General features: G+C 40.8%; 2 protein-coding genes across 10 annotated transcripts; one reads left to right on the top strand and one right to left on the bottom strand.

Moving 5' to 3' along the window:
• Positions 1–17,492: 17,492 nt before the first annotated feature.
• Myo6 (myosin VI) lies at positions 17,493–153,620 on the top strand. 9 transcript variants are annotated; one of them, XM_057768793.1, is made up of 36 exons: positions 17,493–17,659; positions 70,516–70,657; positions 74,390–74,459; positions 78,917–78,990; positions 81,459–81,588; positions 89,435–89,540; positions 91,596–91,651; positions 92,095–92,192; positions 92,842–93,006; positions 95,342–95,422; positions 99,008–99,188; positions 102,634–102,778; positions 105,138–105,295; positions 106,710–106,801; positions 108,324–108,396; positions 110,665–110,792; positions 113,750–113,845; positions 114,130–114,303; positions 118,748–118,786; positions 121,795–121,888; positions 126,948–127,078; positions 127,170–127,247; positions 128,968–129,097; positions 131,391–131,481; positions 132,226–132,376; positions 133,951–134,159; positions 134,415–134,493; positions 136,376–136,536; positions 137,572–137,598; positions 138,000–138,029; positions 140,642–140,680; positions 142,099–142,202; positions 143,516–143,647; positions 146,109–146,135; positions 148,840–149,058; positions 149,580–153,620. In XM_057768793.1, the coding sequence occupies exons 2-36, from the start codon at positions 70,541–70,543 to the stop codon at positions 149,777–149,779; spliced, it is 3,885 nt and encodes a 1,294-aa protein (XP_057624776.1). In that variant the 5' UTR covers positions 17,493–17,659; positions 70,516–70,540; the 3' UTR covers positions 149,780–153,620. The 9 variants fall into 9 exon arrangements, 7 of the variants coding, with proteins under 7 accessions (XP_057624776.1, XP_057624769.1, XP_057624772.1 ...); XM_057768786.1 differs by lacking the exons at positions 137,572–137,598; positions 138,000–138,029; XM_057768788.1 differs by lacking the exons at positions 17,493–17,659; positions 137,572–137,598; positions 138,000–138,029 and adding an exon at positions 52,639–52,725.
• Positions 153,621–157,707: 4,087 nt separating this feature from the next.
• On the bottom strand, positions 157,708–258,502 carry Impg1 (interphotoreceptor matrix proteoglycan 1). Its single transcript, XM_057768714.1, has 16 exons — positions 258,358–258,502; positions 250,843–251,009; positions 250,555–250,583; positions 248,125–248,189; positions 241,644–241,747; positions 238,693–238,845; positions 227,902–227,960; positions 222,715–222,735; positions 220,746–220,990; positions 219,043–219,119; positions 218,050–218,128; positions 186,918–187,453; positions 183,649–183,868; positions 165,259–165,454; positions 159,441–159,507; positions 157,708–157,785 (listed from the first exon to the last, which is right to left on the bottom strand). Exons 1-16 carry the CDS (start codon positions 258,485–258,487, stop codon positions 157,708–157,710), a joined length of 2,226 nt encoding a protein of 741 aa, XP_057624697.1. The 5' UTR covers positions 258,488–258,502.
• Positions 258,503–288,358: the final 29,856 nt, after the last annotated feature.

Genomic DNA, 288,358 nt, shown 5'->3' on the forward strand with positions numbered 1-288,358 from the left:
TTTTAAATTTTATTTTGCCTCAGTTTGAGGGAACTGGAAAAGTTACTGTAAGGACCAGGTACACTGGCCCATGCCAGTTAAGGCCAACTGCTCAGGGGCTGAAGTACTTGAGCCTGAGTCTGGGAGGTTAAGATCAGCCCACAATATGGTGAGACACTGTCTCAAACTAAACAAACTATCCTAAAATGCCTGTGGTTTTTGTCTGACACTTAATTGCTATATTTTATAGTGTTAGATAACTTGATAAAGTAAAATTACAGCTTGTCCCTAGGGCTCTTTCTGTTCAGTATTTTTCATTTCAACATGAAAAAATAAAGGTTGTATAAATAGTTTAAAGTGGAGATCTCCCTTTGAAATGTGTGAGTAGCCCAAGCGGTGAGACAGAACTTTGCAGTCGGAAGTCTTGTCATTTGACACCAGAACTGCATGAAGCTATCTGGTGACTTCACTAATTAGATAGAACTGCTGGATTGGTTTTCTTGTTGGGTAGAGTAACAGTTAATCATTTTTAGAAGAGTTTTAGATTACTTGCCATAAAATTTGTATGTGTCTGAGCTGCTGGTAGTTTAGGAGGAAAGGTGTTTAACCAGTCTCGTCCCTTTGGCTTCACTGACGTGCTTTCTTTAGACAGCCACGAACATGATGGAGTTAACTTCAGTTCCACTCGAACCTGAAACAGTTAGTTTTTCTTTGCATGCAGCTTGTGCTGAACTGAGTCAATTAAATGTAGAAGGTTTTACTTGAAAGCATAAAATGTTTGCCTTGTGTTTTGTCTCTAAAAGGAATTAAGTATTTTTCTCCATAGACTATTTGTAGACTCTGAAAACTGTCGAGATAGAAAGTAAATAGAGTAACAGCTCTCTTAAAATTATTCTTAAGATTAATTCAGTTCACTGAGTTTGTTTTAATCAAGAGTTTGTGAAATGATCGACCTGTAGGAGAGAAATGACCCTGTAAGTGATGAGGCAGGTGGTATTTGTATAGAGCAAGTTGTCATCAAAGCTGCTACATGGCCTGAGGGCAGGAGGCAGATTTTCGTGAGGACACACTCTAGACTACCAATTCCATGTCCAGGATCAGCTGTGGAGAACAGCTTTAAGCAAGTTAAACAATTTCTCCACAGACTTCTCAAAATCTTTAGTGTGGTAATTACTGTGAAGGATTATTAAGTGAAATTACAAACCACTATATATGGTTTGGCCATATCTTTCATTCCCAGAACTCTTAGCGTGAACAACTTAAGATGTCTTGTGAACTGAACTTCAAAAGAAGATGGTTTTGAAACTGATCTGAAGGTTTAAAAAACATTTTTTCAATAGTTGAATTTATTATTTAGAATTTTGAAAGTAACTGGGCACTGGTGAAATAGTTTTATGTGAAGCTTTTTTTTTTTTTTTGGTTTTTCGAGACAGGGTTTCTCTGTAGCTTTGGTGCCTGTCCTGGAACTAGCTCTTGTAGACCAGGCTGGCCTCGAACTCACAGAGATCCGCCTGCCTCTGCCTCCCGAGTGCTGGGACTAAAGGCGTGCGCCACCACCGCCCGGCTGTGAAGCTTTTTTTTAAATCATGAAAATAACCTTTGTAAGGAAAAAGTTACAAATTAATATTTTTCACATTAGTGCATTCATTTAGGGAAGAAAGAATTGATGATAAGTAATCCTTTGTAAAGTCATCAAATCCCAACAAACGTGGACATAGAAATTCTGTAAAAATACGGAAGTGAATTGGAAGGCTGTTTGGAGGCCTCTCCTCTTTCCATGAACCTTTTCCTACGAGATTGGACTCCCCCTGACTTCCATTCCATCCTTTACATTAGAACTAAATTGTTATTGGTGAACTTCATACCTAAAGACTTGTCTTTCGTCCATCAAAATTTGTGCAAAAGCGCATTCTTTTGTAAACTGAAATAGCTTTATTAATATATTTTGAATATTCTAAACTTGTCTTACTGAAAGTTGTTTAAATTTATAATAAAACATATTATCATAATTAGCTTTATACAGGTAACAGAATTTAATTAGACTTTAATTAGATTTTAAAAGACTTTAAAGTTTCAGTGTTTTGAGCACCTAATATGAAGTAGAGGACCAAATAGACACCATCTTCCTGCTTTCCCAGTGTGGTGGGAAACAGCATTAATTGCCTTCGCAAATGAGTGCCAGCCATAAAAAGCAGTGTGTATAAAGACAGGAATCTCCCCATCTCAGAAGGTTAGAGACTTCCTGAAGGAGTGACATTTAGGCCACTGATGGTAGTCTAGGAGAGGAAGAGTAAAGTCTGAAGTAGAAAGAAAGTGCTTTGGCTTAAAATGATAATTACTTCATTAATAAAGCATTACTGAATGATAGGCGTTGTGTAGAGCATTTTAAGTGAATGAATTCACTTCCTTAATCTTAGGAGATTCGTTTACTGGTAGTACTTCCATGTTGTGAAACAAATAGGTCCCCAAGAAAGTTCGTTGAGTTCACAGCGTTAAAGTTGCTAAGTTAACCTTCACTTGATAAATTAGGTACCAGTAAGATATTGGTGATTTTTCTAGAGGTGCACTGTGGTAGAGTCTTCATCTCTGAAGTGGGGTGTAAGGGGTTGCTCTGAATTACGCTATTTTTAAAGTGATGTCTAGATATTTGCATAGTTTACTAGAATGCCTCGTGTGAAGTAGACAGGGGGGCTGGAAGCTAATCATGCAGGGTCTTGTAGCCACGTCAAAATCTTGATCATTACTGTGAAAAGTTACAGAAGCATTTTAGTCAGGAATAACACAGTCAAATGTGTCGTGTATTGATGAAAATGGGACCAGAATGAAAGCAGTAATGAAACTGAGCTCCCAAGGTGAGGCCTGGAATAATATACCTGTGTGGTAGGAATACTGGGAAGACAGAGTGATCCCATTTGAAATGTTCCTCTTAGGAACGTGCAGCAAGAACATGAAAGACTGTTTTTTATCCCAATCAGAACTTTCATTGCTTGTTTCTTAAAACAAATGATTCAAAGGTAATGCAAGCACTTAAAAGCGAGATTAATGTTAGATGTTACTAACATAAAATAAGTGTAAAAGCCAAATCATTTCTAAAACTCGTGACATTACCAAAGAGATAAAGAGCATTTTTTTTTTAGACAAAGCTTTCTATTTTTAAATACAAACCTCATGAATGGAAGATGTAAATTAGAATTAAATACCAACGTTCCATCACAGAAAAAGACTAGATGGGTCTAAATTAAGAGCAACTCATTCTTGATGTCCAAACTAAGTTACTCCAGTTCTATACTGACTTGCCACTCCCTGTCTCCTCATGTCAGCTGATTAGACAGACCCAAGGAAAGAGCAGGCACGGGGAACAAAACAGGAATTAGTGGAGCGGACCTAGGTATTGGGAATTTAGGTAAAGTAGGGAATAATTTGCATATTAGAAGAAAAAATGTTAAATGGCAGTCTAATAAAGGACCTCATTTCTAAGGACTTTCTTATTTTAACCCCTAAAATAAGACTTTCCTATTAAATAAACTTGACTTTGTCTCGATGCAAAACAGAAAAATAAGTTGCCAAGTCTGGTCCCTGGTTACTGACTCGGGTGTGCAGTGCAGTCTACAAATTTACAGACCTAACAGACTACAGGCAAGAGCACACTTGAGAACCATTTATGTGCATGACTTCTTAGTAACGTTGCAGTCAGCTGTGGAAGCCTGATGCACCAAGCATCCCCGCACTGGCTTGCTGAATTACTGTATGAGCTTGTCTTCTGCTACCTGTGTTTTATACCTGAACTGAGACGTGTAATTAAAGTTTTTTTTTTTTATTATGCTCTAAACTTTTCTTTCCTACCTCTTTTTGTGGTTTCCCTTTCCAAATATTCGTATTATTTTTCTGTGCACTTACATAATGTATTAAGATGCATTTTTCTTATGAAACTAGGATAACTTCTATAAACGCTTTGTAGAATCTTGTTTCAGCGGTGTCTCACTCTGCTCACCAATCTGTTTTGCCTGTGCTATCGAAACACAGAATCTCAGGACTTACCCTTTACAGATCATAATAGGTGTCCAGAGAAGTGAAGAGGAAGGAGGGGGTCTCATTTGTTGTTGAGCTCTGCCTGATGCTTCTTTCCTTCTTCAAAGTGGAAAGAAAGTGAGTGGGCAACATATCAACTCGAAGCTTCCCAGTAGAAGCTGCGTTGCTGCCATTCAGTTTACACACCTGGCTTCCAAGTGGACAGCAAAACTTGCTTTTACCGTTTCTTGAGGAGAAGATTGTTTTGTGACTTCCACATTGTGTCTCTAGGTTTTTCTCTAAAGGTATTAACAATTCTTCATCTTGAATCCTTGCATGCAGTGCTCCTCTTTATTGCTACCATTGCTTGTCTTGATCACTGGTTTGAATGGTTTTCCTGACAATGTCTGACTTTTACAGAGCACATTACCATTTTGTTACTGACATATGGGAGGGGCTTGCTATGTAGTACGGTGTGTCCTGCCCCCCGCCTCTCAGGTCCTGGTATCATAAGCCTATATAACCCAAACCTGGCTGCAAATGTAGTTTTTCATTCATTATCATTCATTTGTAGATTTCATGTTGTATTTTCCATAACAGAATTTATTTTTATACATTACTTAGTTTTTAAATCTTGGTTAAGGAGCTCCTTTTGGTCGTGGGCAAGTAATTTTTACAAGGTTTTTATAAGTGATGAAACTGAGGTTTATTTATCTATATGGCAAAAGATAGTGTTTTATTCATAAGGGTTTCTTCAAGACTTAGGTTTGTGCCAGCATGATTTATTTATTTACACTGGGCAGTGGTGGTGCACACTTTTAACCCCAGCTTTTTGGAGGCAGAGGCAGGTGGATCTCTTGAGTTCAAGGCCAACCTGGTCTACAGAGTGAGCTCCAGGACAGCCTCCAAAACTACAGAGAAACCCTGTCTCAAAACAAAATAAAATCGTGCTTTACATTCAGCTGTCGTATTTCTCATGCTAAATTACTGAGATTTCTGAAATGTCTACTTTTAAAACTTCATCTATTCATTTCATTAAGCCGGGTAGCTATAGACAAAATCAGTGGAGTCATAGATGAAAACAATGAGAGGTGAAAACTAGTGTTTAAGTAGGGCAGTCCACTGGACAGTGGAGACACGCCTTTGATCCCAGCACGAAGGAGGCACAGGCAGGCGGAGGCCAGCCTGCTCTACAGAGCGAGTTCCAGGACAGTTAGAGCTACACAGAGAAACCTTGTCTTGAAAAACCAGAAAGTAAATAAGAAATAGGACAATCAAATGTATTTTGTTCAACAAAGTAGAAAGAAAATCACACAGAATCCGTGAATGGGAAGTTATACACCATGCCACCATATTCACCCAAACTCACAAATCTGCTTTTTAAAAAGATAAATACATAGTAAGTTCTTAAGCCTAGTGAAAAAAATTAATTTCAAAGGAAAAGAGTTGTGTCTAAGACACAAAAGCAACTTAAAAATGAGACATAAACCTGAACACAATTTGAAAGCATTAGAACAGATTCAGGAAGCAAGAATTTGACTAGAACCTGCATACTTAGATGCTGGCAAAAATGTCAAGACCCTATGCCAGAAACATGCGCCAAGCAAATGAGATCTGTTGGAACTTTGAGGCAACATCAAATTGTTTCAGGCCATAGAACCCTTGGGAATACTCCAATTCACTTAAAAACCCATCTACCTGTAAAACAGAGTTCTAGTGGAGGTGGGGGTCATAGGGAAGGAAACAGTGCGATGTAGCTCAGCTGCCAAGCACAGGAGAAGCTCTGGGCTCCCTGTCACTGGAAGGAGAGGAGAGAATATAAGGAAGTAATGATGTACTAAACTATAAAAGCACTTAAAACCATTTAACTTAATGTAAAAAATTAGGTAGTCTTTTACAGTTGTTGCAAATGTGCTAAGAAAAAAAATTTCAGGGAGAAAAAAAATGGAACATTTCCATTCGGATTTTTAAAAAAAAAAAAAATAGAATGAAGCCGGGCGATGGTGGCGCACGCCTTTAATCCCAGCACTCGGGAGGCAGAGGTAGGTGGATCTCTGTGAGTTCGAGACCAGCCTGGTCTACAGAGCTAGTTCCAGGATAGGCTCCAAAGCCACAGAGAAACCCTGTCTCGAAAAACCAAAAAAAAAAAAAAAAAAAAAAAAAATAGAATGAGAAAATCAGATAAAGTGCCTGAATGAATATACCCCAAATTAATTCAGACAATGAGAATATAGAAAAATAATTGGAAAAGAAAATATTCACACTGGTGGCAAAGAATTTTAAACAAGATAATGAATAAAGCTAACATGTTGCCTGGGCTTGGCAAGATGGTTCAGTGGGTAAATGTACCTGCTAATAAGTTTGACAACTGGTGTTTGAGCCCCAGAACTGACTCCTGCAAGTTCTGTGATCGCCAGGTGTGTCACCCTACCCACCCAAAAAAATGTCCTAAAAGTCTGTTAACTGAATGGGAAAATACAGAATAATATTGACAACCCCCCAAAAATAATAATAATTGAAGGACAGTTTTTAAAGAGGAAGGCAATACTGTAGAAGTGTTAATATTTTCCTAGCAGTAAACCTTGCTAACACAATTGCATTTAACGATAGTAGTTTGTATTAGAATTTTAGCTGGGTGTGGTGGCACACACCTTTAATCCCAGCACTCAGGAGGCAGAAGCAGGCATATACTATGTTTATGTATTTTAGTGGTGGAGGGAGTGTACAGAGGTCAGAGACAACTCACAGAAGTGACTCGTGGATCCCAGGACAGAATTCAGGTTCTCAGGTTTGCATGGTCGTGCCTTTACCCACTGGCCACGTCACCAGCCCAGCTTCCTCCATTCCTAATTAGCTCAGCAGCAATAAAGCAGTATGGAACCTGTGAGCTGGGGCGACTAGTCAAGCCATAACCTGAGAGGGCTGGGTGCCTAGTGTCTTAGTTGAGGTTCCTATTGCTGTGAAGAGACACCATGACCATGGCACCTCTTATAAAGGAAAGCATTTAATTGAGGTGGCAACTTACAGTTTTCAGTTTAGTCCATTATCATCATGGTGGGGAGCCAGGCATTGTGCAGGCAGACAGCCTGCTGCCTACATATTGATCAGAGACCATAGGAAATGGTCTGTGACACTGAACAAAGCGTAAGCAAGAGACCTCAAAGCCTGCCCTCTACGGTGACACACTTTCTTCAACGAGACTACACTTCCCAATAATGCCACTCTCTATGAGCTTATGGGGGCCAATTACATGCAAACTCTCACACCTAGCAAGCATCCACGTGAGCACAACCTCCTGAAGGCATCCCAAGTTTCTGGACACTGTGTATTCAAGTTCAGATGCCTGCAGTCAAGGTCAAGGTGACCAAAGCTCACACTGGCTTCCTCTCTATCTTTAAATATATTCCTGATGTCACTTTCACTGTAACTTTCTTTTTATTCTTATATCTGAGACCCAGACCTCCAGAGAGGAGGAGATGTCTGGATATCATCACCAGTACCTAGTGACGGAACTGTGCCTATGAAATGAAGCTTTCACAAACAACCAATCTTCAGGTCCCAGAAGTCTCTGGGTTGGTAAAAGAATTTATAAATCACAGAGGGCATGTGCCACTCAGTTTGAAAGTGTCTCCCAACAGGTCAGGTGTTGGAATTCTCACTGAGAGGGCAATAGAGAAGGAGGGTCACTTGGGCCCGGGAGCTGGGATTAGTCTGAGCAACAGAGCAAAATTCTATCTCTTTAAAATGGAAGAAGCAACTGTGTCATGATGGCATGTACCTTTATCCCAACACTAAGGATGGAGGCTGGCAGATCACTAGGAGTTGCAGGACTGCACAGCAAGACCCTGTCTAAACAACAGAAAACAGAAAGAAAGGGGGGGATGAGCAGGGAGGGATGTTGTGGAATATTATTTTAAGATATGTTACATTTGTTTATGCTCTGGAACATTTGTTCAATAATGCAAAGATGTGTCCCATTCTTTTATGTTGTATACGTTTAACTCTGTGAAGCTGTGTTACTGTGCCTGCCTAAAACACCTGATTGGTCTAATAAAGAGCTGGACAGTCAATAGCAAGGTCGGAGAAAGGATAGGCGGGTCTGGCAGGCAGAATAAAGAGAAGGAGAAAAAGAGCAAGAAAAGAAGAAGGAACAAGAGATCAACAACAAAAAAGAGGAGGGGAGGAAGACTCCAGGGATCAGCCACCCATCCACCCAGCTACACAGCAAGTCATGGAGTAAGAAGTAAAGAAAGGTATATAGGATAAAGATAAAAAGTCCAGAGGGAAAATGTAGATAGGATAATTTTTTTTTTTTTTTGAGACAGGGTTTCTCTGTGGCTTTAGAGCCTGTCCTGGAACTAGCTCTTGTAGACCAGGCTGGCCTCGAACTCACAGAGATCCACCTGCCTCTGCCTCCCGAGTGCTGGGATTAAAGGTGTGCGCCACCACCGCCCGGCTAGATGGGATAATTTAAGAAAAGCTGGCTAGGGCTGGAGAGATGGCTCAGAGGTTAAGAGCACTGGCTGCTCTTCCAGAGGTCCTGAGTTCAATTCCCAGCAACCACATGATGGCTCACAACCAGCTATAATGGGATCTGGTGCCCTCTTCTGACAGAACACTGTATACTTAATAAATAAATAAAAAATCTTTTTAAAAAAAAAGAATTCTTGGAAACTTTAAAAAAGAAAAGAAAAGCTGGCTAGAAACAAGCCATGTTAAGGCCAGGCGTTTATAAGAAAGAATGTCTCCATGTGTATTTATTTGGGAGTTGGGTAGAAACCCCCTGAAAAGAACAAATAGCCAAAAAAGTAAACAAAAAAACCAACCAACTACAGAGGGAGGGATGTTGTGACGAGAGGAGAGACAGACATAATGTACAGCACAATGAAAAGTCACAATGTGAGCACACCCATGTAACATCTTGTCAGATTAAAAAAAAAAAAGAAATAGTATATAGTGTCTTCGTTGCTTTCTTGGCTTCAGTGACAAGATACCTGACAAGAAGCAACTTACGTGAAGACAGGAGATATATAGTCCATCATGGCGAGGAAGGCATGACATCAGGGAAGAGAGGGCTGACCACATGGCATCTGCAGTCAGGAGCTCTGCGGTCCAAACATGGGGCAGGACTATTAACCTGAAAGACCTGCCTGCAGGGACCTCCTCCTCCAGTGAGTCTCTGCCTCTTAAGGTTTCCATAACCCTCCCAAATATTGTCACTAGTATAGAAACATGAGCCTGTGGGGAACATTTCACACTCAAACAACATTTAGAAAGTCTTCCACATGCCTTTTGGAAATGTATTCTTTATTTGCTTAGAGTTGAATTTTATTAGAATGTGTATTGACTGGGGAAGAATATATGTTATGTCATCACAGGGGTGCATGTGCCATAGCATGCCTGAGGATGTCAGGGTACAATGTTGGGAGAGTTGATTCTAGCCTCATACCTTGTGAAGTGAAGCGGGGTCTCTCTTGCTGGTTTCTGTTGTTGCTTTCACTATGCAGTGTACTCCAGGAGAGCGAGCCCATGGGTCACCTGTGTCTGCCTCCCATCTCGTTAGAGGAGTGCTGGGATCTCAGATGCAAGCCACTGCACGCAGCTTTACACATGGGTTCTAGCTCATGTTCACAGGCCTGCAGCTAGCACTTTTTCCTGATGAACACCTCCCCGGCTCTTTATTTCAGTTTTCCATTTGTGTGGATATCCACCTATGTGTTGGCGCACAGACCCATGTGCCTGTGGAGGTCAGTGGAGGATGTCGGGTGTCTTGTTTTGTTGCTCTCAGCCTTGTTCCCTGGAGCCAACGTCTTTCACTGAACCTGAAGCACAGCATTGAGAGCAGACTGACTGGCCAGCCACCTCCTGGGATTTGCCCATTTCTGCCATCATCAACTCTGGGGTTGCAAACATGAGATTATGGCTAATTTTTACTTGGGCATTGGGGATTTGAACCCAGGTCTTATGTTTCTGCATCAAATGCTCTTATTTGCATCTCCATAGCTTGGATTCTAACTTTTAAAAAAAATCAACTTGAATTTTATACACACACACATGTACACACACATATGATATATGATTTCTGGGCTATAATTATCTGGCAATATTTGATACCCACATATCTATGATATAAATTTTTATCCTGCCCTTGGTCTTCTGACTTTCTCTGACTTCAAATGGCACCACATGAACCCTCCCACACAGCCACTGTGCCATTATCTTGAACTCTGGAATGAGACACCTAAAACAGATGGGATTGACCAGCAACTTGAACTACAGTTTCCCCAAGTGTCCCAGGAGGAAAGCAAATGCTTGTTGTCTATGTCATGGAGATCTTTATTTTATCTGGCATATAAAATCTAAGAAGAAATTTTAATGGGTTAGCAAAATAATGTTACTTAGAAAAAATACATACACATCTTATGTTTATATATACATATATGTGATTAGAGGGAGACAGGGAAGAGGAAAATGAAAAAAGAGAGGCATGGATGCATACAGTAGAAGTGCATGACATTTAAAGAATTCTCTCCCTGTGAAACCCATCATTACTGTATGCAATGCATAGATTCCATAAAAAGCACTAGATCATAAACAGCACTGAAACAGATCGAGGAAGTATCAAGGAACCACTGCCCTAGAAGTTCCTCATTGACTCTGCCGGAGTTAAATATTCTCCTTTAGTTAACAACCTGAAGTGCACAAAGCATTACAGAATTCGCAGAGTAATAACCTGACTTCACCTCAACTTCATCCAGATTTCGCCCATCATCACATTTCTAAGCTTGACTGAAGCCCATGGACTCTCAGCACCACTGGGAACAGTGGAGAACCAGGTGTGCAGGACTTGAGGGTCGTCTTAGGACATCACTGTTGCAGTCATTGGCAACCCTGCCTGACACAGCAGCCCGCACTGCTGTGAGTCATCTGACCCCATCCCTGAAGCTTTGTCTCACTTTGCCCAAGTTTCCTGATGGTTTAGGCCGGGCCCAATGCCAGTGCTGGCTCCAGCTGCAGGTGGTGAGAAGGACTTGGGCCCAAATCACTTTCCCAAGCAAGGAGGTCTCAGTATCTTCCAAGACATAAAAACGAAGGCTTCTCCACAAAAGTGATGGGAGTTCCGAGAGCTGGTGGCCAAATGCTCACTATAGTACTGATTATAATCATTCTAAAGTCCTTGGCGTGGTGCTGCCATGCGGTGAACATGCAGTGTGTCAATCTTCAGGAACAAGGGGGAAAAAAGGCTATAACCTTATTTTCTTATTCTTTCTCTTTTGGAGACAGAGTATCTCTACATAGACCTGGCTGCTGGTTGTCCTGGAATTCAGTATGGAGACCAGGCTAGCCTCGAACTCACAGAGATCTGCTTGTTTCTACCTCGCAGCCACCATGCCTGCCAGTTCTGTTTTCTTAAAATTACATTTTTAAATGTATTTACTTTGCACATGGAGTGGAGTGTGCAAAGTGTCATGGTGTGAGTGTGGAAGTCAGAGGTCACTGTATGGAAGTGTTTCCTCCTTCTGCCATATAGGTTCTGGAGTCTGAACTCAGGTCTTTAGATTTGGAACAGGCACATTTCCTCACCGAGCCATTTCTCCTGCTACTCGTTGTTTTGCTTTGAGGTAGACTCATTATTTTGCTGAGGCTAGCCCTCAAGCAGATGGAACTGTAGGTGAACGCCACTGTACATGGGCAGCAGAACTAAAGCTCAGTACTGTGGGTTGGATGGAGCATCTCAGCAGGAGAGTGTGTGCTTTGTATGCGTGAGGTTTTGGGTTCATGTCCCAGCCCTTCTGAAGCTCTAAACCAAATTCAGTATTTTAAAATGTCATTAAAGGGAGAAATTAATACACAAAATCTAAAATCCTTTTACCAAATGGTATAACGAGGCTGTGAAATGGATGCTCTGAAAGGTAGATAAAAGAAAAACTCTTGTGCCAGAAATCAGGACAGGGACAACTGAAGATTTTTGTCAGACAGATGGACAGTCTCACAATGTAACCTGGGCTGACCTGGAATTCATAATGTTGCTCCAGTCTGTCTTTGAAATTGTTACGATCCTCTTGCCTTGGTCTCCCTGGCTTGAGCCAACATGGCTGGCTTTTGTATTTGGAAGATTAAGGAACACAGTAAAACATCACAGCCCCTTTGTCTGGGGTTGATTCGGGATTGTGAAGGGTTCCACATACCTGTCAGCAGTGAGTTTAGGTTACTTGGATGGTATCCAAAAACAAAACAAAACAAAAACAACCAAAAAAACCAACAACAATGACAACAAAAAATATTCAATGGTATTGCTGTAGCATCACTATGACTTTATTCATGCCAGTGATGGCTGGATTAGGGGCACGGGTAGTAGAATTTTGAAAAGGGAATGAGAGATTTGGCTCTGCACGGTACTCACTGCAAGAGGGAACTGACAGCCAAGATCAAGGTGAAGTCAGCGGGGAGAGAATGACTAAAAGACAACACCAGGGGAAAGAAGATGCTAGCTGAGGGCAAGCCAGACATGGGCTGAGGGATGGTGTAGGCTGCGACACGGGGCAGAGCTTCTTGCTGAAGAATTCAGCAGGGTTCTTACCAAAACCTTATTTCACAAGGAAGTACACATTTAGGTGTAGGAAACATTTTAGAAAACAAGTTTGGTCAACTGAAAAAAAAATTGCTGAAGGTCCAAGGACACGGTAAATGGGGTGGTGTCATCAGATTTGGGAGGAGGTGACTCCAGGAATGGAGGAGAGAATGGACTGGGATGAGTAGAAACAACGTCAGGAGTTCACATTAGAGAAGAGGATGGGGCATCCCAGGATGGAATGAAGTATCAATTTGGGGATAATTTATGATGTGGAATGAACTGGACTGCGTGACTCTGAAAGTGGAGGAAGAGAAGAGCCCTGGATGATGGAATCCTACAGCTTCTGGGCACAGGCGCTGGTAATGCCAATCATATCGAGGAAAGATAATGAGTTTCTGCATCACCCCTGCAGTTCCTCTGCCTGCATTACTCTAGAGTTTGCAACACAAAAGCAAACCTTCACAAACCTTTAAGTTTCTGTAAACACACACACACACAAATCAAAACTAAAAAAATTTGCATATGATTGGGAGTGAGCAGTTCATGGAATTCCCATCTATGAGAAGATATCGATAAACCTCAGGTTAAAAATTCTTGGGATGTGATCCAAGTGGGCTTAGTGGTAAAGGTTTTATCATCATCAAATCTGGGGACCCGAGTTTGAGAGAGAAGCAACTTCCACACATTGTCCTCTCTTCTTTACTTGCTCATATATGCACAAAATTAATAAATGTCAAAATAAAAAGTAAATAAAATAATTCCGGGGATAGCACCAAAACACCCAGGCTGGGGCTATTTATGGTTGGTAGAGGACTTGCCTAACAGGCACCAGGCCCTGGGTTTCATTCCCAGCACTGCATGTACCAGTGCCTATGATCTCAGCACTCTAGGAGACAGAGGGAGAAATTTAAAGTCTTCAGAATGATTGTTTACTAACTAAATTAAAAAGAACTAACTAAATTAAAAAAAATCAAGCTCATCCTCAGCTATGAGCAAGTTCCAGGCCCATCTGTGATGTATGAGCGCCTGCCCAGAAAGGGGAGATGAGGAGGGTCAAAAGAAGCTGTAGAACTTAAGACATGTAAATACAGAATCAGTTTGGGTCATAAAGACAGAGCTACGTCCACTATACTTGATGACAGCATACACAGTTTACCCTTCCATTCTATTTAATTCAATGTTATACTAATGGTAGGTACTACTTATTTAACATTAAGGACTTTACCAATGAGCTATATCCCTGGCCCTGTAGGCACTACTTAATGAGAAAGCTACTGTGCTTGACACTAGGAATCCAAAGTCTACTGTGCCCTCAAAGAGTGTACAGGCAAACTAGAGAATACACATAAGTGTATAGGTGGTAATAGTGCAGTATGTATTGTAAGAGATATTTGTACAGCGGATGCTAAGTGAAAGATGGGAAAAGAACTGAGTTATGCCTAGGATTTACCACCAGGGGGGTTGGGGAAAATTCTTGGGGAGGACAAACAGGCTTTGTTCTGAAGGAATAATTAGGTTTAGCCTGGCTGTACTCCAGTGTAGTAAATAGCATAGAGTGTGTGTTTGGGGACACAAAAGCCCTTCAGAATGACTTGAATGTAAAGTACCAGAAACGGAGGCTGTTGGTAGCAATGAGATTGGGCAGCTGAGCATGGAGAGGACAATGATTCCTAGGACAGACACCCAGTGGCTCAGCTTGTGGACTTGAGCCCAGTGGCCAACTGGGTATCACACGACCACTAAGAAGGCTTTTCAAAAATAATTAATAAAAAGGCAAAAGAAGTAACCCACTACCCTAGTCAGACAAGAACAACCAGTTTTGTGAAAAGTGCTTACATAGCCTTTTAGCACTGAGGTAGCGGCTCTCATGGGCTGGCCTAGCACGCTTCAGCCCACAGCCTCACTCTTCAAGCACATGAGGGTCCAGGGAAGCCATGTTGAGGGGTTTGGACTCTATACTAAGGGGGAGTGGAGAGCCATTCCCTGTTGGGCTTTAAATCTGCACTGGTGGTTATGGTTACGGAAGAACTGCAATGATGGTGGTCTGGAAAAAAGATAACGGTAGTAGGTAGAAGAGGAGCTGGGCAGAGAGATGGAGCTAGAAGCAAAGGATTTAACAGGCTAAAGTGGGCAGGGGGACAAAGGGAGAAAAGGCTTATAGACACCATTAGTCACAAGGAACTGTAAACAAATGCCATCTACAGGCTTGCAAAAAGATTTTTATGTTAAATTCAAAATTAGGTAAAGGCAGTGAATAAAATACACAGTGGTCTTCGTTTTTTCCTTTAAAGAGATTTATTATTCTTGTTTTATGTGTTTGGGTGCTGGGCTTGCATGTATTTGTGTACCACATATATGCAGTGCCTGTGAAGGCCAGAAGAGGGCAGCAGATTCCCCCTGGAAATGGAGTTACAGACCATTATTAGCCACCATGTCTCCTAACTGCTGAGCCATCTCCAGTCCCATGCTCTTCATTTTAAAAAGCCGATTATTTCTGTTATATATATATATATATATATATATATATATATATATATATATATATATATATATATAATGTAAAGTATAAGGGGCCCTGTGTGCCTGCGATGTGTTTGGGCAGCAGGCAGAGGTCTATGTTGAGGCACTGTCTTTGTCTGCTCTCTATTACTGTGATAAAACATCAACCAAAAACAGCCCAGGGAGGAAAGCTGTTATTTGATCTTTTAGCTCACAGTCCATCATCAAGGGAGGACAGTGCAGTAACTCAAGGCAAGAACCTGAAGGCAGGGCTGATGCAGAGAATGCCTACTTACTGGGTTATTCACCCTGGCTTGTTCAGTTCACTTTCTTATATACCCAGAACTACCTGCCCAGGTCCTTCCACTTCAAGAAAATGGCCAACAGGCTTGCCTACAGGCCAATCTGATGGACGATTTCCTTAACTGAAGTTCCCTCTCAGATGACTCTAGCTTGCATGAAGTTGCCAAAAACACTAACCAACACAGACATCCTCAGCCTTTCACCATTTTAGTTTTTGTAACAGCGTCTGTCTCATTGAATCTGGAGCTCACCATTGTAGCTAGACTGACTGGTCAGTGAACCAAGGTTCTTCTTTCCTCCATCTTCCTGTCTCATCCAGCACCCAGCTTGTAGAAAATGAGCTCTGCCCTGGTTTTAGTTCATTCTACAATCTTTTATATATTTGAGATTTACCTCTTGGCAATCTGGAGCTAAATTCTTGTGATTGCTGTAAATTACTTCCTTTCGTGGTTTTTCTTCCTCTTTTTAACTTCTCTACGTTTACTGTTTTATGAATTTGAAATGTTCCCAGTGGAAGGTAGCTTTTTTCCTCTCTCCCTTCTTTCCTTCCTTCTTTTCTTCTTTTTATTTGTTTTGTTTTTCAAGACAGGATCTCTCTGTGTAGCCTTGACTGTCCTGGAACTTGCTGTATAGACCAGGTTGGCCTCAAGCTCAGAGATCTGCCTGCCTCTACCTCGGGAGTGCTGGGATTAAAGACATGTGCCACACTACCCTGCTTTTTCATCAAGCCAACTGAGTCCTCTCTGCATGTCTGACCCTCTGTCACCATTTCTGTGGCAGTGTGGATTGAACTTGCATCCTCCAGCATATCAGGAATCACAAGCATGAGGCACCAGTCCCAGCTTGAACGTCTGAAGCTTGTCTTCTCTCAGAATCTTCCAGATAGCATCCCTGTGGTCAGAGGACAGTTTGAGGAGTTAGTTCTCCCCTTCAACCGTATGGGCTCTGGGGATGGAAAGCTGGGCTTCAGGCTGGGCTGCAAGTGTCTTTACTGGCTGAAACATCTGGCCAGCCCCTTATTTTGTTTTCTTAGTAGCTTCTTTTCTTTATAAAGGCGATGTTTGTTTTCAAATTTGCATAGGAATGTAATATTTAATTTAAAAAGATGACTCATATGACCTTATAAAGACAGTAAAATTAAAGAATCAGAAAGATAAAGTGGGGTAGTTGGCTAAGTCCTATAAAACCAGTCCAGAAGGATTATCACTATTTCGAGGCTAACTCAGGTTGCATGGCAAGTTCCAGGGCAGCCTGGTTACACACTGAGACTCTCAAGAGTCCAAATAAACAACAACAAAAGGGGCGGGGTGGAAACTCAGGGGCTCCAAGAAGTCAGTGTGACATGGCCATGGTAGGCCAGCCAAGGAAGGGCAAACTTCCTTCTGTGGTCCAGTCCTCCAGGGGCCGAACAGGAAGTTGACGCAGGCATGTGGAGAGGGGCGTGGGGAGAACAGGCCTAGTAGCTATCAGGCTGTGCCACTGAGAGCCCCGCACGTGAGTGCGTCCCCGCTCACTCTCGACTTTCCTCCAGCTGACTCTGCGGTGCAGATGCACAGGACCCGTGATGGGGGACTGGGAACAACCTTTATTGCAACGACGGGAACTTCGTGTGACCACCTGCGGCAAGCTCCTAGCAGGGATGCACCCAGAGCCTCTCCGTTCCTTCCCGACCCTGCGGCCCCGCCCTTTCCAGGTCACTCGCCATTAAGCCCCGCCCCTTTCCTGTATTGCATTCCCGAGTCCTGAAGCTCCGCCCCTTTCAGCACAAGCTCTCCGAGGCCTCCCCTTCCCAGGTCCCCGGACCCGGCGTGCAGGGACCCCGCTCTTCTCAGTTCACGCACTCCACCTCACCACCACACGTCTTGAGGCCCCGCACCTCCGTTTCTTCATTCCTAAGACCCCGCGCCTTTCAAGTCCGCCCCGCCCTCCTCCCTTGGGCTCCGCCCTTCTCAGCCCTCGCTCCTCAGGGCCCCGCCCCTTAAACGGCCCCGCCTCTTGGCCATGAAGTCCCGCCCTTTTCCTGATCGCCCCGCCCCTCTCCCACTAAGTCACGCCCCCGCCCCCGCCTCCCGCCCCCTTGGGCGCTCCGTAGAAGTGACGTGGGCTGCGGGCTGGGCACTCAGCAAGGCTCCGGCCAGCGGGCGGAGACCGATCCGGGATCTGTCCCAGCAGGAAGCGAATCCCGGCGGCCGACGTCTCCGGTGCTCGCTCTCGGCCGCGGCGTCGCGCTCTCCCTTCGCGCCCGCAGCCCGGCATCCTCTCCGCAGCCGCGACCCCTCGCACCTGCCTCTCCGGGTGAGTGTGGGAGCTTGCTCGCCCGCCTGTCCCTGCCGCCTTGGCCTCTGCTCGGCCGAGCGCGGACCGGAGTGCTGGCTTCTCATTCCCGGGACGCCGGGGCGCCTGTCATCTGACGCTACTGCGTCCCGGGTCCCGGGAGTCCCACCCGACATTGCGAGGTGGTTTTATTTTTTCCTTTGGAAGCACACTGAAAATTCGACACAGACTAGTTTGTTGTCAGAAGTAGAGATCAAATGATGCCATTAATAATTTAGCCGTGTCGAAGACCTTGGTTGCGTTCTGCAGGGCTGGAACTTTAGTCCTTGAGCGGTCTAGTATCTTGAGTGTGAGTTTTATGGATGGGTTGCTGAAAAAAAATAACTTCGTTAATTCCAAAATGCCTTAAACTAACTTAAACACGCTAGCTCTGGATTGTATTTTTAAATATTAAATAATTTGATAAGGCCATTCTTACATTATCTATGTCAGGAATATTTACACAGAGTTACATTTATCTGGCAAAAAGTATGTAGGGCAGGGCTATTTAAATCCTAATGTGGAGATATTGTTGGGGCACTACCCAAACGCTGTTCCGAGTTCATATGTGCTGAATAAAAGCTTCGTTTGCTCTTCTGGTACAGTTGTAGGATGTTCGAATATTGTCCCCTTAAGACTTTCAGCAGTCCTTGAGGCTCAGCTGTAACTATCTGCACACCATAAAATGTGAGTCTTAATGGTCGTGGTACAAAGGTTGGTCTCTGAACAGCAGCGTTTCTGTACAAATTAACTCAACTTCAAGATGTCTTTGGCTTATGGTTTCCTAACTGGGAAATGTTTAGTGAAAAAAGTCACCTTAGTGCCCTCTAGCATTAATTTTAGAAATAGTCACAAATGTTACAAGGGAACTGGAGGAAGAGCCAGAAACAATGCAGCTCTTCAGAATAGCTCATTGACTTTTAAATGTCCGCTCATTTTTGGTGTTTTCCGCTGCAGGAGTAAATATGCACAGTGGTAAACAGAAGTCATGTTAGTCTGATGCTCATCTGCCCATAGTGTTTTCATTTTGTGTATGTGATCTGTTACCTGTTTATTTTTCTTCTTTTCCAGTTATGTAAAGTTACTTGTAAATGACAGGGACCTAATACTACCATTAAGCAAAGACTATTGTGATGCTATGCAATCTAGAATATACATACGCTTTTTATTGCCTAGACACATGAGCAAGAAACGTGAACAACTAAGATATTTAATGGAAACTACAACAGCATATTAAAAACAAAGATGGTAAATTATAGTCCATAGGGGCTTATCTGAAAGGGATTTTCCCCTGTTTATGCGATCAAGTTTTAAAATAACAGTGGCCAGGAAATCTGAGAGAGGCCAAAGGCTCTTCTCTCATCCTGTTGTGGCTTTGCCTGGAGTCTGTGATGGATCATTTATTGTTTAGACAACTGGTCTGTATCTGGGTTCTGAAAAGCAGCTGCCTTTAAACAGTTTTAAAGATTTCCACCATGCAAGGGCTGAATAAATATATAGGCACTCCACATTAAAAAAAATTCACTAGTTTTTAACTTTCTCTTGGTACTTAAAGCTTCACTTAGCGTACATAAAATGCCAGTTTTAAAAAGTCAGGTTTGGGAGTATAATTCAGTGGGTAGAACCCTTCCCTAGTGTATGTGAGGCCCTGGGCACTAAATTTTTTATTTTTCTGTAAAAATGTTTTAATAAAACATCTTATTTAAACATAAAGGATTGATAAAAGCATTACAATTTGAGTAAGGCTCACACAGTATAATGGGGATTCCAAGAAAGAGATATTTTGTATCAGTTTCTGAACTGGCAATTTAATATCGGTGTGACACACACAAGCAGAAGGTTTGATTTACAAAATCATTTTCCGGGTTGATGGTCTTGTTTTTTTATAGAGGAGAAAACAGAGGCTCAGGGAAGGAAATGCTTGCATGTGGCTTTGGAGGGGACAAAGTCCGGACTCTGCATATACTTGGTAGTCTTCTGACAGTGTAGTCCCCTGCCCTGTTTCGCCAGAAGTTGCTTTGAATTTCTGTTCACTTGGTGAACCAGTGAGAGACCTTTGTAGAGCTGGTCTGGAGATTTGAAGATGGTGAGGGTCCGTGCATGGAGTCTGGAACGAATTGAAAATTCTGTGTCTTCTTTCTGGTGCTATGGCATCATTTCTGGGGTAGTTCCAGCATGTAATAAGTATTATGTGCTTTTCATCTTGATAGGCTTATAGGAATTAACACTGCAATCTAATCCTGGATTGATTTCAGTATAGCTGAGCAGTATATGATGTTTCTGTTTAGGATAGAACTTCAGTGTTTTTTCTTCATGTGAACTATATTGTTGCTCCAAAATACAGCAGCTGTCTCTTAAATATTATTTAGTTAACTCTAATCTTAGGGGGGAAACATGCTTCAGGATTAAGATATCCAGGCCTGTGAGTTGGCTTAGCAGGTAAAAGCACTTGTCTGCATCCCTGGTGCCGAGTTTGAGCTCATGAGAAACAACTTCTGTGAATTGCCCTCTGACTTTCATTCATACGCCATGTTACATAGCCATAAACAAATAATTGTAATTTAAGAAGTAAAAAAAAAAATTAAGACATCCTCCTACCTCCACCTCCTGAGTTTTGGGATATATATAGGCTTGCAGCTCAGACCTATGCTTTTGGTGCTGGTATCAAACCTACCTCCATGCTAGGCAGGCAGTTCATCAGGGAAACTACATCTTTAGTCCAGGACAAATTTTATCTGTCTGTCTGTCTGTCATCTATCTATCTATCTATCTATCTATCTATCTATCTATCTATCTATCTATCTATCTATCTATCTATCTATCTATCTATCTATCTATCTGTTGTTGTGTGTATATAATTTGTGTGTACACACATGGAATACCTGTGGAAGCCAGGGACAGTTTTGTGGAGTTAGTTTCGGTCAAACTCAGATCATCACGTTTGCATCCCAAGTGCTTTTTTATCTGCTGAGTCATCTTGCTACGCCCCCCCCGCCCCCCTTTTGAGGTAGGGTCTTACTAGTAGGTAGTAGTCTACTAGGTAGGTACCAGTCTCACTATGTAGCCCTGACTGGTCTGGAACTCACTGTATAGACCTCTAATCCACAGGGACACATTTATCTCTGCCTCCTGAGTGCTGGAGGTATATACCATCACACCTAGTTTATTCAATGTTTTTTGATCAAGATGATTTGTGGCTTTTTAAAGAAAATTTGTTATTTGTGTGTGTGTGCAAGCATAATTATGGATGCATGTAGAGACCAGAAGAGGGTATCACACAGCATGGGCCTGGAGCTAGAGGTGATTGTGAGCTGTCCGTCTTGGGTTCTAGGAACTAAACTCGAGTCCTCTGGAAGAACAGCAAGGGCTTTAACCTCTGAGCCATCTCTCAAACTCCCCAAACCAACTTAACTTTCCTTTCCTTTCCTTTCCTTTCCTTTCCTTTCCTTTCCTTTCCTTTCCTTTCCTTTCCTTTCCTTTCCTTTCCTTTCCTTTCCTTTCCTTTCCTTTCGCTCAAGCTTCAAGAGAGTATCCCTTGAGCTGTAATATACCTAAAGGGATGAAATAGCAAGATCCTTTTGGATAGATGTATAGGGAAACAGGGACAGCTGAACTGAGGCCACATGTATAGGGGGTTTTCGTATTGGAACTCTTAGAAATTTGCATCCAAGGATACTAATATTCTAACGTAAATGAAAAATAATCCAATGGTTTAAATATGAATCATTAATGTTTGATTGGTAAAATGCTTTATTTTTCTTTTAGGAGGAGGTGAGGGTACAGATAATTAAGAACTAACCAGAGTTACATAACTTAGTTTTTAAATAACTTAGTATAAAATAGCATATTATTGAGACATTAGATAATGTTTAGAGGTACCAGGAACTTTTGTATTTATAACAGTATGCTTTTATTTGATAGATTTTAGTGGGCAGGTGAAAGCATAAATATTAGCATCACAATAACATGAAGGTTTGAGAAATCACCACAAATGCACCAAAATTTTCTCTGTGAGTACTGAAGCCTAGGAAATAAACCCAGCGCACAATTCTGGCATCTTTAGAAATCTTGTTGGTGTTAAATAGAGAGGAGATAATTGGCTGTGCAGAAAGCATGCGTCAGGTGAAACCAAAACACCAAAGCACATTCCTTCAGTGTATATTCACATAGGGCGAATACTAATATTCGTGCTGACTAATATGCACCAGGGAAGCTCCCGGCAAAAACACAGGCATCTTTTGTGTGTGTCTGTTACGTCACTTGTTATTGTATTTGAAAGTAACCAGGGGTTGGAGAGATGGTTCATCGGTTAAGGGCACTTGTTGTTCTTCCAGAGGAACAGAATTCGGTCCCCAACATCCTTGCTGGGTGGCTCACAGTCACCTACAAATCCAACTCCAGGGCATTTTGTGTGTCCTCTTCTAACCTCTGCAGACACCCACACATATGTAGCATATACTTACACAGATACATACAAATAGATAAAACTATTAGTTTTTATTCTAAAGAAAGTAATTAGCTGATTAACCTTTAGGCAAACTCTTTGTGTGGCAGAGTTTTGGTGATGATGGATATTTGGATCTGGGAAATATCAAGATTGGCAGATGTCTAGGAAGATACATTGAAATCATACATTTAAAATCTACAAAGAGACCCAGTGGCAGGGCCTGTAGTTCAGGTATACGAGAGACTGATGAGGCAGGAGATTGAACTCATGGTTTTACAGCCAATCCAGGCACTATGACGTGATCATCCCATCTCAAAAAAAAAAAAAAAAAAAAAAAAAAGCCTAGCATGTATGGAGTCCTGGACCCTGGACCCAATTTCTACACTGTGTGACACTGGATGTAGTGGTACTTCTCTGTAATCCCAGCACTCAGGAAGCAGAGACAGGAGGACCCTTGGGAGTTTGAGGCCGGCCTTGATCCCCATCCCGGTTAAAATCTGAAGGTGTTAATGTCAAAAGGAATACCTTCCTTGTGTGAATATCATATGCTCTCTCCCTCCCCCTACACATATGGAAATAATTTCAAATGCATTTTTTTCTTAAAACAACTTGATAAAACAGGCATAGCAAATTTATTCTTGTTTTGCAGGTATGAAAATTAAGATTCAAAACCTTAACCAGTACTTAATGTCCTTTAGAAGCATCTCTGAAGATGGACCATCTCTGTCTTCCCATGGTGGCAGCTCCCCAGCAGTGTTTCTCTACTCCCGAGTGTTAGGATTAATCTGTTAGCAAGTGACTTACTTCATGTTGTGATTTTAATCCAGACATTTCGAATTCTGAAAAATCAAAATCAAGGACACTTAAATTTTGTTGCTCCTTTTTTTTTTTTTTTTTTTTTTTTTGAGAGAGAGTCTTGCCGTGTAAACATGCTGGTCTCTAATTTTCTAATTTGCCAATCTCCTACCACAGTCTCCTTTGGCATCACTAGGCTTTGTGGTTACAGGCTCTATTGTGTGTGTGTTTTACTCCCCCTCCCCCATGTATGTTTTGTCTTTTTGTTTTGTTTTTGAGAGAAAGGGTTTCTCTGTGTAACCCTGGATGTCCTGGAAATTGCTCTATAGACCAGGCTGGCCTTAAACTCAGAGATCCACCTGCCTCTGCCTCCCAAGTGCTGGGATTAAAGGCGAGCGCCACCACCATCTGTCTCTTTTGTGTGTTTTTCTTTTTTTCTTTTTTTTTTTTAATATTTATTTATTTATTATGTATACAATATTCTGTCTGTGTGTATGCCTACAGGCCAGAAGAGGGCACCAGACCCCATTACAGATGGTTGTGAGCCACCATGTGGTTGCTGGGAATTGAACTCAGGACCTCTGGAATAGCAGGCAAAGCTCTTAACCGCTGAGCCATCTCTCCAGCCCTCTTTTGTGTGTTTTTCATGGCAAGTAGATGAACACAAAGCTTTAATACTTGTGCTGTAGCTACAGACAGGTTGGTAATGAAATTTCTAGCTAGAGACTTTTTCAGGGAAATGAACAACTGGTTAGATATAAAGGAGAAAAATGCTCCGCAGAAATTTTGATAATACCTTTTATTACTTACTGTATTGGTATTGATCTAACGGTTATCACTCTTTTGGTAAGGAATCTTTGGAGACTGTGTCTGTGTGGGATGGTTCCCATATGCCTTCATTCATTTAACAAATGTTTGCGGGGCTAGAGAACCGATTCACAAGTTCAGAGCACTCTCTGGTTGCTTTTTCAGAGAACCGAAGTTCAGTTCCCAGCCCGCACACTGGGCAGCTCCTTAAGTCCCTGCAAGTTCAGTTCCAGGAGATCCAGTGCTGTGTTTTGCCTCAGGGCATCTGCACACAAATGATTTCCCCCTCTTTTTCTCTCTGTCTCTGTCTCTGTCTCTCTCTCTTACACACACACACCTTAAACATTTGTGTGTTTACTAGCGACCAGGAAGTGCTCTCAGCCCTGGAGATACGATGACTATACTGAAGCCAAGTCCTTGTGCTGAGTGACATTTCATTGTTGTTTTGAATTAAGTTAATTATAGACTTTTCATTCCAGTATGTAATCAACAGGGCAGACTCTAAAGTTGGGAAATAGACAGTTGTCAAGGCAGTGTAATTTGAGGGCTTCTGAAAGACTTATTTGCCCTAAAATATTCTCCTCCTGGAGACGCCCAGTGCGCCGGGTTATAGCAGTTTCATCTCTCTGCACATAAATACCAGGATGTTTCATTGCTCATCACGGTGTCAGGACACAGGGCCCATGTGCTGGTAGGAGAGGAGCTGGTGTAATTTAAATTGTAGCTGTGGCTTATTGGGCTTTAACTATGTGCCAGGTACTATGCCACAAGAGTAATCAAGTCATATTGGTTAGTCACAGTGTCACCATTGGGGCTTGGCACCGTGACTCGTTTTACATATTGGGAAACTGAGACAGAGACACGGAATTTGCTCAAGCTCACAGCCGACATCCAGATCCCCTTAGCGTGTAGTAGGTACTTACGTGGACAGAGTGCTTATACATAGCACTGACTTCTGTTCTGTGTGCGGCAGAAGGTGGAAAGGAAAAGCCTTGGAGAAGCGGATGAGAGTGGAGAGAGGAGGAAGTGGGGGAAGGTAGGTGGGCATTCCTTGATAACTGCTTGCCCCTTAGGTAGGTTTATGCCTTCCTGTGGAAGCTCTGGGGCCTTTAAACATGAATGTTTATGGGTCTCCTTCACTGGTAAGAGGCCCTAGGCACACCCAAGAGGTTTGTTTTTTGTTTTTGTTTTTCCTAATCATTAACTCCAAATTAATTTATTTGGGTTTCAGTTTTCTCATTGTAAAGTGGAGGCCATGCTGCTTACCTGGAGTGCTTGTTTATTTATTTAATTTTTGTTTTGCTTTTTAATTTTATTTTTGTTTTTACATCCCACCAAAATTTCCCATTCCTCCCCTCTTTCCAATTCCTCCCCCCCACCCTCCCTCTTATCCCTCACTTCCATCCACTCCCTCCTTCACTGTTTCTCCTCAGATACAGGAAGGCCTACAATGGATATCAGCCAGCCAAGATATATCAAGTTGCATTGAGACGAGGCTCCTCCTCCTTCTCTTCTTCTTAAGATTTTAATTGACTTTACCTCTGATTCTTCAATTGCCATCAGTCCAGATACAGAATGGTTCACAATGTCCCCGTCTTGATCATCATCTCGCCTTCATTTGGTCATGTGTAATGGGGGACTTTTCACCCAAAGAGTAAGAAAGGAATGTGCTAGAGAGTTGGGTAGAATTCCGAAGGTGGTTACTGTTCATTTTGAAATTTAGCTGTGCAACAGAATTACCCTGTGAACTGGTAAAAACACAAAGAAGGTGAGGGCAGGGCCAGTGTCAGCTTTTAATAAGCTTGCCTTTGATTTACAGGCATACCAACATTTGAGAAGGGCTGGCTTACAGCTTTCCTTCTCCCTCTTCTTAGGAAGGGCTTCAACAAGAAAGCAAGTGGTTTGGATTATGCCCGAGATGTGAGGAAGAAGGAAGTGAAATATCCCCTACCAGAATCCTTTCGCTGATTTTTTTTTTTTAATCTTACTTGAAGCTTCCGGCATTTATATTGAGCCAGAATAATACAGTGTTAATTTTCATAGCTAAATTAAATTATAATGACTTTTAGCTTTAACTGTTTTTGTTTAGAAGCGAGTTAATATGTCACTCTTAAACTGCCATAAAAATAGCAGGAATAAATATGTGCTTGCATATGTCATAAGGAAAAAGTTTTAAAAAGGTTTAGTTAGATTTCTTTAGCATAAACTGCTGAAGAAGCAGAGTCGTTGGTGCTAGTCATACCAGGCAAAATAGCAATAGGAAAGAGGACTCTTCTTGATGATGCAAAAGACAGCGGTGTTTGCAGCAGTTAGGGAGCAAACAAGGGTAGCTAAGCATTGAGGAACTAGCAGAGAAGGCGGCCATTCTCTGGAGATCACCAGAGCCGAGAGCTGGCACTGTGGAGGAGGGCCAGTGGGAGCTGTGACTTTGAGGCAGAGCTAGAGGAAGGGAGGTCCCCTCACTTCTGCCTTGGGCCTTGGCCTGTGACTTCCATTGGCAGAACCTAGCTGGGGAGCTAAGCGACTCTCTGCAAGCTGCTCCTCCCCACAGAGGCAGAGCAGCTGCACAGCTGTGGGAGGGCAGATGGGGAAGAGCTGGGAGATTAATTAGAACCCTTGGGAATTGGAAGCATTCTCTTGGTGAACTTTAAATAACTTGTTAGCATTGTGATAGATCTCTAAAATGCGTGGGATTATTTGTATATGACATAATGAATATATCTTCAGTTTCTCATTTAACTAAACATCTATCTATCATCTCTCTCTCTCTCCCTAGCTATCTGCACAGATTATATTTCCCAGTGAGAAATATAATCTATGTCTGTTAAAGACTTTTCATTACTATACCATTTTTTACCATTTGGTATTCTTGGTTTAATTGAATAAATGGGTTTCTGTAAAAAAAAAAATTAAATAACTAAACAAATTATTTGCAGAGTCATTGCTCTGACTTGTATTTCTTACTTACTAGGCCAGTGTTTGTTTGTTTGATGCTGTGGGACAATGGTCTGTACTCTGTCACTTGTATTTTAAATAAATGCTGATAGGCCACCAGCCAGGCAGGAAGTATGGACGGGGCAACCAGGCAGGAAGTAGAGGCCGGGAGATGAGAATTCTGGGAAGAGGAAAGATTCAGTCTGCAGCCGTCATCCGGACACAGAGCAAGCAAGATGTGACTGCCTTGTGGAAAAAGGTACCAAGCCACGTGGCTAACAGACAAGAATTATGGGCTAATATAAGGTATAAGAGTTAATGAGAAGCCTGAGTTGCTAGGCCAACCAGTTTATAATTAATGTAGACCTCTGTGTGTTTCTTTGGGACTGAATGGCTGTGGACCTGGCGGGACAGAAACCTCTGACAGCAGTTTGAGTCAGGGTTTCACTGTGTTGCGGGGACTGTCCTGGAGCTTCTGGAGTTTCTCCCTGCCTGTGGAGATCACAGCTGTGAGATGGCTTCACCTGGACTTTTCTGGAAGCAAAACACTTGATGTAGTAACAGCTACTAGAAGTAAAGCAACAAAAAGTTATCCCTCCTGCACACTCCAGCTTCACCAGTGATCTATTCTTTGTGTGTCCTGGAGACTGAACCCAGGTACTTGCTAAGGGCAACTGTTCCCCCTTAGCCAGTCTTAATCCTAGAAAAGTCTGTTACTTTGGATACATTGACTAGAGGTACTAAAGAAAGTTTGTCTACTTAAAGAGATAGTACAAAGGCTCTTAGGATACGAGCAATATTTTCCTCCAAAATAACACATAATTCACATTTCCTTTCTTCTCTCAAGGGGTCCACTGACAGAGAAGCTCTGTCCAATAGCTTTCTCAAAACTGTATTAGATACTTTTCATAAGGCTGTGACAGAGTGCCAGACAGAAGCAACGTAAGGGAAGGGTTTATTTTGGCTTACAGTTTGAGGGGAGACATTCCACTGTAGGGACGCTGTGGTGCTGGGAGCATGAGGCAGTTGGCCACGTCGCTTCTGCAGTCAGGAGTAGAGGGATGAGTGTTGGTGCTCGGCTGGCGTCCTCTGCTTACCCTTTAAATTCTGTCCCAGACCCTTGTCCATGCCGTCATGCTGCCCTATTCGTGGTGGGTCTTCCTCCTCCGTGAAACCTTGTAGAAATGTTCTCATAGACACTCTCAGTAGTGTGTCTGTGAGAACAGTGTGTCTGGAAAAGGTGATTGTAAAGGAAGTAATGAATTAAAAAAATGTTTTGCTTCACTTTTATGTGTATGTGTATGGGTGTTTTGTCTGCATGTCTTTCTGTACACCACATTCATAGTGTGCACTTGGATCCAGAAGAGCGCATTATATCCCCCTTGGACTCAACTCACAGACAGATGTGAGCCACCATGTGGGTGCTGGGAATCACACCCTGGTTCTCTGGAAGAGCAGCCACTGGGCCGTCTGTCAAGCTCCCCATCGAGTCATTGTTTAATGAAAATTAGCCATCCTAGCTAGATTGCCTACTATTGAGAAAATTTATCAGACATCTGGCTACAAGAATTTTGCACACAAATAAAGGCTACCTTTGATTGAGGTTTTTAAAAATACTTTTCTCAGCTTTTCTCTTTTTTAAGTCTCTTTTTCTATGGTCTGTGTAATCAAAAGGAGAAAAAGGTTTGGGATCACTTCATTACTGGAATATTCAGGTGTTTTCTCTGAATGTGGTTTTCTTTTTTCCATTTTATTGAGACCATGTCAAGTGTTTGTAACAACCCCTAAAAGTCTGCTTTATTTAAAAAAAACATTTTTGTTATTACATTTATTTTCTTTGTGTGTGGAGGAGTGTATATAAATATATATGTGTGTTTGTATCAGAGGGCAATTTATGGGTGGGACCCAGGGATCAAACCCAGGCTGTCAGTCTCAGTAGCTAGCACCTTCTCTCGCAGTAAGTTATTTCAATTAGAATTTAATATTCCATTTAGTAATAGATTCTAATCCCCCCCTTCTCTATCCTCCCTCCCTACATTCCTTCCCTTTTTTTCTTTTTTCCTTCTCTTTCAGCCAGGAAGGCCACATAGATTAGGAATTTAGAAATAAGCTGTTTATTTGGCAATTTTAATGAGCTGTTAAAAATAGAGACCATCCAGTGCTGGCTTGCATGATGTTGCATGGGAATGCAGGCCACTCTTTACTAAAGGCGTGTTTCTGGATATGGTCCATGATGCATGGACTTTGGTCCTTCGGGATCTTTAGATCCTGGCTCCTTGGCATGCCATATTGAAATGGATTACTATGTACTTTGAAACAGAAGAACACAGGAGAGTTATTGCTTACCCGAACGAAAGACTTTTAGGCTCCTGGGTCAGCTTCAGGACTTATGGGCAGCACAATTACACACTGCAGAGTGGACTTCACTGTGCTCGCATTTATCCTTGCAGCTGAGAGCTGAGGTCTGAATAACTTGCTGAGGGGCAGGAGAAGTGAGGCGTAGAGCTATGTCTGCCTTCAGCCGAGCTGGCTCCAGAATCTTTGTCTAATTACAATCTTAAGTTCACCTTTCTTTGTGTTCTTTTAAAGACACGGAACTTTGAAAAATTCTTTAAGTTTTTAAATTTTTTTTTTTAGAGAGTGTGTCTTACTGTGCAAATCTAGTTGGCCTAGAACTTAATTATTTATCAGCCTGGCTTCTGACTCATAGAGATTCTCCTGTCTCTGCTTCCTGAGTGTTGGGATTAAAGATGTTTGCCCTCTCGCCCTCGGGGTTAATCTGTTACTTACATATGCCCAACAAGGGATGCTCAGATTGATTCCTGTGGCTGCTGCCCACTTTCAAGACTAAGACCTCTCCTAAGTATCCATGTTCCTGCTGAATCTGGACTTCCCCCCAGATTTCCATTGCCTCCCAGCTCCAGCCTCCACTGCCAGCTGGTGAGATAGGGGAGAACTGGACACACAGAAACTGAGCCATTCCTCCCAAGTATCGGTTTTAATATGTACTTGGTGTATCTCCTTTAAACAGTTGTTTTCTTGTTTCTTGTGTGTAAAGGAAATGAATTGATTTGTGATATTTGCTACTCCGGGAGGAGTCTCATTTATTCCAGGACTCAGCAGGGCTGACAAGATGGCTCTGCAAAGTGGGTAGCTGTGTTTGCTGTGCAAGCCTGGTGACCCAAGTCCCCTGGAACCCATGTGAAGATGGAAGGAGAGAACCCACTCACCAAGTGACTCTGGCTTGCACCTGGCACCTGTACCCGCCTCCCCCAAAGGATACTTTTTAAAAAGGGACTCCGTAGGGATTTATTTTGTAAGGGGAAGAATCTTTTTGAAAACGAATCATTGTTTTCTAGACTATACTAATAAAATACATCCTTACACCTTATTTTTGTATATTCACAGTTCTAGCTATATGTGCATTTGGTTTAAATGTGCCAAAATGAAATTTGGTCTCATTTTGCTTTTCATATTTTCCTTGAAGAATGGCTGGAAGGGCTGGAGAGATGGCTCAGTGGTTAAGAGCACTGACTGCTCTTCCAAAGGTCCTGAGTTCAATTCCCAGCAACCACATGGTGGTTCACAACCATCTGTAATGAGGTCTGGTGTCCTCTTCTGGCCTGCAGCATACACACAGGCAGAATATTGTATACATAATAAATAAATAAATATTTTTTAAAAAAAGAATGGCTGGATGATACTATACACTGAAGCGCACTTCAGTGGGCTTACCTATGGGAAGAAGCCCTCTTTTGAGCAGTAGTGTGAGCTTCAGCATACGGCACAGTAGTAAGTTATTTTCCTGTTGTGAAATTCCTGAGTTTCAAGCCTACAAGATGGCTCAGGAGATAAAAGAAAGCCTGACAACCTGAGTTTGAATCTTAGATTCCATTTAGAAAATTGGGTCCCAACAGTTGTCTTTTGACAACTATATGTTTGAGGACACACACACACACAGGTTAAATAGGTGAGGCATCATGGTGCTCACCTCTAATCTCAGGAAGCAGAGGCAGATGGATCTCTGGGAGCTCAAGGCCAGCATCATCTATATAGTGAACTCTGGAACAGTCAGAGCTACATACCAGAGACACCCTGTCTAAATAGCAACAACAGCAACAGTAGTAATAATAATGCCCAAAGCAAAAATAATAGGTAAAACAAAGTGTTTTTTAAAAAAAATCATAAGGTGTCGAGTTCTGCTTTTTCTAAATCCACTGTTTCCCATGTCTGAAATAAATTTTCTGATAACTGGATACGTGTTGGAAGATAATTTATTTGAAGTTATCAAGTTGAAAAGCAAATAAACTGTTGTCTGGAACGCTCTCAGATAGTTGTTGGTAGAATATTCTCTGGACCTCATATCTTGCTAACGAGGCCTTGATCCCAGATTCACTGCAGTCTGTATTCTTCCCTGCACACTTCACAATGCCTACTCTGTAAGCTGTTAGTTAATAGATCCTGTGGCCCCATTGAGACAATTTTTCTTTTTGGAGTTCTTTGGTTGTTAAACAGACTCCCCCCTCCTGCCCTCTTGCTGGCCTCTGACTTTGCCTGTTTGTTTCTCCTTCCCCGCCCATTGCTTCTCATCCTCTTGGCAGTCGGCACTTGGCGCTTTGTTCTCTCACCCTCTTCTTATGGTCGTCATGTTAGCCTCATTGCTCACACTCTCATCCTTATGCATAATTTTCAAGAATTTATTTTGGTATCATCTTGGCAGTATTTTCAAACTGATGAGTTTTCCAAACCTTACCCGTTCCTTTCAGATTACTCTTTTGTTTCTTACATGGCACTGCTCTGGCCCCAGAGCTTCTGTTCAGAACTCACATTTACCCCACCCTTCCCATCATCAGTTGGTAGATTTCGTGGTCGTCCAGCACTGTTCTGCCTCTGGGAGATTCACCTTGTACCCTGATTTTTAATTTGGGCTGCCAGCTCACAAATAACATGGAGACTTATTATTAATTATAAAAGGTCAGCCATAGCTTAGCCTTATTACTAACCAGCTCTTACAACGTATTAACACATTTCTATTAATCTATGTGTTGTCACGTGGCTCATGGCTTTACCTGTCCTCCAGCATGTCTTGTCCCTCTGCATCTCCTGGATGACTCCACCTTCTTCCCAGCATTCTCTCTGCCCTGAAAATCCTGCATAGCTATTGGCCATTTAGCTTTTTATTAAACCAGTCACAGTGACATATCTTCACACAATGTAAAGGAATATTCCACATCACCCCCGTTGACTCCTTCTCTCAGATTGGCTTTATCCTGAGAGGGTTCTACATCTAACTGGAACAGCTGATGTCAGTCCCCTCCCCAGTAAGAGTCCCCAGTGGCCGCTCATTAACCATCTTCACAATCCAGACTCTTATTGGAGGAGCTGGGCATTGTCATGATGATCTTGGGTGTCTGTTCCACACATCTGGGAAGAAGGAACTTCAGCTGATTAGTTGCCCACAGCAGATTGGCTTATGGTCATCTTGTTTGTTAATAGATGTGGGATGGCCCAGCCCAGTGGGGGCTATACCATCCCTGGACATGTGATAGAATCTATTAGAAGGCAGCTGGAGGTGAGCCTGGGAGCAGACCAGTAAGCAGAGTTCTTCTGTGGTTTCAAGCTCTGCGCAGTGTCTGCTGGGGATGATGGCCTGTGACCTGTACGTTGACGTGAACCCTGTCTTCCTCAAGTTGTTTATTTCAGCAACAGAAAGCAACAGTAGAACAGATTGCAAACCCTCTTTGTTTCTCTGTAACCCTTGATCTATTGTTCCACCAGAACATGCCTCACACCCCTGCCTGTGTTTGGCCTAGCCTCATGGACCTGTTCCCCAGACATGTTGTCTTCCTATTCTTGTTCAAACTGACCCTTTGTTTGGAATGAGTCAGTCTTATGCATCTTTTAGGACTTGCTTCAATTACTTCTTTCAAAGTAGCCTTTTGGGTTAGTTCAGTGGTAATGTGCCTGCCTAGCGTATACGAGACCATGGGCTAAATACCCAGTATTGAAACCAGGTAGAGCTGGTAGCACGCACCTTTAATCCCAGAACTTGGGAGGCAGAGTCAGGTGCATCTCTCTGAGTATGAGGGCAGCCTGATCTACAAAGCCAGTTCCAGGACGGCCTGAGCTGTTACACAGGGAAACCTTGTCTCAACAAACCAAAGTAAAAATGAAAAAATGAAGAAAAAAGAAACTCCCCATTATTGATAAAAATCACCAATATCCTTTAAAAGCGTATGTTTATATTATAAGTATACTATAGCATCAATAACAATTATGCAACATGTATTTCCAATCACTTACTAGATTGTGACTAGAAGGTGTGAGCCACCTAGGTCTCAGGAGTCTTTTCCACTCCTTACAAATTATTGAGGACACCACAAAGCTTGTAGACTGTCTAGTATTTACTACATAAAAAGTTAAAACTTAGAAAATTTTAAATTATTTAATTTGCTAAAATATCAGTAATAGAGTATATTGATGAAAGTAACATTTTAGGAAACATGACTTCTAGGAAATGGAGGCGATGGCATTGTCTTCCCCTTGGCGAGTCTCTCCATTAGTTTAAGAGAGGCTGCTCAGGCTCTCAGTCGGCTGCGGCGCACTGCTTCTGTGGATGCATTCGATATAAAGGAAATGCAGCCTTACACATGCACATCGCTGGGAAGGGAAGGTTTTCACTTATTTGGAGAGCTGTTTTCTTTTTGCTCCTTCACTAAATCTACCCAGTGCCAGCTCCATCCGTTCTAAGAGGGACTCCTGGAAGCAGCAGTGACCTCTCTGTGCTTGCCACAGTGCTGCCCACCAGTCTGTTGTGCACTTGGAATGCTCTTTCCCCTGGGGCTAGTTGCATTGTGGATGCGCATCTGGGAACACATGTTGTACTGCGGCATGTAGATTTTTCTCAATTGTGTTGTATGAAAAACTGCTGTTCACTGCCTGGAATGCTTGGATTTGTCATTGCCAGTAAACATAGTCAACTGTTTTTCCTAGAGTGACAGGCTTTACTCGGGATAAAGAGCAGGACAGTGAAAGAGTTCTAAGTTTGCCAGGTATCAAGGTTGACAGGACTTTATTTATTTTTATTTTCCTAGTCAGAATGGTGTTTTTTGATATAAAGGGCAGTTCCCGATGACTCCAAACATCCGCACAAATCCTTCCCTCAAAGCAGATGTGCCTCTGAGTGCTTCCCATTCCATCCTACGGAATAGCAAGCACACGTCAGGACGTGACGACAGTTTTCACTGATTCCCAAGGTCATTCTTAGACAGCGCAGGGCTGGCCACTGCCACAGTTTTACCACCCAAGCTGCTACGTCATTAGTTCAGAAGAAACCCCACAGAATGAAGACAGTTTGACTTTGCTGAGGCAGTTATCCACTGAGTCAGTGGTGGCTGTGTCCAGGTATCGTGAAGACTAGCTGTGTAGCCCACAACAGTGGGCTATGACCCCTTGCCTTTCTTCCCAAGTCATTGAAACAGAAGGCTCAGAGTGGCTCGAGGAGGGCCGGTGGGGACTCACAATTCATTTGTTTCTGTCAGAATATGCAGTTAAAATACTCTGAGGCAAAATAACCATTGCGGTGGGTCACCTCTGTAATCTCAGTACTTGGGAGGCTAAGGCAGGAGGATTGCTTTCAGTTCAAGGGCAGCCTGAACTGAATTTAGAGGTAACTTTAGACACACTTTTCATGAAGCCGTAGCTACGACTTCCTTCCTGTGCTGTGAGGTAGCTAGTGTCCAGATCCCTCACGGAACAGTCTTCTGACCTCTTATCTAGAGCTCCAGGGTCAATGTCTGCGTTTTTCCACTTCTATCTTGCTGATGTGAACAGCTTGCTGCTATTAGGTGAAAGATTAAATAATAAGCTTCCGGGATAACTGGACGTTTACTGCATGACCTCTACTGTAGAAAACAATCAGTGTATACCTGGCAAAAGCAAATGCCATCATCTGGGTGTTTAAGAGAGATGCTTATGCCGATACATAAAGGTAAAAATTATCTGAAAAAACTGTTTGTTTTTTTTTTTTTGGTTTTTCGAGACAGGGTTTCTCTGTGGTTTTGGAGCCTGTCCCGGAACTAGCTCTGTAGACCAGGCTGGTCTCGAACTCACAGAGATCCGCCTGCCTCTGCCTCCCGAGTGCTGGGATTAAAGGCGTGTGCCACCACCGCCCGGCTGAAAAAACTGTTTTTGATGTTAGAGATTTAACTCAGGGACTTAGCAGGGCTTAGCACTCTACCAACTTAACCCTTCATTGAACATTTTAAATAAAGAACTTCTTTTTTGTCGAGGATTTAATTTTATTCATGTGTGCGTGCATGCATGTGTGTGTATGTGTGTTGTGTGTGTGTGCACGCGCGCTCGTGTGCTTGGGTGCCTATGGAGGTCAGAAGAGAACACAAGATCCCTTGGAGATGGAGTTATAGGCATTTGTGGGCTGATGTGGGTGCTGAGAATTGAACTCAGATCATCTGGAAAAGCAGCCAGTGACTCTAATCACTGAACTATCTTTCCAACCTCAAGAGAATATTCTCTAAAAATCATCTTACTGTTGAAAGTTTTAAGTACATTCTGAAAAGGAAAGATGCGGGTATGGCCCACTGTGTTCTTACTCAGGTTCAAGTTACCAACTCGAGACAAGCTTGCTTTATTTTGCTTTTTCATAAAAAGATATTTTTTTTTAATTCTTTGATGCCTGGTGGTGGTAGTACACCCCTTTAATCCCAGCACTTGTGGGGCAGAGGCAGACTGATCTCTGATGTTTGAGGCCAGCCTGTTCTACAAAGTGAGTTCTCGGACAGCCAGGGCGACACAGAGAAACCCTGCCTCAAAACAAATAAAATTCTTTGACATTTTCATTTGTGTAAATAGTGTATTTTGGTCACTTCCACCCCATATTACCCTCTTCCACCCCCTCCCGCTGTGGCTGAAACTCTTTTTACCCGCAAATCTGCCTTCTACTTTCATATCTTTGTTCTGTTTGTGATCCACTGCTGTGTGATAGGGATGCTTTCATGAACATGGCTGGGGTTGTTTACTGTACTTTGTACAACTTCCCAGTGGCTACACCACTGAAGAAAATGACATCCCCTCTGCCAGCAATTTTTAGTTGCCAAAAGCTCCTTAAGGAGGGGTGGGGCTCACAAGTCCCTCCCCCATCTGTGATGGAGCATTGATTGTCCCATCTTGTGTAGGTCTTTGCCTCCCCCATCTGTGATGGAGCATTGATGGTCCCATCTTGTGCAGGTCTTTGCCTCCCCATCTATGATGGAGGGGATGGTCCATCTTGTGCAGGTCTTAGCAGGTGACCAGAGCTGCTTTGAGTTCAGGAGTTCAATCACCACGTCTCCCTTTTTCTTTGTAATTATTTTTGCTTCTCATAGATGAATTTGAAACAAATCTCAGATATCATAAAATTTTGTCATCTGTAAACATTTTTGTTTAGAAGAGGGTATTTAAAACTTTCTTCCTGGTTCCTCTTCATTTAAGCTGCTGTGTTTTGGAGTTTCATTGTAAGCTGTTGATTCTCTCAGACCTGGTGCTTCCATTCAAAATTATTGTTTTATTATCTCCCTTCATGTTACTGAAATTAGTAAAAGCTGCATGTGTATTTTATGTATATCTGTGCACATACATATGCATGTATTCCTAAAAATTGACCATGTACAAAAGGAAGTTATTAAGTTATACATATTATTTGACATTCGTAGTATGGAGGCCGCTAGTTAGTTCCAGGCTGCTCAGCCCTGAAATAACCACACAGAAACTGTATAAATGAAATCACTGCTTGGCCAATTACTTAAGCATATTTCTACCTAGCTCTTACATCTAGAATTAACCTATCTCCATTATTTTATATTTTACCATGAGGCTTGTGGCTTGCTGGCAAGGTTCCAGTATGTCCTGTCTCCAGTGGCGGCTCCATAGCTTCTCCTGACTCCGCCTCCTTTCTCCCAGCATTCAGTTTAGTTTTCCTCACCTAGCTCTACTCTACCCTATGACAGGCCCCAAACAGCTTCTTTATTAACCAATGGTATTCACAGCCTACAGAGGGGAATCCCACATCAGACTTTAGTGATTAAAATATTAAGTGATATGTTTTAGTAGATGAAGGCTCTGACAGACCTGTACTACAAGGCAGAATAAAATGATCAGATGCTATATCTTTTATGTGGAATAATCACAAATGCAGCATCTTCAAATTAGAGAACTGGAGGGGTGTGTCAAACTGGAGGATCAAACACTGTGATTTGCCCTGCTTTGTAATATGACTTCTCCAGAACGACAAAGCCTTCCAAGTGCAGGCATCTTTCAGTGTTTGTGGACTACATGACTAGAAAAGCAGAGTGCATTAGAGCAGCGTAAAACATTGTGATGTGTGTCCACAGTTAACAGCTGGAGTTACAGGTCCAACTGTCCTTGAGTCTGCTTTTCATTTCCTGTCTGTGAATAATCACAGTATCAGAGTGACTTGAAAGTTTGAGATTAAAAACCAAAAAGTGTTGGGCACTCCCTCAGTTTGGCGTGTTTGCTCATTTGTTTTGGCTAAAATATTTTTATTGAGTTTTCTTCCTCAATTCATTGTGGAGTGATGTTGTATAGAGTCTCATGTACCTCAAGCTGGCCTACAAATCACTATGCCATCACGGCTAGCCTTGAACCCCTGATGGTCTTTACTCAATCTGCCATGCACTGCCATACTCAGCTATATATTGTATGGTTCCTCAAGTGAGATAGTGAAACTTCAAATGCTGCGTCAATATATAGAAAAATAAATGAAACAGCAAAAGCTACTTTACTAATCCTCATGTAAACTAGAAGCTATTAGTAGTATGTAGTTCAGGGTTGGAGACACTGTTCAGTGGTTAGGAGCACTCGCCGTTCTTGCACAGGACCTACCTGGGTCTGATTCCCATCACCCACATGCTGGCTCAAAGCCACCCCAAGCCCACATTCCAGGGATCCAACAGGCATACATATGTAGTATGCATACATGCGTGCCAGCAAAATAGTCATATCCATAAAATAAATAAATATAAACAATTTAACTAGTATGTTGTTCATTTGTAGTGCATGACTTTGGTTTTAGAAAACCTCGGCATACAGCCTGGTAAAAAGAGGCATCATCCATTGGAGATGGAAGAAGGATGCACAGAGTTACACACGAAAGCAGAGACTAATTGAAAGAGAATAACGTGATTTGCAAGTTCCATACCTAAACAACTGATGGAAATGTTTTTCATCTTAAGGAGTGAACTTACTAGGAAAATCCTAGTTTGCTTGCTCAGACATGCTACTGTCAGCATTTATCTGTTGCAAATAAGCAGCCATATTGCTGCCTTTTGTTGTTTGAGACAGCGTCACGTTATGTACTCCTGGCTGACATAGAACTTTCTGTGGAGACTGGACTGGTCAGGCTGACCTCATAGAGATGCATCCGCTCCTGCCTACTGAGGGCTGGGACTAAAGTCGTGCTTAGCTTTTTTCTTTTTTATCTGTGGTTTTTAGAATATATGGTTTCACTAAGCTGATCTAGTTAGATGTGAATTTGAATATGAGAGGTTTTCTTCATTTTGCAAAGTATAGTCTCTTTCCAACTATTAAAAAAAACTACTTTTAGATTGTCAAAGGATTGAGATTGGTAGTGAGCAAAGGGGGAAGCAAATTATTTCATAAAATGTATGAGTTACTTTGTATTTGATATGTATTTGAAGACATAGATAATTTTCTACTCTTTCTTGATGGTAAAGGTTTATGTATTTTTGTTTGAATTTCATAATTTAACTTCTAAAGTACACTCATGCTTTGAGTTTTATAAGCATTTTCTAGTAACTCTTGGTAGTTTTGAAAGGAAGATGTTTTTGATGGTTTGACTTTACTGATTGACGTCAAACTAGCAATTTATTTGAGTCTTGAGGCATGATAGGAATTTTTGTGTTGTTCACAACATACCATTCCTTAGGAAATAAATGGAGAGCAGGCATAGTGGTGCACACCTTTAATCCCAGCACTTGGGAGGCAGAAGCAGGCCAATCTCTGTGTGATCCAGGCCAACCTGAGCTATATAATGAGACTTTATCTCAGAAAACCAAAGAAACCCAAAAAACAAAAACAAAACAAACAAAAGACCCCAAAAAACAAATCAACGTAAATGTGAAGTTATAAAACACATGCATTTATGTTAGCAGTGCTTTCCCTTGCAGATGGTTTTTGTAGAAGTCTTCTAATGGAGCCTGATTTCCTGAGTCCATAAGGTCTCTTGAAAATATCATACTGGTGTGTGTCTCATCCATTTTCCCCATTTTCTTTGGCAACTTTTAAGTAGGATCCAGCAGCTATGGCCTGTTCATTTTAACATTTTACAGACACACTTTCTCCGTATGTTTTGTGTGTTTAGCCTATTTTGTATCATTACTTATTCCTCCAATGTAAAAGAATTTGGAGTGACTTTCCAAATAATTACCGTACAAATGTAAGCGCAATAGAATCAATCTTTTCTGCGGCTCTCAGTCAGAGAACAAGACTCGGTTGTCACGGGTGCACTGTAGGCTGACTCCTTGATCCCAGTTCTCTGAGGATGAGAGCTTCCATGTTAGCACTTTCTCAAATGACCTCATGTGATTCCAGCATGTGGGGCAGTTGTTTCCCTCCCTGTCGCCTGCTCGGTGCCTTGCCCTTGCCTTTGTTGGTGGCGTGACCAGGAACCTGTGCATGCCAAATGAGTGTTGTGTCATATACGGCAGCTCTCTCCAGTCCTGGTGGTGCCATCACCACCACCATGGGTGTGCCAATCTTGTGTTCTGCTTTGTGCTGTACACCAAGCTCTTACTGCTGTTTTATAAAAATCTGTGTAGATAAAACTTCCTGTTAAGTATTAAGAAAACCATTGGTGACCAGAATGTTTAACAAATTCAATTTTTGTAGATAGCTCACATTCCAAACCTTATAATCAATTATTTTCACGCCTCTGAAATCATAAATTCGAACCAATTTTGGGCATAACATGTCTGAGAAATGTAACAAACCTTCAATGATAACTGGTAATTATCAAAGTATGTGCTGTCTGCTGGAAGAGTTAAACATAGACCGCATTTCACGTTGGAGATGAAAGAATTATTAAAATTATTCAGATGGTACACTCAAAACAAAACGTTAGAGTAGATGCTTACCCTGGCAGTGTGGCTCAGAATGACCTTGAACTCCTGTCCCCACTGCCTGCACAGCTGGGGTGATAGCCTTGTGCCACCACACCTGGTTTCTGTTATTCACGTCCTATCTCTTTCTGGAGCCTTTGCAGGATTGCAGGTTTGGAACCTGCAATGTAGATTGGGGTGCCCTCAAACTCACAGAGATCTGCCTGCTTCCACCTCCTGCGTTCTGGTATTTAAAAGTGTGAGCCACCATGCCTGGGTAGCTCTGCTATTCTTTTGATTTTTAAGTGGTATTTTACCTTCTAAGATTTGCTTATTTTGCCTTATGTATTTGAAGGCTTTGCCTGTACATGTCTCTGTGCACCAGATACATGCCTAGTGCCCTCAGGTTATAAGAGACTGTTGGATTTCCTGGAACTGCAGCCATGGTTGTGAATCACGTGGGTGATGGGGACTGAACCCAGGTCCAAGGTCGTTAGTGTTCTTCACCACCAAGCCTCCTCTCTGCTTCTGCTGTTCTTAGCTGCAGCTCCTGAGGTGACATTTCTGTAGCTTCCTTTTAACGCCTGTTCATAAAGTTCTTCATGTCCGACCTGCAGATATGGGCTACTTGACCACTACTGAACACATACAGTCATCAACCTTGTTCCCACAAGAGAGGCAGGCATCAGAAAGCTATCACACGGTGAGAACTTGAAGGGAAGCCCTGTGAGATTCCGAGAGCATGCGGTGAAGAACGGCGTACATGGGTGGTAAAACGTTAGAAGGGCTTAGACAATACTTAAAAAGTCTCTCTACACCATACCATTGACTTTTGCGGTTGTTCTTGTGGAGACTCAATATAACCAAAACAAAGTGAATATTTGTGATCAGCGAGATAGCTCAGCAGGTTCTGGTGCTGCTGCCAAGACGGATAACTGAGTTTTATCCGGGGACACATATCTTGGAAGGTGAGAACTGACTCCCAGAGTGGTTCTTGGACTCCTATATGCTTGCCATGGCATGTGTGTCCACACACAAGCATGCATACATGCATCCTGTTCTGGCTAGAGTCATTTTGGAAGAGGGAACTTCAACTCAGTAAACGCTACTAGATTGGCCTGTGGTCCATATTCTTGATTGATGTGGGGGGTCCTACTTCTGGGCTGGTGGTCTGTGTGCAATAAGAAAGCAGCCTGAGCAAGCTGTGAGGGGACCACCAGTAAGCAGAGTCATATTGTAGCCCCAGCTTCATTCCTGCCTCCAGGTTCCTGAGTTGGGTTCCTGAGTTGAGTTCCTGCCATATTCCAGCCTGGCAGCAAGAGCCTTTTCCTGCTGAACCATCTCTCTGGCCTCCATTCCTTTCCCTATTGTTATTTTTTTTAGAGAATACATTCTGGTCACACTTGACCTTTGACTCTCTCTATCCTCTACCCATTCTTTGTCCCCCTCTCTTCTCCCCCCAAGTCCCTAGCTTGATGAACTCTTTCTTTTTTCCCTTTTTTCATTGTTTTTACTTTGTGAACCACTGGGTTTTGATAAAAGTTACTTGTTTAGGCATAGGTGTGAAGCGATTTACCTGTACAAGAGCAATTCACCAGTGACTAATCACTCAAGGCAACGAATAACTTCCTTTATTCTCGCAGCTCTGGACTGCCCGTTGCTCCTGTGGGCTGAGTGGGACCTCATGAGCCTCTCCTCCGCTATGACTGAATATTGCTGGCTTTGCCTTGTGTAAGCCGTATGGCGGCCACTGCAGCTGTTATGGATTCATGGGTGCCTTGGCCACGCCATGTAGATAAAGCAGCATTTCACAGCCCTCTCTGTCTTTGGGCTTTTAGATTCTTTTTGCCCCCTCTTCCCTGAGCCCTGGAAGAGGGTGATATAAGTCTCCTTTTAATGCTGAGCACACAGCACTCACTTGTTCTCAGCTCCTTGGGCAACCATGAGGTTCTGCATTAACCACCGTTTGCTGCAAAGAGGAGTTTTGATCGAGGACAGCACTAGTCTATGAGTATCAATATTTAAGAGGCAGTTTGACAATACATCCACTTAGCAGAGCTATGGTGATAGGATCGCCTCTAATGCCTATAACCTTGCCGGCCACAGGCCTCTGATCAGGTCTGTAGCGCTAGGCATGAACTCTCCTGTAGAGTGGCTCTCACGTCTAATGACAAACCAGTGGTTACCTGGTGATGTGTCACTAGCACACATTAACAAGTTGGTATTGTAACGTGCAAGGCTCAAGCTGGGAAAGACCACGGCTAACTTCTCTCCCCTAACTGCCTGCATAAAGGCTTCCTTCCGCATGGAGGTTAGCCAGCAGGACAGAAGTTTCCAGCTTAGAAGAAATTAATGATCCTCTTAGTTACCACTGGACTTCCCTCCACCCCACCCGTCAGAGAATGGATGTTGTGACTTTTTATTTTATTTTATTGAGGAAAAAAAATGCAACCCCGGCTGGTCAGGAACTTGCTTTGTAGCCCAGGTTGTCCTCAAAGAGAGCTGCCTGTCTCTGCCTTCTGAGTGCTGTAGTTACATCAGTTCAACTGGGTTCTTAAGTAATATTTACAATTTTATGATATATTTCTTAGAAACTTTCCTTAGGAAAACTATGGAAATCAAGTCCCTTAATCTTTTAGCCCCTCCCCTTTTTGTGAAATGGTGCTTAAAATTTGGGGTCATTTAGATAGAGTTATTTGTCTTCTATCCAAGATCACACTTTGATATTATTGTTTACACACTGTGAAGAAGGCCCTGCTCTTGCATGGCGTAGTCATATCCCTGCAGACCTTCTGTTGAATATGATCCCCTTTCAGAACTCGAGGCTGCAGCGGCTGTACTGTCACTGGTAAGGTTAGAGTCTGCTTAGTAACTGGGCTCCAGTTCTTTTGTATCTAGTAACAGGTGTGGGAGAAAGATCGCGGGTCACCTCTGGGTCTCGGGAACACAAGGTGCTGCTGCATTGGCTCCAGCCCGGGGTGCTGGGCTGGCCCTTCTCCCTGGGTGCTTTGTATGAGGCACATTGGCGGGTGTCCAGATTGGAAATACACTCTCTCAGGTTGCAGGGGTAGCTGGGCCTGTCTGGGGGCAGTGTATGGAATAGCAGCACCCACGTGCTTGTTTGCTGAGAGATCGGTCTCCAGCCTTGAGAGCCTGGCGCTTCTCTGTTGACAGGCAGGGAGCAGGCTGCCAGACATGAGTCAGGCTGTTTGCAGACTATCAGCAGAATTCTTACCTCTTCCAATGAGGCCATTCAAATCATGAGCTTTTTTTCCCCAGCTATTTGTTTAATATTATGTCATTGTTACTAATTTTGGTGCCTAGCCATTAGTGATGTATTGGAGAAAATAAGGGCCAAGTCAGTGGTCATAATGTTCTTTTAAAGGAACGGACAGTAGCTTTTTAGTGGAGGTGGCTGGGAGAATTAGGAACATTTACAAGGTAGTTTGAATCCTGACATGCAAAAATACAGAGTTTTATATTCACGGAATGTGTAGCCTGTCACGGCTTTAAGAATTCACTGTACTAATCAGAACTCAATCGAGAGCAATTTCTTTGCCATCTGTCCTGGTCCTGTGTTCCCTGCCCCCAGCATGAGTACTTTGTGTCAGCATTTCAGATTTTATTTTATTATTTTATGTTTATGTGTAAGAGTGTTTTGCCTACATGTATGTATGTGCACCATGTGCGTGTGCAGTGCCCATGGAGGTCAGAAGAGGGCGTCTGATTCATCCACTGAGACTGGGGATACGTGGTTGTGAGTCACCACGCGGGTTGAACCTGGATCTTATGAAAAGCAGCAAGTGGTCTTAACTGCTGAGCCACCTTCCTGTTTCTGCATCAGCATTTTAAATGGTGCCATCCACACTGTAGTGAGCTTGTTCTATGGTTTAGGAAGCTTTTGTTCTTGTGCCTTTGGGGCCTAATACTTTGCCATGCTCTAAAAGATGCTCAGTAAATGTTGACCCAGTAAATGATCTTGTCAGAAATTCAGTTGTGATCATAGTGTCAGTTTATTTAAAAATAGAATGTCTTCTTCAACTATAAATTCTGGACCAGGCTAGGGCACTTAAAGCAGACAGCTGTCTACCTGGTTGTAGGTGTTGCAGGGTACTCTGGAGTCCAGATGCAGTGCAGTTGTTAAACCCTCCCCTTAGATAGCTTCTGCCTTTTCCTTTTAACTGTGTGGTAATGGAGGTACTGGTGTCCAGTCCTCACCAGTCTTTGTTCCTAAGAGCAAGAAAAACTCAGTGTGTTCACAGTCATTTGGTTCTTATTACTACAGTGGGAGAAAAAAGTATTGAATTGTTAAAGTGAATTTATATATATATATATTTATATATATGAAAGATATATAATATCTTTCATAAGGCAAATATCAGAATTTAATAAAAAAGACGGATTAAAGCCTAGTTAGGGGCATAGTCCTTACATAACCTTGTTGGTTCTTTTAAAGCAGATTTTATATTTGCAAGGTTCAAGATAAAGTTGTTTTGTGATGTTTATGAAGAAACACTTGATTCCCTCCCCCAAATCATCTCAGTTTTAATTAGACGTATCTAATAAAATTAACTGAGTAATTCAGAAGAAAAAATTCATTGCTCTTCAGTTTGCAGAATCAGAAAACTTGAAGGCTGAGGCCTTGGAGGAACATTCTGAAACTTGATAAAACAGTTTGTTTAATGAAATATGGAACAAAGGCACCGTTTTACGGTTCTGAGTCATTAGTTTTTATAGAAGTACAAGTTCCAAAGCTTTGGGGAAAGCTGGCGAACATTGGATTAAGTAGAACTCAGAGACACGTGGGAGTGTATCTGCTTCGGGCTTAAGTGTTGTGCATTTGTGTGGATAGTTTGAAGCGTCTTGATGTTGGTCTGGGTTTATATTGTTTCTCATCTCTTACCTCTGCGTACAAGGTTACAGTGTCTTATTGTTGCTCCCACAAAGCTTTTATTTTTTTCTATAATTAGCTACTAGTGAAAGTAGAAAAGATGGATGTTTTTCTCACTAGTTGCCTCCTACCCTTGGTGCATTCCCTGAGAAACTTGTGGCTTCCTAACCTGTTGCTGGTCTGGCTGGTACACTTCCATCCTGGGCACTAGTATCCATCCCAATATTCACATCACCTTCCTCCTCCACTCTTTCCTTTCTGGCTGTTTCCGCCTGTGCTTCTTTCCATGCCCATATTGGTTATTTTTTGTGCTTAGGATTTTTCTTAAACTGAAACCAAATTCTCTGTTTGGCCAGGAATTCTGCCTTCATGGACCTCCCTGAAATCCACCCACTGGAAATTTAACTTTTCACCAGGGAACAGACAATAGTCTTTGATATCCCCAGATAGCTTTTAGGCCACCTTCTTCAGCTTTCCTAGCTTTCTCCTAAGGTTTTTATTTTCCACATCCTGGCAGGCATAAGGTCTTGTTTTGGTTTTGGGTGGGAAGTGTTACAGGAATCACATGGTCGGGCTGCTCCAGAAACCCAACCCGTAAAATTGGGACCAGCTCATTAGATGGAAACTCCAGCATTCTTCTCTGTATGCAGGTGACAGCTTTTAGGGCAGTTATTTATTGTAGTAATGAATTATTTTATAGAGCTGTTGGGTGATTTTTACCTCTATGATGCGAATTGGAGCACCTTTAGGAGTCAATCGATTGATTGTTTTGACAACGAAGTCAAGAACCCTTTGCCAATATCCTGCTCATCTCTTGTAATCATCCAGTGTTTTCTCTTATCAGAAGGGTTAGAATTGTATCATTTAAATAGAAACACAGATATTATTTTTGCTTTTATTATGACCCTTGTACAAGTAGGGTTCTAAGGCAAAATATAGGCTAAGTTTTAGAGATAAGTCTGATTTCTGCCTTAAGGTTAGGGATGATTAGAAGGTTGGATATACTTTTTACTATTTTAAAATTTATGTGTAGGGGTGTTTTGCCTATATGTATGCCTGTGTACCATGTGTGTACACTGCCCAAAGAGTCCAGAAGAGGCATCACAGTCTCTGGAGCTGGAGTTACAGGCAGTGTGAGTCACCGTACAGGTGCTGGGAATGGAACTTTGGTTTTAATCACTGTGCCATCTCTACAGCACGTATACCATTCCCTATCTGTCTGTCTGTCTGTCTATCTTTGAGATGGGGTCTCACTGTCTGTGTTTCCCTGGTTGTCTGGAACTCACTATGTGGGCCAGGCTAGCTTTGAACTCAACAAGGGATTCACCTGCCTCTTTCTCTTGAGTGCTGTGATATAGGCGTGAGCTCTTGCATAGACTTAGTCTTCAGAGTTTGTTTTCAAAGTACTCATGGGATGGCCTTAGAGAGACTCTGAAATGGCCGAGTGTGGGAAGGGAAGTTTGAAATAACCAGAATTGCACACAAAGCAGGACACAAGCAGCTGTCTGTTCTGTGGAATGGAACCAGGTTGCCAAAACTGAACAGACCGTTTATCATGGCAGCTGAGTGGAGCAGAGCAGAGTGGAAGGGAAATTTATATCTGAGGAGAGGAAAAGGAGAGTAGCGCAGTGGAGCAGAGCACATGCTGGTGATGAGGGCTGCCGCTGCTTCCAGCTCTGCTGCATGCCAGTGGGAAGTCACTTGCCTCATTCTCTGTAATCCTTGCAGTTAGCAGAGTAAGGCCCTGTGCAGTGGGGGCAAGGGGCCACTTGCTAATTAAGTTGTATTTAAAAGGGACACCTTCTATTTCTTTCAACTTTATAGGCTTATTCTGCATACTCTGCTTTTCATGACGCATTTGAGTCATTCATTCCTTGGGTGTTTTATTGGGTGCCAACTCCACGCGAGTCTCTGGACGCAGGAGCAGGGATTGTGTTGTAGTTCACATAGACACGGGAATGCGTCCAGCATGCTATGCAGTTGCAGTGGTTCATATGAGAGTTTCCCTAGGTTGATGGTTCTAAGCACAAAGCAACAAGTTTTCTCATATCAAAGCAGTTATGTCAGCAAGCAGACTGTAAGTGAAGCTGACATTTCTGCTGAGGTGCATGCCAGTGGGGGAAGCAGTGTATAAATAAGAACACAGCACCAAATTTGTCAGTTTAATATATCCCCCCTGCTTTCCATCCCTTCTCCCCCGCCCCCACCCCTTGGCCTGTGTTTTTTTTTCTTTTTTAAGTTTCTGAGACAGGATTTTCCTGTATAGTTCAGACTGGTGGTTTCAACCACACAGTCCTCTTGTTTTAGCTTGCTGTGTACTGGGATCAGAGGCATGAGTCCATACCCTGGTTTGAATTTCCTCTCTCTGTCTGTCCTCTCCCCCTTCCCTCCTTTTCTCTTGTAAATTGACATGCACTTTTAGTTCTTGATTGGATGGTATGATGAGATGATTTAATGCATGTGCACAGGCGTAGTTTAGCATTTCCCCTTCTTAGATCTAATTATTTCTGTGTATTGGGAGACTTTGGATTCTCCAGTTATGTTGGAGTGTTTAGTCATTGTAGTGTCTTGTTAACCTATTGTGCTCTGGAATTGTTTGAACTGATGCCTCCTGTTTAGCTATCTTTGGATCCCTGTTCAATCTCTCACTCCTTCCTGTCCTTCCTAAACCTCTAGGGTTACAAATTTGTTCTGTACTCCTATGTGATCGTTTTTGTTGAAAGATGAGCAAGGACATACATGATCAGTGTCTCTGTAGTTGACTCATCTCCCTACACAACCCACACTGCCATAGTGACAGGATTTCCTTTTCATTCCCCACTGTACACTGCCCCATTCTGTTAATGTGCCACTTAAAAAAGGTGACATTAACTGAGCGAAGGAAGGCGCTTCATGATGACGGTTCCTCGCAGGTGTGCCATGTTCTTCGGTCTCTCGCCGCTCACCCTTCCCACCTGTCTCTCTCCTGCCACACACCCTTCCCCTCTCCCTGAAAATATGCCATACTTGTATTTGTGAAACTGGCTTATTTCATTCGCTGCGATAATCTCCAGTTGCACATACTTTGCTGCAAATGACATGGTTTCATTTTTCTTTATGGATGACTAAAGCCCAATGCGCATTTTTCATCAGTTAATCTACTGACGGGCACCTAGGATGGCTACTGTGACTGCAGCAACGACAAATGTGGGCAGGACTAGGGTCTCTTCTGGGTCTGTGCCCAGACCGAGTTCTGGAATACTGTGAGCATATAGAAGTTTTGCTTGGGTTTTTTTTTTTTTTTTCTAATCACCACTCAGCATTTGTTATTTTATTTTATTATTTAATTTTTACTGTAGTCATACAAAGTGAGGTGAATGAACTGTTACAAGACAACAGACTCTTCAGACATTGGTATAAGCAAAGCTTCTTCTGGACAAAACCCTCCCACAGCACAGGCAGGAATGAAATAACATCAACCAAACAGCTTCTGCTCAGCGCAGGAATCAACCACCAGAGTAAAGAGACAGCCGAGAGAATGGAGACAACACTGGCTGGCTGTTGTTCACAGGGGACTAATATTCAACAGTGGAAAGTCAAATAAAATGGCTAATAAATAGATAAAATGGCCCAGACAGACATTTTTCAGAAGAAAACACACACATGATGACCAAGTGTATAAAAAGCTCCACTCGCTCCTAGAAACATACATCCAAGCGCTTCTGAGATTTGTGAATTATTTTTCTCTTTGTGGATAATGTTGCTTTAGATCCTATTTTAATCTCTCCAGTTTGAAGTCATAAATGTAATGTTCTGTATGGATTAATGGAGGCTTTAACTGTCTTTTTCTCTCCCGTGTAGGCTTATAACTCATCCGTGTGACTGCTGGATGCAGCTATATGACGTGGGGCTCACATTTGTTGTCTTTCTACCAAACTCATATCCTATTTTCTTGGCAGCATTTGATGGCGAGTTCATCTTTCTTCATTATTGGGTATTGCCTGCTTTTGTTGTCAAGCAGTCAGAAAGTCTCTGTGTATGGATCCTGGTTGTTGGTCTGTCCGTACATCATCAGCACGCTGTCTTATTATTAACACTTTACAGTGCATCTTAGCGTCCTGTCCAGTTATTTTCTAAGGACACATTGACTATTGTTGACCCTGCTAGGTCCTATACCAAGTGTTTTTCTGCCAATATTTTTTCTGTATGTGTGTGGCCCACTCTCTATCTACTGGAGCATGTAGCGCTTGTGGGGAGGTTGCTGTGTCATTGGCTTAAGGATGTATGCAGGTTTAGATGTCCCCACGGCCAGGGCACTTCTGTGTAGTGGGAAGATCCTGGTTAGGCAGCAGTAGCCACATCTTCTGGATATATATGTGCCATAGAGAGGGAGCAAGGGTGAGAAAGGGTGTCGAGGGGGAGATCTGGCTGGCCCACGAGAAGCTTGGAGAAAACTGTTGCCAGAACTGGTTTGGGGAGTGCTTTTGTCAGTGGAAGTCATCTCGAGGTACTTGGGATAACCTGTAGTGGTTAAGACTGGGGAAAGTGTGGACTTCAGAAGAAAGGGGAAAGATGTAAGCATGCTATTACACGATTTTTAAAAAGGCTTGGACTGGTGAAATGGTTCAGTGGGCAAAAGTGGCTTGAGGCCAAGCCCGAGAGGACTTGAGTTCAATCCCCAGGACCCACGATGTAGAAGGAATCACCTGCTGACTGGGGTGAGCTTCCTCTGACCGTCACATACTCTCCCCAAACACATTTGTAAGTACTAACAATTAAACAAACATTCAGGGCTGGGTATGGAGACACAAAACTAGCGCTCAGGATCCTGAGACAGGAGGATTTTGAGTTTTAGGCCACTTTGCGCTATAGAATGACACCCTATCAAAAGGGGACAATATGATATTATATGTTGTTCTTTAGATGCAACCTATACCTTAGCTAAAAATGATAATGTTATTCTGACCTTTGCAAGAGGCACAACCTGTGGAGTAAAGGAAGATGCTGAGGAGTCTCCAGCTTCCTCTCTCAGTCACTGCTGCAGGTCCCTGTCCGCCAAGTGTTCTGTGCCTTTCAAATCTGTGCTGTTCCCCTCAGTCCACTACCACATTCCACTGAGTCCAGAGACTGTCAACACTCGGTGCACAGTTATGTGCTTCTAGGGAGGAGAATCACGGCCAATTAGCTGTTAAATGCAGCCTAATTTTAATCATGCTAGCATGGAAAAACACACAGTTGAGTGGCTGAGACAGGTGGCTGCCTACTTCTCCCCCAGTTTTGTGTAGGGGCTGCCTGCCCTATATTCTGGCTTTTCAAAGTGGTGCTTACTAATGAAACCTTTTACTTTTGATTCTTCAAATCTGAATTACTTGGTACTGTAGGTTTTTGTGTTTGTTTTTTTTCTTTCTGTGTTTTGAGACAGAGTCTTACTATGTAGCCCTAGCTTGGAACTAACTCTCTGTGTAGACCAGGCTGGCTTGGAACTCACGGAGATCCTCTTGCCTCTGTCTCCCGAGTGCTGGGATTAAAGATATGTGCCATCCCATCTTAGTGGCAGTTTGCTTTCCAAACTGTTTTTCCAGCTCACATTTCATGTCTATGCTTTTATTAGCAATACATACTGAAGTATGTTTTTCTAATTCTGTAGGCAAAAAGTATCTCTTTTTTTTTTAATAATTATTAGTTAGATTAGACACTTGATGACAGTAATTTTTATAGGAGTCTGTCATTGCTGCATGATTATCTGGCACTTTTTGTGGATAAAAGTAAGCAGTAAATTAATTATAGGTGTAATTATGTAGCTGTTATGACAACTTTAATTACTAGATTAACTTTTTTCTCTTACAGTTGCATAATAGATTTTTAAAAAGTGTTTTGAGACAGGCCCTTCCTATTCATGTGTGTGTATGTGTTCTGGGTGTGTGGTGCATATGTAGAGGTTAGGGGGTTTGGGCATGGCCCTCAGGTTGTCAGGCTTGGCAGAAGTACCTTTGTCCACTGAGCCACGTCCTGGGCCCTGGGGGAAGCATTGTCAAAGGTCACTTTTGAGCTAACTAATTCCAATTTCAGATCATTTTCTAAAATATTTATTGTAGTCTGTGGTATTTGAATCTCCTTCCTATGACACAGGGTCTCATTTATCACAGGCTGGCCTTGAACTTGCTGTCAGGATGACTGAATCCTGATTTTCTAGCTTCCTATTCTTGAATCTGGGATTTTAGGTAGGTACCACCTTCCTGGGTTTGATCTTGTGCTGAGGATTCTATGTAGCTATGTGAAAACGTTCCATAATCTTTTATTTATAGCTTAGTACTTATGGCTTACCCAAATAAAGCAAAAATAATAAAAGTAAACAAGAATGGGATTTAAGTCATGTGTTGGATGTTAACACGTTCGGAATTATGGACAGCCATGGTTTTGATAGTTTTGTGTCCTTTTCCATTATTGTGCCTTTCCATTTTTGATGTCTTTGCGCAGCTTTTCTAACCTGTCTGTGAAACCATTTTTATCTCAAGAACCTGTGTGGAAAGAGGAAGGACCACATATCTTAACAGTTGGAAGCCTCTGAACAATGTGACAGGCCCTGCCCAGTTACCTGAGCATGGAGCCATTCAGCTGTGTTGTAGTAAGCGGAATGGGAGTGGCAAACTATGTATGCGGGGGTGCCTTCCCAGCAAGGAGAACACATAGGCAGTAATAACAGATAGTCAGGAGGAAGCAGATCAGAGAGGGAAACTGAAAGTGCGATCACAGAAACAAACTATTAAAATAGAAGATTAGAAAGCCAAGTGGAAGACATTGCCTGCAAGGTTAGAATAAAAAGATAAACTGGGTAATAGAAAAGAGAAAGAATAAGTCATACATATGAAACACAGATACTGAGTTATCAGACTTTCAGAGAGAACAGAAAATATAAGATAAAAGAAAAGAAAGAAATAATATGAAGACATTTCTCAATGGCACGGGCGTGCTTCCATACTGACTGAGCCCCCAGAGTGTGTAGAACAGTGAGTCAGGATGATGGTGTAATCTATAGTCCTAGCAAATCTGTCCAAAATCCCCAAGGGAAAGCAAAACTAAACAGTGTGTGCCACAGTGAAGTCCAGCAGTGACTACTGAGCTGTGTTATTATGGGAGCTGCGAACACCCAAGATCAAGACCGGACCCTTCAAGGTCCTCCTAGCTTCTTGGTCTCAGGGCAGAGATGGGTGATGCAAAGGATGGAACCTACAGGCACGGTAACTCAGCAGGCCACAAACCCTCGAGTGTGCCCTCAAAGTCCTGAAGGAAAGTATCTTTCAGCCCGGAGTAAACTGTATATTTAATAAATGTATGCATTTGTGTCCAATCTATCATCTCAATGAGAAGTGGAGGAGGAAGCTGTTGGCCATGCAGGGTCTTAAATACGTGTTTAGTGGAGAGCAGTGAAGGCAGGTCCCAGCAGCTCCAGAATGCATCCGGGAAGGAGGGCACAGCCCTGTGTCTGCTTAGACAAACTTTAAAGATTGCTACCCTTGAATTGTTAAAAAAAATAAAGTATGTTTCTATACTGACTTAATAAAAAACTGGTGTGATATTGCAGCTTTAAAGGGCACCATCAGCAGGAAAGGTTCTTGTAAGGGAGTTGGGGATGCTACTTTAATGTGAATTAACTAAGCTGTAGAAACACAGGCTCCAGCATCGAATGAAAATGTCTTCTTTCAGAAAGAGTTACTTAGCAGTTCTAACAGTCTATTCCAGGATGGTAAGTCCTGTGAATTGAGGCCAAACTGTAGCTGAGTTGAATTTTAATTGCTGAGTTATCATTGTGTAAATACGTCTAAGAATGGCGGAGATGTGAAACTGTAACTAGGCCATTGAACTGGTCTGATTCAGTGTTTGATTTAGCTCACCTCTATAACTAGGAGCTTTCAGGAAAGTTGCCAACGTAAGGACTCCAGTTGGACTTTGGTGTGTGTGAGAGGGAACTGCCCTAAAGGAAGTCGGACACAGCCGGGTAGGCAAAGTGCCCACAGCACGGCCGGGGAAGTTTTCGCTGGGAATGTGCCGAAGGAAAGGGCAAGTAGGCCCCTTGCTTTTGACCGAGTTTGGGAAACTTGAAGCCCCTTAAGCCTTCATGCAGCTTTCCATTTCACTGTTGCTATGTGCTGTGAGCTAGGAAGTCAGGAGTTGACCATATAATCAGTTTTTGTATTTTAGTGGGATAATTTCTCTTTTTAAGAACTTACTATCTCAACAACTTTGCGATTTGATGAAACTCTCATAAGAACTCACTGTTAGGGAGGATCAGAATGATATACACATCGTGTTTGTGTCGAGTTCTAAGGCAGTCAGACATCCAGGCAGGTTATTCCCATGGTAGTACTTGGCTCTCTTGGCACAGAAGTGGAGGTGTGTAAGTCTACTGGAAAACAGAGCAAAGCCTAACAACTTACCTAATGTTAGACTCCAGTTTGTGTTTTTAGAATCTCTTATTATATTTATTTCCTTAATTTTTTTAATTCAACACATTAATAGGAAATGTTACGTTGACTAACAAGCAATGAGTGAGTTTGACTTGAAGGGTATTTGAATTTTAGTTTATTTTTAAAGTGTGTGTGTGTGTGTGTGTGTGTGTGGTGTCTGAGTGTGGGTATATCAATGTGAGTGCGGGTGTCCTCTGAGGCCAGAGGCATCAGCTCCTCCTGAAACTGTAGTTACAGGTGGTTGTGAGTTACTGCAAGAGCAGTAAGCACTTATTCATCTCTCCATGTCCCCTTAAGGGATGGTCTAATCCACTAGGTGACAGCAGGTTTCCGAGGGGCTCCAGGGTCCATGCCCTGGAATAGAGAACTGAGCAGAGACACAATCGCAACAGAACCATGAGCCAGTTTATTAGGAAAACAACATAACTTCTGAAGGAGAAGACCAGAAGGACAGAAGGTTTAGCAGCTAAGTAGGGGGCCCTCTGCAAAGGATTGGTGCTTTTGACTCATTTGCTTACTGTGGGTGCTATGTGAGTCTTTTCCAGGGAGACAGGACACACAGACACACACACAGACACCTTCTCATCCCAGATAGGGAACTTACAACAGACAAAATAGCCATTCTACCAAAATCCAACCTAGTGAGACAATGAAGTTTTGCGAGTGTTAGTTTCAGGAGTGTAGGTTAGGGCTTGCTTACAGGAGCATAGACGACTCATATACAGCTGCATCCCTGGAAAGCTCGCATAAACATGGATGACAGATCAGAAAAGCTGCAACTGGGGCTTCTCTGCATGGCTTTTCTGCATAATTTACGAGCACCTGAGAGTCTCCTCCCAAAGCAGCTCTCTACTGCTTCCACAGCCTCAGGAAGAGGCCTTTGCAGATCTTAAGTTTCAGCTTCCTGAGATCCATGAAGTTTGTTTACTTCCTTGTTTCACGAGGCTTTCCCCCTTGCTGTTGGACAGAACAGTGCTACATAACAACAGGATCTGTTACATGTAGTCCTACATGCAAAGTCATGTGCCACATGGGCTGAGTTGTTTAGGATTGTGATGAGCTGTGGATGATTCTTTGCACTTTTCCTTGCTGCTCACGGTCAGGCTTGGTGTAGATTTCCAGGTGTCCTCTTTGCTAATTTTTCAAGGTTTTGTGTAAGCCACCGTTTTCCCCCACATACACTCTTGGCTCCGTCCTTCTTTGGTGGAGCTGAGGGATGGTGACGTTCTCTGTAATCACGGCAGTCTGCTGAGGAGCGCAGCCTTTGTCTGAGGACCTCAGAACGGTCCTCCTGACCCGTCTGGCAGCGGGAAGGTAGATTGGGTCACCTAACAAGAGTAGCTAGCTAGAATGGCTGTAGCACAAGGAGCTTGTTTTGGAGTTTGCTGTCTGGCTGTGTTGACCTCCAAACATCATTTCTTTCTGAGATTTAGGCGTGTTCCCCTTGGCACTGCTGTTAGCGTGTTCAGTACCCTCAGGTATTGTATACAGCTACCCTCATCATCTTAACTTCAGAGTTTAAGAGTCAGGTCCCTTGGGCTGTTAAAAGGAATACCAATGGCCGTATAAAGTTGTGTACCACCACCTGGCTAATTTAAATTTTTTTAAAAAAGTGTGTTTGCATATGCTGCATGTGTGCAGGTGCCCAGGGAGGCCAGAGGAGGACACCAGACTCCCTGGAGCTGGAGTTACAGCTAGTGGATTTTGAACCCACCGATGTGAGTGCTGGGAACTGAACTCAGGTCCTCTGCAGGAGCAGTGCATGCTTTTAACTGCTGAACCATCTCTCCAGCTGCTTTGAAGTCTTTTAAATTTTGCATCTGTGAACAGCATTGTCTCTAAGATGTTCTTGAGGCTGTGGAGACTTGGAAGGCAGGGCTTTTAATCTAATGAATAACTCTGGGTTCTTTCTATCTGGGTGGGACTGGCTTCTACATACCATGGAAAAGTGTCAGCAAACACCACTGAGTGGAGTCTTATTGTCCGTGCTTTTCTCTGAATGTGCCTGTCTTTATGCTAGGTCATGGGAAGATGGTGGCTGAGTTCTACCTGCGAGGTCATCATAGAGAGAGAACAAACAGGCCTGAAAGCCTTTTGAATTGTGGCTGTCACAGTCCTTTTTCTCCTTTACTAAGACATAAGCTAGCAGAACTAAATAGTTAATGTCTGTTTTTTCCAGAGCCACGAGCCATGAAGTCCTTTAATATTCTTTTAGGAACCTGCTTTGTACACTGGTATCTAGGCTGTCCTGTGTACCAGCCATTCATGTCTGTACCTCTGTGGGTGGCCTGCTCCTGTGGAAGAGGCTTATGTTTAACTGTGGGCCCACTCAGCACAGCCAACTTAAGAGTTGTGGGTGGGTAACCCTCATTTAGGCGGATTCCCTCCTCGGAGAAGGGGTAAAGCCCTGTTTTTATAGAACTCCATTGATAGCAGTTCTTGCCTTGTGACCTGATCATCTGAAGCTGTGGCTGGCATTCTTTAGAATTCTGTCTTGTCTCCCTGACTTTCTCTCAGGTGGCAAGTCAAAGTATTATTCCTCAAGGCTAAGGCTGTCAGCTGGCGTTTATTTATTTGTTTGTTTGTTTGTTATAATCACGTTTCCCTTGGTCTTTTAGTCTATATTTTGTTTCAGTTGTTGAAAACTCTACAAGGTAGATTTAAAAGGTTACTTGAAGTTTCTGGAGTCCTACTTCTTTCTTCTGTAGCATCCTCCTAATGTTTGGACCATGCTGACTTATTAAATAAGTATCTAGCAGCATCTGACTATAAGATTTGTAAAATATATTCAGTTACAATACACTTAATCATACATATATGTGCACCACACAGGTACACACACACACGCACACACGCTCACCTTCCCCACACTCACATACGTATGCAGCATCTTTTTAAACATTTTATCTTTTCTAAACTTCATTATGCTTAGACCTGTGATGATGCTTAAGGCTTCTGGCTTTATCCTCACTTCTTCCTGTCTCCACTTTGGAGCAATCCCTTACCTTTGGATAAAGGTAATTTATCAGCTAAAATTTGCCACCTAAAAAGTGTTTCTTTTCTCTTTTAACCTTTCTAAAATCAATATATTTTGTGCCTATAACTCCTGTAAAGGGTTTCTATTTGAAACACAGGTAAAACATATCATTATCCCTCATGGTATTTCTACTTGTTCTTCAAGCAAAGGTAGGAAGCAAGCCTGGTGCCCCTGCCCTTATTTTATGTTTGTGTCCTTTCCTTCACTTATATAAAACAACTTTGGGAAGAAAAGGTTATTTGGCTACGAATTTCGGGGAAGTCAAGGCAGGAACTTGAAGTATTACACCCACAGTCAAGGGCAGAGAGAATGTTAAACACATGGTTGCTTGCTTCTCAGCTGGGTTTGCACTCTTCTACAGTTGAGAGCACAGCCCATGTTGCCACCCACATTCCTGGTGGGTCTTTCTACCTCAATTAACCATCAAGACAACCTCCCAGGGACATGCCCAAAGGCTAAAATGTCTTCATAGTTCCTCATTATAACTGTGTTTCCTAGGTAATTCTGGGCTGTGTCAAGTTGACAGTTAAGATTCGCTACCACACAGAAAAGACAAAGATTAACTATTGCCTAAATGCAGTGTAAAAGGGACCTGGATCTAAATCATGTTTATGACAGAATGAAATATATTAGTGCCACCTGCCCACGTGATATATTTTTTAAACCTGTAAGTAGGCTGATCAGGAAGCAAGGACTTAGTTCTAAAGTGGCCACTTTTTGATTCTTTTGTCCCAAACCTTGGCAGTTAGATCCTAAATGTCTGCATCTTACTTAGAAATGGCCACGATAAATATCGTTTAAAGAGGCAGTAGTGGTGTGTGTGCATGCGCTTTGGGTGAGACTGAGACCATTTGAAGAAAGGCAACAGCTTCTACACATAGCATCGCTGAGTTAAAATTCGCCCTATAAACGTCTACATTTCGATACACAGACATTTTAAGTTGAGCATGCCAAGAATAGAAACTTAGCTTACAATAATCTAAAATATGTAAATGTGAAGTAATAATAGCCACAGATTCTGTGGCCCCATTATGTTTGGAAATTCTGAGGTTGGGCTGAGTTTTGCCCCATGCTGTTTTAGAGACAGACAAAATGATACAATAGAAATATACAAAAGCAATTTTTGTGAACACACACTATAGAATTAAATTCAAGAGTCCTCAATAGAAACAAAGTAGAGAGTTCACATCTGGATGTCTTTAAGGGGTAAGAAAGGCCCAGTGAAAGTCAAATTGCCCGGAGATGAAGCTTTATTATCCTTTTCCCATTTGAGATATGTACAGCAGGGAACTGCTAGCCTAGCTCAGCTTCACCTTCCAGAGGCTTAGACCAGCCTGCTGTAAACAGGACAGGATTTTTCCATTCTTCCTTGAGTAACTTTTTTGATCTTATCATCACAGGTTTCTTTCTTTTGTAAATATTTAATTACATTTATTTATTATTTGTGTTTGGGGGATGGGGAGGTGCATATGTATAATGCATGGCACATGTGTGGGTCTCAGGGATTGAACTCTGGTTGTCGGACTTGGTAACAAATGGCCTTTACTGCAAATGCAAGTCTTCATTGTTCTGAGGAAGCTTGCTACTGTCAGCCTAGTCTGCGGGTCTCTGCTGGTATGTTATAATCCTTTGGAAAGATCTGCAGAAGATAAGGAGCAAACTGTGTTGATATCATCAGGCATAGGATAACTTTCCGTGGAAGAGCTCTGGAGAGGATGCACTACTGTGTGTTCAGGGAGCAGCAAGGAGCCGTCATGGGTGAAGCTCAGGAGAAGGAGAAGCCGTGAACATCAGAGGGGTTATGAACTAGAGGTATCATGGGTGAAAGGTGTATGTATGGACCACAGCAGAGTTAGGCTGTTTTGTGAGTAACACTGTGGAAGGGGTAAAAGCAAAATGTGACGTGACTTAGGTGATGAAGGAGTCAAAACTGACCAGTGTTCACAGGGCTCGCTGTGAATAGCTAAGGGAGGAAGCAGGGAAACCAGGCAGAGCCATTCCCATTATCTTGGAGAAGAGTTATGGACTAGGGCCTGCTAAGAATTGGTTATCCTGAGATTAAGTCAGGTTCTGGATCAAATTGGAAGACAGAGCCAACAGGGTTTGCTCAAAGACTGGATGTGGATGATGCAGGTGGAAGTCAAGATGGCGTCAGAGTCTCTGACGTGTGCAGCTGGGTGAAATGAACGAACAGTCTCCATGTACAAAGTGACGCCCGAACGTTCGGCAATGTACACCCACATAAAGCCTAAGAAAGCTTAAAAATAGTGCTTCTAGACCCACAGAAACAGGAGCCAAGTGCAGCTTCTTAGTAGCCGCATTATTTTCAGAAAGGCTTTGTTTGCTGGCCGCAAGCAGAGGTGTGGCTCCTAAAAACAACAACAACAAAACAGCTTCCTGGTTTGTACTGGCGCAGAGAGCTCTAGCTCTTTCAAGAGGTCTGGCTATGGAGCACTTAAATGGGGTCTGTGAGCAGAGTGGTACAACTTGCTTAATGGCAAGTTGTATTCTATGGAACTGGAGTTTGGCTCCTAAAAATAGAATCTGTGTCTTTTGCAAGAGCAGCAAATGTTTTTTAACTGTAAGCCATCTCCATTAATGCTGTTATTGGTCAGAAGGTTCAACGTTTTAAGACTAGATGAGATTTTTTTTTTTTTTTTTTTTTTTTTTTTTTGGTTTTTTCGAGACAGGGTTTCTCTGTGGTTTTGGAGCCTGTCCTGGAACTAGCTCTTGTAGACCAGGCTGGTCTCGAACTCACAAAGATCCGCCTGCCTCTGCCTCCCGAGTGCTGGGATTAAAGGCGTGCGCCACCACTGCCCGGCCTAGATGAGATTTTTAAAGTGAAAAATGAGAGTGGATGGAAGAAAAGTCCCAAGAATTCTGTCTTAACGGGTTCTGACTTGAGCAGATCAGGAAGACCAGGAAGAGACGAACAGGTAAGGAATGAAGGAAGATTTTGGCCAAGGAAACCAAAAAAAAAGGAGTTGAAGTAGAATAGGAATAAAACCTGAAGAGTCAAGTAAATGATAATCTGCTTCAAGGAGAGCAGTATTCGTTTGTCAGTTAATGCTTCATATTCAAGATCAAAACTTGACCATATGATTAAGCGATCATCATTGGTCATCTTGAGAGGTTGAAGTGTACATTGGACAGGACTGGGTTTAAGAGGAGATGATGAGGGAGAAAATAGGGACAGTGGTATAGAAGATTATGAAACAGCCCAATAATAAGAGGGAAAGATTGACCATGTGATGTTGGACAAGAGAAAAGGAGGAGAGAAAAGGGAAAGGAGAAGGAAAAGCATGAGACTGACTGGTATGGACTGAGGTTTCCCTTTGTGATTTGGAGGTGGTAGGTTAAGTAGAGTGGATGAAGAGATGGGGTCTTAGAAGATCTCTAAGAATGACTTGGCTCTAGTAATAGAACAGAAGTTTGAATATATGGCATACATCTATGTTAATGAGTATATAGTGTTATGAGAGCTTGAGGAATATTTAATTATTTTTAAGGCAGAAAATTTGCAGTTTTAGACCTTCTTAATATTGTTTCAATGGATGCTACATAGTGGGGTTAAAAATAACTCAAAAGGCTTCTGAAAAGAAATTTGAAAAGATAGTTTAAGTTTCTTGCTTTGTATGGTATCTGAACATATTTGTGATATGACATAGGACATATATGATACACATTCATGTTACACATGTGTATATGTTGTATGTACTTTGGTTTTTCTGTAGACAACAGGAGCCAGATTTCTCTCATCCAGGGCATCCTGCCCTGTGTCCTGCAGGGCAGAACACTGCACAAGAGGCCAGGTAAATGCAGCAACCAGCTGGCTCTGCTGACGTTCTCCAGCTAGTCCCTTAGCTTTGGGTCACATCCTTCAGTCTAATCATGTTTTTAGTGAATGTCTTACTGCAGTCATGCTGATGGTAAGCCTCCAAAAAAGTCCAAAGTATCAAGGAAACTCTCACACCTCACCTGATACCTCATTTTGTCTGTGTCCATACTCTCTGCCTGACGGTGGGATATGTGTGTATTCAGGTGTGCTCGTGAGGTCCATATCATCATGCTTCACCTTTATTTTCTAATTAATTAATTAATTAATTAATTAATCAGTGGTAAAATCTGTCACTGAGCCTGGGACTCTCAAGTTTGACAAGACTGACCAGCCAGCGAGTTCCAGAAATCTCCCTACGTTCCTCTTCTCCCATCCCCAGAGCTGGGGTTACACTTGTGAACCTCCACTCCAAGCTTTTCCATGGGTACTGAGACTCCAAACTGAGTTCATTCTTGAGCAGTGGGCACTTTGCCCTCTGAATTATTTTATCAACCCTCCCTAACATATTTTATAAAGCCTCGTGTGTAATTCAGTACTCTCTTGGGTTATGTGAATTGATGAGTAAATTAAGAACCCGAGGGTGTTTTGGGAACTCCACTTTATAGCCAGAATGTTAGAAGCATCATCTATACAATCTAGGGCAAATGGCATCTCAAGTGTTCGTTCTGTGCCTTGTAACTCTAGGCAGGCATGGTCAGAAGTGAATGGAACTTGTGTGTATCCAGCAGGCGTGCACTGCTGCAGAGCTGATAGCCTTGCTGTCTGGTGGTGTGAGTCTCAGCACCTTTTTAGGCCACAGGAGTCTTTTGTATTGAATGTGATGTAAGAACAAGGGTAAGCACTGATGGAGTCAGTGAACGCAGAGGCAGAGTGACCGTGGAAGAAAGGGCTTTATTGACAACAAGCTGGCTGTTGAAATATACAGCCTCTTGTCTTCCAGCGAGCATCTTACCCTTTGTCCCAAGGGAGAATGTTTCGTAGGAAATTTTAAAGGAAGGTATGGGGGTTCCAGACAGGTGGGCTGCCTTAGTTGTCCATTGTTCCTAAACAAGGCCTCTGGAGGACGAGCTCCACACATCCCCTCTTGCTCACTTAGGTCAGCCACTGTGTTGGCGACAGAAGGCTTGTGTCTGCTTGTGTTGATGCCTCTGACAGCAACTTCTGGGTGTCACCTTCTCTGATAACTTGGGGCCAGGTTCTGCTCAGGAAGAGAAGGTCTGTCTGTGTTCTCGTTGACTTCAGTGTGCTGTAAATCAATAAAAAGACAGGCTTTAGCAAGCATTAACCCTCCAGAGGTAGGGTAGATGGGAATGAGGAAATTATAAGGGAAACTCCTTATAATTAGAACTTGATATGAGGAGCTGTCGTGGGCTTTCCCAGGCAGTTTATTGTTTCTTGACACAGTACTTGTTGTGTATTTTTATTTATTTATTTATTTATTTATCTATTTATTTATTTATCTATTTATTTATTTATGTTGGAAAAATTTCCACCTCCTCCCCGCCTCCCATTTCCCTCCCCCTCCTCTCCCTTCCCTCCCCCTCCCCCCACTCCATTCCTCCTCCCTCCGGATTCCCTGCCCTGTGGGAAGTCCAAGGTCCTCCCCCCTCCATCCAGGTCCAGGAAGGTGAGCATCCAAACAGGTTAGGCTCCCACAAAGCCAGTTCATGCAGTAGGATCGAAACCTAGTGCCATTGTCCTTGGCTTCTCAGCAGCCCTCATTGTCTGCCATGTTCAGAGAGTCCGGTTTTATCCCATGCTTATTCAGTCCCAGTCCAGCTGGCCTTGGTGAGCTCCCAATAGATCAGCCCCACTGTCACAGTGGGTGGGTGCACCCCTTGCGGTCCTGACTTCCTTGCTCATGTTCTCCCTCCTTCTGCTCCTTGTTTGGACCTTGGGAGCTCAGTCCAGTGCTCCAATGTGGGTCTCTGTCTCTATCTCCATCCATCGCTAAATGAAGGTTCTATGGTGATATGCAAGATATTCATCAGTATGGCTATAGGATAGGGTCATTTCAAGTTCCCTCTCCTCAGTTGCCCAAGGAACTAACTGGGGACATCTCCCTGGATACCTGCGAGCCCCTCTAAAGTCAAGTTTCTTGCCAACCCTAAGATGGCTCTCTTAATTAGAATATATACTTCCCTGCTCCCATATCCACCCTTCCTTTATCCCAACCATCCCATTCCCCCAAGCTCCCCCCATCCTCCCCTTCTCACTTTTCTCATCCCATTTCCCCTTACCCCCATCCCACCCCACCCCCACATTCCCAGTTTTTGCCTGGCAATCTTTTCTACTTCCCATATCCAGGTGGATGACTATATGTTTTTCTTTGGGCTGTGTATTTTTTATTGTTATGACTTAAACTAGGGAACATTGTTATATTACATAGAAAGTCTTTTTCAGTATAGTGACATTAACCTCTGATGCAGACAGGAAGCTCCCTTAAACGAAGCCATGTAGTACAATGACTAGGAGGCAGATTTGGGTCATCGTTAGCTATCAATTTGACAAATCTAGAATCATCTGGGAAGAGGGAGCCTCAACTGAAGAACTGACTCAATCAGACTGGCCCATGGGCAAGCCTGTGAGGCATTTTCTTAATTGCTAAGTGATATAGGAAGAACTTTGACCACTGTGGACAGTACCACCCCTTTGCAGGTTGTATAAGATGCCGGCTGAGAACTAGCCAGTCAACAAGAAGCATTCTTCGTGGTTCTGCGCTGTTTCTGCTTGAATGCCTGCCTGCCTTGACATCTCTCAATGATGGATTGTGATCTGGCACTCTAAGTCAAACAAACCCTGTCTTCTCCAAGATGCGTTTGATCAGCAGGTTTGATCACAGAAACAGAAAGTATACTAAGGACAGACACTCAGTATTCAGTGGTCCTTTCTGCATATCTTTCTTAGTTATCTCTGTTTGGACAAATATTTAAACCTCCAAACCTCAATTTCTTATAAAAATGGTTAATAACTACCTGGCAGAGATTTAATAATTAAGTGAGATAAAACATTCACTTCACTCATATTGACTAGCATTCATAGCTCTGGAATGTACCTCTACCAGAGGAGAAAGGTAGTCGTCAATATTACCCAGCTACAAACCTTGTGACCTACAACAGTGACCTGCCTTCAAGATATACTGGTACAATAGTGGCATAAATACTATGGGAGTACCCAACCACTTTTTTTTTTAAAAAAAAATTGTTTTTATTGAGCTATATATTTTTCCCTGCTCTCCTCCTTTCCTCCCCACTCCTCCTTTTCCCTTCCCCATGATCCTCACGCTTCCAATTTTCTCAGGAGATCTTGTCTTTTTCTACTTCCCATGTAGATTAGATCCATGCATGTCTCTTTTAGTGTCTTCATTGTTGTCTAGGTTCTTCGGGATTGTGAGTTGTTTCCTTTGCTTTCTGTCTAAAAGTCACTTATGAGTGAGTACATATGATATTTGTCTTTCTGGGTCTGGGTTACCTCACTCAATATGCTGTTTTCTAGATCCATACATTTGCCTACAAATTTCAAGATGTCATTATTTTTTTTCTGCTATGTATTTTTTTTCTCCATTGTATAACTGTACCACATCTTTATCCATTCTTTAGTCGAAGGGCATTTAGGTTGTTTCCTGGTTCTGTCTATGACAAACAGTGCTGTTATGAACATAGTTGAGCACATGTCCTTGTGGTACGATTGAGCATCCTTTGGGTATATACCCAAAAGTGGTATTGCTGGGTCTTGAGGAAGATTGTTTTATAATTTTCTTAGAAATTGCCACACTGATATCCAAAGTGGCTGTACCAGCTTGCATTCCCACCAGCAATGAACGAGTGTTCCCTTTACCCCATATCCTCTCCAGCATAAATTGTCATCAGTGTTTTTGATCTTGGCCATTCTTACAGGTGTAAGATGGAATCTCAGAGTTGTTTTGATTTGAATTTTTCTGATAGCTAAGGATGTTGAGCATTTCCTTAAGTGTCTTTCAGCCATTTTAGATTCCTCTGTTGAGAGTTCTCCATTTAGGTCTATCTATACCTCATTGTTTGTTCTTTTGATGACCAATTTCTTCTTTTTTTTTTATATATATATTTATTTATTTATTATGTGTACAGCATTCCTTCCATGTATGCCCGCAAGCCAGAAGGGGGCACCAGGTCTCATTATAGATGGCTGTGAGCCACCATGTGGTTGCTGGGAATTGAACTCAGGACCTCTGGAAGAGCAGTCAGTGCTCTTAACCACTGAGCCATCTCTCCAGCACCTGATGACCAATTTCTTGAGTTCTTTATGTATTTTAGAGATCAGTCCTCTGTCTGATGTGGGGTTGATGAAGATCTTTTCCCATTTTGTAGGCTGCTGTATTGTCTTGTTGACCATGTCCTTTGCTTTACAGAGGCTTCTCAGTTTCAGGAGGTTCCATTTCTTAGTTGTTTCTCTCAGTGTCTGTGCTGCTGGGTTATATTTAGGAAGTGGTCTCCTGTGCCAATGTGTTCAAGTGTACTTCCCACTTTCTCTTCTATGAGGTTCAGTGTGGTAACCAATTACTTTTAGATTAGATCTAAGGCTCAATCTATGAGACTAAATTTATATCTGACACTGCTAAAGTGACCAAGGACCTTGAGACTAGGTAGGTCATAGGCCTAGCAGAGAACCTAATATTATTATCCTGCTAAAGGAACATAGCAATAAAACAACTCCTAATGACAGATTGCTATACTCTAGATAAGTGCTCAACCTTCATCAGAGAAACTTCTTGCAGTAAATGGGAATTACCAGAGACCCCCAACTGAACAATGTGCAGAGGTGGAGAGACTCTGGTGCGCTCAGCTGTAAACGGGATGTCTTCAGCACATCCCTGCCCTTGGGGCTCTGGAGTCAATTCAGAAGAGGAGGCAGAAGCCTTGTAAGAATTAGAGGTAGTGAATCACTCCAAGGAAATAGTGTCTTCCAGATACAGCAGGACTAATGCTCATATAAACTTATACAGCGCCTGGGCCAGCACCCACAAAACCTGCACAGGTTCAAGACAGACAAAATCCAGCACTAAAAGGCAGAAGTGGATTCTTCCCTAACCAAGAAACTATTTGCAATTGATACTTGCTAGGAAAGGGAAAAGCACATGTTTTTCCAATGGAGTGTACTGGGTACATCAGCCCTACTCCAAGGCAGGCCCCATGCTCAGGAGTAGCTGGCCAACACAAAACACATTATCTCCCTCTCCCTCTCTCTCCTCTCTCTGGTGTGTGTGTGTGTGTGTGTGTGTGTGTGTGTGTGAACTTTTTCTTTTGTTTTGGCATTTTTTTCATACTGTTTTTATTGCGATAGAGGGTGTAAAAGAGCATGAAGTTGGGAGGTTAGGGAAGTAGGGAGTGTCTAGGAGGAGTTGAGGGAGAGGGAAAGTGTGTATGAAAGAGTCAAAAAAGTCTTCAAAGTGTCTTAATGTAATGTCTAGGACATGGTGAATGGTTCTTGATGCATATGATTTGGTTTTCTGTAATTAGCTAGATGCCAGTGAGGAAAAAGTTGTTTTTTTTCTGTTTTTATCTGCTTTGTGCATACTCACACCCAACTTAGTAGAGTTGAAAAGCATCTTAATCTTATGAGTTATGAGAGAACTTGGTTGCTGTCCAACTACAAGCCTGTTTTGTGTAGCAATTCATGCAGGAGTTTATATCTAAAATATGAGTTATGATCTTGTCTTTGAAAATCTGTAAGAAAAATCCAATAACCGATATTAATAATTCAGGTTGTATAGTCTTTGTAGTGATTTTTAAAATAGTGTCAGTTAGCCTTGGTCAGCAGCTCTATGCATGAAGTGGTCACAGACTTAACTTTAGACATTGAGTGATGCCCTGCAGGGTCTCAGTGGTCAGTCATCTGGACCAATATCTACCACTGTCAGCAGACCTGCACGAAGACTGTTGTAGATCTTTCTCTCTTTTTATGTCTCACACTGAAAAACAGTTGGCCTCTATATTTTCCATCATAACCTAATACTCATACATAATAGGAGTTCAATACATGTTTATGAAAAATATGAATAACTGAGTAAAAATTCAAATTCTTCATTCAATTGATATCATTTTTGGAGCTTGTTAATCTTGAGATGTTTCTTATTTTTTTGTCCTTATCTGAATTTAATAGTGTTTTCTATCTATGATATTTATTTTTTAGCAAACCAATGTTTATAGTAAATGCCATCATTAATGTTTAATTAATTTATGATACTATATTATAATAATAAAACCCAATATTTTTCTATAACTAACTGAAGAAAAATAGCCTGGAAATACTTTTTCTAAAGGTGTTTTCAGAGACAGTTTAGTAAGAAGGGGAATGTTGCTTAAATGCATTAAGGAATTTTGGTGTACAGATAATCGCTTGTGGGATAGAAATACCTGGTGGAAGACAGCGTTGGGTGCATGCAACCCACACCAGCTGTGGCCAACTGTTAGCCAGTGCCCAGTTTTCTCACGGTGTCTGGGCACCAGGAAGCTAATAGCCCTGGGGTACACTGATACAGGTGAGAAGCAGCCAGTGGGCAGCTTTGTACCAAAGGTGTGTGCCAGGGGCTACCAGATAAAGAGTAATCTCTTCAAATTGCAAATTTGATACATCTGTCTTCTCTTCCCACTGCCCCCACCAAGGTCGGCTACCGCACTGGTGTACCCTCTTGGTTATCTTTCCTCCCCCTAGTCGTTTTCCAGCTAGTGATTCCCTGAGGCCAGACATTGTCCTCCTTGTTCACTGTTCTAGTCTGAGCACCTAGCTGTCTGTGACACATAGTAGGTGCTTAAAGAAACAGAAAAAAATGAAGTGTAAGCAGGCCTAGGGGTTTTCGTTTGTTCTGCTTAATTCGTCTTTCTTCCTTTTTAGTTATTTGGTTCTTTCAGTTCAACCTTAAAATACTGGGAGCTGCTGCTTAACGTGTAATGACTAGCTAAGAAAACACAAGATGTTGTTATGCCTCCCAGCTCGGCTCTTGGGGATCATTTTGAAGGCACTGGCACGTGCGGGTAGTGGCTCACATTTTGTAGCATGAATCTACTCATTTTGCACTTGGCACATGGACACTGCTGGAGTCATCACTAGTCCAGAGGAAGACCAATGTGGATGTGTTCTTGTTTCTCATTCCTAACGTACAGCAAGTTGTTTCCTAGGGAGTCTCCAGGTGATGCCTTATTTGCCTCTCAACGAAGAAAGGCCAGGAATGCCTCCTGTAGCTCCTTCCTGCTTCTGCGCATTGTTTCTAGTGTTCCCGGCTTGCTTACTTAACAGATACAGCTCAGACTGGGGACCCAGCTGAGTGGAGGATTTGCCTAGGCAGTGTGAGGCCCTCGGCTTGATCCCAGCATGGTCTTCATGACTACATAGTTTTCAGTTACTAGTGGAGTCTTCCAGCAGTGACTTTGGGGATGCTGACAGCTTCCAACTTCCGAGTGAATCCCAGCAAAGCTCAGTGACTTCTTTTTCCGCTCAGTATTTCTGCAGCCAGCCTTCCATGGAGTTCATGGTAGCCCTTGGAACTGAGTCTGCCCTTTAATGGCTCACCTTGTAGAGTCTTTTGTTTGTTTGTTTATTTTATTTTATTTTATTGAGAAAGGTCTTGTTATGTAGCTCAGACTGGATGTGAGCTTGTGGCAATTGTCCCGCCTCAGCCCCTGAGTGCTGGGATTGTAGCTGTGAGCCACCTTGCATGGCGAACAATGCCTTGAGGTACTCTGCATATGTGGACATGCTTAGTAAGAATGAAGGTTGATGGGAAGGGTTTCCTGAAAGAGTTTCTCTTACACCTCTTTATTTATTCCTTTAATGTGTATGTAGTCTGTTTGTGCATGCACATACATGTGCCACGGCCTGCATGTGGAGGTTGGAGGACAGTTTCAGAACCCGGGTCTTACCTGGTTACACAATGTGGGTTCTGAGTGTTGAACCGTGATTCTCACCTTTGGTAGCAAGCACCTTTACTTACTGTGCCGTCTCAACAGCCCTGACAGATTTTTCTGAGAATTACCTCATTGTAGATTTAGGGCTGTGCTGAAGAAGCAAGGTTAGATGTGTGCCTTGAACTTTGCCCACTTCATTGAAAAGTTGCACTGCATGGTTTAAATTGAGAAAGCGATTGGATAGTTTGATTTACCATTCTATTTTTTGGGGGGATGGGGGGGTTGTGCTTTGCTGTATGAGTATGACATTTTCAGAATTTTTAAAAGAATAATTATCCCCTAAACGATCATTACTGTCCATTTCTCTTTGTGTATAGAAGATTGCCGTCAAATTATTAGTGGTTTCAATGAAAGGATGCGGGGGGGGGGGGCAGGGAGAGGTGTGACTAGGGTCTGTTAGAGTGGTGATCTCAGTTTTATGTCACTTAATCTCCACAGCAATTCTGTAAGGTAAGTGAGACTATTCCACCACTGAGATAAAGGTAAAGATACGATCAGGGAGGGAGTCAACCTGCTCAGAGCAGTCAGTGGTGGGGCAGAGTTTCAAGCCTCGGTTTTAAGAGAATCCAACTCGTTCTAGTCTGTCGTCTCTGCTTACTCCCCAGGACGGTGTGAGCAGTTCATTCATGCACCAGGGACTGTCAGTTGTATATAACGTGCTAGGCCTTAGGAGCAAGCAGGAAATAAGGGGTCTGTGCCGCGATGGATAACAGTGGCACAATGGGATATGTGTTTTAGCAGGATTAGTGCTGATCTGAAGATCAGCAAGAGTAGAAGCAGCTATGTAAGCCACTGCGGAAGCCTTGGACTGAGATAGCGGAGGAGATGCAGAAGAGTGGGTGGGTATGAGGTGTCTCTGCAGGGAGAGCTGGTGAAGTTAAAGGGTGATGAGAATTCGGAAGGAGCCAGAAGAGTTGAGGATGACTCCAGGTGGGATTTGAACTGAGTGATGCTGCCTTTACCAATGCAGGGCAGAACAAGGCAGGGTGCAGACCAGAATAATGATGACAATGTGTCCGTTCGTTGTGTTAGGTTCCAGCAGGCAGGTAAACGTCTGGAAATTTCATGGGGATCTGGGATGATGAGAGAAGCTTGAGTATCCCTCACACACAGATGGCATGTGAAGCCATGAGAGTGGCTGCCATTCTAGGGAAAGCAGGCATGCACATGCAGCAGAGGAAGCCTAAAGCAGAGTTACCGGTTTACTGTCTATGGAGAATCTTTGTTTCGCTTGTTAACTTACATGTAATTAATTACATGTAAATATAGGAGCTGCATAGAGAAGGTAGCTCATTCTGCAACCACTGCAAAGGAAAGATTAGCCACCAAACACACTGCAGGATGCCAGCATGTGAGAAGCTTTCAACTGAACTGTATGCCTCTGTGTGGCTCTTGTGAGGGACTGCATCTCAGAGTCCTGAGATCGTGGGATCTTCAGTGGAGTTCCCAGGCATGCAAAACAAACAGTATGTTTCATAAATCGCCTGCTCTTTAAGTACAGGTGAATAGTGAAAAAATTAGGTTCTCATTGCGATACTGAAAGTAGAATGTCTAGGTTCAACTTGCTGGCAGACTGAATCACACATTAGTCTTATAGCGTAGAAGCTCCTTTTAAAAAGCATTTTGGATAGCTTGTGCCTTTGTAGACAGAATTATAAATGTTAACGTTTCAGAATGCCAAGCATGAAAGCCTCATAGGGAGAGTTGAAAATGGGATGTCTTCAGTGGGCACTACCTGGAAACCATTCAAATGCGAGACAACATGTAAACAGTTCATTGTTCACTAGACCCACACGGCAACATGGTTGACTGGGCTGAATATAGAAATGCTTTTTAAATGAAGAAAGCCAGACACAAAAGAATGCAGACGGTATGATCTCATTCATATGAAGTTCAAGAACAGGCAAAAACTGAGGACAGCGGAGATGACAGGGAGGCGTGGGAACCAAAGTAGGACAGAGACGCTCTGTGAAGCGAGGAGGGTGCTTCTTAGATGGTGCAGTCACCTGTCCAGATTCATCAATGTGCGTATTTAGATTTGTTCACTTCGCTGTGAACAAATTAGCAGCAAGGTAGGAAAATGGGAACATATGCTGAGCAGTTGTGTGGGAATGAGCCTGCGGAGTACATACCTGCTGTCTCAGACTCAGGGAGCCCACAGGAAAGACCCCCTCCCCAGCCCTGCAACCCTTCAGGGCCAAAATGAGTCCTTTTTACACTCTGTTAACTTTGCACCATAGATGTCTATTCCTACAAGATGAACGAGCCACTCAGATTCCTTGAGGTAGAAGTCTAAATTGTCTTCAGATGAAAGGTAGGAACTGTGAACATTTCCATTCTGAACTGTACTCTGGTATACTTGTGGCCGAAGCAGGCAGGTTACAGGTTACCTGAGGGTGGAGCAGCCTCTGCCTTTGTTATCTAAGGTGGACAGACGGCAAGAGGTAGCAGGATGCGGAGGAGAGAGAGCGGGCGTTTTTATGACTTGAGATTTATTTACATGGGTAAAGGAGAAACAATTTGAAGACATCTCCACAGTTATTCATGTTGCTTTATTTGTTCCTCTGAACAGGAGATAGTGGAGAACCTCCTTCAAAATGGAAGATGGAAAGCCCGTTTGGGCTCCCCACCCCACAGATGGATTTCAGATGGGCAACATTGTGGATATTGGCCCTGACAGCCTAACTATTGAACCCTTGAACCAAAAAGGCAAGGTGAGTGTCTCGTAGAGATTTCGAAATGTGATCTCTTTCAGATACAGCTATATATATATATATATATACACACACACACACACACACACACACACACACACACACACACACACACACACATATATAAATTCTTCCCCATGAAAGGTGAAAATGAAGTCGACATTGCTGCTGTAGTGGCAGAAACAAATGCCTGGCAATGCCATTGAAGTTTTGGGCTGACTTCCTTGTTTAGCTGGGAAGCGCGCACTATGAGGAAGTAGGATCCTGTGATTCAGAACCAACACTCTTAGTTGTGTGAGAAAATGCACTCAGTGGCAGCATCTTTATCCCATATGCCAGACTCTTATGATCACTGGTATGGCTGTGATGGAGTCGGCGTGTTACCAAGTAAATGTGTAGGGTGTGGGTGCTGCTCTGAGGTCAAGCTCTGCTTGGAGCTTCAGCTTTGTCATCTCCTTTTCCTTTGTTTTTCCATTTCATGTACTTAAACTTATATAGTATGGGATTTGGGTAAATATCTTTCTGTTAAGGAAAGATATTTGACTCTTAAACCTTCCATATATTGTTATTTTTATGATAATAGTGTAAAATATACTTTAATTCTTTACATATATTATTTACTTCCTTTTGTAAAGTCTTAGACATAGACTAGTCAAGATTCCTAAGTGGACCTTGGGGGAGAGTGACCAGGAGTTGTGATTTGCTTACAGCCAGAGCCTCCAGTGTAGACATGTGTGTTTCAGTCTTTTGGATCACAGTCTCACAGTTTTAAATTTAACAAATAATCCTACTAAACATTTTTTTCTGACTAAATATGCGGATATAATTTCTGTTTACTTCAAGCTCTGCAAATATCCATGAATAACTTATGTTCTACCGCTACATGGTTAGCTAAGGCCATATGACTGCCATCCTTCTGGGAACCCTAGAAAAACAAGGTGGATCTCTCATGAGGTCTCTTCAGAGAGAGGACTGTTCTGTTACTGTAAACAACCCAGGAACCAGAATGCCTAATATATATTGTGCCATGTTAGTGGAGGCCAATTAAAGATGCCTTCAGGAAAGGAAAGATAAAGTGTTCTCGTTTTCCCTCATTAGCAGTACCTCAGCCACACCGCCTTTTTAAAAAGTGGCTTTTTAAAAGTTCACATACAATAAATTTTGATAGCTTTTGCCTTTTGCTTAAGTGTTCCGTAAGCTCAGTAAGCTAAAGGCCAGAAGCGAGGGCTGTATGTCCTGAGTCTGTTCCCCTGAGGTTTGTCACATCTGTAGGTGACAGAATAATTCAGTTCAAGAATAAAAGAAACTTGATTTAAGGGGATGTGCTTTTGTAAAATATTTTATATATTTCAGAATGTTTGAACTATGTCATATTAATGTTCCTAAGGTGTATATATATGTATCTAGAACCAATAGAAGTACAGTTTAATTCAATCATTTTGGGGGCATTTGTTTATTTGTTGTGTGTGTGTTTGTGTGCACGTTTGCATATGTACATGTGAAAGTCAGAGGCTAACTTGAGAGTATTGGTTCTCTCCTTCCATCCTGTGGTTCCCAAGAATTGAGCTCAAGATCTCAATCTTCATCGCTGAGTCATCTTGCCAGCCTGGAGGCTTAGTTTAAATTATGGAATCACATAAATTTTATAGATCTACAAATATTTCTATGAACTAAAGTCTAAATTTTCTAAAAAATATTATGGAGGCTTAAGCCACTACCTTTAGAGAAAGTTATTTTTAGTGTGTGTGTGTGTGTGTTGTACACAATCCTGTTGAGTAGAGATCAGAGGACAACCTGCGGGAAGCGGTCTCTTTCTTCATTACATGGGTCCTAGGAGGTTAAGCTCAGGTCCCCAGACTTAATGGCAGGTGCCATTATCTACTGAGCCATCTTGCTGGGCCCTGGTTTTCTTCTGATAATGGAAAAACTTCCCTAAACATAAAAATAAAAACTTTTGATGGAATTTTTTAAAAATGAAACATTTTGTTTTATTGAGGGTAGAGAAAATAGAGGCTGCTTGTTAATTTGGGGGTCTGAAGGAAGAGGGAGAGAGACTTCTAGACTGGTCTTAGCTTGCTGTTAACCTTCTTATTTAAGGAGCTCAGTTGCTCCTCCCTGCAGCATTCATCCCTAGAGTCTTTTTCATTGGCTATAGTTCCTGCCAGGTTAGGACCATGCCCTCTGTTGCCATGGCTGCGACAAGTGTATATACAGTTCTGTGGTATTAGCAGCTATTGCAGAATGGATTTTCCTACAGAACCATTGCTATGAATTGATTGTTTTATGCTGTCTTCTTCTACATACTGTTCACTGTTTGGTTCATACTGATTCAAGTTCACTTTTGAAAGAATAATTTCCAAACCATCCAAATTTATAACATTGAGAACATATGCATTAGATTGCAAAGAATTAGCTTTCTGAGTTTTGAGTTTAACAGTATTCTAAGCTGGGTATGACGTTGTTGTTGTTGTTTTGTGTTCGCGGCACTAGAGATTGCATCAGGGCATCGCATATTTTACCCAAGAGCTTTCTTTACCACTGAACGATGCCCGCACCACCAACTTGGTTATACCTTTAAATTGGAATTGTCTGTGAAGCCTGGATTTTACTTCATAAACTATGATCACCTTATTGTATACAGTATCCTTGCACACATAGAGTTTCAAACTGTTTTCGATTTTGGTGCTGGAGATCAGGTCCAGGTCTTTGCCCATGCTGAGTATAAATGCTACCACTGAGCTAACCCTCCAGCCCTGCAGATGCCGATATTATTGTAAAAGAACCAGGACGTTTTTTTTTTTTTTTTTTTTTTTTTTTTTTTTTTTTTTTTTTTTTTTTTTTTAGAGCTTAATTTGGTACAGTTGGAAATGTCAACTGGAAGAGTTAATTGTAATTATTTAGAGGTATAAATTTATAAATAATTGTTAAGATAGCATGGATTAAAATTTAATTCTCTTTAGATGTAATTTGAGACCATTTGTTCTCTGTTACAAGATGCTATCTTAATTCTGCAGTGTCTCACATAGCATTTTAAGTGATGAAAGAATGCAAGTTTCTTTTTGGGTTAATTTTTTGTTGAGAATCTTATGTAGCTTTCCTGGCTTTAATCATTATGTCCTCAAGCATGACCTTGAATTCCTGATTCCCCCTCCTTGCACCTCCCAAGTGCTGCGATTGCAGGCATGTGCCACCACACCCAGTTTTTTGTGGGTACTTTTAATTATATGGATCAGATATTTTTGTATTCTTGACATATTTTTATGTAGGAATTGATATCAAATTTATTTTTCAAATAACAGTAGTAGTAGTTTGTTTATGCTTTATGTAAATGATTATGAATGTTTCTGTTTCAAAACAATAAAATTGTTTATATGCAAACATTAAAGTGCTTTTGCTTTTTGGTAACTAGCATGCCTCTAAGCAGAAATTTAGGATTGGTGTGTTTGTCACTTTGTCAGGATTAGTGTGTTTGATATTTTGTCTCCCTGTGGGTGTGAGAACCTGGGATACTTACTTGGTAATTGCTGTTGTTGATTCATGTCTACAGTGGTAGTGGACACAGTTTTTGAAGGAAGTTATTGTCTTTTGAAAGAGTGCTTAGTTAAGTAGTAGAACCTGTGTTAGACTCTACTAGAGAATGTATCACTGCTATCATTACAATGTATGCAACTAGTTGAACTCCTTGTCTTTTTTTTTTTTTTTTTTTTTTACAATTTTTTATTTGTTTGCTAGACATTTTTGGCTCCTATAAACCAAGTGTTCCCTGCAGAAGAGGACAGTAAAAAAGATGTGGAAGATAACTGTAAGTATGAATTTCAAAGTTATTTCTCCATCCATAGAAGTATCTGCTTCCAGAAAGTCAGTTAGTGGTTATGTTACGAGTACAGGAGACTAGGTCAGAGCACACAGGCTTGATAAGAGCCCCTCGGAGCTTGGAAGGCCTAAGTTCATTCCTGATTCCATGTGCAGTCTATGAGGGTCTCTTCAGTGTCTCCTACTGCCCTTTCAGTTGTGTGGAAAGGGTGATGATGCAGTGTGAAGTTTCAACTGAAGACTCATCTCAGTTGTCTCTAAAGTTATTCCAAACCTTGTAGTGGGGGATGAATTCATACTAATTTGGAAGCTGACAGCAAGAGTCATTTAATATCACTTTTTGGATATGCCTAACCACTGTTAAACAAAACAAACAACATTGCTGAATAATTTAGAATTAAAACGTTTATCTAAGAGCAATATGTTAAAACATAGTATTGATTTGCTTTCTAGAGACCTTAAAATACTTGGTGAAAACTTCTTTATTCATTGAACAGGGCATATTTATTTTCTATTTTCAACAGTCAGAAGTAATCACATTTTAGTTGATTTGGATCTTCATCACTGTAACAAAATATCTGAATTAATTTAAAAGGAGCGGGGAGGCCTGTTTGGTTTCTAGATTGGGAGGTTTCTGTCTCTGGTTATTTGACACCTCCATTTGTGCCTTTGGTGAGCAGTGCATTATGGCAGGAAGTCACTTACATCACTGAAGCCAGGAAGGAAAGAGACTAAGAAAATTCCCTGTCCCTATCATTCCTTTAAGGCACACCCCAGTGCCAGCCTCACCTCTTAAAGTTCCCATCATCATCCAACAGCTCCAAGTGAAGCTCCAGGCCTTAACAGAGGTGTCTTCAGAGAACATTCTAGATCAAAACTGTAGTGGGGGCAAGCGTGGTGTATGAGGAGCGTTTCTAGTTACCATGGATTTTCTTAGAAGTATCTGACTTAGTAGTCTCCAGAAAAGAGGACAAGAGAAAAATACAGGCTTATTACTGTTCTTACTGTTTTTCACTGGGGTTGACAATTGAGTAAGCCTGAAAGACCCCATAGATAGATACAGGTGTTGTGAATAGTGCTGGTGTTGGGGGCACTGTGGGCTGATGGGGAGACAGTCATAGGTTCTGATTCTGACTTCAACTTGGAAGCCGATGTGCCTGCAGGCCACATTGCTCCTCTTTTGGGAAATTCATATGCAATGTAGGACTAGTTATGTGCATTATGCATTCAAGAAGTCCAGCAGAACACCTGACTTCCACAGACTCAGTAAACAACAGCTGCTATTATTAGGTGTAAAGACACCACTTTTCTTCTTTTCCCAAGTTGCTATAGAATTTCTCTGATGAAATAATGTGGTTTTGAGTAATAACCAAAGCAAAATAGAAAGAAAACTATATCATTCTGAAAATAACAGAAAATACCTTTCTGTTAAAATTTTCTAGGGGTGGGGGCAGTGAGGTGGCTTAGTGGGTATCAGTACTTTCTGCAAGCTCGAGGACCCGGATTTGATCCCCAGGAGCCATAAGGCAGAAGGAGAGGACATTTTCCCACACACCATGCCTTACATTGCCACTCCTCACAACACATATAAGTGTAGCAAAAATTTGCTAGGGTATAAAATGTAACAGTTAATCCTCTTCAGTATGTCGAAGGGAACTATTGTGTTTATATTTCTATGATGTCATTTACAAGTCTGTTGGCTAGCATGCATGAGGCTAGAGCTTTCAGGCCAGTGACATGGCTCAGCTGGTAAAGGTGCCTTCAGTGTAAGCTTGGCATCCTGAATTCCATCTCCCTTGTCCATGTAAAGGTGGGTGCTGAGAACAGCTCCACAGAGTTGTCTTTTGACCCACTCAGTGCCATGCCATGCATGACCCATCACTAAATGTACATGCACTAAAAAAAGTGTTCTTCGAGGTGTGGTGGTGCTCACCTTTAATCATTGCTCTTGGAAAGTGGAAACAGGCAGGTCTCTGTGAGTTCAAGGCCAGCCTGGTCTCTCTATATAGTGAGTTTCAGGCCAGTCAGAGACTGTTTCAAAAAAAAAATATTGTTGTTCTTTTGACTATAGTTAAATCTCTAAATACTTAGACATTAAAAGTAAGCAGTCCATATAAAGTATTGTAAATAGCCAAGCTAAGTAACTGTAGGGCTGGCTACCAGAAGAGGGTGGGATGAAACTAGGTGTTCCTGGACCCTTGTGAGCATTGCTGGATCACACTACTAGGGAGGTGGTTGAAACTTAACCTTTCCCACTTCGACAAACAGCAGATTTTTTTCTCCCATGAAAATGGAATAGCCTGATCAGTGTGACTGAAGGTCCTCCTGCCTTTGACAGATATTGTGTCTGTTAGGAGTTTATTTGGCTGGATGAACAGATATCTTTGAGAAGGCAGGTGGGGAGTAAGGACTGGGGTGAGGAGAATAGAGTTAGCAGCCATCCACATGTCAGTATCCGGTTACATGGCTGGTTTTGACCCTGTCTGCATGCTGTGCTATCAGCGATTCTCCCTTAGAGGGAGCAGATGCTAGTGTGTAGGCAGGTGTTCAGAGGAAAGTGAGATGTGGGGAGAGGCTCAGCAGAATGCTTTGAATAGAGAAGCAGCAACGTGTAGATCGGACTTGTAGGGAACGACGGTGGGAGAAGAGCAGGAATGAAGGCGGCTGGATAACCAGCCCTTCCAAATCCTTCCTCAGTTCAAAGGAAAGCTACAGCTCAACTGTGAAGAGCCCCACCCTACTGCTCACTCTCCTGCTCTGCTTTCACGGGCATCAGAAAGCAATGAGGTCCTTAGAAAGTGAGCTGACTTCATTGTCTAATGCAGAAACATGGCTGTTCTTTGCCCTGAAGGTCTAGCAAGAGGCTTTTGTAGGCACTTGTTATACTGGGGATACAGGTACTGAACATGTGCTACGTCTTAGGTGAGGACCCGTAAAACAAATGAAGTGTGCAGCATCTTGCTCTCAAGTACTTGGCTTAGTAACTGAAACCAGAAGTATAAAATTATCATCCTAATCCAGACAGATTAGGAAAGAAGAGACTAGCTCTGGAGGTGGTGAGGTTGGAGAAGTATCATTTTGAGAAGTGACTTTAAAGGAAATATATATATATATATATATATATATATATATATACACACACACACACACATATATATAGGATGTTATAGGCAGAGACAATGTATGAATAGATTGTGGGTTTGATAAATATGTTTGATAAATAGCTGTCTATGTACAAGTTAGGTATTAAAACAGGTTATAGAAAATCATAAAAATGTTGTGTACAAGTTAGATATTAGAACAGATTATAGAAAATTGTAAAATTGACCATTTGAATGCATGTTTAATAACAGCTTTCAATCGAGTTTAAGGTGAATGTTTGTAGTTGAGCCCCGGCAGTGTTCTCTGAGATGGAGAGAGACTTAGTTAGTGCTCTAGTCTACTTAATTCACCCCGCAGTCTGGACTAGAAGAATAGAGATGAAAGCAGTAGACAAATAGAAGTCACTCTAACTACGGAAGAGGTAGGGTGACCTTCACAGCCATCCTGCACAGCAATGGGGCTATAGACACGAGGGAGAGACAAGCCAGGGATTCAGGTTGTGTTAACATTAGGATACTTACCATGAACCTGGCAGTGGGTTGTATCTTTCTTTATGTGATGAGAAGATTTAGAAACTGACTTCAAGTGGGGACAAGAAGAGATAGTTCTGATGTTGACTACTGTTTTCAGTTTGGATAACTGATAGAATTATGGTCGCAACAGCAAGCCGATGAGCGTACCTTCTGCTCTGGCTTGTCGTGGAAATGAAGCATAGGAGATGGGAGTGCATAGGGACTAGGTAGGGAAGAACTTGGGATGGATCACTGCAACAGAACAGAGAAACAAGGTGTTTGTTCTGATTTTGAACTTAACTCATAAATATGCTGGATGCATGATATCTCTTGGGCCTGACTCCTTTTATCAGTCATCATGAGAACTATCCAAATGACCCTTATTATTCTATTGTTCTTATTATTCTAAATCTATATGGTTTCTCTTTTATCAGTAAGCTTCTAGCATTGAACTGGATTAGTAGCTCACTTTGCAGGGTCCTAAATGGCTACAATAGTTCTTTCCACTTGATTGATAGTTGACATTTAAACCTGACCTCAGCAGAATACATCACTGGTACTCACTATATGTAACTCCCCTAGCTGGAATGTATCATCTATAATTCTTACAGATGTAATGAACAAGATTTATTTTAGGCAAGTGTTCTACCAATGCAACGTACCCCAGATGGATTTGTTTTGTACTAGCCCATGGGGTTTATGTGTACCTGTGTTCTAAAAAACGTGGTATTAAATCTACCCTAACAAGTGAATTTTAAACGGGAATCAGAGTAATTATGTATAATGAGCTTTATTTTTAATCTTTATTTCAACTCTCTAAATTTTCTCTTAGGTTCACTGATGTACTTAAATGAAGCCACACTCCTCCATAATGTCAAAGTTCGGTACAGTAAAGACAGAATCTATGTAAGTATTTGACCAATGACTTTAGTTTTTGTGGGTAATTGTCTCACATGGCACATTTACTTTTTCCCTGCATGGTCTGAGTGTACATGAGAGTTCTAATGCATGCTCTCCCATATGCCTGGAACACAGTGGGTACTTAATAAAATCTGCAGAATAAGATAATGAATTCAGAAAACCAATTATTGGACTTATAAAGGTCCAATTTGAGTGGTTAAAACTATTTTGGCATTTATTTTTGGTATATGTTTACACATCTGTTTAATTTCAGTTTTCACACTGTGCAGAGAATTTAAGGCGACATATAAGTACTGAAGTTAAAAAGAAAGCTAAATGAGGAAAATTAAGTAAGTAAAGACTAGAAGGCACTAGCTGAAGAAGTATCAGATAGACAAGCATGCTGATCATGGAGCCTAAATAACTGTAGGATTTCATTATTCCTTACATTCTGGTTCTGAAATGTGCAGACCATTAAACACAAAGAAAGACTTTTGTTGTGAGTAGTTAGTCTCAGAAAATTCAGATAGTTATTTAGCTACTGTGTTTTAATTATTATTATTCGCTGGGCACAGATGAGATTTTATAATGTTCTGACCTGGTCGTAGATTCTTTTGTTGGCTGGAGATGGATTACCACACTCTGGTATCCTGTTATAAAGATGGGCTTCATTATTTTTGAACGAAGGACGCACATGGCTTCTTTGACACTTACAAGATCAAATGACAGTCTTAATCTTTTATATCACTATCAATTTGCCTAATTGTACTTACTTAATTCTGACTAAATTACATCTAGTCTTTGCCATCTGTCCAAGTACTGACAGCTTGGAAATAGAACTAGCGCGATCTCTCCCAAAGAATCTGCTTGTCTCCTGGCTGTGCATGCTGATAAGACTCCACTTCCTTCCATTTCACCCCATACGTTCAACTGACTAAAGAGTCAGTTTAGGTGTGAATATAGGGATTCTTGGGTAGAAGTGTTTTCAGAGGTGAAGTTTATTCTGTTTATAACTTGTGATTGAACAGACTCTAACGTTCACTGAGTGTTGTTTTAGATATTGAAGCAGCAAAGTTTTAAAGCCTGTTGAAACAGTTTAACTTGTAAATCAGTGAAAATCAATTTGGATATAACTGGAGACTGCCTCTTCTGAGTAGAGCGTAAGGACCAGAGTTGTCAGGTTGCCTGAAGTCAGGAGTGGCATGTCCTCTTCTCCTAGCCAGTTAGGCTTTTTAGTTATAAAGTCATGAGATGGTGGCCAACCCATAAATGAATTTGTTATTATTGTAAAATCTAAATAAATGTATCAATTACTGTTTATATAGATGCATAAATATGGGAAGGAAGCAATTTAGAGTAATAATTTAAGCTTTTTTGGTAGTTAGATTTGATTAAAACAATAGATGAGCCTCATTTAACATTTTCATGTTATTGAAATCTCTTATCGTTTACTTTTTGTCCTCATTTTTAGGGATTTATTTCTTTTTATTTTATGTGTCTGTGTGTTTTGCCTGATTGTATGTATGTGCAACCTGTATGTGACTTGTGCCTGTGGAAGTCCCAAGAAGCTTCTGGGAGCCAAACCTGGCTCCTTTGTTTGAGCAGACAGTGCTGAGCCACCTCTCCAGTCCCATCTATTCTTGTCACCACTCTGCTCCAGGAAGTGTCTTTGGGGACTTTGTGTGCATTTAGCAGTTTGAAAGCGCAGGATTTCTCTTCCACAGTTGGAAAGAAAGGAGAGAAGTAGGGCCTTGTATGCCTTGGTTTTGCCAGTGTTCTAAACTACAACTCTCTATTTCCCCAAGTAGAAGTTTTATAAATTCTGTTAGTACATTATTATGGCCTTTAAATACCAAATTAAATTTCAATTTTAAAAGGAAGTTGAAGTTGCTCGTGGAACAGTTACCCGCCAGTGGTTAGCGTGTGGTGTTCTGCAGAACTCCCATGACCAAGTGGTCACATCAGAGCTGTTTCACTCCCGAGCATTCATTGACAGGGAGGCTCAGACTGAGCTAGAAGATCGTTTAAATGCTTTAGTGTCGTGGTGAATAGTCCGAGGATACCTGTGACCTGAGATGAGCTGTAGGACCTAGCTTGTGGACTCTAGGTAGAGTCAACATGTATTGAAGCCATCACCCAGGAGAATGATGGGAAGGTATTTTTTTTTTTAATGAGTCATAGGGACATGGTAAAGTATAATCTTTTTTTTTTTTTAAGGTGTTGACTTTGAAATGACTGTGGAATGACAACATAAGAACATTTATTTGGAAATAAGTATTTCTTTGGAACTTGAGAAATAGTAGACTCTGTAAAATCAGAAAATATTTAATTTAGGGCTAGAAATGTAGATTGTGAAGTCTTGTTTGTATGAGAATTGAAGATTTCTGTCCACTGAATATTTCTCCTGTTTGCCTTGCTTAGTTTTGAAGGAAAGTAATACATGGAAATTTCCTTTTTCTGCTTTTCCTACTTAGACATATGTCGCCAACATTCTGATTGCAGTGAATCCATACTTTGATATTCCTAAAATATATTCTTCAGATACAATAAAGTCATATCAAGGAAAGTCTCTTGGGACGATGCCACCTCATGTCTTTGCAATTGGTAAGTTATATTTTTAATTCTTGTCTTTTCTCATATCATACAAATTTACTTGATTTTTAAGTTGTTTTGAGATTCACTGTACATGTTACTGTGCTATATCAGGATGTTTTTATGCAGCTGTTTACTGTTTATTGAATATATGCACCCTTCCTCCATCCTCCCTCACACCCTGTACTCGCCCCTTCTCTACCCTCCTCCTTTTGTTAGTCCACTTTGTTCCCTAGAGAGTTTCACCTCTACTTTGATATAAATCTTCCTATGTGATATTATGTATCTATGTAACATAGAAACTGCATAGGAGAGAAAACATGAGATTGCCTCAGTTTTGCTTACTTTGATGATCTCCAGTTAAATCTGTTTTCCTGCAAATGTTGTAATTTTGTTTTTCTTTATGGCTGGAGATTGTTCGATAGAACATTTTCCTTATCTATTCTATGTTGTAGGACACCTAGGTTAGTAAAAGAACTCAGGTGTTGTGAATTGTGCTGTGGTAAACACTGGTGTGCAAGTACCTCTGTGATCTCTTGACTTGGAGTCTCTTGGGTAAACACCCAGGATTGGTAAATCTACTGTTGTTTTTATTTTTAAAAAACTGTATGTATGTCTGTGTGTGTGTGTATGTGTGTGTACTCGCACATGTGTGTACTTGCAAGGTTGCATGTGGCAAGGTGCATGTGTGGAGGTCAGAGGATAACTTGGAGTGGGTCATGTGTGGAGGTCAATGTATTTCTCTTCTACTTTTACATGTGTTCTAGAAATCAAACTCTGGTTGCTGGGCTTGCATAGCAAGTACTTTACTGAGCTATGGTAATAGCTTTACTTGTTTATTTTTTTATTTTTTTGAGGAACTGTTATACTGATTTCCATAGAGGCTGTACTAGTTGCCATTCCCACCAGCAGTGTTTAAGTGTTTCCTTTTTGTTCGCATATATTAAGTGTACTTAATTTTTTTCATTATGACATTTTCATATGTGTGTGCATAATGTATTTTGATGATACTCACCCATTTCCACTCCCACTAATATTCTTCCTGTTCCAATCTCACCCTTTTTTGTGTGTGACCCAATGGATTTAATTAGTTTTGTTTATAGGAGCGTGGGCACCTTATCATGGCTATATTACTAGAAAAAATGTCTCTGCCTCCCCAGCAACCATTGACTGTGTATAAATCCTTACGAAGAGGTGGAGCTCTGTGAGCTCTTTCCCTTCCATGACAGGGTGTTTTTAACAGCTCCATGTTGTGCAGTTAATCATAACTGGTATGGGTTCAGGATTGGGACAGCCATGTCCTTCATGCCCGGCAGTCAGCATTCCACTTTTCTCCCCATCCCTTTTTCTGGCTCTTACGTTCTTTCTGCCCCTCTTCCTTAAAATCTTTGTATATTCTATTATTTGTTAGATATCTAGCTGGAAAAGATCTCATCCCTCTGTGTAGGCTGTCTCTTCATCTAATCAGTGTTTCCTTTGACATGTAGAAGAAGCTCATTGATCTCATGGGATCATATTTGCCAGTTGTTGGCATTACTTCCGGTGTGACTGGAGACCACTTCCGGACCACTCAGAAAACCTCTGCCTGTGCCATATCTTGTGTTTGGTTGACCTTTTCCTCTAACAGCTTCAGACTTTCAGGTCTCACACTAAGAGTTTTCATATATTTACACCTGATTTTTGAATGGAGTGAGAAATAAGGATTGGGCTTCATTCTTCTACATGTGACTGAGAGACTGTCTTTTTCTCCAGGGTATATTTTTGACACCTTTATAAAAAAATCTATCTGGTTTATATCTGGGTTTTGCATTATATTCTATTATCTATACTGTGCTGTACTGTGCTGTCTTTTGTTATTATTATTATTATTATTACTACTACTACTAGTCTGTAATACAACTTGAAATCGAATATGATGGTCTCAACTATTGTTCTTGCCTAAGATTGCTTTATTTATCTGGGATGTTCTGTATTCCCATATGAATTTTAAGATTTCTTTTCTACTTATGTGAAGAATGACATTGGAATGACATTTTATGAATATTGCTTTAAATCTGTAGATTGCTTTTGGTAGTATAGCCATATTCGTAATACTGATTGTTACCATCTGTGAGCATGGGAGGTCTTTCCACTCTTCTGGTATCTTTTCCAATGTCTTCTTCTCAGGTTTGAAAGTTTTCACTGTAGAGTCTTTCACTGCCTTAGTTAGGTTTGTCATAGGCATTTTATTTTATTCTTCAAGGCAATTACTCAGGGAATTATTTCCTTGATTTATTTCTCAATATGCTTGTTATTGGTGTATGAAAAGCTTACTGAGTTTTGTATGTTTATTCTGTGTCCTGTCACATTTCTGAAAGTGTGTCTTAGCCCCAGAAGTTTTCTGTGGCATGCTCTAGGGTTTCATATACTCTCATATCATTTGATAATGCTGACTAATGTTTCTATTTGTGTTTCTTTTGTTTCTTTCTCTTGTGTTATTTCTATAACCAAGACTTGAAGCACTATGTTGATAAAAGTGGAGAAAATGGAAACTCTCGCCTTAGTCTTGATTGTAGCAGAAATACTTGCAGGGTAAGGGAGCTGGCTTACAGGTGGAATGAAAAGAAAGAGGGGAATACAGCTAGCAAATAACCTAAAAGAGTTCCAGCCTAAAGTGGCTGAGACATGGAGACCCACACACTAGGCTAGAACATGGTCTGTGGGAAAGACAATTGGAAGGAAAACAAAAGAGGGAAAGGGATGGTTAAAGGAAAACAAAAGAAGAGAAGGGGAGGAGAGAGGGAGATGGAAAGAGATGGGAAAGATAAGAGAGCAGAGCTGTCTGGGTAGAGTGGCTGCTAAACAGAGAAGGACAGATACACAGGAGAGAGAACTGGGTGGGGATAAAGTCTGAGTGTACTCTCCCTAGTGTTGGTGGCAGTGTTTTTTTCCAGGCTCTCAGATTCCTGGCACACCCCTGGGTAGTCCTTCATGGGTCAGGTCACAGATATTGGTCACATGCCTGGCCAGTCCTTCAGGTGCCAGGTTGCAAATGCTGTTCTCCTAGTTAGTTTATTATTTAATAAAAGATACCATGCATTGAATACATATTTTGCAAGACCTGTATGCCTTTTGGGTGTTAGTGTTGTTCGAGCATGTATTCTACCCAGGGAGGATCTAATACTTTTGCAGGCAACTCATGGGCCAGCCATGCATTATTTATCAAATGCCTGTGGCCTCTGAGGTGTGTCTGCCCCATTGAAAGTAGGCATAATAGAAGACAACTTAATAGTACTTTTTTTTGAGAGGAAGAGAGAGAGAGAGAGAGAGAGAGAGAGAGAGAGAGAGAGAGAGAGAGAGACCAAGACCAGGCTAGCTTTGAAATCCTGTCTCTCCTCTCTGAGGTCTGGGGTTGCTGGTGTGTCATCAGGCCTGGTTCTAATGGTATGTTTCAATCCTTATGATCAAGTGCATCTCCAAGGTAGTCTCCTTCTGTCTTAGCTTGGGCATCGCTTGTAAATATGTTACCTGAGCCAGACTGGAACTAGGGATTTTTGTTTGTTTGTTGTTTTGTTTTTGTTCTTGTTCTTTTTGAGACAAGTGCTTTTCTGTGTAATAGCCTTAGCTGTCCTGGAACTCACTCTGTAGACCAGGCTGGCCTTGAACTCAGAAATCCACCTACTTATGCCTCCTGAGTGCTGGGAAAGGTATGTGCCATCCTGGCATGGCAAGACTCGAAGAGCTATTATAGCAGCCTTCTTCTTTGCTTTATCTTGCTCCATAGCTTTTTATATAAAATTGCAGAATTTCAAATGACTAAGGAGCCTAAGTGGGAAGACAATAGTGTCTGTCTTGACTTTCTCAGCCTCTCATCCTGAAGACCCTGGTTTGGAGGCACAGAGGGGTGGAGTGGATGATCAGAAATTAGAGCTTATGTTCTACCTGTATCCTGGCAAATTCAGGATATGTTGGCAAAGCCTTCGTAGTCAGACATAACCAGTGTTAGGGTCCACGTGAAGTCCCACAAAAAGACTACCTGACACGGATGCAATCAACAGGAACATTTATTTATTTTCCCATGAATGCAAGAGGTCAAACAGCAAATAAGCAAATGGCGACCCCGAGAGAAGCTCGCAGGCTCCTTTTAAGATTAGGGGAGTTCCTCAGAGTATGTCTCTAGTTACCCAAGGGCTTTGTACTGGGTCCTCCTTCCCAAAGGTTCCTCTGCCTGCCGGCAGCATCTCTCTGCAGGCAGATGCTTCAATCATAGTGGACTGGTGGGAATACCCATGCAACACTGTTTGTAGATTCTTAGAGTAAAATCCATTTGTAAAGCTATTTTTGTTTGTATGGGTAGCACATGTTTGGGAGTTTGGCTCTTCTTGAGGCAACTTGCTTTGGAACTTTTTTTTAAATGTTCACTGTGCAAAAATCAGTTAATGATGACATTTTCAAAGGAAATTATATCATGTATTTTTCTCATGGTCTCTTCTTTATCCTCTGTTGTCCCTCTCTCCTTTCTTGCTGATTCCTCCTCTTTCCAAGTTAGTCTCCCTTCTGCTTTCAAGTCACATGAGAGAGAATGTGATATTTATCCTTCGGAGAGTAATTTGGCTCAATGTGAAGATCTCTGGGGGGAACTAATTTTTGACTTCATTTCTGTTTAGTCACATCAACAGAATTAATTGTGCTTAGTTTGTGTAATCTAAACATTTAAGCCATTACAGCTTCATTTCTTGTAGTGTAAGGAAGATAGCTAAAGATTCTATATAAATAATACTAAGTTAGGGAGACTTAAAGCAATTTAATTTGGCCTATCTTAGAAATGTTAACACATTCTGTACAATTTTTTTTATTCTTTTTTAATTAAAATTTCCAACTGCTCCCCGTTTCCCATTTCCCTCCCCCTCCTCCCACACATTGCCCCCTCCCCCCACTCCCCTCCCCCATCCCCACTCCTCTTCTCCTCCCCCCAGTCCATTCCCCCTCCCTCTCGATATTGAAGAGCGGTCCAAATTCCCTGCCCTACAGGAAGACCAAGGTCCTCCCACTTCCATCCAGGCCCAGGAAGGTGAGCATCCAAACAGGCTAAGCTCCCACAAAGCCAGTTCACGTATTAGGATCGAAACCTAGTGCCATTGTCCTTGGCTTCTCATCAGCCTTCATTGTCCGCCATGTTCAGAGAGTCCAGTTTCAACCCATGCTTATTCAGTCCCAGTCCAGCTGGCCTTGGAGAGCTCCCAATAGATCAGTTCCACTGTCACAGTGGGTGGGTGCACGCCTCGTGGTCCTAATTTTCTTGCTCATGTTCTCCCTCCTTCTGCTCCTCATTTGGACCTTAAGAGCTCAGACCGTTGCTCCAAATTGGGTCTCTGTCTCTCTCTCGATCCATCGCCAGATGAAAGTTCCCGTGCCATTCTCCTTGGCCTCTCGTCAGCTCTCATTGTCCGCCACATTCAGAGAGTCAGGTTTTATCCCATGTTTTTTTCAGTAGCAGTCCAGCTGGCCTTGGTGAGCTCCCAATAGATCGGCCCCACTTAATAGTAACGAGAGCAAAATTCCAAAGGTTTAGTTTTTAAATATTTTTATTAGTTCTGAGATTTTGTACTTTGTGTTTCGTTCAGATTCACCACCCTCACTCCTCTCCTCCCAAATCAGTTCCCCAATGCCATCCCCACCCTACTTGTGTCTTCATTTTTTTTCCTTGTAAAGCTGCACTGAGCGCCCTTAGTGCTGGCCCTTCACTCTTAGGTGTGTGGCCACCTTCTGGAGCATGTTAGACCTACAAGGGTCATACCTTTCAAGAAGTCAGCTCTCCCTCTTCTGGCAGCCATGAATTACCAGCAGCTCCTCAGCTAGTGATGGAACTTCATGCCCACCTCTCCCCCTCCACACTGGGATTCTGTCTGGGCCAAGCTTGCGCAGGTCTTGTGTGTGCTCCACAATTTCTGTGGGTTCATATGTGCACTCTCCTCTTGTATCCAACGCTGTCATGACCTTATCTGCTGCTGCCTTTCTGCCCCCTCTTCTGCAGTGATCCCTGAGCCCTGGGAATGGATGGGGTTGTGATATAGTTGCTCTACTTAGGGCTGAGACTTCCTCAAGCAATTACTCTCTGAACCTTGACCAATTGTGGCAATTTGTGTTAATTACCATCGAATGCCAAAAGAAACTTTTTGAGCTGGGGAGATAGATCAGTGGTTAAGAGCCTTGCTGACCCTTGTTTGGCTCCAAGCGCCCACATGGTAGCTCATAAACACCTGTAAACTATCATTCTAGAGGGGTCTGATGCCCTCATCTGATCTCTGTAGGCACATACGTATGTGGCACACTTAACATATATCCAGTCAAAACATCAATACACATAAAATAAAAAATATATGTCTTTAAAAAAAGAACCTTTGCTGATGAAGCTTGAGAACTGCAGTAATCTGTGGGTATAATGAGAAGTAGTTAGGGGTTGGTATATTATATCTTTTTAAAAATATTATATCTTATTAGCAGATTAACAGGAGTCGATTACTCACTAGGTCCTATGATCTGTATAGCCACAGGTTCTTGGCCCTGATAATTGCGCCAGCTATGGGTTTCATCTGGTGCCGAGAGCCTTTAGTCCAAGCACAAAATGGTTTGTTACTCTTATGACTTCCATGCCACTGCTGCACCAGTGGGCCTGTCTTGCCAGGCACATTGTCGTTGATGTTTGCAGGGTTCACATCTGAATAAGCTTGAATTCCTTTTCTCCTCTGGTAGCATGCATAGCACCTCCCAGAACTAGGAATGTTAGCCAATAGGGATGAAACTTTCATCCAAGTCAGTACCAGCTCGATTTCTTCATATTTTCCGACTCAGGTATGTGATAAGGGTCTTACTGTCAAGTTCTGGAGTAATGAGAATTTTCAGGCAATATTTGGAGTCTTTGGGACTTGCTTGAATGGCCAACAATGAGGTAACATATTCTGACATCGGGCTTTTAATTTGTTAGCCTATAGTATCTAATAGGGCATTGTTGTCCCATTAGAGGGTAACTCCATTTAAGCCATTTAAGCTCTTCTTATATGTGTATGTTTATATTCTAGGAAGCTTCTGCAGTAGTAGATTTTTATGACTGCTTTTAGAAGGTGTTTAGTGTGTTATCTCTCCCCATATTCTCTCCTTTACCCTGCCCTCCCACTCCCCTCTCCCCTATTCCTGCCTTTATCTTTCCTCCCATTCCTTACCCCCATTCAACCATCCTTGTTCCATCATTCCCCTTTATGTTACTGCATCCTATTGTCCCTCCCCTGAAAGCCCCACTTCCTGATGATTCCCTATTAATTTCTTGACTGCTGTGGTTATTGCAAACGAGACACACACACATCTGGAGATTCAAGGCTAACACCCACAAATGAGAGAAACCGTGTGATGTTCTCTCTGGGTCTGGGTTTCCTCACTCAGCTGTGAATGAAAATGCATCTATAAAATTTTCAGGTCAGTGGATGGAGCTGAAAATATCATTCCCTAGATTTATTTTTCAGTTGTTTTTCTCTCTCACAATGGGTACAGTTGCCAAGTTTCTAATTGGAAGCTCATTCCTTCTTGCTTTTCACTGGAGACCTCATTATCTATGTGCACTGAGCATTTCCTGTCTCTCTGCAGCTCTACTCTGGCATTTGAGCCTAGCCAAAACTCAGTGTGGAGACAATCTAGCACAATCTTGAGATGTTTGGATTTCCTATTACTTAGCTGTTAGGAACCTTGCAAGTAAATACTTACATAAACCTTTTGGATGACTTTATCTTTGAACACACATTCATGACTTCTTTAGGTGTAAAGGCCACTAGAGTAAACTCTTGGCAATAACTTAGCTTGCTATATTACTGTGTTGCTTTGCCTGCAGCTGATAAGGCTTTTCGAGACATGAAGGTGCTTAAGATGAGCCAGTCTATCATTGTGTCTGGAGAATCAGGAGCTGGCAAAACAGAAAATACAAAGTTTGTTCTAAGGTGAGTATTTAGCTAATCTGCAGTGTTTTGAGCAGTCTGACATTATTTTCATGGTAAAAAAAATGTGTAACACTGAGTTTGCCAAGTACCCGTTTTGAAGTTCAGCAGCATGAGGGACATTCATGTCATCACATCCGTGTCATTGTGTTGTTTATGTTTCTCATCTCACAAAACTGGGAGCTGCACTCATTAAATAGTACATAAATAAAATAGTACTCCCCAGATGCTGTACTCATTAAATAGTACATAAATAAAATAGTACTCCCCCAGATGCTGTAATCATTATAAATAGTACATAAATAAAATAGTACTCCCCCAGAACCATTGTTCTCTTTCAGGTTTCTATGCATTTCTCTAAGTACTTGGTTTAAGTGGCATCATATAGTATTAATCTTTCAGTGACTTCCTTATTTCATTTAGTTCAATATGTAATTCACTCATGTTTGAGCTGGTTATAGTGACATGTGCCTGCCTATATGTCTACACAAATACACACACATGCACACACTCAGCTTTTTGGGAGATTGAGGCAGGAAGATCACTTTTGTTTCAAGGGTATGGGAGCCAAGAAAACTTAGTAAGACCCTGACTCTTAAAAAAAAAAAAAAATATATATATATATATATATAATAACCATGTTATAATATGTGTCCTATGTTATAGTATGCATTAAAATTTCCTTCATGAATTTTAGGGCTGAATAAATTTCATCGCAGGGAACTATTGTATTTGCTGCATTTGTACATGTGTTGATAGGCAGTTGGGTTGTTTCTGTCAATTGGCTATTGTGAATAGTGCAGTTTTGAGAGAGAGAGAGAGAGAGAGAGAGTCAGTGAGAGAGAGAGAGAGAGAGTCAGTAGGGGGTAATGATAGGTTATTTAAGCAGATTGACTTTTAATACCATTGCATTAGTTTGGAAGAAATAAACATCTTATATGGAAGGCAATCTCTATGTTGTAGGAAGCTGGCTGTGGTGTGTTATGTTTTGGAGGATTCTCTAAGAAGTTAGTGCTAGCTAGGAAATAAGAAACCTAGGGGTACTCCTTCAGAATCCAACTGGACATTCTATTCTCAATGTTGATGCTATGAAATATCTTTGAAACAACTTTTTGTTTATACTTTCTCTTATACCTTCTCTCATCAGATCCCCCTTTCTACCATCATATTAAACTCTCAACATTTGGTGTACAATCATAACATTTTAAGAGAGGAGGGAGCATTACCTCAGGACTATAGTTTCATTCTTTCAATTTAAATACTGTAAATCAGTATTGCTGTGACAAAAAATCAGATGAGAAAGAGTTAAGAGAAGAAAGGCTCATGTTGGTTCATGGTTCAAGGGTTCAAATACACCATGGTGGAGAAGGCATGCTGGCAGAAGCTGGTCACATTGCATCCACAGTCGGGGAGCAGGGAGGGATGAGTGAGTGCTATGCCTAGCCTTTTGGATCTTCTCTGTGTGGTCCAGGATCCCAGCACATGGAATGCTGTCACTCACGTCTAAGGTGGGTCTTCCCACTTCAGTTATCTAACCAATCCATCCCTCACAGACATGGTTGTGGACCTGCCTTCTAGATGATTCCAAGTCCTATGGAGTTGGTGATTAATGTATACCACCACACAAACTCAAGAAAGTTAAATTTAGTGGTGAAGATACTGCTAGAACCAGCACATCCTGAATTTTTTTTTTATCAATGTTATTTCTAATCTATTACAGTTCTTAGTTTTTTCATGGTGGGTATGAAAGTTTCTATTTGTTATGGAAATGTATATAGTTATTAAGTTAAATAGTTAATTGAGATACTTATGTAAACCTAGTTGAAAATTTGTTAAAAATCAGAATATTTCCAAACAGCTTAAAAATATAATTCCATGACCTGCATATGCCCACACAAGACACATACAGAAACATAAAAATGTAATAACAATTAAAAATAACTAAGCAGTTTCAATGATGACCCATGTTTCAGTTTGATATGTATTAAATAGTAAATTTCTAAATATATTGTACTCAATTATTATTCAAGTTTTTTTTTAATCTTGTATTTTAAATAGATACCTGACAGAATCTTATGGGACTGGTCAAGATATTGATGATAGAATTGTTGAAGGTATTGCTGATTTTTATTTTTTTAATTAGGTATATCTGAAGTTAACGTAGAAGAATCTTCTTATCTGTGGTCTACAGTGCTTTTCTCCTAGAGGTGGAAGAACCTTTGCATCTCCTATAAATCTTTGCTCATACTGTCTTCATACTGACCTAGTAACCAACCTATTGTCTTTCTCTGTGCCAGAGGCTTGTCTCCTAGATGACCCTAGATCCTGTCCACTTGTCAATCAAAAGTAAAACCAGGACAGTGGGCAAATATTTAATACTTGTGGAATTTGACATTACTTGATAGTTCTTCCATATTAATATTTCTAAAACATTTATTCCATCATTTCCCCCCATTTTTTTCCCTGTGAAGATGTAACATGTATGTCGCTCCATAGTTTTTCTTCATGCCTTTCTTGTGATGTTTTTGATGGAATATTTTCTTTTCTTTTTGGATAGCTAACCCACTATTGGAAGCCTTTGGAAATGCAAAGACTGTTCGTAACAATAACAGCAGTCGATTTGGGAAGTTCGTGGAAATTCATTTCAACGAAAAGGTGAATGAAAGCTGCTTGTGGGATACATTTGGGAAATGTTTGTGGCAAGTGTAAGGGTCTTATTAGAATTTAATTAGTACAGTCCTTTCTGAGATCATTATTATTGTAATTATTATTGTGTGTGTGCATTTAGAATGACTTCAGAATTTCTATCAGTTTAAAATCAAAATATTGAATTTGGCTGCATTATCAATCATAGCTTTGTAGTTAATTTTTTTCATATTTGATTCTTTTGTTGTTTTGATAACGGGATAATGTACGTGTTCATGGGGTGCAGCATGATAATAGTGATACGCGTATTTGTGGGTCTGTGTGGTCTGTAATGATGACGTCAGGGCAATTTGTGTCTTCTCAGCATGAGGTGAGGGTGATGCAATATGAGAGCCTTTGGTACCCATCTATGGGCCACCACAAAGTCAGTTCCGATGCTGCAGAGGCTCCAAAGCTAAAGGATCAGGGTGGAGACTGGATAACAGTGTTTAAAATGAAGGATGAACTGTAGAAATACTCATTAGATATTTCTTTGCAGTATTTGCTAAATATCTTAACTTCTTTGATAAGCAAATGTTTATTAGAAAAGATAAAATGAATATTAAGTTGTATTTCAATCCCATAAATGCATGAATCTATTTTCTCTCTTGTCTTTTAGAGCTCAGTTGTTGGAGGATTTGTTTCTCACTATCTCCTAGAGAAGTCTAGGATTTGTGTTCAAGGCAAAGAGGAGCGCAATTACCATATATTTTACAGGTTGTGTGCTGGGGCTTCAGAAGACATTAGGGAGAAGCTGCACTTGAGTTCCCCAGATAATTTTCGGGTAAGTTGAAGGAAAATAAATTTCGCATGAAGTTTGTAAATTGTTTACCCTCAGTGATAAAACTCACTGTATTTTAATACCTAGTTGTATTTGTACGTAACTGAGAGTAAATCAACTACAGTGGGCTTCTGAATCTGCAGATTTTAGGCTTAACTAATCATGAATTGAAAATACTTGGGATGATAAAGAATACATCTATACTGAGCTTGTGTTAGTTCCTATTATTTTTACTAAACAGCAAGGAATAATATTCCTTCACAGAGCATTTATATTGTAGTAAGGATTATAAACAGTTTTCATGTAATTTGAAGTTTTTAATAGGCTGTGTATAGTAGATCGTGTACAAGTGTGATGCTGTTTTAAGGGTGATGCAAAGTTTTGCAAACTTTGGATCTAGTATCCAGAAGGGGCCAAGGCATCGATTCCCTGCACCTCCCATGGATACCTGAGATGTAACTAGATGATGTGTTAGAACTATAGTCTTGCCAATGAGATCTCTATTGAGATTTGGAAGTCTATTTGAATTCAATATCTCTGATATGAAATCCCCAAATCTCAAGCACTGGTCTTTGTAGTCTTTTTAGATTTGTGATGCTCAGTTGGAAAATGAAAGCTTATGCAAATACTTTGAAGTGTAAGCAACTCTGAAATCTCAATCACTTTTCACAATACTTGAGATAAGTGATTCTCAACATGTATAACAGTATATGAGAAGGTATGTAATTCAGTAGGTAAAAGGACAGATGTTTAAAACCTTATTAATTTAAACCTAATTAAGATTTTATAAGGTTCTGTAATTCTAGCCTTAAAATTATCTTTAATGTAGCTGTAAAAACTGTGATCACTGAACCAATGTTAATAAAGAGAGCATCATTATACCCCTTACTATAATTCAGCAATAAATACTTACTGCTGATTATTGGGTGCTAGACATTGTGCCAGGATTAAAAGATAAGCAAGGCATTATCCTGTTCCTGGGTAACTTAGAATGTGGTGGAAATGCACACATTGTCTGACTGTTATGATGGATGGTAAGAAACTATACATGCCTGCCCACCCCAGTGCTGTGATAATTAGGGGTTTGAAAATCCTGGTGGAAGAATTGATGCTTGATAGTGTTGTGGGGGGGAGGGCTTGAGAGGCTGCTCCACGGTTAGGAGCACTGACTGCTGTTGCAGAGGATCTGGGTTCAGCTCCCAGAATCCACATGATGGCTCACAGCCATCTGTAATGCCAGTCTGAAGGGATTTGACACCCTTCCTCTTCTGACCTCTGATTCTCAACTTAATTGGAATTTGAAGTTAATTGCTTATCTTTTATTCATGAAAACAGACAAAGCATTTTTGACCTTTTTTTTAAAAAAAAAAAAAAAGAAATACAAGTTGCTAAAAATCCCATGAATTATGATATATGTCTAGATTTTGCCAACACTTAGCTGGCCAGAAAGTCAAGTGATGACTAAGGCTTTAATGCACTATTTCTTTTTGCATGAAGACTTGGGAGCATACCATTTCAGGCTCAGAAGTTACAGCCTTTCCCTGCACAGGGAGGGCACCCTGCAAGGGCAGCTACCAAGAGCAACCAAAGGTTTTCTTGCCTTTGTGGTATGGACCAGCAGGATGGATTTCATCTCCTTTAGGGCAGTCCCAGTGGTGGCAGGTGTCATGTTACAAACAACCATACCTTTATGCCATTCCCCAAATATATACTATAAATTATATGAAGGCGTTTTGATAATTTCATCAGGTTTTTTTTAAAAATAGTCTGTCTTTATAATTTACTGATCAAATTATAAACACAAAGGCGTAGCATGAATGCTTTCAAAATGGTCGAACTTCATTTTGTCATTACTTTATCCAAACGGATTCATAATTTAGTGATTTACTGGCTTAATATATTTGTATGAAATATGCGTGTATCCTGCAAAATAGAGTTAAAAATGCTCAACATTATTATAAATTTAAAAATACTTTTCTGTACTTTCTGGAAACATTTGGTGCAATCAGGCAAAAATCCTGGAATATTAAGAAAATTGGCATAGAATGACAGTAGATGGCAGGGATAGGTACTAACTCTTGCCTTTGTAAAGCTCGAAGAAATCGTCTCGTTCCTAGATCTTCACGTTTTTGTAGTTTTTGAGATTAATCCTAAGACCTTCTGCAGCATAGTAGGTTAATCCCGAGTTGCTGAATTTCACCTTCAGGTCTCTAGTTTTTGTTTGTTTCCTCAAGGCGGAGGTTCATTATGTAGCCCAGGCTGACCTTGAATTCACTATGTAGTCCTGTTCTTTCCCAGTGGATCCCATGTTAATTGTACCATCAATTCTTTGTTTTAGTATTTAAACCGAGGCTGCACTAGGTACTTCGCTAACAAAGAAACTGACAAGCAGATTTTACAGAATCGAAAAAGCCCTGAGGTACAGTAGATTATTTTTAATTAAAATCTTTAATGTAAAAAATTTGCTAATGGGTATATCTTTATTTTGGAACTTCTTGTTTCAGGTTTATGTTTTAAAATTGAATGGTGATACAATTCTCTCTCTAAACCTCTGTCATATATAGAACAGCAAGCTCCCGTTCTCTATGGACCAAAATACATTGCTTTCCTCATGTTCTTTTTTTGAATTTTTATGCTATGAAATTTCCTAGGAATCACCATATTTTAACAATCTACTCTGATATTACTATTACTAATTAAGAATATTTATATGTAAGCTTTCTACTGTTGTGACAAAATATATGAGCAAATTATTTTAAAGTGGGTAAGATTTATTTTTGTTCATGATTTTATATTTCAGTCCATGTCTAGTTTTAACAGGCTTTCTTTGGGCCACCAACCAGCTCCCAACCCATGACACAAAGACTTAATATTAGTTGTGAGTTCTTGGCCTTAGCTTGTTCTTGTCCCACTCTCTCTCTTAACTTAAATCAACCTGTTTCTCTTCATCTACCTTTTGCCTTGAGGCATTTTACCTTTCATTCTCTGTGTCCTACTTTCCTGCTTTCTCCATGTCTGTCTGTCAGCTGCTTGGATGTCTGGCCCCAGGTGTGTCCCTTTCTTTGTTTTTTGTTCTCTTTTCTCCCTCTTCTTCAGAGCCTAGATTCCTCCTACTTCTTCTCTCTGCCCTCAAGCTTTGCCTATCCCTTTACTGCCTAGCTATTGGCCACTCAGTTTTTTATTAGACCAATCAGGTGTCTCAGGCAGGCAAGGTGAAATGCACCACACCTTTACATAATTAAACAAATGCAGCATAAAGAAATGTAACACACCTGTACATAATTAAAGTAATATTCCACAACAAGTTAGTGATTGCCATGATTCTAGGCCATGGTGAGGCAGAATTCACAACAGAGGGTAGGTGGTTAGGTAAAACTGCTCACTTCCTGGTGGCCAGAAGTGAGTGGGAGGTGAGGTACAGGAAAGGAAAGAGAGAGTGTGTGTCAGGGACAAGGTAAAGACCACAAGCCCTCTAGTTCAGTCAGGCAAGTTCAGCTCATCACATTTTGAGCCCACCAATGGCTTAATCTCCTGGTGAGGACAGAGTCTTCATGATCCAGTTGCTTCCCCAAAGCCATTCTCTGAATACTGCTGCCTTGAGAACCAAATCTTCCACACATGAGCCTTTGCAGGAATATCCCAACAGAAAGCATAAAGTATGCTTTTTAATTCATTGTCTAGAGAAGAAAGAGTTGAAATAGTAAATACTTAAGCATTCTTGTGAAAGGCTGTTCACATTATAGTTTTGCTGTATCAACCATATATCTGGGATATATTATGCAGTTTTTTATATTTTGGTCTCACTAAATAACCTAAGAATTATGTAATTATTATTTTAAAAACATCAAATGTTTAAGAATTTTAAACATTTATACATTTTCATCCACAGAATTCAAGTAATCAGTTGTATTGTGTCTAAACCATGCACTTAAGTTATGAAAAGTAAATCAGGATTGGTTATTGGTACTAGTTAATCTTGACTCTATTATTTTTAAAAATATTTATGTCAGCTGAGTACCTTTTTATGCTTAGCAGTTTTTAATGGTTCTACACTTGCCAATCAGATTTTTTGACTTTACTCAGGCTGGGTAAGATAAATTATGTGTAAAATGCATTAATACAAATGTATAGAAAGAAAATACAATTCTCATTTCAAATTATGAACACATGAAACTACAGTTAATACTTGTTTAGTTTAATACTTGACATGTTGTTTTAGACATAGATATCTGAGTTCTGGGTAAACTTTATGTCACAGCCATGGCTGCGACTTTTGGAAGCAACATCAACATTTATTACAGCATTTACTTTACTGCATCTTAAAGACTATGTTTTTATAGGGTGCCATCAAGATATATAAGTTGTAGTCTTTCTACATTCAGGACAATTGCAGTGGTCCTGTACGGAAAACAAATAAAAAATGCTAAGGCGAGAGTAGAAGGCACTCTGCAAGGAGCAAAACATCATCTTTCCATGTTTTAGAGTGAGAATGCTTTATCAGAAATCTTACATCACTGAAAGAGAATGTGCATGTGTATAATATTTAAAGGTGAACAGTGTATTAATATATCTATATTACTTTTTATGTCTTCTGTGTCAGGAGGACGAGGTGATCATTTTGACTAATTAAACGCTTTGCTTCATTCTGTCTGGGTGTCTTTGTGCTGTGTGCAAATTTTAGGAGAATGCAGGATTTTCAGTCTGCCATGAAGTCAATATGTTCATAAAGATTTGATTAGAAAACAGTATTTAAATGATGCAGATGCTCAGCTGCGAGACTAAAAATTCTGCATGATAGTGTTTCTTTAAACTTTGCATGCGGTTGTTGCTTTTGCTTTTTTTAAAGAATGAAATAGAATTTCCTTTTCTAGACATTTTCCGGAAATCTGGCACACAATCAGACATATAAAGCACCTTGTGAAAAGCAGGCAGACTATTAACTCGAGAAATAGTTGCATGCTGGGACACGAGAAGCAGTTGCATGCTGGGAGAAAAAAAACATCAGACAGCTTTAATCCTCATTAATTCTGATGCTGAGCTTCCTTATTTAGTGTTAGCTTTTAATGCTCAAGTTCTGGAAAATTCCTAGATCAGTTTTTCTGTGTCTAGTAACTTCTCTTTTTGTTACATCTTTTTGCTTTGCAGGCCTAACTTTCTTCATTCTCTGTCTGAGTTTGCTAGATCCTAATATATGAATACTTGAGATGCAAATTTTTTTAGGAGAGAAAACAGATCTCTCTCTCTCTCTCTCTCTCTCTCTCTCTCTCTCTCTGTCTCTCTCTCTCATTCAGAAAACCATTCCATTATTCTAATGTGCAGTAACTCACCTCATCTCATAATACAATATAGAAAAATTACAGGACTATTTTTCAGACCATGGAGATGCTGTTGCCTTGTCTCGATTTGCCTGTTTATATGATATAATTGTCAGTAGTTAACATAGTGCCATGCTTATTGGCACATTAAATTATTTATTAGAATTCTTTTCACTTGCCCTATTTTGCATATTTATTCTTTATTGACAAAATTGCATATATTTGTAACCTACATGGGTTATCATGGAACATTTTCTCATTGTATAAATTTTGGATTTACAGTCAGATGAGTGAACATATTTATTACTATTTTATTTCTTTTTTTTTTTTTTTGATCTGAGGCTGTTGCTTCATTTCAGCCAGCATTCTTTCCCTTTTCACTAATTTGTATTTATCTCATATCCTCGACTTACAATACATTAGCCTTAGCATCCTACTTTAGCTGCAAAGCATCTTATTCCATTGGAAGAAATTGTAGGTTCACATCAAGTTTTAAGAAATAGTACAGAGAGCTCTTGCATACCCTTTATATACCATTCTGTTTTTGAACGTGCTCAAATGCTTACATTTTTCTGTTGACAGATTTTATTTTTGCATGTTGTATATTGCATTAACAGACCTTCTGTTGTAGCTTGTAGTTTACCTGAATCACGTAAAGACCAGTCAGTTGATACCCTCTTGCTTTATAGTATGTTAAGGCAGGTTCCCTGAAAGACCCTCTGTTAGATGACCATGGAGATTTTATTAGGATGTGCACAGCCATGAAAAAGATTGGTTTGGATGACGAAGAAAAACTTGATCTGTTCCGAGTCGTAGCTGGTGTCCTGCACCTTGGAAATATTGATTTTGAGGAAGCCGGAAGCACTTCAGGTTGTTTCTTTACATTTTTAACTAAGGAATAAAATTGAGTATAATGTTTGTCATTTCCTAGCCATATGAATGTTCAGTCATTTGTGTGTAGGTTTGTTAAAATGGGAACAAATTTCTGGGACATCCTCTGTTACATGGTGATTTGGCAGATGGAGAAATTGTTTTGAACAAATTAGTAGCTATTATGTGATTTGTACTTAAAAAAATTTCCAGCTAATACTGTACTTTCCATACTTAATGAAATATTTTTTTAACTGTTAATATATGTTTTTACTTGCCCTGTTTCATAGATCTAAGCTTGAATAAGTTAAATGGGGTGATTTAATATACAGCAGCCTATTCTTTTTTTTCTTTCTTTTTTTTTTTTTTCGAGACAGGGTTTCTCTGTGGTTTTGGAGCCTGTCCTGGAACTAGCTCTGTAGACCAGGCTGGCCTCGAATTCACAGAGATCCGCCTGCCTCTGCCTCCCAAATGCTGGGATTAAAGGCGTGCGCCACCACCGCCCGGCAGCAGCCTATTCTTTAGTGGGAGATAAAAAGTTTTATTCTTATGGAAGCTGAAAAGTACTTAAATTCAAGCAAGATAGTAACTTTTTAGTTTTAATGTTTCCATTTCTATAGAAACAATGTCTTTTTATATAATTACAAGTTTGATACCCGAATATAGAATTGACAAATCTTGCCCATCACTTGTTTTTGTAAGTAAAATTTTAGTGGACTATGGCTCCTCCCACTGTCTATGTATTGTCTATGCCAGCATGCATGCTCCAGGGTAAAGCCGTGCTTCTCGGAGTCTTTGCCATATGAAACCAAAAGACTTAGGACTTCCTCCCGTAGAGTAAAATATTTACTAACCCTGCATGAATACATTTTGCTCAAAACGTACACCAAGGATGCCTTAAGAGCCTGAAGCCTCACTTAACACGGCAGCCAATAAATACTGTGGGTTTTGGTGTCAGATCGCACAGCTGTATTCATTTTCAAAATGAAATAATCCATAAGTGCTTTTAATTTAGTACAATTCCTAGTAATAGTATATCTATAGAAAGGGGACCTCAGAGAAAGCAGGAAAGATCATTAAAGAAACAATGTGTTGGACTCATGATTACCTCAGTGTAGATGGAGTACTTCCCCAGCCCTCACCTTTTTCCATCTCTCCCTATTTTTAAAATTTGAAGTGTTTTTTTTTTTTTGGAAATGTCTGAGTGTATGTACACTACATATGTGCCTGGTGCCGAGAGGAGCCGTAAGAGGGTGATAGATCCTATGGAACTGGAATTACAGGCAGCTGTGAGCCACTTTGTGGGTGCTGGAAACTGAACTTGGGTTCTCTGCAAGAACAGAAAGTGCTCTTAATCACTGAGCCGATTCTCCAGCAACCTTTCTCTCCCTTTTGGAGACAGGTCTCATATAGTCTAGGCTGACTTCAAAGTGATTGTCCAGCCTCCACCTCCCAAGTTCTGGGGTAACAGATATGTGCCATGATATCCATCCTTCTTAGCCTTTTTGAGGCCCTAAGTGTGATCCTAAGCACTTGGGGGGAAGATGTCTTCTGTGCATAAGATCCTTCATAATCATAATTGAAACATATAAAAATGATGAGTTAGGAGGTGCCTCCATTTTGCAGATATGGAACCTGCACAGTGGTTACTAATGAAGTCATAGACAGGAGAGCCTGCTTGTATTCATGTCTGAGTGGCTCGGGAGATGGTCATAATTGTCTCTCATTACCTTTGGGCCACTGAGCCTTGCCATCTGTGAATGAGCAGACTAAGATGGACAGTCTTCAATGACTTTCAGCTCTGTTGTCCTGTGATCTGTGAAGTCAATAATGTTAGACACAGCATGACACAGTGGCTAGGCATGTGGCCATCAATCGAATTCTTTCATCATGTGCTATCTGCTTGTATAACCTTGCCCATTCTGGGTCTTCATTTCCTCACTATAAAGAGATAGTAGCTACCAACTCACACTGTCAAGAGAAGTCAATGAGATAAGTATTTACAGATGTTTGAACACTGGTGTTTGGAGGATAGTAAGTGAATAAATCCAATAACGTACAGATGATTAGTCACTGAAATGAAGATGCATTAAAAATTAGGTACTTGGAATATGTATGAATAACCTTTAGAGTTTTTTTTAAGAGAGGAATTGGAAAATTTCCTTTGAAAATATATTGCATCATATATTTTGTTTGTATTTTAGCATTGTTTCAGGAAGGGAGCTGTGGGAGAGGCTAAATAATACACAAAAATTAAGTGTAGAATAGTCGATGTACATGTGAATGTTAGGAGTGTGGTAAGTGGCACTTTCCTATCTCTTATCACTGCCCCGAGGAAGAACATGTAGCTATATAGAATATCCCAAGCATCATGTGACCAGCTGGAGCATGCTAAGTGACCAAAAGGGACATAGTATGTGCTTGTTTTCTCTCCTACTTAAAAAAAAAAAATCCTTTCTGTTGCGAGAGAAAACAGAGAATCCCGGGGAGATTGGGGTGAGATAAGCATTAGATTATTTTTATTTTCATAGCTAAACTTTTGTTGTATTAATCCTCATTTTTTTTTCTGTGACTTCCCTTGGATCTAAATCATTTGTTGCTAATTAAAAATGAGGTGTTCTTTTTGTCTTTCCTTCTAGAAAATTCAGTGTAGGATTGTCATAGTGACTTGCACAGAAACCCAGTACTTTCATAATGGTTTTACCATAAAGTTCATTTTCCAATAAATGTTTATAAAGCTCCCCAGTGTTATAAAACTGTTTTATTTAGTGGAAGTATAGAAAATACCTGTTATGACTGCCTATGTTTTAAAAATCCCATGTAACAAGTATGTCATAACAATAACAATCTCACAATAAGCAATATAACAGTAATAAAAACATTTAGAGAATGTTTTTAGGGAGTGACATGAATGCTCTGTATTATTATATATTTTTTGCACTTCCAAGATTAAAGATTTCTTATATTAACTACTTAGTTCTTGTAAAAATGCTGTAATATGTTAAAAAAGAAGAAACATTTAAGTAAACTAATGGAATCCTGGTGGCCACTGTGTCAGAGAAAGGGATTATAGTCCTGGCAGGATAGCAGGAGATTCTGTGTCACTGTTCAGAAGAATGCACAAGTTAAAACTTAGGAATTGTTTATTTCTGGACATTTCCAGAATAGCTTTGCCTCAAGATGGCAGCAGGTAGCAAAAACGGTGGGTGACTCTGATGGCAGGAAGGGTCTCTCATACTACAGCTTTGCCCCAGGTTAGGATTTCCTGTTTATCTTGTTGGTAGGGGCATCTAACAAGGATGAAAAAAAAAAAAAGCTGTGTTTGAAAGTTTGGAGTAAGCCTCGTCTATCCCATAATATTACATAAGTGAATAAAATCCTAAGAAATGAATCTAGGTAATCTTGTTTAGTGCTTGTTAATTTCACATTGAAACGTTCCCATTAGGTGGCTGTAATCTGAAGAACAAATCCGCCCCGTCCTTGGAATATTGTGCAGAACTGCTGGGGTTGGACCAGGATGATCTGCGAGTCAGTTTAACCACGAGAGTCATGCTCACCACAGCAGGGGGCACCAAAGGAACGGTTATAAAGTGAGTTCTAGCACATGGCTCCTGCCTTGTGTCTTGTCAAGGGAAACGGTGTGTGTTTTGCAAACACTGAGATGTAAGGTCAATGTTTATGCATCATTCATTCTTCCCATTTCAATGTTCAAGCTGTGCTTGATGGATCAAAATTCTGTGCCGCCAGCAACTGCAGTTCACCACACAAATAAGTGGGGGTTTGCACAGCGTGGAGCTGTTTCTGGCAGATATTCTGCAGGACACAAATATGGAATTGTTTAGGCAAGGGAGGTTTGCTTTGGCGCAGCTGTAAAAATGTGAGTTGGGTTTAAAATATCTGATTGTTTGAGGCAAGAGATCATTTTCTTCAAAAGTGGTTTTCCATGTAAATGGTGTGTGCTTGCACTCCTCCTGAGTGTGACTCGTCTATGGAATGTCCAAGAAGCAGAGCTGCACTTTGCACTTAGTTTTGCATTTAGAGACGGTTCCAAGTGAAAGAAATAAGGCTCTAGCCAAGCTTTTGTTTTAATTTCTTGTCCCCCAGGAAGCATTTATTCAGTTGTTTTATGTGTGACTGTGATGTTTGCACACGTGAGGGTGGCTGTGTACAGTGTGTACACTTGGTACCTGTGTACTTGTGTGTGTGGAGGCTAGAGGCTGGTGCAGGTATCTTTCTCAATCATTCTCTACCTCGTCTTTTGAGACAAGGTTTCTCATTAAGCCTAGAGCTCATCAATTGGGCTGGGCTGGCTGCTCACTGAGGCCTAGAGACTCTCTCCACAGTGGGGTCACAGATGCAGTCACCACACCTGTACATGCTGCTCATTGAGGACTAGAGATTCTTTCCATAGTGGGGTCGTGGATGCAGTCACCACACCTGTGCATGCTGCTCAGCGAGGCCTAGAGACTGTCCACAGTGGGGTCACGGATGCAGTCACCACACCCAGCCTGTACATGCATGCTGATGATCCCACCTAGCCCCCTGCTAAGACTTTTTAAAACTTAAGATTGTACAAGATTATACAGTTTTGGCTTACTAACATATATTTTATGAACTTTAGTTTTGGATACTGTAGGATAGAATTGATATTTAGGCTTACCATTCTCAGGTACTGAAATGCGAGGTCTTCTGAAGAAAAAGTCAAGTCTCTATCCTTTCTTAATACAGCAGCAATGAGCTCAGGTGACTTACTCAGAAAAGTATTTAACAGTTAAAACACAGCTAGACATGGAGACACAAGTCTATAATCCTAGCATTTGGAGGGTTGAGAGAGGAAGATGACATCAAGTTCGAGGCTAGCCTGATACAGAGAAAGACCCTGTCTCAAAACCCCACAACAACCAAAAATTGTGAAACATTTTTCCTTGTGATACAGTATTTTAAATTAATGAATTAGCCAATTAATTAAGTTTTAGTATCACTGCCATTTAGGGTGGGTCTTCCTGCTTAAATAATCTCATCAATAAAATCCCTGATGGGTGCCCCACAGCTCATGCTGTAGTTGATCCCAGATGTGGTCAAACTGACAGCTCTGATTATCCAGATGCTTTATCTGATATTTTTATTTTATTTATTTTGTGTGTGTTATGGGGAGATGAGAAGTACGTGTGCCATGGGACATGTGTGGAGGTCAGAGGACAGCTCTGGCCAGAGGATCTTACTCTGTAGACCAGGCTGGCCTCGAACTCACAGAGATCCGCCTGCCTCTGCCTCCCGAGTGCTGGGATTAAAGGTGTGTACCAGTACTATCCAGCTTGTACTTGAATAATTTTTAAAGATACTAAAAAATTGGACATTTTTTTGTATTTTCCCAGTACTTAGTACTTTTTGTGTTTCCCAGTACTACTCAGTATTTAGGGCCAAGCATGGCATTTGGAAGTTCTCCTCTACAATACTCTCTTTTTATTAGATTATAATTTTATTGAGGAAAATAGTTTGCGTGTGTGTCTACAGTGTCGAATATCATCATCCATATAGCTGCTACATACAGGAGTAATTGGAAAATTCAAAATTTAAGATTCAGTATTTATTTTATTAAATAAGTTACCAAACTTTAAAGTTTCCCTGAATTATACATAATCTGTTTCATGTTTTAGAAAAGTGAAATATGAAAATTATTTTAGTATATAAAGTGGGGTGTAGATGAAGGTTAAAATGGTTTTTAAGGCATTTTTTGCCCAATAGTATATTTTAGTCTAATTTTAATTAAGAGTTTTAGTTTGTCTCTTGTAATTTTGTCCTTATTTTAGCTCTACCCGTTCACCTGAAGCTTGGCAGCTGTTTCTCATAGCCAGTGTGTCAGATACACTTTGACTTTATGTATCTGGCATTATTGTCACAGTCTGTCACTTTAAGGACTTTTCATTGGAATATTCCTTTCCCTGCTAGGGTTCCTCTGAAAGTGGAGCAAGCAAACAATGCCCGCGATGCTCTGGCAAAGACTGTCTACAGCCATCTTTTTGATCACGTGGTCAACAGAGTGAATCAGTGTTTTCCTTTTGAAACATCGTCCTATTTTATTGGAGTCCTGGATATTGCTGGTTTTGGTAAGTATCATTTCCTTTCTTAATTTGTATGTCAGGAACTTCACTCTGATCCCACGTTTTCAGGTTCCATGTTGAGGAGACACCTGTTGTGTCCTGCCCGATGGGTTTCTACGTTCCAGAGGAGGGGAATGTGAATTGAGGAACGAAATAGACAAGAGACAACAGATAAAGTCGGAAGGGCTTCCAGTAAATACTGTGGTCAAAAGCAAAAAGCTGAAAAAGCCAAAAAGCCCCGAGTTTATTATTCTCAGTCCTTATATACCCCTAGAAGGGGCAGGCACAAGACTCCTATGATACAAAGAGCCAGCAAGTGTACATTGTAATTATCTCCTTACATCTCGGAACACCTAGTAACCACTCCCTAAGTCAAAACATCCTGCTGACTGGCCTTTGAAGAGTAGGGTATCCAGTAGCCACACGTATGGTTGAACATCTTGTTCATCCTTGTGGAACAAGAATAGGTGTGTACTCTCCTGACCTTTAGCCAAGATGGAACACATTCAAAACTGTGGGCCCTCACATTAACTTTGATATTTTTTACAAATATAAAAATATTTTCTCTAGCCGGGCGGTGGTGGCGCACGCCTTTAATCCCAGCACTTGGGAGGCAGAGGTAGGTGGATCTCTGTGAGTTCGAGACCAGCCTGGTCTACAAGAGCTAGTTCCAGGACAGGCTCCAAAGCCACAGAGAAACCCTGTCTCGAAAAACCAAAAAAAAAAAAAAAAAAAAAAAAAAAAAAAAAAAATTTTCTCTAAAGCTGTCGTGTTAGCCTTTCCTATTGCTATGACCTATCACCAGGGAGAAGCAAAAGAAAGCAGTGTTTATTCTGGCTTGAGGGTTCAGAGTTTTCAGTCCACCATGGTGGAATAGAGAGGCTCCCCATTTGAAGGCCAGGAGGGGAGGGAAAAGAAGAAGGAAAAGGGGAGGAGGATGTGACTATATTTGGTATATTTCTGAACCCCCCCTCCTTGTTGCACTTGTTGTCTTGTGGATTTTAGACATAATCTAACCCTTAACTTGAAGAAAAATTATGATCATAACATTTTTGGGTAATGGATTAGGCAGGAATAATATCTCCTAGCACACAGGATTTTAAATCACATTTATACTTTAGGTAGTTTTAGTACCTATGCTGTAGAAATTTATGTTAGAGAGAGTTGACTTCTAACGTTTTAATTTTTCACTATAAACATTTGTGTCGTTAGACACATTTTGGTTCTGGCAGAACAAGGTATTTCTGAGTATAGTTATGTCTTGAGGACATTTTTGGGGACTGACACAGGACAAAGAATTTTATGTATTTTGCAAACCCAATTTTAAATCAAAGCATCGACAGTGTTTCTACACTTTATCCTGGGATAAGTTAGTGAACGTCGTTGTTGGGTGGTGACAACTCTGGTTTTATGTTTTCAGAGTACTTTGAGCACAACAGCTTTGAACAGTTTTGTATTAACTATTGCAATGAGAAACTCCAACAGTTTTTTAATGAAAGGATCCTGAAGGAGGTGAGTACCGTCATCACTTAGATTAAGATCTGCATTAAGCTGCCTAAATCTCAAGGAAGACAGTCATGCTACAATTACCCTAACTGATGGGGTCTGGTGTGAAGTGGTCTGGTGGTCCTGCAGGCACTAGCAGCTCAGCTGAAGTTTGGGGTCATTGGAGGAATTAGTTGGCAGCTTCGCAGAATCGGGTGTCTGTGATTTCTTACCAGTGACTTTCTTTAGCGAGCCCAGTTTGTGTTTTTCATCCTGATCTGCCGTCTGTATTCCTGCCACTGCTAAACAGCTGCCTGCTCTCATCTCTGGCCTTGGCCTCTGCTGTCCTCTCAATGTCTGCTTCTGTTGACTCTGCCACTGGTTCGTCCTCTCCCTATGCACCACACAGTCACCAGTCAGGAGATTCTGAGCAGCCACTGGCCAGGAGTACCTCTGGATAGCTCTTCTCCTTCTTTGGGCTGTCTTTGATGGGCTGCCATTTCTTCTCCAGGAAGGAACTTCCTTCCTTTTCCCTCAGTATGTAACTCTGGGCATGGCTGATGTTCAGAATAGACTAGCAGAAGTTATTTTATGATTCTTTACAGTTTAGTCAAGCAAAGTTAGCTTTGGATAGATTGATTTGTTCCAAGACTCATTATTTTCTTCTCCAATGTTTTCTATTAATGTCTTTGTTTTCCTCCCTCTGTACCATCTGAGACAGGCTGTGCTGATTGAAGATGCTAGAAGAGAGGGACTAGAAAGTTTCTCCAAGGCAGCCCTACATTGTTCTATGTAGAAATAGAAACCATGTAAACAGGGTGCACCATCTTTATGCTTGTTTTTATTACAGTCATTTAAGTATACACATTAATTTTAAATTCATATTGGGTCCAAGTTAATAGTGCCTTCTAGAATGTGAGGAAACTTCTCTGGTATAGGTTGTGAGGAGAAATATTTAACCATTGAGGGAAAAGCAATATTAAAACTTAGCTTAGCCGGGCGATGGTGGCGCACGCCTTTAATCCCAGCACTCGGGAGGCAGAGGCAGGCGGATCTCTGTGAGTTCGAGACCAGCCTGGTCTACAAGAGCTAGTTCCAGGACAGGCTCCAAAGCCACAGAGAAACCCTGTCTCGAAAAACCAAAAAAAAAAAATAAAATAAAATAAATAAAAATAAAACTTAGCTTAAGTTCAATGTATAGGCTACCCATATGATAAAAAATCTTCAAAAATTATTTTAAGAAGATACTGACCTTATATAGAGAGAGTATATTTTCATTGAGATATTATTGATGTAACATTCTTCTGAGTTATTTATGTTATTTTGCTGTGGAGTTTCTGCATCCATTTATAGTTAAGTGCTATTTCCTGATTGCGGTGTTTGGCTACAAGCATTCAAACTTGGTTTCATCTTCAGGAAGTCATTTAGGGCTATACCTGTGGGTAAAATTTTTACCTTTTAACCAGTAACTGTTGTGTAGAAATGACAGCAGTGGCATTTTACGTCGCAGTGTATTTCCATGTTGATGACTATTACATTTGATTTACAGGAGCAAGAACTCTATCAGAAAGAGGGCCTGGGTGTTAATGAAGTGCATTACGTGGACAATCAGGACTGCATAGGTACGGGTACTGTTATTCTGCCTTTGGGAGGTATGGGAGAGGTCACGAATGCCTTTCCTGGGAACATCTCTGTGTTCTGTGGTTTAGACACTAGTTACAGGACTTGGGACTGTGGCCTTGGAGAGGTCAACTTTTTAGTACTCTTCCTGGCAAGGCACTTTGATCAGCTTTGTTGAAAATTTTCTTAAAATCTCTGTTTATTGTGATATGCATATTACTAGTTAGAAGACTGTTTTGTGAACTGGGTAAGAGGCGCTCCACTCCTCAGGGAGCAAGCTGACAGCTATGTCAGCTCCTATGATGGAGTACCTAGTTTGGTGAGGTTTGTCTGGGTCTCTTGGTTCTGTCTTCTTCTGTGGACTGGCTGATTCTCTCACTGGTTGCAAGTTGACTTTAGACATTCAATGTTAATTTAACTCTAGATACTATTGTGTCACAGCAGAACAAGGCCTCTGTTTTTCTTTGAGTTTGTCAATAAGGAAACCTTATCCCATTTTCTTCCAGCTACCCCTTTGTCTGTTATTTATTTATTTATATTTATTTGCATGGATGTTTTTGCCTGCTTGTATGTCTGTGAACCACATTCATGCCTGGTGTCCACAGAGGCCAAAAGAGGGCATCTGATCTCTGGGACTGGAGTTAAAGATGGTTGTAAGCTGCTGGTGGGTGCTAGGATTGAACCCAGGTCCTTTTAGTCACCGGGCCATCCCTCTCTCTCCTATCCTCTTTCTTTTCTCTCCCACCCCATCTCTAAAATCAAGTGTTGGGCAAGTCTGGGAGTTGAAAACCCAATTTGATAGTCCAGTCAATAACTCATATGCTAGACTTTGACAACACAATATAGTAGCCGTATCACTTTATATCACTGTAGCCTTTCAAAGGCTTTCCTGGTCTACCCTGGTCTACCCTGGTCTACCCTGCTCTACTCAGTATCCTTTAGCCACGGCTGCTTTTCTCATCTCTGACCCTTGGCTGTGGGGGTTGTTAATCTTGCTGGAGTTTCTCCCCCTCTGTTGATCCTTTGCCCCTCTTCTGTCTCATTCAGTTCCCTACTGGGATACTTTCATGCACAGCTCAGTTCAGCTTGTTCATCCTCCTTCCTCACCAAATTTCAAAGAGGTACCTTTTCCTGTTTGATGCAATGGGAACCTTGATTTCTCTTTCTGTATTCTGGAACTGTATTCCAACCCCCCCCCCCCACATCCACACATATATATGTGGGTATATATATATATATATATATATATAAAATTTTATTTAAGATGTATAAAATATATAGTTATTTTGGTTAGGCAGAAAAATCTAACCAACATAAAGGGTGGAGCATAAAAATATATGGTTACTAAAAATTATGTTTGAAAGTTTTAAAATCAGTTTTTGAAAATAGTATTAAAAAATTTTGTATGCAAAAACTTCTGTATTTTTGAGTTTGAATGTAGGTGGCATCTGGAAAAGGGTGAGGTTCTGGGTCCTTAGACTGTTACCCTAATTTACACAAAGAATGCTTATGGTATCAGTTACTTTCTTTGAAAAAAAAATTAAAACTGTTTTAGATTGGAATAGAGTTACATCACTTACCTTTTTTCCCCTTCCCTTTCCTCCCTCCAACCCTTCCCAGCCACCTTCCCTCAAACTTCTTCCATGGTTTTTCCAAGTTGATAAACTTTTTTCTTTATTGTTGTTATACATGTACATACACACACACACACACAACCTGCTAGTCCATTTTGTTGTTTGTATATATTATATTGTTTCAAGACTGACTCCTCTTCATTGGGCAACGAATAAGGGGGCTTACTTCTGGGAGAGGCTAATTCTCCTTCTTCCAGAACTCATTAGCTGTCTGTAGTTCTTTGTCTAGCGGTGGAACCACACAAAATTTCCCCCTTCCACGTTAATGTATCTGCTGATATTGCTACTGTTCCAGTCTTGTTTATGCAGCCATTTCTAGGAGAGACAGCTTCACAGCAGACTTTCTGGCATTCTTACAGTCCCTCACCCCCTCTGTGACATTCTTGGGGCCATAGATACAGGAGCTGAATGGTCACTTCTTTGTGAAGCTGTTTTTCCAAAACTTGTATTAAAACTATGATATTACCTTTAACTAAATGGTTCTATTTGAAATGAAAGCTCTCCAATTTCTAGACAGCCTTCAATAGAATATGTTCATCATTCACTCTTATCTTGTTTCCAAATACTTTTCGAAGTGGAGTAAATATTTTTTAGAGTATTGATTCACACTATGACTGTTTTGATATCTTGAAATAGATTTAATTGAAGTGAAATTGGTGGGAATCCTGGATATTCTGGATGAAGAAAATCGTCTCCCCCAGCCGAGTGACCAGCACTTCACATCAGCGGTCCACCAGAAGCACAAGGACCATTTCCGACTCTCTGTGAGTTTGCCATTCTAAAATGGAGCTTCTACTGGGAAGAGAAGTCTTTAAGCAAACAGCTGCACTAGATTTCAGCTAGAGTCAAGTTATCCAACGACTAGAGCAAGTAGGGTATAACCAGCAAACATTTCCTATAGATGGCCATAAAAGTATGTGTGTGCGTACACACATGTGGTCCACACACATATTTGAGAGTAAAACTTTAGCTGAGTATGGTAGCTCATGTACCCAGAGAGGGAAATGATGCTGCGCTGGTAGGAAGATCAGGTAGTGTAGAGGGAAGAAGAGACATATGTGCCCAGGTTGCTGAACTGCTATTGGCTCTTCAGTCCTTTTGGAGTGAAAGTGGAGCTGCTCTCTGTGACCGTGGCATTTGTGGCTGTTTAGACACTAGTTTTCTATGTTCCTTCAACTCTGCTTGTCCCTCCACTCAACCTTTGTCTCCTGAGACAGTGCAGACGTAGCTTTACCCTGAGTGCGCAAAGCCCGACCAACACAGAAATGCTGACTTGAGTTCCAGTCGAGAAGGTAGATGTTGCTTCGTGCCAGGGAGAAGAGCAGCAGGGCTCTCCCCACTTCCCTCAAAAGAAGACAGAAAAAGCAACGAGAGAAGCTGCTTAGAGTTGCTTAGGGCTTAGGGTTCAAGTTTGCAAGTGCATCCACTCATCGTGTGTGTTTTGAAGTTGTGAGATAGTGTAGTGGTCACTGCTTTGATGAGTCAAGCTGCTTAAATGAATGGTAACAAAGATGCTCATTTGTGTTCCTTATTAACAGAATGACAGTGCATATACACACCAAATGTTACTACAGCGCATTAATATGTTAAAAGAGAGGCAAAGACAATTTAAAATCCAATAAAAAATTGACAAAACATCAGTGGGATATAGATTCAGTGGCTTACTGGAAAAATACATGTTCAGGTCCTCAGAACCACCTTTGCTATTAGCCCACAGCTCTTACATGCTCCCAGGAGTTAGCATAATGGGCAGCCTGCTTCTAGTGCTTTGGTGGGAAGCAGCAGAACAATATGTATCCTTGACAAAACTTCGGCTAATATTGAAGCTGCGTAGCCAGTCTTGCTTGTTTATGGCTGTTTGATGTATGGCCTATGATGCATGGCCTCACCAAGAGTGCTGATCTCGGCCAGTATAACTGTGCCCAGCGTAATCCCAGAGGTGTGTAACCTAAAGACAGCAAGCTCAAGCATCAGGAATGAGGCCCGACTGCTTTTCTCAGCGAGAACAAACAAGAACGAAGCAATAAATCCCGATTTACATTTGCTGGGTTTTTGAACTAAGTGTGATAGGCATTCATGGAACACTATACACATTGTCCCAATGCTTTTACTTGAATGACTTTATTTAATCCTGTTAGTGCTACAGATGAGAGACAGACGAGGGAGGTGGATGGCATGCCTTGATGGCATGTGAGGCTTGGTGGCTTAGGAGGCAGGCAAGGTGGTATAGCAGCAGAACCTCCATTCTGGCTCCTGAATGATTGATTGCCCGTTCTCTGTTCTAAGGGCTCAGACCTCGGGCCCCCAGCTTAGTCTATCCATTCTAAATGGTCTCCTTCCCTTTGGGTTAGTTTTAGAGACAGATGTGATCACATGTGTGGAAGTAGTTTGGAAAGTTTAAATAATTCAAATATGCGATACTGTAGTTAAATGCTGCCATCCTAAAATGTCATAGTTTCCTTGAAGTGGTTCCAGGCTCACTGTGTAGAGTGTTAGCATGGTTGGTTTGAGACACCAGAAGTGTCCTGTGCTGACCTCGTGGTTTTCTTCCTGGCCACACTTCAGAATCAGCCTATCTAAATACCCTGGGGTAAGGGAGGTTTAGATCCTCTAAGTGATTCTGATGAGTATGAAGACTGAGCTTTAGAAGCAGGTGGCTAATTTTAGAAAATTTGCAACTCTGTTTGGTGTTTGCTTTCAAATAAACTTCTGCTTTTAAAAAACTTTTATTTTTATATGTGTCCCTGGGTGAATATGTTCACATCAGGGTAGCGCCTGCAGAGTCCAGAAAAAGATGTCAGATCACATAGAGATGCAGTGGTTTGGGGCTGCCAGACATGGGTGCTGGAAGCCACACTCAAGTCCTCTGGAAGGAATAAGCACCGTTAACCAAGTTTTTGTGTGTGGCAGGCATGAATGTGTATTTGTTTTGTATGTGGCATTCATCCATATGTGTATATTTTGTACATGGCATTCATGCATGAATATATGTTTTGTGTGTAGCACGTGTATGTATTTTTTGTGTGGCAGGTGTGTGTTTAGGTTTTATGTGTGACATTCATACATGTATGTATGTCTTGTGTGTGGCAGGCATGTATGTATATATATTTTGTGTGTGGCACATGTGTATGCATGTGTGTATTTTTTGTGTGGCAGGTGTATGTATATGCTTTCTGTGTGGCATTCATACATGTTTGTATGTCTTGTGCGTGACAGGCATGCATGTATATATGTTTTGTATGTGACAAGGGTACATGTATATGTTTTGTGTGTGGCAAGTGTGCATGTGTGTATGCTTTTTGTATGGCAGGTATGTGAGTGTATATTTTGTGTGCAGGAGGTATGCATATGTATATGTTTTTGTGTTGCAGGCATGTGTACATATATTTTATGTGTGGCATGTGTGCATGTATGTTTTGCATGTAGGAGTTGTACATGTGTGTATGTTTTATTGTGACAGGCATGTGTTTCTGTTTCCTGTAGAGCAGGTGTACATATTTGTATGTTTTGGTCTTATAACAATTTATTTTTTACTAAGGCATAAGCAACTGTTGGTTAAATCCCACAAGTACTTTAAAGTGTATTTGTGTTTAAAAGTAGTATAATTATGAAAAATGTGAAATTCTCTTATTACTCTTGGTACTCTGCACTTGGCATTGTCTAAGGAAAGTGACTGACTGTTTTGGTGATGCGGTGACTTCTCTCTGTACTTTTCTCTTAGATTCCCAGGAAGTCTAAGCTGGCCGTCCACAGGAACCTGAGAGACGATGAGGGTTTCATCATCCGGCACTTCGCAGGGGCAGTGTGCTACGAGACGGTGAGTGCGGCCTTGCCATTGCTCGGGAGAAAGCAGCTGATGCTGAGCCACACTGCCCTGGGGTAGACTCTGGGCATTTAAACCTGAACAGCTTCAGAAATTCAGTTCCTTCATGCGCTGGTCACCCTCAAAGTGCAAAATACCCACACTGAAGTGGCGGGCTCTCTTGGTCAGTAGGGAAAGAGAATATTTGTGTTTTCTTAGAAAATTCCATAGGACAGAGCTCAGTTAGGGGATGTTTATCACAAGACAGATGAAAACACTTTATTTGATTTTTTTTTCAGACCCAGTTTGTGGAGAAAAATAATGACGCACTACATATGTCTCTTGAATCCTTGATTTGCGAATCTAGGGATAAGTTTATACGGGCCTTATTCGAATCATCCACCAATAACAACAAAGATACAAAACAAAAGGCAGGAAAACTCAGCTTCATCAGCGTGGGAAACAAGTTTAAGGTATTTGTGCTAAATAACTCGTTGAAGGGTTTTTGGTTTTTGTGGTGTGTTTGGGCTGTATTTCAAATAAAAAGCATTGTTTTGTATTGTGACATGGATAATGTAGATGGTGGACGTGCCACAGGCGTGTCTCAAGAGAAGACCCTGCGTTATCAGTGCTTGTATGTACGATCTAATTGTGGTTGCAGTAACGGAGTATACAGAAAAGCTTATATTTTCAGACTGTGTTTGCACACAGCCTGTCTGATTAATCCTCCTAATGGTCTTGCTTCTGCATACTGCCTGGATGACCTGCAAACCTTCTCTTTCCCACGTGTTTTCTGTTTCCTTCCTCATTCAGCAGTTTTGTTTAGCTGCAGTAGTTCAGCTCGGGATGGCTAGAGAGGACTAGGTGAGTTGAGAGGAAAAGCAGGCACATCCGGGGCTTCAGGTAAATGATCACCTTTACAGACTTCTGTGCACAGCATGGCTGCCATGTTAAAGCGCCCGTCTCAAGTTCACAATTCAGCTTGTGATTCATTGTCAACGCATTTCCTCTCACAGCATCATGGGCATGTGTGTTACAGTAAACTTTAGTTAAAGCTTTTGATAACTTCTATAAAAGAGAAGTGCTCGGGGGTGGCAGACTCTTCAATTCGCTTATCTCATGTTAAAGAATAATTTATTTTATTAATTTTGAATCAGAAATTAATTCTTTAAAATCTTACAAGGAATGTTTTAAAACAAGGTGTGTTTTAGTGATAGAATGCTACTAATTGCTTGTAATTATTGCTCAATATTGCTTATATTTATTGCATAGGTATAAAAATTAAAAAGCCTTTAATAAATAATTATAGTGTATAGAAAAAGAAATATAATTAAAATTTCTATATATTTTCAGTAAGTATCATTTTATTTCTTATAAAACTGCATTTTTCCTTCTGAAATGCATACTCTCAATATTAAGAGTGATATAATTAAGAAGAATATTTCTATAAAGCAGTGCTCTTCAACCTTCCTAATGCTGTGACCCTTCACTACAGTTCCTTATGTGTGGTGTTTTCATTGCTACTTCATAACTGTAATTTTGCTACTGTTATGAATCATAATGTAAATACATGATATGCAGACTATCTGACATGTGACTCCTGTGCAAGGGTCACTCAACCCCAGAGGGATCATAACCTACAGGTTGAAAACTGCTCGTGTCAAGAGAACTGTGGTGCTAACTAGTAGCACAAACCTCTCAAATCCTTTCTGGGTTGAAATGGGCCCTAACCTGGGCTTAGTGACACATTCCTATAATCCCAGACCCGGGGAATTAGGACTAGGAGGATCAGGAGTTCAAGGCTAGTCTCTGGTACCTGGATCAAGATCAGCTCAAGCTGTGTGAGACCCTGTCTCAAAGCCAAAAACCAAACAGACAGACAAAACAAAAAACAAAAAAAAGAGGAAGAATTGGCATGAATTCCACATCTCTAACTTGATATCTAAAAGCTAAGTTTCTTTTTAAAGCTTCAAAATATAAATATTGAAGAAAAATCTAAAACATTTTTAGGTAGTTGAATTTGAAGGTTTGAATTTTGTTTAAGATGTATTAATTATATAAGTTCTTGATTTACTCAGTGAGCAATATTTTTATCTGGACTTTTTATAGCATAGTTGGTTTGAAAATAGCACCTGGGCTAGGTGACTCAGGAGCCTGACAAAGGAGGATCACTTGAGCCTGGGCATTCAGGGCCAGGCTGGGTAACATAACCATCTGACCCCTCCTCAGAAAACAGAACACAATATCTCATATGAATATAGTACTATTGCTAGTAAAAGTGTATTTAAAATGATAGGCAGCATAAATAACCTTTAACTGGGGGAATTTAATCTCTTGTAACTGTTTATCCATAGCAATGCCTACTTTTTGCATTGACTGCAAAAACTCTGAGTGATAGGAATAAGATATTCCACATATGTTTTTCTCTGATATGCTTTAAAATGAAGTCTCTTTAGTGTCATTTTTATTTTGAAACAGGCTCTCATTATGTAGCCCTGACTGATCTGCAATTCACAATATATACCAGGCTGTCCTTGAACTCACAAAAATCTGCATGCCTCTGCTTCTTGAGTGCTGGGATGAAAGGCATGTGTTGTCATTCTGGGGTGGTATGAAATCTTAATAGGACTCAACTTTAAACATACTTCAATAGTTCATTAAATTAAAAGTGAGTTGTGTAAGACAAACACAAAGCAGACTCCATTTCAGTAGCACTCCAGTTATCCAGACTCCAGTTCAGTAGCACTCCAGTTATCCAGACTCCAGTTCAGTAGCACTCCAGTTATCCAGACTCCAGTTCAGTAGCACTTTAGTTATCCAGACTCCAGTTCAGTAGCACTCCAGTTATCCAGACTCCAGTTCAGTAGCACTTTAGTTATCCAGACTCCAGTTCAGTAGCACTCCAGTTATCCAGACTCCAGGTCAGTAGCACTCCAGTTATCCAGACTCCAGTTCAGTAGCACTCCAGTTATCCAGACTCCAGGTCAGTAGCACTCCAGTTATCCAGCAGCTCCAGCAGCACTTCAGTTATCCAGACTCCAGCTCCAGCAGCACTTTAGCACTTTAGCCAGTGTATGGGGACCAAACATGTTCCACCACTTACTTCTAGTAAGTGGTGCTTTAGAAAGAGCAATATTTTTTGTTGGAAATCTTACTCGATTATAAGCACAAATATTTGTATCTTTAAAAATAAAATATGAAGGGTTAGAGAGACAGCTGAGAGGCTGAGTGTGTACTGCTCTTGCAGAGGACCCAAGTTCTGTTCCCAGCACCCACATCGAGTGATATAGGTGCCCCTGTAACTCTAGTTCCAGGCATCTGGCCTCTGAGGGTAACTGCAACATGCACACACATATAATTAACATCAAATCTAAAAACAATTAAATAAAAAACCACACGAAGCCTGATTTGCCAAGGGTGCTTCCTGCCCCCTGTCTTTGGCGTGTGTTAATGGACGTTCTTTTCTGTTTGCTCAGCTGATGCTCTTTAATTTTTTTCTTCTACTCTTCTGACTTATGCCCATTTTTGGGAGCAAAACAGTGAACTCTGTCTCTGGACTGAAAGGAGGGGATTTATAACTGTTGCTTTCTCCCCAAAGAGGCTGTTGATGTGCTTTTCAGTTGTCTGGGGTACAGACTGAGGTTGGCTTCTGCCAGCTAGTTTTGTGCATGTGACTGTAGTCTTCAGCCAATGCCATGAGAACTTTGTTAAATTCTAGTAACAAGTTTACTCACGGCAAGAGAAAGAATGTTGATCTCAGGGATTTGCCATTACTAGCTCCATGTTCTCAGACCCATCAGTTTTTATCCCTAGGTCTTAATACCTGTATCACAAGGCTAACAATCTATCCTTAATTAGGTTCATCGTGCTGTGTTATTCATTGGATTAAATATAACAATGCTCATGAAAATCTTTCTTCGAATATCGCCCCGCTCACAGAAGAGCATTCAGCAAAGCCTCCATGTTGCTATTAATTATAGCTATGCTGAACACAATATGTTAATTTAAGAATTAACATCTTAATTTGTATTTTCCAAGAAGCATAATAAGCATTTCCATGTAAAATTGCTTTGCAGACTAGCAAAACAAACATAATTTTAGCACACTGAGCCAGGGTAAATTATAATCAGCATTGTGACACCAGGAAAGCGTGGTTAACTGTATTCATTGTGAAAAATAGTTTCAGGAAACTGTTTGAGTTCTAAAAGCCCTTGAAATAGATAACATTTTAAACTAGGGAAGAGCCGGGTGGTGGTGGCGCACGCCTTTAATCCCAGCACTTGGGAGGCAGAGGCAGGTGAATCTCTGTGAGTTCGAGACCAGCCTGGTCTACAAGAGCTAGTTCCAGGACAGGCTCCAAAGCCACAGAGAAACCCTGTCTCAAAAAACCATAAATAAATAAATAAATAAATAAACTAGGGAAGAGAGTTTCTGAAGCTAGATACAACAGTTTTGTTTTGCTGTGCTGCATGAACTAATTAATGCTGGTGTACAAATCGTGCTCATTTTAAACATCTCAGCCTTCACAGCATGTGACAACGGCGGTATCTTGTTTGCCACATGCTCAGATACTGTACTGCAACGTTGATGTTGAGTACACCCCTGTATCGTCACATGCGCTCACTCATGGCTTGTATAATTTCCCTTATTCATCTCATTTGTGAATGTGCCGCTCATTTCTAGCCTTAATTATATGTGTTCTGTATCAGTAATGGAAGTTATTGTCCTTGATATTTCATTAGCCATTTTGCATGACGTTGCCTGTTACAGAGTTTGTGTGCCAGGAGGTTATTATAATATGTTACATGTGGATGTTTTTGCATGTTATTTTAGTCTCATATTGGAGAGTTAATATTAACTCATTTCCATTGTGCTATTTGACTTTTTTGAAATAATCTTATCTCCTTTCTTTTCTAGACACAGTTAAATTTGCTTCTGGATAAACTGCGAAGTACTGTGAGTATATTTAATAAGAAAGCAGGTTTTTTTAAAACTTTTTATTGTTTTTATTGAGCTATATATTTTTTCTCTGCTCCCCTCCGTCCTTTCCCCCTCCCCTTCTACCTTCTCCCATGATCCCCATGCTCCCAATTTACTCAGGAGATCCTGTCTTTTTCTACTTTCCGTGTAGATTAGATCCATGTATGTCTCTCTCAGTGTCCTCATTGTTGTCTAGGTTCTCTGCAGTTGTGAATTGTAGGCTGGTATTCTTTGCTTTATGTCTAAAAGTCACTTACAAGTGAGTAACTATAGCGTTTGTCTTTCTGGATCTGGGTTACCTCACTCAATATGCTATTTTCTAGATCCATCTGTTTGCCAGCAAATTTCAAGATGTCATTTTTTTTCCCATTGTGTAAATGTATCACATCTTTTTTATCCATTCTTCAGTTGAGGGGTATTTAGATTTTTTTCCAGGTTCTGGCTATGACAAACAATGCTGCCTGCTATTAACATATCCTTGTGGCACAATTGAGCATCCTTTGGGTATATACCCAAAAGTGATATTGTTGGGTCTTGAGGAAGGTTGTTTCCTAATTTTCTAAGAAATCACCATACTGATTTCCAAAGGGGGTGTACCAGCTTGCATTCCCACCAGCAATGCGGTAGTATTTCCTTTACCCCACAACCTCTCCAGCATAAGTTGTCATCAGTGTTTTTGATCTTGGCCATTCTTACAGGTGTAAGATGGAATCTCAGAGTTGTTTTGATTTGCATTTCTCTGATGGCTAAGAATGTTGAGCATTTCCTTAAGTGTCTTTCAGCCATTTTAGATTCATCTGTTGACAGTTCTCTGTTTAGGCCTGTACCCCATTTTTTTTAAATTGAATTATTTGAAGAAAGTATGTTTTTAAAATGGTCTTCTGAAACAACTATTAGTGGTTATCCAAGTAAGCACAGTAACCCTGGGATAATGAGAGGTATCTTTTAAACCACATTTTCTTTCAAAAAGAAGTTGATTTTCAGAGGGCTGGAATTTAGCTCAGTGGTAGACTTTTACCTGGTAATCATGATGCTTGGGATGCCAGCCCCAGTGCACACCCACAGCAACACCCAGTTACACCCACACCCCAAACACCCACACGCCTCAGCCACACCACACAGCCACACTGTCAGCTTTTGAGATGGTAAGGTGTTTATTATTAGTTTTTTTTTTAACGAAAGGCCAAGTATGCATGTGAAGTGAAATTATTTGGAAGTTTTTGTTGTTAATAAATGAAGATTTCACAAAAGTGAAAATAGTAACTATAAAAAAGAGCAAATATTTTAATATTAAAGATAAGACATACAATTTATTATAGTAACACTCTTCAGACAGGGCAGTGTGCTGCAGACAAAAATGACCTTGATATTTTTCTGTCCTTTATAAATGATAAATGTCAAACTTACTACAAGTTCATCTTCTAACTACATTTTGTTGATTCACCTTGATATTGCTTTTCTAGTTGTGTTTCGGTGGTGTTGGCATTGAACCTAGGATCTTGCACACGCTATACAAATGCTCTGCCACTAAGCTGCACAACTGGCTCTTGGCTGTTTTTTTTCTTACATTTTTAGATAGTGTCTCCTCATACAGTTCAGGCTAGCCCTGAACTTACAATTAGCCTGTCTTTGCTGCAGTGCCCCGGGGAATACAGGTGTGACTCCCCATACTGGGGTTCACCCCAGTGTTTGAACTGAAAAACAAAACCCATCTAGAGAGAAGTCCTAATTGCTGAGTGTGGTGGCAACCCCAGAATTTGGGAAGTTGAGGCAGGAGGCTCTTAATTTTGAGGCCACCTTGGCTTGCATAGTGAGAGCCTGTCTTTATAAAGCACAATGAAAAAGAAAGACAGAGGATATGTGGGTTTATAGAAAAATTGTAATTCCAAGGAAAGTCTTAGTTTTTATACAAACCGCAGAATTGAACTTCATGCTTTTCCCTTTAAGGACCAGTCATTTCCAACAGCCAAATGTCCATTCTGTCCCACAGTTACTGCTTTACTTGCTGATGAGTTTGCCTTTGGAGCCATCCAGAAAATCGTTTCTGAGTCTAAAATATTTGACTCTTAAGAGCTAAGCATTTTGTTAAAAAATAAAATATCTTTTTCTTTGAGAATTTTGTACAAGTGTATAATGTATTTGATGGAATTCCCCCTCACTGTTCCTCACGAGCTAGGCATCTTTAAATGCCGTCTGATGGGGCGGCTCTTTTATTTTCACTCTCCAAAGACTGGGCTGCTCTAAAATCATGAAGTGTTTGTGGTTTGTAGAAACATGCCATCCAAGTGCCCGTGGTGGTCATCGTTGTTGAAATAACTGTTCAGGGTTCTATGGTGGCCACTTTGAAGAGAAGCATCTGTTTGGATGCCTGCTACCTTATCTTTGTACATAGCCCTTGCGCTGTGGTACAAACAGTATTCCTTCTGCCTCATTCAGCAAAATATGGTCACCGCATGGAAGCCCTTAAGTTTTTAAAAACACTGCTTAACAAGCAATACACATAGCGGTGCAGTTTGGGGCCTTATCTTTTTGAAGTTGAATGAAAATAGTGACGTTTGTGTTTTGTTTGCTTACATTTTGGCCGAAATTCCCTTTGCAGCCTCTGTAGGCTTCTAGTTAAGCGATAGGATGTTTGCCTGTGTGTGCAAGGCCTGGCCCTGAAAAACAAAAAGCCAAATCCACTATGAGAAGATAGTTAAGCCTACAGAGCTCATTGTTTAAAAGTAATGAAATGCTTTGCACTGAAAGACTTTTTACAAAATGATTTTTGACAGTCAAAACTAAAATTTCATCTTGCTAATATTTAGTCATAATATAGTCATTAATTTTAAGGTTCAAATTATAGAAATATGATAAAATTCTAAATTCCTAATTATTTTGTGTCATTAACGTTAGTGTGCTGTGGAAGTGGGTGATGTTCAAAAATAATAGAGACATATAGATGCTGTATGTACTATCTTAAAAAGTGTTTCTTATTCTTTCAGGGAGCGAGCTTCATTCGCTGCATCAAACCCAACTTAAAGATGACAAGTCACCACTTCGAAGGCGCCCAAATTCTGTCTCAACTGCAATGTTCAGGTATTTCCATAGTTTCAGGGTCTGTCACAATCTCTGCAAGCAGACAGCTCACCATTCCTTAATTCTGAGCAAAGCACAGGAGGCAGATATGAGCAACATCGACTTCTTTTTGTGAAGTAAAACACATATAAAGAACTTGTTCCTGGAAAACCCGGATCTCTATGCAGGCTGCTTCTGGCAGCGGCAGCCCACACTGGTCCCCATTCCCCACACAACTGGGTTAACTGGGGGGCTGGTGTCCTTGTTCTCCTCCACCACTAGCGGAGGGGATTTAAACAGGATGAAGCCTTTGGGCTCTGTGGCACTTTCATAAATTGATTAATCTGTCACCTCCAGCCCCAGCCCTGACTTCACCCAGTCGCAGAAGCCTCAGGCACTGACTCTTGGTGCACAAGCATCCCAGCCATGGATGCTGCCCTGCCCTTTCTCCATCCCAGCCATGGATGCTGCCCTGCTCTTTCTGCATCCCAGCCATGGATGCTGCCCTGCTCTTTCTGCTGCTCGGTTTGGTCCAGCCCAGGCCCTGCTGCCTCTCAAACCCGCTCTTCTCTGACCTCATTCTGATCCTCGCAGAAGCCAACTTAGAGTGAGGCTTCAGAGCTGTACTTTGTATTGCAGAGTCCTCCCAGATGAGACAAGCTTCAGTTTTCCTGACGTCAGGATCTAACTCTAACTCTTCTCTCTAAACTGGAGCTCTCAGCCAGGTTGGCACCACTTAAATTCATAATCACTGACCTTTTGGGGTTCTCAGACCTCTCCCGCCTAGTTTCCCTGCTCCACACATTTCTGCAGAGCCAGCCCCCCTCCCCCCAGGCACTTGCTCCCTTAGAGCTCTGCCAGCAGACGGCCTCTTCTCTTACTAAAGCCTCCAAGCTAGTGCCACCTGGACGCTGCCAGATACTTCTGCGTGTCTGCACCCCCACCCGCTCCTGGCCTGTTAAAGCAGGACTCTCGGGTCCCTGCTGTAGTCTCTTCCTGCCTCTCCTGAGTCAGCAGTGCTGATTAAGTGCAGGCCAGGCCCCGTGAGACTCTGCCCCCAATCCACTAAGACACACTGGGCTCCCTCTGTCACTCACGTGGCTTCTCCTTCACGGATCTCCTTCTTCCTGTTTTTCTCTAGATCTTTTTCTCTGTCACTTTCCTTTGGATTTCTCTGCTTCCTCCTTCCATTCCTTCTGTAACTCCTGGTGTTACCCAGTATGGTAACCAGGAGATTGACACCACTATGAGCTCTTAAGCATTTGAAATATGGCGGACAGGACTCCTGTAGAAAGGATTAATTTTTTTTAGTACTAAAACGTAAGCAGCTCTGTGTGCCTGGTGCCGCTAAGGACCCGTGGTTAGTGTGGCTGTCATGTTGGGTAGTGCAGGACACGTTCTGTCTCCTTCCTGTGATCTACAGTGAATGCTGTTGCTTCCCAACCGAAGCTGACGCCTCTGTCGCTTGCTTTCTTGCTGCCGTCGCCGTGTACCCTTGCATCTGCTCAATGCATTGGAGACATGTGTGACATCGTCATTCCACAGTTCAGCTCTGACAAGTCTTCCTTCTTCCTGCTTACACACTCTGATGGCTCCCGATGACCATGGGGTGAAGAGTGCAATCCTGGTGCTAGCCTCTGCCCTGTGTCTAGCTCCCCTCTTCCCATTTCCTTCTGCTGTGCTCCAGCTACACAGACTTGCTCTTAGTGCTCAGTTTCCTGCCATCGTGGGGTCTTTGTACATGTTACTTCCTGCCAGGACATAGCTCTTCATCCTTCATATGTCAGCTTAGTGACTACTTCATGTAAAAGCCAGCCTTGATCCTGTCTCCGAAGGGGGCTTTGTTCACGGTGCTGAGGTCTGGCATCTTTAATTTCACAGCCACAGTTGCAGATTTTATGTATATTTATAGTTCTTCATGAGATTGATGAGCTGTCTAATGTGCATCAGTCTGCTAGTACAATTATTATATATAATATATGTATATACTTTATATATATAAAATACATGCATATATATATATATATATATATAATACAATTATTTAAAGTTTCCCTCTAGGAACTGTGTTTTGGCTTCCTCAAAGTCCTGGTCTTTCTAGTGTGTATTAAACTAATTCATCATTGACTGGAATACACAATCTATCAGATACAAAACTTTATTTGTGATTAATTTTAAACAAATACTAGAAAGCCAAGTAATATACTTCTGCATATAATAATGAGGGACTCTTTTTGCTCAGTAACTACATTTATTTGAAACCCTTTGCATGTACATTACAGATGAGTTCAGTTTCTAGCATGCTCTTCTTCAGGTTTTAATAACAGATAATATTCTGAAAAATGCAGTAGTGATGTATTTTGTATACTGTCTTTAAGGGTGATTTTCATTACCTCGACTTTGACTTTTTTCCCTGGATTTTTAGCCTAACATACTTTTCTCCAAGCAAGCGTCTAGTGTGTAAAGCGTGTGGAGCTGCAGTTGTGTGTTCAGATTAGCAGAGTGTGAGCTTTCTGACCAGTTGGTGGGATTCCTCCTTCACACAAGAATGCATTTTAACATGGTCAGCTAGGTTGTAGTTTAACAGGTGACTCCATTTTATTGTCCAAACTGTGATAGTGCTAACCAAACCTTACTTTTTTTTCCTACTAGCAGTTCTTAGAACTAAATCTTGTTCTGGCCATTCATGAGTTCAAAGCCAGCCTGAACTACATAGCCCGAGTGCTGGGACTGTAGCCCAGTCCAGTGGTAGAATACTTGTTTTAGCATGTGAGAAGCCCTGGTTCAGTCCTCAGAACTGCAAGGAAAAAAAGCAATGGTCTCCATGTGTTGATTTAATCAGTATACACTATGCCTTAGATGTATTTTTATGCTGGTTAGATAAATTCCAGGCCCCTAATCAGTGCATTATTTTATAAGTGTAATACAATTTTGATGAATGGGTCTTTATTTCTGGTTTTTGTTTTTGCTTGTTTGTTTGTTTGTTTTCTGCTGTAAGCAGTGACTGTGGATATCTCCACATGGCTTTGTCCATAAGTGAGAAAATTGTAATTTAGATTTATAAAAGTAGAAAGTACATAAAAGGTGAATGTTTTCAAGTTGTCATCTAAAGTTACTGCCTTGCCGTACTCTCTCACAGAGATTTTATTCCTTTTGCAGTCCAATAGGCTAGTATTCAATCTGTATAGAAGGGCTACCTTCCCTAGATTATGTTACAATTAAGAATACACTTACTGAAAATTGTATTTTATTTTTTACATTTTAATTTGTCTAACTGAAATTCATTTTGGCATTTGGAATAAAGAAAGTATATATTTTCAGTTTTGTTTTCCACATATTCATATTTTTACCACTCCTAAATTCTATAATATTGATTTAATAACTACATCTTAATAATTTGAGTAGTTGCTCTTATAGTTAAATAAGCACTCACACTAATGCAATCACCAAAATGACCGTTCATTATAGTAATTTTTACTTGGATTTTGTTTTTGTGGTGTTAGAGCTGGAACCCAAGGCCTCGTGAGCATGAGCTATGTGCCCTACGGCTGGGCCACACCCCTGGCTCCCAGCACAGTATTTTTTATTGAATAGTCTTCCTGCCTGTTGACTGTGTGACCCTGTGTCTGTGCACCAAGTCTGAGTGTGTGAAAGTGGTTGAACGTTTTTCTCTGTGTGACATTTAAGATACAGATTCTAGATTCTATTTTACCTTCCCGTTTAGGCTTTTTGTTTTGTTTGGTTTTTCTCTTTTGAGGATAATTAATTTAAGACACTCTTTTAGTTTGCTTTCTTTCATCCCACAACCCTGGAGTCAAGCTCCATCACTGAGGGATGTCAGGACTGGAAGTCAGGGTGGGAACTTGGAGGCAGAAACCGAAGGGCAGGCTGGAGGAACACGTCACTGGCTTTCTCAGCTACCTTTCTTATACAATCCAAGACCCCAAACCAACTGCCCAGGGGTGGCACCACAGTGGGCTGGGCCCTCCACATCAGCCATTCAGTAAGAAAGTGCCTCACAGATTTGTCCACAGGCCAGTTGAGGCCATTTTCTCAACGGATGTTCTCCCTTCCCTGATGACTTAAGTTTATATCAAGTTGACAAAAACTTACCCAGCACAGAAAGCTTTCTACTAAAATTCCTAGCAGGTGAATGTCAGGAGCGCATAGGGACGATGAATAAAGGAGAAAGGAGGGCTTCCTTCCTCTGTAACTCTGACCAGAAAAGCTCCTGTCAACCCAAGGCTTAGACTGACCATTTATTAGCATTAAATTAAAATGTAATAATTTATATTTTATCCTGTAGACTCAGCTTCTCAACCAATAGATTAGATTCTTTAGTAGAAGAGGTCTTATTTTGAGGCTGGGGCTAGAACCTAGGGCCTTGGACATGCAAAGTTAGTGTTCTCCTTGGGAGCCACAGTCCCAAACTGGTAGAAGGGTGTGTGTGCGCATGCATATGTGTGTGTGTGTGTGTGTGTGAGAGAGAAAGAGAGAGAGACAGAGAGACAGACAGAGAGAGAGAGAGAGACAGAGACAGAGAGAGAGAAAGAGAGAGATTATATATGTTATTTTACACATAATGTTTAAATAATGAATTCTCTTTTGTATTAGTTCTGGGGAAACTATAGAAATGGAGAGTGGCCAAATACAGAATTTTGCTTTCTATAAATTGGGAGCATGGGAATATTGGGGGAGGGTTGAAGGGGAAGGGTGAGGCAGGAAGGGGACCAGAGAAAAAATGTAGAGCTCAATAAAAATCAGTAAAAAAAAAAAAAAAAAAAAAGAGCAGCAAAAAAACAAAACAAAAAACAAAAAAGACATGAATGATACTGGAGCCTTCTAGATGGGATGCCTCTGTGGAATGATCACTATGCTGATTTTACATGGGATTTCATTGTGGCTGTTTTAAAGTGATGAATAAGTTGAGCATACTGACTGGAGGTGTGCTTCCTGCCCAGCGTCTCACCGTGATATTCTCTCCCTATAGTTATCTTTTCATAAACACACACTGTAACATAGATGAGCTACCCTGCCCTTTTGTATTGTGACTGAGAATCATCTGTGCTCATGACTCTAGGTATGGTGTCGGTGCTGGACTTGATGCAAGGAGGTTTCCCTTCAAGAGCCTCATTTCATGAACTCTATAATATGTACAAGAAGTACATGCCAGACAAACTTGCAAGATTGGATCCAAGGCTATTTTGTAAGGTATAGATGCTACTTCAATACAAATTTCTCAGCAACAAACCTTTTCTATTAATTTCTAGTTGGAGCTCAATTTTTTAAACCTGTTTTTCAGGCTCTTTTTAAAGCTTTGGGATTAAATGAAGTTGACTACAAGTTTGGGCTAACGAAAGTATTTTTCAGACCTGGCAAGGTAAATCTGTATTTTAAACTTTAGCATATATGGTAGTTGGGCTTGGTATGTATTTTCTTGGTTATTAGGAATTGATGCTATTATTACATTACATACAATAGTGTGAAATTATGTTTCATTTCCCACAGTTTTCCTGTTTGGGGGTGTTTCATAGTCTGAGTTTAAATTTTAGTTTTCATCAGTGTTGGAATCAGAGCATTGTTGAATTTTTTTCTTAAATAGGGAATAACCAAATACCTCTAATATTTAAAATAAGTTTAAAGCATTTATTGACTATTTTAATTTATGAGCCAGTTAAGTAGCTCAGCGTGTAACTGAAACTGCCCTGGATTTGTCTATCTGATTGTCCCAGGCTCCAAAATGCTGGGATTATAAGCATGTGCCGCTTTGCATGGTGAGATTTCATACTATGTTGGAGTCTTCACTCTGAGAGAATTTCCCTCGAGTGTGGTAGACATATATAAGACATATCAAATTGGACTGGAGTTTGTACTGACTGCTGCCAAATTTTCAGTGAAGGAGTGTATAAACACTGCATATATTAGGTTGTATTTTTTGGCTGACATAGTGCTTCACTGAGGTATTCACTGACTGTAGAATACTTCATAGCTAACTGTATTCTGTACACAAACACTTAAGTGTTATTATTAACACTATAGCATTTCTACATCCCTAACATGTAAATACTGACTTAATTATTACATCCTTATAATTGTAAATCTAATTGTATTGCAGCCAAATAGCCAATTATACTATCAACTATCTATAGTGTCTTGAGGATAAAGTAATTATAATAAAACTGATTTCACACTTTTGAGCATGAGATGTGTGTTTGCACGACTAGTAAGGGTTTTTCTCTGTGGTGTCTTTGTCATGGAACCCATACCATTTCCTATGAAAGATTAAGGAAAAAAGATAAGATGGATATTCCTAGTTGGCTTTGCTTTAGTGGTATTTATCATAAATTCAACATTTCTCCTATTTCAGAGGTATAGTAACTATTTAGTTAATAGCTGGATAGAGAAAGAACTTGGATTATTTACCTCCAGAAAAATGTAAAAGGGTTGTTGAAAGCTTAAAGCAAGCAGATTCGGAGATGTGTAGTCCTTTTATATCTTTAATGTTTTCATGATTAAAAAACTTTAATACTTCAGTGTGATATTTGGTGAAGAATGGGGATAATTCTGGAATTTGATAGTAAATAGCAGAAATAACACATTTTATTCATTAGTAGCCAAATATTCATTGCCTTTGTATGGTCTGTCTCTTAGTTGCAATTTCTTATTCTTGTCTAAAATGGGGGTAGGTGTTGGGAGAGATAATATTTTTGGTGGCTTTCCTGATTTAGATGGATGGCCTTTACTGTCAAGAGCTGTGTGTGTGTCTGAGAATGCAGATGAACTGGCTCAGACACGTTAGCCCCTTTCAACAGTTCCCCTCAGATGTCTCTGTAATTAGTCATTTAAGAGTTTTTCCTATTCCTATTTTTGGTGCCTTTTAGGAATAAGTAACCTTCCTAAGCTTCAAAAATTGCTGAAGGACAAAAGAAAAGGGCTATGAAATGTGGCCAAACAAGTTTAAATTTTCTGTTTGCCCTGTTGGAGTTGGCCTTTACTGATTTTCAGGAAGTTAGATCTGGGACTTGACTTCCATGTATTTTGTTTTCTCTGTTTGAACACGTTTACCATTTAATGCTGACACTAAGTTATCTTACTCCTAGTTTGCAGAATTTGATCAGATTATGAAGTCTGACCCTGATCACTTAGCGGAGTTGGTAAAAAGAGTCAATCTTTGGCTAGTCTGTAGTCGCTGGAAGAAAGTTCAGTGGTGTTCCCTGTCAGTCATCAAACGTGAGTATTCTCTCTCTGGGGTAGTGTCACGTTCTTTAATCCCAGTGCTCGGCAGGTCCCTGTAGAAGAATCAAGAGTTCATGACCTCGGGGTTGGAGAGATGGCTCAGTGGTGAAGAACATGACTGCTTTTCCAGAGGACCTGGGTTTGATTCCCAGCAACCACAAGGCAGCTCACAGCTGCGGCATCCAGTGACATTCCAGGGAATCCAATGCCCTCTTCTGGTCTCTGCAGGCATTGCATGTATGTGGCTCACAGACTTTAAGGCAGGCAAAACTTCTGCACACAAAAGAAAATTAAAGAAAAAGAAAGTTCAAGGCTTTCCTGGCATACATAGTGAGACTCTGTCTCAGTAACAACCAAATTCAAAGTCCTTACCAAACTGTTTTATTTCACATGAAGATTTGTTATTTTGGCAGTGAGATGGTTTGAGGGATGTTGTGAGCTGTCTCATGGATGCTGCATCTTTGGTTCCTGTTGTGTCTGATGGAATGGTCCTCCAGTACCTCAGTCAGCATTTGTAGACTTATTTTTATTTTTTAAAGGTCTGAGTTTACTATTTGAGATATGTTCTAGGAGTGTTAATTTCAACTTGTCCTAAGCAATACAGAATTTACTCCCTTCTTTTTTCCCTTTAGCTTTAGACTCCCAACCCTGCCCCATTTCCTCCAGTTTTAACTGAAGCTTTTCTCCCTCTGCCTAAATGGCACCTACATTAGGTAATCTCAGTAGATGATCTGTGTTTTGTCTCTCTCTCTATCTCTTACCCCCTCCCCCAGTCTATTTAACTTGAAGTGCTGTGTATTGAACTCTGGGCCTTCCAAATGCTAAGCAGGCTACACCCCTGAGTGTTGTCTCTCTTTTCTTATTCATGAAATCTCATTACTTATAAAATTATGTGGATTTTGCCTTCAGATAGTATAATCCTTTATCTTCATCGTCAATACTTTAATACAACCTCTCTTTATCACTACACAATAACTTCGTTAGCTCCAAAAATTGCTTACTAGCTCCCTGCCCCACTTGTATTTTTAAACCAGGAGACTTTCCTAGCCCTCTTTGAATAGCTGGCAAGGTTTGAATTCCCAGACTTTCTTTCTAGGCTTTAGCTGGGCTTTCAGTTCGTCTTTGCACCGTCTCCTGTCCCTCTCCTCTGAGACTCACTCTCAGTACACTGGACCAAGCTGCGTTTAAGTGTAGTTCTGCTAGGCTGTGGCAGCTACTGCCTTCTGGTCTAAAACATGAGAGAGTGCAGAGTATTTTGAATTACTTGAAGGTCTATGATGAAAATTTAGTGTTGGGAGCTATATGGCAATCAGTAACCATGCTCCCTATGCCAGAACACTTAAAATAGTACTGTAGATGTGGTAGAATTTAGTAGAGAAATCTTTACTAATGGAAGAGTAAAATTCACTTGGTCTAGCACAAAGGAATTAGGCATATTATTCTTAAGATTTTTTGTTAGATAATAGTGCATATTTATAAAAAAATATCACAAAGAAAATATAAATGTTTCCTGTTGTAGGAGGCCACTTTTTTGTTTCCTGGCCGCCCAGACTCCCAAAATAATCATACAGAAACTATATTATTTAAACCACTACTTGGCCCATTAGCTCTAGCTTCTTATTGGCTAACTCTTACATAGTAATTTAACCCATTTCTATTAATCTATGTATTGCCACGTAGCTGTGACTTACTGGCTAAAGTTCTGGCGTCTGTCTCTGGTAGGGCTACATGACCTCTCTCTGACTCTGCCCTTCCTTCTCTCAGTATTCAGTTTAGTTTTCCCTGCCTAGCTCTGTCCTACCCTATCAGGCCAAGCCAGTTTCTTTAACCAATGGTATTCACAGCATACAAGTGTGCTAGGAAACTCTAGACACCAGCAGCTGAAAGATTATTTTCCTGTAGGACTCTTAGATAACATACCTATAATGTTCAATGTGGATTTCCAGAAGGAGGTAAACTGTGTTTCTTAAACTCATTTGGCAGGTTAACTTTTCAAAAGACATAATATTTAATAGAACATTTAATAGAAATATGGTCCAGGACAGTTTGTTAATAGTAGTGTTGTGTACTGCAGAATACATTTGAAGTATAATGCTAGCCACATCAATCAGTTTTTAAAATTATTTTTAAGAAGTTAAAGAAACATTAGACTTCCCAATTTTGATGACTGAAATAACATATTCAGCAAGATTTTATGAGAATTGCTTTGTGGAAATGAACGCATTTTAGATTTATGTCCTGTTTAAACCAAAATTTTCTGTCATTTTATTTTACTCTTTACACATAGTGAAAAACAAAATAAAATATCGAGCTGAAGCGTGCATTAAAATGCAGAAAACCATTAGAATGTGGCTGTGCAAAAGGAGACACAAACCACGGTAAGGTGAACAGTGTCTGCAGATCTCTACAGCACTACAGAATAAATGGCCATCGTGATGAAGAGCCCCTGGGTCCTGTTCTATCTGCAGATGGCTTGTTTGTGCTGTGTGTTGGAATCGGCTCGTGCGTTACTTCGCTTGGTGCTACCAAAGGTTTGAGTGACTGGCAGAAATGTGAGAACTAAGAGGTTGGAATGGAAGACTGAGCGAGACTGCTATTCTGGTTACTGGATGTTTGAGTTTCTCGATGATGCCAAGTTAGGTGCTATTTTGGAAGATGCTCAATAGCCTGACCGTAATTTTCAAGAATGTTCATAAAATGATCTAGTTTTGTTTGTGTATCATTTTGCTGTATGTATTTCCTTTTCATCTTATTTAAAAACGCGTGTTACCAAGTTACTTTTTAAACTTCGAAAGTTTGAATGGTTGTTGACGGCACACCTTTTCATTGAGGTGCTGGATCCTTAGGAGTTTGATAATTTGAACCCTGATTTTCCAGTCTGAATATGGTTGCCCTCAATCTTATTGACAGTCATCAATGCTGTTTATACATTTATTTGATGCTCTTCATACGTGTACTTGGTTCTTTTTATACTTAATGAGAGACTCAGACAGACTACTAAACAACACTGCAGACAGAAGTGACCTGCCCGTTTAGCCGCATGTTCCCTTTCGAGTTTCCACGAGGGCCCTCCTAGACCGTTAGCTGGTAGGCAACTATCTGATGACACCTTCCTGTTGCAGCATTGATGGCCTGGTCAAGGTGGGCACACTGAAGAAACGACTTGACAAGTTCAATGAAGTCGTAAGTGCGCTGAAAGATGGGAAGCCGGAGGTGAACAGGCAGATCAAAGACCTGGAGATTTCCATTGATGCCTTGATGGCCAAAATTAAGGTGGGTCGTTTTAACCCAGCTTCTTTTTTTTTGTGTGTAATTTTCTGTTTTTGTTATTGGTATTGAACTTGTATAGGAAAATATTATTTATTCAAGATATGAAGCATTAGCAAGTGGTACCCACATTAATCTTTTCTCAATATCTGAAAAATTTTATATTAAAAAGATAATCTTTATGTGATTTTTATCTGTTGCAAAATACTACACTTTAGAGAGTTACTAAAATACTAAGCTTTGTTGTTAAGCTTTTACAGTCATGATTTAGACAGGGTTAATGTGAATTAATTTGTTTTATGCTTTTCTACTTTCCAAAACCAATTTTTATTCCACTGTGTTTATTTTTCATTCCGGTGGTACTTGGGATTGAACAAAGTACATTGAGTATGGCCAGCAGATACTCTTCTACTGAGCTCCAGAAATGAAACTGCTAAATTATAAAAGTAATGCGTCATGGCTGAAAACGGGCAGAACATCACCCAGCGCCCTTTTCTAGCACCACACTAAGCATTCAGCTAATACGTGTTTGTATTTACCTTATAACCGTACTTTGTATGCACACACTTTTACATAGTTCTCTGTCATAGTCATGCATGTCCTTTTTTCCTCTGCTGTTAGGGTACATGATTTGTCGTGGTTAATACATTATCTTCAGAGTTTGCTCAGCTATCTAAAAAGTAGCAATTAATTTTCTTCATTTTCTTTTTCTTTTCTTTCTTTTCTTTTTTTTTTTTTTTTGATTTTTTGAGACAGGGTTTCTCCGTAGTTTTTTTTTGGAGCCTGTCCTGGAACTAGCTCTTGTAGACCAGGCTGGCCTCGAACTCACAGAGATCCGCCTGTCTCTGCCTCCCGAGTGCCCGGCAATTTTCTTCATTTTCAAGGGACTATTTTGACTTCATTTTCAATTGCTTGATTATTAATGTGACTGAAAAGATTTTCTATAATCTTTGTTATCATATTTAATCTCTTTCAGTTTCCTCAATTCTAAGTTAGGTTTGTACAGGCTTTTCTTAGGGAGCGCTCAGAAGACAATGCACTTAGATTAAGCCTTTTGTAGTTCAGGTAGACAAGGTAAATATTAGAGGCAGAAAGAAAAAAAAATGAAGGATGAAAATGCTACAGTAGACTTAGCTGATTTTACAGATCACAGGTGGGACTGGTTTATGAGGTTATCATCATCAATCAAAATTAACCCAGGAAAATCATCCAAGAAGTTCAGATGTAATTTCCAACGCTCCATAGGTGCTGACTGAATGTTATAAGTAAGGAAAGCAGGCTTTGGCTAAATGAGATAGTCATTCCATTTGTGAGGCTCCTCAGCTTCATCGCTAGGTAAGAATTACCCTGGGCTATGTGAAATTCTGTTTCAAGAAAAGATATGAACATGGATTTGTTGGTAAGTTTTGCCGGCTGTTTTTATGTTTCTTAGAGTTCTTTTTTTTTAAAATGTGGAAACCCACAAAACACTGAATTTATCATTGTAAGTGGTTTAAAGCATGTGGTTCAGTTGCGCTAAGCATAGCCGTGTTGTGTGTAGGATGTAACTTAAGTACATGTTTATTGTTTGACTTTTTAAGTCTACCATGATGACGAGGGAGCAAATACAGAAAGAGTATGATGCGCTTGTTAAAAGCTCAGAAGACCTCCTCAGTGCCCTGCAGAAGAAGAAGCAGCAGCAGGAGGAAGCAGAGAGGCTGCGGCGCATTCAAGAGGAGATGGAGAAGGAAAGGAAGAGACGTGAAGAGGATGAAAAGCGTCGGCGGAAGGAGGAGGAGGAGAGGCGGATGTAAGGCTTTGTGTTGTTCTGACGAGAAGCCTCATCATTACCAAGTTTATCTAGAAGTGCTTTACGTTATGGAAGATGATTGTGTTTGCTTTATTTAGAATTGTTTAGGGGGGAGTTAAATTTTATGATAGTTGAACCAAGTTGATGATGCATGTGGCCTGAGACTAGCTTGGGTTCATCCTGCTCTGTGGTGCCTGTTAACCTATAGCTCGTTTCTTCTGAAAGATTTCTCATAGTTCTCTCTCCTGTTCTCAGGAAACTTGAGATGGAAGCAAAAAGAAAACAAGAAGAGGAGGAAAGGAAGAAGAGGGAAGACGATGAGAAACGGATCCAGGTGTGTGCTCACTGAACAGTATTCCTATCAGATAGAAGCCACAAGTCATGAAAAAGCTGAAGAAAACTCATTGGTTTATCCTGGGGGTTAAAGGCTGATCCTGAAGGGAGTGTGAGGTGGGGCTTGGTGCTAGGCAAGGGAGCTCCCAGGCTTTGTCACCAACAGAAATGGTGACATTATATATCACCACAAATTTCTCTTTGTAGAGTGGGGATAAATAATAGTTTTATTAAATGAGTTGCCACATATTAAAGCTTGCAGAACAATTCCTAGCTTGGTAATCATTATTATTGTTACTCTATTAAGGGAAATTCAGATTAGCATTCTCTTAAAACATAACTTTGGGAACCAGAAAACTTTATGTTTTTGTGAGGTAATCGAGTGTAGTAAGGAGCGGCGGGCTGCGTCCCGCCACCCGGCTAGCTTTACACCCGAAATAATTACACGGAAACTGTATTCTTTTTTTTTTTTTTTTTTGGTTTTTTGAGACAGGGTTTCTCTGTGGTTTTTGGAGCCTGTCCTGGAACTAGCTCTTGTAGACCAGGCTGGTCTCGAACTCACAGAGATCCGCCTGTCTCTGCCTCCCGAGTGCTGGGATTAAAGGCGTGCGCCACCACCGCCCGGCAACTGTATTCTTTTGAACACTGCCTGGCCCATTAGTTCTAGCCTCTTATTGGCTAGCTCTTACATATTGATCTAACCCATTTAGCCCCACGTTGGGTGCCAAAATGTAACGGCGTAAATGAATGCAGACAGATTGTAAAAATATATACAACTTTAATGGGGAAATAGACTTACAGAACCACAGGTTCCCGCGGAGAACAGGAAAGCATAAGGGGCGTCTTGGAGCATGCCCGGCAGATTTATAAGTAAACATTAGCCCGAGGCGAACATGCCCCCTAATGGGCGGGGCTTATCCCTACAATCAAGGGACCATGAGATGTAAAGAAGAGATGTTAAGGGAGAGGGGAAGACAATGGAACAAAGTAGAAGGGAGAATCATGGGGAGAGAGGGTGCAGTGGGAAAGGGGGCAGAGAGATGAGGTAGGGATGGAGAAGTCACCCCAAGTGAACTATGTATAAAAATCCCATACGGAGATCTATTACTTCAAGCTAGTCAAAGAAAAAGAGAGTATTAATTCGAGCGTGGGGAGACATAGGAGGAGTTAGAAGGAGAGTGGAAAGGCAAGGGGGAAGTGATGTAATAACATTTAGTTAAATATATTTTTAAAATTAGAAACATTGTTTCTTAAAAACAACTTCAGTTTCTACAGTGTTGTTTTATAACTATAGATACTTGTATGCATGAGTTAGGCTTAAGAAAGCCCTCAACCCCCAGTTTGTTTGTTTTATTTGTTTGTTTTTATTTTTAAGAGGGGGGTTTCTCTGTGTAGTGCTGGCTGTTCTGGAACTGCTCTGTAGACCAGGCTGGCCTTGAACTCACCGAGTTCTGCTTGCCTCTGCCTACCAAGTATTGGGATTAAAGGCGTGTGCTACCACCACCTGGCCCCCAATTCACAGCTTTTAGATTCCTGGCTGAGAAAGATGGATCATATTTCTCTTATCTTGCTTTCATAGTATGGACTTGTAAGTCCAACATCAGTCCAGTATCCACTGTGCATGTGTAGTTGTTAGCACCCGGATGCTGCTGTGGCCACGGAATGGTGGAGCCACCGGGTCTCCCTTCTTTTGGCATTGGGGAAGGGAAGCATTAATGATAATGTGTTAGGGGGGCTGGGGGCGGCTGGGAGAGTGAGAGACTAGTGTTTAAGCAGTGTCTGTTAGCGGAGAATCTGGCCCAGGCCTCGAAGCTTTCCTTTCGTTTGAGGTAATAGTTTTGGGAACAAAAAGCTCTTGCTAGGTGTGGCTTTTTGTGCTGCAGGCTGAGGTGGAAGCGCAGCTGGCCAGACAGCGGGAGGAGGAGTCCCAGCAGCAGGCGGTCCTGGCGCAGGAGTGCAGGGACAGGGAGCTGGCCCTGCGCATCGCCCAGAACGAGTCCGAGCTCATCAGTGACGAGGCGCAGAGTGATCTGGCGCTGCGAAGGTACTGGGGCTCTGGGTCCACCCTGACCTGGGCTTTCTTGGGCTTCCGGCTTCTTATGTCTGTTTGAAGAGGACTAGGGGAGAGGCGGAGGTTTTGACATATTTGAAGTAAAAGCATTTTAAAATTAGTTGGATTTGCTTTTGCATTCAAATGAATGAAACAATTGATTTTCCATTTAGTTATTGAACGGTTAAAACATAAAACCCCCATTTTCATTTAATGGTTGTTCTGTTAAGAACAAAACTCTGCTTGATTGCTGAACTTGTTTAAGGGTATTGTGTACTGGGTAGAAATTTAGCTTCTAAATACTTGTTAAATACTGACATAGATGTTAGTGACTATATTATAATTATAATGCAGCCCAGTACATATAAAGCAGGGAGTCTTTAGTTTCCTAACATAAATTTGAAACGACTCACCACATTCTTAACACTTGCAGTGAGGCACAGTTGGCCCTCCCGTGTCTCAAAATCAGAACGATTCATTTACAAGGAGGAAAAATAACCTTGCAGAAATGTTTTGGTTCCTTAGATTCTGACTTATGTCTAGATATTATGGTGGAGTTTGGAGCAGTATGGAAGTTCTTAATATTTGGCATCAAGTTGCAAAAAAGTTAACATTTATCGTTTAAGAATACATAAACAGGTGTTTTTATTATTCATGTAAAACTCCAAAACAAATCTGTGAGAGGTATATGCTTTCTCTATCCGGAGAGGCGTGACTAGACAGACATACACAATCTTGGTTTTCAGAAGTGTCAGGGTATATTCAATTTTGACCACAAGATGGCGCTATTTGCTTGTAAAAGGAAAAGGCAGTGCCATCCAGGTGGTTAGAGTTTACTTAACTGCAAAGATGGGTTGTGCTTATTTGCCGTCACTAGTTTTTCCTGTGTGGTTATTTGAAAAGCTTTGGAGTCTGAACCGTGTATGAAAGTATATGAATTGTGAGTGAGCAGCCTAGGACCCTGCATCAGTTGGGTGTGTTGTAATACATGGCTTCTGCTGTACTAAACGTTTCCAAGTTTTTTTTCAGCCTAAGTTCCTGTCCAGCAACTTCTAAGTAAGATTTATTTGCACACATGAAATATGTTTTCCAATATCATCCTAATCCATCACACTTATGATCCTTGATGCAAACTGATAACTGCAAATCACATGAAATTGTAGAGAAATTCAAATTTCTATTAACACCGAATCTCACAGCGTATGAATGTCATGAATGTCTGAATTTTCCAATCTTAATATATTTGCTTTTTTAATTTGTTACTAATTCCATTAATTTATTGTTTCTCAATCCCAATGAGTATTTTAAAAACACATTAAAGTCTCAGTGATCTTATGTAGATCAAAGATAACTTGTATTTTGAAATCAATAAGTAATTAGAACACAAATTCACACAATTCAGATTTTCACAGTTCAGACCTGGTGGCGACAGTAACCAAATCATATTCTTTTTACAGACCTAATGGAGCAAGACCGCATATGACACCGTATGTCATTCTTCCTCATCTCTTTAAAGATTCGGTTTATTTTGTGAGAAGTTGCCCCCTCCTTGAAATGCATTTTAAGTTGCTTCCTTTTATTAAAGACAATGAAATCATTTCCCCCCTTTTTCTTGCCTAGGAAAAGGTTTAAATGCAGCCCTGGGAGCTTGGGACTGGCTTCCCCTTTCTTCTGTTGTTTCTACTTTAATACCAAATTGTTTCATGTGTTGTGAATTCACTCCTCATAGCAGGTGTGGAGGAGGAAGAATAAGTAAAAGGCTTAGTTTTCCGTGTATGTGATGCTTGATCTGCTAGCCCGCGGATGGGGCTCGTCTGAGGTCCATGTGCAATGCTTCTTTTACTGTTGGTTTCCTCAGTGACACTGGGAAATAGCAGGACATACCGTATTCATCTGAGGATAGTTACACAGCCTGAATTTCAGCAGGATTAAGGGAGCTGCCGACTGTCAGACTGTAGCCTCATGAGCAGGTGTGTCGTAACCAGCAGGGGCTGTATCAACAGCTCCCCGGGAAACCCACATAAGGGGCAACGTTAACTGTGGAGCTGCATAGTCGCCATAGAAGACACGATCCATAACCAGATGTGTCTGCTTTGAGAGCCACCATGAAAACGATAGCTAGGAGTGCGAACTGTCAGGAGACTCTCACGAGCTCTCATGCCACAGCTTCAAGAACAGTGCTCTTCAGAGTCTCACGCAAAATGAGGCTTCACCTCCTCTCAGTTACACAAGGCTTGCAGCTGCATAAAAGCTGTATGTTAAAAAATAAACATTGTACATTAAAACTATGTAGAAATGTATTATTAACATTCAAAACAATTTACATGTAAAATGTATTTTGTGTGTATGCTTCACTTTTATGTGTGTGACATACATGTTTATCTAATGTGGGTCAGAGGACAGTTCCTGTTCAGGACACCCAACACCTCAGCAGGCACCAGGAGCACAAGCTTGCAGCACTGTTATTACCTTAGCACCAGCCAGAAACAGAATAGTTGGTAAGAAGCTGCTGTCTACTCTCTTCCGTTAGAACAACCACTTTAGGGTTGTCGTTTGAGTTTGTTAAGTAAACTCTGTATTGATGTCTAAGGTGACATTGCAACCATTTGCAGGTAGCTCAGCAAAGGAAGAAGGCGGAAGCACCTAGATGCAGGGGCCAGCTTGGCTCAGCGAACCTCCTGGAGTTGGTGTAGAATCTGGTGTAGAATGTTGGTGAGGGTCAGGGAGGAGAGTGACTTGGTAGAAGTTGTCTCCTGGTGCTGAAACTTTAGGAGACAGCTCTATATGATCAGCAGACCAAGTGATATCAAGAGCTTGGGCAAGTGATTTGACTCCTCGGGAGCCTACTGTGGGGAGACAGGTGGAAGCACGTTAGGAGAAGGAGCTGGTTAAAACCAGGCAGGAACTGAGGCAGGGAGACAGTAGAATTGCAAATACTTTAAAAATTATACTTTTAGAAAGTTACAAAATTCTGAAAAGCTGATATATAAGTAGAGATTGATAGTGTATTGCCAAAAGATAGTTTTATTAGATTATGCTGCCATAGTTTATTTTGTGGGTTTTATCTGGGCTAGTCAGCTTCCGCAGGTGGAGTGTCTTCTACTGTGCTTGCTTGAGTAACTTTCCAGAAATACCAAGCGTTGCCAATATATATATACACACACATACGTATTGAATTACATATATTTAATTATATGTACACACACACACACACAGACACACACAACCTCCGCCCCTTAATCAGAGTTCCAGTTCCTTGCAGGCATCTAGGAAACTGTCCCCACAGCCAACACATCCATCTTCTTAACTTGTGATTTTTGTTTTTTTCCTGAAGTGTTTGTGGTTGCTAGAATTGGATGAATAGAACATGTGTGAAAATGATTAATTATGAAGGGGAAAAAAAGCAAAGGACAGAGATGAAATGGAATCAAGATAGTGCTGGTTTCTTGAACCCAGTGAAACTGTCACTCTGCTTCACAGAATTAAGCACATGCTGAGAAAAATGACAGTGTGCCGAGTAATTAAAGAAATAGCAGCTTTTACTTGCAGATGTACTTATCCTTCAAGGTCAGATCCCATCAGGCATTTCACTTAACAAGTGCTTTGTATTGATTTTCTTCTTTCCTTTTTAAAGTATATACTTTGGTTTGGGGCTAAAGATCTCTAGACTGTTACCTGAGCACATCAGCTCGGTTTACCACCATGAAGCTTTGTCAGACTAACAAAGATGCACTAAGCATCTTTGCTGCAAAACTCCTTGTACAGCATCTATGTCCTGCCAAGTTTCCTGCGTGCATTTAGAGCATGCTATTTATATTCTGCACATAAAAAATACCCCGGAAGCATGGTCTTCATGAAATTTTATCTGAAAATTTTTACACAGTGTTAGAGATGTGTTCAAATAACTCTAAACTCAAAGATCTTGGCATGTTTTATGGGTAGAATTATGAGAAAGTATGTCATTAATAGATACTTACAAAGTAAAGAGTTACAGTATTGGCAATATTAAAACTTAATTGTATTTTCATATATTTTAAGCAATTTATGTGATATGTCTTATGTATATAATTGTATTATATTATCATTTTTTTTCTTGTAGGGAACAAATGGCCAAAGAAATGTCAGAAATTTTGAGTAGGTTAGTGCAGTGTGTTTACAGAAATAAATATTTACTACAAAAATCATACTTTTAAATTCCTTTTGATTATTTGGACTAGAATCTGTTGTATGAATGGCTCACTAACTTCCCATGTAACATTTCTGAGAAATACCATTTTAACACAGAAAAAAGCAGTTTTCTTCTAACCCGTGTTTCTCACTGAGGACATACAGCTGGCATTTTGGATGGGGAAAGTCTTCACTGGTGCTGGGTCTCACTCTCCGTCATCTCCCCGGGGACTGGAAGTGTTCTCCCTCATTCGGGAGCCACATTGCCTGGCTGAGGGGGATGTGGAGTGGATCTACAGCATTAACACTAGTTCAAAATCACTGGTGCGAGTTGAATTTCTAGATAAAAACCTCCTGTTACTATCTAGTTCATATTCTTTTGGTTGTGATCCTGGCCTTTAATGACTGCACCATCTTTCCAGCTCTAGTCCATAATTGTTTAAAAGTACATTTGAATAAATAATACTTTGTCAACTTTAAAGTTTCAAAATTAATTAAAGTGCTAAGTTAGTAGGTCTTAAAAACCAAGTAAATTCTATTGCTGTTTTAATATTTGTATGATTGTCTTTATGATAAGGTTAATCAGTTGATTATACTCTTGTTTAACTATTTTAATAATACAGAGATGGGAAAGGGAACATCTCCATGCATTGAGTTCATTTACCACTTCTAACTCCAAATACATTTTTTCCAGGGTTAGTAATATGAATAAAAAGTGGTTGTTATGTTTTATACAATAAAATTTTAATCCAGTGTTATCCTCAGAATGTATCAAAGCATGATACACATATGCACAAATATGCATTACTGGTATCTTATGTATATCTGATGATCAAACTATATATTATGTAAGTTGATTTTTCAAAACAAAAGAAAACAGAAAACTCATAATAATTTCCAATTACTGATAATGTAATTGATAAGATAAAACAAAACAAACAAGCAGAAAGAAAAGAGCTCAAGAAAAGGCACACAAAGGATTATGTATTTCCAAAGATGATTTTTCAATAATGCTAGTCAGATAAAATGTCTCTGTCTTGACTGTTTGCTGGGACTGTTATTCTTTCAAAGTATAAAATGGTGAGAGACTACACACTTGCTCTTGGGTAGCTTGCCTTCTTTGTCCTTTTTAAGAGGGAAGTCTTCCAGGTAGAAGATGGTAGGGATGGGGTTGGGCTTTACTTGTGTGATACCCAAGAGGCAGGATTTTAACTCCTTGGCCTTTATTTACCATAACACCTGTTCCTTCTTTTTATGTTTTGAAGTCTGATTGGTTTAACCTTTTTCTTTGTTACATTGAGCTTAAAATAAATCGTGAAGGTTGATTCTGAGTGCCTGCCTCTTGGTCGGTGTATTTCTTGTTTATATATGTAAAATTTATGATTACAGAGGTCCTGCTGTACAAGCTACCAAGGCAGCTGCTGGTACCAAGAAGCATGATCTCAGTAAATGGAAGTATGCAGAGCTCCGTGATACAATCAATACTTCTTGTGGTAAGTGCATAGAGAAGGTGAAGAAGAGGGGCCCAATACCAATGCCAGTAAGACAAATACCTAGGTTTGGGGTGGGGTGCATGTATGTGTGCATGTATGCACACATGCATGTGTGTGTGCATGTGTGTGTGTGTGTATACAAAGTCCCCAAACCCATATATTTGTTATTCTTTGTTCCCTTGAAAATGACGACATAATTTAGTTACGAAATGGAAAGAAAGATATGTGTTCTAGTTCCCTTCCTCTTGCTGTGATAAAAGGCTCAGCCAAAAAGGACATAGGGGGAAAGGGTTTGTTGTAACTCATAGTTCCTGGCCACAGGCTATCTGGATGCAGGACAAGGAGGCTAGAGCACTGGTCACCTCACACCCACCACCAAGAGCAGAAAGAATAGATGCACACGTTTTACTTACCTTGCCTGTCCACTCGTCCTTAGCCCTGGTCTCACACAGGGAATGTGGCTGACCATGGCACACTGTACCTTCTCACTTCAGTTAGTGCTGTCAGGACAGCCTCCCACAGATGTCCACGGATGGGCTAGCCTCATCTAGACAGTGCCTCACTGAGACTCTTTCCCACGGAATTCTACATTATCTTCGGTTGACAATTAAAACGAACCATCCAGCATGATTACTAAATTAGATAAATTTTCCTCATTCCTTACATAGGTCACAGAAAAGGAACAAATACAAATTATGACTTGGGCTATATTAATGACCAGTTCTTCTAATGCTAATCTTAAGAGTTAATTGGTTGGATATCTGGGTCTTCTCTTCTATGACTCCAGAGTAATAAATAGCAATGTAACCATTTCTTTTTAAATTGGTTGTCTCACAGAAGAACAGTTGTATGAGAGACAGCATCCAGAGCCTCACACAGTTAGGGTCTTGTTTAAACCAGTGTTTACGGTCAGGACACTGCCTAGTGACGAAAGGACCGAGCTGGAGAGCTTGTGCTATGTTCTCATCCTTGCTGAGTACAACATCGTATGTGACAAATGCGCTGCCTTTGACTCTTGCTTGTACTTGAGCACATTGCCTTTGGAAAAACCTTTCTGATTCAATTTCTTCTTCATATAAAAAAGACCTATTTAGTCTAGAGTTCTTGAGTTGAGCAGATGATATAGGATAGTAATATTATGTAAGTAATCTATAATTGGGAAAGACTGTGAAATGCTCACCTTTAGCTTACTTTTCGTCCCGCACTCTATGCTAAAATCCCAAACCTGTCATACACACCTCGTTATGCTATGGAATAATTATGTCAGATGAATAATTCAGGGTATTAATTTTTTCTTCCTATGTGATCAATAGACATCGAGCTCCTGGCCGCGTGCAGGGAAGAATTTCACAGGAGACTGAAAGTGTATCACGCTTGGAAATCCAAGAACAAGAAGCGAAACACTGAAACGGAGCAGCGTGCTCCCAAGTCTGTTACTGATTACGGTAAAAACAAATCTGTACTTTTCAGTGTCCCAAGTCGATTATATAGAAATGTGAGTCGCTATACATGATTTTTTTTGGGTAAAATAGTCAACATAAATTTCTCATATTGTGATCTAGTGAACATGATACAGCCATGATTACCTGTCTTATAAGAAGTTATACAATACTAAGTACATAGTTCCACATATAAACACATACATACACATTCGTATGTTGTGTGGAAGGCTGGTGACATGTTGGCTCCAGTGCTTGCTTGGCATGTGCTCTTCTCAGCATTGCAAAGCCCAAACACAAACAAAAACGGTCACCTGTGAAAATGTCAAGGTTACTGTGATCAGCTTACTCTGGATGTTCGTGAGTTTACCTATGAAAATTAGCATTTTAATGTTGCTAACCATGATTTACTAAAATTTATTTTGAAATTTAATCTAGCTTGGTTTTTAGAATTGTTTCTCAAATAATCCAATATACTTGTATTTTTAATATGGAGGTATATATACCTACTGGTGACTAGGAAAGGAAAGAACTGGTTCTTGTTTCTCTAACACCATGCTGATTGTCCTATTTAAAAAATGTTCACTGCAAATTTTATTTTATAGTACTGTGAGTTTCTCCTAGATACAGGAACCCAGTGTTCCCCTGAGCCAGAAAGTGGGGCAGGGCGGCCTCACCAGAGCTCAGCAGACTGTCCCAGTGACTCAGAGGACCTGTAATAGGAGCTAAAGCTTCAGTCTTTTTAAAATTGTTTTTATCTTGTATATAGGTGTTTTTTTCTGGATGTATATATTTAGCAAAATTCAGTTAACTGGTTGGGCCTCAGTGTTTCTCAGTTCTTGCAAGGAGTTATTGAGGTCAGTATTGCTTGTAAGGGAGACAGTGCTGGTGATTGTTCGGGGCAGTTTTCAGCAAATCGTAATAGGATGAGGGCGTGGGGACCATCTGTAGCAGAGATATTGTAAATTTGGAAAGGTGGGCCCCAGTGAGCACGGAGTTCAACACCCTCCTTCAGTTTTCCTTTGTGTATCGAAAATGACAGCACGGCTCTGTGCTCTGTGACCTGTTCATTGTTTACATATTAAGATTTTGCCGCAAAACTTGTTTGTTTTGTATATAAAAAAGCCCCCCCCAAAGCAATGGGCTCTTCCTTTAGCTCTCCTATTCTTCTCTGCAAATGTTTTATGATTACCTTCCCCTTGGCAGATTTTCATTGTCTGGTAAAATGTACACATCTGAGCACCACAAAGGAAGGAGGTTTGCTAATACTTCATGGAGTTTTGAATTGAACTTTGATACTTTTTTTTTTTTTTTTTTAAATCTACTCTTGTTCCCAAATGAAGCAAATAGCATTTTGCTGCTGTAAGTATCAGGTTAGCGAAATTTCTTAAGAGTCCTTTCCAGGAGTAAAAACAAACTTAAGAATTTTATATAAATACAATCAATATATTAACATTCAGAAAAATTAATTATGAACCATTTTCAGAACAAAAAAATCTACTTTTGCCTTTAAAGTATTTGCCTTGCCTTTCTCCATGTATTTTTCTCCTGTAACATTTAGTCTGATGGGAGAATGTGCCGGAAGGGGCAGGAGGCATCCAGATGCTTCACAGGCTAATGGAGAAAATTCTGTGTGGTGTGGTCTTTATATTTAGAAGTATTGGGATTCATTTGAAAATATAAAATGAGGACACTTTATAATTCCCAAAAACAAGACTTGATGTCCCTGAGTACGAGAGTAATATGTTGATAAACTATGAAGTTTCTGCAGCAGCGAATAAGGAGCTTTAGTCCCCTTCCCTGGGTGACTGAGCATGCTCTTGTCTCATTCATCACACGAAGAGATTTTCAAAAATAATTTTGGACAGTGCAGATCACTCAGAGAATATTTATAGTTTCTTCAAACCATGACTTTGGGAATCAGTTAATCCAAGTTTCTAAAATAAAAATGGCACAAGTTTAAGATTTAAGGAATCTGAAGAAATTAAAATATCTCAACTGTCTAAAAACAGTAGCATTTATTATTATGAGTTAGGTTTTTGTGCGCCAAGATTATAAATGAAGTATAATGTTTCAGTTTTGGTCCTTTTCTTGTGCCTGAATCAGAATTTTCTAAAATATAATTAAAGTAGCTTCCTTCCCTTCCTTCCTTCCTTCCTTCCTTCCTTCCTTCCTTCCTTCCTTCCTTCCTTCCTCCCTCCCTCCCTCCCTCCCTCCCTCCCTCCCTCCCTCCCTCCCTCCCTCCCTCCTTCACTCCCTCCTTCCTTCTTTTCTTCTATGCTTTCTAAAACCATTTTTAAAATCAAAACACCATGTCTTATAGACAAGTCTTTAGTTCTTTGCTACAGACAGAATATTTGCATGCTGGTCACCACCTCAATTGACTGGACAGATTTATAAGTCAGAAAAATGCTCATTTAGCGTTGGCGTTGTTATCTTCTCTTCAACATACAATATTTGTTCACAGATTTTGCGCCATTTTTGAACAGTTCACGTAAGTCAAGGGTGGTGCCTCATGAGCTAACCAGAAGAGGGCTAAATGCCTTTATAGCGTACTAACAACTTTCTGCCAAACACCGTTTTGCTACGTTGTAAGTGGAGTTGCCATATATTAAAGACACCTGCCTACATTAAGATATATCTTACCTCGAGATATGCTGCATTTTTCTCAAATCAATCCAAAACATGTATTCAGAACAACGCTTGACTACACGATGGTATCATCTGCCAAATTTTATGCATTTAAAACTGGGCGTGTATGCCTCTTACTGTAGCGAAACGCTGTCTTCCCTTCCTTGCTGACCTTCTGGGGGGGAAAAAACTCTCAGGTGCTGGTTGCAGATGCTGCGCTGTGACGGTACCTGTGTTTCTGTCCAAGGAGATTTGAGGAGATCTGTGTAGTAATATGCATAAATTTAATAATGACACCTGCTAACAGGAAGAGGGAGATAATTTCCTGGGATGCCCATTTCCTTCCGTCCATAGAACCCGTGGGTCACCTTGGCCTATAATAAGTCCTAGAGTTGAGAAGTTCTATTCATTTGCCTGCTGGTTGGGCTTGTTTTTCTAAGTGCTTCTTATAATTTATGTTTTTGTTTCGTTGTTCGAGGCATCATCTCAGTGTGTAGCTCTCCCAGACTGGCCTCAGCCCTCCAGGGCCAGGGCTTATTTCTTTCCCTCTGACCTACAAAGTGAACACAATTGGAGGAAAGTGAGCTGTTGAGAATATTAGTTTCAAGATTTTAATGTCTGGCGATTTTAACTTGATGGAAGTTCTTTGCTCTTCTCAACAAAATTCAAGTCTCATATTACTAGAAAAGGCTACCATAAAGTTTAGTTTTATAACTGTACTCAGGGTATTAACTTCGAGAGGCAGCTATTTTAGAAAATGGTGAACGGACTGTCAATGCTCTGGTAAATTTCCATTCACTCATTCACTACCCAGAAAGGTTGCTGTTTTCAAATTACTTATTTATTTAATTTTTGAGGTGGGGGTCTCCCTCTGTCGCCCTGGCTGGCCTAAAGCCAGCGCTTTTAAACTTCAGGTGTGATCACTGAGTTGCCAAGTACAATGGACGGAACAGAAACAAGAAAACAAACCCAATCTCCATTTCTGTGCTGAAGGCCATGCGGGCCCTAATGTCTCTAACAAAACTGGTCCCTCATTCTTCCGTAGGCGTGTGTGGCCTCCTCATGTGCTTTTTTTTGCTTTCTCTGATTTGCACCTAACTAAATCTAACTTTCTGTAAGCGGTTGTTGTTTCTCGGAGCAAAATCTAGAGTAGGAATATTTTCATTCTTTTAGTGTTTTTCAAGTTCTTAGAAAAGCCACATGGCTGTGTGTGGCTTTTCTGTGTTGTGTACTCTTTCGTGGACTCTCTTTGATCTTCACATTGAGGTCTTAGAGCTGCAGTGAGTTGTTGCTCTGCTTTCAAAGCTAAGACATAAAGCATACGAACAGCTTTATGTAATTCGTCAGAATTAATGCTGCTCAGGATGTAAAGCCATTAGTCTAGGAATGTGTTTACAGCTGCACGTTAAATAAAAGCCCAGTCCTTCAGTGCGAATGGAGCAAGGGTTAAGATAGTAAAAAGGAAGAAGTTTTTCCTTTCTACTGGCAAGGAAACCTGTATAGGACACACTTTCCACTTATTTCAGTGGGCTTTTTTGCCAAGAGAAATCTCATTCAAAGTAAATATTTTTGAGGAAAGGGTCATGCTTCCTGTTATAAGTAGGTTTTTGGGGGAGCATGTTTCTCTACATGCTGTTATCTGTGCTATTTTGGTCTTTAAAAAGCCCAAAGTGGGTAAAAGAAAAAAAATTGAATGTGTTTCTCCTTTTGAGGAAAATATAATTAAATGGACAAATCTTTCTAATTTTAAAATTACTATTTACTTAATTTTAAGTTGTCAAATATAAGTTATTCTTCAGCTTTAAACTGAAATCCTATAGAAAAAACAGTACTAGACTTGCTTGCCTGCTGTGTGAATTAATTTGGGGTTACTAATAAGTCATTTGTGGTAACCAGGCAAGGGTTTTGTTGCCAGTGGTGGAGGTGGTGGTGGTGGTGGTGGTGGTGGCGGCAGCAACACCTGTGTGTGTGTATGTACCATACTTTTGTGTGTGCACAATGATGGAGTGTGTGTAACATGTATGAGCAGTGCTTGAGTGTATGTATATATGCCATGTATATACATAATGCATAAATGTGTGCACAATCCTTGAGTATGTGTTTGTATACCATTCAGGTATATAATGCCTAAAGGTGTGTGTGCTGTGTGTGCACAGTGCTTGAGGGTGTGTGTCTATGTACCATGCATTTGCACAATACTTGAGCCCGTGTGTACTGTGCATTGCCCATGCCTGGCTATGTGTGTATATATACCATGTGTGTACATGTGCACAATAATTGAGTATGTGTGTGTGCACTGTGTATATGCACAGTGCTTGGGTGTGTCTATGGATATGTGCACATTCATAGTGCCAAGAAACATCTTTCAGCAAAGACAATTCTAAGAAATCCCACTCTGAATCTGAGTCACGAAGAGGCAGCTAGTGCTGGCATTTTAAATGTACTTACTAGTGGGAACCTCTGTTCTCGCCCCCCTCCCTTTAAAAATTCTTGGTGTATTTTAGGAATGATGTCTGTTTTCTTTTCCCACGGGTGGCTGGTGTAACATTGCCTGTTCTGTGTAATAGCTCAGCAGAACCCTGCAGCTCAGCTTTCTGCCAGGCAGCAGGAGCTTGAGATGAACCGACAGCAGCGTTTCTTCCGCATCCCATTCATCCGCCCTGCTGACCAGTACAAAGATCCTCAGAACAAGAAAAAGGGCTGGTGGTATGCCCATTTCGACGGACCCTGGATTGCTCGGCAGATGGAACTCCACCCTGACAAGCCACCCATCCTTCTTGTAGCTGGTGTGTATAAATTCGCAGGAAAAAAAAATCAAACAAAAAAGGATTGCAGAGCCTTGGATGAAACGTTCTAATATATAATGTAATCTAATAAAGTCAGTCACTGCGTTTCAGAGTTGAATGACAGAGCTTTGCAATTCAGTTCTATTTCCAGGTGACGGAAAATTGACTCATTGATTTACAAAGCAAAATTGTTTTTATGCTTGTTTAGAGAACATAAAACTATGTCCTAAGAAACCTGTTACTGGTGTTTAATTCTGTCTGTGGTTTTGTATGAGCTCCGAGGGCACACAGGATTCCTATTAACCTTGATGACCTCTTTGATCCATGGTAGGGGTTTAAATTTTTGAGACTCCCTCATGGGGACAAATTTAGGTGACTTCTGGAGAACTTAATACGATTTCCATCTTAGAGAAACAGTTATCGGTTCTCAAAGCTGTGAGAATTGTTGGGTGTTCCCAGAATAGCACGCAGGAAAGTGCTGTGCAGAGAGATGGTAATTTTGTGACGTCTCCTGTCTGCAGGCAAGGATGACATGGAGATGTGTGAGCTGAATCTCGAGGAGACAGGTCTGACTCGGAAGCGCGGTGCTGAGATCCTGCCCAGGCAGTTCGAAGAGATCTGGGAGCGCTGCGGAGGCATCCAGTACCTTCAGAGCGCCATCGAGAGCAGGCAGGCCCGGCCCACCTATGCCACGGCCATGCTGCAGAACCTGCTCAAGTAGGGTGCAGGCCTCCGGCGTGGTCTAGCCAGCTCGGGCAGGGAGGCGAGCAGAAGGCTCACCATTTCCTTGCTCCTGGTAGAATGCCTTATGCAAAGTGAACAGATTTTATTAATCATGCGTTTTGTTAATTTGTTCAAGGTTAATTAAGGTTGCAGTAGTGGATTAAGGACCTAAAAACAGAATAGTCCTGGTCTCCCCCCCCCATTGTTCCGATGCTTTCAGCCCCCTGAGAGAGTCTGTCCTTCTCAAGTTCTGCACACTGACCACCTTAAGTCCATGGTGACTATTCTCAAGGACAAGAGCTTTTTTTTTTTTTTAATTTCAAATATTTTATTTTCTTTTTTAAGGATGGCACAGTGCCTTTATAACCGGGATAATGAAATCTTAGCTTATTTGGAGCAAGAATTAAGGTACTTAAAATGATTAAGGAACAGATTTTTTTTTGGTCTAAAAAGCTGTATTTTGTCTGCCTTTTCAGAAATTCATAGAAATGGACTTACTCCGTTTTTAGTGTGCTTAGGCTTGATGAAGGCCGAGTTCTGGGATTCTGGAAAGCGCTTTAATGTATAGGAGGTATTATGTGCTGAAGAGGTGCAGGACAGATACGGATGGACACAGGGTGCTTTCCTACCGAGCTCTGTGTTACTCCTGTAACCTCCTCTCCCCAATTCATGGTTGAGTAAAGGAAATCCAGACCACTCGGGTGACTGGAAGTTCTGATGTAGCTTTGTTTCCCCTTGGAAGGGACACAGGGTTGAGGTGGTGCTGTGACTTCACTGGACTCAATTCACATCCTTCCTCACTTCATCTCAATTGTGATTCCTCAGTTTAAACCTTGTCCAACTTATTTCGTGTGATTTAAGCTGGTGTGCTGTTTCAGACGTCTCTCCTGCCCCCTTCCCCAAAAAATCTGCTTTGGTCTTTGAAATGTGGTCGCTGTCGAGCCGTTCTGTAAACTTTGTAACTCAGACTCCCTTGTGCTTAGGCCGAGCTTGTTCCTGCTGCAGGTGGTTTTTAAAACACTCCTTTTGTGTGCCCTTAGTCCCGATCAGGTGTCAGCTGCTGGAGCTGATGCTTAGGACTTGGCTGTTAGGACCTTAGAGACAAAACTACATCAAGGAGTTACGGTGACACCCAAAGGAGTCTTTGTTTGTATTCTAGAATAAAAGTAGAAAGTAAATTTATTCTTTACACTCCCTTTGTTTTTAAACACCCTAACCTTTGAAGTTTTAGGGTTTTTTTTTCCTTAGACAGATATCTCAGTTAGGAAATACTTGCCAGCTGACGGGATTAATGTTTAGAAGCCTCAGATTCTGCTGTCACAGTTGCTCCTCCCAGAATGCTTTAGTACGGAAGTACTTATTTATTATGATACTGTGGGAGTGGTGGTTTTGTGATAAGGAAACGAAATGGCCCCCCACCTGTGCTAATAATGGAAAATGGGAATGGGATTGGAGGTTGTCTTACTGCTTACACTCACCCACCGTCCGGTCATTCGGTGATTGGTGGCGGAAGGAGTAGTTACCAAAATAAACAACCTGTTGTTTCTCTTTCATCTCTCTCCTTTGATTGGTGTCTTTATTTGTGCGAGGTAGAAAATAAGCTTTATTTCCTAATTATCAGTGAGTATAGTCCTTGAAAATAAACCTAGGGCCTAACTGTCAGTCACTTGTCTGCTCAGCACTATTTTCTGTGTCTTCCGGATCCATGCATAAGCTATAGATGAAAAATTAATCAAAAAGTGGAAATTATTATGACAGAACTTTAAAATTTAAAGAATTTATAGGAAATATAGGACAGCAAAGTATTTTCGAAAGTCTTTGTGTGTGTGTGTGGTTTTTGACTTTGATAAATTCTACAGTTAATTGTGAAACCATTTTCTTCCTAATTATGTCACCCAGATTTCCTACAATTTATCTGTTTCAAGTAGTCTCCTGAGTTAATTTTGTCAAGAAGAAGAATTGCCCTAATTCGGGCAAGTGTGATCTTTCCACATGTCACAGCACGGTACTTAGGTGCTTCCAGGAAAACCTTAGGACATCATTTTTGGGGACACAGCAGAAACAGTGTTCTACAAGACACTGACCCAGCGTCTCATCTGTGTTTTGTAGATTCAGATCCACAAAGGCTGTGCAAGAACTGAGGGTATCCAGGTCAATTAACTCTTATTTTAGCCAGCCATTTAAAATTACAACTTTAAACCAGTACACTAAACGCAAAGAACTAATTTCTCGAATGCTTTTCAGTTCTAGTTTCTTCCACAGTGTGTGTACATTTTAACAGAATGTAAAGCATCGACGGCAGGTGTTTCCTGTTGAATTCAGCTGTGACACAATGCCCCATGCCAGCAGCACAGATGAGATGCGTGTTAGTGGGGAGCTGTGCTCTCAGTGAGAACAGCGAGTGTCTAGAGGCCTGGTGTGTTCAGAAGCTGCAGCCCCTTCACTGTCAGGGAGACCACACTGGAACAAGACTATGTAAAGAAGCAAAATAGCCGAGAACAGCCTGCCCTAAAGGTGTTGTAGTGAGACAGGCTCTCCCTCTGGCCAGGAAGAAACTCTTTACAGGCCTTGAACCCTTTTGTTTCACTAGCAGCCAAGGAAACAGCTCAAGGCAAAACTAGGAGATGCTTGTGAGATTTAGACAGTAGAAAACACAGGCAAAATAATAATAATAGTAGATATTTATTCCATGTGATCTTTATGAATTGGGTTGCTTTTTCCATGTTGGGGATTGAACCCGGGGCTTCCTGCAGGTGAGGCTCTGCCACGGAGGCACCTCTCTGACCTTTGGAGACACTTTTACTTTTGGAAGACACTTTTACTCACAGGTTATTAATATGGTTCTCAGGGGGTTCAAATATGTAGAACTTTGGTTTCTTAAAATAGCTTTAAGATACTTGGACCAGCAGAATAGTTATTAAACTAATCAGTCAGTTAATGCTAAGTTAATGCTAATCTTACTTCCTTATGTGGAAAAAAAGTTGTAGAAAGCCAGGGACATCATATAATTTACTACCAGACCATGAAAAGATATAAATGCCTTTGCTCCAGCTATGTAGCAAAAAGAGTGAAAGCAATGTTTTGTTTGCTCAACCAGTCCTGGAAAACTTGCAAAGGGCTGTTCCTGTACTTTCCCGCTTATGCTTAACACTGGTAAATAAGGATTGAGTTTTAATTTCTCCCAGAGACACACTAACAGCAGGGGAGGGAAGGGCAGAGGACATTTAACATTTAGAATGGGGTGCGGGAACAATGGTAGCCATAAGGGCAGAGAAGAGCCGAAGTGCAAGAGAAGGGAAATCGTGCATCCTCTGGAGACTGCACCTCAATTGGGAAACACTGAGAAACACTCCCGGGTCCTTGCTGAAGTTTAGGAGGCATTTTGTACAGCTTAAGAGCAGAAATTAAGGTCAGAAAACTTGGATGTTGAGTCACCTGGTGTGTAGATCTTAGCAGGTAAGGCTGGTGCAGCTGAACTGGAGGTGCCCAGGAAAGACCCTGGCATCCTGTGTGCCGCATGCGAGGTTAGGGAGAGAGTCCGCCTGTGTCGATGCCACAGCTTTGGAATATTTGCTGCAACCCAATCAGCGTCTTCTTCCCCCAGCAGTAACCTATGTATGAAGCAACGTTGATTCTTGGAAGTTTCCCAATAGATAATTAGGAAAAATTAATGCACATCGCAGACTGCATAATCTTTAATCTTAATTTTCATCAATATAGAAACTATAAACAGGCTTATTAAGTGGCCACTTTTTTCACTTCTGGAAATTTGTCTATTTGTAATTGTTAATTTTTCTTCATTGAAAGTGTGTATCTAATAGTTTCTTAAAATACTCATATTCCAGAAACTCGAATAAATGCCTTCTATGTAGAACATCCTTGTGTATTGTGTGCTGTTAATACAGGGTATGAAATGTCACACTGTTGGTAACTCTCAGGCATGTTGTGTTGGGGACAAAGCCCTTGTTAGGTGGCTACATGGGCAGGCAGGCACTCCAGGAGATAGAGCTGTGTGTGAGCTACGAAGCCCATTTGAACCTTGGAGGTCGCACCCCAGACTGATGAATGTATGAGAAGAGACAGTTTGTAAAATCTGGTGATCCAAAGAAGAATCCTCCCTACTGGCCTGTATAGCTCTACGAGGAGTGCAGAACCTTCCATGCTCCCCGTGGATCCCAGTCTGTATAGCTCCATGAGGAGTGTGGAATCTTCATGCACCTACTGGGTTTCTGAAAGGGAAGGAGACTAATATCTGTCTTCACTGTTTTTTTTTTTTTTTCCAGATGCCAAAAGATGGATGATATACAGAGTAAGGAGCATTTAGCCTAAAATGGGATGCTTCCTCACATCGTATAGAATGTCTTACCTACTTAGCTTCTCTCTAAAAACCTGTCCTACACTGCTTAGCATAGGACTAAAATGTGGATAAGCAGGTTAGGATAGGAAGGGGTAGATAATTCTCTTTCCTTATGTAAGTCTTTCTCTTGCTTTTACAGTTCTGTTTGCATTTGGGATGTTTGGGGAAATGGGACTGGGTCAGTCTATCCTTCCATTATTCTTGACTCTGTGACCTTGGCACCACCTGGCAATTTGACATTCTTGTCCAGGTAACATATCTTTGGTTGTGGGGAGACTGGAGTCAGGATGGGATGAAAACTCCTCATTTCTGAGGCCACAGAAAGGAAATTGAAAGTCCTGTATCCCTAGTTGCATCCACTTGCCTGCAAATTTCACGATGTCATTGTTTTTTTTTTTTTTTTTACCGCTGAGTAGTACTCCATTTTGTAAATGTACCAATTTTCTTTGTCTATTCTTCAGTCGAAGGGCATCTAGGTTGTTTCCACGTTCTGGTTATGACTAATAATGCTGCTGTGAGTACAGCTGAGCAAATGTCCTTGTGGTATGATTGCTCGTCCTTTGGGTGTATGCCCAAGAGTGGTATTGTTGGATCTTGAGGTAGATTGATCCCCAGTTTTCTGAGAAACAGCCATATTGATTTCCAAAGGGGCTAAACAAGTTTGCACCCCCACCAGCAATGGAGGAGTGTTCCCCTTTCTCCACATCCTCTCCAGCATACGTTGTCATCAGTGTTTTTGATCTTAACTATTCTGACAGGTGTAAAATGGAATCTCAGAGTTTTTTGATTTGCATTTCCCTGATGGCTATGAATGTTGAACATTTCCTTAAGTGCCTTTCAGCCATTTGAGATTCTTCTGTTAAGAATTCTCTGTTTAGTTCTGTATCCCATTTTTAATTGGATTATTTGGTGACCCAGACACAGAAAGGCAAACATGGTATGTACTCACTCATAAGTGGATATTAGACATAAAGCAAAGGATAATCAGCCTACAGTCCACAACCCCAGAGAAGACAGGAAACAAGGAGAACCCTAAAAGAGACATACAAGGACCCCTGGCAAGGGGAAGTAGATAAGACCTCCTTAGTAAATTAGCAGCATGGCGGAAGGGAAGAGGGTGTTGGGGAGTGCAGAGGGGAAAAGGGGAGTGGGGAGGAGGACATGAGAGATCAGAAAGGTCGGGTTGGGTAAAGGACAGAGAGGGAGAACAAGGAAGAGATACCTTGAAAAAGAGAGCCATTATGGGGTTAGTGAGAAACCAGGCACTAGGGAAATTCCCAGGAATCCACAGGATGACCCCAGCTAAGAATCTAAGCAATAGTGGAGAGGGTACCTTAACTGCCATTCCCCGTAATCAGATTGATGACTACCTTAATTGTCATCATAGGAACTTCATCTAGTAACTGATGGAAGCAGATGTAGAGATCCACAGCTAAGCCCTGGGCCCAACTCCTGGAGTCCAGTCCTAGAGAGGGAGGAACAATATGTGCAAAGGGACCAAGACCATCGTGGGGAAACCCACAGAAATTGGTGACCCAAGTAAGTGACAACTGGGGAACCTGCCTAAGACCAATTTAGGCCCCATGAATGTGGGTAACAGTTGTGTGACTTGGGCAGTTTGTGGGGCCACTAGCAGTATTTATCCCTAGTGCATGAACTGGCTCTTTGGAGCCCATTCCCTGTGGAGGGGTTCCTTGCTCAGCCTAGGTACAGTGGGGAGGACCTTGATCCTGTCTCAAGTGATGTGACAGACTTTGTTGACTCCTCATGGGAGACCTTACTTTCTCTGAGGAGTGGATAGGGGCAGGGGTGTGGGCTGGGGAAAAGGTGTGGGGGGGGGAGTGGGAACTGGTATCACTATGTAAAATAGGATTGTTTTATAAAAAAACAGTAAAAAAAAAATGATCCTGTATCCCTTCTCCATGGGAGAGTGCCTCTTTTCAAAATACTGTCTTCATTATGAAGAAACATTTTGATTTTGGCTTGGCAGTTTCTTGTTAAATATTATTATCATTGTCTGTTGTTTTGTTGTCTTAGCAGTACTAAAATAACTCACTTAAATCACTTTATCAAATCCGTGGAATGATCAATGTCATACAGATTCATTTTACTATAAATCTATGAGTAAATACAGTACTTACATTATTAAACTTAAGATTTTTCCCCAGATATATCTGACAGTTGGATATTTGAAAGATCTGTGGAGATATGAATTTTTCATCAAGTAGCACATTGAACATTGAACTGTATTTTAGTGGTGCCAATATAGATGCATGCGTGACATTTTGAAGACATCATTCATTGGTGGCAAACAGGCACATTATGTCTTAGCATTCATCCTCCCTCTTCAGCTTCTTACCAGTGTAGTGTTTTCCTTCAAAACCCTCTTTTGGGTCGCAACAAGAAGAGTAAGGTTTTCCCATGGTGTGCATATCTGAGCCTCACTTTCTCTTTCTTTTGAAGAGCAATTCAGAAATCTGCTATATTAGCAAGAACTACTTAATTAACAAAACCAGAATGCCTAAAAACTGGAGAGAGCTGGGCAGGGGGGGGTAGAGTGAGAGAGGGAGAAACACACATGGGGGAAGGAGGGAAGGAGGGAAGGAGGGAAGAAGTGTAGTGTAGATCACAAATGTACTCTTCACAGTGCTTGAGCCTACATTCATGCATGAGAAACCTGGCCCTCATACAAGTGATCATCTTTAAAATGAAAATACTTTTAAAATTTAGGTTGAAAATTTTAGGTGTATGAGTGTTTTGCCTGCCTTCATGTATGCAGACCACATGCCTGCCTAGTGCCTTCAGTAATCAATTAGAAAAGGGTGTTGGATTCCCAGAACTGGAATTATAAAGAGTTGTGAGCTGTCTTGTAGATGCTGGGAACTGAACCCGAGTCCTCCGGAAAACCAATTGTTTTTATTGAGCTATAGCAACAAGTGTTCTTAGCTACTGAGTCATCTCTCTCGCCCGCCCTCACCCCCAATTAAAAAAATAAATGACATGATGTGGTTATGTGCACATGAGTACAAAGGTCAGAAGGGGGTGTTTGGGTTCTCTGGAGCTTGAGCTGCCCGTATATGTGAGCCACTCAATGTCGGTGTTGGGATCTAAAGTCAGGTCCTCTGAAAGAGCAGTTTATACTTTTAACCATTTTGCTATCTCTCTGGCCCAAATGACAATCTTTTCAATGTATATTCTAATGTGTAAAAGAGCCTGCCTGATGCCTGAAACTTTACAATCCGTAAAACAAGGTGCACTTGTTAGAAGTAAGCTTTAATTAATAATTTAAAGACAGAAAGACACCAACCTGTTTTTTGTTCTTTCAATTTGAGTACCATCCAAAAATAGTCAAAATGTGTTCCCTGATTGCTTTGAGTTTTGACTAAAATAATGCCCCCCCCCCGTTTAATCAGTTATCAAATGCATGACTATTATAGTTGAAGCATGTTGCTTCTCAGTGTTATCTACATGTCTAGCTTCCAGTGACCACTGAACTTATCTGCCCCCATTTTTCAGAAGCTAGTTGCCTTCCAACATACTCTAAAATATAATGTATATGTTTTCAGGCTTTAATTTCCTTCCCAATCCTGATGATCAGATTCTTCAAGTCCTATAGCAGTTAGGTCAGAATTTCTTTTCTTGGCTACCTGGAAGAAAAGAGTTGTATTTTAAGAGTCATGCAAGGTTAAGTCAACAGTTAATTTTGGTCCAACTTTCATAGGTGGGTGAGAGGGTGGGCTTGTCATTTAGGAAATCTTTGAAGGGTCAGAATGGCTTCTGTTTATTATCACCTTTAGAACCCCCTGGGACTACATTCCTTCATTTCCAGGATGAGCATCTTTTGGAGCAGAGATGGCGAATAGTCTGTGCATGAATTCCACCCCGGTTCTTCCCATTTACAGAGGACAGCACTAATCTAGTACAGCAATTTTTCCTTAAGGAACATACACATCCTTCAGCAACCACAGTGCCATAACTTTGGAGAAACAGCATTGATGCTTCATGTTTCTTGTTACTGTTCATCTACTTTTTTTTTTTTTTTTAAACTGTGAAAACTCAGTTTCTTTTATTCCCCGGGAGCCTTCATTTGACATATGGCCCTTAATGCTCTCTGGTATTTCGAGATTTAATTGGTGTTTGCTTCATCCTGGATGAAACATGTTTCTTCTTGATGTTAGCTCTATTCTCAGGAGGTTGACAGTTGAATACAGTTTCCCTTAGGAAAGCAAATCACCTCTCAAAGTAGCATCAAATTTTATCAATATCAGATCCTATATCCTGTCGTCATTTTGTGGCACTTATCTGAACTTGTTCTGTTTCTTTAATTTTCCTGGTTTCAAAAATTCAAATGACACTCCTCATTCCCAGTGTGCAACTGAATAAAAATTATTATTCCTTCTAGACTTATTGCTACAGCGTCCTTGATTGCATGTCAGCTGGAAAGCACCGCAGGTGCAGGCCTGAGGAATAGGTGTTATTGATTGTCTCTAGAGTGAGCACTGGTTGCTTCCACTGATTAATATCCAAGACTTTGTATAATTTTTAAAAATAGGTAACTCGGGAATAAAAATTTCCAATATCTGTTCCCTCAAAGTTCTTTTATAAAACGAATAATGTTCTGTAGATTGTGTATGACCAGACTAGATCACTTCTTTTAAATAAAATGATCTTGGTAAAACGTCTTGTGTTTTATAAAAGAGACAAGTTTTGAAGACTTTCTGAAGTAGCTCACGTTTCACAAATAAGGCTGCTTCTACATATTTTTCTTTTTTTACTTTGGGTGATTGTTATTTGAAATAAAAAGAAAATGAAACCAGCGGTGACTGGTGCGTACCATCCCAGCACTCCAGAGGCTGAGGCAAGAGGATGAAAAGCTAAGACTGAGCTGTGGTATAGCTTGTTTCACAACAGAAAAAAAGGAATGTAAGAATAACTTAATGAAATTACTCAGTGACACAAATATTATTACTTTGAAAATTTCAGTTTTGCAAAACCACAGTTGATTACTGATACACTTTTTTTCAAGACAAGATTGGGAATATTATAAAATACTTAGTTTATTCCTGTAATTTCATTATTTTGTCTGCACATTCCTGTTGAGGAGTGTTCTGTCTCTCTCCTTGCACCAGGAAATACCTCCTCCTACCCACACTAAATTTTGAAAGGCTACCAAGTAAAGAATAGGTGCTTTATGATTCTCCATTAAAAATGTAAAATAAAAGATACAGAACTGGTTCTATTTTTTTTTCTCAAAATTCAGACTACTTCAAACCAACATGTAAAAAAGAAAGTACAATTTTACCTTGTTTTTCTTACGTAGATTTTTGACGGTAAGTTGGTGGGCTTGATTTGTAAAGTGATCTGGTGGCCTGCAAGAGAAAGCAACAGTGTGATCCCCTGCGTCCACAGTGAGAGCAGCTACCTTCTCCTGCTGTTTTGGATTTGAAATTGTAACCAGCATAAACAGCTAGTGCGACCTTGCAGGTGCAGTCACTGGAGTGTTGCCTTACAGATGGCTTATTTTGGGGGCGCTGATCTCAGAAGGGTTGACTGAAGTTCATGAAAAAGATAGGAGGATAAATTCTTCGTGCACGGGGCAGTTATTCAAGTCCAGCTCTGAACTGTGATTGCTCTAAGAACTCAGTGCATTTTGTTCACAATGCTGTTTAAGAAAGAATTGATTGTAATTACTGTATATAATTCCAGGCTTTATTATATTATGCAATTCCATTCATAATATATATATATTTTCACTTTATATTTTTCGTCATAAAATGGGGTACACTATCTGGAGGACATCTTTCTATGTAGGTTCCTGTAAAAATAGACATTTATTTCTCCTAATCTTTTAAAATACGTATATGCTTTGCTTCATTTCTTTATTTTAATTTTTTTTATTTATTTATTATGTATACAATATTCTGTCTGTGTGTATGCCTGCTGGCCAGAAGAGGGCACCAGAACCCTTTACAGATGGTTATGAGCCACCGTGTGGTTCTGGGAATTGAACTCAGGACCTTTGGAAGAGCAGGCAATGCTCTTAACCTCTGAGCCATCTCTCCAGCCCCCTCTTTATTTTAATTTTTTTGACAGCTTATAGCATCGTAAAACAGAGTTTTGTACCTGTCACCCTCTGTTCTCCTGTCCATGCCCTCCCCCTCCCCCCGTTTCTGATGAAACCCCTCCATCCCTGAGCAATGATATAAGTTTCCTCACCATTGGTGAAAATCACGTTTTGATAGTTCTTTTTCAGGAGTGTACCCAGTGTATCTGGGTATGGAAAACAGAGAGGCTGATCTGGCCTAAACTTGTTTTGGGTGCACATTGGTAAGGCGAAATTGTGTCCTCTGGTACATCTTCAGAGACAATCTCCTTCTTACCATCTTATGCATATGCATAATTAGGTATGCATATGATAAATCAGATGTATTATGAGATGGGACACTCATAGTAGGAAAAGTAAATTATATAATCCAATCTTTCAGTCAAGATAGAGGACCACCCAAACTATGCTCCTTAATTGCCAGCTTTTATCTTGGATCCCATAAGAAGAGGCTCCAGGCTATAGCCAGAGAGCCTTGAGTATGCTCATGCATGCAACCCATTGTCCATTTTAACAGTGTATCCCTCTAAGTCACACAGTTGTATTGCCTTCTGTACATCTATGTGAACGCTTATTCCTGACTGTTTTGGTAAGAGCCCAAGAACCTAGAAGATCCTGGCCCAGACCATAAACACCAATAATGAAAACAATGATGTAAACATCTGTGTGTACAATTCTTAGTGAATAGGTGCAACTTTAAAAGTAGAGTGCCTGAGTCAAACCGAAATTTCTAGAGATGCTGACAAGCTTTTCTCGGACAGGGCTGTTACTGATGCGCAGGTCCACCAGCAGTGATTGGCAGGAGCAGGGTTGCCCTTTGCTCCATATTATCTGCACTGGGCATCATCAACCTTCCTGCCAAATTCGTGAGCAACACATAGGATCCTAACAGTGCTTGGCCATCCCTTCCCACAGCAAGACTGAGCATCCTCTGTATTCAATGGTCTTTGGATTTCTTCTGTGATCAGCACTTCTGTATCCATTGCTCATTTTATCATTAGGATGTGTGTCTTTTATTGACACTCTGAGTCACATTAAAATAGACAGTAACTTGTCTATAGTGTAGGCAATATTTTTCTTTATTCTTATTGTCTGTTAATTTCACTTTTTTTTTCTTTTTTTTTTTTTTTTTTTGGTTTTTCGAGACAGGGTTTCTCTGTGGCTTTGGAGCCTGTCCTGGAACTAGCTCTTGTAGACCAGGCTGGCCTCGAACTCACAGAGATCCGCCTGCCTCTGCCTCCCGAGTACTGGGATTAAAGGCGTGCGCCACCACCGCCCGGCTCTTAATTTCACTTTTGACCCCTCCTTGCCTGTCTTCCAGGGAAATATTAATGTCTTCTGGGGTTGGTATCTAGTTAGCATGGCCTTTTTAGATTATAGAAATCTGTTTTGATTTATAGGGAGGGAGTCTGGGAACTAGAATCAGCTAGTCTTGAACTTGCAGTGGTCCTCGGACTTGGCCTCTGAAGTGCTGCACCACCATACCTGCTTCAAAAGTTATTAAAAACATATTTTTCCATGCTTAGATAGCTCTGCTTTTGTAAATGGGAAGCAGCTGTACTTGAGGCTTGAGCGGATTGTTCATTCCTCCCTTGTTGATCTGTACTGGTTACTAATAGAAACTCCCTGGTGTAAGAGGATCTTTTTGGAAGTTGCCTTTGTTCTGTTATCACCCATCTTGGTGCCGCAAATATTGTTTCTTGTCAGTTTGCTATTCTACAGAGAAACCACACATTACTGTGCATTACCATCTTTCTTCTCTCACACGCTCTCATTTCCAAAGGAGCTTTAGAAACAGTACGGCAAACCCATAGGAAACCGTGTTTGTGCCTCATCTGTAATGAACACAGACAGCAATAGAGTATCATCAACTTCACTTGAATACCCTGCGCTGCCTGTTCTTGGGGAAAAACTTTGTGATGGCACTTCACGATCTCAGTAACCTCATGGGTGGTCTCTTTCAGTCTTATCCTCCAACAAGGAAGACATGCATGATCTCTTGCCATTTCGAACTCGATTACTAAAGTGCACTCTTAACCATGATCTGACCCCAGGACATTGCTTCCTAGTCAAGTTCAGGTACTTATATTAAAAGTGTTGCTGTTCCTAATGGAACAGGGTGAGTATTATTAAAGAAGAGAAGAAATCTCTCTAGTTTCTTGCAGATGGAGTTCTGGGCATTAGATGGCCATGCGCCCTGGTAGCCTTGGTAGCTCACTTGAGTGAGAAAGAGGTGGGTGAGGGAACCAGAGCCACCTGCTAGCCATCTCACACATTGATAGCCAGCATTTAGTTGTGTACCTAGAGGCTGTGGTTGAGAAAGGCTGGCTGTGTTCTTGAAAGTGGCCTGTGACTGGCCCATGCGGAAGCCCTTGAGAGCAGAGGTTGCTTTGCAGAGCTTTTCTGAGTATCACTAGATACCCTTGTGTGTCCTGATTTTTCCTAAACACACATTGATATCTGATCACATCTCAGTCCCTTCTCATGCCCACTGAAGAGCTTTCTGATGCATTCTGATTCAGGTAGAAATCACATTATAACACTTACAAAGAATGGATTACTGTAATCATTAAAAATGATACTATAGAAAATACTTTATGACAGGAGAAAATACTCGGGGTTAAAAACCAAGCTGATTAAATCACACATTAAACCCTACACACTAATAGTGAGACATTTTAACACCGCACTCTTACCACTGGACAGGTCAGTCAGATAGGAAATTAACAGAGTTATAAGGGAACTAATGGATGTTATGACTCAAATGGACTTAACAGTCATCTATAGAACATTCCATCCAAACATAAAAGAATATACCCTCAGCACCTCATGGAACCTCCTCATAAATTTACCACATACTAGGTAACAAAGCAAACCTCAACAAAAAAACTGGAATAACCCGATGTATCTTATCAGGTCACCATGGCTTAAAATTAGAATTCAACAGCAACCCTAATTTCAGAAAGAAATTTCCCATAAGAAGGAGAATAACAGACCAATTTCACACTGATGCAAAAATACTCAATAAAATACTGAAAAACAGAATCTAAGAACACATCAGAAAAATCATCCACCATGATCAAGTCAGCTGTATCCCAGAGATGAAGGGATGGTTCAACATACAAAAATCTTGTCAATGTAATCCACCATATAAACAAACTGAAAGCAAACAAACACATGATTATCTCATTAGATGCTGAAAAAGCTTTTGACAAAATACAACATCCCTTCATGATAAAGGTCTTGGAGAGAGCAGAGATACAAGGAACATACCTAAACATAATAAGGGCAATATACAGCAAGGCAACAGCAAACATCAAACTAAATGGAGAGAAACTCAAAGCAACCCCACTGAAATCAGGGACAAGACAAGGTTGCCCACTTTCTCCATATCTATTCAATATATAAGGTACTTGATGTTCTTGCTAGATCAATAAGACAACAAAAGGAGATCAAGGAGTTACAAATTGGAAAAGAAGAAGTCAAACTCTCACTATTTGCTGATGATATGATAGTTTACATAAGTGGCCCCAAAAATTCTACCAAGGAATGTCTACAATTTATAAACACCTTCAGTAATGTAGCAGGATAAAAAATTAACTTAAAAAAATCAGTAGCCCTCCCTTACACAGATGATAAATGTGCTGAGAAAGAAATCAAAGAAGCATCTGTTGTAGGAGGCTACTTGTTTGTTCCCAGCTGCTCACCCCCAAAATAATCACACAGAAACCATATTATTTGCAATACTGTTTGGCCAATAACTTAAGTATATTTCTGGCTCACTCATATCTTAAATTAAACCATCTCCATTCATGTATGTATTGCCACGAGGCTGTGGCTTACCGGGTAAAGTTCCCACATTTGTTTCCAGTGGGGCTACATAGCTTCTCTCTGACTCCACCTTCTGTCTTCCAGCATTCAGTTTAGATTACCCCACCTACCTCTACTCTGCCCTATCAGGGCAAGCCAGTTTCTTGATTAGCCAATGGTGATCACAGCATACAAAGGGGAATCCACATCAAGCATCACCCTTCACAATAGCTACAAATAGCATAAAATATCTTGGAGTAACTCTAATCAAACAAGTGAAAGAACTGTTTAAAAAGAACTTTAAATATTTGAAGAAAGAAATTAAAGAAGACACCAGAAAATGAAAAGATCTTCTATGCTCTTGGGTAGATAGAATTAACAGTAAAAATGGCGATCTTACCAAATGCAATCTACAGATTCACTATAATGCTTATCAAAATCTCAGAAAAATTCTTCAAAGACCTTGAAAGAGCAATAATCAACTTTATATGGAAAAACAAAAAACCCAGGATAGCCAAAACAATCCTGTATAATAGAAGAACTTCTGGAGGCATCGCAATCCATGACTTCAAACTCTACTACAGAGCTGCAGTACTGAAAACTGTCTGGTATTGGCATAAAAACAGACAGGAGGACCAATGGAACTGAATTAGAGACCCGGATATCAATTCTCAACCAATGAATACTTGAATTTTGACAAAGAAGCAAAAAGTATAAAATGGAAAAAAGGAAGCATATTCAACAAATGGTGCTGTCATATACTGTATATCAACATGTAAAAGAATGAGAAAGCTGCCGTAAACACTTGAAATGCAGCGCAGCCCCAACTGTTCTTGTCCCTGCCCCTCTGAGTCAGAAGCAGGACAGAGAAAGGTGAGAGAAGTTTGTTTCCACAAGGCTTCTGATTTCCTTCACCTACAAAAATGGCTCTTCTCTCTCACTAACAGCACACACAGCCCTGCAATAGCATCATTTGGCCTTTGTAACTGCAATGTATTTACGTTTATGATGAGGACACATGAAGGAAGTTCTTGGCAAGCAGGATCCCTGCTTTGTTTTATACATGAATAATCTACCTCCAAATATCCAAAAGAAAACCTCTGACTGGTGGTGACTAGAGGAGCACATGAATTTATCCACACGGCAGCTTTCTCATACTCTGAGCAATGGATTCTTCGTGGGTCTGTGGTCTACTTGCTTGACCTACCTGCAAGGAGCTGCCTGTCCTCGGCTGACCTCGCATGCCTTTCCAGGGGGACAGATATTCAGGTCTTGGTAGTCCAGGGTCCCTTGGCTCTCGTGGCCCTGTCTGCAGCGACACTCTGCTTCCTGTGTCCACTCATTCTTTACACACTGGGCGAATTTGCCGCAGTCCAGGAATCTGCAGGGATCCGCTTTATCAGCTGCCAGAGACAGGGCAGATTTTGGTAAATGCATGGATATCTAAGTAGCATGGCTAGCAGCAGTTAAAGGTGAGAGACCAGTTGTATTTACCATTGTCCCATTTTGGAGTGGGCTGCACTGTAATGGTAATTAGGCTGGAGGAAAATGAGAAATACACTTTGTATCTTTGATAAATGAATCTAGACCAGGGTGATAATATATTTAGCTTCACTATAATTATGTGCAGACTTTGGAGCACAGCAAAGTCACCTGGAGGCCTTGTTCAGAGAGATTCCTTCAGAAGAGGAATTATAAATCGAGAATATCTCAGGATGCTTCATTCCGGGAGCACACTGGCCCTGTCAGCCCGCACTTTGCTCCTATAGATCTAACCCTGAGCCCACACCAAAACGACAAATGGTCAGAGTCCCCAAATACTGGTGACAGAGCTGCAGGCAGCCATCAGATTGCTGTTCTTTCTCCATTGAAAGGCGGTTTCTTTTTAATCCTATTACTGTGTCCATTATGTACACGGGCCCAGGGCAGGCAGCCATGTGTGAAACCACTCTTTCCCGAAGTCCTGGAAAATAATTTATACAGTTAATTCTATATAAGAAACCCAATTTGTAGTCCACTATGAGTTTAAAAATGAAGATGAATTTGGAGCCAAGTCAACCCCTCAGGATTGGCTTTGACCTGAGGGTTTAAAATGAGGACTCAGTGAGAAAAGCACCTGCCATGAAGCCCAGTGACCCAAGGTCAAGTCCCTGGATTCACGTGGTAGGAGGGGAGTACTGACTCTCCTAGGTCTTCAGCTCGACCTCTACGTGTGCCACAGCATACATGCCCACACACGCACAGTATACATACATATAAATAAAATATTATGGAAAAAATTAAAACTAGTTTCGCTTGCATGTTTATGACTGGGAGAGATGTTCCCATCAGAGACAGCAGGACAGGCAGAGTCAGAGAGAGGAGGAGAGCAGGAAACCCAGTTAACAAGGAGGAGAGGCTTGTGAGTGGAAGGGATTAGGGTTAAGACAGAGAAGGCATTTTAACATCATTTCTGAATGCCACACTAAGGTGTCTGGACTTTTTAAGAAGCCACTTCCCCATCGCCTCAGTGACCTAAGGTATTTGTTTTAGGCACGTGGAGGATCCACAGAATGCTTTTGCCCAAGGGAAGAGTATTGCCAGGGCCCGCAATGTGAATCCTGTTCCATCTTTACTAAAGGTCAGAGAGTTTGAGCTTATTTTTTTCTTTCAAAGTTGTTGACAACAGGTTTGGCTATAATGAAGAGATCCCGACCTAGGGTGTGGTTAGTTAATATTTTGAGTTTAGAGGCGGATTCGCTTCACCTTGACCAGAGGTCAGAGAACTTAGGCCATTTCCTGCTTTTTTCAAGATTGGCAGGGAGCGACAACCTGCAAAGCACTTAGTCTGTTCCTTACATCATGTTAATAAAGTCTGTTGCCTCCCCTCTCCTCTTTTGGAGTGGAGTTTACAAGCATGTGGAAAATAAACGTGCGTGATTTCAGTATTCACTGAATTTCCCTCCCGGTACTGTTCTGCGTTTCTGTCTTTTATTTCTCTCATATCTCTGTTCCTTTTGCTAAATAATTCTAATCCTCATGCTCCTACCCTGGAATGTGTGAACTCCGTCAAGGCTGGACCCTAACAGATGTCACCCCAATGTGTGGTTTACAACAGATTATGATCAGAAATGCACAGTAGAATATGAAGAATTAGAACTTTTATGCATTTAAGTGTTATGATGCCTTCAGAAACCCTCTGGTCTAATATTTCCCCAGTGGGAACATTTATATTAACATATATTGAATCCTGATTCAGCAGGATTCTATATGTTTTATACTAAAGTATAAGAGTCATGCTGGCTAAATAAGTTTTTTTAAAAAGCTATATGACTATTGATGAGAATGTAAATTTGTGCAGTCATTATGCAAAACAGAATGTTGGCAGCCCCCTTCCAATTAAAAATAGAACCATCAATGACCTAGCAATACCATTACTGGGTGTTTGCGTGTGGTGGTTTGAGTAAGATTGGTCGCTACAGGCTTATATATTAAAATGCTTAGTCACCAGGGAGGGGAACTGTTTGAAAGGATTAGAAGGAGTGGGGGTGTGGCCTTTGTGGAGTAGGTTGGCCTTGTTGAAGTGTGTCACTGGGGGTGGGTTTTGAAGTTTCAGGAAAGCCCCCACCAAGCTCAGGGTCTCTCTCTGCCTGCTGCCTATGGATCACTATGTGAAGCTCTCAGCTCCTTCTCTAGCACCATGCTTGCCTACATGCTGCCGTATTCCCTGCAATGAAGAGAGAGGACTAAGCCTCTGAAGCTGGGAGCAAGACCTCAGTTAAATGCTTTCTTTTATAATATTTGCCTTGGTCATGGTGTCTTTTCCTTACACTCAGTCAGTATCCAAAGAAAATAAAATCAGTACCCTGAGACATGGGCAACCCCATGTTTATTGCAGTACTATTTACAGTGTGCAACCTAAGTGTCCATCAACTGATGAATAAAGGAGTAAACACACACACACACACACACTCTCACACACAGACTCTCTCACACACACACTCACACATATACACTCTCTCTCACACACACACACTCACACATACACTCTCTCATACACACAGATGGAATACTATTTAGATGTAAAAACAAGAAATTGGTCTGGAGATATTGTTCAGTTCTTAAGAACAAATGCTATTTTTGCAAAGGACCTGAGGTCATTTCCCAACACCCACACTGGGTGACTCATCACCACCTGTAACCATAGCTCCAACAGATCTGATGCCCTCTAGTAGCCTCTGTGGGCACCTGCTCTCTCCTCTCTCTCTCTCTGAGTAAAAATATAAAAAACACACGAAACCCAAGAAGTCCTTTCATTTGTAACACATGATCAAACCTGGAGGGCATTATGTTAAGTAAAATAACCAGGCACAGGAAGACAAATACTGCGTCATCCTGATTACCCATGGGGCTTAAAAGCATTGATCTTGAGAGTAAAGCAACGATCGCCAGATTCTGGGAATAGTAGGTCAGAGGGAGGGGCGGGGAGAGATTGGTTCATAGGTGCCAAGTTGCAGTCAGATTAGAGGAGAAAATTCTGTCTTATGACACAGTCCTGTGACTATTTTGTCTCTCAAAATAGCTAAAAGAATATTTCTAATATTCTTGTCATGAATAAACAATAAATGTTTAAGATAATGGGTATATTAATTGTCTCAATAAGAACTATACACGCACAGACACACATACATACATATGCGGAAACACTACATTGTGTCAGTAAATATGTACAATTATTATATGTTAACCAAAAATAAAATAGGGATATAGTGTGATGGAGGAGGGTCATCTTTCTATCTGTTGCTTTCATTGATTAATTAATAAAGAAACTGCTTGGCCTCTGATAGGGTAGAATTTAGATAGGCGGAGTAAACAGAACAGAATGCTGAGAGAAAGAAGTCGAGTCAGTGAGTCGCCATGATTCTCCCACTCCAGACAGATGCAGGCTAAGATCTTTCCAGGTAAGCCAGCTTGTGGTGCTACACAGAATATTAGAAATGGGTTAGATCAATATGTAAGAGCTAGCCAATAAGACGCTGGAACTAAAGGGCCAGGCAGTGTTTAAAAGAATACAGTTTCCATGTAATTATTTCGGGGCATAAGCTAGCCATGCGGCCGTGAGCCAGGGCCGCAGGAACGCAGCCTGCTGCTCTGCTCCTATTTCAACAACAGTGGCATGCACCTGTACTTCCAGCCACTTGGGAGGTTCTACTCAAACTCGGGATTTTGAGACCAGCCTGGACAACACAGTGAGAACCCTGTCTTTAAAAAAAAAGCAATAAAATAGAAGTTAGAACAAAAGTATTCTACACAATAAATAACAGCTCCCCCATTCTCTTTTCTCTTGTATCACCCCTTTCTATTTTTACTTTCTACTTTCTAAATCTCGCAGGTCATTAATAGACTGTGTCTGCTGTTACTGCGACTCTTCAGTAACTAGCAATTAGCAGAACAAGAAGCTGTGAAGGTGGGTGGGTTGAGAATCAGGATGCTATAGTCTCTGGGTTCCTGCCTGACACCCCCTTGTGGTGGGAGGCTCTGAGCAAGGAAGATGAATGTGACCAACCTAGATGTTTGGATAAGAGAATATCCTTAAAACAAAACAAAACAAAACAAAACAAAACTAAACAAAACATGATTTGGGTCTCCCAGCAAGGCAGGCTGCTGAAGTGTGAGGTCCTTCGGCTCTGTAGCTTTCAGACGCCACGTGCAAACTAACTTCCCTGTCTCATGCCTCTCAAGGCTAAGGTGTTATGGAACGGTGTCACTGTTGAGGCAATAACTCGAATTCCCACCGACAACCCAGATGATTATACATCCAGGAACTGCTTTAATAAATCAAAAATGCCAGCAACTTTCCATGCATTGTGTGCTTGAGAACAGAAGCCAGTGGGGATGGGGCGGGGGTCTTGGAGGCGCTACTTCTTTCTTGGCCATAGATATTTAACTTGGAAAGTTGACCAGAAAAAGAACAGGTGCTTCCCCTCTGAGGCCAATGGCAAAGGTGTGATAACCAAAGAGTGTGCCTGTAAAAGAAGTGTCTCTGTTTTTACCATAATTTCCTTTTGTCCTACCAGGCAGAGCCTATGTATCATTCAAGTTGTACAGGCAGCATTGGGGCAATGGCTTTAGCCAAATGTGGAGTTCCAGAATCAGAAATGAAGGGGGAACAAAACCATTTTATAATTATTTGGTATCCTCGTGTTATTTATTCAGGACTAGTCAACAGAGAGGAAATCGCCAAGCTTAGGCTTTGTTTGCAGTATATACCTTCCTAGATACTGAGATAACACCCATTTATTTGACAATTATCAGTGAAGTCTTTCAAAACATTCAGCACTAAGAATTGGTATGGATAGTTTTCTGTCAACTTGACACACACTAAAGTCCTTATCTGAGAGGACCTCAAATAAGAAAATGCCTCTGGAAGATCAGGTTTCGGAAGGTCTGCAGGGCATTTTCTTAATTACTGATTGATGGGAGAGGGCCCAGCCCATTGTGGGTGGGGCCATCCCTGGGCTGGTGGTCCTGGGTTCTATAAGAAAGTGGGCGACCAAGCCATGAGGAACAAACCAATAAGCAGCACTCCTCCATGGCCTCTGCATCAACTCCTGACTCTAGGTTCCTGCTATGTAGTTCCTGACTTCCTTCAGTGAATGAACAGTGACATGAAATGTAAATCAACCCCCCCCTCGCTCTACCACAACTTGCTTTGGTCACGGTGTTTCCACGGTGTTTCAAGGCAGCAATAAAAATCCCAGCTGGAACAATGAACAATTTTTATTTTGCCCATATAAAACACTTACATTTCAGGCAGAATTTTGAAGACAGAATGTATGTTAGAGACTTTCTAGACTAACTTGGTCATTTAGCAACTGAAGAAGCCGAGACTTGGTGAAGTTGGATGTTACTGAGAGCATGCCTGTTTGTGCTTAGGTCTCTAAGTGGTTCTCAATTCTGTCACCTCATGGACTGTGTGACACGATCCAAGGAAGGGCGCAGCCCCAAAGCAGATGTTGGGGTGTTTGCTCATATGGCAGATGTTGGCAATCACAGTTAATTAGTCTCCTAACAGAAGAGATTATGCTAATTTCAGAAGCAATCCTTATAGCTCCTTCCACTGCATCATCTTTAAAGCATCATCCCAAGGATAATCATACACGTGTAGCAGCAACCTAGAATCCAGTGTCTTAAGGTGTAATTTCTCGATGGCAAAATGTGTTAATTGTCTATCTTTACCCAGTGTGGATGGTTCTTCTGTGCACATATGCTAACCTCTCAACGGAGGCAGTCCAGGTGAGAGTGTCGGTAGCTATGCGTGTGCAGTGAATGTTCAGATCCATCTAGGCACCTTGAGCGTTTGACCTAGTGTTTAACATCCCATGTGGATTCTTACCATAGGCAGAGAACACTCATGCCATTGTTTAATAACACAGAGATCATGACCTGGAACCTCTAGCTACTTCAGGAGCAGAAGCATACATTGTCAAGACACATAATGGGATTGGCACTGTGCCAAGTACTTTTGACATCTTCATTAATACTTGCAACAACCTTCTCTCTCTCTCTCTCTCTCTCTCTCTCTCTCTCTCTCTCTCTCTCTCTCTCCATATATATATATATATATATATATATAGCTTATACAGCTCTATCTATCTATCTATCTATCTATCTATCTATCTATCTATCTATCTATCTATCTGATATTCTCTTTTCTCAATTCCCCCTTTCCCTGTGTAGTTCAGGGTTTTATAGAACTGGCAATCCCCGTGCCTGAACCTCCTGAATGCCAGGCTTATAGGTGTGACCCATCATGCCTGGCTCTGATACTACTTTCATACTTCAGTCAGCAAGCATGTGCCAAGAGCAAGAGCCATCTCTATGACGTTTGGTTTTCTATATTGTTCAAGTGGCTCAAATACAGGGCTTCTGTGGCACATGCTTCAAGGCCCCATGGAGTTGAGAGAGTGTGAGGGTGGAGAGGAGGCCCCTCTGCATCAGCACCTCCTCTCACTGGCTCATTCGGGCTTTCGCGAATACTTCTGTTGAAAATAGACTCCCCAACTAAACGGTAGCTTGCCAGGCTCCCACACTCTGTCATGAAGCCGACCATTTCTCATAGGAAGCATGAAAGCTCCATTTTCTTTTCATCTGTTTCGCATGGCAGCAATGAACACAGTTTGAATGGGTGCACTGCTGTGCAGGACCTGGAAATATTCCTATCTTCTAAGCTTGTTGGTTTAAGCATATTTTCTGTATCAGTTCCCTGGATTTGCTTATATAATGTACTTTGTATGCTCTTCAAAGATCCTGAAAAGCTCCCCCCAACCTGTTTGTTGAGGAAGAGGCCTCCTGCCTCTTCATTATGCAGGTGAAACCACCTGAATGTTCCCTACTGTCTGGAACACTTTGAAACATTTTACAGTTCATGTTTAGAAGATTAAGGATGGTAGGGCTGGAGGGCAGCCATTGGTCAGCTGGTAAGAGCACTTGCCACTCTGCCAGAGATGCTGGGTTCAGTTCCCAGTACCTTGTGGCTCACAAGCATCCATTACTCCAGTTTCAAAGGGTTCCATGACTTCTTCTGACTTCCTTGGGCACCAGGTATGCCATCTGGTACACATTCATATAATGCAAGCCAAACATTCATATGCCTAAGATAAATAAACCTAAAACACTTTTAAATTTTAAAAAGCATGGGATATTTGTGTCTTCATGAAGATCACAGGTCCTTAATGGTCCAAGACTCTCTTTATCAAGTCTGTTTCTGGCCTCAAGTGAGTTCCTTCATATTCTTCAGATCTTAAAATAGAGGTTCCCTGCTTCCCCTGGCCTCCGAGGATCTTCCACCACTCAGGCCTTCAGAGGGCTTCCGTTACATTCTGCCACCTCCAGGACACCTTGTCTGCCTTCTTTAGTACTGACCATCTTTCTCTTCCCAGCATTTACAAAAGCACCGCCTTGTTGTCATGACACTTGCATGCTGGGTAGAAAGCAAGGCATCGTCTTTTGGGCCAGATTCAGAGTGAGATTTCAGTTGGAAAAAAGTCAGCCTTAGTACCCCATTACTCTCATCTCTGGGGAAATAGACAAAACAAGAGGGGGGGCTTAGTAGGGGATGGGAGAGAGAGGTCAATATAGAAAAAAGGGAGGGAGGAAGAGAAATAACAGTAAGGACATCCTTCATATAAGTCTGTATGTATACATATTGAGTTTAAATGAAGTCCCTCTTCTCAGGCTTTGTAGTGGGAGCTGCGGGCTGTGTTCCTGCCGCCCCAGCTCCTGGTCGCCTGGCTAGCTTATGCCCCGAAATAACAACACACAAACTGTATTCTTTTAAACACTGCTTGGCCCATTATATCTAGCCTCTTCTCGGCTAACTCTCGCACCTGAACTAGCCCATTTCTAATAATGTGTGTAGCACCCCAAGGTGCGCTTACCGGGACGATTCTAGCCTACGTCCATCCTGGGTCGGAGCTTCATGGCATCTGCCCCAGAGAGGAGAGCTATCGAGTCTGAGCTCACTTCCTCTTCCTCCCAGCATTCTGTTCTGTTTACTCCACCCACCTATGTTCTAACCTATGAGGGCCAAGCAGTTTCTTTATTTTTTAACCAATGACCTTCCTCCATCAAGGCTTACTTCCCCAAAGAGCATTAGACTATCTAACAAAACCACACATACCAAGCATGAGGAATCCTTTTTCCAGTTGTTGCCCAGGGGAGTTCAAGAGACTCCTCAAACAGCATGGGCTATTGCTGTTACTCTTGGTCGCCTCCCAGAAGTTGAAGGTAGTCTCTATTGCTAAAGACACCGTAGTCTTTGGACATGAAATCTGGAGGATCTAAACTGGATCTGCTCTGCAAATCTTCTCCCTGAGGACTCTCATAGCCCTATAAGGTTCTGTCTAAGCTCCTCTGGGAAAGAACCATCAACAGTTCTACCCAGCTGTGGGACCTATGAACCACAACAACCAGCAGGCAGGATTCCCAAAAGGGTGAAAGACAACGGCGTTCATATCTTGGTGGTGACCAATAGCTTTCTGATTGGACTCAAAGCCTGCTTACAGAAGGGAAACTGTGCTTGTACTAGACACCTAGCAAACTACACACCGCTAGAGAGGCTGTGGGTCTTAGAGGAGATCTTATTACTACCACTTCCTACATCAATATAACTCCTAAATGCATTCAAAATACCTATCTTTATGTACACAGTTCTGTGTATGGAGATATACTTATTTGTTGGGCGGTGGTGGCACAAGCCTTTAATCCCAGCATTCAGGAGGCAGAGGTAGGCGGATCTCTGTGATTCCCAGGTCAGTCTGGTCTACAGTGATTTCAAGGACAGCCAGTGCTATTACATAGAGAAAACCATCTCGAAAAACCAAAAGAAAAAAAAAAGATACACTCATTTTGGCTCTCACCCCTCATCAAAGAAACTCTCCTCTTTGCAGTCAATGGAGACCATTACAAAAGTCCACACTCAGTCAGAAAAGAACAACCGATTGTCGTGTGTCAAACTTAAGGGACACATCTATGACACCATTCCGCACCCAAGGCTGTTACTTTAAAAGGGAACAAGTGGGTACATGGATAGAGATGGAGAGATGGAGGGAGGAGAGGTATGGGGGAAATGATGCAATTATATTTTGATTTAAAAAATTAAAAACAATAACAACAAGAAAACCATATAGAAAGAAAGAAAAGAAGGAAGAGACGAAGAGAAGAAGAAAAAGAAGGAAGGAAGGAAGGAAGGAAGAAAGGAAGGAAGGAAGGAAGGAAGGAAGGAAGGAAGGAAGGAAGGAAGGAAGGAAGGAATCAGGCTTCACTTGTACTGGCCTGGTTTTTTCTCCCCCAAAGCCATAAAATACAGTGTTCACTAGATGGCGCTCAAAAGCAAAAGAAGTAAAGAAGTAGTGAAATGGAAGCGACCAAAGTGATTTTTCGCTTTTTAAAGCCAGCTCCGCGCGGTGGGGAGCGGTGGAGAGACGCGGAGTCTCCAGGAGCGCGTGGGGTGGCGTACCTGCTCCCGGGATGCTTATGGGGCTATTGCTGTTCCGGGATTTCCATGGACACCTGACTTGGGAATGCAGTGCACACTCCTGGGGTCATCTGATCCTTTCCCTGGGTCCCCTGCAGTGTGACCTCCCCAGCCCGGGTCTGGGAGAGCAAGTTGAGACCCAGAGCTTAGAGCCACCTCCAAAGTGCAGTCGGCACCACCGCGACCCTCAGTACTTTTGGGATGAACGAAGATAATAATTGTCTTTCAAATCAGAATAAAACCAATAGACCCAGGCCGGGAGATATTCGACTCCAGATCCATGCATTTTTACATGTAATTCTAAAAGCCCTTATTAATTAGTATTAGTATTCATGAAGTCTAAAGAAAATCCTAACAAATTCTCTGTATTCTGTCCCCCTGTCAAAGCTCGGGGCTCAGTGGCTAGTACAACAAATAAATCTCTTCAGCTAAGGACTGAAATACGGTGGTGGAGTTCCTACCTCCTGATACACGCCCAACTTGAGGACACTGTAGGGTAGTCTGTACCTTCGGAGGGCAGAGTCCTGTTCAGCCTTTCTGGATTGCAGTGAGAGACCCACGAAGCAGCGAAGGGTGGGAGAGTCTATTTTTAGACCTGACCGACCTTAGGGGGTGGGAAAAGGAATGTCTTGATGTTCGTGAGATGGTTGGTGTGTGGAATGGGAGGCTCAGATAGAAACTGAAGTGGTCTTGGATGTATCTGGCAGAGCAGACAGTGCGGGTGGTCCAACAGGAAAGAATTCGGTGGAAAATTATCTCAGGAGGCAAGGGACCCTCTGCGTGATCCCAGGAAACAGGTGAAGTGCACAGGAGGCAAGTCCTTTCATAGTAGGGCTCACTAGGTTGTGAATTTGGTTCCCGAGAGTAATCAGTTTTCGTTTTCAATCTAAAATTATGGCACAATGCTATAGGGAATTGCTTTCAGAGAAATGCAACTTTAGTAGAGTTCACGGAGGATTAGACTGCAGCGTGGTCAGTAGATGACTTTCCAAAAGTCCATTCAGTAGAGTAGGCTACAGACAAAGGGTGCACACGGACTGTCTTTAAATTCCAGCCACTATGCAATTCGGTCATTTTGTGACAGGCTCTTATTATTTTTCTTCTACACAGTTTCTCCAACAATAATAAAGGGGTAGAGGGATTATGCCCTACTCTGTGTATTTATTAAGATTAAAAAATAGTGCCAATTAGTACTTGCGATTAGTATGGGTTTTATTGTCTTTGTTTTGTTGAGTGACACCTACCTCCTTCTCAGTGGTGACTACTGAGCAGGAATCTGGCAAGCAGTGCATTTTACTGGGAGCGGGAGTTTGTTGATCCACAGTTTAGCTGAAAGCATCTTGGATGGCAGCCTGTAATTAATTCCGACATTTGCCATTTGCCAGCCTCGAGGTCTGCCTGGATGTGAGGAGCCTTCTTAGAAATTCAAGGGGGGACTTGTATGTGGTTTCTGCATTCCTGAGATCTTCAGCTAGCACAGTCAATTGGTATAAAAGCCCTACATGCTTCTGAGGAATTTTCATAGCCGCTGAAATAAAAGGCGACTCTCTTTGCTGGAGATGCTGGCAGAATACAGAGCAATCTGTGATTGATTCTGTTTTTCAAAGAAGTTTATAAATCACAAATACTTTTATGAATTGCAGACCCATTTATTTGGGAAGTTTTCAGACGGGAATAGCAAGGCCAAACACAGTCATAGTAGTGTTAGTTATGAATTTGGTCTGATGGCATGCCTCTTTTTCAGAGAGCATGGACTGATTTGAATATAGAGTAATAGGCCCACGAATAGCATGTGGGCATCTTCAGGCTGCTGTTGTCTCACTTCATTTAGGTTGGTCTCAAACTCACTCTGGGAAGGTGGGGAGGTCACTCACTTCAGAGGGAAAGAGTAGAAGAACCCGGTGGATGATGTTGATGCTCCCTTTTCCCCCCAACCTCACCAAAGTTGGGCCTCTGACATGGCTAAACCATTAGCCTGCTTTTGGCAAGTGTTTGGATGACCACTGACCTGTCCCCTTACATGACCACAGCTGCTGCCACTGCTCCCACCAACAGCATCCCCTTGCTTCCTTCGGGCCTCCCTCTCCCTCTCCTTTGTGTGGTGCTGGATTTGAGGCAGGGGCTGTACCTCCTGCTCTTTCTTTGCTTGCGATCTCATTGCCCCATCACAGTTTCTCACTGCTCATTGCTAGTTTTCTTTTTCTCTCAGGGCACTCCTTGCCCTGGTTCAGCTTCCCATGTGTGCACTGCCAGACTGAGCCTCTTTCCTGACTCTCTAGAGGATGGCTTTCCCTAGGGAGCAGTCGGTTCACCTAATTCCCATTTCCTTAGCACTGGAAAACACTCACTCACCATTTTTTTTTTAAAACTTTGCTTCCTTAATCCCAAGGGATCTTATTAGTTTTGTATTTCTTTTTGTATTTAAATTTAAAAAACTCACCGTAGGCACCGCTCTTTGTAGCTATGTATTTTTGTTAAATACTTTCCAAAAATGTAGCATTTTGTGAACAGATAGACTGCCTTTAGCATACTCAGAGGACTGTTTGGTACTTCACAGACATTTTGAGTGTTCCAAAATGTATTAAAGCTTAACTCTAAAAGACTTTATATACAGGGAGAGTCTGGGCAAGAAAAAAAAAAGGGTACGATACCAACATGGATTCAGGCCGATCTGACAGGGCTCTGAGGTGACCTCACTTTCTGTTCCTTCTAGCCAGAGTCCCCCTTTCTCTCTCCTCTGTACCACAGCTGCCACCATACTGGAGTAGCAGTAGTACCGCGAGTCTACCAGACACGTCTGCACTTTCCTCCTGTCTGTCTGAAATAGTCCCTCTGTCCCTCCTCTGTGTGGATTGCTCACATCGTAGAACCCAGCCCTTTTCTGTATTGTGACTATTGATTCCACTCTGTTTCCTTAACCTCTGCAGAGTCAGGGTTCTCTCTTGTCTCTGTCTTTCATTTTTCTTTGTCCTTCTGCACTGTTAACATCCAGATTATGGTTCCTACCAGTTTCTAGTAAACCTTTTTGTACTTGTTTCTGTGTCTCTTGATAGGTAGTTGGCTCTTTGATGGAAGAGATGGAGTTAATTCCCCTTTAGATCTTGGTCTCCATAAGAGCGTCTGGCTCCAGGCAGATAACTTGCAGTTGTTTCTGAGTGTGTGGACGGACAGGAACCCATGTCATGCTTACAGTAGCATTTACTTACTTTTCCGTAATAGGCAAGAAAAGGGCCGGAGGGAGTAAGAGGTTGCATAACTGCTGATGGGTTTGGAAAAGTTACTCAATGTTTTGGAATGGAGAGAAGACGTGACAACCCGACCTCCAGGACTGTGTTAGAGGCTGGGCAGAGCTGCCAGGCCTCACCCCTTTAGCTGTCTGCCTTTGTACAGCCTGCAAGGCAGGGATGTTTATTTCTTTAAACATTTCTAAATGGTTAGATTCTAAGTAGTTACGTAAGTACTTACATAATCCTTTCAGTTTTTCCTTTTGGCTTGCAAAGCTGAAAATGTTTATTCTCTGGCTCCTGGAGACAAACTTTGCTAGCGTGTGGAAGACAGTTACTTTGTTTGACTCACTATTTACTATTGATTACGCCCAGACATTTTACAGCTCTGTAAAGTTAGAAGTTGACACATCGAGGACCATAAAGCTACAGCGTTTCACCTTCTGGTCTATAGTTACTGTCTTATTTTCACGTTCTCTTTTGTTCCCTGGCTGTAGAAAATCTGTTTCAATAGCCTCTCTCCACAAGCCTTGCCAGCCTAATGACTCTCTTAGAAGTTAAATGAAACTTTAGCGCATGCTCCCTATCTCTTTGTATGGCAATTATGGCTTTTATGTTTTGAGCGAGACTCTTGTTGCAGGTGGGAGAGGCAGGGTGGGTAGGTCAGGTGGTTTTGGAAGGCAGGAGAAACCTTGGCAGGGTGGGAAAGCCTGACTGTGTGTAGCAGCTTATATATGACTTTTCTCAACAAGATAGTGGAGGGAGGGGAAAGGGGATAGAAATTCAGAGACTCAGTGTTGTTACAGAGTGTCGGGCTGCCTTGCCTGGGAACAGCTTAGACTCACCGATGCCTTTTCCTCCTCCCAGTGAATGCTCAAATGATCAAGAATAGAAGCAGAGGGGTCTCCTTTATTTGCCAAAAGCAATCTGGAATCATTAAGGCCTTTGCTTGTCAGTGCTTGCAGGCCTCTCTCCCTTCAAGCTCCTGGACCGACACTCTTGCATGTCAGCTGACCTTGTCTATCTGAACAGACCACACGAGCAGTCCAGCCAGGTGAGTGGGAATCTACAATTTACACTTGTCTTCATTCAGGAGCATTGTCTGCGAGATAGCCGCAGCGGGGTGTAAGAGGAGGATACTATGATTTTTCTCGCCTGTCAGTCATCAGGACAGCTTCTGCTCAAATACACCGCTGTAAGGCGAAAACCTGGCTTAGCTGGTCATTCTGTAAAACTAGGGGCAAAAGAGCTGTCATACTGCTAGATGAGAAAGAAAGTGATTGACGAATTCCACTGCACACTTTCTCTACTCTTTCAAAATGTAGACATTTTTTTATTTCTTAATAGAAACGGGAGGGGGAATATAACATCGCCTCTGGCTTTTGTCCGCAGCACGACAAATTATAATAAATTATAATAAAAATATTTGTTTATTCCCCCAAACTAAAACTGTACAGGAGGCTACTGATAAGATGCTTTACTACAATAGAACTGGACTTTTTTTTTTTTTTTAAAAAAAAAGAACAATGTTTTAGTCTTCATGTTTTATGTTTTTATAGGACATACGAATTCATGGGATTAAGAAATGAATGCTTTTTTCAAGCAATAGTGTTGAGTTTTGGGGTTCTTGGAGAACTATTTCTGTGTTCTATATTGAAACTAAGCTGCAAATGGCCAAGAGGGGAGGGTCATATGTGAATGAGGGTGGTCTTTGTGTGTCTGTCAAAGTGTGTACCTACTTGCCACTTGCTTTTTGGCTCTTTCCTAACATCTGCCACCTCTAGTGACAGTCTTTCCTCCTGTGTCATTGCAGTGTGGGCCTCCCCAGCCCTGGCCCTCGCTGTGTCTAGCTGCTCAGGCACAGCTATCAGCCCACTCATTGGCCAGTTTATCAATGTAGAGGCTTCAGAGGTCTCTGTAGTACATCTAATCTTATATTCCCTCCTGCTCAGGTGGCCGGGTCTCAATGAGTGGAGATTTAAAAGGAATCACAGTACTCTTTGTCTGGCACCAATCCACGCCCATAGAAACTTGCTTGAAGTCTGCTACATAAGAAAATGGCCATTAAAAGGTGTGCTTGAACTCAAAAGACCTATTTTTGATGCTCACATAGTTTAAAGATGTCCTTTCTCCACAGTTCCTTTGGGCAGGGACTGTAAAACCTGGAAAGGTCATGTGAAGGGGGATGGACGCTCACTAGTTCAGAGATGGTGTTCAAGGTCTGATGAGCCATTCAAATGCACGCTTCCTGGTTCCCTGCTTGAATCTGCTCTTTGCCTGTGACGAGACTGTCGAGGATCCAAAGCTATGAGCAAGGGAGTCCACTGACTCAGGCAGGGCTGGTCCCCCATGACTGCTCCTGTCTTTGTCCATCTGTCTGCATTATCGTTGATGAAAAGGAAAACTTTTAAGTGTAGTTTGGAGCCGTGGCTTCAGCCTGTACACAGCACAGTGAAACTAGACTCTCTTGTTAGTTGGGGAGTGTATATAATTTTTGATTTATGTAGAAGAAACCATTCTCCTTTTTAAAACTTTTATGAAGCCATCTCTAATGCCCTGATCTTCCTGCTTTCAGCTCTTCTGGCTGGAGCATTGCTAATGTTTTAATAGCCATTTCCGGCCAGACTTCTAACATTAATTAATTTTTGTCCTTCATTCATTATTTCATTATTTTTCTCTGCATTAAAAGCAGATTTTCTATCTCTGGGTATTTAGTAAAGAATAGAATACGGAGAACTATTTTACCCCAAAGCTTAGAGCAATAAAACAGTCCGGTAACTTTTGCAAAATATCTCCCTGTGGATACCGAGCGGTCATTCACTCATTCATTCATTCATTCATTCAGCAGTTTCATTCATGTTCATTGCTAGACACACTACATCTGCCTCTCTGGAAGTTCCTGAGCTGCTGCTACGGTTGTGGAGAGCAGACAGACCATTCAATTGGCCCCCTCTGTTCTTCCCTTATTGAATCTCTCAAGTTGGGTATGCACCCAAGCACACTGGGAAGCTTGAGGCAATTTTATCTTAGGTATCTCAACATAAATTTGACCCCAGCAGGAACTATACCTGATGTCAGTAGCCTCTCACAGCTGCCTAGAGGAAAGAATATGCCACACAACGGTTCACAGGGTAACAACGAAAATAGCTTCAGCCCCAGTTGCTCCACTAATACCTTGCCATGCTAGCTCTTAATCACTCTTTATGGTACCCTGTGCAGGTCATAAACTAATAGTCAAGTTAATTATGCCAATGTTGTAATACTAACTATTAACATTTATTAGGCAACTATTATGTGTCAAACACTATGCTGGAGACTAAAAATACCCTTTTTATTAATTCTCATGCTCTTAGAATGTTCCCTAGTGTGGTACAGGACTGTCCTCCAAACCAAACTGCCATCATCTTTATGAATTTGGTTGTGCCTGTTTGAAAAAGATAACACAGCTGGGCTTGTTGATTGTTGATGGTCCCTCACAGAAGGAGGGATGGGAAGGGTCATGGGAGCACTGTCTCCTCATTATTCAGCCATTCCTATCAACAAGTTGCATGCAATTCTTTCCTAATTTAATGTAACCTCAGATAGAGACTAACAAAGTTAGGTTGCCGAGGACTTGGGAGAGAGCTCTATCTACGTAGCCGCAAGAGAGCCATCATTAATACTGGGCACAGACCTTGCAGTGTGGCTGCTTCAGTGATACGCATGCTCCCAGTCATGCCCTCTACCCATTTCTCTGTAAGTAAGCCTAATAAATCCAATGGCTCTCTAAAGTTAGTGTTGGTGGATGTGTATCTCAGTTTGTCACCGGGACCTTAGGTGAAGGGGTTGACATTGTCTCTCTCAGGGAAAGAGTTTTAATAACATTTTACTGTGGAAATTGGGTGCTGCTATTAACACTCAGGATTCACATTCAGGGTTGGGTTCCCAAGGCCGTGAGCTATGTTGTGCTTCTTTCAGCAATGGCCCCAGCTCAGTCATAGCATGACAGTACTCGCCTCCAGTGCCTTTCTGAGGCATTTATCAAGTGGTCCCTAATGTTGAAACCGTCCTCAGAGGCATACATCCAGGGATTCCCCAGCCTTGACCTAGCCCTTCTACGGACATTTTTTTTTTTTTTTGTACTGAATGGGCTCCTAAGGACTGCCAACTGACTAACAGGTGGAGGAAGGCAGGGGTCGAGGCTCTCACCTCCCCTGTGCTCCCTATTTTCCTGTTACTTTTGCCATCCGACTGTAAAGAACAGCCTCAGCTCTGGGTACCTTTTGTGGATAGAGGCAATCAGTCTTTCCCTGACGTTTAGGTGGTCTTTGATTGCTCAGGGGATCTAGAAGGCTTCCTTAGGCAGCTCCTGTTTGGAGGTAACTACTCCCCTGCTCAGTGCCCAAGGCTGGGCTGTCTTTTTAATGATGCTGTTTACCAAGGCACTGAAGCAATTTTCGTAGGATTGCTCCAAAGCCTGCTCTGTCAAAGATAAATGTTTCCTACTGAGCTTTTTTGGCTTGCAGTTTTGCCCAAGGCCTTTTCCCTCTGTCTTCATAGTTAGTCCACAGAGAGCCAGAGAGAGCGTTAAAGATCCACTCACTAATTCATAGCCAATTAGGAAACTTTGTTTTGAATCTAACTGGAAGGTTGCTTTGGCAGTGGGATAGAGCCCTCCTGTCCTGCACTCCGGAGGATTAAAAACCTTCCTGCATGGTGAAAACAGTCCCCAATTCAGGCCAGGCCCATGACAGTGGCACACACTCTTTGTTGTTGGAGCAAGCATTTGCTTTCTGTTATGGAGTTTCTGGCTACTGTTTTACACACATGGGCACAGCACTAGGGTGTGCAAGTGGGAGAGAGGCATGACTTTCTTGTTTGGTTAAACTCTCCAAGTTTGAATTTTGGTCTAATTTCCTCCCTCTCCTCAGGATTTGAACTAAGTTTTATCTCGAAGTTTCTTATGAAAAAGACTGTTCTGATAGTTCACTGGGGCCACAGGTTTCTGAAGCAGGAGGCCTTGGTTGCTGCAGTCTTTTAGAAAGTGCTTTGTCCTCCGGCAGAATGCAAACTAACTTGGTTTGGGGCTACATTTTAAAAAAGTTTCAGCATAGCAAAAGTTTAGTACTGAGGAAACGGAAGCTATCAGACTGTGCGGTTGGCGGTGCCCTTACCCTTTGCTTTTCTAAGTAACAACACTTGAGCCTGCAGGTTAAAGACCCTCCTTCCTTAATCACGGAGTTCATAGGTTCTAAACGCTTGTCTTGTTACTTGTAACTTCATTTCGTTTTTGTGGTTTGACCAGTTGATCAGCATGCTTAAAAGCAAAACAGAGTGAACCCAAAGGTTCCCGGGCTTTCATTGTGGCCTCACCTACCTAGTTCCACGTTGAGAGAGTAGCTGTCAATTTCCAGATGGAGTTGTTGCGCTGCAGTGGCTCTGAGATCCTCCAAGACCCCACGCACCGCCTGGGTGAGGTTGTAGGGGACCACTTTTGCAAAGTGCACTCTGCTGTTGACAATCACACTTCCGTTCCTGAAGCTGAGGATTTCCAGGTGCTTAAACCCTGTAAGGTTGGATCGCAGATATGGAACCAGCTGCAAAAGAAACAAAACCAAACCAAACTAGTTTATTCCTAACTTAGTCACTGCCGGTTCTGTTTATGCTCTCTCTCCATTACCTGAGGCACACAATTCCCTTCGTCATTGCTGGTTTTGTTGCTGGGTGTGAGACCAGAACACCCCAACCCTCAGTGATCTGTTTGTAGTAAATATGTCCACATTTCCACCCTTCTGCCTGCGCTGAGGTAGATGGGTAGGGATTTCTTCATGCCTTGTAAGAACAGTTTTTTTTTTTTTAAACTCAAGTCAATGCTATCAGCCAAGGAATACCCAAGCTTACTAATTTTTTTTTTTTTTAAAGTTACTATTCCAAATTGAGTCCAGGAGTCAACCAACCTATGTCTGTGTAAATGGAACTGTGAAACGTGAAATCTGAAATGACCCACTGAAATCAAAATACCCAAACCTGATGTGTCTTTAGTGAAACTTCATAGCATGTAGAAGGGAAGTGATAATCAGGACATCTGGATGTGGCTACTGAAGCTGGTTCCAGCCAGTTGGGTGGCCTTCACCGAGCAATGCAATGCAATACCTTGTGGAACTGTGTGCTTATCTGCCTTGTGAGAGAGCAAAGGTGGCTTCCCAGGGATTTCTTCCCAAACATGATTTAATAATCTGAAAAGCATTCGTGGGACATTGTGTTTCCCATGTGTTCACACTTGTCTCTTGTGTACCATGGCCATCTTGAACGTCATTGTTCAGAAATGTTTGAATCTCATTTCCTGACTCTAGAGGGGTTTGTGAATGACAGCCCTATAAACATGGACAGCACCAAGGTTCAAGCTGCAAGCTTCTGGGCTTGCCTCAGATCGCTTGCTCTTTCTCACCCTGTCTATATCACTAGAATGCTGACCCTGGCCTTGTCTCGCAAGGTGTACTGGTTTGCTAAGTGAACTGAGCACAAATTAGGGGACTAAGGGACCTCAGTTATATTCATCAGATTGGCCCACGGTCTGTCTGTGTCATGTTTTATTGACTAATGATTGATGTGGGAGGGCCTGGCTCATGGTGGGCTCTGCCACGCTTGATGGCTGCTTCTAGGTTACACAAGAAGACAGGCTGAACAAGCCACGAGGAGCAGTCCTGTAAGCAACAATCCTCTGGGGTTTCTGCTTCTAGCTTCTGTCTTAAGTTCCTGCCTGGAGTCGCTGGATGATAAACTGTAATCTGTAAGGTCAGGAAAACGCTGACTTTGGTAATGCTGTTTATCATGGCAATAGAGAAGCCTGACGTGGGATTCCCCTCTGTATGCTGTGAATACTCTTGGCCAGTGAATAAAGCTGTTCCAGACAGTGGCTTAGCAGAATAGAGCAAGGCAGGAATTCCAAGCAGATAGAGGAAGAAAGAACGCGAGGCAGAGAGAAGCCATGTCACTGCTGCAGGAGACAGACGCTGGACACTGGATGGAGCCTTGCGGGTAGGCCACAACCATGTGGCGATACACAGATTAATAGAAATGAGTAAATTTAAGATATAAGAGTGCTAGAAATATGCATAAGTTACTGGCCAAACAGTATTGTAAATAATATAGTTTCTGTGTAATTATTTCAGCTCTGGGCATCCGGGAAACAAATGAGCAGCATTTGCCTACAGAAGCAAAGTGGAATTCTGTATTAGTGTTGGGAGTTTGTTCACTGTGCTCTGTCCTGATTGGTCCTACTACTATGCCAAACCCATTCTTGAGTCAGCACTATGTTGGCCTGGGGTAGGAGTCTTCTGTTTTCATCTTGTGCACAGACAATTATTTGCCTTGTCTCCCAAATTAATTTGCAGAGTGTGATGGAAAAGAAGATGAATAGTTACAGTTGATATTTTTCCAGCCTCCACGTAGCCACGCCTGGTTATGTGACTAGCTCCATCACTACAAAATGTGTAGGGGATGCTGCCGCTTTGTCACCTCTGGACACACTGCTCTCCCTGGATCGCTCTCTTCTCACAGGCGACAGCCAGGAGGGAGCAGCTACTCAGCAGTAACTCTGCAATGGCGGAAACATTCTTAGGGCCACATGTGGAAGAAATGTGGTTTGCAAGGTGACGCTAGAACATCCCTGCCCACCTCTCAAGAAGAACTAAGCCTGTGTCTAATTTCAGTGTTCTTAATACCTTTGTTGTGGTAGCCTATCACAAACTCTAATGAAGATACTGGGGTGAGAGATAAGGCTCACTGGGACGTTATTCCCCAACACAGTTCCAATACTCTCCTCATGGAGTGTGTATGTGTGTGTGTGTGTGTGCATGTGTGTCTATTCAGAGCAGAGAGTCTTACTTGAAAAAATATTCAAACTATTTGATAATTTAACTTAGAAGAAGCATATATATTTTTCTGAGATTGTCAGAAATCACGTGTGCGATATGCATTTTACAATTTATTTAATCAGACATGGCTGCTAAAGCCATCACAGAATTCAATATTTATGCCTATACATATGTTTCTTATTACACTTGGAGAAATAAATTAAAATGCAAGTTTGAGTGTGTCTGTTATCAAAGTGTACCCATTGTGAAAATCTTCTAACTTTATATGTCAAGGATCAGAAATGACAAGTCGTATAGCTATTTGCAGTAACCTAAGGGGACTGGGAAAGGGGGCTTTTGTATCTGAAGGCTCTTCCTAATCGGTACTGGGCAGCTTGGCTCTGTGCTTTCTCTGGGCAGCTTAGGGAAAGTTAATTTATACTGCCTTTAGGTTCCAAGCTCTGTACTGAAGTGTTTCTGTATAGAATTCGGGTAAAATTATTTTTGGAGAACCATAATGAGGAGAATTGAAGGATAAATTGATTCCCATGAGGCTGGGTGGCAGTGTCTTCTCTGATTGCCCAGCATAGAACTCATTTCCCTGGTTGGATTGAAATCACCTAAAATTCTAGCTGAATGCCTTCTGCAACAGCACAGCTGCCTCACATGCTCGTCTCTTCCTAACCTGCCCCGCACAAGATGAGCAGCAATTATGCTATAATCACAAAGCAATGGCAATAAAGAAAGAGGAGACGCAGCAAGTGGAGAAAGGCGAGCCATACTCACTCACCAAGTCTGTGAATTGTTGTTCCAGGGCTTGATACTCCAGAGAACTCTTGTTGAACAGGTCATAGGAGAAAGGCATGTTAGCCACTCGAAGACTGAAGAATACTACTAACTCGTGGCCCTGAGTAGCTATGGTCTCAGAGCTGGTGGTGATAGACTGTAATGGGGTAGGCGTGGTTATCTCAAAAAAATGATCCGGGGTAGAATTATATCCACTCAGTCCTGATACTTCTGACAAGGTAGGGATGTCAGATACATCCATTTCCTCTAGGTCTCTGATTGCATCTTGGCTGCTTGTAATCAGCTGGCTGGAAGATGCAGGCCCATGTGACATTTCTAGCGGCAACTGGCTGATGGTAGAATCACTCATGGGAAGAGTGATCCCAGGGACGAGTATTGTTTGGTCAGTGGTCCTCAAACGAGTGGAGCTTTGATGAGCCGGGGAGATGATGCTAGGCGTGGTAAAAGAAGGTAGATTTTCTGATAGGAAAGTTGAGGCTGTTTCAGGTGGAGACCAGGAGCTGTCTTTGGAGGACATGCCTGACACCGTTTTCATTATGTCCCATTATTTCCACCAGGAGAGAAAATGAAAAAAAAAATTAATCAACTTTAATTTTCATCAGCAGTTTCAACCACCCATTTTTAAAAAGGAGAGATTGGTATAGAAAGGGCAAACAATGCTGCTTCCAAACCTAGGAAGGCAAAAGGTGGGTCCCTGAAATCTTTTTATCCAGACCCCCAATTTTACATATTTGAGATGAAAAGAGTGTATCATTTAGACTTTCTGAAATAACTGTCCAGGTAGACTTAGCATACCTGCAGAATAGATGAAAGAATGGGCAGTCATCACTAGACCAGGGTTGATTTCCAAGCCCCAGCTGGCACTGGCCTAGACTTAAAACCACACCCTCACCTGTAACTCTTAGACAACCTGCTACAGATGTTGGTTCAGATATATTATTCACTTTCCAATATTGCAAACTTGAATTTTGCAAAACTGAACTTTTTAGGTGATTCAATCATCATATTTTGGTAGTTTCATCATCTAACTTTCAATGGCACTCTTTCAGAACTGGATATTCAGATTGAATAATTTGCAAAATGATACTGAGGATGTAAATGTGTGGTTGATGTATTCTTTGGGCTTGATATTGAACATTCAACTTGGTAAGTATTTAGTAATATTTCAAACCATTTCATTGCTTTCACATAGGACTACTGAAGTCCATTCAATTTTTGGTACCAAATTTAAAACTGTAAGTATTTATGAACTGAGAAAGTAGTTATATGAACCTTTCAAGAGCGAGATTGATGGGTTATTAAAGTAGCCCAATAAACCTAAATCCAGAGCCACTGATTACATTTAAGGGAGCAGGCAGACAAAGCTGGCAATTTTCTATGATTACTTCCAGGGGCACTTTGGCAAATCTGTGGGAAAGTTCTCCTGAAACCTGCGTGCTAAGTATGATGAATGTTCTGTCTGGATGCAGATCGAATCTTCGGACTTGCAGTCAGTTCATTTACTACAGCGCAATTGCCAAAACTGAAACATAAACATCTCTGAAAAAAAAGCTTATCAGCTTTATTACTTTCTTCAAATAAAACTTGGCTGTTGGTGAGTTATGCTTACATCCAAAGGCACAGAGAAACCCTGTCTCAAAATGCAAAAACAAACCAAAACAACAACAACAACAACAAAAACCAAAAGAAGCAAACAAAAAAAGAGAGAACAATGCAACTAACTTGACTATGTTTTGGATTTCCCATGCAATTAGGCTTCACCACTTCAGCAGAATGCATAGCTTTAATCTTAAATTATGTCTTCTTTCATACCCCTGACAGAATAGTGTTTGTATATATGTGTGTGTATAAATATATTTAAACATCACATTATTCATGATAAATGTATGCAGTTCTATTTGCTTGTAAAGGCTCTGAGCAGGGCCAGAAGGGCAATATCCTAAAGTCAATTTGATAAGCTCAAGATTTCATCCTAAACTCTGGAGATCTTCGTCTGAACTTTCCCACCCCTTTAGTCAGGTGTCTGTACCCGAAGGACAATGGGGTTGAGGCTGGGACAGCAAGAATTGTTGATTTGACCCCCGCTGGGTGACAGGTGCTCTACACATAATTTCGGATCATTTTTCATTTGTCCTTGGGCATTTTATAAACTCCACACTGATTATATTCTTTGTACTTCTGATGATACAAATTACTTAAGTCTTGAAACATCGGTCTCATTGTCTGTTCCCGAAGTGATCGAATAGACAGAGGATGCAGCAATCATCAGGAGAATAAAATACAGACATACACTTTCTTTCCTTCTTAAAAAACCAGGCTGAATTCTAATTCTTAAACCATCAATTAAAAGTTAGTTTTTCCTCATTCCTCTCACCAATAGAAGTGCTGGAGCCTTGAAATCCTGGGCAACACCGCCTCATAAAGGGACGGGTGCTGCAGAGCCCAGAGCCACAGAACAGCTTCTCTTCTGTCCTCAGTCTGGAGGCGTTGGTCTCTACCTGTTTTCAGTTTAGAATCAGCCCATATACAGAAACTATGTGCATTTGGAAAAAGAGACAGCCTATGCCTTTTCCTGATTTGTGGGTGGTCTGATCACTTTTTTTTCCAGGAAGAAATAAATATTTAGGAACAAATGAAGCAACTGTACCATAGAATTGATCTGCATTGAAGTCATTTTTAAGAATACAGTCATGGTACAACTCTCGTCTGTCCTTTTTTTTTTAGCTCTAATTTTCCATCTTTTAAAAATATTTACTTGTTTATTTTAATTTTCTGTGTATATGAGTATTTTGTCTGCATGTATGTATGTGTGTCATATTCATGGCACCCAAGGAGGTGAGAAGGTATTGAATTCCATGGAACTGGAGTTATGTATGGTTATGAGTCATCATGTGGGTAATGAGAACCAAACCCAAGTCCTATGAGAGAGCAGCAAATGCTCTTACCCACAGAGTCTTTCTCTAGCCTCTTCCAGCTCTAAGTAAAATGATCAAACATTTTCTCTCTATTTGTAACTTCATATGCATCTGTAAAAATAATAATGGTTAATATTAAACAAAATCTGAATCCAGTAACATGAAAAGTGCAAAAATATTAAAGGGTGGTGTTGTGGAATATTATTTTAAGGTATGTTACATTTGTTTATTTTGAAAACATTAGTTTTAATGTTGCAAAGATGTACTGCATTCTTTTATTTTGCATTTGTTTAACTCTGTGAAGCTGTGTTATTTGGCCTGTCTAAAATGCCTGATGGTCTAATAATGAGCTGAATAGCCAATAGCTAGGCAGGAGAAAGGACAGGTAGGGCTGTCAGGCAAAGAGACTAAATAGAAGAAGAATCTGGGAAGAGGGTGAAGGAGCGAGAAAAGCAGGGGCCAGCCTCCCAGTTACCCAGCCAGACATAGAATAAGGAAAGAAAAGATATGCAGAAATAGAGAAAGGTAAAAGCCCAGATGCAAAAGGTAGAAGGGATAAGCTAGGAAAAGCTGGGTAGAAATTAGCCAAGCTCAGGCTGGGCATGATAAAGTAAGAATAAGCCTCCATGTATGGGATCATTTGGGAGTTAGAGTCGGGGAAAAATGTGGTAGTCATCTTCCAAGGTGGCACTGACGGTCCTTTCCCACGTGGTCCATTCCCCTCACTTCCTCTGCCACACTTCACAGGGACGATTTCTTAAAAGTCCTACAGAAGTGACACATGGTTCCAAGACTCAGGCACTGTAAGAGATTGAGTTTGTCCTTAACATAAACAAGGAACCAACAGAAAGAACTGGAAGGAATACTTTCTTTTGGCTTGTGGTTTCTGAGAGGTTAGGGTATGGTCACTTGGCTCTCTGTGAGGCAGAAGAATGTCATGGCAGCAAGACCATGTAGCTATGGAGAGAGGCAGCAGAGAAAAGGGGAATGCCAGCAGCACCCTGCTTATGACCCTGCTTCCTTTTGTATTCCATCTGGGTCCCGAACAGTTCTGCTACCTCACTCATGGTGGACCTTGCCCTGTAGTGGCATTCCACTTGTATTTTAATTAATTAAACTTGCCTGAAGATAAGAAAAGTAAAACAGTCACACTAGCCAGCCTTACAGACCAGGCCTCAATAACACACACCTTTAATCCTAGTAACTGTACTAGTTGCTATAGAAACGGGATGTTGTATGTCTTTAATCCCAGCGGTGCACACCTTTAATCCCAGTCCTAGAGAGGATTATAAAACACGAGGAAACAGCTCTCAACACAAAGTCTCGTTCTGAGATTCCTGGAGGCAGGATCACCATTTTCGGACTGAGGTTGAGGTAAAAGCCAGTGGCTGGTTGCTTTGCTTTTCAGATCTTCAGGTTGAACCCCAATTTCTCTGAGTTTTTATTAATTGTGCTTCATTGCCCTGTCAGTTAATTCTCTCAGGACTGTCCTTACAGACTCACAGAGGTGTGCCCCAGCCTGCTTTGTGAGTCTAAGGCCAGTTAGGGCAACAACAATAACAACAAATTAATAATCGTAGGTGTAGAAGGTATCAGCCTTTCCATTCATCTCTCTTGGGTCAGTAATAACTCTGGATAAAGTGGGCTGTTACAGCATGGGAACCCCTCGCTGCCTGGCGGGAGGCATTTGTCTGAGTTAGGGTTTCTATCGCTGCAATGAAACACCATGACGAAAAAGTAAGTTTATTTGGCTCACACTTCCAGATTGCTGTTCTTATTGAAGGAAGTCAGGACAGGAACTCAAAGGGGGTCAACAAAGTACTACATATCAAGTTGAGGTAGGACTAAGCTCCTCCCTTTCTATTAAGGCTTGGTAAGGCAACCCAGTATGGGGAACAGATTTTCCAAAGCCTGCCAAAGTGTCAGGGACTCCCGCTGCTAGGAGTCCCACAAGTAGACCGAACTACACAACTGTCATACGTATGCCGAGGGCTGAGGTTGGTCCCATGCAAACTCCTTAGCTGTTGGTCCAGTATCTATGAACCCAGGTTAGTTGTCTCTGTGAATTCCCTTGTGATGACCTTGACCCCCCTGGCTCATACAATCCTTCTTGCCTCTCTTCGACAGGCTCCCCAGAACTTGACTCAGTGCTTGGCTGTGGCTCTCTGCACCTACTTCCATCAGTTACTACACAAAGGCTCTTTGATGACAATTAGGGTAGTCACCAATCTGATTACAGAAGACAGCCAGTTCAGGCTACCTGACTCCAGCTAAGACTCCTGGCTGGTCTCTTAATCACCACTAATTTCTTAGCTCCAGCTGACCAGCGTCAAGTGTCCCAGTAAAACAGAGTTTCGCGTCAGTAGTTCTGGCGTCTTGTTTATCACAGCTGACTCTTCAGCTCCAGCTAACCAGAGCCGCAGGATCTTAATTCACGATAACAAATGGCCCCGAGAGAGTCTTTAAACTTCCCTCCGAAACTTCACAAGCCAGGCATCCATCCTTTGCACTGCTCTCAACATTCTTATTGTCCAAGCTCCCACAGACCATCCCACAGAGCTCTTAACACTCAATGGCTCTTCCAGCCCCAAGTCTTTCCACTACCTCCTCAAAACGTGGTCAGGTCTGTCATGGCAATATCTCACTTCACTGCTACCAATTTCTGCCTTAGGGTTTTTACTGCTATGAAAGGACACCACGACCACAACAACTCATATAAAGGAAATCATTTAACTGGGGTGCCTCACTTATGGTTCAGAGGTTCAGTCCACTATCATGGTGTGCATGGTGGCCTGCAGGTCAGTATGGTGCCGTAGAGGTAGAGTTCTATATCTTGTGCAGGCAACAGGAAGTGGTCTGTCTCACTGGGTGTGGCTTGAGCATATATGAGACCTCAAAGCCCACTTCCACAGTAGCACACTTCCTCCAATAAGATCACACCTACTCCAACAAGGCCACACCTCCTAGTAATGTCACTCCCTTTGGGGGCCATTTTCTTTCAAACTACCACAGAGGCCATTTGAGAAAGGCCTGAGCTTTTGACTAACCCCAGCTCAGGAAGTCATTTCAGCAGTGATGTCATCAGAGCATATATATCAAGATATAAGAGGAGTGAAGCTTTCACTGATGTCTTGACATCAAGCCAATGTGAGGCCCTAAGCCAGAACTAGTCACTCCTAGGTTTCGATAGAAACTGAAAGAGATATTTTTTGTTGTTGTTGTTTTTGCTCTAAGTCATCAAATTCAGAGGCATTTCATGTGCAGTGGGGATAACCACACCATTAAGATCAATGTAAGAGGGCTTTGTGTTGCCAGATTTTGTCTCTGGCTTTTACTATAGTAAAGAAAGAATTTGGCTATGGGTTTAGAATAGTTAATTTGAAACATGCTTATAAAATAGAAACACAGTAGAATTTATAGACAATATGCTAAAATGGATGACATCAGCATTCTGAGATCCAGTGGGGATATTAGTTGTCATTTTTCTGTTTATAGGGAAGCATTTGGAACAGGAAACATATTTCATTTGTTGCATTTATTAAGTAGGAAGCAGGGCTCCTGCAGGAAGGAGTGTGAGTCCCCATGGAGCTGCCACTCCAGCTTGCACCGACCTAATCTCCATGCCCGACGTTTCCATCCCAGTGAACCAGTACTTCTTTTTCATACAGAATATTTTATAATATTTCATTTACTATCCTGAAATGAACTTAATCAAGAATATGACCTGATTAATACACATTTTCAAAATTGGCTATGCAGTGGTACAACATGAAGAAGAAATAAAAGGAAAATAATTCATAAAACTATAGTGTATGTTTTAAAAGGCATTATAATGCCGTAAGAAGCAATAAAGTATGTTGACACTTTTCTGTTTATATTTGAGACTTGGTTTTATCAGCAGCACAGGGTGACTTTGAACATGCCATAGCTAGCCTCGAGCCTCTTGTCCTCTCGGAACGGCTTGTGGTACAGGTGAATGCCGGCTCTCTGCTCTCACATTTGTCTGTGATGTGAACGTCTTCAGGATCACTGTAAACTCCAAAGCTGGGAGTCGTCCTGTTTCAATGCTGCAGGACCACAGAAATATCTTGGCTCCATTTGAAGAGAAGTCAATAGCGTTTTGAAATGTTGGTTAACTTTCACAAAAATTCATACAACACAAAGCATAATCTGTCTTTATTCTACCAATTAGTTGTATTGCTAGAAAATTCAAAGTTAATTAAAAAGCTGTAAAGCATACCTTGCAAACTATACTTAAATTAAAAATGAGCATTGAGAAAGCATGAATGCCTTACGTGTCTTTTCTAGGGCATCTTCAAGTTATCTGACTGACGGGTCCTGTACTTTCTGTTGTCTTTGCAAGGTATCAGTTAAGAAGGCTTGCTGATATTTTTGTTCATACAGAGGATTTTCATCAAAGGGAATATAAATCATTATTTCTCTGTAGGTATTGGGAAGTTTAATGTCTATTTGTTCATTCATTTCCTCATTTGTGATTGGTAACTGTGTGCTTTAAATTCTCTTTTGAGCTGCTCATAGCATCTCACTTCCTTATTAATTAACGTGTTAAATGTAACCCCTGAAATATTAATCTTTTATTATATGAGAATGGTTTTTATTTTTAAAATTTTAATAAATTTCTACTTTAAGAGAGGTCTAGGTGTTGACATTTGTAGTTTATGTTCTCGTCTATATGTCCGGTAGGCTGCTGAAAAGTAGAGGAGACTAACACCTCATCCAACAGCAGTAGAATACGAAGTCCTCTCAGAGGCACATGGAATGTCTTCCAGGATGAAGCTACACATTAGGCCACAAATCAAAACTCAGTGAATTTTAAAAAAGTTGAAATAATATTATGTATCTTTTCAGACCACTACAGAACAAAACTAAAATCCTATAAGGACAGATACACATAGTGTTTAGACAACATGCTTTGAAATGACCAATGGTTAACCAAACAAATTAGAGTAGAATGATTTGCTGTCCTTGAAACAAACAAAAATAAAAATATCAAAATCCGTGCAATACAGAAAAGGCATGGTAAGAGTTAAAGTTACAGTCATAAGTTCATCATCAAAAGCTAGGGAAATAACAATATACTTCAGGCCCAGTAAGGTGAACATAAACCAAATCCAAAATTAGAGGGAAAAGTGTAATAACCAGAGCAGAAATATATAAAACTCAAACCAAAAAGACTTTTTTTTCCAAAGTAAGCAAAATTGGCAGTCCTTTTGCTACACTAACCACATTTTATTTTTTCTCCTGTGTTTGAGTTTTGCCACCATAAATGTATGTGTATCACATGCATGCAGTACTCATGGTGGCCAGAAGAGGGCATTAGGACATGAGGAACAGGAGTTCCTGAAGGTATTCAGCCTCTGGTGGGTGCTGGGAACTGAATATACCTGGATCCTTTGCAAGAATACCTACTGCTTTTAACCCCTCCCTCCCCTATCTACATCCTTAACTTATTATCTAAACCAATCATCTATTGAATACCTACTGTGTTTTGGAATAAAATGGTAATTTAAATCAACCGTAAGGTCTATGTTTAGAGTTATTGTATAGACACTTAGCTTAAAGTAAGGCCAAGGAGTGGGGTGAGAACCTGAGAAGACAAATATTTTCATTTAATCCAGGGTCATTTCTACAGAGACTCAAGTGTTTAGAAGTGTGGTAGAATATTGTTGCTTTTATTTTTCTTTCTAAAATTAAACTTTCTGTACATTCAATAGAGCATTGAACAGAAAACAAAACAAAACACTTGGGCTATCTGACTCATTTCCTGCCTTTATTTCACTTGGCCATTCATCCATTCATTTGACAACTATGTATTTCCCGGTGACTTTGTGTAACAGCTGTACTAGATCATACTAATAGCTCTCATTTTAAAGTACTTGGAACATGCCAGCCACAGTTGTAATCACTGCACGTATTCAACCAGCCTTCCTAAGAACTCTTTGAGATAAGGTACCATTTCAAAAATGGAAAACTGAGGCACAGATCTCAGCTATAGGCCCAGTTTGTAAGTGCTCAAGCCTGGATTTAAATGCCCACCTCTACAGTGTGGCGGCTCCAATGGGTTATATAACAGAGAGAGCGTTTGTCTCCAGGGACCCTCAAACTTCAAGCGCTACTCATCTGATAGCTAGGGTATACAGTTCTGCAAAAGGAGTATGTAGGGACTTTGGGGTGCAGAAGGGAGGACTGTGTGTGCCTGGAAAAGGAAATTGACGAGACATGCCCGGCTTGCTTTAGAGGATCACTAAATAAAGCTGAATACGAGAAAAAGAAATCAAAACTTTTTGCAAGGGCAGTTCTTTGTGTCTTAGAGACAAGCTGTGACCAGCTGTAAAAATCAAACGACCTATGTTCGAGGTGCCTTCTGGAAAGTCTCCTCAGAAAATACCTATGAAGAGTTTGACTATGAACTTCAAAGAGCTAATTCTAAGAAAATCCAAACATTTTCTACAAATTCTGAAATTATTTACTTCACAAAAGGTTTTCATTAAATTATCATGAAAAATATTGAGTTGCCTCAATTGCAGCAAATAATAGTTTACATGAACATAAAGCTGACTATCCAGCTCTTCAGAGGATAACCAGCAATTCTGATATTTGTGATTTTTTTTAAAGTATTTTAATAGTAAATGAAAGAAAATCAATACAAGGAAACATTTTGAAGAGTGATGAATTTACTTTTGGAAGGTAGGGAGCTGTAAGCTCAGAAATGGGTCAGCCCTCCATGAAACACCCCTGTTGGCTGTGCCTGTGTTAGCATGTGTGCTGCCCTAGAGCAGAGCCGCGGTAGTCCGTGGGTAGCATGTTCCAGTGGCTGCAGGGCAGCGTGTCCACTAAGAGCTGTGTTGGGCTGCAAATGAGCTCCACACAGGAGCTAGGGTTCAGTTAGCATGGTAGCAGTCAGTCAGTGGTGTGTGCCAAGTTCCCACAGCAAGCAGAGAAGATGTGTTATAAAGCAAATAGGGGACCTGGCCGCGTCCCAAGTGCAGTTAGAACGAAATGAACTCTGGTTGGAGTCTGTCTCTGAAGTACCAGAAAAGTTAAAGGAGCTTAGTTCATGTCGGGAAAAATTGTGAAAAAAAATTCTTATGAGTTTAAAAGGTTAGCATCTTTTCGGTGAAGTGCTGAGCAGCTCCTGTCAGCATGATGGGGACCATTTAGCGTCAGAGGGGGCTGGACTTTTAATTGTCTCTGACAGAGTCATTTTATACCTCCATAATCTGAAGAAAAATAATGGTGATGCAAATACTTCCGGTCCATAGAGATGTGAGCCAACTTTATCTGACGAAGACATTATTTTTCCCTGTGAAAGAGCGGTTCCAACACTGCGTTTATCGTTGCATAGATTTTTACTGGTTTTGCATTAATTTGCAATTATTTTGTCAGCATTTCTGATTGCCTCACGGATTTGGCATAAAGCAAATGATTTTTGAAACTGGCCAGCTAGCAAATATCTAATCAAAACAGGCCGTACAGACTCCAGAACCACTGCTAAATACACAGTGTGCATGGAAAGACATGATAGCATTCAATAAAACTTTATTTATGGAGCCTAAAGTTGAGTTGGATATAATTTCTGTATGTCACAAATATTATCTTTGAAAGTCTTTTCCAGCCATTTATAAACATAAAATTTCCTGGTTTGCAGAGAGTACAAAGCCAGGCGGCAGTCAGCGTGTGAACACAGAGGCACAGCTCACCAAATTCTTTACTTATATTTGGTCTGTTCTACAAATTCTCTTTAAACTGATGGTAGTATCTTCTTACCCAATAAAGCAAATAAAATATTCAACATGAATCCATTTTGTATTTCTATGAGTCATGTCTATGTCTCCTTTAAGAATGGTTCTCTTTGCTATGGAAGCGCTTCCGTGGTAGAGTGCTAGCCTAGCGTGGATCAAGTCCAGGATTTGATTCTTAGCATCGCTAATAAAAACTCTTAACATTTCCCAAAGCAAATAAATAAAATCTGCTTGAGATATTTGGAGATAATGAATCAAAACACAGAACTTCAACATTAAAGTCCTGTGGAGTCCTTAGGATTTTTCTATGACATGGGACCTTCTGGAAAAGAACTGACGTTGGTTAGCAGGAGAGGGACCTTGGATGATGTAAGACATTTTTTCTTGTAAGTCAACCCCCTTGGTTCCCACTTCACAAACAGGCTCCTCTTTATTATATTAAACCAGTAAAGACTTGGGCCAGTAGAGCTGTCCAGATATTTGTGTCTAATACAAAAAAATCTAGTGAAGCCCACACAGGGAAAACTGCTCCAGAGGCAAGTTAATTAAAGGAAAAAAAATCAAATTTGAGCAATAGCTTTGTGCTTTGATGAGCAAGAAATGATGTCATCACAATGAGCAGCCTCTAGACATATCCTTCTGTGTGACATTTATAATGACTTTTATATTGACAGATGTCATTTTGGAAAAATAAATGACATTTTCTACTGTATAGCTAAAGAATTCATTAAGAAAATGAAGGTTGAAAAGTGTGTTTGACTTTCTAGGCTGTTATCAGTCTAACTTGGTTAACATCCATCTTTGCTTACATCTTTCTGGAACATAAGGATATATGTCTTTTAGAAAGAAAACTGGTATGATAGCTTTTTGTGGCTTTGTCAAGTTATATTTGTGAAAGATATTTGTATTTCAGTCTCCCAAGACAATTATTTCCTGCCTCAAAGGATTCTGAAATGAAGTTCTGCAAATGTTAGTCTATTTATCTGTCTGTCTATCATCTATCTATCCACCATCTATGTACCTATGATTGATCTATGTATTTATAATCTATGGATCTATAATCCATTTATATATATTTATCATCTATATATGTATGCATGTATGTATGTATCTATCTATCATCTACCTATCATCTACTTATCTATCTATGATAGGTATACTATAACTCTTATAAATACATATTTGAAGATATTAATATGGCATAACAATTCTAGTTGGCAGGGACGTTTATGTGCAAAGAAGGAAAGAATGTAAAATACTGGTTCTCAAACGCTATTTTTAAAAACTAGTTTTGAAGCGTGAACTTTTTGGGGATACTGCAACAGTTCCATTTGGAGCTATTTCAAACAGATTTCGAAGCACCGCTCATCTCCAAGTGTTTGGCAAAAGGTTTTGAACTGCCTTTGGTACACTGAATGTTTGATTAATTTCATACATTTGATACTGGCTCACTATTCATAAAATATGGTATTTCATCTTTTATTTTATAAAATATTTCAAAGGGTTTGTAAGATTTATTAAGGAAAATGAACTGCATTAAGAAATCAAAGACTAATCATGCATTAAGTGATAAGAGTTCAAATCTATAGGACAAATCATAGGGTGATGGTGTGTGTGTGAGTGTGAGTGTGTGGTTATTTCAAAGGCTGAATGCAAAAGCAAGGTGAACACTAAGGAGAAAAAGTGACTGATTCAGGCAATAGCTTATTACTTACTACCTAGGAAAGAAGCTATATCTAGACACCTGTCCTTAACTGTGATGGAGTATGCCCCAATGACAACTCTCGTTCTGATCAAATCAGTCACTTTAAGTATGGTTTTAAGATGAGATATGACACGGAGGAGGACCCCATTTTGCAACATGAGCACTTTGTGTTCTCCACTATCACAAAAAAAAAAAAGACAAAAAACAAAAACAAAAAACAAGTTCAGGAACTTTCCATCGTGAAAATAATTTTTACAAGTAGCAGCCACCCATCAGCTATCTCTATCCATTTAACTACACATTTATTCACTCATTCATGCAGTGGTTATCCTTGTGGCAGAAGAAAGCAAGAAAGTGATAAGAATTAATATAAAAAGATGGAGTAAAATGACCTAAGTTCAAGAGCAGCTAAGGTGGACAACCACATCAAGGAGACGCTAGCACGAAGTCGGAACGATCTCAGTTGATCATGCTATTTATTACTTCATTGAGACAGATACATGTGGTGCACAGAAGGTATTTCCCCATGGAAAGAAACGATTCTTTAGCTGCTTAAAACAGAGACAGAACACCTCTTGCATTTTAAGACAAGCGCAGTTAAAAGAGTTAGTTTTGAAGCACTATGACTTTGTGGTTTGCATCCTCCACGGTACTGGAAATTGTGAGCCAGGGTTGCAAGAGCCCAGCCATGCCACTGAAGCTGAGCAGAGTAAGCAGTGCTTTATTTGGGAGCTGCTCTGTTCCTGGGCTTCTATTCCCTCTGAGCCACTCCCGCACTTCCTCTGCTCTGCTGCCCTTCAGGGTGGGGATGCGTGGACCTTTGCATATTATATTTAAATACTTCTGTATAATCTGGATTCTGGATGGGTTTAGCCTGTGTGGAGCACTTTTCTCTGTGTGCCAAGTTGCTATTTTGGGAAAAGTTTCTTTCCTCTGGGGTTCCAGCTCCTACTAGCTAATTGTTCCAGGCACCCGGCTTCCTTCAGGCCAGCTGGCTCTGGACTCTGACACTACTCTATCTTCCTTCGCTACATCTCCCTAGACTATGCTCTGCTGTGCAATATTAGTTTAAGATGCATTACATTTCTTTATTCCGTGGAATATTTGTTTTAATGATGCAAAGATGTGTTGCATTCTTTTATGTTGTAATTATTTAACTCTGTGAAGCTGTGTAACTTGGCCTGTTTGAAGCACTTGATTGGTCTAATAAAAAGCTGAACTGTCAATAGTGAGGCAGGAGAAGGGAGAGGTGGGGCTGGAGGCAGAGAGAATAAATGGAGGAGAATGTGAAAAGGAGGAACAAAAAAAAGAAGGAGAGGAGGACACCGGGGGCCAGCCACCCAGCTACACAACCAACAATGGAGAGAAAAGAAAGAAAGGCATCTAGAATAGAGAAAGGGAAAAGCCCAGAGGCAAAAGGAAGACAGACTAAGCTAAGAAGCTGTTTGGAAATAAGCCAAGGTAAGGTAAGGCATTTATAAGTAAAACTAAGCCTTTCTGTGATTATTTGAGAGCTGCGTGGTGTGCCTTCCCTAAAGGGCAGAGAGTAAAAAACAACCAACAACCCATTCCACACTCTTGTTATCACTGGGTAGCCCTTCTGTCCGTTTAAAAAAAATTATTCACTTATTTTGTGAATATGAGTACTCTGTATACATGTATGCCCTAATGCCAGAAGAGGGCATCAAATCCCACTACAGATGGTTGTTGAACCACCCACCATGTGGTTGCTGGAAATTGAACTCAGGACCTCTGAAAGAACAGCCAGTGTTCTTAACCTCTAAGCCAATCTCTCTAACCTCCCTCTTGGGTTTTTGTCCTTCTCTATCTAAGACTCCTATTTCCTATAGGAGTGGAAAGAAATATTTCTTGTAAATAATTTTTCAACCATTAGAAGTTGCTGAAATTTGACTCTTTTGGACTTTGAAAAATGCCAAATGAATGCTTGAAAATGTTTCATTTGTCTGGTTATGTTCTGGCTGTTATGGGTCAACTAGGAAAGGGATCTGACATACTAGAAAAGGACTTTCAAACGCTGGCCCAGGCATAGGAATGGTGGTGGGTTAGGTCCCAGAGCTGGGTTGGTGAGCAAATCAAGAGACGCAGGTAGAATCACCTGCCAATGCAGGCAGTGTGCTCAGGTGGCCTGCGTTTTCCAGGTGGGATAAGATTAGACTGTAGCCTTCATTAGTCTTATTGAAGTCATTAGAAAAGAGAACATCATGGAAACTAATTTTACCTCAGTGAATATATAAAACATTAATACCTTTCTCACCTAAAATACTGTTTTAGTGATTTATAGTGATAACTTCGCCGTCTTCATGAATACGACTTGCAGTGTCATGTGGGACAGTTTACCTTACTAATTCCTTATTAAGCATCAAGTCTCTACTTTGAGAGGACAGATTTTTGGCATCATGACTCAGTTCTGTTTCTATGGAGCCAGATTATATCCTGAAGCTATACAGGAAATGTGCGCTCCTGTAGACACTTAACAAAATATCTTTCCACACTTTGAACCCAAAATAAAAAAGTTAATAAAATCTGCACAGTAAGAAAATGACTATATTTGAAGCCCCACGATGCCCAATCTGTTTGCTTTCATGGCAACCATCATAAGCCTGCCTGCAGGCCCTCGTGGGCCGGAAGCTGCGGGCAGACTGGAAATGACTGTTGTTACTGCAGCAGGACCTTGAAGCAAGCAACAGGAGATCTGTACCTACAATTTGGCTAGTTCCGTATCATCAATTCTTTGCACTGATTTTATTCATTTTTGAAATACCACATTTAAATATTGTCTTCATTTCTGAATAATTGCATGACACCTCTTAACCAGGACAGCCAAGGTTGTGGTCTCACTCCCAGCGTGCTAACTCGGCTCTCCCCTGAGTGCTTCGTACCACACATGGTCAGAAGGTATGCTGAGATTTGGGGAGGACAAATGTCAAGAAAAAGAGATGAACAGATCTTTGTAGGAAGATTCTAGGGTGTTGAAAAAGACCTCATTGTAGATTTTATTATATAATGAAGTCTGATAGAAAATTCTAGATTTGCCCAGTTCTGGGCAAATGGGCCTAGAACAGATGAGCCTACTAAAGGCTCAGACCCAGCTGGGGTTCTCGATAGAGAGGCCTCATGGCAGATCATGAGTTTGCAAAGAAAGGTTTAGGAAAACGGACTTTAAGTACAGGGGATGAATGGCACAAGACAACCTGTCCTTACCAAGTAGAGGAGTTACCAACAATGAGGGATGAAACATGCCATTACAAGGACATGAATGCAAAAATGCATAAAATATCAAGGCAGGTATTTTGCCTAACATATGCCTCAAAGAAGCAAATAGAAAAAGTTAACAGCGAGGAAAGAAAATGAGACTTCCCAGGAAAATTGAACTGGGAAATATAATAGTTTATGTATGAAGGCTACAAACTTAAAAATCAAACAAGCAGCAATGGGAAATAAGAGATCTATTTTTCATATATAACAAAATAATAGGAGACATACATTTTATATTTAATGGACAGCAGTCAAATTATTCCATAAATAAAGCATATAACATACAATTAAATCTCAGGAAAGTGCTTTAGCAGGGAATTAACGTGATCATGGCTGTTCAAGCCTCCATTCCACACGATGCCAATAAAGATGGAGAGTCAGGAGCAGTGCTGCTGTCCAGGTTCTCTTGGCTAGTCCTAAAGAACTCTTTTCCCAGCAAGGAAGTCATGTAACTAGTCTTGTTGCTTAACTGCTTTCTCTCTCACTTCCCTGGGAGGCCTCTATAGCTTCCTAGAGCAACTCTGGAATCACCAGTATAGTTTATGAGAGAATTAGCAAGTCAGAGGTCTGTGGAGTAGCAGCAGCTAGTTTTGTCCACTGTGCATTGGGAATGGACTTCCGCTAAGGAATTCTGACTTTCTTCCATGACTGAGTGTGTGTTCTTCCATACTTTAGAGGAAATGTTCTTTGAAGTTGGTTATCACAGGGAGATTATCAAGTCACAGCCAAGTCATAGCTTCCCTTGTAGAAAATTCCATTCCCAGCATGGATATATCCACAATCTTGGATGTCCTGCTCAGTACTTGGCCTAATTCAGTTCCTTCCTTCCTTCCTTCCTTCCTTCCTTCCTTCCTTCCTTCCTTCCTTCCTTCCTTCCTTCCTTCCTTCCTTCCTTCCTTCTTTCCTTCCTTCCTTCCTCCCTCCCTCCCTCCCTCCCTCCCTCCCTCCCTCCCTTCCTCTCCCATCCCCTTCCCTTCCCTTTCTTTTTCTTCCCAAGACAGGGTTTCTCTGTGTAACTGTCCTGGAACTTGCTTTGTAGACCATGCTGGCCTCGAACTCACCCTGGTCTTGAACTCACTCTGGCCTTGATCTCACAGAGACTCACTTGCCTCTATCTCTTGAGTGCTGGAATTAAAGGCATGCACCACCATGCTCAGGTTTTATTTTCAGCTTCTTTAGCATGTGTGATTTCTCTTCTTCTGCCTCCCATACCCTCTGCTTCTAACATATGTCTCACTACGAAAGATCCTTTGGACTATTCTGTTTTTTTTTTTTTTTTTTTTTTTTTTCTAGTTCACAATCTTTTCCTCTTCTTTCATCTACTGCCTACTTCCTAAGCATTCCTTTTTTTGGGGGGGGGGGAGTACTTGATCACAAGAGGAATTGTGTGCCATGACCTCTACCTAAATTTGGCACACCGAAGATGCTTAAAGGAAAATGGAAATTTTCCTGAGTTCCTTTGTGCTGTGGATCTGTCCTCCAAGTAAAGCAGCTATCAGGATTGTAATCATAACAGCTGTGGCTATGCACTCGAGACCCTTATAAGACGGGGCCGGTCCACATTGTTCCCTCATAGCAAGGGGTGGGAAGAGTCATTAGACTCTCATCTGAGATTTTGGCCACTTCTTTCCACACCTTCCTCCAAGCTCTGTGTCAGCGATTCTCAACTTGTGGGTAGAGACCCCTGTGTGGGTAGATACCCCCGTGTGTGTGGAGGCCTTGAAGACTCTTTCACAGGGGTTGCCTAAGACTTTCAAAAAACACAAATATTTAAAACATGATTCATAATAGTAGCAAAATTACAGTTATGAAGTAGCAATGAAATTAATTTGGTGGTTGGGGCTCACCACAACATGAGGAACTGGGTTAAAGGGTTGCAGCATTAGGAAGGTTGAGAACCACTGCCCTGTGTAATCCTGCTCCAGCTGTCTGTGGTTTGAGCAGTTTCAGGTATACAAGCTGTGAAAGCTTAACTGAAGGGTGGGCTTGACTCCGTCTATATGTCTTTAGGGAAGTCAGCATCCATGCCAGGCTGAAGTGTTTTGGCAATATTTTTGGGGGAGGATCATTCCCACTTCAGTGAGTACCCTTTCACCTACATTTTTGTAAGTAAGCCCAGTACATTCATTGGTTAACCAATCTGGACTCTGGTGGAGTAGCTACTTGAGTCTCTTGCTGGTACACTATCAGAGGCAAATAAGTGTTTATTGATGATCCGAAAAAAATTAGTCCACCATTTTGAGATACCCCAGCTTTGAAAAATTGAAGAAATCCACAGAAAGATCACATAAAAATGTGACAAATATACAAATGTACAGACCTTGCAACCTTTCAGGGAAAGCCCCAGATCAGTGGGAAATGTGCCATCCTGCAGAATGATTGATTTAAAAAGCTTAAGAGCTAAATTTCCATGAATTCCAAGCATAGGTAGAGTGTGTGTGCTTATCACGCATGCACATAAAACCTAACTAAGAGTGGAAATCTTAATTAGCTTGCTTAGAGTAACAGCTGACTGTACTCACGTATGTTAAGAACCATGGTTTGTACCTTAGATATATGTGTATTTCTTATTTAACCCCGTTCCCAAAACTATGCTTATCCCAAACAAACCAACTTGTAGATACAAGTGGTGGTATTTGCTTTTCTCTTTATAGATGCTTTCATTTGTTCTTTCATTCTATGAATGAAGCCTGGCGAGATTTTGGAAGACTGACTTTGGCTGATATTTACCAAGCATTTCATTAAAGTCCTGTGGATTAGTACTTGTTTTAACATTCCAAAGAGGATAAAGCCAATGAATATACGGAGGATTCTGGCAACACAGATGACTTGCCAGCTAGCAATGGAGAGTTGCTGCTTCTCTGTGCCATTCTTGCCAAGTGAGAAGAGGGAGGCAGTTGAATTTCAACTGGCTTGACTCAGTGTTCACCGTGTGCTAAACGCTCTTGGATTAGTGAGATGCATTGACAGACAAAAATCTCATTTTTCTGACATTTACATTTTGAAAGCCAGGTGGATGACATGACCCATGCATGGCTTTGGCAAAAGTGTCTATGACATTTGCAGGAAGTTGCTCAATTGCCTGTGTATAATCTTTCTATAATTAATCATGGTGTGTAACTTGTAATCTGTAGATGGTTACAGAAATGTGTTTTGCATTTTTAAAATTTTAAAAAGAAAGGAAACCATTCATGGATTTTTTTTTCTTTTTGGTCCATGCTCCTCAACCTGACGTAAATGCCTTTGTTCTTCCCATTTGTAGGACTGCTAAGAAAACACTTGTCCTCATGGTAGTGCTACCTCTTTGAAGTCAACCATATGGTACATGACCTTATGTAGTTCTCCACAATAGGCCCCAAAGCAACTTTGCTTTCCTGTGATCTCTGGTCTTAAACTTATTTTAAGTACATGACTGGTATTTCATAGCCTGAACAAAAAGGGAAAAACAGAAAAAGAATACCTCCTTTCTCATCTAATCCTGATGTTATATTGTGCAGATCATGCTAAGAGACTCCCGATGGTGGTCACGTGAGAATGGACAGGTGGGGAACATTGGACTACCCCTGAAGTGCCACCTTTGTGACTTGGCTTTCCTCTGGACAGCTTTCTGTTTTCTCACCCCGATGAGAGCATACGTTTTGCCTCCTCCTAGCAAATGGCTTTTTTTTTTCCCAAACCCTAAGTGTTGACAACTATCAATCACTATTAATGACAAACGTCGTTAGCTATGACCAAGGTTGTTCCATCAGGCAAAGCCACTTTTTTCTCTCTGTAGATGAATTGTTGAATTATTACCTGATCTTTTGTTTGCTCTAATCCTGCCTTTACATCTTTTCTGCGATTGTGATGTACAAACTGTCCTCTGAGTCTTAATTGGCTATCTTGAGCTCATTCAAGACATACTGTGCTGATGAATTTTATGTATCATTTTGATTAGGCCACAGTAGCATACACAGATATTTGGACAATTATTCTAGATGTTTCTGTGAAGATGAAATTAGAGTTTAAATTGATGGACTTTGGAGAAAGACGATTCCTTTCCATCTACTCAGCTGAATCAACAAAAGGGAGATTGAGCTCCTTGGAGAATGGAATTCTGCCATTAGCGGGCAACAAGTGAAACTCATGCCTAGATTTCCAACTTGTCAGAGAATTTATTCTTCATTATAATCCATTAAATTTCACCCCAGGGTGGGAAGAAATTTGTTGTCTCACCTTCTACACAGGTGACCAGATTCTCTGACTCACCCTCTTCCATCCACCATTATTCAAACTTGTCTTTTCCGTATCCAAACTCTTTGAAAATCAAATATCTTACATCTTTCCTGTCCATGCTTCCACCCTTATCTAGCTGTGTTACAGTTTCAGGGCAAGTGCAGGAAAAAAGAAATAGTCCATCTCACCCCAGCAACTGTTAACCACTTACATATTCTCAGGGAAGGATAAGCCCCTTCCTTTAGCATCAATTAATTGCCTATATGATCTTGAGGAGGAATGGAGTCTTGTGAGCACCAACCCCTAAGGGGCCCATCTCATGCATGTCTCCTGTAGGCAATCATAGCTATGGAGAGCTCAAGAAGGCAATGGTCATGACATACTCAGAATTGAGGATATAACACCCTCAAAAGGACTCTACCTCCAAATTGTCACCATGGAGATTTAATCTTCCAAGTATAAACTTTAAATGGCTATAAATGTTCAGGCTATAGCAACAGTGATGTAGTTCCTTCAATATTTTCCCCATGTAATAACATGTCAATCTTTCTTCCTTAAGCTTTATGGTAAACCTTAAACTTCTTTCCAGTTGTTCAACATGAAGTAACTGTATAGCATGCTTTTAAGTTAAGATTTCTGTTGAAGTTGTCATAATGGTTTAATTTCTGTGATGCATATAAAAGTTTATTTATGTAGAGCACTTTCCTTGTCATGAGTCTGTTCACCAGCGACCATCTCAGCAGAGTTATTCTAAGTGTTCCATTGCCTCTAAGTAGGAAAGGAAACAAAGGCTCCCATGTAGAGAGCATACGGAGAGCCTAATAAGGCCATGCACGCCTCCTGCCTCATGTGCGAAGACCTTGGTAAGGTAGCAATGCATCTTCTTGTCTAGTGTGTGCAGAGGTGTCACGTGCTGGGAGTGCATGGTGGCAGGGCCCTGGTTGTCAGCTAGGGTTAGATGCAAACGAGACTCCTGCAGCATGTTAGCAGTTACTGCAGGAGACTAGAAGGCTAGATTGCAGATGCGAAACTAAAGGTTAAAAGACAGGAGACACGCAAAATTAAAATGGAAACAACAAAGCAAGCTCCCTCTGGACCATTGAGCACAATGACTAAATTAGGGTATAGTTAGAGGCAGCCCTACAGCGCTGTAGATTTACAGTAGTTTTGGAAAGGCTGTGAAGGGGAAGCCTGACTTCTAGGAGTCTTTCTGCTCACCCATTCTACTTCCTGCAGTTAATGACTTCTTTTTAGTCTTTGTCAAAATCAATCAAAAGCATTACTCAGAATGGGTACTTGTCAATCTTTCTCTTTATGTAAATGTAAACCAATAAGCTGGGCACGGAGGTGCATACCTGTAATTCTCAGGAAGCTGAGTCAAGAGAATAGAGAGGGTAGTTGGGACCTTATAGATAGTGAGACTCTGTCTTCAACACCCCCAAACAAACAAACAAACAAACAATGTAAATCAACAAAATTGGATCGCTGTGGCGATAATGATCGACTAGTAAAGGCTGGAGTCCCTTAGGATGTACTCAACTGAGACGTGACTCAAAGGAGGCAGTGGGCACGCACAATATGGATGTCCACAGTGCATGGGCAATGGGACGTTTGTGGAGTTGAGCAGTAACTGTTGTTTTGGGTTACTGCTTACCACTAATAAGCCCAGAGATGACAACCCATTCAGCTAGCCTGCATTGCTGAGTCCGTTCAAGGCCCAGGACTCTCATAATTGTTTTATCTCACAAATATCACTCAGATCAACTCACTTTTCTCTCCTGCCTTTTATGCAAGTCTAGACATCAAGCTTGCTACCCTGGATGACTGTTAAGATGTTTTCAGTTGATTGTCTGCTTTTGCCCACTTCTGGCTTGTTCTCCTCACACAGCCATGAGGTATTTAAACATAAATGTGATGTGTCAGCACTTTGCTTCAAAGCCTTTAATGCCGCCGGACAGGGCTCGCAAGGCTCCGTGTTTCCAGACTTTCATCATTGGCTCACTAATTCTTTCTGACTCCTCTGGCTCACCTCGGTCTCTTTACTCTTTTCAACATGACACACGCTCTGCCTTCAGCTAGTTAGTTCCCAGTGCCCCAGACACTGTCCACTACTCCTTCAGCCTTACTGCTGCCTTCCTGTTATTTTACCTGAGTTTAAGCATTACTGTATTAGCAACCAATAGTGATGCAGGATGATAATGAAGACTACATCGATTTTTTTATTTGTAAATTGTATGCAACTAGTTATCATCAATTTTTTTTCTTATGAGACAGCGTCTCACTATGTGATGGAGACGATCAGGGAACTGGCAATCCTCCTGTCTCAGCCTTTGGTGTGCCAGCATTACAGACATATGCCACCAAGCTTGGCTCTATAAAATTTTTATAATTAATTTTCCTATGCTTCCATATAGCACTTTTTGTTGTTGAGAACATTATGATTTATTAGCACACCAGTGCTCAGTTCCAGTGGTCCAGGATGACTTTCTGTCTTGGTTCCTTTTATTCTCTGATTCACTTTCCCACCCACTCACCAAGTGTCCTGGGAGCAGCTCTGAAATAAACCCATTACAATGGAATTCTTGTCCCATGATCTGTTTTCGGGGAAAGCAAACCTTGAGCTATGGGTTCTATCTGTTTTGTTCACTTTTTTCTGTCTGTGCATTCCAAGCATGCTCCTAAGTATGCGAATAAATAATAAATGAATAAACATAGAAAACATTCCAGAAAGCTGCTACAAATTAAGTGAAATCCTAAAGGTCTCTTTTGTTCTGTTCTTGCGCATTCGTGGCATACAGAGCCTCTGGAATTTACCTGTGATGAACCAGTTTCCTAACCTGCATAGGAGGAGGAAAAGGGTACTCTACGAAAAGAAAGAAAGAGAAATGGTGGCATTAATGAGAGATGAAGTGTCTAAGAATTCCTGCAAACTGATGCATAGAATCATTTGAATGTGCGCATGTGTGTGTGCGCGCGCGCGCGCATGTGTGCGCGACACGCGCATGCGTGAGTGGCTCTCCTGAAGGAAAGTCACTGTGGAAAAAAGAGAAAGGCTAAAGACAGCGATCTCTAACAGCCTTTGTTTCTGAAGAAGCAGCAGAATTTTGTCCTAAAAATGTGGTCTCTGTTCAGCAAGGTTGGAAGGAGAGTGAACAGACCATTACTCTGCAGGAAAATGGGCCACAACTTGGAAAATAAATTAGGAGTAGTCATAAGTAGAATCTCAAGGAGTCCGGATGTGGCACTGTTGGACAACAAAGGATGGCCAAGGTCGTTTGACTAGAGGAAGTTTCTAGAAAGGGTGTAGCTGATTAGTTGAGATGGAGCCTTCAGTCTGCTTGCAGTGACTTCCTCCTTTCCTTTTCATCTTATACAAAAGATGGTGAGGAATGATCCGGGAGGCCCAGACTGCTGACCTTCACCCCTGGGGTACACGTGACGGGAGAGCAGAGTCGGAGAGGGAGACGAAGAATGTCAGCTCAGCAGAGGGCACAAAGCCGCAATAAGAATTTTCATAGGAAAAGCCAATTTGGGGCAGGCCATTACATTTTCCACTGATTTTTCCCTGAATACTACTATTTCACCGATGTCTAGATCAAATTTAGAAGTGTGGTGTTTGGGAGTTAGAAGAACTTCAATTTACTTCTCATCCTCTGGGCTCTGTGGAGATGGTATCTGGGGCTGGAGTGTAATTGCGCATGCGTGCAGAGTGGCGGTCCTTTTCTTCCTTAAGACCGCATTTCTCTCACAGACCTTTATGAATCAGGCTTGTGATTTATTTTTGGTGCTTCAGATCATGCCTATGGCCCTGTGCGTGCTAAGTATAAATTTTACCATCGAGTCACAACCCCAGCTCTGTAAAATTTGTGATAGTCTACTCATTCAAGAAGACCATACTTTCTGATAGAGAAATGCAAAAATATTGACCCCGGTGGCTTAAAGGTTCCACTGAATCTTCTTATGAAAGTTTCAAACCTCCCTATTGTCCTTTCATTTTAAAGTAGAGCAAGCTAAATGGCGCCCTTGCCTGGCCTTTCTGATGGAGCATCAGGATATGTGAATATTTTTTTTTCTTTTTGACTGGGAAAATGGTTTATCACAAATTTCATGCTTTCCATCCATGTTCATCTGCATGGGTGTTCTTAAATCGCACGAGATGGAGCTGGTCAGTGGTCTTCAACATTCATATTTGGACAAAAGCATTTACCAGTAAGGAATGTTGTTCAGTACGTGAGAGGGTCTGTGGCCCCACAAGAGGACTGGCACAAAGAAGGACTGTCCTTCAGGAGGCGACTGAGACTAACGATGACAACACGGACAGCGATGACGAAGGGTCATGAAGCCGCAGTTCTGTGTGAGACACTGCTTTGCCCAGGAGTCTATAGAAAAGGAACAAGAGCACATCCTTTCGCTCTATGAATTCAGTGTGGGACAGATCCCAGACATGCACCTCAATCACTTCAACACTATGTCTGAGGGGTGAAAATGTGACTTTTTGTCGAGGAGCCAGGGAGCAGGTGATTTTGATGAACACTCTTTAGGAAACAGCTGCAGGCAGCTCATCAGAGTCCCCATCATTAGGGGACAGACTGCATGCAGGTCATCCAGCCAAGAGAACGGGATGTTACAGGCAGAAAGGGCAAACTCAGGACAATGGGTGGCATTTTTAGTGATGGTGAGGTCAGAACGAGGGACAGAATACTGTTTCTCAGTCCAGAGATTTCTCTCTGAGAATCTTGGTAGAGATGATTGTTTTATGATGGGTGTGAGCCTTGGTTTTGCTCAGAGCACTCTCTAACTTTTGTGGCTTTCTTTTTTGTTCTTTTCCATGTGTTTCTATGAGTAGGCAGGTTGGGCATCCTTTTACCAGGAAGGTTTCCTAGCTAGGGGTTCCCTTTCTCTTTAAGTGCTGTCATTGCTAGTCCCAGCTTGGCTGGTGATGAATGTACATGGATTTGTCCTTAATTGGCAACATAAGAATATTTGCACACTGGACCCGTGTCAGCAAATATAATTCTTCTTGCTCAATATTAATCAAACGCCCAGTTATGAGATATAATTTTACTTACAGATCATTGACTGAAAGTCAGGCAGCGCACTCCCTCCTCTGCTCCTTCTGAGATCAGTCATTGAATTACGCAGACTGTCAGAATATCTCCCTCTACTCTGCTGTAATGAAGTAGGTTTGGCACTCACTGCAGATCTCCAGCCCAGGCCGTGAGGGGAACACCTGAGGCCCGTCTTACATGCCGGGGAGGTTGATGAAAATAGGACACGGTTCATGAGATCCAGACTGTCTCCTTGATGAGGACTCTCAGGAGAAGGCAGTTTCCATGCTGTAAGTGTGCAGATCCAAACTGCGTGATAGATTATGTTTTTCCTCTTGCACAGCTTGCTCAGAAACTTGGCGTCAAATCTACGAACCACTTCAGGCAAATTTAGAGAACTTTATGATGTCCATGTTTTTTGCTTGATTTTAGAAAGTGTATCATATACCCCAGACTTCCACATCCAGTTATATTACGTGCTGGAGAACAAACCCAGGGCTTTGTGCATACCAGACAAGTCCTTGATCAGCTGAGCCATATTTCAGACAAACATGATTTTTATTTAAATATGATTTTGTCTACAGTCATCTGACTTCTTTAACAAGAGATTGAAATTAAGCTCAATATAACTCAACATAAAAATCAAGCATTTAATGTGAATATTCAGTGGTAACACACTCACAGTGTACACTTAGTTTCAATGCTTTACCACCTCAGCAAAAGTGTTGATTTTACAATTTTTCCTTTTGACTCTTTCAAATAAAACCCGATTGTATTGTGTATGTTTTCAAGTCACCATGTGTTTTTCACATGAAGCAGGGTTTTAATAAACACACAAAAGAACATAAAGCAAGTCGAGTACAGGAAACCAAGAAGGAGTATAGAACACACACACACACACACACACACACACACACACACAAAATAAGTGCAGGGAGCATCATGGCGATATGGTCCCTGAGAGCCACTTACTAGCAATGTTCAGTAAAGTAAAAATGGAAACAAGTCTGCTAGCCTGTGGTCCTATGATGCCTAGCAGGTGACCCAATGGAGATTCGGAAGAGTTGGTTATTTACAAAAATGTACAGAATGGTGAGATAAAAAAGTACTTAAAATTTTAGGGCAAAGCAAGTTTAAAGATAATTTTTGAAAGGTATTTATTTTAGAATCCATGAAGCAAAGGTTGATATAAAGATAAATAAGATTGATAATTCTTGGCCAAACTATTCAAAAGAAAGTGAGAAGACTCAAATTAATTGAATTAGAGATGAAAAGAAATATTAAAACAGGTACTACTACTACTACTCTATTTTATAAATTACCAGCTCTTATTCTGAAACCATTTATTTCATATAACTGGAAAATATAAAATAAATAGAGAAATTTCTAGATATATATGACTTAGTCATATTAAACCAAGATAAAATAAGCAATTTAAACAGATTTATGACAACCAATGATATTTTAGCAGTCACAAAAAAACAAAAACAAAAAAACCAAACTTCTACTGGAGAGGTGTCTCAGTGGTTAGGAACATGTGCTAGTCTTACAGAGGACCCAAGTTCAAACCAGAAGGCCCATGTTGAGTGGTCCACAAACACCTGTAACTTCAGTTCCAGGAAGATTTGACTGTGAGCACCTGTGCATACACTACACAACACAACACACATACACAGACATACTCAATTTAAAACAAACTCTCAGAAAAGTCTATCCCTCAGATAGAGAAGAATTTTTTCTAAGTCCCAGCTACTCTGAAGGCATTCTTTTTGCTACCCTGGGTGCCGTCCTGGGAGCTGGTACCCCAGGCTGCTTTAACCTGATATTTGACAAAGGTGCCAAAATAAACGTTAAAGAAAATACAACAACAATGGTGCTAGGAAAACTGGATATCTACATTTAGAAAAATGAAACACTTACTTCTCCCCCTGCTTAAAACTAAACTTTAAAAGGACCTCAACATAATTAAACCCTGGAGCTGTTGTAGGGAGAAGTTTGAAACACACTTCAAGGTATAGGCACAGGTAAGGACTTTCTGAATAGGATTCTAATGGCTCGGGGCGGGGGGGGGGACCAACAATTAACAAATGGGATCTCATAAAAATGAAAGCTTTGTGTAACAAAGATAACTGTCAATCAAGTGAAGAGACAGCCTACGGAATGGAAGAACAAATTTTCCAGCTATATATTTCACAGTGGATTAGTATCTAGAATATGTGAAGAACTCAAGAAATTTTCAAGAAACCAAGCCAATAAAATATGGTCCCAGTACACTGGTGCAATAGTGCTATGATGGCTATGGGGGCAATGAAACATTTTCTGGTCAAATGTGAGACCTGCTTCTCAGGAAGGATCTCACTCATGAGATCATATCTTGGGCAACATCTCATGAATGGAAAGATTATAGACCCCAGTGGACTGTTGCTTTGCTAAACGGTCATGCTGTGAAACTGCCTTCTAAATATTTATGTTTAGAGTCATAGATTGTATTTCTCTCAACACTGGCCAGAGACACTTCTTCTTGAGGGGGCAGCAGTTAATCCAGGGACTCAGAACTGTCAGAATGCTGAGAATAAGAGACTGCTGAGTACCGAGCCTTAATTGGAACATTTATATCAGCCCTATCCCCAAGGCTCAGAGAACATCACAGAAAATAGGAGGAAAGAAAGCAAGGGCAGGATGCTGGGGAGGATTCTGTGGAATACTGACTTGTGCATATGACTTGGCCATTGTGGTCTTGGATTTGCTGCAGCCATGGTTACCTGAATAAGACCTGCACAGGATTAAGCCAACAAGATGAGTCAACATTTTAGTATCCTAAGGATAACCAGTAGGATTAAAAAAAGAAAAGAAGAAAAAGATGATATGAAGGTAAGAGAAGGATTGTGGGAACACGGTCAAAAGAATGACACATGGTGAACAATGCCTTGGGGAGCAGTGAGAGAGGCTCCAGGAAGAAAGGCAGAGGGTCTTTTTACCTTGGGTGCACTTTGTTCCCTGGATTGTTCTTTGCCACAATTTCATGCTTCTTGTGAAAAACATTTACATCCAATTTATAAGACATGTTTATTCTTGTTAGAGGCAGAACATAGCTATAGACCTCAGTCTGGTCAGTGTGCCCTGAATCTGGATATGACCCTGATCTCACGATTTCCCAGATGTAATCTATAGTATGTGCCAGGCACAGTGTTTAAATTGCTCTGTCCTGAGAAGTTCTGGGAAAGGGCTGTTCTCTTAACATGTAGTATGTGCTTACTGCCATTTATTTGCATGTTTTTCTGAGCTCAAAAATCTTTCCTTAGATCATTGCTTTCTTTGTTTCATTTGTATATAATAGCACATTGAACTGAAGTAAGTTGTCGGCAGCATTTTACTGAAGTCTGCCCCTCTCTTTCAGGTCCTCATATGCCAGGTCTAGCAGACAAGGTGTGCATAGATTGACTGAAAAGCTGACAGGGAATGTGTTGGAAAATGTTCAAGGGAGTGAGTGGGAAGGGGCAACTGGGGATGTGTGTGATCAAGATACTACTTATATATGCATCTGGGATGCTACATATGTGTTGTTCTTGTAGAGGACCCATGTTCATATATGTGTGCGTATATGAAATTATCAGATGATAAATAAAAGATATTCTAAAAATTACTATTTTTACTGTGTGGGTGTTGTGTTTGTATAAGTGCAGCAAGATCCAGATACAGTGTTTGGGAGTTAGTTCTAGTTCTTTCCTTCCATCTTGTTGAGGCAGGGCTTCTCTTGCTTCTGTCTCTCTTCACATCTCACACTATGTGACCTGTGATCTTATATGTGATTCTCTTGTCTCTCCCTCGAATCTCACATAGGAGTGCTAGGATTACAGATTTGAGCTATTGCATCCAGCTTTCTGTGGGTCTAAGGGATTGAAATGAGGTTGACAAGCTAGTACAGCCAGTGTTTTTTTCCTGTTGAAATATCTGATCAGAGTGAAAATAACTTTTTTTTTTTGGATACGTCTGCTACAGGCAAATACAGTATAGTCTGGAGAAAACTTGAAAAATGGTCCTGATCCTGACCTTCTGTGAATCATTTCCTGTCGATAGCTTTGCTTTCCTCATTTTTGAAGCACAAAGGCTTAACCGAATTATCTTTTTAGCTTTTTAGAATCTTTTTAGCTTTAGTGTTCTATGCTGTATTCTTATATAGGAACAGTAAAGCAATTTGAAAGTATAATAATGCGTTTGTCACAGATATATAATAATTTTTATTAGTCTGCCTAAAATGCCAGTTTTATAAGTGTTTCTGTTCTTATAATGAAGGAAAATAATAAAGAGACAGCATTAAGCATTTTACCAAAAGTTATGTTTTGTTATATACAACCAACTCTCAGATGATTTTAAGGTCAAAATGATGGTTGATATCCATTGTGGTTTGCTGTGGGACAATCTTTTTGTACACTGTGAAGAAATGTCACTTGGATTCGTTTAATAAAAAGCTAAATAGCCAATAGCTAGGCAGGATTTTTGAGGCAAGGGGAACACTGTAAAGAAGGGCAGAGTTGTGAGGAGAAGCCAGACAGATTCAAAAGAAGTCAGGCACACAGAAAAGGATAGAGGTAAAAGCCATGTGGTAGAATATAGATTAATAAAAATATGTGTTAATTTAAGTTATAAGAGCTAGTTAGGAACAAGACTAAGCTATGGCCGAGCCTATATAATTAATAGTAAGTCTCCATGTGGTTTATTTGGAAGCTGGAGGTGGGGAAGAAAAATCTACCTACAGTGGTTGATTATAAATAGGCCAAAATTCCTTGCTACTTCTTTCATTGACAATTAAAACCTATATTTTTTACTGCTTGAGTCTCTGTGATTGCTTAGATATCAGAAGAGAAATGGTGCTGTTCTGGGCTCCCAAGTGATCAGAATACTGCCTCTGTCAACACGGCCAGAAAACCATGAGGAATCCTGAGCCTCCTTGTGGGGAGGTCCACATACGGGGAAATGGGGCCTCTAGCGAACAGCTCTGGCCAGGCGCTGATTCTCCAGTAATGTGCCAAAGTCACCATGAAAATGGATCTTCCATACCAGTTGAACTCTGCCTTTTGGCACATGTAGAACAGAGCTGTCTCCACCAACCACTGCCCAAATTTCAGATCTACAGGAAATAAGTGACTCTTCTTAGCCATTGATTTTAGTTATATGACAGACAACTGCCATGAAATGAAGACCTTCTTGTCAGTAACCACATAAACTATGTTCAGTTTGTACAGCAAGCTCTGCTATCATGGCATACAAGCATTCTTGGAAACCCCACGCTTTGTGATTATCTACCTACCTGCTGAATACAATTGATGAGGAAAATAGCGCTCAGGAAATATTTCATAAGGAGTCCTCCCAACTATAATAGCAACAACACCTTTAGAAAGCCCAACCATAGCACAGCTCCAGAGGTGTTCGCATTTAGAACTGCAGTGTCAGCTGAGCAACCTCAGACCCCCAGACTTGTGTCACCAGACAACCTACAGAGTGGAAAGGAGGCTGCCACATGGTGGAGGCCAGCCTCTATGTATTGGGAGCCAAGGCTCCATAATAAGAACTTGGCTCTAAGAGAACAAAATAGTAAAAGTTAAAAATAACTATTACAGGAAAAAAAATCAATAAGACGTCAGCGTTTGGTGATTTTCTTGTGTAATTCATACTAAAAAGCACACATGAGCTGGGGTAGCTCATGTCTGAAATCCTGGCATTCAGGAGTCTGAGTCACATAGAGAAATTCTGTCTCAAAAATGAGACACAAGAAAGCACTTAAAAGGCAACAGACAGACCGTTAGTGGCTTGCATGGGTGATGTACTGGAGTAAATGTTCAACCCTCTGTAACCACACCCCCGGGTCAAGGATTTGGGCCTCATGAGCTCCTGTGTTTTAATGAACTCTGTTTCAAAGGCTGGAAGAGATTTTTGTAGGTGAAGCTTTGGCTTCCATACCTCTCACCACACCCAGGAAGGGGAGCCAGCATTCCCGGGAGGCTTGGTGACTGGACCTGAGGGAAGGATGTTGGGTTGGAGGGGTTCATGTTCCTCAGAAGTTCCTCAGTGTTGTGATACTAGTGAGACAAACCTTTTCAGGGTGGAGAAGACTTTTTCAGGGGTTCGAGGAAGAGCATTGATGTTCGTCAGAGAATGTTGTCATCAAACATTGACTATATGGGAAGGAACTCACCAAGCAGGTCAGGTCCTTCTCTGTCCCCTGCCTCGAGTCCAGGTTCACTGGGCAGAAGTTCTGGAGTCAGAGTAGCATCCTGAAGAAGGAATTTAGAAAGACAGATGTCAAGAGGGGATGTTTCTCTGTTCATGAGAAGGGTTATACTTACATTTTTAATAGTGTTACTTAAATTTAAGCAAAGAATTTTTGTTGTCAGCATGACTTTCCTATGGGGCAAAGAAGGCATGGGGCTGACTTAGAATTTCTGCTTATGAACACTCCAGTAAAACTCACAGAATACTGAAATTGAAGAGCTTTAAGTTAAATACAAAAACGACTACTACATCAAATTCTTTTAGTTTCCAATACATTAATTTGCTTTACCACCTCCCACAAATAAAAATGTAGGTAAGCTCATAGGAATTAAAAATAAGCTTATAAGGGTATTCCTGAAAAATAAAATTTGAGTATTATATCTTGCTTTAATTACTCATTTTAGTTCATAAAAATCTTTTATCTGGCTGGAAGATAATTCAGCAGGAAAAGGCACTGGCCACTATTCCTGATGGTCTGAGTTCAATCCCTGGGACCCACAGAGTTAAAGGAGAGAACCAGCTTTTGCAGTTTATCCTCTGACTTCCACATGTATGCTGAGGCATGCCTGTGTCTCCTCTACTTCTTCCAGTAAATAAAGGAATGCAAAAATAAAAAAAAGTCAAAATGCGTCTTATTAAACATAGAGCACAACCTGACTCAGAATGAAGCAAATATCCAACTGAATTCAAGGAAACTGAATTTTAAAACATTTGAAATGCAACGTGAATTCATTTTTGTTAACGTAGTTATTGGAAATGGGTTCCCAATTACAGACCTAAAAACATAAAGTTTATGTACATAGCTTTATGCACAAGAATAATAGCATTGCAAAGAGTATTATTTTCTTCTATTCAGTCTGTGAAACTGATTATTTTACTGGAGGGCTTTAAACAGAAGGACAAGAAACTCACTTACCTCAGTGATGTCAGCAAGGGGCGTGGGCAGCCCTGATTGGATGGCAGGTTTGGAGCCTGACAATGAGCCAGCAACTTCTGAGGGAAAAAAAGATCACAAGGCTAAAATGTTTCTTTTTTTCTTGTATGAGTTAGGCAATAAACCAGGTAAGCTCCTAAAATGTGGTACTAGTCACTTCTTAAGGAATACTACTACAGCATTACGACATTGGAGCTACAGACTAATGGACATTAATCTGAATGCCGCCCACTGAAGGGTAGATCCCGGGCTGCATCTTGCATGCTTGTGCGAGGGGAATTATTAAGAACAGGATGAAAAAGTGGGAGAGGTTGGGTAATGGGTACAACGATCAGTATAAGTAGACAGAAGGAATAAGTACTGGGATTATATTGCTCAGAGGGGTGATTATAGTTAACGATAATGTATTGTTTATTTCATAATTGCTTTAAGAAGAGTTTTGAATTTTCTCATCACAAAGAAATGATACAGAATAAAGTGATAGATGTAATAATTACACTGCTTTGATCATTATGTGGTATACACATGTATCTAATCATAATTTTATAGCCTGAGAGTGTGTGTAATTATGATGTACCAATTACATAATAAGAACAATTACAAAAGAATAGTAATTTAGAGATTTTTAGGGTCCCCAGCCTTTGTCTACAGACTCAGATCAAGTAGTCAGGCTGGTTGGCTGGGCAAATGGGGATAAGACTGTAACTTAGCTGGCAAAGAAAGAATTGGTTAGTATCAAACTGTAAAATAGGGGCATCTGCGAGTTCAACTCCATCCCTCCTCCTGCTTCTCAGAACACCCCAACAGCTCAACAAGGACACAAGCCCAGAGTAACACACAAGCTTGGAGACGGTTCTGAAGTTGTTTGCTTGTTCCTTCAGAGGCTCCATAACCTCCCTCCCAATTTTCAGAGATAATGATTTGTTGATAGAGATCAGATGGCAGAAGTACCAGACAATGGCAGTTTCATGCCATCTTGGGCTGAAATGGCCTTTCCATTTGTCTATCTATTCTACTAGCTGCAGTATCTTTAAGTTTCAGGCTCCTGGGTTCCCCTGCAGCATCCTCTAAAGGTTTCAAGCATGTCTGGTTATCCTGTTTATCTCTTTGGACCCAATGAAAGTTGACCTATAGGGGTTGTATCAGTGGTTCCTTACCCTTCTCCCTGGGGTCAGTTGCGTCAGTGGGCAACCCTCAGGACTGGAAGTATCAGTGAGGACATGCTACTTCTAGCCTTATGAGACTATGCCATTCCTTTGAGTTAAAGAAATTTTCATGGTCAGTTCCTCTATCTCTTTTCAAATTATCCTCATTTGAATATGCCATCTGTTTTCTTATGAAGCCCAACCAGTTAACTGGATGAGAGATATGTGTAAGCTATGGCAGATAGATGGGACTCTCCAAGTGTTCTCCCCTCTGTGTGTGGCCTGACTGACTGAACACGTTAATCTGACTGAACTGAAACTACTATGTGCTCTGAGACTTCTCTTTGGTGCAAAGTGATCACCAGGGGCTGATTAGATGAAACACAGGAGGGAGTGAAGAGAGACAGAAATAGTACTATCCATGATGTACCTGTCATAGTAACGACTGACTTTCCAGGGCCTAAGTTAAAATGACATCATCATTCCTAGCTTCACTGTTAGAATGAGAATAAACTCAGAACCACAGCATCACCAACTGACCATCACTGAACTGAATTGTCCCCACATCCAAGGAATGGTCTCCATCTAGTAGCTGGAGGATGAGTTTTTTGAGGTCCATAGTTGGTAGGTAGATTTCTGGTTGCTTGTCTTCTATGGTTCCATGATGGATTCTTTCCCTTTCAATTGTGCTTGAGTCAAGGGTCAGGAGATGGCTTTCAGGGCTTCTTACTTCCTTGTGGTCTCTTTTAAAGATGGCTGTAAGTTGTATTTCTGTGGAGCTTGAACTGTGGAGAGTAGAGGACATCCAAATGCACTGTTACAAGACTAGAGAGTTTCTATGTTGCTATAAGCCTTCAGGAAAATTTAATCTCATTTCTGATAGGCTCTTAAAGGATATCCAACTTAGAACACTTCAATATTTGCCAGAAATTTAGCATATGGAAAAATATTGACAAATATTTCATTTTAAAGTAGAATGTCAGCCTGGAGGTTAAGTCTAGTTTGAAAAGATATTGTGAACTGGTTCCATACATGTTTATATTAAAAAAGGGCTAATGGTTCATCATTAATTGTTCAGTGTTCTTGGTGGTCTTAAAGCCATGCAGTGCCAATCAGAAAGAGATGAACTGGCTCCTTTTCTACAAGACATCATCTTTAAGATCCATGGAAAAGCATGTACGGTGTAGCAGTGGCATGACTGGCTATGTATGCCATGACCAAGTGGGACTTCAGTTCTTAAGGCCTTTTTATCTTCCCTTCTTTTCCACAAAGTATTTTATTTTTGTTTTTTTTCGAGACAGGGTTTCTCTGTGTAACAGCTCTGGCTGACCTGGAATTTGCATTGTAGACCAGACTAGCCTCAAACTCACACAGATCCACCTGCCTCTGTCTCCCGAGTGCTTAGATTAAAGGCACATACCATCCACACCTGGCCACAAAGTATTTTTTAAAAATAAAAAAAAAAGACGGAAAAACTTGAAATGCAAGGAAACAAAATAATAAAAGATGTAAGGAAAGAGGAAGAAAAACAGTATACAATGTATGATTAACTGTATTTACTACCGTATTTATTAATACAGTATCTTTCAGCATGCAACCCCAAAGAAAATTCTTTACAGCTCTGTCCTTGAGAATAAAGTGTTACTTTTTGTTTCACGCCATAAATCTACACAGAGCAGTGCAGAAGTGTTTTTAAAGGCCTCAGAAGCTGATAATGTGTATTCTTGGCAGCTCTTCAGACCACACAATCAGTCAGCGACTATAGTTCATTATTTCACTAGTCAATTGCAGGAACCAAAGCCAGATTCTCATTACTGATCTCTCCAAGGTGTAGTGGGTCATTTCCCCACCTCAAACTGACCTTGGGGCTGAGGAGCAAATTGGTTTCTCTCCTTTATTCTAAGCTTCAGTTGGATGTACCCATGAGTGTGAAGGCAGCCAGCCAATCTCCCATTGCAAGCATATTAGAATTAGTTAAATCATGATGCTGGCATAAAACATCTGTATTCTCACATTTTTCTAATAAGAGCTGTAGTTTTTTTTTATAGAATGCATTTCAGATGGTCAAGTCAATGTTACCTGCTAATCTCACATAGTAATTTGATTAGAGGGTTTCAAAAATTACTAATGATAATTAATTCCATTAAATAAAAATACCAAAAATATTGGCTTATTCAAGATATTACATGTGAAATTATTTTTAAAAAAACAACTTATGTTGAATGATAGTGGCACATGCTTTTAATCATAGCACTTCGGAGGCAGAGGCAGGCGAATCTCTGAACTAGCCTGGTCTACACAGAAATTTCCAAGGCAGTCATGGCTACATGGAGAAGCCATGTCTGGAGAAAAAAAAAACAAATCCCAAGCAAAGCAAAAACCAACCAACCAACTAACCAACCAACCAAACAAACAAACAAAAAAGCCTCCCACCCCACCCCAAAACCAGCTTACACATTTGTGGAAGAAAGCATGCTATATTTCAAAACATAAAATTAATCAAAATTACCCATCTCTTTCTTTCTTTGGTCTTCATTTCATCACACACCATGAAAACATGTAAATAAGAAAGAATTTTGATGAGATTTATTGAAGCAATCAGTGTATTATTTTATACACAAAAATGCTTTTATGTTGTCCTTCTTGTTTGCCTAGAGCTTTGGAGAAGCATACAAAGTACTACCAGACTTTGAATGGTATCTTGAAGAATCATGGGTCTCAGGATGTAAATGTCATTACATACAGTTTCTGATCAGGGTTTGAGCCTTAGTCCAAAGATGACTGTGCATTTACCGTCTTCTTATTAAACTTGTTGATATCCTCAAAGAGACTGCAAAAACATGCTATGCATCTTATATTTGGATAGCAACTGCCAGGATGTTTTTAAAAAGTATTTTGCAAACAGGTTCCTTACTTCCTGAATGCCATTGAGGGATTTGTTTATTCTCAGAGGCAACTTGTCAGAGATTGACCCTGGGAACTAGTGTCTTGCCGATTTCTTTTTGAATGGCTTTTATCCTTTCGGGGACTGGTTCGATTCACCATGAAAACTTGTGAGAAAAAACAACACCCGTTTGCGGAGAGGGTGCTATGCACCAAGCATTTCATGTGCATTTTCATATAATGTTTACCGTAACAGAATCCTCATTTCACAGGCACTACAGCAGCAGAGGGAGACAGAGTCATTTGGACCGAACAGAGGCAGGATTTGAACTTGGGGTTGTCTCTCCTGAACCTTGGTTTTATTTTGTCACCTCATCTAATGGTGTGTACCTGAGAAAAACACTTTGGCAACCAAAATTGCAGACACTGAGAGACCCAGGCTCTAACAGATCCACAATCCCTGAACATCCTGTCTCAGAATCCTGAGTCAGCAAAGAAACACACCCTGGATCTGGGACCTGAGCCGGCGAAAGAAACATTTTATCCCTGAACCCAGAGCCAGGGAAAACACGGTGACCCGGAAACCAGAGCGGGCGAAAGAAACATTTTATCCCAGAACCAGAGCCTGCTAAAGAAATTTGCCCTGGCTCTAAAATTAGAGCCTAAAAGATAAAAAAGGACCAGAGAAACACAGTTTGGCCCTGAAATCAGAGCCATTTCTGTCCCTGACACAAAACCAACCAATCCCAGAGCAGGAAAAACCAACCAATCCCTGAGTAAGGAAGTAGTAACCTTTAGTTTAGATGCATTTCCTTTCTTACCCTCAATCCAGGGAAATAAGTAAAATAGTAACCTTAGCCTAGAGACAGGTTGTAACCTTTTCTGGACCTTAGCCCAGGGAAGTAGCTGCCTCTAGTCTAGAGGCATGACCTCTCCCTGACCCCTGACCCCAATGGCTCCTCCCATAAAAGGGAGCAGAAGTAGGCAACTCCTCACCCCATAGGGAGCATCCAATCACAAGTCTGTAACTGTATAGATTTGGAATTCCTCTTTGCCTGGACACTATAAAACCCTCCTCACACTACTTGGGGTCTCCCCTGCTCTGCTTGCTGCTCCTGGCCTAGGCTGCTGCTGCCCCTGGCCACTGCCACTGCTGCTGCTGCTCCTGCTCCTGCTGCTTCTCCTCCAGATGGACAGGGAGGTCCTAGTTAACTCGCAATAAAGACTCTTTGCTTTAGGATTAGATTTAGTCTCTTGGTGGTGTTTTGAGGTTCCGAACTTTGGGTGTAACATCACATTTTAGAATCTAGTTTAGAAGCTATTGTTTGGGTGGAAGTTTCACCTCAACCCTTGTTCCATATACCCAAAGAGTCTGGGATGTTTGGTTGGAAGTGTCATCCCAGTCCCTGGTATCCATATATCCAAAGACTCTGGAATGTTTGGGTAGAAGTTCATCCCAATCTCCCTCCCTTGGGAGTTGCCTTAGTCCAGACTCCACCTCCAAGAAAGCTCACCAAAGGGTCACCCCTCCCCATAGAGGCTCAAGACCACTTCCATAGGGTATTTAAACTGCCCACCAAAGAAAAACACATGGTTTTCCATCTTCCTTCCCCATATCCTCTCTGGGGGGCAAAGGAGGAGCCTGAAAGCCACCCAAGATCATTGGTACCCATTAAACCTGGGCTTTTTCTAATTTGGTTTGATTTGGTCTGATTTGAATTATTGCATTGGCAGAGAGGTTTATAAGGTCCCAAAAACTTTTCAGCTATATTCAGTGTTCTCTATGTTTTGAATGACAGTTACTAATAAAGACAGTCTGTATATGTGATAGGATTAATGTCACTGGCATTTCTACCTGAACTACAAGTTCGTTTCACTTATTTGATACAACACAGCCACAGTGGATATGTTACAGACTTGTTCTTTCTGGAATAATCGTTTTGTACACTGTGAATATGTGTCAGTCTGATTGATTTAATAAAAAGCTGAACAGCAAATAGCCTAGGTAAGATTTTGGAAGCAGAGAGAATGTTGGGAGGAAGAAGGCAGAGTAGCCAACCAGAGACGGAGAAAGCAGGAAAGCAGCATGGATAGTACAGAGGAGAGGTAATAAAGCCATGAGGCAGAAGAAAGTAGATTAATACAAATGATTGATTTAAGTTATAAGAACTAGTTAGAAACAAGCCTAAGTTATTGGCCAAGTTTTCATAATTAATAAAAAGTCTCCATGTGGTTGTTTGGGAGCTGGTTGGGACAGAAAAATCAGCCTACACTGAAGCAGCACTGCTTTGTGAGGAGAGATGGCCTCTACCAGACATCCATTCAGGGCCAGTCTCTTGCTTCTTTGTAATTCATAACCCATGAAATCAAGGAGAGAGGCCATACTTCCTGGGCCAATACCTTATTCCTGCCAATTAAAAATTGCTTTGTTGACATTACCTTGCACAAGCAAATGTAAATCTCAAAGAAAAACTATTTATCACCACAATCAAGGCATGGAGCACACTGGCCATCGTCAACACTGTATCCTGCCTCTTTGTGATCCTTCCCTTTCACACTCTGCTTCACCGTCTCCAAGGAACTGCTGCTATATTTTCTGTCACTGTAGATGAGTTTCTGTTTTCTGGAATTTAATATAAATAGAACATAATGCACTCTTGTCTGGTCTTTCACTCAGTGCAGCTATTTTGAGGTACATTCATGTTGTCACATATGTCAAAAATGTTATTTGTTAAGAAAAGTGTCTAGACTGAGCACATTCTAGAATTGTCTATCGCTATGTTGATGGTTGATGGTTGGTTGTTGATGGTTCCAGTTTGGGGCTATTAAAGATAGAGATGCTATGGATGTTTATGCACCAGACTGAAGAAATGTACTCTACTCCACTAGTTCATGTGACTACTAAGTTTCCCACACTTGCTCTTCGGGATGAAGCAATAACTCTAAATCATGATTTAACTGTTAATCTGTAAAACTGTAGTAATATTGGGGTCCTAATAATTTTCCAGTTGTGTTGAGAGAATCAGGTGAGGCTGTTCTTATCAAGCCATTTGTGTAGTCATAAATAAGCTTTTCTATAAATGGTAAAAAGGAAAGACAATGTATGTGACTGATAGGGCTGACTTATCTGTGGGCATCTGGCTCCGGAACAAAAGTAATATCCTTCATAGTAAGTTTATTCGACAATATCCCCAGCATTGGGATCAATGGCCAGAGGTTTGGGCTGCTGAGAAGCATATTATTTATTGAACTCAGGAGCCCATATACTTTCTAGTGGACTGAAGTCCTTATGACAGAAGGAAAACTATTGACAAAAATGCAACTAAACTTATTTTCTAAGCATATTTGGCAGAAACAGGGATAAATCCTTACAGGGACAAAAACTTGGGGGAAGGTTCCGTTTCCAGGCATGCCTCTTTAAAAGTTTTACCTTGGAAAATTTCACTGCCCAACATTGTGATTTTCCTCTGAAGTAGATTTTTTTTTTTTTTTAACAATTAGATTTTCATTTGTTGAAAGGAGGAAATAACACACATTTAATCACTCACCGGGAGAAGCATTTCCATAATTTCCAGAAGCTGTAGATTAAAAATTGGTTCTTTACCTGTAGTACTTTATCCCGAAGACTGCGCCATCTATGCAAAATGTGAGCCTATCGCTTTTCATTATCCTCTCATCCATCTGACTGCACGCCGCATACCACAGAGTGGATTTTGACACAAGCAAAGCCAGTTTGCTTTGGTAAATATTAGGACTTTCATCTTTGATCACTCTCCCTGTCCAGTGTTTCCCTCTTCTGGAGTGATGAAAATCAGAGGAGGCTTGACAGCCCTGGGAGGCAGAGCTGTTCACATCCCCCAAGCCGGCCTCCCCAGGCACCAACTGCTCTTTCCCAGGTATCCTTCTGCTCCAGGACCAGGTATAGTGGCAGAGCCAGGAAGACTGCCACACTGCCTGATCTTGCCAAGTCACCTCCTACCTCCTTAGGCGTGGAAGTTCATCCTGCTTCTGCCAGGGCTGCTGTCGCGCCCCACAGCACATGGTTAAAAGTGCCAGCTAGTGGTTTTGCCTGAAGATGTCTGAACTAAGGAGAACTTTAAAAATGAAGCAAAAATTCTTGTTCCACCCGTGAACCTGCGTTAGCGAGTGCAGATGGCTACAGACGCACTTCTGCTGGGGTGTGATACCACCCTGCTTTATTTAGGATGGCATTATTTTATCCGTTTAACATTTCAAGTCATTACTTTTTGAGCCATACAGCATTGCTTTAGCCCATACACTAATAGAATAAAAAAAAAACATATATTTTGTGAAGTCTTGCTTTTGCCCCTGTGAATTCCATTCCTTCAATCCCTCCCCCATAAAAGCTACTTTTAAAAAAAAAAGTCAGATTCACCTGTGTCTTTTGGCTAACATGATTTATGCCAACAGGGATGGGATTTGACCTTGGGGAGGACATGAGGCAACCCAGTAGAAGGCAATTAATTGTCACACGTTTTGATCTGTCTTCACTGAGGTGTTTCTCAGAGATTTGCTAATGACATTGCCAAGGACAACTGCCAGGTGCTCTGGGGAGGGCAGTATTTCCAGTTCCCAGAGGGAGCAGCATTGCAGATCCTAAGCTCTCCCCCCAGCAGCTCGGTTTCTCGTTCTAATTAGAGCTCCATTGTCTCTGAAGTATCCAGTCTACAGGACTAGATTCAGCTAAACAACCGAGGGAAAAGGGACCTTCTAATCCTCAGGATGTCACTTCTAAAGCAGGCCAGGGAGGAAGTGATTTAAAAGATGAGAACAGTCTAATTCTCTTACTTACCCAAATCCTAACACATGGATTTCTTGGAAGCTTGGAAGTTTCTTAAATATCTTTTGCAACTGCAGAGAGAAAGAAATGTACTCGTTGGTCCGTCTGGCTCAGATGTTACCAAACAAACAACAAACAAACGAAACCTCTAAACAATTTTGATGAGTCACTTAGGGGACATTTGAAATGGAAAGCTGAAATAAAACATGTCCAACTCCCTCCGTTCACAGATATTTCTGAAGCCCACAGAGTGTTTTGCTATTAGCTTAAAAGCTATATACGAATAGCTCTGAGATGCTTGAAATATTTATTTTACATAAAATATGTAATATCTTTAAGATGGCATTTGGAGGGAACCTTCTTAACTATAGCATTTTCATCTACATAGAGTAATACCACTTTTTGTCTATGTAGCTAATGAGAAACTAATGATGTTCCCTGAACTGAATTAGAGGATTTGGAAAATATAACGCTAAAGGTATTAAATGCAAAATAGCTGATCTATTAGATTGGTTCTTAGACTTGCGTGAATTTCACAAGTTTCCTCAGTGTGTGTTTGTCAGTGAGTCTTGCTCTCGGGAAGGTCTTCCTGGCTCCTCTCTAGGCCCCATCTCAGAGCCTCCAGGTTCCTAGGGACTGGGTAGTTCTCTCTAAATCTTCCTTCACAGTGGCCTTCTTCGGCTTACTTCCTTTTTTCTTTTCTTTTCTTTTCTTTTTTCTTTTCTCTCTTCTGTTTTCTTTGCTTCGTCAGATTCCTGTCTTTCTTCAAGTGTTAAAACCCTGCAAGTTCCCAGCCCCAGCCTTCTCAACTCACTTCTTCCGTAACCTGGCCCATCCCAGCTTTCCTGGGGGAAGGCTACAAGACAAGAGGGTCTGAGAGGAAGGCAAAGCCAGTTATTAAAGGAGCTAACAATTGTCCCGCTCAAGTGGGACACCAGGGACAAGTGAGGCTAGCTTTGTCGTCCCATCCCTGCCTCTCTCTGATGTCATCTCCACCCCGAGGGGAAATCTGATTTTCTCCCATGGCTTCAGTGATTCATCAATCTCCTTATACCCAGTTTTGAGTTCTCCATACAAGGATCATTTTCTTCTCCCAGTCTGCATTACTTCCAGACTCCCCCATGTCAGGCAAGCTTACAAGGTCCCATCTGAATGCTTTCTTTAATAAGTTGCCTTTGTCATGGTGCCCGTAGTGAGAGAAAAGTTAGACATACTCTTTTCTGCTGTTATTTCATTTACAAGTAGCCTATTGCTGGCCTTCCAGTGAACTGAAGATGCAACCTGTATGAGATGTATATTTTATCAAAAAAAAAAACTAAACAAAAACCAAAAAAAAAAAAAAAACCCCAAAAACAATCCACTCAGTGCTTTGCTTTTAAGGACAAACACTTTATAGGACAACTGGTCGACCTGTGTGAGATATGACCTCTGACCTTCTCCATTTATAATATGCACTTCTATTTCTCCAGAGCTCCATGGATTGTTTTCCCTCGGCCCACAACACAGCATCTCCCATGTTCTGTTCACTGGATGCTTCCACTGAGCCTTTGTCTACTGAAAAGTGAGAGTTCCAGACTCAGGCACAGTTTGGAGCATTTCTTCTCTCTGCCAGGCCTCATCTCTCACATGTACCATCTAAGTTCTAGGAGGTCCATGCCCTTTGGTCTAGGGTTGGAGTCCTTTTTATTCATCTTTATCTCTCTTGCTCTTGGAATGCCCTGAATTGCTATCCACATAATATTAACAATACTGCTTGATGAGTTGAGGTTCATCTCTTTGTTCTCCCAGACTCATCAACATGCCCCTGCTTTGTCACTGTGTCTGAAACCACTGCCACTTTGCAGCTCCAGCACCAAGGACCGGTAGCAGTGATACACAGATAGATAATCCCCAATCTCCTCTGGGGCTTTTGGGCTGCATCATGGAAATTTTTTTCCAGCAGACTGATTTACCTTCTAATTATATTTTCTTGTGCCAATATTAAAAATAGTTTTCATTTCCTGAACCTATAGGAACTCTGGCGATGAAAGCGGCTTAGTCTGGGTGATAAGAAGATACTGCACAGGGCTGGATTTAAATATTGGTGCTATTACTTTCTAGTGCAAACTCCTGAGTTTATTGCTTCATCTGAGTCATGGTCTTTTGATCAAAATGGGACGATATCAATGCCACAGAGTACCAGTAAGGTATGAGAAAAAAAGCAATGCATGCCTGGCCCTCAGTTAGTGACTTTTATAATTTGTTATTATTATTTTTTGTTTTGTACTTTTCCACCTTGGTTACTAGCTCCCCGAGTGTCTCAATCCCCATCCCCCTTTACAACTCCCTCCCATCCCCAAGTGTGGATTCAACAAGGTCAGACCCAGCTTTTAGGCAGCTTTTTCAAAAAATTCACCAGGGGAGGGCAGATGGAGGGTTCCCAATGTGGTGTGGGGGAAGGAGGCTTGGGGAAATAAGCTTGTGTGTTTCTCCCCTATTCTGTAAAGAGCTAAACAGAGAAGAAGCACAGGAAAGAAGAGGTTAGGTTCTGCAGAGCTGGGCTTTAGTTGGGAGCACACAGGACAGGTCCTTGTACATCCTTCAGGCCTGCACTTGTGTCCTGTGAGAGCAGCTTTGGGTCCACAGTGAATTTGGGGGGTGAAGGCTCAAGTGTGTGCTGTAGTGTTTGGAGCAAGGAAAAATAATTCTGAAGTATTTTCCTCACAGAGACTCTAGACTATGGTGCAAGCAGTTAAAGTGTGGAGGATCTTCAGTACTTCAGAGGGCTATCTTCATTATAATCTGCTGGCCTGGCCTGTCACCTGGGTACCCTGTCCCTTTAAGAGACAAGCCCAGTCCACTCCCAATCCCCACCTTCCACTGAGGCAAGCATAGGATCTCTGCCTCCTCTCCAGCCTGTTCTCCCTCTTTCCCTCTCTTTTGAAGAGGTAACTACTGCCTCTCCCCTCTCCTCCTCTCTCTCTACCCCTCTCTCTTCTCTTCCCTTGTCCCTTTCCCCACTTCTTCCTTCTCTCCTCCCCTTACAACCCACTAAATAAACTTTACACCCAAACTCTTTTTGCATGGGCGTATCTGTCTCTCACTTGCTGTGGTCTCCCATCAAGGGGCCCAACTGAGGCCTCTGGGGACCCGTGGCTGCACTTCATTGGACGGGTTCCCTCACCATCTGTTTATAAATGATAACAATCTTCCCTCCACTCTCGGAGTGCCCCACAACAAAGGCAATAATGTAGGAGATGTTTGTGTGTGTGTGTGTTCATGCCCTCTTTGTGAACCTGAGTCTGATTAAGAATCAGCTTTGCATCACAGGGTGTAGATGGTGTCTAGGGACATGATGACAAAAGCCTTCAGTTAATTCTGCTAAGCAGTCTAGTGGGGGCCTTCCTATCATGAAGTACTAGCCACTAAATTGCTAATTAAGTGCCCACTTAACCTTATTAATAATGCTAAATGCACAGGGGTCTCCCTGATTCTGCCAGAATGCATGCTAAAGGGGTTTAAAAAAAAAAAAAGCTACAGCTGAGTTTCACTGATTGTTTGCACAGGAAAAGCATTGGGACAACAACCAAGTGATTCCTTTTGACATTTGTACTAAATTGCTCATTAGTTTTATTGTGGAAATGAAATCACTGCAAAGCACTGTCCATTAATTTCTAATTAGGCCCAAATGACTACTAATACAGACTGTGGGTGGAGCGCACTGATTGGGTTTCTAAGGCAGGTTTTGCAGGGGTCCTGCTCATGAGCCAGTGAGGGGACAGGAGCTACAGAAGACTATGCCATCCGTAATGGCAGACTTTGCTGAAAGAGTCAGCAGTATTGATGTGATACTCTTTGGAGAAAAGTTGGAAAAGACATAGGTTTCTTTGTTAGTAAACTTTTCAAAGACTAGAGGGTAACTTGATGATACAGTTACCCTTTTTACATAAACATTCATTGGGAAAAATAGAAAGCCTTACAGTAGTGTTGAAGGAGTGAGGCTTGACTACCTGTGTTGGAATCTTTTCTTTGCCAGGTATTGGCTGTGTTGTCTAGGGATGTTAATTTGTCTCCTTGTGCTTCAGTTTCCTCATCCATTAAATGGGAAATGATGATGTGGGATTTCCCTCTGTGTGCTGTGATTACCATTAATGAATAAAGAAACTGCATTGGATCTATAGCAGGGCAGAAGTTAGGTAGGCAGGAAAAACTAAGCTGATTGCTAGGAGGAAGGTGGGTGGAGTCAGAGAGAAGCAATGGAGCCAACTCCAGAGACAGATGCTGGGAACTTTACCCGGTAAGCCACAGCCACATAGCAATACACAGATTAATGGAAATGGATTAAATTAATATGCAAAAGTTAGCCAATAAGAAGCTAGAACTAATGGGACAAGCAGTGATTTAATTAACTAATAAATGGGACCTTCTGAAACTGAGAAGCTTCTTTAAAGCAAAGGACAAGGTCAACAAGACAAAATGACAGCCTACAGAATGGGAAAAGATCTTCACCAACCCCACATTGGGTAGAGGATTGATATCCAAAATATACAAAGAACTCAAGAAATTGGTCATCCAAAGAACAAATAACCCAATAAAAAATGGGATACAGACCTAAACAGAAAACCCTCAACAGACGAATCTCAAATGGCTGAAAGACACTTAAGGAAATGCTCAACATCCTTAGCCATGAGAGAAATGAAAATCAAAACAACTTTGAGATTACATCTTATACCTGTCAGAATGGCCAAGATCAAAAGCTCTGATGACAGCTTATGCTGCTAGAGAGGCTGTGGGGGTAAGGTGAACACTCATCCATTGCTGGTGGGAGTGCAAACTGGTACAGCCACTTTGGAAATTAGTATAGCAATTTCTTAGAAAAATTAGGAAACAATTAACCCTAAGACCCAGCAATACCACTGCTGGATATGTACCCAAAGGATACTCAATCATACCACAAGGACATGTTCTCAACTATGTTCATAGCAGGTGTATTTGTAATAGCCAGAACTTGGAAACAATCTAGATGTCCCTCAACTGAAGAATGGATAAAGATAATGTATACATTTACACAATGGAGTACTACTCAGCAGTATAAATAGTGACATCTTGAAATTTGCAGACAAATGGATGGATATAGAAAAAACCATATAGAGTGAGGTAATCCAGACCTAGAAAGACAAATATAATATTTACTCACTCATAAGTGACTTCTAGACATAAAGCAAAGAAAAAACCAACTACAGTCCATAACCCCAGACAACTTAGACAACAAAGAGAACCCTAAAAGAGACATACATGGATCCACACAGGAAGGAGCAAAAGACAAGATCTCCTGAGTTAACTGTGAGCCTGGGGGTCATGGGAAAGTGTACAAAAGGAGGGGGAGGGAGGAAGGGGAGCAGATAAAAATGTAAAGCTCGATAAAAACAATTAACAAAAAAGATTGGGATGTAGTCAAACTTGTGAGGCATTTCCTTGACTCTTGATTGATAGGGAAGGGTACAGCCTGTTATTGTTGGTGCCATCCCTGGGCTGATTTTCCTGGGTTCTACAGGTAAGCAAGCTGAGCAAGCCATAAGGAACAAAACAGTAAGCAGCACCCCTCTGTGGCTTCTGTATTAGCACTTGCCTCCAGGTTCCTGTTCTACTTGAGTTCCTGTCCTGACTTCCTTCCTTGATGAACAGTGAGTTAGGGTTTGGGTTAAGATTATGGGGTTATGATTTGGTTAGGGTTAAGGTTTGAGTTAGGATTTGGGTTAGGGCTCAGTTTATGGTTTGATTAGGGTTAGACTGAGTTTTTATAATACTCTCTATTATGCTCCTTTAGATGATCACACTATCAATAAGTCAGATGAGAGTCTGTGGCCAATTTCTCTCAGTCTCAACAAGATCTCAACTTCTCCTTGAGAGCAGTGGCTCTTTTCTTTCATACCTTTTATAACTGTACCTTTTATAACTGTAGCTAAAAACAGAAGGAGTACAAGGCTTTATACTTAGAAACCACACTTATGAACAGTCTGGATACACTCATACCTTTCACAGCAGGGCCAGGTAACAAAGGGTCCCTTCGCATTGTTTGATAATTCACTACTCACCTCTCACCTAGAGAGGAGATGTATACATAAACCTCCTTTACATCCAATTCCACTCATCATCAGCAGTAAGTCAATTAAATATAAACGATCATTTCTATAAACTGGAAAGGTAAGGATTCTGTAGTGTCCACGAACCAAACACCAGTACTTAGACACGGGTTATTAAGCAGAATGAGCTAATGATGAGTTTGTAACCTGTTCCATTTGGTATTTCAAACACTCTTCATAGCAAATCCTTGATACAGTTAGTATATCTTCAGAGGATCTGGACACCATGACAAGATCTGGCCTTCCTTTCAGCCTTGTCTTAAACCCCTACATTAACACCTCTCTTCTTTTCATTTGAGTTGACAAAAATACAAACTATTTTTAACTTTGCCACATTTTTTGTATTCACCGTGCTGCCTTCTTGGTCTTGATGGCTTAACATATATATGTCTTCTCAGTCCACATAGAGAACCCACAACAGACCATAGAAATGGTTTTTAACAAAGCCCAACTTAGCAAAGCAATGGTGTTTTATTGGGGTTACATAAAGCAGTATGTTTGAAGAATTATTTACAGGAGCAGAGGCAACTCAAATGCAGCTGCATCACCAAAAAGCCCACCCCAAAACTAACAATGACTCAGGAGAGCTGCATCCATGGAGCTAGAGAGCAAGACTTGCAGGTAGCTTTACAAGTCATGGAATCTACTCTCTGCACCCCACTGGTGAGTTTCCCTTTCCCCACACTGCTCTTATAACTGTGAGGAAGTACCTTGTTCTTTCAACAAACCCAGAAGTGTGCCTCTCCATCCCTTCTAGAGAGAATATTTCAATTCAGTGGAAACTAATAGTCAACAATGGCCTTCAACATGTCTCCCTTTAGGAACTTAAAAAATCAGTAGCCCTCCTACATACAAATGATAAAGAAGCTGTGAAAGAAACCAGAGAAGCATCACCTTTCACAATAGCCATAAATAACATAAAATATCTTGGGGTAGCTCTAACCAAAGAAGTGAAAGACCTATTTGACAAGAACTTTCAGTCTTTGAAGAAAGAAATTGAAGAAGATACCAGATAATGGAAAGATCTCCCATGCGCTTGGATAGGTAGAATCAGCATAATAAAAATGGCAATCCCATCAAAAGCAATCTATAGATTCAATGCAATCGCCATCAAAATTCCAACATAATTATTCACAGAACTTGAAAGAACAATAATCAACTTCATATGAAAAATCAAAGAACCCAGGATAGCCAAAACAATCCTGTACAATAAAGGAACTTCTGGAGGCATCACCATCCCTGACTTCAAGCTCTATTATAGAGCTATAGTAATGAAAACAACTAGGTATTAGCATAAAAACAGACAGGTGGACCAATGGAATCAAATCAAAGACCCAGATATTAATCTACACACCTATGAACACCTTATTTTTGACAAAGAAACAAAAATTATACAGTAGAAAAAAGAAAGCATCTTCAACAAATGGTGCTGGCATAACTGGATGTCAACATGTAGAAGAATGAAAATAGATTCCTATCTATCCCCATGCACAAAACTCAAGTCCAAATAAATTAAGGACCTCAATATAAATCTGACCACACTGAACCTGATAGACTAGAAAGTGGGAAGTAGCCTTCAATGTATGGGCACAGGAGACCACTTCCTAAATATAATCCCAGTAGCACAGACATTGAGAGCAACAATAAATAAATGGGACCCCTGGAACTGAGAAGCTTCTGTAAAGCAAAGGACACAGCAATAATGATGTGGGATTCCACTCTGTATGCTGTGAATACCATTGATTGATAAAGGCTTTAAGCCTATAGCAGAGCAGGGCAGAACAGAAGTATACAGGGAAAACTAAACTATGTGCTGGGAGAAAGAAGGGATGAGTCAGAGAGAAGCCATGGAGCCAACTCCAGAGACAGATGCTAGGAACTTTACCCGGTAAGCCACAGCCACATGGTGATACACAGATTAATGGAAATGGATTAAATTAATATGTAAGAGTTAGCCAATAAGAAGCTAGAACTAATGGGACAAGCAGTGATTTAATTATATAGTTTCTGTGTGATTATTTTGGGACTAAGCGGCCAGGAACAAACTAGCGACTTCCTTACTACACAATAAGACAAAAAGGCAGTCTACTGAATGGGAAAAGATCTCCACAAACCCCACATCAGACAAAGGACTTATCTCCAAAATTTATAAAGAACTCAATAAATTAGACATTAAAATTCCAAATAACCCAATTAAAAACTGGGGTATAGAACTAAACAGAGAATTTTCAACAAAAGAATCTCAAATGGCCGAAAGACACTTAAGGAAATGTTCAACATTTTTAGCCATTAGGGGAATGCAAATCGAAACAACTCTGAGATACTATCTTACTCCTGTCAGAAAGGCTAAGATCAAAAGCACCAATGATAGCTTATGCTGGAGAGGATGTGGTGCAAGGGGAACACTCATCCATTGCTGGTGGAAATGCAAACTTGTACAACCACTTTGGAAATCACTATGGTGGTTTCTCAGAAAATTGGGAATCAACCTCCCTCAGGATCCAGCAATACCATTCTTGGGCTTATACCCAAAAGATGCTCAATTATACCACAAGGACATGTTTTCAGATATGTTCATAGCAGCATTATTTGTAATAACCAGAACCTGGAAACAACCTAAATGCCTCTCAACCGAAGAATGGATAAAGAAAATGTGGCACATTTACACAATAGAGTACTACTCAGTGGTAAAAAATAACATCTTGAAATTTTCATGCATTATGGAACTAGAAAATACCATTCTGAGTGAGGCAACCGAGACCCAAAATGATGAATATGGTATGTTGTCACTCATAAGTGGATACTAGGTATAAACAATGGGTATTAAAGCTATAGTTCATGATCTTAGAGAAACTAAGTAACAAGGTGAACCCTAAGAAAAACATATATAGATCTACCTGGAAAGTCGAAACAGATAAGATCACCTGACAACATTAGGAGCATGGGGGTAGAAGAAAGAAGGAAAGGTGGAAGGGAAAGAGGAGGGGAGATGTGGAGAGAGGAGGGAAACTTGAGGGAATGGGGTTGCTTAGATGGAGGAAGGACAGAGATGAGAGCAAGAAAAGAGGTATCTTGATTGAAGGAGCCATTATGAGGCTATCAAGAAACCTGGCTCTAGAGAAATTCCTAGGAATCCACAAGGATGACCCCAGCTAAGACCCTAAGCAATAGAGGAGAGGGTGCACAAACTGACCTTATCCTGTAGCCAGACTGATGAATATCTTAAATATCACCATAAAACCTTTATCCAGCAACTGATGAAAACAGAAGCAGAAACCCACATCGGAGCACTGAACTGAGCTTTCAAAGTCCAGTTGAAGAGCGGGAGGAGTGAGAATATGAACAAAGAGGTCAAGACCACAATGGGTACACCCGTTGAAACAGTCTACCTGAGCTAATGTGAGCTCACCAACTCCAGCTGGACATGGAAGGAAGAAGCATAGGACAAACCAGTCCCTCTGAATGTGGTTGACAGTTGCAAGACTGGAGCAGACTGAGGGGCCACTGACAGTAATATCAGGATTTATTCCTACTGCTTGCACTGGCTTTTTGGGAACCTATTCTCTTTAAATGGATATCTTGCTCAGCTGGACTTAGCAGGGAGGGCCTTGGACCTTCTCCAAAGCATTGTGCCTTACCCTCTCTGTGGAGTGGATGGGGGTGGGGGCAAGGTGGGGAGTAAGAGGAAGGAATGGGAGGAGGGGAGGTAGTGGGAACTTGAACTGGTATGTATAATGAAAAAAGATAGTTTGTTTTCTTTTTAAAAATATAAATAAAATAACATAAATAAAAAAGAAAGTTCTGTGCATCATTATGGATTTGGCATCTTTGTAATGGACTCACTATACCCGGTGTGCACTTTGTACCAGCCCTGGTCATGTCTGCAACCCTTTTTTTGTCTCCCCACCCCCTTCCCAATGCTGCTTTTAGCATTCATATGCTACATTCAACAACATAGTTAGATTTGTCCTGCAGAGAGTTAAAGACCATTTGAATTCCGCCAAAGACAAAAAGATAAGATAATGCTCAACGACAGAAAAGTTATCTTAGGTCAACTCCTGCTCTAGGAATTGATGAATAAACAGTATAATTATGTCTACTTAAGGTCAGGTGTTTAAATTGCATCAAATTACAAAGATAGCATTGGTGATGTGGTAGTAAATATAGATATCTTTCAAATTGCAGGAGTGGAAATATTAATAGGAATATAACATTTTGAATTGAAAATCTACATAATTAGATTCTCTAGTTAGTGCATAGGTGATCGTTTTATTTTAATCTTCTAAAATTTTAATCAGTTTTACTGATATATAATTGACATACAAAAAGACTAAAACATTTAATATACACCTTGATGAATTTTTGGAAAAGTGTATACTTATGAGGCATTACCATAATGACAATTTACACATACAGAATATTTATGGATTTTAGTTAAATGAGTTAAAAGCTTACTAAAAATCAAAGATAATATAAACATAACACTGACCAATGAAAATCTGGTCTGGACAATTGCCTGAATATTTTGGAACTTAGTATGTGTTACTTTTCTTTTTAGTGGTTAACAATGGATGCCTGGTCACAAAAAGTTGGAGCTAATAGCCAAAGGAGGCATAATATTCTGTTGACTCCCAGACAGTGCCATGACTTGGGTGTAGGTATGTAGGTTGGGTCCACTCACCTGCAGTTGGGACTGTTTCGCCAGCTCCTGGTAGTACGGGGACCCAGAGTTGGTGAGCTCTGACTTGAACCTGTGGTTTGGCAAAGAGATGCTGAACTCCACCTTCTCTTCTGGTGAGATTTCAGACACATGAGTGGGTTCTGTTTTGCTTTTCTAGGTTAAAGAAAACAAAAACAAAAACACAAAACCAAAAAGGCCTCTATTAAGGTAAACCACACACAATCCACTATATTACATAATATGTGTGGCTATTGCGTAAAGACTTGACCTGTGAAGGTCCAAGCAGTTTTGGACTAGAAGTCTGTTAATAAGGAGTTGCTTCTGAATTTTAGTGATAGACAAAGTAAGACACTACTGGAGCTCCATTGGGTTGGTTCTTTACTTTATTTGAGACAAAGTCTCCCTCTGTAGTCCAGGCTGGCCTTGAATTTCAGTCAATCCTCAAATTTTATTGTTTTATTTATTTTGAGTCAGAGTCTCATTGTTGCCCAAGCTATTATTAAATTTGCTATATAGTTAAGTCTGGCCTTGAACCCTTGATCCTCCTGCCTCTGCCCTCCAGTGCTATCATCCAGCTTCAGCATATGTTCAAATAACACATGATAACTGTCTATACTTATAGAGTACAATGTGATGTCTTGATATATGTTTATAATCTGGAGAGGTTGTGCCAGGGTTGTTAACATATTCAGCACCTCAAAAAGAAAAGCATCTTCTTGGGCGTATGTTGAAAACATTAGAATCTTTTCTCCTAGCAACTTGGAGGTATATAACGTGGTTTCCCTTGGCAGTTAGCATTCTGCTTTAACAGCTCACTGACGATTCCTCAGGTTTGACTGGAATCCGTACCCTTTGGTTCAGTGTTAACATTTTCTCCTCTTCTGGACTCTGAGGGATTGCTCTACTGAGAGTCCACAAGTAAAAAACCAGATTTAAAAATACTCCTCACCTAGTGCCTTCAGAGACTCCCTATGACTTGTGGTTAAAACCTAGACTCTTTTTCTGCACAATTAATATCTCCCAGAGTCTTATTCATTTTCACTCTGCAGCACTGATTGCTGGATTAATAAAAGGCCACATTCTTCTGCTTTTCTCCCCCCAGAGGGTCTTCTTAAGACACTTCCACCTCCATAGCACTGCTCTCCCCACTCCTTTCCTTTCTCTCTGTTCTCCCCACCCCCACCCCCACACATTTTACTCATTCTACGTTTTGTCTGAAATACTATTTCCCCTACCTGGAGTCTAGAAACCTTCGTCTCCCCTGAACTCCAGTGTCATTGATTGGCATTGCAACTCTTGTTTGGTACCTGCTCATGTACTTGCCTCTTATCCTCTCTCTAGATAGCAAGTCTTGTTGGTCCACCCAATTCTCTGCCATACAACCACCTGCCCCAAAGCCAAAACAAGGAGCTGTTTATATATTAAACTTAAGAAGTATGCAAGTGTAAGGAATGTACCTCCTACAGCCTGTCCTGGCTTATTATTTCATCCCAGTCACCCTTAATCGTAGCGCTCAGAGTGTTCTGTCATGCATAATTGCATACATGTTCTTTGGTGTAGGATCTGTCTTGCTTATCTTGGGATATTTATTGTACATCCCTAGTCTTGGCAAATCAGTGGACTTGAGTAAAATATACTGAGAGGAAGACTGGAGCATAGATACAAACGGTAGAGGCTGCTCATCACGGGTATGGCAGATGTCAGGTGAAATGTGTGGGGATATTTACACAGAGGGAGGTACCTACACCAGATATTGAAGGAAATGTGACGCAGGCAATGTGAAGAAAGAGGAAAGAAAGACTAGGCATCCTGCAAATTTTATGCTAAGTATTTTGAATTATAAAATATTTTTTTTCCAATAGCACTTTGCCTGTTGGTGGGGCAGAAGTTTCCAGAAAAGCACATTATTTTTATTCACAGCAATAGCTCAGCTGTACCTACTGCCATCTTGCTTGAAGGACACATAGAGTAGCCAGCAGGATGCTCATCAGGACTTCTCATGCAGGGCTGGTAAGATGGAGTTTTTTTGCCCTCATTTTGCTTTGTGCTTTGGAGGGAAATTGAAAGGATGGAGGCAGGGGAAAACATCTCATAGATTCCAGGGGAGAGTAGGTGTGGCCGCAGCAACAGTGAGAGGATGGGGAGTTCTGGCTTGTTTTTCTCCGCACTGCCAAGTCCACTTCTCATGAGCAACGAGGGCAATGTTTCTCTGCTTCAGCACTGTCTGGAGCTAGGCTTCTGGGAAGGATCAATGCTTCTCTACGTTGATATTCTAAGCAACCCTCACAGCTGTACCAGCCCACGCGGTGACTAGTGAATCTCTTAGCCTTAGGTCACTGTTTTTATTTTCCCTTGTCTTGATGTGGAGGATTTGATACATTTGATATACTTGTACTGTACATGTCAGACACTAATACTTGACTCTTGCTACCAACAAGGCTTGTATTTTAGTGGAGAGTGAGTGATTGCGATTGATTGATTGATTGATTTTAATTCTTGGAAAGCACTATTATCTGTTACGTACTGGGGAGAAGGGTTTTTGCTTGCCTCTTGCAATTCCCTCGATTTTATTCTAATCCTCAACCTATTTATTCCCTCAGTCAGTAATAATAGTGAATAGAATAAAGTAACTGAGATTATATAGTGATGGAAACACAGTACAAAAATGTTGAGTGTCTGATCCATCCAATCTTTCCTCTTTTTCCAAGGCTAGAGATACAACTAACTGTTAAGGGCTTGCTATATAAGACCGAGGCTCTAGCTCCCCAAATCCACAGAAAAGTCAAAAGTGCATAGAAACCTGCCTATAATCCTAGCACACATGTGCCCACATACATGTGAACATGAAGACACATATGTATACACATCAGGTACTCATAAATAGGAGAAAAAATAACAAAAAGAGAAGATCAGACACATGCATGGAAAATTAGCAACTCAAAACTTCTTACTGTTGTGGGCTTCTGGATGTCTTTGAGGGTGTCATTGAGAATCTTGTTGAGATGTGTGTCATCAAGAGGGAGTGGGAAGGGCCCCCGTGACATGCTGGCAACATCTGTAGAAATTAGGAAGATTTCAGGCACAAAAATAAGACTAACAGAATTTAAATTAGAGCAAGGTCAAATTTCCACAATTCCATATGTCAGATAAATGCATTCTGAACTCACTTTTCAAAGATTCCATACATATGTCTTTGAACAAACTATGAAGTCATACTTTCAATGTCCATTAAGTTATTCCTTCTGGGACCAAAATTTGGAGTTCCACTATATGTTGTACAGTTAAATGATTTGTGTAATGAGACCTGAATAATGTTTCCTTTTGTGATTATTTAAAGGATGCTAAGACAAGTGTTTTTATTGAATCTGTTCTTTTGGACATTATCTGAGAACATTAACCAGGCCTTTAAAGTCTAGATTGCTTTAGCAGTCAGTAAATATTAATGCTTAAAAATTTAGATCATGGACTCCAAGAGATGAAAGAACAGTAAGATGCTATCAATCACCCTTTGAGTTTTCATTTCTTTCTTTCTTTTTTAGTTATTTATATATGTGCGCTTTTGGTCCCAGAGGGCAGAGGAGGGCTTTGACCCCTCTGGAGCTGGAGTTCCAGAGGGCTGTGGGTTACCATGTGAGTGTTATGAACCCAGGCTACTTCCTGTGTCAGAGCATCATGCTCTCTCAACCACTGAGCTATCTCTCCAACCCCATAAGACACCCTGTAAAGCATCCCTTTTAAAACGACTATCAAAAACCATTTTCCATTTCAGACCCCTGGAAAAAAAATTAAAAACATTTAAAAGTACCAAGTAATGGGAGTCCAGGTTCTAATCAAAGAGTAAATCATTTTAACCTATGTGTATTATTATTTCTAATATAGATTATAATTATTTTTTAGAAATGTTCAAGGAAAATAGTGTTATGATATTAGTTTATATTTAATCAGAAATTGCTTTCCTTTATATTGGGCAAAAAAACATAGAATGTATTGCTTTAGTTTTGAGCCTTAGGAAACAGGATATATCAATTAAAAAATTTGTTCTTTCTTCATTCCCCTTAAGAACTTTTTAAAGTATTCTTTAGCTCTGTGAGATTCTATGAGGTCATTGGACTTAGTGTGGAATTGTGGGTCTTATTGAATTATTTGGAAAAATGTCTTAAAGCACATATACATATTTTAGATTTATTTGTTTTATTGTTTCATGTGTATGGGTGTTTTGCCTACACGTGTGTCCTATGCAAGTCATGTGTGACTGGTGCCTGCAGAGGTCACAAGAGGATAATGGAGTCCCTGGGACTGGAGTGACAGATGGTTGCAGGCCACCATCATGTAATGTCAAATTGTCTTCATCTATTTTCTTAAACATTTATCATATTTTTGAAAATAATTTATGATTAGTTATAGAGTAACCTTACTGTGGGTCAGAGTTTGGAAAAGGTGATACTTTTGGGTAAAATTGTCCTTGTCATTTGGTTGATTAGGATTGGGAAGGATGGTATCTCTGATAGCTGAACAGCCTGCTGCCAGCTTTTGAGCTGGAGAAATTCTTCATGGAGCAGGCTTCCTCGGGCCACCAGTCCTCAAAGCATGTCATGGAGACTTATTATTAGTTATGAATGCTTAGCCTTAGTTTAGGCTTGTCCCACTAGCTCTTATAACTTACTTTAACCTGTTTCTTTTCATCTACGTTTTGCTTCAGGGTTTTTTTCCCTTTCATTCTGTATGTCCTACTTCTTCACTTCATGTCCTTCTGCCTGGCAGCTGCCTGACTGGCTGGCCCCGGGCAGATCTCTCTGCCTCATTTTCTCCTCCTGGGCCTAGATTCCTCTTCCTCCTTATTCTCTCTGCCTGCCAGCCTTGCATATCCCTCTACTGCCTAACTCTTGGCCATTCAGCTTTTTATTAGATAAGTCAGATGTCTAAGGCAGAAAGGTAAAACAGCAACACATCGTTACATGATTAAACAAAGGCAACATAAACAAATACACATATTTACATAGTTAAAGAAATATTCCAAAACATAAACAAATGTAACACATGTTTACATAGCTGAACAAATGCAACATAAACAAACGGAACACACCTTCACATAGTTAAAGTAATATTCCACAAAACTCCACCCTGGGAGAACAATTCAAATTACCCAAACTTTATTATTTTATAAAAAATTGGTTATATCCCATTTTCATTCCAATAAAAATAGCTTAGTGATTAAACTAGATTAAGAATGTTCCTATTTGATTGTCCTAGTTTGTTGTCATGAAGAAAAAATATCGGGACTGATAAAACTAGGGCCAATCATCAGATACAGTCTCATCTTTTAGTACATTTGAAGACTATCCTCTCTTGCTTCACACCTAAGGTGCCTGGTAATACTTCTCACCAAATCCTAATCTCTGTGGTAGGTTGGAACTGAAAATGAGAGAAAACATGGTGTTTGTCTCTCTGAAACTATCTTAATTTGTCTATTGACCTAACTTCATTAGTTTTTATGAATTCTGGTCTTCTACTTCTTTTTTCTGGTTAGTTCAGTTGTCATTCTTCTTAACAAACAATAATATATATTCAATGAAATAAAGGATACATATGTAATTAATACACATATTACACACACATATGTTATTTTAGTTTTTCATTCAATTTTGAAAACCAGTTTTGTTGGATATAGTAATGTGTATGGGCAGCTATTTTCTTGCAGGGCATGGAACACATCACTCCATGCCTTTGCTTTTAGAGTTTCTGCCACTGTCCTGGGTTTGCTTTTCTGTGTAACCTATTGCTCCTCTTTCTCACTGCTTTCTTTCTTTCTGTGTTCTGCAGACTTATTGTTTTAACTTTACTGTTGACATAAGGAGGTTCTTTTCTGATCTTGTATCTGTCATTCTAATGCCTCCTGTGTCTGGATCATCATCTCTTTCCCTAGAGTTAGGCAATTTTCTGCTATAATTATAATTGGTTGTATTTCCTGTCACCCTCCCCTCCCCTCTCTCTCTCTCTCACACACACACACACTACTTCTCTTGATTCTATGTTCATGATTCATAAATTTCATTTTTAATGGTGTCTCACATGTTCTATTTGTTCTCTTTCATGACAACATCTCTCATTGTCTGAATGTTATAATTCATAACTATGCATTCAAGCTTTGATATTCTGCCCCCACTTGGTCAGTCTATTGACTAGACTTTCCAGTGAGGTTTTATTTGATCTTTTGAAAATTTTTATTTTCATAGTTTCAATTTAATTGTTTTTAAGCTTTCCTTTGAATCATCCACTCTTATTTTATTTTTAAATTTTGATATGTATTGGTGTTTTGCATGCATGGGCATCCGTGTGAGGGTGTTGGATCTCCTGGAACTAGAGATACAGACAGTTGTTCTAAGGAGGCTGTTTATTGGTTCCCAGATGCTTAGTCCAAAAATAATCACACAGAAACTCTATTAATTAAATCACCACTTGACCCATTATAGCTCTAGCTTTTTATTGGCTAACTCTTACAATTTAATTTAACACATTTCCATTAATCTGTGTATCACCATCAGGTCGTGGCCTACCAGCAAAGTTTCAGCACATCTGTCTCTGGCAATGGCTCCATGGCTTTTTTTTGACTCTGCCCTCTCTCTCCCAGCATTCAGCTTGGTTTTCCCCACCTAGCTCTGTTCCCCTATAACTCTGCTATAGGTTCTAAGCAGTTTCTTTATTTATCAATGGTAATCACAGCATACAGAGGGATATCCTACGTCATATAGTTGTGAGCTACCATGTGTGTGCGGGAAATTGAACCCAGGTCCTCTGGAAGAGCAGTCACTGCTCTTAACCACTGAGCTGTCTCTCCAGCTCCAAATTCTCCATTCTTATAACCATTCTTTGAATTCTTTGGCTGGGTTTCACCTAACCTACTCTTATTAGAATACATTACCATGGAATTGGAAATTTTTAGAGAAGACAGGGTGCCTTTATTTGACTTTAATTTTAATGGTCATATTTCATATGTTTCTTCAGTGAGACACATGCATCTCCGATATTGGTCATTGACTGGAAATTTGGATTACTGAGAGTCTTCAGCTGAAGTACTTGGAGTGTTCAACTGGGATGAGGTCATAGTGCGGTTGAGGTATTAGTCCTCTTCATTGGCTGTGTATAGTTTAATAGCTAAACCTCAGCCAGTGTACTCAAGTCACAGGGCACAAACTCCAGCCATACTCTGAGGGTAGATTACTACCTACAGATTCACCCCAAACTAATGGATAGACTGACTTTCAAAACTAGCCCTTTTTGTTGTCTTCCTTTCCTCTATAGTAATGAAGTGGCTGTCAGTGAGGGAATGGTGAGGACTGAAGCCTCAGTGATGCCATGCGGTTTCCACAGGAGTCTGAGTACTGCTGATGTTCACATGCAAATCCCGAGACCCCCCAACCTTAAAAAATAGTTTCAATTTAGTCTTTATTTAATGAATTTGATTTTGCTATGAAAGTTCTAAGCAGATAAAACATCCTGCTTAAAAATCAGAAAAACAAATTTTAATGCTATTAATTTTATTGTTTTTAACTGTCTAAAAGAAAGTAGCATGAAGTGTCTTTTAACAAATGCTTCCTGTAAACAATACTTTTCCAAATATATCTTGATATTAGGAATCACAGGTCAAACTTCATCATTTATAAGAGGAATTAGCAACTGCACAACTTTCTGATTTTTTGTTAAAGAATGTCTTTCCCTATTTTTTGTAAGTGAAACTGAACCAGCCTTTCTGCATTATTAGCTATGTAAGCCTAGAATGATAAATTATTTTGACTTAGAAGAAATATAAAAATGAAATCCCAGAAACTCCTCTGAATGTCAGGAAATAAATATGTAAACTTGAGTATCATTGTCTAAAAATATGTTTTTTTTTAAATGCACAGATTTAAAGGAACATCCTTCACCTGTCTTTTTTGAAAAAAAAAATCGAGACAAGATCTTATATAAACTGACCATAGCTTCAAATTTACTGTGTTGCCAAATACGCTGAACGTTTGACCCTCCTGCCTGCATTTTCTGAGCACTGGGATTATAGGCATATACCACCCCATCCATGTAAGTCATGTTGTGAACTGAACCTGGAGATTTATGTGTGCTAGGGAAGCTCTCTATTGAGCTCCATCCCCCAGCTCCAAAATTTTCTTTTTAGAAAACATTATTAACATTTTAAAAATCAAATCAAATAAGAAAAAATACCGTCTAGAAGTTCAATAGTTTTATATACTTAAAAGTATGTATAAAATGGGACTAGAGAGATAGCAAGTGGTTAAGAGCATTTGATGCTCTTGTAGAGGACTTGGGTTTGGTTCCCGGCCCCCAAATGGAGGCTCACAACCACCTGTAACTCTAGTTCCAGGAGATCTAATACCTTATTTTAAGCTCTTAATGGCACTGTATACATGTGGTACTTGTACACACATGTAGGCAAAATATTCATGCACATAAAATAAAATAAACGCCTTAAAAGGTATATGATATATATTTTATGTTTGGTACATAGTATGGATATATAATTCAGTCTATCCTTGAATTCACTATATAGCCCAGATCATGGCCTCAAACTCCTGATCTTTTGGCCTCAATTTCCTGAGTAATGGGATTATAGGAATGTGCCATCCATCATCCTCACTAAAAGTATTATTAAATTATGAGGTAAAACGATAAGACTGACTTAATAAAATACATGAAATAGAAATTTCAAAAATCTAGTAAACAGAAAATTAATATCTCTTTTTTTGTAAACATTAAAATTCTATGTTCAGGGCTGGTGAGATGACTACACAACTAAAGCTCCTTGCTATACAGGTCTGACGACCTGTGTGTGATCCCTGGAGCCCATGATAGGGAGAGGAGGGCACCCACTCCACAGTTACCCTCTGACCACCACATGTGCATGCCTGCGCTCAGACATACACACCAACACATTAATAAAATGCTAAAAACTTAAAGCTAAAACTTTATATTCAGTATTTGCAAATGTGCATTGAGACAGGTGCTTGTCATTTTGACCAGTGACTTATTTAAATTATAATAACATTTCAGGAAGACATTTGGGAAAAATTTATGAAAATAGAAATTCTGTATTATTTTTCCCCTTAATGCAGAGATTGAACTCAGTGCCTCAAGCTAGGCAAACACTCTCCAGTGAGCGATGTCACTAGTACCAGAAACCAGTTTTCGATTTAGCAATGTCCATTGGGAAATTAGTGATTTGAAAGGTATTTAGGCTTAAATGTATTGACCAAACAGTATTTGTTATGTATATAGATATTCCACAAGGGAACCCAAACTTCTGGAAATGAGAAAGTTAACCATAAATTGTACCAGCTTTTGTCAAGGAGTGCTTTGTAAATACTTTTTCCATGATATTTTGAATTAACAGTTGGGAGAACATGGAATGAAATCTAAGCTTACCCGTGGATAACAGAGGAGTTTTGGTAGGCTCCGACAGTGTCTTCTCTGGGGCTATTTCATCTTTTCTATTAGCACAAAAGAAAAGGAAGAAGAGGTAAAGAGTAATTAATGATAGGAAGCCTATATTTGAGATTGTCCACAGTAGATAGACTAAATATTAGAGAAAAAGCATATTTTAGTCTAGGCTTATCTATTTTTTTACTACTGCAGTGATGCTTGAATATATCTCTTTATATATACATCTATATCATTGTAGAAAAATTCAAACAACCTTTTGTAATGGTTATGCCTGACTCCTGGTCTTTCTCTCAGCCTCTTGGCTTTATGTGGTCTCAGGGGGACATTTCTACAGTAAGCAAAACTGAACTTCATATGACTCCTACTTCCTATTGTCCCATTGCTCATACACTGATATAAAAAGCAATGGGTGACATAACTGGACATCAGAATACTCTTTCCAAACCTCAGACTCCTGTGAGTATGTTTACCCAGCAAAGAATGGCTGGACTTAAAGGAACGGGAGAGAATAGCACAGGATTGTTAAGTCTGTGTTCTTTTCACAACAGTTATGCACAGTGATAGCCAGAACCAGAGAGTTGGGGGGTAAGACTTCAGATCCTTGGATGGCAATGTAGGAGAGTTTCTAGGGTCAGAGCTGTCTGCATATTCAGCACCAGCCCTTTCTTGATGGGAAATAGCAGAAAGGAATTGTGGGAGTGATAAGCTTTTGGATCTAACTGAAAGATTTGTTTCTCTAAGTCCCATGTTTTAGTATAATATATAATTTTTTGTGGATCATGTTGACAGAGATGTAAAGAAATGGCCAGTGTTTGTTCTTAGAGTAATCTGGACTGGACAGAGACAATACCACCAGCTATACACCTCTGTCAGGTCAACAGTTTCTACAATGCTAGAAAGTGTAATGTTTCATATAGTATCAGCTCTCCTGTCATGCCCCCTGACCAATAGAAATAAATATTTGAGCTTGGGAGATGGGTCAATGGGTAAACACTTGCCATGAGAGCATGAGATCTGCACTTGGGCCTCCCCCCTACTCACCCAAGAATCCACATAAAATATGTATGCAGAGCTATGAGTCTGTAATCCCAGCCCTGGGTGTTGGAGACAGGTGGATCTAGTGGGCTCACTAGCCTGACCACTTAGCAGAAAAGAGAACTCCATCTTCAGTGAGACCATGTTTAAAAAGTAAAGGAAAGTAGGGAATGATGGTGGAAGACAATGACATTGACCTCTAGCCTCTAACATGTATAGTACAGGTGAGCACACATGCCCACACATGTGCACATGCATACATTCACACACACATGCATGCACACATACACTCACACACACACACACACACGAATGCACATGTGCACACACACACATACACACACCATACACCATTCTGCTCTCTTCATTGGTTGGTCCTACCCAGAGACCAAGAGATGCCATGGATGTAGTCCTTACCATGCAGCTGCTTGTGTGCAGACTTGGGGTGGAGAGACAGAGATTGGGGTGTGCAGAAGGCAATGAGGGGCAGGGCAGGAATATTTTGAGTGGAATCAAACAGGACTCAACATACAAAAGAAATATTTCAGATTTATTAATCTAAACATAGTTATAAGAGGAAAAAAATTAGAGGCCAGAATATCTATTGGGGGGGATCAGACGTGACATTATCCCCTGCTCCCTGCAGAGTAAACAGACAGCTTTGGAACTGGTTGGTGGCAAAGAGACAAGAAACAAAGCAACTAACGTGAAAGGCATTTCAAAGTATTTCCTGTAACCTATATGCCGAAATGTGTATGATTTTAATACGTCATCAACTGGGTGTGATTTGTGAGTCCTGAATTTGGCAACAGAATCCCTCTTCTTTAATCATTTTAGCTAATTCTCTCTCTCTCTCTCTCTCTCTCTCTCTCTCTCTCTCTCTCTCTCTCTCTCTCTCTGTGTAGCTAAATTTTCTTATTTGATATTCAGTTCTTGTTGAGGATGTAGCTCAGTGCTTCAGTGATTTAGTCTGAGAAATATTAACACTTTAGAGAATACCAAATGAAAGTTCAAAATTCAGGTTGCTTACTAATCGTGTTATGTATTTTCCTGATGCAACTAGCAGTGTGCTGTAAGTTCTAAAAATTAAACTTTTAATTGCTGTAGATCCCTTAAGTGAAGACACACAGTAGATGTATATCACAGAGGGAGGAATTCCATTGTCCTACAAACATCTATCTCAGTCTGTCAGGTCTATCCCCTTTCCTTGCGTGCATGCATTTATCTTCAGTGCAGTACATGCAGTCATTGTCTATCAGCACAACCTAAACAGATCTTGGTGGCTGAAAAATCATTAAGGCACAGTAGGTTAGTTGCACTCTATTATATGATCTTTTGAAAGTCAAGAACATCCCGAATTCTATTTTAGGTACTTACCTCCCAGGGAAGCTTCTCTGTTTTATTCTCTGAAAAAAAAAGAGAAAGATAAAAAGTAATTTTACCCAGAGATAATGCCAACTGAAGAGCTAAAGTCTATTTTCATTCCCTGTGACTTCACCTCCACTTCAACCTGCCTGTGCAATATTATTTTGCGGGAATAAAATTCCTGCCTGTCTTATTAGCTTGCTCTAAGTATTTTGTCAAGTAACTTTCATGTCTTGGACACCATTTTAAAGGGCCAGGGGCCGGAGGCCTGGCTACTGCTGCGGTGTTGTGCAGGCTCACCTGCTGAAGTAGATCCAGGTGCTCCTGGGAAGTGCTGAAGTTTTTCCCAATGTCAAAGAGACAGAAGGTTTCCTTCTGGCAGACGCTGACCCACTCTCGATATTCCTCCGTGTCTGGAATGCGATCCAGAAAGACCCGATAGGCTTCCCACACTATTTCTTGACACACTGTAATGCACAGCAGTTAGGGGTACAGAATGGAGATGTGCTTTTCCACAAACACACAGTCTCATAATACAGAAAGTGGTTTCAGGTTTACACTGGCACACCAGTTGGCTGCTGTGATGGTCAGTGTTATTTGTCAACAGACAGGAGGGATTGTCTTGTTGACATCATATTGACCAATGGGCATATCTGTGGGGGGGTATTTTGATTATATAATTGAGGTAGGAACGACCCCCTCACCATTCAGTGACTGGGATCCAGTAAAAATGGAGAAGCTGAGTATAGTACTAGTGTGCACATATTAATTTATTGCTCTTTTCTCCTGAACATGGACATAATATTAACAGTTTTCTTAAGTCCTTTTCTGCCACCATTATTCTCAAATCCATCATCTCTGCCATGATAAACTATTACATAGAATTTAGCCATATAAACCCTTTATCCCTTGTTCTAATTTGTTTTTCTTTGCTGTGGTAAAGATCATGACCAAACGAAATGGGGAGGAAAAGATTTATTTGGTATTTGGCTTATACATCCTGTTCACAGCCCATCACTGAGGGAAGCCAAGGCAGGAACTCAGTCAGGGCAGGAACCTAGAAGCAGGAATTGAACTGAGGTCATAGAAGAGTGCTTGCCTCCCCATGACTTGCTCATTGTACATTCTTATATAACCTATGATGACCTACTCAAGGGTGGCACTGCCCACAGTGGGCTGAACCCTTCCACACCAATCATTACTTAAGAAAATGCCTCACAGACATGTCTATAGGCCAGTCTGATGGAGGCGTTTCTTAAGTTCTCTCTTCCTAGATGACCCTAGCTTATTGAAAAACTAACAAACAAATAAAACCAAAACCAATGCATAACTTTAAATTGCCTTTATTTGGGTGTTTTATCACAATGCCAGGGAAAGAAACTCAGAAAACAGACCATGGAAGTTAAATCACCTAACCCATTTGAGTACCTAATATGTGTTTAGGGGAAGACAATGGAGAACAAGGTATAAATGGATGATGGTCCTCACGTTCACATGGAAACCTGTACCGGGGAGGGCAGGTATCTTACCAAAGCATGAACATAAATTACACAGAGAAGAGATTCAGAGAGATATGCAAAGGAAATGTGGATGTGTGGAGCAGATGTGGCATTTCCCACTTCTTAAACAGACATTGGCCATGCTTGGCAGGCTCTGCCACTGTATCCTACTACCTAATTCAGAGTTTGGTTTTCTGAAAACTTTCTGTCACTGTTCATCTTCCAATACCTCCCCGCACAGTGCTGGTGATTAAACGCAGAGCTCATCAATGCCACAGAAGTATTTAACCACTGAACCACACCCCCAGCGCGCCCCCACCCACCCTGCTCTTAAGATCAGCTGGCTAATCTATTTGCTAAAAGAACTTGATGGCTCAATAATCAGAGAGTGTGGCAGAATCTACTGAACCACAGAATGTTCTGACTCTTATTTTAAGTATTAATATTTAATATTTAACTCAACAAAAGCAGCATCCTTATTAAGTTAATGATGGAAAATTGAGATGTCCACTGGAAAATGTGCTAAGGGTACATAGATGAGATGTTAGCATTGGAGGTTAATAAGATATGTCGGTAGATTTTCACTGTCAGTAACATATTTGTTCATTAATTATGCATTAATTATTTACTTTTGTCTTAAAAATTGTGGAGAAGTTGACATCATCTGACTTTATAAAGAAGAATGATTGTAAGAGGAAGAAGATGAGAAAATCTTACCCCTGTGTATTACGTCCCACCTCCCAACTCACGCCATGACTGCATTTCTCTACACTTCCTGTTCTCAGAGGCAAAGGGGATTTCAGATTAATGGAAACCCAGGTCATTAGCCAGCAGCGTCTGACCAGAATCTTCTGGGTAGCCGATCTCTTCACAGGAGATCCCAGAGGCAGTGAGAGAGCAGTCTTACTACTCAACACAGTGCACCTCCCACTCTGAGTGAAGCCACAGGAAAGCAGGGCAGGAGCCCCACATAGAAAACACACTTTGCAATGTGACCTCTCTACCGCCTGCCAAGACCACAGTGGAGTTCTGACAGCCGCTGCTTGGAGCACGCAGCAACCTGCATCTCCTCAGCACTCAAGGGAGAAATGCACTAGGATATTTGTAGATTTGTCCAGACCCTGATAGTTGGAGGTCCAGTCTGAGCAAACTGACTGCCCTTGCTGACGCCCTAGCCCTTACGTTCCATCTGTCTTTAGGAATGTGTCTGTCCACTGATGCCTTTCCCCACAGGGTACCTCCTAGTTTAGTTCAACCCCTACCCAACCACCCCCAGAGATGCAATAATCCATAGAAGAAACTGTCACTGCCTTTGAGGCTTAGTATCAGTGCCTTTCATGGATAATACCCATAAACATCAGGGAAGCCATGATTCAAAAGTCCCTTCTCATTAGCAGACAGGTACAACCTTGGGCATGTTGCTTTTGGACACACACTATTTTCATTGTATTTTAGTCCACGTTAAGGTTTGGACTAATTTTTTTCCTGAGTTTATCTTACGAACTATTCCATGTTGAGCCTAAACTCAAACTTGCAGGCTTCTTAGATGTGTATGTATGCATGTGTGCATTATCTACATACACACATGCATACGTGTCTCTGTGTGTGCATTGTGTGTGTATATTCATTTTCTCGAGTGCTCTGCAGCCTCAAGACAGATCTCTGCAGGTAGTGCCCTGTCACACAGGGAGACTGAGACTGAATTTTGTTTACGGAGTCTGTGTCATTCTTTTCTTCCCTCTTCCCCTGTTGAACTTTTTTCCATAGACATCAGTACCTGCTTTTCATAAAGACACCGAGAGAAGAATCATTTATTATTGAAGCACAAGGAAACTACTTAATGATTTATCTGCCAGGGGCATTGCAGTTTATAAGGACCATCATATTAAGGATGAAACTAGTGATGTTTAATCATGATTATCAACTTGACAGGATTCAGTATCACCATGGAAGCAAACCTGTAGGCATGTCTGTGAGCTTTTCTAAACTTGAGTGAGGTAGAAGACTTTTGCTATGTGGGCAGCACCGTTTCCTTGGCTCAGGTCTCAGGCTGTGTGAAAGAGAAAAGGGACCAGAGCACTCTGTTTTCTCTGCTTTCCCAATGGGAGAGCAATGTTATCAGGCTCCCCCTCTTCCACTGCAGCATCCTCCCTGCAGGGATGGACTCTGTCTTCCCTTCCTGCTTTAAGTTGTCAGGAGTTTGTTTTATCACAGCCACAAAGAAAGCAACCAGTCAAAACTAGAGCTAATGAGTTTTCTTTTTGAGGTGTGTGTGTGTTTGTGTAGGTCAGAGGACAACTTGTAGCACTCAGGTCTGTTCTCTCCTTTTATCATGTTGGTTTTGGAAACGCGAATCACATCCTCAGGCTTAGTGGCAAGTCCTTTTGCCTGCTGAGCTATCTGGAAAACCCAAACTGTGACTTGATGTTGGGACTGAGAAAGAGCAAAGAGGGGAAAGAGAAGGAGGGCCTTGGCCTGTAGGGTGGTGGGGAAAGGTGAGGGTCGGCATCTTTGAGGGAGCGTCCCTTGAGACTGCCAGAAACAAACTCTCCCTGTTTGCATTTGTGCTTCAGGAGGGCGTCTTAGTGATTCCACACAAAGCTCTATGTACTGCACTTGTGGTGCTTTATGCATTGCAGGGGGGTGGGGAGCTCGCTGTTTCTATTTGATGTCAGAATGGGGAGCTTTCTCCCCCCGAGTCTGCTGGAAGATGTCATCAGACTATTTTGTAAAGGCAGTGATGAGGACAGTAGGCGGGTCACTCCATCAAAGGACCACAGCTTTTTTGTGGTTTCTTGTTTCTTTGTGAACCATTTTTTTTAGACTTAAGAAACACACACTGATGAATAGTAAAATTTCATATCACCCAGAGGCAGCCATAAAGATAATGGACTGTCATTTGCTGTGGGGAGGAAAACAGTGTTTTGTTTTGTTCAGGGGAACAAGAAAGAGGCAAACCTAATCAACATAAAGAGCTATGCATTAAAATTCAGAACTCAAAATTTGGGCATAGCAATAGTGTATTCCACAAATACCTCTGGTGAATTATATGTCAGTGTTGCAAAAAATTTGATTTTATATAAAAAGAGTAAGTAGTAATTTTGTGTGTGTGTATGCGCGAACGCATGCGTGCACGCACACACACGCACATGAGTTTCTGTCCATTAACAAATGTCATAGAACTTGCCAGCATTGTTATCTGATCAATGTGTAGGCACACCCAGTGTAAATAATTCACACATCACTGTCTTTTCTTTGCATTGCTGATGAATGGGATGTTTGCTTCCCATATCCCTCAGCAGGCATTTTACTGGAAACTTGTGAAGAGAATGTGCTAGGATCTTAGAGCTCTCATGTCTATGATTTGGGCCTTCCTTTTAAGTAATTTCCATTTTCCCATGGCTAAGATGTCTGTCAGAAAGCGGATACCCATTTACTCTCACATACAATTAGACATGTAGGAACAGAGGGCTTGATGTTTTTAAAGCCCTTAGTTAAAACCCAATAAGAACTCTTATGTTAGAGACGACGTGGTGTCAGGGGATCACTCCTCCACTGCTCGTGGGAGTGCAAACTTGTACAGTCACTTTGGAAATCAGCATGGGGGTTTCTCAGAAAACTGGGATTCAGTCTACCTCAAGACCCAGAGATACCACTCCTGGGCATACACCCAAATGATAATCATATGTTAATCATAACACAAGGATACTATCTCAACAATGTGCATCATTGTAGTATTATTTGCAGTAGTCAGAGCCTGAAAAGATCCTAGATGCCCCTCAACTGAAGAATGGATAAAGAAAATGTGACACATTTTCACAATGGAGTATTACTCAGCTGTAAAACGCAATGAAATCTTGAAATTTGCAGGCACATGGATGGAACAAGGAAAAGAAAAACATCCTGAGTGAGGTAACCCAGACTCAGAAAAACAAACACAGTATATACTAACTCATAAGAGGATATTAGATATAAAGCAAAGGACAACCAGATTACAAGCTACAACTCCAGAGAAGCTAGGTAAGAAGGAAGACCCTATGAGGGACACATGGGTGGCCCAGGTAAGGATAATGAGATGAGATCTCCTGGGTAAATGGGGTGAGGAGGGAGTGGAAAAGGGGAGGGAATCGGGGATGGAAACATGAGGAAGCTAACTTGTCAAAGGGGAGAGGGATGGAGTGGGAGAGCAATAAAAGAGAGATCTTGATAGAGAGAGCTACTATGGGATTAGGGAGAAACCTGGTGCTAGGGACATTCCCAACAATCCACAAGGATGACTCCTGCTAAGACTCCTAGCAATAGTCTAGAGGGAACCAGAACTGACCTTCCCCTGTAATCAGATTGATGACTATCCCAATTATCAACATAGAACCTTCAACCAGCAACTGACGGGATCAAATGCAGAGATCCACAACCAAGCCCCAGGCCAAGCTCTGGGAATCCAGTTGAACAGAGGGGGAAGGGAATATATGAGCAAGGGAGGCCAAGATCATGATGGAGGGATTTACAGAGACAGCTGAACCCAGCTCATGGAAACTCATGAACTCTAGACCAACAGCTCTGGAACTTCCATGGGACTAACTAGGCTCTCCATATGTGGGAGACAGTGGGAGACAGGTGAAGCTTGGACTATCTTTGAGGTACCTGCTAGTAGCACCAGGATCTATCCTTGGTGCATGAGCTAGCTTGTTGGAGCCCATTCCCTGTGGTGGGATGCCATGTTCAACGTTAAAGCAGGTAAGAGAGGTTTGGTCCTGCCCCAACTTAATGGGCTAGACTTCGTTGACTTACCATTTGACTTGTCATTGACTTTGTTGGGAGGAACGTGTGAGGGGTAAACTGGGAAGAGGGGAGGAGGGGTTGGGAGGAGGGGTGGGGAGAGAACTGTTGTTAGAATGTAAAATGACATAAAATAAAATTAAAACAAAAGCCAATAAGAACTCTTAATCTGAATTGAGTCCCAGTGCCCCCTACAGGTGGGTGTAGACATGGAAGAGGCTCTCTGGATGTCAGGATCACAAATTTGTTCTCAACTGTCAGGAGGCCCATCTCAACACAGGCTAGAACTGAACCAGTTGCTCCTGTAACTCAGCTTTCAACAGAGGAGGAAGATGTATATTTTGGTATAGAAACTAACAACACCTGGGATAGTAGGGGTGGGAAAACGACAGTTCACTCAACTTTGACATGCAAGATCTTAGCCCAGAAAGACAAGATATTTGGCATTTTTGTAGCTATTTAGAGGACAGAATACCAACTAGAAATCTTTTTTTTTTTTTTTTTTTTTTTTTTTTTTTTTAATTTTAAAGGAGAATCCCTGGTCTTAGTTAGGGTTTCTATTGCTGTGAAGAGGTACCATGATCATGACAACTTTTATAAAAGAAAAACATTTAATTGCGGTGGCTTACATTTGCAGAGGTTCCGTTCACTATCATCATGTCAGTGTGCAGGCAGACGTGGTGCTGGCTACATCTTGATCAGAAGGCAACAAAAAGTGGTCTGAGGCCCTGGACAGTATCTTGAGCCTATATGCGACCTCAAAGCCTGCCTCCACAGTGACACACTTCCTCCAACAAGGCCTCACCTACTTCACAAGGTTACACCTTCTAATAGTGCCACTCCCTTCTGGGGCCATTTCCCTTCAAAGTACTACAGCATGTGATTTCTTAATCCATATTAGGTAAATGAAATGAGCAGGACAGCTGCTGGCAGCTGTTGGTCGATTTAATTCCTTAGCGATTTTCAAGAATTGCAAGGCTCCCTGCTATGTTGTCTAAGTACAAAATACTGTGGAAGCCATTTGTAATTTCAGTCTCCTCTGTGCCCCTGCTTCCAGGTTTCTAAACTTTCCATGTATTTTTTTCCTGAATCAACAATAAGTAAACAAACTTATTATTGAAAGAGAAAGGATACGGGCTGTAATGTCCTTTTTAAGAAAAAATACTAAGTCATAAATCAACTTGTAACTGTCCTAGACATTTTATTTCATAAGAACATTAAACCTCAAAAGTGGACTTTGGAAAAAACAAAACATTTAAATCCTGTACAGCAAGGCTTTTTTTAAAAAATGATTTTCCCTGGGCCCCAATAGTTTCATGTAGCATAATGAATTAATTACTTTAAATCTTAAGTACCCAGAAACACCACCATTTTGTAGGTTTATGGCCCATTATTCTATCATGCTAATGGGCTGATGTCTACAGTTCTTGTGGAGAAAGGAGAGACCTTGAATGGTTTGGGGCTGAAGCTATCTGTGGGTGAGAAGGAGAGAGGATAAAGAGAACAAGGGGCTAATGGCTCCCATTGCTGTCCTTACCTCTCAGTCTATAATAAGCTTGGAGACTTGCTAAAATCTCTCTCAAGGATTCCTGTGGACAGATGTTAACAGCTGGGAAAAGCGTTGATCTTTTGGTTCGAAGCTTTGCCAAATCAAATATTTGTCTCATGGTTGATGCTTTGTGCAGTTTTGTTGTGCTTTCTATTGTTTTGATTCCTGGAGTTTTGTCTGTGATTTTAGCTTCAGAAATGTATATTTGAATGGACGTATCTGTAAGAGAAAAGTGGATTTCATGGTGAATATATGCACTCAAGTGTACTTGCTCCATATGTGGATAGATGAATGAAATAAACAAAAGCCCTCTGGTTTATGGCATTTCTATTTGGCACAGCTGACAACTTCAATACCTCAACGACAAGGCAGTTTCAGAAATAAGAGAACAGTATAATGAGCTGGTCAAGTATATATATATATATATATATATATATATATATATATATATATATATGTATATATTTAATACCAACCTCTCAGATCACCTTGCTTTTAGGAAGTGACAAATACCAAAACCACTTCCTGCACATCGCTCTGAAACTCACTCCCTACTCCGTGCTCAAGCCTCTCAAGGGATACTACTCAAGGCGGGAATGGGAAAGCACTGTGGTACCCAGAAGTGTAGTCCTGATGAGAAAGTGGAGTGCTTCTGAAAACCTCAGAGAAAAACCCCAACAGTAAATAGCCCACCTTCCTTTAATGCGCAGCCCTAGCATTTCTGGAGGTCAGGGTTCAGAAGGTAGCGATCTGACTGAGAATATCTTGGGGCATGGGTGGTCTTTGACGGCATTCACACAGGAAGCTTGGCGTTTTATGAGTGGCAGAGGGGGGGGCGGTGAGTAGGGAACAACGTTCTTCCCCTTGTTCGTGCTGAAGATTAGCTTTTCTCTTAAGGCAGTCTGAGTTAGGCAGTGTTTCTGGACCAAGACTAATAGTCAAGGGATATGCTATTGGCCGTTGCTGAGTAATTATAGGGGGGCCTTGGAATACCTGGATCAGCCAAGTCTTTCTGAGCCTGCGTGGTGGAGTCAGCCTGAGTCAACCTGGTGGCCTGGCTAAGTGGAAGGTGATCAGTCAACACTGGGGCAAAGCTAAGCCTTCTTCTCCATCTTGTCTATGTTAATATTATAGCTAATGCTTAAGCCACAATCCTTTGTCTGTGTTTCTTCTCTGATACTAGGGAATTTGAGCTCCAGTCTAAGGCTTTTTGTTGGGCAGGCCACACTGATACAACCTAAATGTTCCCTTTCTAAGGGTTTCAAATTGTTTAATAAAAACAACAAAAGAAAGAATAAAAGGAATTGAAACATGAATGTTACATATTTAAGTGACGCAAAAACAAAACAACCAAAAACAATCCCATAAGGGCTAATGAAGTTGTTCTCTAGTGAGGCAACTAGTTCAAATAAGATGATTCTCTTCATTGTCTCATAAGTGATAAAGTGAATATTGAGTTTGTGAAGATTATTTGGGTGTGATTCTATAACTTTGATATTTTTCATTGATGTAAATATTTAGAAAATAGGTAAAAGTTTAATGAGAATTAGTTGATACCTGAAGATTAAGAAGGTAGCATATTTAATAAACAACTGGAAAAATAAATTTTGATATAAGGTTTCTAGTCCAAACTCCCTATGTAAGCAGGATGGCCTTAAAATTCTGATCCTCCTGCCTTAGCCTCCTGAGTGGAATGACAGGTGGAAGCTACTACACGTAGTTTTTATAAAAATGTGTGTGAAAAAAAAAACCGATAAAAATAAATCTATAAAAACCCCACAGAACTTAAAAAAAATGTGAATCAAACCCAGGGCATTCTTCATGCTAAAGCCATAATCCCAGAAGGTTGGAACGTACTATTATTGTAGTTTTGAAATATTTATTATTTTAATACCATGTGTATAAGTGTGTAGCCTGTATGTATATCTGTGTACTCTGTGTGTGCCTGGTGCCCACAGAAGAGGGTACCAGATTGCCTAGATCTGGAGTTAAGGACATTTGTAAGCTTTCTTGTGGATCCTGAGAACTGAACCTGAATCTGCTGCAAGAACAGCAAGCACTTCTAACTCTGGAGTCTACAGTCCCAGGGATGCTATTTTGATGCAGAAAATATTTCTCCAAGACAATCATAGAATGAGAGTCTAGCCTGTACAGCGATGATGTTACTGCCATCTGAAGCTATCTTCAAATGATGTTTGAAGTTACAAGGAAAAATAAAGGGCAATGTGATCCTAAGAAAAAGCCAGCAGGCAAACAGCCCCACCCAGCACCTCTTGTCCAAGAGCAATGACTATAAAACCCTGTATTCAACATATAACACATTTGGGAATAATACACAGCTACATTTTTTAAAATTGTAGAATAAGCATCAGAAAACAACCTTGATGCTTAATTTGAAGGAACAGCCATGTGATGCAGTAGGAAGAATTTATGACTTCTCTTCAGTGTCTAATATCAGAAGCCCAGGATACAGCTGTATTATTAAGCATGATATAGTCTTTAAAAAGAAAAATAAAAAAGTTTTGGAAATTAAAACCAAAAGAATAGAAAGGAGATATTTTATGTATAAAATGTTTTAGTAAAAGCAGAATTTGAAAACAATTTCACGCATCTACAAATAGATAAATAATTAATGGAACTGATTGAAAATGTGGGTATCAATGCTGAAGAGTATTAATGTTACCTCTGGGTGAAAACGTGCTGAACATTTCTAGGAGAAAGCTGGCACTTGCTATAGATTGGTAATACTAAATAAAACTACACCAGCTTTGCTGCTTTCCCTGCTCCATTCAGTCCCCCCCCCCCCAGGATTATACTTTGTAGCTCAGGATATCCTAGAATTTGTGATCCTCCTGCCTCAGCCTCTGGAGCACAGATAAATGCCACCATCCCAGGCCTACACTCACGTTAGCCCCCTCAGAGGTAAGCACCTTCTTGCTGATGCTCCCTCCCAGTTGTTGGCTTTCATTACATTTTACCAGGAATAAGCAGAAAGAAAGCAAAACACTGTGACTTCCCGATTCTGCTTTAGCTTATTCTCCTTTGTGCACGAACATCTAATTATCCTTCCCATTAGTAATCCACTTTCTTGATACCGTGTTGTTTCCAACTGCTGACTCATTTTTTGATGCATACGTCTGACTTATACTGTTTCTGTTTCTATGCATATTCTCTAAAACATCTGCTTTTATCCACTTCCCACAAGAAAGCAGGTCTTACACAACTGAGGTTTCTTCTTTTAAATTTCCTCCCTCCCTCCCTCCCTCCCTCCCTCCCTCCCTCCCTCCCTCCCTCCCTCCCTCCCTCCCTCCCTCCCTCTCTTCCTCCCTCCCTCCCCCTCTGTCTCTCTCTGTATCTCTCTCTCTTCTTTCTTTTTTCTTTGAGACAGAGTCTTTCTGTGTAGCCTTGGCTGTTCTGGAACTTGCTCTGTAGACCGGACTGGCCTCGACTAAGAGATCTGCCTGCCTCTGCTCCCGAGTGCTGGGATTAAAGGTGTGCACCAACACTGCCTGTCACTAATGAGGTTTCTAATACCACATGTACCTCTTCCTCTCTCTTCATGTTTTCTTTTATTCTGCTTTTTTTTGAATTTCAATACTGTGATGAACTTATGAGTGTATTGTACTGTTTATACTTTGTTTGCTAGGGCGGCACCTCACAGGGATGCTGCAATCTGCCTGATACAGCAATCCTTTATATGTGTGGGCAGTGGAGACAGGCTCAAAGACCACCAATGGATGCTTGAAACCATTGATAAACCGTACCCTAACCACACTTCATCTTTTAATTTAAATCCACAAGAATCACTTACATACAGTGACTCTAAGTTTTGGTTGAGGTATGATAGCAGAACCAGGGAGAATTTCTCTTTCTTTCGTAGATCTACTCTTACTATATGTGGGTCTTAGCAATCTTATCACAATGATTGCTTTTTTCTTTCCTTAGGTCAAAATGTTTTTGTTTGTCACTTAATGGAAGCACTTTCTGGACTTTCTCTACCATGTCTGAATTGCCAGTATTGCCACACTTGCACTCTTGGGCTTTATTAAGTGAAATAAGTGCTACTTGAGCAAGAACACAGGAATACTGCAACAGTCAAGAGTCACTGATTGAAGGGTAGGTAGTGTACATACACAGTGTGGATTCTCTTGACGAACAGATGCTTGGCATCCTCAGCACAATAGAGCAGGGTGGATGGAGTAAGATTCTTTTGTGTGCACTTGTGTGCACATATCAAAACTTTGAAATTGTTTCCCAAGTTATACATCTGCTCGTTTAAACACAGTGAACTGGTTGGTAGGAAATTGAAATCTTAGAAAGCAAAACCATGGATAAGGGAGGACTGGAGCATATTGAGATACAACATTGTAAAACACAGCCCCTGTGATCACTTCTAAGGGTTGGATATTGATATTTTCTGAGGGAAGAGTTAAGACTTAGCATGGAAGGATGGGTTCTGCTTGAGCTGGGAGATTCTCATGAAATGACTGAAAAGGCTTGGGTGGGAAAGGAGAACGGCATGTCCACAGTCCTAGCAGATTAAGGAAAGCGGTCAACATGGAAGCTTCAGTTGTGGAGGGTTTTTCTTCTCTCTAGCCTCTCTGTTCTGCCCTTGACCAGATCTTCAAACCAATGTGACTATGGCATACTTGGAAGATTGTAAATATATAGAAAGATAAATTGAAGAATCGATCAATAAACACAATGACTTTAAACATTACTTTATTGCAGGGGCATTTGACCTTTTTTTTCTTTTTCTTTTCTTTTTTGTTTCCTTTTTATAATTAAGTTTGAGTTACACAAATACATCTCCACCTAATGTAAAGGAAACCCTGAAACTAAAGACATCTTTTCCAATGCAGAATTTAGATGAATGCCGTGTGACCTCAAGGTTGACCAGTATCCTTGGATTTAGTTATAATTTTCTTTGGGCTTCTAACCAGTTCTCAAATAAAGACATGGAGACTTATTATTAATTATGAATGCCTAGCCTTAGCTTATGCTTGTACCAATAACTGTTTTAACTTAATTTAAACTGTTTCTATTCATCTACATTTTACCTCAGGGCTTTTTTACCTTTCTTTCATTCTGTATGTACTATTTTCCTGCTTCCTCCATGTCTGACTGGCTGGCCCCTGTTGTCTCCTTTTCTTTCTTTCCCAAGCCTACATTCCTCCTCCTACTTACTCTTCTGCCTACAAGTCCTGCCTAGACCTCTTCCCTAGCTATTGGCTGTTCAGCTTTTTTATTAGACCAATCAGGGGCCTTAGGCAGGCAAGTTAAACAGCAACACATCTTTATATAGTTAAACAATTGCAACACATCTTTACATAGTTAATCAAATGCAACACATCGTTGCATAGTTAAACAAATATTTTGCAATATCTGGAGTCCATGATAACCTTTGTCATTTCCCTGTTACTGAAGGACTCATTTCCCCACTTCCTACAGAATGTTGGTTTTCAGTTTCTGCTCACAAATTTTCTTTTCAGGTTCTGGGTTGGGTATAGAATAGTCTCTTCCTTGATTATATGTTCAAAAGTATTCAATAGTACATAGGGATTTGGGAAAGTATTGTTTTTTTCTATAGCCACTCTCTTCAATTTAGTTGCACAGGGTGTCTACTAGAATCTGAAGGCCCGTGGGCTACTCCTTACCAAAGTCTTCTAGAGAAATGCTTTTAGCTGTCCATTCCTCCAGGCTTCTGCTATAGGCTTGCATTATACATACAGAGGCAGCAGCAGACAACAGGAGTAGGAAGAAGAGTGGGGCTTCTGCAGCTGCCTTACAATGAAAACAGCAGCCGCTTGCACTTAGCAAACCCATTATGCTTTCCTTGGGGAAAAGCACCAGTGTCTTAATGAATAAACTAATGGGAGTTGAGATAAAATTTCCTGGAATTTAGACAGAACATAGTCTCTGTTTGAAGAACAGAACTCGACAGAGATAAAGCTGACTACAGTTCAGGCCTCAAGCAGTAATGGGAAGGTTTTAGAAAGGAAGTCATTGAAAAGAGCGAGGGGCTTCAGGCTTTACAAAATACTAGACTTGTTTTTTGTACTCCATTTTATTCAGGTCATCTTTTTAAATGAGTAGATTCTTAATTGCGTAGTCAAATTTCCAAAGAGCAAAGGCAGTTAAATACACATCATGCTCAATATACCCGAATATGTATCATCAGACTAGACAGATGTCTCAACGTTAAACACCGTTTTCTGGATGGTCATGTAGAGAATGAAGGCTTCTACAAGAAGCTTTCTGTGTCCTCTGTTCTCCCCCCTCCAGTTTCCAATAGCCCTATACAATGGCAATCCTGCTTTGTGACCTGAGTGTCAAAATATGTGGGTATAAATGACAGAATGGAAGAATGATAGAAGCTAAGGAAGCATCCAGTTATTTCCTTTAATGAATTATGGAATAACTAAGCATTTCCAGTTGTCAGCATGCAGGCAGATTATCAATGATGCATGGCATAGATGCTGCCTTCGTTCCCCCTATGAAACGTGTGAAAATGTCATGGCAACCTTCTCACTGTTGAAACTGGCACTTGTTCAGCAATTGCACTTCCCGCTGACTCTCTTTCAAAGAATTAGAGGGACTGCATTATCTTTCTCTTTATTATGAAATTAGGTTTATCTATTAACTTGCTGTGTCATTAGGAAAGTGGTCAGGACATCAGAAGACAATGATTTTCTTTCTGTACACGTAGCGGTCTCAAGCCTCCGTTTTACCCCACTGCACTTTAACAGAGAGGGAGAAACAGTTCTCTAAGTGAGATGCTGGGAATCCTGAGGTGTAAAGCCAGAGGTCCTACAATCATACCGTGCTGGTAAGTGGGCAGGAACAGAACCGAAAGTCAGAGCAAGCAAGTGGTAGAAAGAAGAAAGGCAGCTTCCTCTTTGTGTCTAGAAGACGTGAGACTTTGTCCAGGTCCACTCAACAGTTTGTCTGATTCATGAAATGAAGCAGCAGACATTTCAGAGGTCTCTGTCATAACTGGATCTAGAATGAAATGCGTGAGAGCTCCCTAGTACCTTAGTAAGGGGACAAGGCTGGGCGTATTGGGAATGCGAGGGGTGTTCTCAAAGTTTACTGACCCCTCCGAGCCCTGAAAAAGGATGAAATCACGCTGGAGGCACTTGTCATTGAGTGTGGTGATAAGGTGAAGTACATAGCTTGCTTCCTCTGAGGTCTCGTAAAATAGAACCTTTGGCTGAGGTCCTCACACACACACGCACACACGCACACATGCATGCATATGACTTCCAGCTCAGGCGCTGAAGTGAACCTCTAAAAACTGGGAATGCCTTCGACTCTCAAGTAAGGGCACATGTATTCTGGGGGGGGGGCAATATTGTGTTATTCTCATAGCTTCATTGTGCTGCTTCTTCATGGAGTGAATGTTAAACTTACTCAAGTATTTTAGCAAACGTTGTAAGATTTTTTTTTCATATGACTGCATAATTTTTTCATATGACTGCATACGTAAGCTCGAAAAACACCCTTTCCACTCACACATGAGCTAGTCTGGAAGACTAAAGAATGGGGTACCACTATCCACTACAGATAATTGCAGATGCTTTACTCTGAAAAGTGTTGTAAGGAGTTGGCTTGATGCTGGGGCTGAGATGAAGTAAGCAGAGGAACATGGTAAAACTAGGAACATGGTAAAACTGCCAGCTAGCTGGGTGAATGTTTCACACAGCTTCTAGTGTTTAGAAGCTGACGGTAGGAATCCTGGGCTTCTTATAGCAGCTGTTTTGTTTGTTTTTTTTTTTTTTGACATTCTTTAACACATCCATATATCTTCTCATACAATGCTGGCTCCATCTGTGCACTTACTACAATATCAATGATTAGAAGCCTGGAACAACAGTGATTCCAGGAAGCGGGAAGGAGACCCAGCAGTGGGTACAACAGAGAGAAATTGTGGAACCACTCCAGTCTGTCTTTGCTCATAATTACTTCCATTAAAAATGACAGATAGTCTGACTAGCTAATTATCCAACTATATATATCATTTTTGGTATTATCTCTTTAGCTTACTTATATCTAGGCATTTATCAGTGGGTTTTTAGGAAGCAGCTAAGTGTTTGAGTGTCACTTGATTAACTTGAGGGACTACTTCAAATTAATTCTGTCTGAAAAACTCCTAGACTTCTTGATTTAGGTACTGGAGATGGAAAAGTCACCAAAACCATAAGTCCCTATTTTGTGCATTCAAGCTCTCTGAAACTTTGATGGGGCAGCTTCAGACAAAAAAACACTTGGGAAGAGTTGGAGAAGGGAAAAACATGATCAAAATATATTGTATGATTTTTCTATAAATAAAAAATGAAAGGCAGGATACAGGGTTCTAACATGATGTCATCAGATGCTTCTTGCTGGACTGCTGTGACCAGCTTGGACTTTCTTAAACGATATCAAAGAAGAAACATTGAAGACAACGCGAGGCGGGTTCGTCTTTGCTCTGTTCCTGGCCTTTCATCCCCAGGTGAAAACCGTAGGAACTAAGTGGGAGAAGCCATCAGAAGTTTTGGTAGTCAGAATCGGGAAGAGTAAGTGAAATGAACAGACCATAGAGTGTTCAGAAAAAGCTCCTTTTGTCATCGAAGCTTTCACCAGGCTAAGAGTCTGTGTGAAGGTGACATGTGACGTGACAACTGTGGCTTGGATGATGTGCTCTTTTTTTTTTTTTTGGTTTTTCGAGACAGGGTTTCTCTGTGGTTTTGGAGCCTGTCCTGGAACTAGCTCTTGTAGACCAGGCTGGTCTCGAACTGGATGATGTGCTCTTTGTTCTCAGACCAGTACACGCAGAGGCTGAAATCCTGTCTTCCTTTAAAATCTATCACCCAGAAAGATGCTACATTCAGTGGTGTGATGGGGGGCGGGGGGGGGGACGATTCCTGGGAAGTGTCATTTTCGGTACCACGTAAGGAATTTAAGAAGCTAAATCATTAATTATTTCTTTGTAGTGTGTAAAAGGGGCATTTAAAAAGAAAAAAATACCCCAAATCTTGTGAAGTATTATCAACTATTTATTCAGTCATATTCCAATGCAGATCACTCTCCAGTTATGATGGAAGTCATATTTTATACTTAATTCCTAAGGGGCTCATTTGCAGGTAAACTAATAGTCATAACTCCATGGAATTAGCAGACTACTTTAAAAAATGAGAACTGGCAATAACTCTATCCTTTCAATTAAAGAAAAAAAACAGCCCTCAGGCAGAGTCAGCAATACCTTTCACACTGAGAAACTCTTGTGGTTATTGTTAAAGAAAATATTTTTAATCATACTATGAATCTTTTTTTTTTTTGAGATGTATTTGTATACATCACATATGTGCAGGAGCCCAAGGAGGCCTGAAAGGGCATTGCTCTCCCAGACTAAAGCTACAGGTGGTTGTGAGTCACCTGATATGAGTGCTTGCAACCAAACCGAGGTCCTCTGTAAAAGATATACAGGCTCTAACCACCATCTCTCCATCTCTAGAAAATTCTTTTATTAGAAGATAAGACTTCTACATCATAAAACTTGCAGGTTGAAGTAATGTCTAAAGGTATCACAGGGATGTCTATTTAAGAGCTACAGTTAAGAGACGCTTAAACACTTCCATAGAAGGAAAGCAAAGCGAAAAATGTGCTCTGCAGAATATCTACGCATGAGTTAGAAGCTTGTGCTAGCTACAGCAATGTTGTTTTAGACCAGGGTAATAACCTGCATTTGGATAGCTTGGGCAGACACACGGTGACAAATGAGACAGAGAGCAGAGAAGAGAGCAGATACTTCCCAATGTATGAGGCTAAAAGAAATGATTACAAACATCAAAAATTATTTTACTTTGCGCGCGCACACCCGAGAGAGAGAGAGAGAGAGAGAGAGAGAGAGAGAGAGAGAGAACTAAGCACTGTCTCTTAAATGTGGAAGACAAATTATATGGATGTTTTGCCTGCATGTACGTCTGTACATCAATTATGTGCCTGGTACCTGTGGAGGCGAGAAAGAGGGTATCAGATTCCTTGGGCCTGGAGTTACAGATAGTGTGAACAACCGTTTAGGTGTGCTGGAAATTAAATTTGGGTCTTCTGAAAGAGCAGCCAGTGCTCTTGACCACTGAACCGTCTCTTCGGCCCTTATACAACTTTCTAAGAAAATATTGGAGGGTAATTTTTTGACTTTATAACCAAAGCAATACCAAACACAACAATATCTCAAACATCAAATTAAAAGGCTTTGGAATTTATATGTATTTGATCATGAAAGAATGTCCTTGAGAGAGTAGAAAAAATGCTACAAACTGGGGTAATATTTGAAAGATAAGTAACTATAAAGGGATGTTAAAAGAATTCCTCAATAAAAAAAGACAGATTGGAGAGATGGTTCAATGGTTAAGAAAAATGGCTGTTCTTGCAGGGGACCTAAATTCAAGTTTCCAGCACCCACGTATTGGCTCACAATAGTCTGTAACTCCATAGGCAATCCACAGTTACACATAGAGGACCCTTACACACATGCAGGCAAAACAGCAAAACATATAAAATTAAAATAAATAGATATTTTTTAAAAAGGCAAACAACCCAAACATCCTAGTTAAAAATGGACCGCTACTTCCTCAGCGAGGACAAACAACCGAACCAGTCCATGAAAACATGCTGGATCTCATCAGTAACCAGAAAAGCAAACTTAAAGAACCAGAGAAGCAGCATTTACACAACTTCATCCCCTCACATTAGTTTTAATAAAATAAGACATTTTATTTATTAAAATTTAAAATAAACCAGGCAGTTCCAAATGTGGACAGGGATTTGGAACAAAAAGAACTCTTGGGCTGCAACTGGGCTTATAAATGGTACAGATTTAGGAAAACAGTTTGGTTTTCACTACAGAATTGAAACTATACAGATCTCTGTCCCAGCAGCTCTTCCCAGGGACACATTGCAGAGAGATGCTTTTGCCTGTGCAAGGGAACACAGACAAGGAAGTTTGCGCCACTGTTGTGTGTGATAGTGAATCTCATCAATAAGAGAATGAACATGCAGTATATTCATGCCGAGCAAAATTATGTCTGGTACTCCTCTAACAACATCTTTGTCATGCATTATTTATTGCTTTATATATTAACATTATTTAGATTTATCCATATTTACTGCTTGTTGCTTATTATTTTCTTTTCCACTATAAATAATTAAGAGGCAAAATGTAAATGTTATACATATATATATATAGTGCAGTGATTATTACAGTCAAGAAAAAGAAAATATTCATTTTCCAGAGTTACTATTTAATTTTTTGCTTTGTGCTAAGAATATGTAAAATGTATTCATAAATAAAGTTTTATATAATAAAAAATTATTAACTACTTTATCTTAGTGTGTATTAGACCTCTGGCCCAATTCATACCATAGAACTGCAATTTTGTGTGCTTTGAATCTTTCCTCTGACTCTGAAAACCACCAATATTTTTTGCATCTGACATACATCCTAGTGGTTCTCTAAATTCATTCATGTTGAAAATGGCAGGTTCTTATTTTAAAGGCTGTGTATATATATATTCATATGCATTTACATAAACTTGTGACACAATGTGATACACATCTCCCATGTTTTCCTTATTAATTTCTTTATTCATCTGTGGATGGACACTTAACTTGTGTCCATGCCTTGGCTATTGTGGATAACTGGATTACAGCAATTCTGTTTTTTCTCATTGCTTGACCTCTGTACTGTTTTTCTCATGGCTGGTACCAGTTTACCCTTCTACCAGGGTCTCTTTTCTCTACATCCTCACCAGCACTTGTTATGTCTTTCCTTTTTTTGACAGTTACGGGACTTGTATAGGGTATTATCTCACTGAGATGTTGGGCTATTCCTCATGATGGTCATTTAAATGACTTTGGAAATATTTCCATTCAGACATTTTCCTATTTTAAAATTAGGCTGTGCTGTTTTTAATTATTTTGCTAATGAGTTATATAAATTCATTAACAACTTTAAATATTTATCTATTTTATACATATGGTTTGCTAATACTTTTTTTTAGTTCATAGGCTAATCTCTTGTTCCTTTGCTTTCCAAGTTGATGTAATCCTATTTGTTTTCTGAGCCAATGTTGAGATATGACCCCTTCCAAATCAGAATCCTTGCCAAGACAAGGTCAAGGAGTCTCCTCTTATGCCTTCTTCCAATAATTTTATACTTCAAATCTTTTAAGGTTTTAGCACCTTTGAGTTGACCTTTGTGTGCTATGAGATGAAGGTCAGCTACCTCTTGAGTACAATCTCAGCTTGTGGGACTAACTCTTCATAGGCTTTGACCCCTCTGTAGAAGACACAAATACCATAGCTCCTTTTAATTCACTTCTTCGATCTTGTTTATCTTGTCCTAGAATGTTGGTTTGGTGCCAAGAACTCTAATCATTCATGGGTAAGCACACTGGAAGTACAAGATAAACTATTAATGTTCTTTGGAAAAACCTTTCAGTAGATTTCTTAGACTTCACTTCAGCCTCTCCCCTCATGGACAATCTTACTAATTTGGTAGGTCTGTGGTCTCTGAGGATGGTTGTGTGATATTAACATTCATTTGAACTTTTAGAAAGGCATCTTAGGAGTAGCCAACCAATTCCTAGTCCAACTTGAGGCCTGTGCCACAAAAAGGACACTGGCTGGATGGCTAGGAACCAGGGGCAGGATAGAATCCCCTGCCCAAAGTCAACGAAGTGATTCCTAATGATATTCTGCTATACTCATAGGTCAGTGTCCATATCATCAGAGAGGCATCATCTGTCAGCTGATGGGGGCAGATGCAGAGAACTACAGCCAAGCACTAGGTGGAGCCAGGGGAACCTCATGGAAGAGGGGAGGAAGGATTGTAGGAATCAGAGAGTTGGAGGACACTACGAGAACATGGGCCACAGGACTCAACTAAGCAGGGCTCACAGGGGATCACAGAAACTGAAGCGGCGATCATGGAGCCTGGATGGGTCTGAACTAGGTCCTCTACATGTATTTTATGGTTGTATAGACTGGTATTCATATGGAACTCCTAACAGTGTGAGTGGGGATTGTCTCTGATTCTTTTGCCTATGCTCAGGACCCTTTCCCCTACTATTAGGTTGTCTTGTCCAGCTTTGATATGATGGTTTGTGCCTACTCTTATTGTAACTTGTTATGCTGTGTTTGATTGATATCCCTGGGAGGCCTGGTCTTTTCTGAAAGAAGAAGGGATGGAGTGGATCTGGGAGAGAGGAGGTTGAAGGAGAGAGACTAGGAGCAGTGGAGGGAGGGGAAACTGCAGTCTTGATGTAACGTATGAGAAAAGAATAAGTTAAAAAGAAAGAAAGGAAGGAAGAAGAAAGGAAGGCATTTATTTCTACTTTGCTGTTCATTTTCTACTTTCTTTTGTTTCTGGTTCCCTGAAAATGTTCTTTCCAAGGAGGAGGGTTGACCCATATGGAGACATTTATGGATGACACACAAATAAATACAAAAATGATTTATATTACCTTGGTGTGGGTTTCTCAATAAGAAGACCTAGATAAAACAATGACTCTAGCAGGAACTCAAATTGCCTATGTAGGACTAGAAAGGAAGAAGGAGGCCCAACATAAAGTGTTCAGATGACATTTTGGGGATTTATTTCTCAGTTACATTTTGTTATTAATTTTTAAACTGACAGTTAAGACTGTATTTGTCATATACAATGTGGTATTTGGGGGATTATATGCTGTGGAATGACTAAATATTGGTAACTCATAATACAATACATAGTTACCATTTAAACCTATCTCTAGCAATTTTCAGAACTAGGTTATCTTAACTTTAGTCACATACTATGTCTCCCAAATATATTCCTTATATATAACAGAAAATTTATGTCTTGCCCCTGAATCATATCTCCTTTTACCCTGATCTCTCCAAATGTCTCAGCCTCTGGTTACTGCTGTTTTGCATCTACCTCTGGGTTTCACACAGATCACTAAACATACACACTTCAATGCCTGGCTTGTTTCACTTAGCACAATGTTCTCCAGATTCATCCCTGTGGTTTCAAATGTCATGGTTTTCCTCTTTGTACAGATGAATAGTATTCTGTCATGTGCTCGTCTACTGATGGACGTATAGGTTGTTTTTATTTTTCATTTCTTGATTACAAGGGATAGTCCTGGCAAAAGAGGGAATGTGGATACTTGTTATGACATGGTCATGTTAGTTTCTCTCATGGCATTTATTCTTTATGCATTGCAAAGGCTTTGGAAGTTCTATCTTTCTTTTCTTTTTTTAAATTTGAAGCTGGAGAAGGTAGTATGTTATGAATAGCAAAGTCATAATATATAATTGATAAAAAACAGCAGATTTTTTTTATGTGCTTGTCCCTTCAGAAAACCAATAAGCTATGCTTCTTAAACTTGGCTTTATAGGTAAACCACCCAGACAGCTTGAAAAGTTATTCCATCTTAGAGCCTACCTTGAACCAGTGAAATCAGAACCTTCAAAGCTTGAGGCTGGCATTGATCTTATTTCTTTCCCCACTACTGAAAACCATTAGATGAGCACTATCCCAGGAAAGGGAGAATGTCAGGGTAAGGCCTTAAGGGAACTGGAGTTAGAAATCACACAGAGTAGGCAAGAATCACATTAGCGAAACCTGGAAATGATTGAATTCTGCCTGAAACAAAAGAGAATGGGAGGCAGTCGGTGGATTCAGAGGCGCTTTGAAGTAGGAAGAGACAGGTCAAATGATGTCAGTCCTCTCACCAGGTAGGAGGGTGATGATGTAAGGGTATAGTCATCAGAGTGGTTTTGAAAATTAGTCTTCAGTGAGTGTTGCTGCAGCAGATGCTGTGCTAAAAGCTTTTGCGCTTTGAGGCAGACCCTGCAGTCATTGCTCCTGTTTTGTAGGAGGAGGAAACTGAGCAGTTTGCTTGGGTCATGGAGTGAGCAACAGGGCTGGTCTGGCAAGAGTCACATTCTGCTTCAGAGACTCTGCTCTTAACTGCTCTGTGACCTCAGCTTCTGAGGAAGAGGGGCAGCAGGCTGTAGGCTCAGGGTAAGAGGGAAGACTGAACATAATTGGGCTAGGGCAGTGGTTCTTAACCTTCCTAATGCTGCAACCCTTTAATACCATTCCTCATGTTGTGGTGATCCCCAACCATAAAATTATTCACTGCCACTTCATAAGTGTAGTTTTGCTACTGTTATGAATTGTAATGTAAATATCTGTGATTTCTGATTGTTTTAGGTGACTCCCATGAAAGGGTCATTTGATCTCAATAGGATTATGACTTACAAGTTGAGAACTGCTAAGCTAAGGGCTATAAGAGGCAGCATGAAGATGAGATAGCATATTGGTTCCAGATAGGGCAATAGCTCATGCGTGTACTTCATGGACATCCTCTGCATTGTGGGCCTCTCTACTAACAACGGCCAGCGGAAGAAGGAGAACATGTTTTCCCAGGTGAGGTAATGAAGCAAATGGGTTGGAAGGTCAGTGTAAGTTTCCCTTTCACGAACAAGACTGTTGAGAAGGATACAAGGGATGTCTGGAGCATGTCGGGGTCATGTGAAGCACACTGATGAACTTCAGCATAGAGAAAAAAATTACTAAAAAGAAATATGTCAGAATTTCATATCTCCAGAAGTAAAACTACATTGTAAACCCAGAGAAGTTTTCGCATTCTGATGGAGGGATCCTGTTATTTTGAGTTTTAAAGAGTTGTTTCTATTGTGTTAATACCTCCAGGCAAGTCACCACCTTTAGCTCCATGGCACAATGTAAGTGAGTCACTTAGCACTAGCTGAGACTTTATTGTAGGCATTTAAAATAGCACCATGAACTGTTCTTTGAGGAATTCAAAACACTGCAATTCTTTAAAAAGAATAAGAGTCCCAAGGTAGGATCTTTCATGTTCAGGGTGAATCTGAAGTATATTGCCATCAGAATAGACATGAAGGATGCGACCCTCAGGGTGGACTTGAGGGATGTGCCCATCAGGGTGGGCCTGAAGGATGTGACCATCCTTTTAAGATTAGTTGTAAAAACAGATGATAGAAATGGCTCAGAACCACCTGCTCATTTTAACAGAGAAAATTCAGCCTTTGAATTAATAATAATAATAAAAAAAACCCACTAGTTCCACTCTTCATGTTGTGGCAAAGCAACCATTGAACTAAATGGACACAAGAGAGGACTGGTCACAGCTCTGATCTTTTTTACATCAGATAAATTTAGGAATATTGCTTAGCATCCGTCTTAGGTTCCCAGCTGCAAATGAGCACATTGCCTGGTACCCACTGAACTCCTAAAAAAATACGACTAATTAAGACCGCTGTGAGCTCTTAGACGATAATTCCACAAGGCTAAGTCACAGCTAACATTTATTAGCGTGGTTACTATCAGCAAAGTGTTTTGATCAGTCCTGAACTGATCTGAGCGAGCCATGAGTTAATCACAGTGTCAGTCTGTCTTGTAGTTTAGCCTTATTAGTCAGGCACATTAGCCCAACGCATGTGTGAAATTAAAACCCTTTTGATATAGAAACTTTCCATGAATTTGAGATTCGGACTTCATGCCACAAAATTTCTTTCCCCTTAGCTTGGCTTAATCCTTCTGGGACAATTAGGGAACGAGATAGTGGCTGTGGTGAAGAAACTGGAGGAGGACAAACAAAGAAAACCACATGGGAATGAGCTAAGATGGATTTGCAAAGGAGCACGGAAAGTCGTTGTTTCTTCAAAACTGATTTGCCATAAATGGGGCGCTACCTGGCTGTGTGTGTAAGGCCATGCTTAGAAGCAGCCTTACTGTTCTTAGCTCTTTCATGTTCTTCCTGTCTTCGCTGTGCTTGGCAGTAAAGGACAGAGCAAAGAGCTTTCTCAATAAAGGACAATGGCAGTGCACGCTGCAGTTGCAAGGTGCATTACAGCTCGCCATATGTGAATGAATTCTCATTACCATGATTATGCCAGTCATGCCCGCCAGCTCACTGTGACATGTCCTTTGTGTGCAGGTTGCCGCAGGCTTAGAGCAAAGAACATGCCATCTTCCCTTATCCGTGTAGTCTTACTTGACTGGGCACTCCTGTTTTGCGAGGCTGGAATTTAAGCTTGGGTGAAGAACTCTTAGCCTGAGGCTACATGGTTGCTGAGGCTGTCCATTTTAGAAGGATAAACCTCACATCCTGGTTGGAAGCTTTTCTTCCTTTCATCCACACACAACCCTCCCCTAATAACAACAACAACAACAACAAAACCAAATACCCCCCAACAAACAAAAAATCCCAAAACAAACAAAAACAACCAACCAACCAAAAACAATAATAACAATGAAAACCAAAAGACTGATTTATATTAATTCTTCTGAGGGTTTGGAATCTCAGCTCCCTTTCCACAACTGCACAAACATCTGCCCTATCCTTAAGCCAGAAGAGGCAGTGTGGGTGAGACCTGTCACTCAGCAGCCTGAGGCTTCATTGTACAACAATGAGGTCAGTCCTTTCCTTATGTTTATTGCAAACACAGCTATTGAAGTATAATGGAAACCTAGAAACTGTTCTAAGAAAGCAAACTTTGTTTCTGACAGGAATCATTTGACAGCAGCATCAAACTTGTGAAAATGATCACGGCAGCATGGTCCATAGCATCTGAGTTTCTAGGGATGATTAGTGCCCGTGAACAGAATGGGTGTTTACAGACAATGACTCCAAAACAGCAGGTGGTGTTGGCTCTAATTTGCTTCCACGTACAGTGGTTCTCTAGTGTGATCAGTGGTTCAAAAGTAAGGGGCCAGCCAGCATCTATTGCCTTACATTTTTAAAGCAAGCGTATCATCTTGTAAACAGTTTCAAAGGTGCCACCATTGTTGGGTCAGCTGACCATCAGCCCCTTCAGTTTACACAGCCCTGATAGTAGGGACAGTAAGCAAGTCTGCTTTGAAACTTTTTGAGTTCTACTGTCCGGACACAGACACAGAATACGGCAGCTGATGTTAATGTGACTGCCATGGGGTGGCCATCACAGGAGTACAAATGATGCTACGTTCTCTGTTAATGGAGTTCCAAGGAGGCAAAATGCCTTCCCGGATCATTTTATGAAATGAGCGTGTTCCCAGTAGTGCAGGCTTATCAAGGAGTGGAGTATCTTCAAATGCAAATTTCCTGACATTTCCAGCAACTAAAATAATTATCCTACCTTGGTGGACTAATAATAACTTAGTTAAAGGTTTCATTTAATGCAATCAAATGTAATGCGCAAGGTATGTGCTAAGATAAACACCATTTCCATTCTAGGACTTGCCAAGGGAAGCTTTTCTCTCCCCTTCCTCCCACACACTGAATGTCACAGGCGATGAATTGAAATTATTTCTGCAAAATGAAAAGGTGAGTGCACCACGTGTGCCTTGCATATGTCAGACGAATCTGCACCCCCTCTCTGCCAGGGATCCTTAATGCTATAGAAGCAACTCGTCTTTGAAACATTGAATGGTCTTTTGTGCTAAAACTATTTTAGCTAGCGAACATTTTGAAGTCCACCCCCCCTTCCATTTTTCTTTATTTCTATGGAAAAACTATATGCAAAATCTGCAAGGCTTACAAGGAATCCTTTTGAACTACAGGCATGCTTTTGCGTGTATTTTGTCTCTACGGCATCTTTGGGCACATGGTGAACACACTGTGGAATCAAATTGAAAAACTCACTGGAGGGCATAGAAAACTCTTTAAAAGCTATTTGTTGACAGGAGTCAAATGCCATAATCTTTTCGTATTTTTTTGACCCACTAATATTATTTAGTGAATTTATACTGAGTCTTTAATAAGTGACTTACATACAAAGGTACTTATTGCCATCCTCTGTGTAATAAAATAATTAGAAAAACTTGGTTCTTCTTTGTTGGGTACTTAGGAAAACAAACCTTGGCAAAACGATTGAAGCATTATGTAGGCATTTAAGCAAAGCAAGTAAAAACCTAGATAGTAATATAGAAATTCATGTTTTAATAAAGCTGCCAAAAACCAGATATAAAATTGCTTGTAGTGGAAGTCAGGTCATTTATGTATTTACTTGCTTATTTTGTAACCTTACAGGTCCTTTGCATATATATCACGGCTTATGGTTTTGTGTCTTTGTGGGATTCCTATGTGTGTGAAGGTGTGTGTCTCTTCGTCTATATTTGTTTCTCATGCTTTTTCTGTGGCTCCTTTTCTTCTATATGTTTGCTTGTTTTGTCCTATTCTGGTGTTTTGCTTTTGTTTTGTTTCATTTTATTTTGTTATTATTGTTTAGATGCCTTTATATTATTTTTTAACCAGCGACAGAAAGATGCGGATTCCTATGGGAAAGGAGGTGGTGGAGAGAATCTCGGAGGAGTTAGGGGAAGAGAACCATAATCAGAACCGTATGCTAAAACTTATTTTCTGGATTAAAGGCTAGTAAAAAAAAACAAAAAAACAAAAAAACTTATTTTCTGTTTTTATTACAGATTTTTAAAAATTTATTTTTCTCTCATATGTTATATCCTGACCTCAGTTTCTCTTCCCTCCTACCTTCCAAGCTCCCCCATCCCCTCTTTGCCAGATCTACTTTCCAGGGATATTAACCAGACATGGCAAATCAAGTTGCAGTAGGGCTAAGCACATTCCCTCATATTAAGGTTGGATGAGGCAACCCAGTAGGTGGAAAAGGGTCCAAAATCAGGCAAAAGAGTCAGAGATAACCCCCATTTCCACTGTGGTAGAACCATAGGAACTCCAGGATATGCAACCGTAACATTTATGCTGAGACCTATGAGGCTCTCTGATTGCCGAAAACAAAATAAAACAAACAAACCAAACACCAATCCAGTTTTATGAAAAAAAGAAAAACTTATTTTTGATTTTTACAATTGCTGTCTTGTCTTCATAAAGGAACTTGAATTTAGTGCAACCTCCAATAGGTCCTTATCGGCTTCCCTTTTCTTTCCAAGTCGTCTTTAGGTAAGTATCCTCATGGTGGTTAAAGAGTCATGAAAAGAAAGCCAGATTAGCTGAAGACATAAACTCCAGGCAAGATACAACTCACTTATCAAAATATATGAAGTTCTTGTGGAATAAAAGAATCCAAAGCTAGAAGCATGTTAAGTAATTTCCTACATAGTTAGAGCATACTGCTTTGCAGAGGTAGGGATAGGACAAATAGCTCCAACTAACTAGCTATGTATGATTACATTCTTTGTAATTGTGTGTGATAGCTGATCCATGATGTATGAAGTGAGAAAAAAGTTTAATCAATAAATGTAACTAATTAAATAAACATAACCCAGAGCTGATATGTCTGGTCAGGATTATCAAACAGGTAAACCAGTGTTTTCACCAGGTAAAGCTCAGACTATGTTGGAATATTATCACTTGTTTTTAATTACAACTTTTAAAGTAAGTTTAAACATTTATATATAGTTGATACTGCAAGAAAAGATTAATGCCCCCCCCCCCTCTTTAAACCTCCAGTTGCTTTCAGGTAGCCAAACATGACGGAAACTTTGGTACAAATTTTGACCAGATTCTTTTTTCTATGTCCACCTCCAGCCCCTGGGAAGTCGTATATTTGTCAATGACTTGCAGGATCACAGGTGCTTTACACCTTACAAACATAACTATTTATGTCTTCATTCCCTAGAAACCTTAAAACCAGATTTCAATTAAAGTATACACTGCCCAAATAGTTTAATTTTATTCTTAAAGAAACAAAAATCAAACATTTTTTCTAACCACTTCTAAAGATGGAGTGTCTGTGATTGGGTATGTCCTTAAGACAGACAAACATACCTCAGCAAGTTTCGAGAAGAAAGCATTGTCTTCCCAAATCAACCTGTTTTGTAGCTTGCTTTAGTTTCAGACTCAGTTGAAGGACTGCAGAAAAACTGACATTGCCTAGAACTGACACAACCTTGGAACCAACCAAACACCTAAGCTGGGCTTTGCACACTGGAGATGAACGACACTTGCCGCTTTCCAGGGGAGGTGACTCTAGTTTAATTGTGTGTAGGCAAGAAATATATTTGATCTCATCAGGATCCTCTTGAACATCAATTTCGATTTTAGATTCTACTCTCTGCATTTGTATTTGAAAAATTGGTTTCATGGGCCTACTGGTATTGTTATTAATGATGAGAATTGCCATTAAGTGTTTTAGAACAACTAATAAGCTACATTCATCTTTTCTATTTTATTAACATGAATTGCATTAAAACTGTGCAATAATATAAAATAGTTATTAGACTTTTATTTCTGATAATCGTTTATTCGATCAGATAATCATCAAGCATTTTTAATACTTAAATTAAACAGTATTATGAGCTTTTCAAAATGATTATATGGCTTTCCACTTGCTGTATAAACACCCTCCATATCATCATTCATTTTACTTTTTCTTTTGAGATAGGGTCTCACTAAATTGACCAGGCTGGCCTTAAACTTTCAATTCTGCTGACCCAGTCTTCCAAGGTTCTGGGATTACAGGCACACACTGCTAAGCCTGGATTTAGAAAAGAAAATTGAAAACTAAACAAACATTTAAATAACTTACCTTTGGTTCCTTGAGCGTGGAGAAAAACCCAAAAAACAATGATAGCATGTTTCGTTTCCAAATGCATTCTGGTTTTGTACACTGGTTACTCTGAAAGATCATAGAACAATACCAAATCACATTAAGGAAACAAAATGACTGAAATATGGGAAATCATTAAATCTAGGTGCCTGCTGAGTGTGGATGACCTCCCTGGTACCCTACAGCAGGTGCTAATTCGCTAAGATCCGGAAGCAGGCCTGTGTCTGCAATAATCTGCTTATCTTCCCCTCAGGTGTAATCCCTGCTCAGGGGCCAGGTGGAGTAGCCCTTACTTTGCTGACCCCTGGAGGCATATCTGCCCATCTGCTCCAGGACCCAGGGTGCCACCGTGTTCTCAGACAAACTCCTTTCTCACTTACCCTTTATAGCCACCCAGAGAGCTCTGGGAAGTCCTTCCAAAAGCAGAAGAGACTGAGAGTTGAGATTTCACAAGAACCTCCTCTAGGAACAGCCACTGAGGGCTTCATTGCTACTCCTGGAGTGTAAGCTGTTTAGCACAGGCTGCTCTTCACAGACATTAGAGCTGTCTCCATTCTTCTCTCAATCTGCTTTCTAGAGGATTTTATATCTGGTTTACATACAGGTGCTTTTAAAATTTGATTTTAAATCTGTTCTGCACCAACATTTGAGGACTCAATATAATCTTGTAAGGCCTGTGAAGAGAAACCACCTGCTTTCTACTGACTCTGTTCAAAGAAAAACTACTGAAAAATATTGATTTTTTAAAATTACATGTGTATGTCAGTGGGATGGATGCAGATGGTTACAAATGCCCGTGGAATTCAGAAGAGAACATCATATTCTTTGGAACTGGAATTACAGGTGGTTGTGAGCTGCCTGATATGGGTGCTGGGAGCAGAGCTCTGGAACAGCAGTAAGCTCTCTTAACTGCTGGGCCATCTATCTAGTCCGAGAAACAAGCTTAGTGCCGGTTGTTCTAGCGTTATCTTCAGTGCGTCTCCCTCATCGCTCCCTAACTCGCAGTACTGGAGACTGAACCCAGGGCCTCTGTCGTGCTAGACAAGTACTGTACCGCTGAGCTTCAACCCCGGCCCTCTTACTTGTACTCTGAAATAGTCTAATTCTATCACTAATGCGAAGTTTTCACTTCTGGATGTTATCAAATAATGAATATTGAGAGCATCTCCCCTTCTCCACACAGCCTTTCCACTCAAGTAAGCATAGGATGTATTTACCTTATCCTTCTAGCCTTCTGTTTCAATATCATGTATTTTTAGTTTAATAAACATTTAGGGTTATATTATTGTGACTGTATGCATACTATGCATAGTTGAACTTTAAAAGCTACAATAAGTGATACATATGAAGTTCTTTTATTAGACATGTCTATAGGTTATTTATATATTCCAAAGTAATATAATACAAACTATATAAAATAAAAAAACAAAGTAATTTAAGGTAAGTACTTCTATTAATATCTTTATAGAGGTAGAGTTTTAACTCAAAGAATCAGAGCCAAGAGTCCATACTTAAAAATGTTTTAAAAGTGGTGCAACGTAATTACATGCATTTATGGGTTACAGGGCGGTGGATTTCAATACTTGCTTACAAAATAATGATCACATCACGTTAATTGACATATTAATCACCTTGGATATTTATCATCTCTCTGTGGGGAAACATTAAAATCCTCTATATTAGTTGTTTTGAAAGTATGTGATTAATTATTGTCAGCCGTAGTTGCCCTATTATAGCACAGAACATTTGCTTATCTGTACCCTGAATTCCCACTCATCTCTCTTAGAACCCTTCCCCGCTCTGCTTCCCAATCTCCTTGACTACTGTCAGCTTTTACGAGACGATTTATTTTTGCTTCTGCAGGCAAGCGATAACACAGTATTTGTCTTTCTGCCTGACTTATTCCACTAACTTAATGTTTGTCAAACTCATCCATGTTGCTTCAGATGATAGGATTTCACTCTTGTTTTAATATAAAGAATGTATGCCTTTAACTTCTATCCACTCATGTAGTTCTCTCTCTCTCTCTCTCTCTCTCTCTCTCTCTCTCTCTCTCTCCCTCTCTCTCTAGTTCTGCAGCTAGAGAGATGGTTCAGTGGTTAAGAGCAAATTCTGCTCTTTCAGGGGACCAAAATTTGGTGCCCAGTAGATAACAACTGTCTATAACTCCAACTCCATGGAATTCAATGCTTCTGACCTCCAAGGGCACTCACGCTCATTTGCAAATACAAGCACACACACAATTTAGTAATTTTAAAAAGTTATTTGTTTTACAAACAAAAGTAATACATCATCTTCCATGTACACAAGATGTTCAGATTTTCCTACCACATAGTCCAAAACTTCAGTTAGCCTGTCTTGCCTAGCTTTCTGAGGCCCTGTGATCTAAATTGTCTAAATTTCTTATCATTGTTCACAGTTGTTCACATCTGGGGTCCTCCATGTGTACTCACCCGTTACATCTTTCTACCTGTGTTGGGTCCCTTGTTTCTGTACTTGTATTTTTTTTATTTCTTAATTTAAGCCCTTCATTTAGATCAGCACATGGTCCATTAGAACTGGAAGTTCATGAAAGAGAAATTTAAGGTTTTACACACTTAAATAATTTTTATCGACCCTCGATTCAAAGTTTGAGTTGATATAAAGCTCTAATTGGAGATAACATTCACTTAGAATGATAAAGACATCTACTGTAGTCATTTTGAAAGTTCCGGTTACTATCTCCTTTTCTCATTGTCTTTTGCATCCTCATATTTAAATATTTAAATTTTTTCTTGCAGATATTCAGAGCTAACAGAGTATAGTAGGTGTTTAGTTCTCTTCAGGTATAAATTATTTTGGTGCTATTTAAAGAAAATTGTCACCCAGTTTGATACATATAACTAGGGTGGAAGGGGAGTTTACTGTCAGATACCCATGTCTAGAAACAATGACACAGGGCACAAAAGAGTTGCACATACACCTATATAAACATCTCTAATGTATATTCATGGAGCTGGAGAAATGGTAGGAGCTAACGAAACTTTTTTCTCTTTGCTAAAGAGTTCTGTTATGCCCCTACCCTATCCCTGTTGTAAAACATTATGTTCTATTTTTTTTAGAAAATCAATAATTTTAAATTATGAAAACAATTTTTACATAATAGGCTCTTTAATTAAACACATTTCCCTAAGGAAAATATTGGGTAGTCCTATTTTTCTGTAGATGTTTCTTAGGTTGTATGTCACGGATATGACTACACAGATGATTATTTTGAAATGACAGGTATTTAAAAATTTCTCTTGATTTCAGTACCTTCAGATTTCCCCCCACCATTTTTAATTAAACATTTAGTAACTGATGTTGACAGCTGCCACTTAGGAAGCTAACGAGAATAAAAAGCACTCATAATCCTTGAAACAATGCTTCTGGATGCATTGGGTTCTTCTCTAAGTACTTTGTATTAATTATGGGTCACTGCAATTAATCCAGAGGTGCTTCTTCAAGCTGGTTGACTGTCAACTGTAATTGCATATTCTTAAAGAAGTAAACTTTCTCCTTCAACTTCTGGCAGAATTTCAGTGATGCATTTAAAATGTACAAGGTAAAGTGGAAAGGTCAAATGTATTCCTTCACCAGCAACCACTAGACACACATGAGATATGATTACCAAAATGTATCAGTAGATATGAATGTTGTTAACCAAAACAGATATGAATTTTTGAGTTCCTAATTACTAATGAAATCACAGCTGGGTAGTTCATGAGTAAACTCCTAGTTTTAATTCCATATTACCGGATTGGAAACAGAAGACCAGCAACGATGGGTGGGCTATCCAAATATGTAGCTAATGAAACTGAAGCGGAACTTGTAACTGAGATCTAAGTCTAAAGTCCACTTTGCCTTTGCTGTTCCTCAGTCTGGCCCTGCTATAGGGAAAGTTTGCTGAGAAAACAGTGGACACACAGAACAAATGAGCAACACGGAGCAAGTTCGAAGCCATTCAAAATATGGAGCCTGTCAAGACAGGGTAAGACAGTTTAGAAAATGTTCCTGTCTCTGAAAATGGTCTGTCAGTTGCTCTAGGCTTTAGCCAAAGTTGGTTGTTCCAACATTGCAAATGAGATTTTGGGTGATTGCCCAGGTAACTAGTTGTTTCTCATTTATTACAAATTTTGGAAATTGCTTGATTATACTTCCTGTTTACTCGAATAATATTATTTCCCTTCTCAGGTCTTGGATTGGGTTGAGGACTAGATAGTCATAGTTATTTTCCTCTCATGACTTAGCCAAGCTATTTCTAATACAAGAAATAGTTATCCTATTGAATAGGATAACTATTGAAACATTTAGCATATGTTTTTTGCTTGATATTGTTTTTGCTGGTTGTAATTTTAAGTTTTATACTTGATATTTGTTTTTATTGTAATATAATTTTGATTAAACTTAGAACTCTCTTATTTAGAGAGAAGTGGGAGGTACTATGGGAACTCCTCCAGTCAATAACCTTTAAGAAACCAGCGCACTTGGGTATGGTCTCTCTCTCTCTCTCTCTCTCTCTCTCTCTCTCTCTCTCTCTCTCTCAGCTGCTGGATTTGGTTCCTGTTACCCTCTTGTGCAGAGTACTGTGATCTGTGAGTCTACCCCTAAATAAAGAACCCTTTGTTATACTCAGTTCTGAGCTAGTGTGGGACTACTTTATAGTGACTGTCTCAGACCACATCTGAAGTTCCCCGCTGGTGTTACCTGTTCCTTTACATTGCAAGATTAGCAGGGTGGCAGGGTGGCTATGGAAGAATCTGAGATGTTTCTTTCTCTGAAACTGCTATTTTCTCTTTGGCAGAAGGACAATGACTCTTAGTGGTTTCAGTTCCTCTTTGTCTACGCTGTTGACTGATATGGGAGTCCCCTCTGTGTGCTGTGATTACCATTAACGGATAAAGAAACTGCTTTGGACAGTTCTGCAAGGCAGAACTTAGGTAGGCAGGGAAAGCTAGACTGAATGCTGGGAGGAAGAAGGGCAGAGTCAGAGAGACACCATGGAGCCTCTGCCGGAGATAGATGTCCTAAAACTTTGCTGGTAGGCCACGACCCCGTGGTGATATACAGATTGATAGATATGGGTTAAATTAATGTATCTAACTGATAAGAAGTTAGATCTAATAGGCCAAGCAGTGATTTAAATAATATGGTTTCTATGTGATTATTTCGGGGCTAATCTAGCCAGGTAGCTGGGAATGAAACAAGTGACCCCTCTTCCAACAGTTGACTATTCCTTTTCTATTTCAGAAAGGTAGAGGGGGTTCTTGAAGAATTTCTATGACCAGAAAAAAGTATGATTAATCAGCAGTAGGGGAAACATTGCTAGAAGGAACGATTCCCATTGGGTGGGGAGGGGCAGGGCATCTGTGCCCTGAAATTGCATATGTGATCTGGAATGAATACCACCTCTGACAAGCACAACACCATCAACTGTACCTCTGGACTGAATTCTTGCTGTCCTTGATAATGCAAGACTGACCCTGCCTAGCTCAGAGGGTTTCCTCATTATTAGGCAGGTCTCTGGAGGAGAGAGACAATATGTAGAAACACATAGGCTACTCTGTTTGGAATGTTAGCAAGAAGCTTCCAACTTCTGAGTGCACCTTCTAAATCCATCCACCCAGTCTATCAGCGGAGAACTACAGGACTGATTAGGAAGGGATACTTCAAGAATAAAGAGGGGGAGGGTCAAAGGCGGACACTGCCAAACTCTGACTGTACTAAGGCAGAAGTAGGGGAGGAGATAGTTGGGATATAACGTGGCAGCTTCAGTGAAATGTGACTGGGGATATAGTCCTACATCTTTTCTCACCCTTTACCTTTTCAGAAAAGGCTTGTTGAATTAATCCTGGCATGGGAGTGCTTGAAAGATCCTACTCTTTGTGAAGGCAAAACAGGCCACTCTTCCTTCTAGTGCTGTGAGCATTAAGGCTTTTTTCCATTCCCCTTCAAGCCTTTGGCGAGGCATATCATGACTTAAGAAGAAACAGAGCTGTCATCTCTGTGTGAAACAGAACTGAGCACTACAAATGTGGATAAGAAAGTAAAAAAATAGTATGCTAAGGGGATCAACAATATGTGAGTTATCAAGTGACCTATGATGCCCTCTACATATGATTTTTAAAGGTCGTGATAAATAATGCACACAGAGTTCCATCAATAACTTGAATTTTATTGGCATGAAAGCCCAGGTGCAATGGTGTGATGAATGGCCAGCATAGCGAAGGGCTCTGGACAAAAGAGGGTAAGTGCTTGACTGGGTATGGCTCTCTTAGTAGTAGAACACTTGCTTAGCAAGCGTGGGCTCTGGTTTTGATATCCAACATCCCCCATCCCCCACAAATGAGTGAATACTCTTGGATTTGTGACAGAAAGGAATTCACAACCTTCAGAGATGATTTCAGTTCCACAAGAGGAAGGAAGTGTTTATAGTAGATTCCAGAATAATTTGGTAGTGAAAAGGGGACAGCAAATGAGACTTAAAAACAATGCAATCTGGCAGTGAAAAAAAAAAAAAGAGAAAATAATCTCCTAAGCTATTTAAGGAAAAACACGTTTTTGATTTGAAGAATGTTCAAAAGCAGAGCAGGGGACATGGTTGAGTTGTGTTTGTAGGAGAACTAGAGGAAGAAAGAGAGTGAGGGAGAGAGGGGAGAGAATGGAGAAAGGAAGGAAGGAAGAGAAGAGAGAGGAAGAAAAGAAATCAAAACAAGATTTAGTTTGCATAACCTTACCAGGAAGTTTCTGAATTGCTTCATTTGTGTGACTATGTACTATTGGACTGGATGCTTGCCCCAGTAGCTTACAATCTGAAAGTGACAATGCACACAGAGATAAGGGATAACATTGCCAATTCAGCATCTTTCAAGTTGATACCAGTCAAAAGATGTTAGGTCTATACTTTTATCTTAATAATGAGCATTGTTGAAAGCTCAGGCACTTTAGATACCCTTTTAAAAGTTGGTCCTTAACTGTATTAGGCAGGTGTCACTTTGTGGCACTGAAGAAATGGAAACTTCAGCAGGCAGAGTAGTTCTGAGTACCTCACACTAAGGAGTTATTTAAGTCTAGACTCTCAGGATCAGCTGGAATTATCACCTAGTAACTGTCAGTTAAGATACTGTGTAACACTCAGGATCTCAGAAGGGAATCGTGCTATCTGTATCTTATTTTATGTAGGACAATACACTGTTTTTTTCTTTAATACATTGGTATATGCATTTGTTCACTCATGAATTTGACCTGAACTGTGGGTATAAACAGCTTTGTGATCAAACCAAACAGCAATGAGTGGAGGAGATAGTTGGCCTTCAATTAATAATAATAATAATAATTTACACAGAAGATATCTATTAGAGTCCTCAATAACCTTTGATTTTGATAAACATAATTTAAAAACTATTAGCCTAACGAAGGATGGATAAAGCATAAAATTGGCCTTGCTTTATTCATTTTTCATTAACTTTCTTTTACTTAAATTAAAAGAATAATCTCTTACAGTGATATGTGAAGTCATGGGTCTCTTCATGGTATCTTCAGTCCTGTGCAATTGTACTTTGTTTTCAAACATTTCCCTACCCACTACCCTCCCCTGCCATCTTTCACACCTGGTGTCCTTTCTTCCTTGTCTGCTCTCTTATAACATATAATTCATTGCTCTCACTGTTACCCATATTTAATACTTACTTTATTTAATATATTTTTTATTAATATATTTTTACTTCAGTTTTTTTCTTTTCATTTATTCTTTTCCAGGCAATGCTGACTGCCTCCACTCCCTCCACTCCTCCCAGCTCCCCACCACCTTTCCACTCCTTCAGATCTACTGCTCCTCTGATTCCCTTTAGAAAAGAGCAGGTCTCCCAGGGATGCTAACCTAACGCGGTATAACAAGATGCAATAGGACGAGGCACAAACCCTCATATCAAGATGGAACAAGGCAACCCAGTAGGAGGAATGGGGTCCTAAGCACAGGCAAAAGAGCAAAAGATACCCCACTCCTACTGTTAGGAGTCCCACAAAAACCCCAACCTAAAGAGCCATGACATGAATGAGGAGAACCTAGTGTGTACCCACACAGGCTCCATGATTGCTACTTCAGTCTCTGTGAGCCCCTATGAGCCCAGTTTAGTTGGTTCTGTGTGCTTTATGTAGTATCCTGATGTGGGATGCCCTTCTGTATGCTGAAATTATGTGTTGCCTTTATTGGTTGATGAATAAATCTGCTTTGGCCTATGGCAGGGTAGAATATAGCTAGAAGGAAAATCTGGCCAGAGATATAGATAGGAAGAAGGTGGAGTCAAGGGGAATGCCAGCAGCCACCAGAGTATTACTGGTAAGCCACGGGACAGGTGGTGAAACACATTATTAGAAATGGGTTGATTTA

Source organism: Chionomys nivalis, chromosome 4 (assembly GCF_950005125.1).
Source record: "Chionomys nivalis chromosome 4, mChiNiv1.1, whole genome shotgun sequence".
NCBI classification, from domain to species: domain Eukaryota; kingdom Metazoa; phylum Chordata; class Mammalia; order Rodentia; family Cricetidae; genus Chionomys; species Chionomys nivalis.

Coding starts and splice junctions, on each gene's coding strand:
- Myo6 (XM_057768793.1), top strand. CDS start 70,541: ATGGAAGATGGAAAGCCCGTTTGGGCTCCCCACCCCACAGATGGATTT. Junction 106,802..108,323: donor ATGAAAGGATCCTGAAGGAG/GTGAGTACCGTC, acceptor TTTGATTTACAG/GAGCAAGAACTCTATCAGAA. Junction 137,599..137,999: donor TCCTGTCCAGCAACTTCTAA/GTAAGATTTATT, acceptor TTCTTTTTACAG/ACCTAATGGAGCAAGACCGC.
- Impg1 (XM_057768714.1), bottom strand. CDS start 258,487: ATGAGACAAATATTTGATTTGGCAAAGCTTCGAACCAAAAGATCAACG. Junction 250,584..250,842: donor ACCTGGATCTACTTCAGCAG/GTGAGCCTGCAC, acceptor TTTTTTTTTCAG/AGAATAAAACAGAGAAGCTT. Junction 238,846..241,643: donor ACATCCAGAAGCCCACAACA/GTAAGAAGTTTT, acceptor TCTTTAACCTAG/AAAAGCAAAACAGAACCCAC.